At 45.9% G+C, this 288,358-nt stretch overlaps 3 protein-coding genes across 6 annotated transcripts; 2 read left to right on the top strand and 1 right to left on the bottom strand.

The window, feature by feature from the left end:
- Positions 1–19,904: 19,904 nt before the first annotated feature.
- Positions 19,905–33,346, top strand: LOC116976301. Of its 2 annotated transcripts, XM_033026067.1 has the most exons (4): positions 19,905–20,063; positions 25,892–26,385; positions 27,374–27,475; positions 29,679–33,346. In XM_033026067.1, the coding sequence occupies exons 2-4, from the start codon at positions 25,899–25,901 to the stop codon at positions 30,161–30,163; spliced, it is 1,074 nt and encodes a 357-aa protein (XP_032881958.1). In that variant the 5' UTR covers positions 19,905–20,063; positions 25,892–25,898; the 3' UTR covers positions 30,164–33,346. The 2 variants fall into 2 exon arrangements, with proteins under 2 accessions (XP_032881958.1, XP_032881959.1); XM_033026068.1 differs by lacking the exon at positions 27,374–27,475 and having other exon boundaries at positions 19,907–20,063.
- A 12,413-nt stretch (positions 33,347–45,759) lies between these two features.
- On the bottom strand, positions 45,760–63,618 carry fuca2 (alpha-L-fucosidase 2). 2 transcript variants are annotated; one of them, XM_033026065.1, is made up of 7 exons: positions 60,352–60,615; positions 54,898–55,085; positions 52,867–53,206; positions 51,511–51,721; positions 48,962–49,152; positions 47,562–47,670; positions 45,760–47,447 (listed from the first exon to the last, which is right to left on the bottom strand). In XM_033026065.1, exons 1-7 carry the CDS (start codon positions 60,564–60,566, stop codon positions 47,307–47,309), a joined length of 1,395 nt encoding a protein of 464 aa, XP_032881956.1. In that variant the 5' UTR covers positions 60,567–60,615; the 3' UTR covers positions 45,760–47,306. The 2 variants fall into 2 exon arrangements, with proteins under 2 accessions (XP_032881956.1, XP_032881957.1); XM_033026066.1 differs by lacking the exon at positions 60,352–60,615 and adding an exon at positions 63,593–63,618 and having other exon boundaries at positions 46,566–47,447.
- Positions 63,619–106,838: 43,220 nt separating this feature from the next.
- On the top strand, positions 106,839–248,937 carry phactr2 (phosphatase and actin regulator 2). 2 transcript variants are annotated; one of them, XM_033026064.1, is made up of 14 exons: positions 106,839–106,856; positions 134,731–134,888; positions 184,152–184,319; positions 193,267–193,347; positions 205,323–205,448; positions 211,489–211,668; positions 215,524–215,932; positions 218,873–219,081; positions 220,343–220,499; positions 239,278–239,333; positions 241,366–241,427; positions 242,622–242,759; positions 244,435–244,511; positions 245,803–248,937. In XM_033026064.1, the coding sequence occupies exons 2-14, from the start codon at positions 134,846–134,848 to the stop codon at positions 245,816–245,818; spliced, it is 1,722 nt and encodes a 573-aa protein (XP_032881955.1). In that variant the 5' UTR covers positions 106,839–106,856; positions 134,731–134,845; the 3' UTR covers positions 245,819–248,937. The 2 variants fall into 2 exon arrangements, with proteins under 2 accessions (XP_032881955.1, XP_032881954.1); XM_033026063.1 differs by lacking the exon at positions 106,839–106,856 and having other exon boundaries at positions 134,510–134,888.
- The last annotated feature ends 39,421 nt before the right edge of the window (positions 248,938–288,358 follow it).

Here is a 288,358-nt window from a genome sequence, read left to right as displayed (position 1 = left end):
GACATTTAGACGGGTACACAGACAGAAAAGGTTTAGAGGGATATGGGCCAAACACAGGCGGTTGGACTAGCTAGGAAGACACCTTGGTTGGCATGGACAAGTTGAGCAGAAGAGCCTCTTTCTTTACTTTATAACTATGACCCTGTGATTTATCATGAGATCTCCCTGGTGCTCAGGGTCAATAGTTTTCCCTTCAGTCAATGTCATTTACACAGCCTATTAGGCCATTGCCACATTACATAGAAACATAGAAACATAGAAAATAGGTGCAGGAGAAGGCCATTCGGCCCTTCGAGCCAGCATCGCCATTCACTGTGATCATGGCTGATCGTCCCAAATCAATAACCCGTGCCTGCCTTCTCCCCATATCCCATGACTCCACTAGCCCCTAGAGCTCTATCTAACTCTCTTAAATCTATCCAGTGATTTGGCCTCCACTGCCCTCTGTGGCAGGGAATTCCACAAATTCACAACTCTCTGGGTGATAAAGTTTCTTCTCACCTCAGTCTTAATTGGCCTCCCATTTATTCTAAAACTGTGGCCCCTGGTTCTGGACTCGCCCAACATTGGGAACATTTTTCCTGCATCTAGCTTGTCCAGTCCTTTTATAATTTTATATGTTTCTATAAGTATCCCCTCATCCTTCTAAACTCCAGTGAATACAAGCATAGACTTTTCAATCTTTCCTCATATGACAGTCCCGCCATCCCAGGGATCAATCTCGTGAACCTACGCAGCACCGCCTCAATCACAAGGATGTCCTTCCTCAAATTAGGAGACTAAAACTGTACACAATACTCCAGATGTGTTCTTACCAGAGCCCTATACAGCTGCAGAAGAACCTCTTTACTCCTATACTGAAATCCTCTTGTTATGAAGGCCAACATTCCATTAGGTTTCTTCACTGCCTGCTGTACCTGCACGCCAACTTTTAGTGACTGGTATACAAGGACACCCAGGTCTCGCTGCACCTCCCCCTTACTAATCTAACCCCATTGAGATAATAATCTGCCCCCTTGTTTTTGCCGCCAAAGTGGATAACCTCACATTTATCTATATTATACTGCATCTGCCACGCATCTGCCACGCATCTGCCCACACTCAACCTGTGCAGGTCACCCTGCAACCTCCTAACATCCTCTTCAAGTTCACACTGCCACCCAGCTTTGTGTCATCCGCAAACTTGCTTGTGTTGCTCCTAATTCCCTCTTCCAAATCATTAATATATATGGTAAACAGTTGCGGCCCCAACACCGAGCCTTGCGGCACTCCACTCGCCACTGCCTGCCATTCTGAAAAGGACCCGTTCACTCCTACTATTTGCTTCCTGTCTGCCAACCAATTTTCTATCTATGTCAACACCCTACTCCCAATACCATGTGTTCTAATTTTAGTCACCAATCTCCCGTGCGGGACTTTATCAAAGGCTTTCTGAAAGTCTAGATACACTACATCCACTGGCTCCCCTTCATCCATTTTACTTGTCACATCCTCAAAAATTCCAGAAGACTAGTCAAGCATGATTTCCCTTTCATAAATCCATGTTGACTTGGACTAATCCCTTTACTGCTATCCAAATGCCCCATTATTACCTCTTTAATAATTGACTCAAGCATCTTTCCCACCGCCGAAGTCAGGCTAACTGGTCTGTAATTCCCTGTTTTCTCTCTCGCTCCTTTCTTGAAAAGTGGGATAACATTAGCTATCCTCCAATCCACAGGAACTGATCCTGAATCTATTGAACATTGGAAAATGATCACCAATGCGTCCATTATTTCTAGAGCCACCTCCCTGAGGACCCTGGGATGCAGACCATCAGGCCCCGGGGATTTATCATCCTTCAGTCCCATTAGCCAACCGAATACTATTTCTCGTATAATGAAAATTTATTTCAGTTCCTCTACCCCCTTAGATCCTCTGTCCTCCAATACTTCTGGGAGATTGTTTGTGTCTTCCTTAGTGAAGACAGATCCGAAGTACCTGTTCATCTCTTCTGCCATTTCCTTGTTACCCATAATGATTTCACCCGTGTCTGCCTTCAAGGAATCCACATTTGACTTTGCTACTCTATTTCCCTTAACATATCTAAAGAGGCTTTTACTGTCCTTGCCAGCTTCCCCTCATATATTCCTTGCCAGCTTCTCCTCGTACTTAATCTTTTCAGCCCATATTGCCCATTTTGTTTCCTTCTGTTGTCCTATGAAAGCTTCCCAATCCTCTGGCTTCCGGCTACTCTTTGCTGTGTTATACAATTTTGCTGGGTTATACATCTTTTTATTGCTGATTGTGTCATCTTGCTGGGCCCACATTGGCTGCTACATTTCTAAACTTACAAATTGTGACAACATTTCAGAACTTCCTCATTAGGCATTGAGCACTTTGGGGCGATCATAGAAGGTGAAAGGCCAAGTAGATGCTTTCCACTTGACATAGGTTTGATATTGACAAGGTAAATGTCAAACCTAGCCTGACCTGAATCTATACAATGGTGTTACATTTCCATTTCCTCCAGAGTGGGTGTTGGTGCAATCACTGTCAAAGTTTCCTCAGACATACAGAATCTACAGAATATACAGCCTCGTTGCATGGAGAGAGGGGGAGGTGGCTGAGATAGAGAGAGAGAGCGAGGGGAGGAGAGATGAGAGAGAGAGATGGAGAAGAGAGAGAGGGAAGGTGGGATAGCTGTCGGTTTGCTCCTGAGCCTGGCCAAGATGATCATTCGCGGGTCCAGGTAGCAGGCGGTCTATAGTCACACCAGAGTCGGCTGCCTGCCCCTCTTCTGGGCCTATGTCCGTGCTCACGTGTCCCTGGAGAGGGAACACATGATGTCCATGGGGACTCTGGAGGTCTTCCCTGAGCACTGGTCGCCTTGGGGGGGGGGGGGGGTCAAGAGCATTGTAGATAAAGATTGCACCATTGTACTATAATGACTGCTTGATGTATTGTGACCATTGAACGTTTATGTACGTTTGGTACACTGTAATATGCAATTGTTGAATAAAGTGCTTGGTATGGGGGGAAAAAGCATAAGGGAGGGAGATAGCGAGAGACAGTGACAGACAGGCAGACAAAATGAATGGGACAGAGATAAAGAGAGAGGGATGTAGAGAAACAAAGAGAGAGAGGTACGTAGAGGGGGAGAGAGAGAGGGAAAAGGAGAGGGAGAGAGACAGACAGACAGAGAGATAAAAAAAGAGAGGGACAAAGATAGAGTGAGAGAAAGAGAGAGACAAACAGAGTGAGAGGTACACAGAGGGTGGGGAGAGAGAGAGAGAGAGAGAGAGAGAGAGAGAGAGAGAGAGAGAGAGAGAGAGAGAGAGAGAGAGAGAGAGAGAGAGAGAGAGAGAGAGAGAGAGAGGGGGAGCACTTTAATGAGTTGAGCAAAGTGTCTTGACCCGAAACGTCACCCATTCCTTCTCTCCAGAGATGCTGCCTGTCCTGCTGAGTTATTCCAGCATTTTGTGTCTACCTTCGGTTTAAAGGTTTCTAAAGGTTACATAATTAGATTCTCTTTACAAATACACAGTCAGCATTGAAGGTTCAGTTTAGCTCTCGATTTACTTCCCCTTATCATACTTTGGATCAGGACCAAAGCAGAACAACTCTGCCCATAGTTCACTGTTTCTGAACCCTAGCCCACTGCTCTGAGCTGTGGCTGCAGGCAAACACAGCATTAGATGTTGCATTTGTGGCAACCACCGTGTAGAGGACAAGTTGCCGCAGAAGTGCTTGACCTGTTGCACATTGGAGCATGGAATCTCCCTTTGGTAACAAGTCCTACCATTGAAATAAAATCAAGCGAGAATAAAATGATACAAACTTCTACAGATGCTGCCTAGAAAGCCTATAGTTAGTTTGCATCACAACATGTTTTGAATAAGCTCTGCCCAAGAATGTGAGAAATTGCTGAGTTGTGGATATAGCCCAGTACATCACACAGACCAGGCTCCTCACTACTGACTCCATTTGCACGTCATGCTGCCTCTGAAAAACAGCCAACATAATGAAACGCCAGTCCCACCTCAGTCATTCTTTCTTCTCAGTTCAATTTAGTTCCGTTTATTGTCATGTGTACTGAGGTACATTGCAAAGCTTTTGTTGCATGCTAACTAATCAGCTGAAAGACAATACATGATCACAATCAAGCCATTTATAGTGTTTAGATACAGGATAAGGGTATAACATTTAGTGCAAGGTGAAGGAAACAAAGTTCGATCAAGGATAGCTCAAGGGTCACCAATGAGGTAGATAGTATTTCTCTCGCTCCCCTTGGACAGAAGATTCAGAAGCCTGAAAGCAGCACCAACTGACTAAGGAACGTCTTCTCTGTTATCAGGGTTCTGAATGGTCCTTCCATAAGCTAGGGTACTGTCCGATTTACCTCTCCCTTATTGCAGACATTGGACTCAGTCTCTGGAACTGGCAAGCTACAATATTGAGAACTGTATTCTGTACTCTGTATCTTTCTCTTTACTCTACCTATTGACTTGAATTTGGCTTGATTGTATTTATGTAGAGTTTTAACTGATTTAATTGGAAAGCATGCAAAACAAAGCTTTTTGTTGTACCTCAGTGCACATGGCAATAATAAACCAAAACTCGAACTTCCTGTTGCTTTCCTGGCATTTGGTAAAATTGTAAATTGGCCCTAGTGTGTAGGATAGTGTTAGTGTGCGGGGTGATCGCCCCACTTTAATCAATAATTCACTCATTTGGATGATCTTGTTGTTAATACAAACAAAATGGAAAACTCCTTAAAACCACTGACTCCCGTTTCTTCAACCGATGCCCAATCGTGCACCAAAGTTTTATGAATTATAGATGAGAACAGCAAAACCTTGACATATGAAACATTCAATGCAGCAAAAAAACAAGGAAGTGCAAGAGCATTATCAGATTAAAGTTAACACCAAGCACATAAAGGCTGGTTAAAGCAGGTGATCAATAGTGACCTTGGTGAAGGAGGCTGGTTTAGTTTTTTAGTTTAGTGATACAGCAGGGAAACAGTCCCACCTTCTCCTAATTTGCCGACTTATTTTAATGCATGCATAAAAAGACCTTGGGTCCAGCAAGATGACACAATCAGTAATTTTCTTTAATCTGACTTGCCAAAGCCATTTCCTGTGCCTTTTTGGTCGTTCTGATCACCTGCTTGAGGTTTTATTGCAACTTGCTTTATATTCCCCTACAGGTGTACAGTAGAGAGCATAATCACTGGTTGCATTGCCACATAGTTGGGCAATTCGAGCACCCAGGAACAAAGAAGATTGCAAAAAGTGGTGAACACTACCCAGTCCATCATGGGTACTGACCTCCCCACCATCGAAGGAATCGGCAGGAGTCGCTGTCCCAAAAAGGCAACCAGCATCATCAGAGTCCCACACCACCCTGGCCACAATCTCATTTCACTCCTACCATCTGGAAGAAGGAATAGGAGCCTGAAAACCATAATGTTCAAGAGCAGTTTCTTCCCGACAACCATCCAACACTGCAACCCTCAAATAGGCTCTGACATATGACATTAAAACACTCTTGAATCTTGACTTTTCCACAAAGGCCCTGCCTGATCACATCTTCTTTAAACGTTACATACCCCTCCTTATCTTTTTGACCATATTTACAATCTCTTTGGTTATCCAAGTATCCAAAGATCCAAGGATTATTTTGTGGAACTTCTGACCATTTCAGTTCTCACCAGATACTGGTACCCAAAAGGTAAGACTGCAGATGCTTGAAATCTGGTATTATGAATGGAAAATATAAAATTCAGAAATGAAATGTTTCCAGAGCACCGGAGATTAGGCAACCCGTGCAGAGAGAAATCGAAAAATTTCACGTTGATGACCTTTCATCAGACAAACATGTTTTAAGATGAAGAGAAGGAGGAGAGGAGGAAAGAATAGAGGTTTACAGCGAAGATAGACACAAAATGCTGGAGTAACTCAGCCGTTATTCTCAGATGCACAGGTTTGTAGACAATCGACAATAGACAATAGGTGCAGGAGTAGCCCATTCGGCCCTATGAGTCTGCACCACCATTCAATGTGATCATGGGTGATCATCCCCAATCAGTTCCCCATTCCTGCCTTCTCCCAATATCGCCTGACTCTGCTATCTTTAAGAGCCCTATCTTGCTCTCTCTTGAAAGAGCCAAACTTTTGAATTCTCTGGGGTGGAACCCTCTCCAAGACAGACGTGAAGCTCACCGTTTGACCTGTTTTTACAAAATGTTAAATGGTCAGCTAGACATAGATCACAAGACCTACACCAACCCCAAACCAATCAGGAGCAGACGAGGGCATTCGATCCAATTTGTGATCCCAGCTACAAAGACAGATGTGTACAGCAATTCGTTCTTCCCACGCACAATTAAAGCATGGAATAATCTCAACCAAACTATAGTTACCCAACCAGATGCAACTAAATTTAAAGTAGCACTTTCTTCCCAATAACCTTTTCTGGCTTAATCCCTCCCTTCACCACCTCCAGATTAAATTCCAGTTGGAATATTTTGGAGGACCAAGTAACCAAGAAGAACCAAGAAAGTATCCAGAGAACCGGCCTCCACCACCCTCTGAGGCAGAGAATTCCACAGACTCACAACTCTCTGTGAGAAAAATTGTTTCCTCATCTCCGTTCTAAATGGCTTACCTCTTATTCTTAAACTGTGGCCCCTGGTTCTGGACTCCCGCAACATCGGAAACATGTTTCCTGCCTCTAAAGTGTCCAAACCCTTAACAATCTTATATGTTTCAATAAGATTCCCTCTCATCCTTCTAAACTCCAGAGTGTACAAGCCCAGCCGCTCCATTCTCTCAGCATATGACAGTCCCGCCATCCTGGGAATTAACCTTGCACTCCCTCAATAGCAAGAATGTCCTTCCTCAAATTAGGGGACCAAAATGCACACAATACTCCAGGTGATGTCTCACTAGGGCCTGTAAAACTGCAGAACGACCTCTTTGCTCCTATACTCAACTCCTCTTGTTATAAAGGCCAACATGCCATTCGCTTTCTTCACTGCCTGCTGTACCTGCATGCTTACTTTCATAGACTGATTAACAAGGACCCCTAGATCCCGTTGTACTTCCCCTTTTCCCAACTTGACACCATTTAGATAGTAATCTGCCTTCCTGTTTTTGCTACCAAAGTGGATAGCCTCATATTTATCCACATTAAACTTCATCTGCCATGCATTGGCCCACTCCCCCAGCCTGTCCAAGTCACCCTGCATTCTCATAGCATCCTTCTCACAGTTTACACTACCACCCAGCTTTGTGTTATCTGCAAATTTGCTAATGTTACTTTGAAGGTTCATTGGCTGTGGTAAAGATTGCAAAGTGTCCCAAGAGTGTAGGATAGTGCTCGTGTACGGGGATAACTGGTTAGCACGGTCTCGGTGGGCCGAAGAACCTGTTTCTGCACTGTATCTCTAAACTATAAATAAACTAATGGGAATGTTGCAAATGACCCATTCCAGACTGCAGGGGTACACACTGAGGGACGCACTGATCTTGATGCAGCCAACACTAAAGTTCTGTGGGGGAGGACAACGGTCAGCAGTGGAGGACTACGGTCATTCCGCTGCTGAACATTGAGGGGCAGAGTCCAATGCTTCACCCCTCAAACAAGGGAAGACCTATCACTCCAGGGGACCACATGAGAGCCAAGGGTGTTTTGTTTAAAGATAGGTGTGAACACCACTGTGTATGACACTATTGAATGTTGCTAATCAAGAATCCGTAAATCTCCACCTTAAAAATATTAATTGACGGCCTCCACAACTGTCTGTGGCAATGAATTCCACAGATTTACCATCTTCTGACTAAATAAATTCCTCCTCATCTCCTTTCTAAAGGTATGTCCTTTTATTCTAAGGCTATGACCTCTGGTCCTAGACTCTCCCTAGTCCGAGAAACATCCTCTCCAAGTTGGCTTTTTCCAGGCCTTTCTCTATTTGGTAAATGCTCAGCCTTGTGTGCGGAAGGGACTGCTCCTGTGCTGTACTCTTCTATGTTCTATGAGTGAGGGAGAACTAAGGGTGTGTGAGGGGAATGACGGAGGAGTGAGGGGGAGTGAGTGATGAGTGAGTGAGCTGTGAGAGGAATAAGGGCAGAGTGATGGAAGAGTGAAGGGGAGTGAGGGAGTTCATGAGGAATGAGGGGGGGGGGGGAGGAATTAGTGTGGGGAATTGTGGAGGACTGAGGGAAGAGTGAGGGGTAGTGAGGGAGGAGTGAGGGGGAAGTGAGGAGGGATCAAGAGACAGCGAAGAGGGGGAGTGGTGACGGGAAGCGAGGGGGAATGAGTTAGGAGTGAGGGGTTGAGGGAGGAGCTAGGAAGGACTGAAGGGAGTGAGGGAGGAAAAAGGAAGGAGTGAGATCAGAGTAAGGGGGGGTGACGAGGGGGAGTAAAAGAGGTAGCGAAGGGGAGTGAGTTAGCTGTGAGGGAGGAGTGAGGGGGAAGTGAGAAAAAAGAAAGGGTGCAGCGGCAAGCATTAGGTCTCTTGTGACCTTGAACACGACTAAAGAACTTGCTATCAGTTTACTCACTGCCAAAATAAACATCTCTCCTGTGGGCCTGGAAAAATATTTGATTTCTACCATTCATTACAAAAGACCTGTGCAACACTGATTTGGTCCAATCTGCACTCGACAACATTGCCATCCCAACGGGCCTGAGGGTGTTTGGGAAAACAGGTGTCCTCAGCTTCCATCCCCTCTCCCTGGCTCAGAGGGGGAGACGGGCCCTCTGCAGTGAGCCGTCCAACCTCCCCCCTTCATGTGACAGATTGTGAGGTGCGGCGGGGAGCAAGGCACAGCCAGGGACAGACAGTAATGTAATTATATAGCTTCCCCCTGTAACCATATCGCCTTGCAAGGGAGTATCCAGGGAATCCCATGGGATCCTTCAGCTCATTAGGCTGAGAATCGCAGAGGTGAGGAGTTCTGCCGGCTGTGACACTCTTCCATGTTCAGTTAAACTCCCCTTTGTTTCCCAAAGGAAATCGGAAGGTGATGGGCGATGGAGAGGGAATGGGAAAGAACAGGAAAACATCGAGCTCTCGGTTCCATGGAACGTCGCTGCTGAGGTTTTAATAGTTAAGGAAGCAGATTGCGTGCATGTGATGCTTCGCAGAGAAAGCCTCTGGCATTCCATCAGCAAACCCTGGCTGGCAGTGGGTCTCTTTGTGACTTTTCTCACTATTAAAACTGACACAACAGTTCTAGGGAGGCTGTTGTCAGGACAACCTGTGAGCTTGTCGGGAAATGGCAGCTCAACCCCTCTCTTGGAAAATGGAACACCAAACTCCATGCTAAAGTACATGATATTGTGGAACTGTGCTGTTCTTGAATAGAGACTGGTACTGTAGATGCAACAGGTCATAATTCAGACACCAGGGTGGAGACCTTCCGTGAACAAAGTGCATCCATTTTTTTATAGTCATAAAGTCATAGAGACATTTAGTTTAAAGATACAGTGTGGAAACAGGCTCTTCGACCCACCGAGTCCGTGCCCCCCAGCGATTAGACTGTACACCAGCACTATCCTACACACTAGGAAGAATTTACAGTTTTTCAAAAGCCAATTAACCTACAAACCTGTATGTGTTGGAGTCTGAGGAAACTGGAGCAACCGGAGAAAACCCACGGAGTCACAAAGGGAACGTACAAACTGTGTATAGACAACACCCGAAGGTCAGGATCGAACCTGGGTCACTGGCGCTGTTAGGCAGCAGCTCTACCGCTGTGCCTCTGTGCCGCCTGAGTCATACAGCACGGAAACAGGCCATTCAGCCCAACTCATCCATTCTAACTAAAATGCCCTATCTAAGTTAGTGCCATTTGCCAGCATTTGGCTTTATTATCTTTCAGTACAAAGATATGTTTTACATTCAATTAAAATAGTTTCAATGGCATTGTTTTACTTCAGTATTTTTGGTGTGAACAAGTTTTTCCATAAAATTACATATTTCCAATGGGTGCTATGTTCACAAACAAACACGTCTCTGCAGATTAAAACACTTTGTACACATGGATCGCCAGAAGCTTTTGAAGACAAAATCTAGACAGCCAAAGCTTTGTTCTATTCCACAGCGTATTGATGATTGGCTCACAAGCACCCAGGTTATTGATTAACAGAGCAAATATGACCTTCACCATATGCTGAGTGGTAAAATTGCCAGTCTGCAATCTTCACTGATCTCTTTTTTCTGGCTTTCTGACTTTATTGTAGTTCAATAACATATCCTTACCATCTGTCTGTTTGGTCAATGCATACAAGAATGGCAGCTTCAAAAGCTCAGCCCTCGTGATCTCTTGCTATGAGCAGCTCACCTGCTCTATTCACAGATGTGGGGCTCCCTTACCCTCAAACACAACTCTCCTTGTAAATTGGGAACAGATTACTGCTTGCAGATTATATTTTAAAACAGTTTGAAAATAGTCCAACCATGGTGAAATACATTTTCTTGCAAACCATTGCTTGGAATATAAGTTTTGATGCAGACTCACTGGAGAAGACTGTGTCAGACAATGACCACTGAACTGGTTAATGTTTGTTTTTTGTTGATTTTGATCAAGTTATGAAGTATGTTATTGTAAGGTGGATCTCTAATACATCATTTCCAATCCCTTCCCATAGGATTGATAACTGAATGATGCAGATTTACACTGAGAAAAAAAACTGGATATTTTATTAAAAACTAAGGACTGAAGTGACAGTGTGTTGCCAAGGAGAGAAATGGGTTCAATATTAACGTTTAAAAGAGATTTAGGCATATATTTTCAGGGACATCAGAAAAGGAGCAGGTCATTTAGTCCCTCGGGCTTGTTCTGACATGAGATGTTCTGACATGAGATGTGCTCTTGGCAACTTTGTAACTAATCCAGTACACCAGCCTTTGAGTGTCCCATTGAGAAGACTTTCCCAATATCATACATGAACGGTCGAGGTCTATTTTCTAGACTATGTCTCCGTCAGACTCTCCAACTGATAACAAAAGTTTCCCTCCATCTATTCTATCAGCTCCCCCTCACGCCTTGAACTACTCCTCCGAGTCCAAATATCTTTCTGCCAAACTAATGTTGTGTTCCCTCTTGAGTCAATGTATTCATCTGCAGGAGAACTGAAAGGGGCAACGTTTACAGGGCTGTGGATTTGGGACTAATTGGATAGCTCTCAGAGAGCCAATAGATATAATGGTTTCCATTCGACTGTAGGACCCTCTGATTCAATGATTTCACCGATTGCGTTCTCTGCTGGAGGGATATTATTAAACTAACCGGATCCTTATGTTGAGATGGACAACTATCCGGTGATTAAGTGAGTGTTGCTTTAATATCCCGGTCATCGCAAAGAAATATACTGGACTCATCAAATTCATTGTCTCCAAGCACCATAGGCAATTTGCACTGCATCAACTGTATGCTACTAATTTAATATCCTGCGGGAGGTGAGTAACCACAAGAAAATCAATTTTAGATGAGAAAAGGAGACATTTTGCCCTGAGCTCCTAATAACTAAGTGCAAACTATAGGAAATCAATCCAATTTAGCAGTCAGATTAATGGTCTCTGATGGAATTCACTTAATGGAATGCAAGTTATCTGATCTGCAATAGTTCCCATGTTATAGGCTTCAATCTCTTCTTAAGATGTCTGCTTCCTATATTGTTGATTACATATGCAGAATGTTGCTACTCTTGCAGATTGTTAATTAAAGAGCACAGCCCCAGTTTTAAGGACCCATTCATAAAACTTACATTTGAGGCCATTGTGACTTGTTCCATCTGCTCTGCCACATCATGAAAGCTGCAGCCAAATTGCCCCTCAACCTTCCAAATACAACCATAACTTTCGAAATGAAATTGGTTGTACATTTGGGAAGGAGAAATCTGCAAGAGTTGTAAGACAAGAGAAAGGTAGTGAGAACTATAAATCGTAAATAAAAACAGCAAAATATTATTTTTAAAAACACCCTGGAGGACAGGCAGCAGCTGTGGAGAGAATGCAGTGGACCCCGCATTACAACTGCTTGGGAAACGGAAATCCACCCTTACGTATTTCACAAATCACTTCCAAAAATTTTGAGATATGGATTAACAAATTCTCTCTTGTGCAATGAACCAAACACAAAATGCAAAAGAAGGACCAAATGTCATCAAATTTTGTCACATCATCATGATATTGAAGGTTTTCTAGAAGCACAACCACCTCGTTAGAGAGGGATGGGGGGGGGGGGGGGGAGGTGGTTGGGATGTGTTGTATTAATATTCAAATTCATGAGCTTCCATCAGAATCTTTTATTAGAGTGTGGAACTAATTGAGTTTTCTTTAAAAAGCCGCACGGTTGCAATGCGTTGGATGGCCTTCTGTGCGATATCACTCCATCGTTTCAATTGCATGTTATCCATATTCATACTACATAGCAAATGCCAGATTTCTAAATAACCACTGCAGGCACGTATATCTGGGGATAAGGCAGCTTGGCTGGTCAATGTCATTCCACCTACACCTGGGCCTGTTGCTGCCTTCCAAACTCAATATTGAATTCAACAGCTTTAAAAATGTTAAAACGATATTGAAAATGGTTATGTCCAGGTTCAGGAACAGCTTCTTCCCAACAACCAACAGACTATTGAACACTAAGAACTCTGGACTATGAACTGCCTGGGTTGCATTAGGGACAAGGGGTTATGTTTTGTTTTTGCACTGTTTTGTCTTTTTTTATTTATTTAAATTCTTTTTTGTATTTATTATATTATATATTGGGTGCTGTGTATACAAACCTGTTGTGTTGCTGTTGCAAGTAAGAACTTCATTATTCTGTTTCAGTACATTTGTCAATAAAACTCTCTTGACTCTTGATTCTTGAACAGTTTTAGTGCTGGCTAGTTTTGTTTGATTTTATCCATTAGTAATATTAACTCAGCATTTCTCTCTGCGTCAACACTGCCTGAGCTGTAGGATGTTTCCCACAGATCTGCAGTTCGCAGTTTTTACAGGTTCCTTCTTTATGCTTTCTAACTTTGTCAACCTGTCAACGAGATGACCTCTTATCACCAAGCTGCACTCTTATCAGGCATTGTTTGTCTTATCCATCCCTCCCATTTCCTCTCAACTTATAACTAATTTGTTTTCTCTCCTTCCCAGTTCTGACAAAGGGTCCTTGGCCAGAAACATTATTGAAATGTTATTATCCCCACCAGGGGCGGAAATCCCGGGGGGTACAGGGGGGACACGCCCCCCCCCCCCATGCTTTGAGGGGTGGGGGACAATCGCCCCCATGTTTTGTCATCAGGACTTTATCAGCCGCTTTCTAAGGGCTGAATCAGCCCATTCGCGGGAACTTTCAGCGCCCGTCGCGGCTAAAAATCAAACCGCTGCATCGAGGCGATCATGGCTACCGATGTTGAAGCCTCCACCGGCTGATGAAAGACCCCATGAATGGGCCCATTCCAGCCCACGGCCGAAGCCTTGCATGCATCTCGCTCTCTCCTCCAGCCCAGCGCGCCGCTTGACTCGGGGGTGATTCGGTACAGCGTGGAGTCGGCGCCCGATGAGCAGAGGGAACGGGGACCGGGTCACCGCCAGGGATACGGTTCTCTAACTGGAAGGCGGAGGGGCTGCTGCGGCTGCTGGCAGGTACACAGAGAGAGAGAGGCCACTTGGCCCGGGTGTTGCTGCTGCCTCACATCGCTAGGGACACGGGTTTAGATCCTGACTCCGGGCGCTGGCTGTACGGAGTATTTTTCTCCCCACTAGCGCCTTGTCTGATGTTGATCTCACCCTTGCTGCTGAACAGACGGAGCACCAGCACCGAGTGCTCACTCCGCCACCTTTCTCGCTTAAGTTTATCTTGACAGTGGGTCTCCACAGGGCCCACGGCTGAAACCTCCGTAGCCTCGCGTGTGTGCGTGTGAGTGTGCGCATTCGTGTGCAGCCGCCAAGAAATTGTGCCCCTCCCCGGTCCCCCTCGGTCCCCCCCATGTTTTGATAGCGATTTCCGTGCCTGCTCCCTATAGATGCTGCCAGACCCATTTAGTGTTTTCAGCATGTTCTCAAATCTTGACATCCAAAGGCCTTTCTGCTTCTAACTAAGCATAAACTTGAAATGGAATGGAACGCTCTCCACTCTGCCTAGAAAGCTCCAGACAATCCCAAGAAGCTCAATACCATTCACTACAAATAGTCCACTTGATTGGAATCCCATTCACCACTCAATGCGATACTTCAGTGTGCACCATCACAAAATAAGCTGCACTTAATCATCTGGGCCACTGTTAAAGCAGCTCCCAAACCCAGGACTTTGATCACCAAAGGGTCTAGGTTCTTCTCCAAGTCACACACCATCTTGATTTGAAATTTATCACTTACCGTTTCTCATCACTGGATCTAATTCTTAGAATTCCCTCCAAAACAAGGGTCAAACTGGTGGCTCACCACTGAAAGGTTTATTGGTGATTGTGAGATAATTGTGAGCTGTGCAATAATACAGTAACAAGGAGGCCTGAGGTACTAGATGAATGCAAGGTGTTAAGTATAAACATATTCCTAGTACCGAGACAGGGATCCATCTATTCACAGATTGACCTTTGTCGTGGTTGCATTGTGAACTGTTTAGTTTAAGTTTATTGTCAGCGGAAAGACAATATATGATTACAATCGGGTAATCCATAGTGTACAGATACGCGATAAAGGGAATAACATGAATACCGTTTGGTGCAAGATAAAGTCCAGTAAAGTCCGATCAAAGAGGATCTCCAATGAGGTAGATAGTATCTCAGGACTGCTCTTTAGTTGTTGGTTGGATGGTTCAGTTCAGGACGGTAACAACTGGGAGAGGAACTGTCCTTGAATCTGGAGGTGTGCATTTACACACTTCTATATCGTTTGCACTTGTGACTGTGACAATACTTCAATTAATTAATTAATTAATTCGTTAATTGGAACTGGGGATGTGCTGAGAAAGTAACAGGAATAAAACAAAAGGAAACAATAATGTTTTGAAAACACGTTAGCTCACAAATGATAAGAAGGAAAATTGTTTCATGATATTTTGCAATTAGTGGTAATCCGCAGATTATTTTGCAACTGATGTTTTCTACACTGGTCTAATCACTTATTCATGTTTCAGCAGATCCTTTGCACTTTAACAATCATTTATTTATGTTTTGAGAACTGATTCATTTCCACGCTTCTTATTCTTTCTCTTTCCTTATCAGACCACAAGAAGAGTGAGCGAATTTGACTGGACAGGTTGCTAACAACATGATTTTAGCTTGGTGCAGTTGAGGCAATGTTTGAACGGGCAGTTTACTGTCGCATCGCCTGTGAATTGTATTGTGCTTGCATTATTTTGAGAATGGAGAGTATGCCACAGTAAACTGCCCATGTATACAAAATTGCAAACTGTAGCTCTGTGTTGTTAGCAACTGATCTAACGGGTAATGATAACCGGAAACTGTCAAAAAGAAACCAACCCATCGCAGGGTAAAAAGGGTCAGAAGAAAGGTCTTGACCCAAAACATCACACATCCTCTTTCTCCAGAGATGCTACCTGACCTGCTGAGTTACTCAATCACTTTGTGTCTATCTTCGGTATGTACCAGCATCTGTCGTTTTTTTCTACACAGGGTAAAATGTTGCCCAGGCTAAACTAAAATCTTCCTATCTAAATTCACACACCATTTGGAATGGTAGGTGAAATAATGTCAGAAATAGAAATAAATGGGTCTGATCTAAGAAGTAAGTTAAAGGCAATAAAGAGAATGGATGAGAGCTCAAAAAATCAAAAGCAATCCAATCAGTTGTGGAAATAAGTTGCAGTAAGGGGCAGAGAACACTGATAGGAGTTGCCTATAAGCTCCAGACAGTGGCTGCAATGTAGGGCAATCAGGATATAATATTGTAATAAAAGCAATACAATAATCACAAGCGAACCTAATTTCACTTTGAAGAACTCTTGATAGCTTTCTGATTTTTATCTTTTATCTACCAACTCTTGATATACTGTCAGTATCTTCAGATACTGTTGTCTTAATTGCCTTAGCAAAGCAATCACAAAACAAGGATACATCCCAGCGAACTCTTTCTTGATTTAATGTGTCCTCTTTAGACAGTTCCTTCGGCTAAATCACACTTCTACTGTGGAATCCACTTAACTTAATTGATGGTCTTACTTCCCTGTAAGTACTGAGACCAGGGTCTTTCTTTTCCCTTCATTTCCATCCCAGCATATCTTAGTTTCCTAGAAGAAAAAGTTGACCTGATCTGTTTTACATGCTCCACTAAATCCATCTGTTAAAACTTTTATGTTGAAGGATCGTGGCTCGACATCTTTCTGTTCTTTTCCTTTTACAAATTGTCTTTCAACTTGTAAAATGGTGCAGTATCCAAACTATGCTAATACCCCTGGTTTATTTAATCTCAACTCATAATGTAACCCCATGAGAATCTCTGCTGCATTTCCTTTGTTTCCATTTTCTCTTTCCTTCCCCACCCAAGAGTTGCCCCATTTTAGTCACAATGTCCAAGGTCGGGAACTAGCGAGGATAAGGCTCCACCTTAAACTGAACACAAACAGTTGTCAACAAATTGCTCTGATCGGACCAGGATTGTCATGACGTGAGAGCAGTCACTGACTCCAGAAGTATTATCACCTGCGGTTTAGGGGTTAGCACATCCACTTGGCTCTGCAGGTTTTGGGTGGATGACCTATTCTGGTGTAAACCAGGCTTGTCATCACGGTGCAGAGGGAGTGCTACACAGTTGGATTTGATGGAATGGAACAGAGGACCCCACCTGCAGCAAACCCCACATGACCTTCTAAAGGGGACATGGAAGATCCCACAGCATCATTTAAAGGAAAATGTGAGTCATCCCAGGGGTCTTGGCTATTGTTAACCATCAGCCAACACTTAGATAGCCCATCTCTGCCTTGGGGATCTCCGAACCAATTTGACAGCTGCTTTCTCTATATTATGGTGGTAACAATAATTCCGAGTTAATTAACTGCTTTGGGATGGCCAAGATGGAATAGAATGCTAAATAGTTCTAACTTCTTCTTGCCTCTTTCTCTCTTTCTCTTTCTTTTATTGGTATCTGATAATTGATTGTATTGTTGTTTATTGTATATTATTGTATATATGTAACCCACAAGCTACCAAGCTTGACACTTTCAGCAGTCTTGGATTGGGATTCTTGGTCCTCTCACCCAAGCCATTGTTGGAATTTGTGGATAGATTGTACACTGGCATCAATTATGTTTTTACGGCAGAGATTGACAGATTCTTGATTTGTACGGGTATCAGGGATTATGGGGAGAAGGCAAGAGAATGGGATTGAGAGAAAAAGCTAGATCAGCCATGATTGAATGGGGGAGTAGAATTGCTAGGCCAAATTGCCTAATTCTATAACTTATGATCTTATGAATTCCTGTATCACTGCTCATGACCAGAAAATAAATCATCCCATGAAAGTTCATAAGTTCATAATAAATCATAATGATATAAACCTTCGTAGATGGAATGTGAGGCACCTGTTTCACACTCTGTCTGGTTCACTGTCAACTTTATGCTTAGTATTCATAGAACAAAGAACAATACAGACCAGGAACAGACTTCTCAGCCCATCATGGTAGTGCAGACCAAGGTGCCAGTCTAAACTATGCATGCACATGGTCTGTATCACAGTCATGTCTCAATTCCATCCTCTCCCCAATGCTTTGCCAATTTTCTTGTGGCCCCCATGTCACTGGTTCAGGTAACTTGTTTGCAAATTAAAGACCTCTTGGTCCCAGTACCACAAATGAATCTGCATGGATCCATCTTCAAGATGGGACCTAGACCCAGTTATGCTCACTTTAGATGCTCCCCACTAGCCTGATACCCAGGCTGATTGGCCTCTGACTCTAGCACTGGCCGGGTACATGACATAATGGTGCCAACCTCCAACAACGAGGTGTAGGAACAGACCAATTGAAATAGTCAAAGTTAAAGACCACAGGTAATCTTAGAGCCCCCACCTCCCCACCCCCCCCCCCCATCCTCCCTCCCCCCTCCCCCCCTTCCCCCCTCCCCTCCCCTCCCCCCCACTCCCCCCTCCCCCCACCATTCCACAGATGGATTCTTTTGGGCAGAGATACAGCTGAGAAATCCCAAGGTTTTCCCTGAGAGTTACGCAGGAGAAGCAGGGTTAACCCTTAACATTGTAACTCCACTAAGATTTGCTTTTGGTTAGGAGGACCCTGCAGGTGGATGCCACTGGGAATTTGAAGGTTACATCGGAGATGTGACAGTGGCAGTGATAAAATTGCTTGGTTTGGTGAAGAACTTGGAAATCACGAGCTGAGCGTTCTAACGAATCGCAAAATAAGGAATGAGAGCGAGAGCTGCCCTCTGGATTGCGTGAAACTTGCACACCAGTGTAAAACTCTCCTGGCTCACCAGGTGTTTGCATTTTGTAATCTAACACATATCCTGAGGGCTCAGTGTTGGAACAGACTGCTGTTGGTGATGTAGCTGCCATTTATCCAATTTAAAGCACTTTTGACAGCAGTGTTAGCATGTAGATCATTACCTTCTTATTGCGAGGGTAAGAATGGCAAAAGTAATCGGAGTCCTTTGAAACATTGTCTGGGGGATATGGGGGGGAGTGTTGCTCTTTACATTGTACAAGAAAGTTGGGGATGTAGGCTTTAGATTATTACACCTTTACTTTGACCGAGTTACATCCATGCCAGCAATCTGTGCGTCATGATGGGCTGTTTGTAGAGCGATGGTGGAAAGACATTGCCATTGAGTTCCGGGCGGTCAACAGAAAAAAACTATTCACACTGCTCAGTGGAAAGCAGGACTAAGCCTAGAGATCAGAAGCAAGCTTTCAGAAGTGAAGACTGGAAGCATTCCAACCCACTGTGGGAGAGGGCAATGTGGAACACAGGCTTAAGGGAGGGCAATTGTTGATCTTAGGTCTGAGACTTCCATTCACCAGAAATATCACTAGATTATGTGATAAAGATGGGACTTGGAGTTCAGTCACAGACCTGGTGTGGGTCTGTTGACGGAAATGGCTTTAGAAGATCAATGGTCCAATCCTGTTGGCTGATGGAAAATTTCTGCAAATATCCTATTCACGGCGATTGGATGAACATTACCCCTTGATCAGTTCCGAAGCATTTTGATCTCACCAAGACCTTTAGTACTCTTGTTTCTTTGGAATCTTTGAATCGTTGCAATTGAATGCCAATTTCTTCAAGCTGGTAATAAACCGAGACTGCAAATTTATACATCAGCATCTTTGCTCTTCACATTAATGTGGATTCAGTCGATTGGTCTTTTTTTTAAACCAGCAGCAAGACGCGATGTCGTAATATTCACATTCACCAATCTCTGCTGCCTCTGCACCTCCACTGCACCATTCTCTGCTCCAATCACTTCAATTCTCCATCACCAATGGTGTGTTAAATTGCAGATTGGAACGGCGTCTTCCCGAAACTCATTATACATTTTCTTTCGTTGAAGAGATAAGCAGCTTCACATCATTAAACAGAATCCGAAGCTGTTGTCAGCTGATAAGGTCGGATAATCCTAACTGAATGGCACAATTCTCCATCGCTTGCAACTGCGGTGATATTGAGAATGCAAGTTGTAGGGGATGAATGGGAGAGTGCCTGTCTCTGTCACCGGAATGAGGGGGCTCTGAGGAAAGGCTCTGGATGGTCCCTATTGCACTGGCTCAATGGAACCTTCCATCAAGCCCTTTGTGCCCAGCATCCTTGGGTAGGAATCAATCTGAAGAACTTGTAGGTGGAGGGATGGACTTAAATACATTAATGTTTCTCCATCCACTTGCCTGTTAGAGATATGCCCCTCCCATCACTAAGGCTGGTATAAAAGCAGCTACAGCACAGATTTTGCTGTTAGTTACTGGCTGTGGGGTTGAAGTTACTGAGTCGTCCTCCATCCACCATTTGGATCTATGCTTTCTCTGGCAGCCTAGAGACCACCCTGCACTGGAGGAGAAAGTGAATTTTAATTAAAGGGCATCCTAGCAGGACTGAACAGTGAGTAGGATTTTTGGGGTTATTGTGAACTGTTTTGGCTGGGTGTGCTGGAGGCTTCATCCCTTTGTGTTTGGAGCTATGTTTCTTGCTGGCTTTACTTCCCAAAGAGGCTTTTTTGAAGTGGACAGCATGGGATTGACATTCTCCGCACGTGCTAAGAGCCAGATAATCGATCCTCGATAATATTGTTGTGTACAGTGGGTGTGGGGGCTTGTAAACATTAGCTGCTGAGGTGGAGACAGATTTGAGGGGTTTGAACCGGGATTCGTGTCGAGCTTGTTCGCGATCCAGGGGTTGGGAAGATATCGTCGGTTGATTTGGTCCATTTCTGTGCGTCGAGAAGTTAGGGTGGATTCAGCCTCGTGGCCCGCAATAGTGCCTGCTGATACTGACCGCGCCCGCACTCTTTCCAATCTCCTGACTCTGTCGCACTACAGTGCAGGAAGTTGGATTTCAATAGCAGAGAGATCTTATTAATACTAGGGCTTTGAATATTAGCATTTGTACATGACTTTGTATGTATAAGTGTACATTTATGTATGCCTCTGTGTGTCTGTGTGTGTATAGATGTCAATGTGTGTGTGTGTGTATGTGTGTGTGTGTTAGACTCTTAGAACTAGGAGTTACATTTTACTTAGCAAAGTTCCCTCTTGCTTTTGACATTAAATCTGTGTCAAGGCTTCTAAGAAAGAAATGTCTTTCCCATTTATTCCTCAGTGGGAGCTTTGTCCCTTCATTTCAGAGGGACTGACATGTCTCCTGTAGAGAGAGAGAAAAGTTTTACATTTGCAAAGGAGGACATTAATTCACTCAGTTGCCCTTCAGAGACGAAATAAAATCGTTGTTTCTCTTAAAATAAAAAACATCTAATATTGATAGGGATTTACCTGCAAATTTGTATTTTCTACACGAGAATTGTTAGGCTTTCGTTTAATGCAGTCAGAAAGGGAGAAAATATCTTGAAAGTAAATTTATTTGTGACAAAATGATCAAACAAGTTTGTTTCATAAAGAGTTTTATGTAGAATTTACATCCGAACGGTAATTTGAGAAGAACAAATGGGTATTCAGCACCAAAGAGAATCTTTTATATGAAAGGAAAATCCCAGGCAGGAAGTTTTATTCTCTTTAAGTTCAAAAACAAAAAGAGACAAAAGAGGCTCAGAGTCAAAAGAAAATGTCTGACTTGTAAAGAGAGAAAAAAAATCAATGGCATCTTTATTGAAAAGTAGAATCAGCCCACGTCTTTCTATTTTGGGGAGAACTTTCACAGACCCGTTGCTGAGACAGAGAGACCTTGTCAGTAAGCCCTTTATTAGTGAGAGCAAGTTCAACTGCTCGAAGTTCTGGAGACACACAAAATGGCACCTGGGTGGGGCAGTTTCCTGAGACAGAAAGAGACACAGGCAGACAGACAGAGAGAGAATCCTGGGTTTTAACAGAGTATTTGGGAATGGGGATTCCTTCCAGGCAAGGAAGAGTTATTTTGAATGTGACAAATGTGAAAAGTGGGATTCTTTCAAAATTTCAAGCATTAAAACAAATCTGGAATGTAAACAAAGTGTGTGCATGTGAGGGACAGTGTGGGGAGGGGGAGAAGTATGGAGAGAGGAGGGGGGGTAAAAGAAAGAGGAGAGAGAGACAGATGGGGGGTAGAGGGGAAGAGAGACAGGAGGATAGGAGAGAGAGTGGGGGAGGGTGGAAGAGAAAGGGGCAAGGAGGGAGAGGTGATGAGGAGAAAGGGGGAAGGGGAAAGAGATAGCAAGGGTAGACACAGGTAGTGAGAGAGGGGAGTTAGTGAGAGAGAGAAAATGATGGAGAGAGATGGAGAGAAGAGAGAGAGAGTTTTGAGAGGGGAGAAATAAAAAAAGGATGAAAAAGATAGAAGTGGGGAGAGAGAAGGGTGATAGAGATGGGAGAAAGAAAGATGGGAGAAGTGTGAGAGAGAGAGCAGGCAGAATGAGATAGAGGTAGGATGAGAGAAGGGAGAAAACAAGAGAGAGAAGTGTTAGAGGAGAGGGGGAAGTGGGAGAAAGGGAGTTAGGATGCAGAGAAAGGTGGCAAGGAGCAAGGAAAGAGAGGCAGGGGAAAGAGGAGGCAGGAAAATGGGAATAGAGGGAGAGAGGGTGAGGAGAAGGGGTTAGAGTTGGGAGAGAAGGGAAGAGAGGGAGAGGGTAGGGGGTGATAGAGATAGGGCAGAGAGGATTAGGAAGGAGCGAGAGAAATGGGGAGGGGAGTGGGATGAGAGATGGAAATGGAGAGAGGGGGGAGAGAGAGGAAGGGGAGAGAGAGGAAGGGGAGAAAGAAAGAGAAAGGGAGAGAGAATAAGGTGTTAAAAATGGGAGAGATGAAGGGAGAGAAAAAAGGCACAGGGGAAGGGAAGAGAAAGCGAGGGAGGCAAAGAGAGAAGAAAGGGAGAATGGGGTGAGAGGGTGAAAGAGGATGGGAGACATTGAGGAGAGAGTGTTAAAGAAAGAGGAGTGGAGGAACGATAGGGAGAGTGAGAGGGATGGAAGAGGGGGTATGGAGGGGAAGGGGCAAAAAGGAGAGGATGGAGAGAGGGAGGGGTGGTGGGATTGAGATGGTAGAGATAGGATGTGAGAAAGATAGGGAGAGTTGAGAGAAAGAGAGAGGGGCATGAAAAGATGGATGAAACAGGGAGAGAAGAGAGTGAGAAGGGAAAGAGAGGGAGGAATGGGTGTTAAAGGGAGGGATAGATAGAGGGAGGCGAGAAAAATGGGAGAGAGAAATGGAGAGAGAAAGAGTGGGGAGAAGAGAGGGAAGGGCGGGAAGGGCGGGAGAAAGAGGAAATGAGAGGGAAAGAGTGATCGAGACGCTGAGAAAGAGTTGGGAGAAGGATGAAAGAATGGGAAAGGGAAATGGAGAAACGAGGAGAAAGAACGCAAAGGGTTAGGGACGAGAGAAAGGGAGAGGAGTAAGAGAGAGGGAGAGGATGGAGAGAGAGGGAGATTGACAGATCAAAAGAGAAAGGCTGGAGAGTGTGAGGGAGAGTGGGAGAATGTGAGGTGAGAGGTGGGAGTGACAGAGGGGGCAGAGAGCGAGGGGAGTGGATGGAGAGAGCTGGAGAGAGAAGGAGGAGGGTTCAGGAGAGGATGGAGAAGAAAGGAAGAGAGGAGGAAGCAAGATAGGGAGCATAAAGGATGCCAAGGTAAGGAAAGGGGACCAAAAAATGTGTAGCAAAAGATGTGAAAGTGTGTGAGAGGAGGGGAAGGATAGAGAAAGAAGGGTTAAGAAAAATAAAAAGGAAATGGAAGCTTGAGGGAGTAGAGTGAGGTGAAGGAGAGATGGGAGAGGGAAGGAAAGGAAAAACAGGAGATTGGGGAGTACAAGTGGTAGGATGGCCAGGAAAGGAAGGAGTGAGAGAGATGCAAAGGGCCAAGAGAGATAAATGTCAAGGAGGGAGGGAATAGGAAAGAAGTGTGGTGGTGATTGTGGGTTGGAGAATGAAAGGGAGAGTGTGAAAGAGGTGGAATAAAATGATGGAGAGAAGGAGGAAAGAAAATAAAAAAGAGTGAAATAAGATAGATATACAAACAAGGAAGGGGAGAGATGGCCAAAAGAAAGGAAGGAGGGGGATAGTGCCAAGAAAGAGGGGAATGGAGGGGGAGTGAGAAAAGGAAAGTGTGGAAAAGTAGGATCAATAGGGAAGGAGACAGAGTAAAAATGGGAGTGGGTGGAAGGGAAATGAGAGGGAGTTGGGGTGGTGGGGGGGGGGGGGGTAGGGAGTTATGGGAGGCTTGTCTAATCAAACTCTGTTAAGTGGGCATTTTACCTCTCTGAGTTTGTTAAATTATTTCCTCTGCCAAAGCACAAGCGCGTGAAATGGCAGACGTGGGCTGTAAATAATCAGAGTTTGATGTTACATAAGTGCAGTACAGGCCATGGAATTGCTGCCGTCAGCTCTTGCGGGCGGTGCTGCTGCTGCTGATACGCTTTGCACATCAGTTTCACAGTGGCGCTGTGGCGGAGCTCTGCATTGCAAGAGCCAATATCTGGCTGTGAGACGCAGCGCCGGTGAAAGTCAGAACCAAGTGGACAGCTTTGGTACTGCACGCTCCACTCCATGCAACACTTTCTTTTGTCGATGCTAAAGTTATTTGATTTATGCTCCGCCTTTAAAAGAGTTCTTTGTGCTATTCTCCCTCCTGCTAGCAAGGAACCCTTGTTTGTTCCATGGATGGTTTGAACTTTTCCTGCTTCCCCCCACACACATCCCACCTGTCGTTCCTCCGAGTGGCTTCCACTTAAGGGTCTAAGACCACTCACCTCTCCAAAGTGTAAATAGAAATTCAGGAAAAACTACTTCAGAAGAGAACAGGGAGAACGTGAAACTCACTCCTGCTGCATTGAAGGTGCAGGCAAGGTGTTTCACTGAAGGACTGTGTGGTTGGGCTGGGGACCGGATCTGATGTAGAGATGTTTCATGCAGCACAAGGCAGGACTGATGGATGTAGTGATTGACCTTCTCAGCAGAGGTTGCACTCTTGCAGAGAAAGACACAGAGACTGCTAAACAAGATGAGACCCCATGGTATTAGAGGGAAGATACTAGCATGGATCAAAGATTGGCTAAATGGCAGAAGGCAAAGGGAAGGATTATAAGGGGATTTTCTGGTTGGATACTTTTCCCAGTATCTAATGGTGATCCGCAGGGGGTCGGCGTTGGGGCTGCTACTCTCCATGTTGTATATCAATGATTTGGAGGTTGGAACTGATGGCATTGTGGCCAAATTTGCAGATGATACTAAGATAGGCAGTGGGGCAGGTAGTTTGGTGGAAGCAGGGAGTCTGTAGAAGGACTTTGGATAGATTGAAGAGTGGGCAAAGAAGTGGCAGATGGAATACAGTGTAGCAAAGTATGTGGGAGAAGATTCAGAAATCAGAGGTACAAAGAGACTTGGATTGCTGGTGCAGGATTCTGAAAAGGTTAATTTGCCGATCCTGATGGCAAGTTAAAATGATCTAATCTGCCTAGCCGTACATGATCCATATCCCTCTAATCCCTGCATTTCCACATGCCAATCTAAAAGCTTTTAAATGCCATTCCATATAATTCCATGCCATTTCATGTTATTCCAAGTTAATCTATGCCATTCTCTGCCATTCTGTGTATTCTTTGCTACTCCATGCCATTCTGTGTTATTCCAATCCAGTCCATGTTATTTCATATCATTCTGTGATATTCCATGTCATTCAATGCCATTCTGGATGCTGATATAATACCAAATGGAACTGAGATCCTGGGCTGATTGGATACGGTTAGAGGCCCCATCTCCCAGGGTCTTTGGCCAACAGCAGGATGTCGGGATTAGAGGATTAGTCACATATCAGTGTCATCGGTTTGGTGGGTGGATGAAAAACATTCTAGATACAGGATAAGCAAGGTAGAGCTCGAGGGTTCGAGAGTGCCTATTAATCGTGGGCCAATTGGATGTCTGGCTGTTGCTGATGGAGGAGTGGGGCCGAAGGCAGGACTCTGGGCAATTTATCAGCCCATCAGCTGATGTAATGGGATTTAGAATAACTTACAAATATCTCCAAAGTCTCTATCTTTAAAAGCAAAATGTCATTACCAAAGATCATAGAGAGCGGAGAGGATCTTTGGTCATTATTCAACCATTCTGATCTGATTTCCCATGTTACAGGAAGGCTGAATATAAAAGGATTCAGGCCCATTAGAGGCATTTGATTGGATTTGTGAGATGCAAGTAGTAAATTCTTTAATGGTGAAATTGACAGAACTGGGAGAAAGTGATGTAATCTACCACTCTAACACTGACAAATCTTTTGCTTTATTCTGCTTCTCCAGAGCAGCCATGAGCAACGAGTGTGAACTGTACGAGAAGAAGTTTAAAGATGTGACCCTGCACCATTTTCGAGGGGGACTCTCCGCTCTCCTCAACTTTGCCAACTACGTCAATGCCTATGGGTACAGGGATCTGGAGGAGTCGGAATGCACCGAGATCAAGACGGTGCTGGAGACTGCCCACAAGGCGATGACCAAAGCTGAGGATGCGGCCGGAAGTTTTATTGAGTCGCTGATGAAGGACACCCTGCAGCTGGCCCTGGACTTCGACAAGGTCAAGTTGAAAAGGAAAAACCTGAAGGAGAGCCTGCAGGCCAAGAAGTACGAGATGATGTTATTGGAGAACCAGAGGTTCCAGGTCAGCGACCAGCTTCAGGCCGCCAGAATGTCCCTGCAGCACACAGAGAACGCCCTGAACGCCGCTGAAGTGAGGAAAGGAGAGAAGACAACTGGCAGGGACATGGGGATCGGCCTGATACTGCTCGCTCCTTGTGTTGGTAAGAGGTGCTCAGCCTGCTGATTGATACAGGCGCACAGATCCATTGGGTTGTAAGGTGAGGTAAATGTCCTGGCTGTCCAAAGCAACGTGCAAGTATGCAGGCTGTGTCCACATTATTCTCGCAAATATCTCATGGGACCTTCCAAGGAGGAGGTTGAAAGAAATGGATGGGCTTCAGAGGAGGCAGTTTCTTTCACAGACTGCGCTCCTCTCAGGCATATGTAGGAAGGTCCTACCATGCTTTTTCAGCCAGCAACAATGTGGCAGATGCGCGTCTTTACATCAACCGCTTTCTCTACAACACAAATTAATTGGTCCTTGCCATGTGGCTGTGTGTGGAATTTTGCTGTGAATCTATATTTAGTTTAGTTTAATTTCGTTTAGAGATACAGCACAGAAACAGGTCCTTCGGACCACCCTGTCTGCATGGACCAGCAATCCCAGCAATCTAGGGACAATTATACCAAGCCAATTAACCTTCAAACACGTACCCAGAGAAAACCCACACAGGTCATGGGTAGAACGTATAAACTCTGTACAGACAAGCATCCGTAGTCAGGATTGTACGCAGGTCTCTACCGCTGCAAGGCAGCAACACTACCGCTGCGCCACAGTGAGTGTCTGCTGGATTTTTTTACAGCAGTAAACACAAGCCACAAATACATCACATCACTGTGGGCGAAAAGGCCTGTGGGCCTGGCTGACTTTAGTTCCATTTCCCTCATTCATTGGTGAGATTGCTTTGCCGGTGTTTCGGCTATCAACCTATTCCACTGGGGTGGCCTTGGGGTTAAACTGCATGAAATCTCAGCCTTGAGCAAGGAGGAAGTCCAACAAGAGGCGAAGCTTGGCTACTGCTGGTGTGGGCAATGGTGCTTCATCTTCTGGGATCTTGCTTTTCACTCCAGCTAACCTCTGGGCTCTGGGTGCCTGTGCTCTTGATGTGGATCATTCTCAGTGTCTGATGGATAATGTTTGTCACTCAGATGGCCACAACACTGGGAAAGTAGTTGTGGAAGACTCACCCAGTGACCCCAGCTGGAGAATGCACAGGTTTCCTCAGGACCCGCTGAGAACGACAGCGACAGGTAGGACATAGCGGGTCTTCTACAGAAGACACCCGCCAACCGCAGAAGAGTTGGATGGGGCTGCGTGTCTATCTGTAGCAGACGACCTTGGGCACAGGGGGCCTGGTTTCCACCTGTACTAGTCCACGGTGTGCCAGCTTTCCATGGGTGTAACATTCACCTGCAGCAGGCCAACTTGAAAGGACCACACGTGACTAATCATATTGATTACTCTTGGGCACATTGGAGTTAACTATACACTGGGCAAATTACTAAGTATGTGCTTGCACCAGTCCAGCCTTAGACACAATTAGGTGCTTTGCCTGTGCCAGACCACCTTGACACATGAGATAGAACACTGGAGAAACTCGGTGGGTCAGGCAGCATTTGTGGAGAAAAGGAATAGGTGAAGTTTCGGGTCGAGACCCATCTTCAAACTGAGAGTCAGGGGAGATTTGTGCTGAACCTTTTCATCCTTTCGTTTCCCTCTCCTCTGATTCTCAGTCTGAAGAAGGGTCTTGACCTGAAACGGCACCTATTCCTTTTCCCCGGAGATGCTGCCTGATCTGCTGAGTTACTCCAGCATTTTGTGTCTCTCTTCAGTGTAAACCAGCATCTGCAGTTCCTTCCAACACATCTTGACATAGGGGTGTTTGTATCCTGAATGTCAAAAACACTATGGAGGATGGAATTGGGAATAAAAACAGCAAGTTTTGGAAACGCACAGCAGGTCAGGCAGAACTGTGCATCCGGGATCTTCCTGTCCCATCTACCATTTGCGACTCCTCAGGTAACGAAGCAGTCCACAACCAAATGAAGCAAGACATGGACAATATCCAGTCTAGGGCTAGTAGGTGGCAAGTAACATTAGTGCTATGCAAGTGCCAGACAATATCAAACAAAAGGAAATCCAGCTATCACCCCTTGACGTTGAACTGCAGCAACTCACTGGGACTCCTTAGGCATCACTTCTCAAACCCATAAACCTCTAGCAGCTAGAAGGACATGCTCCGCAAGAGCATTGAACACCTTTACATGAAAGTTGCCCTCTGAATACTACTCCATCATCACTTGGAAATATATGGTCGTTCGCTCACCATCACAGGGTCAAAATCCAGGATTTCTTCCCGAAAAAGTGATGCACAAAATCAAGTTCTGCAATGGTTTAAGATGGTAGCTCATCGCCACCTTCTCAAGGGCAAGGAGGGGTGGCAATCCTCCATTGTCAGAGTGACGCCTAGCACAAATTGGAGGAACAGCACCTCGTATTTCGCTTGGGCAGCTTGGTGTCCCAGAGGTATAATATTGATTTCTCTAACTTCAAGTAACCCTTGCTTTCCCTCTCTCTCCATCCCTTCCCCATCCTAGTTTTCCAACCAGTCTGACTGTCCCTCTGATGAAATTTTAATTCTGTATGCTTTGTTGTCACCTTTCCCTAGTTAACAATTATCTATTCTACATTTTCCTTGATTCTCATCACCTTTGATGTCTCATTTTCACACCTTACTTCCTTATATCTGTGTCTCCCCCTCCCCTGACTGTCAATCTGAAGAAGGGTCTCAACCCAAAACGTCACCCATTCCTTCTATCCAGAGATTCTGCCTTTCCCACTGAGTTACTCCAGCAATTTGTGTCTGTCTTCGGTGCAAACCAGCATCTGCAGTTCCTTCCTACACATCCCACCAGGATGTTGCCTGGAATGGAAGTTTAGTTATGGGGATAGATTGGAAATGCTGGGATCATTTTTCCTGGAGTAGTGATTCAAGGTGAGATGAAGGAGTTTAGCGGGGGTTTGAGGGGTAGGGGTTTTTACACGGAGAGTGCTTGATATCTGGGATCTGCTCATAAAGGAAGCAGTGGGATCAGATACAATCACGGGATTTAAGGAACATTTTCACCATTTACACGGGTAAATTATATTAGCCTTGATGTGCAAAAAGGTTGCCGTGGATGTAGTGGGCAGAATGATTAATCTCTGTGCTGTTCTCTAAAGTTCATTTATGGTTCCTGAGTTACACAGATTTTGCAAAGAAGAGATCGAGAGGCATTAGGCTCAGGATATTCTAGTCGGAATCATTCTCACTGTGAATTAAATTTCTAGGTTAAAGTATTTGGGTTATCCTGTGGATCACACCCCCCACAGCAAACGTCACAAACACACGGCTGAAATTTGTGTTTCTTTACCGATAACCAACCATGATCTGACTTGCCTCTCTCCTTCCAGGGATCCCCATGACAGTCGACTACAACAAAGAGCTGAAGAGCACGAGGAAACTGTTGAGGGATGTCGAGAAACAGTTGTACAAACTCAAGGACACCGTCAAGGAGAAGGAAGAGGAAATGACGAAAGGCAACAGTCAGATCCTGGAGAATAGCAAGGAAACCAAAATGTTGAAGGACAACTTAGCCCAGACAGAGATCGAGGTGGAAAGAATGCAGATGGTGGTTGGGGCCCTGAATGACACCAAGACCAAACTTAAGTTCTGTTACAACTATCTCTATGGTCTCCAAGGACTTGTGGAGGTGTTGTATCAGAGCAGTGAGGATATATACAGCCTGGATCCCATCAAGGAGGCAATAGAGGACACTTTGATAGCCATCCAGCAGCCAAACTCCCACAATGAGTTGTTAACCTGCAATGTAGATGTCCAGAAGGTAGCCACAGGTCTGAGAGCAATCCAATATCAAATAGACAGGAAGCGAATCTGACAGCTCAGCTTGGGCCAATCCCACCACCGCCCGCTGACTCTTCATCAACCGATGGGTGTGGAATAAGAAAGGTGGTGTGTCCCAGTGGGGAGAAACCAGGAGCAATTCTCACACTGTCAGGTTTGAGGGAACTAATTTACTAAATTTCAAACGATAAATATTTGGCGAAAAAGAGAAAATCTTTCAGGGCTGCGAAATACGAACTAAGGGTGTGGGATAGATCAGTATGGACACAAGAAAATAAGAGCAGCAGTAGGCCACTCAGCCCCTCAAGCCTGCCCCATCTTCAATATAATTACCGCTGACTTGTACTGGTCTCAATTATTCTGTGCCAGTTCCCCATACCCCTCAATTCCTCAATCTTAAAAATATTTATCTCGCTCCACTTTCAATATAATCAAATGATTTGGAGCTCCAAAAGGCTGGAACCTATCCAGTGGGCCAAATGGACTTGTTCAATGTTGGTAAACTCCATTGGATGTGTTAAAGCAATTGATTGGGACAATGTCATGTGCACACTCACCGCAGATAGCTGCAAGAACAGAGCAGATAGCCTTGAGGCAACCAGGTCCATCTACTGCAGGGTTTTTGCAGTCTTCCAGGCAAGTCCCTGGCTACAGCATGGGCTGCAGAGTTTAGGGTTGCCAACTGTCCCGTATTAGCCGGGACATCCCATATATTGAGCTAAATTGGTTTGTCCCATACGGGACCGCCCTTGTCCCGTATTTGACTGCTACTACTCGGGTTGAGGGGACTGTCAGGTCGGAGCGCCCGTCCGGCCCTGCCTCACCCGTCCCGATTTAGTGCAGCCCATGGAGTGCAGCAGCAGCGCCTCACCCATGGCCCCGTCGATCAGCAGCCGCCTACACTTACCGCCAACACCATCACTCCTCAGTTCATGAGTTGGATGGTGTGCCGGACTTTGCGCGGCCCCTGTGCCCAGGCCAAAACTCCTCAGCTGGCCCGCCGGGTGGGCTTTGTGTGCAGTCCAGCACCCAGGCCAACTCATCGTTCAACCAGCCATGGCTGTGTCGGTCAACGAATTGCCGTTGGGAATCGGTCCCTTATTTTGACCTTTTGTTCCTTATTTAGGAGTGAGAAAGTTGGCAACCCTACCAGAGTTCAGACTGAGTCAGTAGAGCCTCCAGAAGCTGAATGCAGCCAAGTACACCATTAAATCTGCAGTTAGCTTTGTTCACCCACCAACCTTCACCAACTTCTTCAGAATCATCTCAGGGTTAGTCAAGCTTCAGCCTGAGAGAAAAGCTTTGTCACGACAGGGAAGTTGAATTATCGGTGTCAGGTTATAGCAGGCGAAGGTGAGACCTGCATCTTTCACTACCCACAGCCATTGAGTGATGAAAAGCAGCTTCCCCGTCCTTCAATGTTCATCTCGCTGTCAATGATTCCTCCTCTCGGGGACCTGGGATTATTTTTGCGTGCCCGTAGAATTACACAGCACAGAAATAGGCCCTTCGGCCCACCATGCCTATGCTGACCATCACACACCCATCTATAGTAATCCCATTTACCAGCACTTGGTCTATTCTTTGGAGATTCCTCTCAATATTGCAAGGGTATTGCTGGCCTGTTATGCCAGAGATAGCTTCTAATCCCTGGTCTGGCTGCTAGTGCTTGGTGCACTATGGGCTCCCATCACCTTGACCCACTCATTCACCAACCTAGCCCTGCCATCTGCAGCGTCTAGGGAGTATGAAAGGAGGGGTGCTGGACTGACATAAATCCCCATGTGCCATCCGTCTAATGGAACAGCACGCAGTGACTGCCCTGATTTTACCTCCTTCCAGCCACACCTGATGTATTCATGACCACTAGAATGGTAATGAGAAATTAAACCAGTGTCTGCACCATATAACCACAGGCAGGTGAATCCACGGTCTGATGCCTTCCCCTTGGACCCCATATCCACTTTAACTCAGGAGCAGTGGGAGGGCAGAGGGCCTAATGTGAATCCAGTTTCCCAGCGAACCCTGAGGTGCAGGAGGGCACACCCAGTCCTCCCCACCATGAGAATCCCATGTCCCCTGCTGCATACCACATTGCGGGAACTTGCTGTGTACACAGGAGTTCTCCTGCTGCCTGCAGTCTAACAGACACCACAATTCAGAATGTTCCCAAGTGCAAAGAGTGTCATATATCCTGAGCCCATGGCAGGTTGCTATCAAAATTCAGGTACTTGTTTTAAGCAGAGATTACGGGCTGATAGGTCCATAGTTTGACCCCAAATGGGTGCAGATGGCAGGAACTCAGTGAAGCTCTCAATAAATGGGCCAACGTTCCAGCATTGATTCCTGCATCCCAGACTGCATCCTCCCACACCCTCGCCCCACTTCCTCCTTTGCGCTTTTTTAAATCTTCCTTAGGTGGCTCGGTGGCAAATATTACTGGATACTCGCTTCTGCAAATCTCATTTTTAATTGTTAAATATTGAATTGTAATTGTACTTGCTCAATTATGTTGTCTTTTGAGGCCGCACATTCCAAGTTAAACAGGATCTGCGGTTCTCGATCTGTTTTGTGGACCAATCTCGCTACGAGAGAGTTTCACTTTGACATCGCCAGGAGCGGTGATGACCAAAGATTGGTGGAGGGAAAGGTGTTTATGTTGTTGACTATACAAAACTCAAAATGATTGTAAAATAATTATATTTTTATTACAATACTTGGTTGCCAGTTGTTGGAGACATGAGCCAGTTGAAGAGATACTGAACATAAATGACAACTTTTATATCTTTATAGAATTATTCCCTGACCTTGATGTTGTTGACTTGTGTTAAGTAGCGATGTGTCACAGTCTAACCTGCCCCAATAACGGCCATTAGTGTTGGTCAAAGACCAACAATCCCAGGGCTAACAGGTTAGTCTGGTAAATGTGCTGAGTTAGTTCAAGTGACTCTGATACCACAAACAGCTTAATGTTTGATCGGGGCTTACTGGCCACCAGTGCCATTCTTATCCTCACAATTAACAACAAGGGACACATCCCAAACACTTTGTGGCTGAGATTTAAAGTCTGAGGATAGTAATGTTCCGATAACTGGTGTACATTTTACTCATTACTGATTTGTTTCATTGCACCTATTTGTAGAAAAAGAGCTTGATTTTCATTGCACAAAGTTTCTGCACCTTATGTTACACGTTCAATAAAGAATGCTGGAATAATTGTCATTGTGTGATGTGTTTGGGCGATGGATGAATGGTGTGTGAGTGATGGAATCCAGTTGCACTCCCAGAGACCCGGGCTGACTCACTGCTACCCAAAGCTGCCCTATGGTACAAACACAGCCACATGCTCATCAGCCCGAGAGAGGTCGCCTCTCCCGTATGAAGAAGGGAAGAGTTCCCCAGCTGTACCAGTGGAGATTCACCACTGAATTAACATCTCGATTCTGTCTGTGGAATCGAGCAGTACAAATTGGCTGCTGTAATGACAACACATCAACTGCAAATGAAGTAGCCCAGGCTTTGGACAACATTCGGGCATGGGCTGATGGATGGCAAGTAACATTTTCACCAAAAAAAGCATTGGCGATGACCACTTCTAGAGAGAGATTGTGACTACCTACCCTTGACATTCAATAGCATCACCATCACCATGTCCCGCATCATCAACCCTGGAGGGTCACCACTAAACAGACACTCAACTCAACCTGTATTAGAAACGCTATGGCTACAGAAGCTGGTACTGGCTGAGTATCCAGTGGTGAGTGACTAATCCCCCACACCCTGATACCTTTCCACCATCAACATAGCATGTAGGGAGTGTGATAGAACACTCTCCACTTGCCTGAGCGGGTGTAGTGCACACAACTCTCAGGAACGTTCTTTCCATCAGGACAGAGTAACCCCTTGCTCAGCACCCATCCACCGCCCTACACATTATTCTCCTCCACCTCTGGTGCACAGTGACTGCAGCATAGACTGTCTACGTTACTAACCCAGGGTATTTTAGTTTAGTTTAGAGACACAGCATGGAAACAGGCCCTTCAGCCCACTGAGTCCATGGTCAACCATCGATCGCCCATTCACACTAGTTCAATGCAATCCCACTTTCACATCCACTCCTTACACGCTAGGGGCAATCTGCAGAAGCCAACTAACCCACAAACCTGCATATCTTTGGGATGTGGGAGGAAACTGGAGCACCCGGAGGAAACCCATGCAGTCACAAGGAGAACATGCAAACTCCACACAGACACAGCACCTGCAGACAGGATGGAACCCGGGTCTCTGGCACTCCAGTGGCTGTCAGATGCACCACTGTGCCAGCTTGACCAACAACACCTCCCAAACCCATCAGCTCTGCCACCAAAGGGGAAGCGAGGCAGCCGGCACAGGGAAACACCACCTACAATGGTTTCCCTCCCAAATGGAATGGAAAAACGTCACAATTTCTTCATCGTCGCTGTCTAAAGCCCGGAATCCCTCCCCGGCATCACTACGGGAGTATCTTCACCAGATGTTCTACAGCAGTTCAGGGCAGTTCACCACCGCCTTCTCAAAGGCAATTATGGATGTGTAATAATTATGCATGTGGCCTAGCCAGTGATGCCCAGATCCTGAACGCTGAGGAGATATTTGCCACTTTAACCACTTATACTCCTCCACCCCCACTGTACAATGAAACCCAGCAGCATCATTGGCACATCGACGAAGACAAAACACAAAAATAGAAATTGTACACACATTCAACAAAACAGTGAAAAGTACAAATGTGTGTGAAAATATAAGACATTAGTGCAGAAATAGACAATTGGAAAACAAGTGTAGCAAAGGTACAGCAGTTATTATGGGTGACTTTAATCTACACATAGATTGGGCCAACCAAATTGGTAGCAGTGCTGAGGATGGGGATTTCCTGGAATATATACGGGATGGTTTTTTAAACCAATATGTAGAAGAACTGACTAGAGGGCAGGGCATCCTAGACTTGGTATTGTGTAATGAGGAAGGATTAGTTAGCGATCTTGTTGTACAAAGCCCCTTGGGCAACAGTGACCATAATATGGTGGAATTCTACATTAGGATGGAGAGTGACACGGTTAATTCAGATACTAGGGTCCTGAACTTAAAGAAAGGAGACTTTGAAGGTATGAGATGGGAATTGGCTAGGATAGACTGGCAAATTATACTTAAAGGGTTGATGTTGGAGATGCAATGGCAAAGATTTAAAGACCGAATGGATGAACTCCAAAAAGTGTTCATTCCTGTCTGGCGAAAAAATAAAACAGGGAAGGCTGCTCAACCGTGGCTGACGAGGGAAATCAAGGATAGTGTTAAATCCAAGGAAGAGGCATATAAATTGGCCAGAGGAAACAGTGAACCGGAGGATTGGGAGAAATTTCGAATTCAACAGAGGAGGACAAAGGGGTTAATTAAGAGGGGGGGGAAAGTACACAAAAGAAAGTATTAGGGAAATATAAAAACTGACTGTAAAAGCTTCTTTAGATATGTAAAAAGGAAAAGATTAGTGAAGATAAATGTAGGTCCCTTACAATTAGAGACAGGTGAATTTGGCCAAGATTGCTCAGACTCAGAACTGCTGTAGTTTTGGGAGCAACAACAGCAGCAGGAGCTTAGCAAGAGATACGACTGATTGGCTCTAGCCCAAGTGGGAGGAGAGAAGTGAGTCAGTGCTGGGAAAACAGTTGAAAACTGAGGAATTTGGTTTGTAAATTGGTAAATCAGGCAATTTATCAGTCAATTTAAGCAAGACTGCTCTTAGCGAGCGGCAGTGAGTGAGCGGCCTTGTGAGGGAAGTGCCCTGTGAGAAAAGTGTGAGTCTTTGGCGAGGAGGCTGAGGAGAGGAGACGAAAGAAGGAGATGTCAGGCAAGCTGATTCAGTGTGATGCTTGCAGTATGTGGGAGGTCAAGGACACCGCTAGTGCCTCTGGCTGCTACAAATGCGAGAAGTGCATCCAGGTAGAGCTCCTGAAGGGCCGTGTTGGGGAACTGGAGAAGCAAGTGGATGACCTCCGGTTCGTCCGAGAAACGGAGTCGTTCCTCGACAAGTCCTACAGTACGATTGTTACACCTAAGGTACTGGAAGAGAGAAGGTGGGAGACAGTGAGAACGGGAGGGAAGCATGGAATGCCAACGTCCCCGGGTGTTGTACCTCTTGTGAACAGGTTCACCCACTTAGAAGCTGTCGGGACAGAAGAGGTGTTTACACTGGGCGACGGACTGGCTTGTGATGCGAATAGGGCTGTTGAGCCAAAACCAAAAAGGCCTAAGGCAGGCAACGCCATTGTAGTGGGAGACTCCATTGTGAGAGGTACGGACAGGGGTTTCTGCGGCAACAGACGGGATGCGAGGATGGTGTGCTGCCTTCCTGGTACCAGGATCCAGGATGTCACAGACAGAGTGCAGAAAATCCTCAAGGGCGAAGGTGAACATCCGGAAGTGGTAGTACATGTCGGCACAAACGATGTCGGAAAGAAGGGGATGAATATTCTGCAGCGTGACTTTAGAGAGCTCGGAAAAATGCTGAAAAGCAGGACCTCCAGGGTTGTTATCTCCGGTTTGCTTCCAGTTCCTCGTGCTGGCGAGAGCAGGAACAGGGAGATACGGGACCTGAACGTGTGGCTGAGGAACTGGTGCACGGGGCAGGGATTTAGATTCTTAGATCACTGGGATCTGTTTTGGGGTAAGGGGGAACTGTACAAAAGGGACGGATTGCATCTTAACAGGTGTGGGACCAGCATTCTGGCAGGCAGGTTTGCCACTGCTACACGGGTGGTTTTAAACTGAATAAGGGGGATGGGGTGTCGAATGGGCTAGTGGAGGATGGAGTTAAAGGGAAAGGGTTTCTTAAATGTGTGAGCGTAGAGACAGAGGGGTGTAAAATGAGGGTAGAAGCAATAGGTAGCAAGGTGAAAAGTAAAAGTGGCAGACCGGAAAATCCAGGGCAAAAATCAAAAAGGGCCACTTTTCAACATAATAGTATAAGGGGTAAGAGTGTTGTAAAAACAAGCCTGAAGGCTTTGTGTCTCAATGCAAGGAGCATTCGTTATAAGGTGGATGAGTTGAATGTGCAGATAGCTATTAATGACTATGATATAGTTGGGATCACGGAGACATGGCTCCAGGGTGACCAAGGCTGGGAGCTGAACATCCAGGGATATTCAATATTCAGGAGGGATAGAGAGAAAGGAAAAGGAGGTGGGGTAGCGTTGCTGATTAGAGAGGAGATTAACGCAATGGAAAGGAAGGACATTAGTTTGCAGGATGTGGAATCGGTATGGGTAGAGCTGCGAAACACTAAGGGGCAGAAAACGCTGGTGGGTGTTGTGTACAGGCCACCTAACAGTAGCAGTGAAGTTGGAGATGGTATCAAACAGGAAATTAGAAATGCGTGCGACAAAGGCAAAACCGTTATAATGGGTGACTTCAATCTACATATAGATTGGGTGAATCAAATTGGCAGGGGTGCTGAGGAAGAGGATTTTTTGGAATGTATGCGGGATAGTTATCTAAATCAACATGTAGAGGAACCAACGAGAGAGCAGGCTATTTTAGACTGGGTATTGAGTAATGAGGAAGGGTTAGTTAGCAGTCTTGTTGTACGTGCCCCCTTGGGCAAGAGTGACCATAATATGGTTGAGTTCTTCATTAGGATGGAGAGTGACATTGTTAATTCAGAAACAATGGTTCTGAACTTAAAGAAAGGTAACTTTGAGGGTATGAGATGTGAATTGGCCAAGATTGACTGGCAATTAATTCTAAAAGGGTTGACGGTGGATATGCAATGGAAGACATTTAAAGACTGCATGGATGAACTACAAAAATTGTTCATCCCAGTTTGGCAAAAGAATAAATCAGGGAAGGTAGTGCATCCGTGGATAACAAGGGAAATCAGGGATAGTATCAAAGCGAAGGATGATGCGTACAAATTAGCCAGAAAAAGCAGCATACCGGAGGACTGGGAGAAATTCAGAGACCAGCAGAGGAGGACAAAGGGCTTAATTAGGAAAGGAAAAATAAATTATGAAAGAAAACTGGCAGGAAACATAAAAACTGACTGCAAAAGTTTTTATAGATATGTGAAAAGAAAGAGATTAGTTAAAACAAATGTAGGTCCCTTGCAGTCAGAAACAGGTGAGTTGATCATGGGGAACAAGGATATGGCGGACCAATTGAATAACTACTTTGGTTCCGTCTTCACTAAGGAAGACATAAATAATCTGCCGGAAATAGCAGGGGACCGTGGGTCAAAGGAGTTGGAGGAATTGAGTGAAATCCCGGTTAGCCGGGAAGTGGTGTTGGGTAAATTAAATGGATTAAAGGCCGATAAATCCCCAGGGCCAGATAGGCTGCATCCCAGAGTACTTAAGGAAGTAGCTCCAGAAATAGTGGATGCATTAGTAATAATCTTTCAAAACTCTTTAGATTCTGGAGTAGTTCCTGAGGATTGGCGGGTAGCAAACGTAACCCCACTTTTTAAGAAGGGAGGGAGAGAGAAAACGGGGAATTACAGACCAGTTAGTCTAACATCGGTAGTGGGGAAACTGCTAGAGTCAGTTATTAAAGATGGGATAGCAGCACATTTGGAAAGTGGTGAAATCATTGGACAAAGTCAGCATGGATTTACAAAAGGTAAATCATGTCTGACGAATCTTATAGAATTCTTCGAGGGTGTAACTAGTAGTGTGGATAGGGGAGAACCAGTGGATGTGGTGTATCTGGACTTCCAGAAGGCTTTCGACAAGGTCCCACATAAGAGATTAGTTTACAAACTTAAAGCACACGGCATTGGGGGTTCAGTATTGATGTGGATAGAAAACTGGCTGGCAAACAGGAAGCAAAGAGTAGGAGTAAACGGGTCCTTTTCACAATGGCAGGCAGTGACTAGTGGGGTACCGCAAGGCTCAGTGCTGGGACCCCAGCTATTTACAATATATATTAATGATCTGGATGAGGGAATTGAAGGCAATATCTCCAAGTTTGCGGATGACACTAAGCTGAGGGGCAGTGTTAGCTGTGAGGAGGATGCTAGGAGACTGCAAGGTGACTTGGATAGGCTGGGTAAGTGGGCAAATGTTTGGCAGATGCAGTATAATGTGGATAAATGTGAGGTTATCCATTTTGGTGGCAAAAACAGGAAAGCAGACTATTATCTAAATGGTGGCCGACTAGGAAAAGGGGAGATGCAGCGAGACCTGGGTGTCATGGTACACCAGTCATTGAAAGTGGGCATGCAGGTGCAGCAGGCAGTGAAGAAAGTGAATGGTATGTTAGCTTTCATAGCAAAAGGATTTGAGTATAGGAGCAGGGAGGTTCTATTGCAGTTGTACAGGGTCTTGGTGAGACCACACCTGGAGTATTGCGTACAGTTTTGGTCTCCAAATCTGAGGAAGGACATTATTGCCATAGAGGGAGTGCAGAGAAGGTTCACCAGACCTGGGATGTCAGGACTGTCTTATGAAGAAAGACTGGATAGACTTGGTTTATACTCTCTAGAATTTAGGAGATTGAGAGGGGATCTTATAGAAACTTACAAAATTCTTAAGGGGTTGGACAGGCTAGATGCAGGAAGATTGCTCCCGATGTTGGGGAAGTCCAGGACAAGGGGTCACAGCTTAAGGATAATGGGGAAATCCTTTAAAACCGAGATGAGAAGAACTTTTTTCACACAGAGAGTGGTGAATCTCTGGAACTCCCTGCCACAGAGGGTAGTCGAGGCCAGTTCATTGGCTATATTTAAGAGGGGGTTAGATGTGGCCCTTGTGGCTAAGGGGATCAGAGGGTATGGAGAGAAGGCAGGTACGGGATACTGAGTTGGATGATCAGCCATGATCATATTGAATGGCGGTGCAGGCTCCAAGGGCCGAATGGCCTACTCCTGCACCTAATTTCTATGTTTCTATGTTTCTATTGACTGGCAATTGATTCTTAAAGGGTTGACGGTGGATATGCAGTGGAAGGCATTTAAAGACTGCATGGATGAACTACAACAATTGTTCATCCCAGTTTGGCAAAAGAATAAATCAGGGAAGGTAGTGCATCCGTGGATAACAAGGGAAATCAGGGATAGTATCAAAACAGAAGATGAAGCGTACAAATTAGCCCGAAAAAGCAGCCTACCAGAGGACTGGGAGAAATTCAGAGTCCGGCAGAGGAAGACAAAGGGCTTAATTAGGAAAGGGAAAATAGATATGAAAGAAAACTGGCAGGGAACATAAAAACTGACTGCAAACGTTTTTATAGATATGTGAAGAGAAAGAGATTAGTTAAAACAAATGTAGGTCCCTTGCAGTCAGAAACAGGTGAATTGATCATGGGGAACAAGGACATGGCAGACCAATTGAATAACTACTTTGGTTCCATCTTAACTAAGGAAGACATAAATAAACTGCCGGAAATAGCAGGGGACCGGGGGTCAAATGAGATGGAGGAACTGAGTGAAATCCAGGTTAGCCGGGAAGTCGTGTTAGGTAAATTGAATGGATTAAAGGCCGGTAAATCCCCAGGGCCAGATAGGCTGCATCCCAGAGTACTTAAGGAAGTAACCCCAGAAATAGTGGATCCACCCTCAGGTTCCAATTATAATGTTCCCCTCACATTAAACCTAAGTTCTCTGATTCTTGAATTCCCTAATCTGGGCAACATTTATCCTATCATTTCCCCTCATGACTTTGTTCAACTCTGTATGTTCATCCTTCAGCCTCCTGCACTCCAAAGTATGAGGTCCGAGCCTGCCCAACCTCTCTAGAGAGCTCTGGCCCATCCAGTCATCATAACTCTTCTCTGCACTTTAATTAACTTTTAACTTTTTCACACTGAGATGAAGTCCAATATACCAAAAGCCTTCTTGACCACCGTATCTTCCCGTGATGCTACTTTCAGGGAGCTATGTTCCTGCATTTCAACCTCTCTCTGTTCTACAACTCTCTTCAGACCCAACCATTCACATTTGGACCATATCCCTCTTAAACCTTCCTTTCATGTACCTGTCCAAATATATTTTTAAATGTTGTCATAGTACCTGTCTCAATTAGCTCCTCTGGCAGCTTGTTGCATGTACCCTTCAATCTCTGCATGGAAAAGGTAATATTCAGTTTCCTATTAAAACTTCCCCCTCATGTTAAACCTGTCCACTGGTTCTTGATTCTCTTACTTTGGGCATTATAAACTCAGCATTCACTTGATCTATTCCCTTCATGATTTTGTACAACTCTGTAAGATCACCCTGAAGCCTCGTGCGCTCCTAAGAATGAAGTCCTAGCCTGCCCAACCTCTCCCTTGATCTCAGGCTGTCATGTCCTGACAACATCCTCGTAAATCTTGTGCCTTCCCCTGTAAATGTCCTATTTGTCTAAGTTTCTATGATACAGTGCAGAATATAGTTCTCAGCATTGTAGTGCACCAGTTCCTTAGTCAAAGGGTGGCACAGTGGTGCAGCAGTAGAGATGCTGCCTTCCAGTACCAGAGCCCCGGTTTTGGGCCTGATTACGGGTGCTGTCTATATGGAGTTTGTACGTTCTCCCTGTGACCGCGTGGGTTTTCTCCAGCTGCTCTAGTTTCCTCCCACATTCCAGATGCGCAGGTTTGTACGTTACTTGGCTTCTGTAAATTGTCCCTAGTGTATAGGATAGACTAGTGTAATGGGATCGTTGGTCAGCATGGACTCGGTAGGCTGAAGATTCAAGATTCAAGATTCAAGGGGTTTTTTTTCACGCCAGTTCCATACATGGTACAATCCTGTGCGAAAATCTTGTGCTGGAGGATTTAACATTTAACAGTAAATTTAACATTGAATTATGCAGTGCATGCATTAAATTATAAAGTGAACATTAAATTATAGAGTCCAGTTCAGGTGAATTTCAGGCTGGTAATTCTGGGGGGAGAAGCTGTTTGAGTGTCTGGTGATACGGGAGCTGATGCTCCGGTACCTTTTGCCTGAGGGCAGCAGGCAGAATAGACCATTGTCCGGGTGGTGGGGTCTTTGACGATCCTCAAGGCTTTTCCAACCCACCGCCTGGAGTAAATGTGCTGGAGGGAGGGCAGCTGGCACCCAGTGATGTGTTGGGCTGTCCGCACCACTCTCGGCAGGACCATTCTGGCGTGGCTGGTGCAGCTGCCATGCCAGGTGGAGATACAGTCTGTCAGGATGCTCTCCACGGTGCCTCTGTAGAAATCCCCCGGGGTTCAGGCCGAATTTCTTCAGTTGCCTGAGTTTGTAGAGGCGCTCTTGCGCCTTTTTTGTGATGGTGGAAATGTGGGTGGTCCAGGTCAGATCCTCTGTGATGAGGACACCGAGGAACTTGAAGCTCTCCACCCTCTCCACCGCTACACCATTGATGGGGGGGGTGCGTCTCCCCCCCCCCCCATAGTCGACAATCTCCTCCTTGACCTTGTCAATGTTGAGAGAGAGGATGTTGTCCCGGCACCACCGTGTCAGGGCTACCACCCCCTCTCTGTAGGCCGACTCGTCCCCGTTTGTGATCAGTCCCACGACTGTAGTGTCGTCCGCGAACTTGACGATGGTGTTGGTGTCATGTTGGGCCGCACTGTCGTGGGTGTACAAGGAGCATAGGAGGGGGCTGAGGACACACCCCTGAGGTGCGCCGATATTGAGGGTGAGGGCTGGGGACGTGTGCTCTCCGATCCTCACCAGCTGGGGTTGGCCCGTCAGGAAATCCAGGATCCAGGTGCACAGGCCTGGGTTCAGCCCCAGCTCGAGGAGTTTAGAGGGCACATTTGTGTTAAACGCTGAACTGTAGTCTATGAACAGCATCCTAACATAAGTGTCCCTCTTGTCCAGGTGGGTGAGGGCAGTGTGAAGGGTGTGGGTGATGGCGTGATCCGTTGATCTGTTGGGGAGGTAGGCAAATTGGTAAGGGTCCAGGTTGGGTAGTGAGGAGCAGATTATGTCATTGACCAGCTTCTCAAATCATTTGCTGGTGATGGGTGTCAATGCTATGGGTCTCCAGTCATTGAGGGTGGTGGGTTTGATGTACTTGGGTATGGGATGGGGATGATGGTGGAGGTTTTCAGACAGGTGGGGACGGATCTTAGGGAAAGAGAGAGATGCTGCATTGTTCACCAACGCTACACTTTCCCGTAGAATGCCCTGAGTAACGCTATGCTGGTGTGAGAAGAATCAAACCTTCTCAGGCATTGTAAGGTCCAATACATGGACAGGTGTAGAAAATATCTCCCAATGTCTAGAAAACAGGGGCTATGAAATGCAGGGCTGCTAATTTTGCTGATAACTCAATTTCCCATTTTAGCTGAAATTGTCTGTTTAACTACACTACACTTGATAACAGCTGGGAATAATCTGTTAATAAATATGGAGGTAGGCATTTTCAAACCTGTACCTCATGCCTGATGGGAGAGGGGAAAAAAGGATGACCAAGATGAGACTGGTCCTTGATTATGCTGGAGGCCTTGCTGGGGAAGAGTGAAGTGCAGATGGAGTCAATGGAAGGGAGGCTGCTTTGTGTGATGGTCTGAGCTATGTCCACAACTCTCTGCACTTGCTTGTGGTCTTGGATGGAACTGTTCCCAAACCAGGCTGTGATGTAATCCAATAAAATGCTTTCTATGGCACATTTAAAGAAGTTGGTGAGGGTCGGTGGGGACAAGCCAAACTTCCTAAGCTTTTGAAAGGAGTAGCAGCGTTGTGGTGCTTTCTTGGTCACAGCTTCGATGTGGCTAGTCCGTGACTTCAACTGCATGTAACTGCAACTACGTCAGCGATGAGGCTGTGTATCAATATGAAAAATGGTCCCGACCCGAAACATTTAGTGATGCTGCCTGACCCGCTGTTACTCCAACACTTAATTCTATCTTTAGAAGAGCAGCCATGCTGCGTCCTCTGGTGGCCAACTGGAGAACAGCCATGCTGCACCCTCTGGTGGAGGATAATGGGAGAGCAGGCACGTTGCCCCCTCTGATGGAGGGAAGAGGGAGAGCAGCCACGCTGCGACCCCTGGTGGCGGTCAACGGGAGAGCAGCCACGTTGCATCCTCCGGTGGCCAACGGGAGAGCAGCCATGCTGCGCCCTCTGGTGGAGGATAATGGGAGAGCAGCCATGCTGCGCCCTCTGGTGGAGGATAATGGGAGAGCAGGCACGTTGCGCCCTCTGATGGAGGGAAGAGGGAGAGCAGCCACGCTGCGACCCCTGGTGGAGGGCAACGGGAAAGCAGCCATGTTGCGCCCTCTGGTGGAAGATAATGGGGGAGCAGCTACTCTGCGCCCTCTGGTGGTGGATAAAGGGGGCTGTTCCCTTTGGTGGAGGACAAAGGGAGAGCAAATACGCTGCACCCTCTGGTGGAGAACAGGGCAGATGCATTCTTAGCCAATGTGAGCCAAAATGCAAAATTATCTGAGTGTGACTCCTAAAAAGGGGCTGTCCCACTGCGGCGACCTAATCTGTGAGTTTAGATGAGTTTGCCCTCGACTCAAACTCGCAGCCTGGTCGTCATGTGGTCCTATGAGGTCACTGGAACTCTCCTTCATGCTCGAGGGAAGTTCCCGGATACTCGTGGCCTCAGTTTGGTCGAGAAAATATTTTCAGCATTTTGAAATTTTTTCTGCGAGTAAATATTGGTTGGCATGGTTCTTTTGAACTCGTAGTGCAGTGGAGTGGGGTCGCTATGTAGTTATAGGCAAACGAGGGCAACTGTAGGCAAACTCCTTCGCTGACCGGGCATTTTAATTGACTCATTGGAATTTTCAGCACCAAGGAAAACCGACTGGTAATATTAAATGTGTTCAAGAAGGAACTGCAGATGCTGGAAGATCGAAGGTACACAAAATTGCTGGAGAAACTCAGCGGGTGCAGCAGCATCTATGGAGCTAAGGAAATAGGCGACGTTTCGGGCCGAAACCCTTCTTCAGACTGAGACCCTTCTTCAGTCTGAAGAAGGGTTTCGGCCCGAAACGTCGCCTATTTCCGTCGCTCCATAGATGCTGCTGCACCCGCTGAGTTTCTCCAGCAATTTTGTGTACCTTTGGTAATATTAAATGCCCGCTAAACTTTATGATAAGTTTTCTGGCTTCTTAAAAGTGTCTCCACTCCTTCTCCCCCCTTCTCTCACTCTCTCTCCCCCTCACCCCCCCACCCCCACACCTCTCCGTGCCCTCTAAATGACTTACCGTACTCTGTGCAGCCGTCTTTTACCTTCCTGTTCATCGTGGGTGTGAATTTCAGACAGAGTTCCCCTGCTTTCCCTGTCCCCCGCCTTTGCGATGTGAGTGTGTGTATGTGCGGTTGGTCGATCCAGCTCGCGCTTTTCATCGCTGACGGTCGATCCAGCTTGAGGCGAGTGCCCTCGAGCTTGACGGTCGAAGACAGTCGCTGTAAAGTCGCGTCAGTGGGACAGGCCCTTTAGGGTCCTTTTCGGATTGGGAGAAGGGTCCACAGAGATGTCCTGCAACCTCAGTTCTTCACAATTTACATCAATGATTTAAAGCGCACCGCACTAAAAAACCTTCTAGAATTCGACGTGTACACAAGAGATCGCATACCTTTCGTGATCACTGTCTTGAAGGATTGCCTCCAAATTCATGTGACTGTGGTACCAAATTATGAAATATAATAACCCCAAATCAGAGGATAGGAAAATGTGTTCAATGATTTATTAACCAAAATATGCAGGAAATTAGCCCAATTTGTTTTGTTCATTAATATATCATCACAATACAACTTTAAAATAAACTGATATACCACCACCGATTTTCCAATAACTGGTGGTCCAGCACCTTTAATCTGGACAAAATTACGAGAACTCTCTTAAAATCCCTTCCTGAAAACACGGCACCTAGACCGGGTGAGGCAGCCAACCTCAACCTCATCGGGACTTCCACACCAATCAGCGGGACAAATTTGCCTCCTGCAGCGAAGGGGCCCTGGAACAGTCGGAGCTGGCAGATCTGTTCCGATAACTGAATTCCACGGGGACTTTGCAGGCTGGTATCTCAGCCACCCCTGTGGTGGAAGAAACAGGGCGAACATTTCAGCTTTCTTACCACTCATCAGAATGGAACAGTTCTGACAAAAACTGGAAAGGCTGGTTACTGCGATTGTTAATTTCAGTGCTGAGCCCAGCAGTCTGTAACGTGCTTCATCATAAGATGAGGAGATGTTGGAGGTGAAAGGAGGAGGTCAGAGTGAGAGTGAGGTGGAGAATTAACCTTACCTTGCAGATATTCTCAAATGCAGTATGCAAAATCAGAAGAGGCAGAAATTAATGGTGGTTTCATCTGGAAGGAGTGTTACGGGTCCTAGACAGGGAAGGGAGGTTAGAGGAAAGAAAATAGATACAAAGTGCTGGAGTAATTTAGCAGGCCAGGCCAGGCAGCATCTCTGGAGTAAAAGGATGGGTGACATTTCAAGCCGGGACTCTTCTTCAGACTCTATCTTTGCACAGGGTTTGAAGAAGGGTCCCGACCCAAAATGTCACCCATCACTTTTCTCCAGAGTTGGTGCCTGGTCCGCTGAGTTACTCCAGCACTTTGTGACTATCTTCGGTATACACCAGCACCTGCAGTTTCTTTGCTCCCCCTGCATACCTGCTGTTGCATGGGGAGATGCCGTGACCAGGAGGAATGAAGGAGGGTGGAAGAGTGGGTTCGTGGAGCGATCGGTCTCTTTGGAGAAAAAAGGTAAGTGGTGCTGGTGGCGGATCTGATAATGGATCGGGTTTCAGGGTGGTCTGCACAGCAGGAGCACGGTGCTGTACCTCCCCACTAGTGCCCACACCCATGACCATTTACAGCTGAGAGGCAGCACCCCTGCCCGCCTCCATTTCATCCGTGGTTGAGGACGGGGTCAACCAATGGGCTTTTCATACGTGTTCTTGATGCAGGCCTTGCCAACTGGTCTCAGGTCACGAGCATCCCATCTGTGCTGAGTCTCCACAGATCCTGCCCAGTGGAGTGATGGGCGCAGAGGGCCGCTACACCTACCGAGGCAAGTGTAAAACTTTGCACAGGTTGAGAATGGTGCATTGTGCTCGCCACAGCAGCAACATCGGCCTCCACATCTGCTATAGCAATCATTGAAAGTTTGAAAGTCCAAAGAGAAAGATGAAACCTAACAAAGAGGAGATCGCGCTGAAGGGCCTTCCAATGGCCCGTTCAGGTTCTCGCTCCTCACGCCCCCACCATCGTCATCACGACACGTTGGTGAGCTTCACGCTCCAGGCCCACTGACAGGGTAGTTGGTCGGCGCTCACACTGGGAAGCATCACCACCAGCTCCTGGCCTCCAAACGTCTCCCACTCCAGAGGCGCCGAGTATCCAACCAGGTTTACCTGGGAAATGGGAGAGAGGAAAGAGCAGAGATGAACTCGTGGGCATACAGGGTGGGCGGAGCCAGCTTATCCCGCCATTGCTCATTGATGCTCTTCAGAAAACATGCTTCAAACCTTTGTCTTCCCTGCGGTGGGATGAGGAGCACCAAGGATTAGCAGCCCTTGCTTTGGCCAAGAGAGGAAGGTTGCGTAAACCACCGGCTTCCCCGGTACCGACGTGTACCTGTCAACACACACGAGAAGAATTAAAGTGGGTGCAGGAGATGACAATCCCATTGACACTCAGTGGGAAATGTAATGGCTGACAATCCCAAGTGACCTCACAGCTCACCAATGGAAATAGTTGTCGGGGTGATTAAAGGGTTAAAGTATGAAGAGCGTTTGAAGGCTCTGGGCCTGTATTCGCTGGAGTTTAGAACAGTGGTTCTTGACCTATTTGGCATACGTACACACATACGTGAACAAAATACTGTATGTGTTACGTACCTTTCTTAGGTTCCTAAAAATGAGCTCAACAAATGGATAAGTTATTTATGACCCCTTTATGTCCTCCGGTAAAGCCCCAAACGACCCCCCCATGGGGGTCCGACCCACAGGTTAAGAACCACTGCTTCAGAAGGATGAGAGGGTATCTCATTGCAACTTACCAAATAATGTAAGGCTTAGATAGAGTGGTTGTAGAGAGGATGTTTTCAGTAAAGCAAGAGTCTAGGACCAGCCTCAGAATGAAAGGATTACCTGTAGAATGGAAATGAGGAGGAATTCCTTCAGCCAGATGGTGGTGGATCTATGGAATTCGTTGTCACAGACGTCTGTGGAGGCCAAGTCATTGGGATTTTTAAAGTGGGGAATGATGGGTTCTTGATTAGTAAGGTTGTTAAAGATTACAGGGAGACTGCAGGAGAAGGGGCTTGAGAGGAAAAAATAGATCAGCCATGGAATGGCGGAGTAGACGGTGGGCCGAATGGATTAATTCTGTCTTATGATCTTATGGTTATGATCTTACGAAGACATGGCCATCCAGTCATCCCCATCGCTCACAATACAGCATTGCAAACAGCACCAAGACAGAGACAGTTGAAGCCGCAGCAGCCGCTGAGAGGGGATTGTTGGCGAGGATAGTGGAGAACCCTCGCCTGCTCTTCCTGCCGTGCCTTGAGAGGGGAGCAGGAAGGACCACAGCCCAACCCCCCACCCAGAGGTAGCACCCCTGACACAGCATCACTCCCTCACGCCCTACACAGGGGAGTTTGTGCTCGAGTTTCTGATGTGGAACTTGGACTGAAACCCCCTGATGCAAGGCACAGATCACCACCCGCCGAGGCACAGCTGAGATCAACAGTGGGCGCTGCTTGGCAAGGAGTTCCATGCCGAGAACCTGGGCCCCAGTTGGGAGGGAAGTCAATGTATTGAGGTTGAGGATGGGGGAAAATGTTCCCATGTTGTGACATGGGCTGCTGATGCAGGCATGGTGCTGGGAATGATTCCAGCTACTGCTCTCTGGCAGTTCCTACCATACGCCGGGCGTCACGGTGTCGTTCTGCCTCCTCCAGGGCTTGGTCTTGTAGATCGCCTCTCCGTTGACTCGCAGCCACTGCCCCATCTGCCTCAGCCTCTCCTCGAAGATGGGAATGATCCGACCATCGTGAGTGGGCCCAATGTTCATCAGGAGGTTCCCTCCACAGGACACTGTCTCAACCAGCGTCTGAAAGACACATTGTTTTACATCAACGTGGCTCAGTCGGCAAATGGACAGTCGATCACTTCCAATTAGTTTTCATTGAGTGAAAAGGTGTTCACTTCAAGGTTAAAACCGAAATTGAAAAATTGTGTCTCCCTGTCAGCCTGAAAATGTATGATCAAGCTCACACCAAAATATTAACCTTGGTATTCTAAGTAAGAATTGTGAATCACCAATTTGTGCAATTTCATTTCTGAAGGAAAGGATAATTTTCTATAATTAAATTTCTCTAATCTGGGGCAGCACGGTGGCACAGCGGTAGAGTGCTGCCTCACTGTGGCAGAGACCTGGGTTCGATCCTGACTATGGTGCTGTCTGTATGAAGTTTGTATGTACTCCCTGTGACCTGCATGAATTTTCTCCGGGTGCTCCGGTTTCCTCCCACACTCTAAAGACGTGCAGGTTTGTAGGTTAATTGGCTTCGGTATAATTGTACATTGTCCCTAGAGTGTGTGGAGGACAGTATAGTCTTTGTGTGCAGGGATCGTTGGTCAGCGCGGACTCGGTGGCCCTAGATTCGCCACTGACAACAGTGCTTTCAGCTACCTGGGTCGTAGGCTCTGGAATTCCCTCCCTAGATATCTCCCTCCCCTCCATAAAGCTGCTCCTACGTCCTGCACCAAGATTTAACCTCATTGACTTAAATCATTAACTCCTGTTTCTTCAGAAGCTATCTGAACCGCTGAAAACCTGTCTTTATGTTCTTGTGCTTTTGTTATATCTCATCTTGTGACAGGTTGGACCTGACGAGGTGCCCATGAGGCACAGTGCAAGGTCTCACAAATAGTAGAGTCACCGCTTAATACTGATTGCCTCTGCCTGCTGTCGCAACATGCTCATAACCATCTGCCTTTTTGTTGAAGAACTGTGCCCTTGTAGCTTATCTATAAAAACCTTTGATCAAAGCAATATAAGATTGGCCTAAATAATAAATATTTAGCCTCTCGTACCAGCTATACAAATTTAACTAAAGGATCGGCATTTTGCCAACTTACAAGAACACGGGAACACAGGAGCTGGATCAGCCCTATGGCTGATCTAAGTTGGCCTCAATTCATCCTCTGTGCCATTTCTCCACACCTCAATCTACCAAATATTGATCCACCTCCACTTTAAATACTTCTTAATGATCCAGCTTCTACCACCAGAGAATTCCGCTCTGGAAAATGGTGAAAAGCTTCCCTACTTTTATCCACTATTCCCATTGGAACGAAGACCTACATTGCATAAGCCTGTTGTATCTCATAAGGTCATGTGATAGTAGAATTAGGCCATTCGGCCCATCAAGTCTACGCCATTCAATCATGGCTGATCTAATCTCGACCTCCTAACCCCGTTCTCCTGCCTTCTCCCCATAACCTCTGACACCTGTACTAATCAAGAATCTATCTATCTCGGCCTTAAAAATATCCACTTACTTGGCTCCACAGCCTTCTCTGGCAAAGAATTCCACAGATTCACCACCCTCTGATTAAATACATTTCTACTCATCTCCTTCCTAAAATAACTTCCTTTAATTCTGAAGCTATGACCTCTAGTCCTAGACTCTCTGTAGAATGATGACCTGAACTTGAGAGCATTGGGTAAGGGAGGCAGATAACACATATGCCCGTGCAGTAAACATTTGAGAAGATCAGTAACAGGCCTTTGGATAAGAAAGTGTAGCTACACTGGCAGTTGAGGGACATGTAACAGGTTACATTCAGTATGAAGTAGAAAGGCTGAGGTGGGGCAGTGCAGATTAATTGTCACAGTTTGAAAGTTTGTGTCCTTGAGCAGAGGCACCAGGAAGGGCAGGTTGAGAAGGTTGTTAGGGCAGCGCGTGTGATCCTGGGCTGCACAAACAGAGGCACACAATCCAGCAGCGGAGTCCCATAACAATTATATTACATTGAAATATTCTGGACTAATTAGAATGATCAAGTTATGATCAAACCTCCAATAAATCGAAGAATCCCATAGTTAAACAACCCTGAAAATGGACGTAAAAACTGATGAAGGGCCTTTGATCTAAAAGGGCAACTGCCTCCCTGTAGATGCTGCCTGTCCTGCTGAGTATTTCCAGCTTTAGAGAGGGGCGGGCGGGCAGGCGGGCTGACAGACAGACAGACAGGCAGGCAGGCAGGCAGACAGGCAGGCAGGCAGACAGACAGACAGACAGACAGGCAGGCAGGCAGGCAGGCAGGCAGGCAGACAGGCAGGCAGACAGACAGACAGGCAGGCAGGCAGACAGGCAGACAGGCAGACAGACAGGCAGGCAGACAGACAGTCTGTCGGAGGGATGAAGAGAAACGATGAGTGATGGAAGGACGGACAGGTCACCTTCACGAGCTCTTCTATGGACAGGTAGTCTTGCAGCTGCGCCTCTCTCCTGTACCCCCACGACTTGGAGTCGATGGTCATGCAGTTCTCCCACTTGTGGTCGAGGAGGTGGCCGGGGCTATATCGGTCGGCACACGTGTAGAAGCCACCGTGCCTGCAGATGGTGCCAGAGCCCCACCGGTCGTTGGTTACCACCGTCTCTCGAACGGGACTGAAACGACAGGAGCGGGGTCAGCAGCGTTCAGTCAAATGCCCTTCCCTTCTACACAGCCCTCTCCCCCCCTGGAAATTCCATCCTTATTGCACCAGGGATCCTTTCTGACAACCTGACAGCTTCATGGGGGCCAGATCAAAGATCCTATCACTATAGGATCTTTGGGCCAGAATTCTAACTCCCAGCCTCTTTCTGAACTGAGCTTTGCATAGCCAGTGTTTGTGAAGCCCAGGTCAATATTAGTCATTATTTCTATCGAGGCATTATGTGAATGGTACCACACTGCCGTATAGGAGCCTGCTGTATGCAAATATCTGCACAGTTACGACAAAGAAAGGAAGTATTAATGGGCTGGAAACTGCTTTTGGAGATCTCAGAAGGTGTCAGCGAAATGCAATCTTCCTTGCTCCAGTGATATCCACCGTACACTGGTGGCTGCACGGAGGGATAGCCACAGACATGAGCTCTGGGCCCCCTGAGCAAGGCGGGGTGGGGACGCATGGAAGGGAAGCAACTCAGGATGTGAGTGGGCTGAGCCAGACTCCAGCTAAGCCTTTGAGTACAGCAGAATCAGTAGCCCAGCAAAAAATCTCTTGGTCAGAATCAATCAAGTCAGGGTATGCCCTCACAATAACCAGATGGCTACCCAAATTCACCAGACAATGGTTAAAATGGAATCAGCATTCACCACGTGGCATAGGCGGCACAGTGGCACAGCATTAAAGTTGCTGCCTTACAGCGCCGGACACCCGGGTTCGATCCTGACTACGGGCGCTGCCTATACGGAGTTTATACATTCTTGTGACTTGGGTTTCATCCGGGTGCTCTGGTCTCCTCCCACATTCAAAAGATGTGCAGGTCTGTGAATTGTCCCTGGTGAGTAGAATAGACAATAGACAATAGACAATAGGTGCACGAGTAGGCCATTTGGCCCTTCGAGCCAGCACCGCCATTCAATGTGATCATGGCTGATCATTCCCAATCAGTATCCTGTTCCTACCTTCTCCCCACATTCCCTGACTCCGCTATCTTTAAGAGCCCTAATAGAACTGGTGTACAGGGTGATCGCTGGTCGGTGCAGAGTTTCCACGCTGTATGTCTAAAACGAAGAAAAACAAAAACGTCCCATCGCTGCACAGTACCTCTGAGTATAGAGCCAGTACAGGAAGCCAGTGCTGTTCCAGTAGGTATAGGGTGCTCCAGCATCCCCATCAGACCACAGGATCTCTGGGCGGTATTTATTCACAATCTCATACAACTCAGGCAGGCTCTTTGTGGTGGGGAACTTGTTGGTCCGGAACACGTTGGCAGCATCTTCCAGGAAGGCAGGATTGTACCACTCAAAGAGGGAGTGATAGAGGCCAAACCTCAAGCTTGTCCTGCTGCGAACAGCTTGTGCCAGCTCCTCAACAAGATCACGGTGCGGACCCACATCAACTGCGTTCCAGTTCCACGAGTACTTGGATCCCCAGAGTGTGAAGCCTAAGGAGCAAGGAACCAAGGTTACAATAACTGTGGAAAAAAAGACACAAAGTGATCGAGTAACTCAGGACAAAGTGGATAGGTGACGATTTAGTTTAGTTTATTGTCATGTGTACCGAAGTACCATGAAACACTTTTGTTGCATTCTAACCAGACAGCAGAAAGTCATACATGACTATAATCAAGCCATTCACAGTCCACAAGTTGTATGAGTAGAATTAGGCCATTCAGCCCATCGAGTCTACTCCGCCATTCAATCATGGCTGATCTCTGCCACCTAATCCCATTTTCCTGCCTTCTCACCATAAACCTTCTAATCATGAACTTGTCTATCTCTGCCTTAAAGTATCCACTGACTTGTCCTCCACAGCCCACTGTGGCAATGAGTTCCACAGATTAACTACCCTCTGACTAAAGAAGTTCATCCTCACCTTTTTAAAAGAGCGCCCTTCAATTCTGAGGCTTTGACCTCTCCCGCCTAGACTCTCCCACCAGTGGAAATATCCTTTCTACATCCACTCTATCTATGCCTTTCATTATTCTGTGAGTTTCAATGAGGTCCCCCCTCAATCTTCTAAACCCCAGCGAGTAGAGGCCCAGTGCTGTCAAACGCTCATCATATGCTAACCTACCCATTCCTGGAATCATTCTTGTAAACCTTCTCTGGACCCTCTCCAGAGCCAGCACATCCTTCCTCAGATACCCAAATTTGTTCACAGTACTCCAAATGAGGCCTGACCAGCGCCTTATAGAGCCTCTGCATTACATCTCTTTTTTTGTATTCCAGTCCTCTTGATATATGCTAGCATTGAATTTGCCTTCCTTACTACTGATTCGACTAGCAAATTAACTTTTTGGATTGCAAATTAACGTCTTGCACCAACACTCCCAAGTTCCTTCGAACCTCCGATTTCTGGATTCTATCTCCATTTAGAACATAATCTATGCCTTTATTCTTATTACAAAAATGCATGACTCCACACTTTGCAATACTGAATTTAATCTGCCACTTCTCTGCCCATTCTCCTAATCTGTCCAAGTCCATCTGCAGAGTCCTTGTTTCCTCTACTCTGTGCCACTGTGCCCCTCCACCTATCTTAGCACCATCTGCAAACTTGACCACAAAGCCTTCAATCCCCTGATCCAAATCATGAATATACAACGTGAAGCATGAAATGTACAGTGTGGTCTATTTACAGCAGCCAGGTGACCTACCGACCCAAACGTCACTGGAATGTGCGAGCAGATGGGAGCACCTGGAGGAAACGCATGCAGTCACCAGGAGAACGGGCAAACTCCACACGGACAGCATTGGATGTGGGAATTGATCTTGTGTCCCTTGCACTGTGAGGCAGCAGCTCTACTACCATGGTGCTACCTTAAACAGATCAGTAACTTGTGCACATCTCTGTAACTCTCCCTTCAAATTTGCTGCTTCCCGTTTATTGGAAGGGCACTCAGAATGCTCCTATAAGGTACCTCCTCATCCCTCCTTCTGCTCTCCCCCAGTACCCCCCTGGATAGACATCGGCTTCTGCCTCCTCTGCCATCTCAAGTTTGCATTCTCCCCTTGCCTTTGGTTGCAGGTTTAACACTGACATCGACACACCCTCGCCACGTGGCAGACCACAGCCTTCACTCTGCCTTTCTAACTAATGGGAATCGAGGCTGTGCATCGTGACGCCCCGTACCTTCATGGTGCTTGGAGGTCAGAACGACGTACTTGGCCCCCGAGGCGTTCAGGAGGTCAGCCCACTGTGCTGCATCAAAGAAGGCAGCTGAGAACTTTGGAGCAAACTCCGGGTACGTAAATCCAGGAGGATAGTTTCTCTCCATAAACTCCACATAGGGCTTCAGTTTCCGCGTCTGCCAGTAGTACCTGTGGAAGAGCAGGATTTTGTATGTTACAGGTGTATAAAACATTGATTAGGCTGCATTTGAAGCATTGTGTGCAATTCTGGTCACCTCCTTGCAGGAAGGACGAAGAGGCTTTGCAGAGGGTGCAGAAGAGGTTTACCACGATGCTGCTGTAGGGAACAGAGTGTATCAGCTATAAGGAGAGATTGGACAAACTGATTATTTTCTTTGGAGTATCAAAGGTTGAAGGGAGACCTGATAGAAGTTTACAAAATTATGAGAGGCATTGATATAGACAGTCAGAATAATTTTCACCAAGATGGATATGTTAAATACTAAAGGGCATAGCTTTAAGGTGAGAGGGGCAGAGATTAAAGAAGATTTACAAGCTGAGTTCTTTTGTACAGAGAGTGGCGAGTGCCTGGAACGTGCTGCCAGGGGATGTGGTGGAAGCACATACAATAGCAATGTTTAAGAAGTATTTAGACACAGGCAAGGAATGGAGGGATATAGACCATGTGCAGCCAGATGAGGTTAGTTTAAATCAGCAACGTGATCAGCACAGACATTGTGGGCCAAAGGGCCCAGTCCTGTGTTGTAGTGTTTTACATGGTATGAATACGTGTAGAGACAAGGACAAAGGACAAAGGAGCTAATAATATTGGATTTGGGTGATATTGATGCTGAAATATGGTGCACAGATCTTTACTGAACTATCTTAAGAAGATATACTTACGATAAAGAAAGTGCAGCAAAGGTTCACCAGATTTATTGCTTCAATGGAAGGTTGCTGTATGAAGTGAGATAAGCAGGCAAAATCTATATTGTCCCGAGTTTAGAAGAATGAGGAATAGTATGAATTACACTTGAGCTCTTGCATTGCCTGGGCATAAAGGGCATGGGCCAAATCATGAACGATGGGATTAATACGGGTAGGTGCCCACTTGTTGGCATGGACACAATGGGCCGAATGGCTCGTTTCCATGCTGCACGACTCCATAATTCTCTGAAGCTTACACAATTAATATTAGTATTGACAGAGTCCATGCAGGCTTGATGTTTCCCCTGGCATGTTTGTCTAGAACTTGGGCTCATTGTCTCAAAATGAAAAGTCACCCATTCCCAAACACAGAGGTGAATGTTTGGAATTCTCCATCCAAGAGAGCTGAGAAGACTCAGTTGCCGAGTATATTCAAGAGGGCGGCAGATGTTCAATTATTAATACAAGATGTGTGTTGGCGCAGGAGAATAGTGCTGAGGTTTGAGATTGAATGAGGGGCTCCTGGCTTAGTTTCTGTGTCTTGTTATAGTCATACAGTGTGGAAACAGGCCCTTCGGCCCAACTTGTCCACACCGGCCAACATGTCCTGGCTACACTAGCCCACCTGCCTGCGTTTGGCCCATATCCCTCCAAACCTGTCCTATCCATGTACCTGTCCAACTGTTTCTTAAATATTTCTCCATCGGGTGACGCCGCGCGCGGCAGCCTCGCCACCAGTTTGTCTGTCATTTTGCCCATTTTGTTATTTTTAGTTGTGTCAAAAGTATGGTCTTGGAGGTTTCTTAGTCTTTTTTATGTGAAGGGTGGGGGGGGGAAGGGGGAAACCGTTTTCTCAGTCACTTCCTGGTCGAGAATGCGTCTTTTCTCCGAGTCACATGTTCGCCCCCCCCCCCACCCCCCCTCGCGGCCTACCATCAGAATTGGCGCGGCCTTCCCTGCCGGAGACTGGCCAGAGCTTCAGCAGCAGCGCAGCACTGGATTCCATCGCGGAGCGGGATGATGCCTTATCGGGGATTGCCGGAGCTTTGGAGTGTTGGGACTGCTGTTTAACACCGTGGAGCTGTGGTTCGCTGAGCTTCCATCGCGGAGTCCTGGGGTATTTTGCCGAGGGTCTCCGTCCAGCTCGGCCTGTGGACTTCGGGAGCCACGATCTCCGGAAACTCCAAGCCGCTGAGAGTGTTCTCCGTTCCGATGCCGGAGCACTGATCATCCTGGCGAGAGGGCCTGAAACATCGGACCGCCCGTAGCGATGACTGTGGAGGGCTCAAAGGCCCCGATCATGGGTGGACAAAGAGGAAGATGACTGAACTTTATTGCCTTCACTCACAGTGGGAAACGCTGATTCTGCTGTGTGGGGATGTTCATGTTAAATTCTATGGTGTATCGTGTTCTTTTTATTCATATGGCTGTATGGTAATTCAAATCTCACTGGACCAATTGGTTCATGTGATAATAAATGTAATTTGAACTTGAACTTGCAATAGTCCTTGCCGCAACTACCTCCTCTGACAGATTATTCCATACACCCACCACCCTTTGTGTGAAAAAAGGTACCTCTCAGATTCCTCTTCAATCTTTTTCCCTTCACCTTCAGCCCAATCAAACTGCCTTTAATCATACCCACGAGACTTTGCAGACAATCTCTTGGTATTTCTCTTTAAAAATTAATTTTCCAGTTCCAGAACCAGGAAATCAAAGTCAGTAAAGGAGCAAGTGCCAGACTAGACCAAACAGGCCATAAACTGCACCAAGAATAACAGGGAGTGTTAGTCGTTACCATGAAGGAAATATGATTGGGCTCCCGTACCAGAGTTAAAGATGGAAGTTTAGTTTTTAGTTTAGTTTAGTGTCATGTGTACTGATATACAGTAAAAGGCTTTTTTGTTGCAAGCTGTCCTGTCAGCGGAAAGACTGCATGATTACAATCGAGCCGTCCACAGTGTACGGATGGAGGATAACAGGTATAACGTTTAATGCAAGATAAAGTCCAATAACGTCTGATTAAAGATAAACCGAGGGTCTCCAATAAGTTAGATGGTAGCTCAGGATGGTTCAGTTTCCTGAGAACAGCTGGGAAGGAACGGTTCCTAAGTCTAGAGGTTGTGTTTTCACACTTTTGTGGGGAGAATAGCCAGTGGCTGGGGTGAGACCAGTAATTGATTATGCTGGTGACCTTGCCAAGGCAATGTGAAGTGTAGATGGCATCAATGGAAGGCAGGTTGGTTTGTGAGATGGTCTGGGCTACATACACAAACCGGCATCTGCAGTTCCTTTGTATTACATTCTCCGTCTGCGTACTAGTAAATGATCACGGCTTTAACTGGGCCAATCTACACGCAATCAGTGAACTCAATAAACTTCAAAATTAGTTTGACTACAAAAGCCCCTTGGAAATGTTAAGACTTGTTCTGAAGATTATTACTGATGTGCGGTGTTTGTGTGAACAGACTGTGCGAAACAGCAGTGATATCCGAACCCCTAGCTTAGTTGTAAAGTGCAGTGGGACAATCTGACACTGTAGTAAAACTGATCGCTTTTCTCCTGATAATACAGAAGTAGGTAATTTGGCCCATCAGATCAGTGCTGGCTCCCAGCACAGTAATATACCAGTCCCTTTCCTCATTTCTTTGCAGCCCTACAATTTAGGATCATTGAACCATAGAACCATACAGCACACAAACAGGCCCTCTCAGCCCACCTCCGCCATGCCAATCTACACTGATACCATTTGCTCACATTAGACACGTATTCTTCGGTCTTTCCTGTCCTAGGACCATGTACCTTCTACAATACAATACAATACAATACAATACAATACGGGTTTATTCGTCACATTGCACATAAAGTGCAAGTGAAATGAATATGTCAGCAGCGATACAGTGAGAAAGAACACACAATACACAATAAAAATTTAACACAAACATCCACCACAGCATTCATCACATGTTGATGGGCATTAGCGCATTCTCTCTCATGCCCATCAACTCCCCTTCAGTTCCTTTGCAACCCGTCCACACCAGGGGACAATTTGCACCAACTCTTCAACATATCTTTAGGATATGGGAAGAAACTGGAGCACCCGAGGCAAACCCACATGGTCAGGTCAAACTATGTGCTGGAAGTCAGGTTCAAACCCATGTCTCTGGTGCTGCAAGTCAGAAGTACTAACTGCTGCACATAGCACACTTCCAGGTTTGTCAAAAATGTTCAATATGATTGGTTGCCATAGTTACTGATGAACGCAATAGAATAAGAGCAGGAGTAGGCCCTTCAGCCTCTCAAGCATGCCCCATCATTCAATGTGATCCTGGCTGATCTACCACAGACCTCATCTGTATTGTCATCCTCTGTACCAGTTCCCCATCCTCCTCTTTCCCCTTTCTGGTTCCATTTACCACCTTCCAGCCACTGACTCCAGCTTTCCCCTCACCTCCTGGGCTCCAACTACCCATTGTTGGAGCCCAGGAGGTGCTCGGCACCTCACCGTCGCGGAGCTGGCCGAGTCCAGAGCGGGTGGAGCTGTGGTGGACGCTGCTGCGGCCCGACCCCCGGAGGTTCGGTGGCTGCAACTGCGGGTTTGGCGGACGGCGGCACCGGGAGCCCGCGGGTCCCTGGAGGGAGACCGCTTTTCGGGGCTTCCGCAACGGCGACTTCTCCCGCCCGAGTTGCGGGGTTGAAGAGCTCCTGGAGCGGGGCCTTACACCTTCACCCCGCGCGGCTTGGAATGGCCGCGGGACTGCGAGCGCCCACCGGGGGCTCTAACATCAAGAACCCGGAGCGCGACCTTGCATCACCCGGCGTGGCTTTAATGGCCGCGGGACAATCGCCATCGCCCGCCGGGGGCTTTGACTTTGACTCTGACATCGGGGGGAGAGTGCAGTGGAGAGATAAGTTTTTTTGGCCTTCCATCACAGCAATGTGATGGATGTTTATGTAAATTATGTTGTGTCTTGGGTCTATTTGTTTGTAATGTATGGCTGCAGAAACGACATTTCGTTTGGACCTCAAGGGGTCCAAATGACAATAAATTGAATTGTATTGTATTGTATATTGTATTGTCTTTTCCCCAATTCTGTTTCCACCTGTCATCTACCGGTCTGCCTGAATTCCACCCTTCCCCATCAGCCCATCATCCCCACCTCAGCTGGTCCCACCTCTCACCTACCAGCCCCTGTCTCACCCCTCCCTCTCCCCACTGCACTCTCAGTCCTAAACGTCGACCATTCATTTATCTCCACAGATACTGCTCGACCCGTTGCGTTCCTCGGGCAGTTCGTGGTTGTTGCTTTCAAAAAGCAGTCCACTTCCTCTTTAAATGCCTCAACAGCCCTCGGCACAGAGCAGGCCGGAGTTTCGCCACTTTTGCAAGAATCACGGTCGTGCATTGTGCAAAGGAGAGCGTTGCAATATCTGGCTGCAATCCGGAAATAAACAAGCGTGGCTGACTGACACCGAGGTCCAGGGACGGAGTAAGGAATTCACTACTTGCAATGATGCCCGGACTCACCAGAACCACTCGCTGCCGAAGCTGGGCACTGAGAAGACGCCCCAGTGGATGAAGATGCCGAACTTTGCTTGGTCGTACCAGGGTGGGAGCGGCCGGGAATCAATGAGGTCCCAGGACGGGGCTGGCGGAGATTGACACCGAGCGGTGATGGACAGCAGAGCCCAGACCAGGGCCAGGCTGGAGCAGCGGAACCGCAGCCGCATCGCAGGTAGCATTGCAAGGCGTACAAAGCAACCAAAACAACCCGCTAACTCACTCACACCAGTGAAAGGAGGACGTATGCAAGGGACTGCTACGCAATCAACGTCAAGCGTGGCTGCTGGGTCCTACAGTCCGTCCTATAAGTTCAAATTAAGTTTATTGTCGCATGAACGAGTACGGCGAGGCACGGATACAATTAAATTGATGCTTTCAGCAGCATTGTAAGCGCAAAGGCTCAAACAAACGCACAAAAAAAAGCAAAACATACAGAAATTAAGTGTAAGCACATATACGTTCATGACAGGAATAGTTAGGGTAAATGTAGCATTGTTACAACATTTTGAGATTTTAAAAATCAAGTCTGCAATTTATCCCATCAGATAAAGCATAAAAATAAGTTTAATTTGACACCTAATTCACTTTCATATCTTCAGTATTAAAAAAATTATGGCCATTTTCATACTCGGAAATTAGCATCTTGTTCCCTATTGATTTTCCATTGACTTTACACAAAAGCTGTGATCAAGAGCAGTCAAAAGCCCATAACTTTATTAAAAATTAAGAGAACTGAAAAGAAATTTCAGTTATTATAGATTGAAGCATTCTGAAACAAATATTAAACAATCTTACCTGGATGACCTGAAATTAAAGCATATAATTAGTTTGTTACCCAATTGTAGCTAATTCCAAAATGCAATTACTAGATCTAAACATCTATCCATTTCTTAAGAAAATATTAACATTTTTAAATAGCCTAAGTGTCCAAAGAACATTCACGCAAGAATTCACAATAAAATATGATTTTTAAATCTCATTGACATTAATTTATATGCCAACTGGAAGGAATTTAGTGTTTAATTGCTGTAAATTAATGGCCATTTAAATCAGCTTGCGAGTGAGATTTTGTGGAACGCGATGGTTTGGAACGTTGCCATTGCGGTGGATTTGAAGCCCATATGGCATGAAAAACAATGCGGGATTGAATGGGCCCCCAAGTCAGCTACTCGCAACATAAAATTTTGTATAAAGGGATCTTAAGAAGCACTTTTTAATGTAAAAATAAACAACCTACCTTGCCTTGTCCCCTACATAAGATCCGTCCCGTTGTCGGCGGTCGTGGCTTTAGAGGATGATTTTTAATCTACTATAGTAATTAAATAATCCAATTTAGTTTAAAAATAGCTGCAGCGAACAAACCTCGCAGCGATTTTTCATCAGCAACTAGGCAGGCTGAACAACCTCGATTTCAATACCCGAGAGAAAATCGCGTCTTAAACCCGCCCCCCTCTCAAAGGCGCCAAAGTCGCGCACACGGGCAGCGGCAGAACTGCAGCGCCGCTGAAGGTAAGTTTTGCAACATACCTAGTAAATGCAGAGTATTTTACCCAGAGTAGATTAATCAAGAAACAGGCAACATGCCACCTGCATGGATACTAGTCGGGATCTCTGGAATTCCCTACTCTGCAGAGTAGTGGAGGTTGGATCATTGGAGATGTTTAAAGAGGAAGCTAATACATTTCTGAAAGATCATGGAATTGAGGGGGATGGGGATCCGGTACAGAAGAAGAGATGAAGCCTGGGGCAGATCAAAACTGTGGGGCAGTATTGCGAGGCCGAGTGGCCTACTCCTGCTCCCATGTTCTTATGTTCAAATACCAACATTGGAATCATCTTTTATTGGAATTTTGCAATTGCAGCCTGTTAATTTTATATCATTTGGTATTTGATCAAAGGTCATGAGACTTTGGAACTCTCCCCCTCAAAGGGGTTTGGAAGCATAGTTCCCTTATTCTGAAGCTATGCCTTATAGTCCTAGACCCCCCACCCCCGGAAACACCCTCTCAGCATCCACTTGTTAAGGCCATTCAAAATCTTATATAGAAAGATAGAAAATAGGTGCAGGAGGCGGCCGTTCGGCCCTTCGAGCCAGCACCGCCATTCATTGTGATCATGGCTGATCCTCCCCAATAAATATCCCGTGCCTGCCTTCTCCCCATATCCCTTGATTCCACTAGCCCCTAGAGCTCTATCTAACTCTCTTCTAAATCCATCCAGTGATTTGGCCTCCACTGCCCTCTGTGGCAGAGAATTCCACAAATTCACAACTCTCTGGGTGAAAAAGTTTTTTCTCACCTCAGTCTTAAATGGCCTCCCCTTTAGTCTAAATGGCCTGTCCCACTTTCCCGAGTTACTCACAAATTCTTCCGAGTATTCCCCTTGATTCAAACCCGGAGATGCCAGCTGTAGGTACACGGGGCTATTTTTTTTACTCGTGAACATTTTTCAACATGCTGAAAAAACGTCCTAACTTACCTGATGCCCCAAGTATCTACGGCTGGCATTACGAGCCGCTACGAAATATCTACGGACTCCTATGGGCTCGCAACGGACTCCTACGGACTCGCTACGGACATTCTCCGAGTTTGAATCAAGGGGAAGACTCGGGAGAATTTGTGAGTAACTCGGGAAAGTGGGACAGGCCCTTAAAACTGTGGACCCTGGTTTTGGACTCGCCCAACATTGGGAACATTTTTCCTGCATCTAGCTTGTCCAGTCCTTTTATAATTTTATATGTTTCTATAAGAACTCCCTCATCCTTCTAAACCCCAGTGAATACAAGCCTAGTCTTTTCAATCTTTCCTCATATGACAGTCCCGCCATCCCAGGGATCAATCTTGTGAACCTACGCTACACTGCCTCAATCACAAGGACGTCCTTCCTCAAATTAGGAAGGAAATTAGAAAAATGTTTCAATAAAATCAGCCCTCCTCCTAGACTCAATTTAGGGCTAAGCTGCTCAACCTCTCTTTATGCATCAACATCTCCATAAATTCATGGAAACAAGCCCTTTGGCACAACATATCCATGTTGACCAAGTTGCCTACATATGCTATTCCCATTTGCTTGTATTTGGTCAATATCCCTCTGAACCTTTCCTATCCACGTGTCTGTCTTTTAAAGGTCGTATTTGTACCCACCTCTACCAGTTCCTCTGGCAGCTCGATCCATGTACACGCCACCTTCTATGTGGTAAACTTACCTTTCAAGTTCCCTTTAAAACGTTCTCCCCTTACATTCAATCTAAGCCCGTTAGTCTTGGATCCCCACCCTGGGAAAAAGACTGTGACCATGCATCTTATCCAGACCCTGATGATTTTATAAACCTTTAGGAGGTCACCCCTCAGCCTCAGTGATGTCACTTATGACTCGAGAATCAATCCAAAGAACCTTCTCTACACTGCTTCCAAGAGATACATCCTGTCTTCAATATGAAGGGCAGAAATCCACACAGTCCTGCAAGTGCAGTCGCATCAGCATCTTGTAAAGTTGCATTGAAATTCTCCCCTTTTATAAGCCATACCCTTCACACTAAAGACCATTAACCTTCCTAATTATTCACTGTACCAGCACCGTACTCTCATATGTTAAGGAATTAGAGTGGCACAGCGGGTAAAGTCGCTGCCTTACAGAATCAGAGATCCAGGTTCAATTCTGATCTATCTGTGTGGAGTTAGCACGTTCTCTCTGTGACTATGGGTTTCCTCAGAGGACTTGGTTTTCTTCCACATCCTAAAAACGTGCGGATTTGTAGGTTAATTGGCCCCTGTAAATTCCCCCTTCTGTGTAGGTAGATGCAAAAAATGTGATAATGTAGAACTAGTGTGAAAGGGTGATCGATGGTCAGCGTGGACTTTGTGGGCCGAAGGGCTTGTTTCCAGGCTGTATCTTTCAACAATCCATCAATTCCACATCTTCTAATCTACCTCTTTGCCGCCTTTGCACTTTTTTTTCTGTATTTCCTCTGTGGCTGTAACTCTATATTCTGCTCTTCATTTATTTCTCTTTCTTGAGTTACTTATGTATGGTATGATCTAACTGGATAAAATAGATGAGGCTCTCACCAGGGTCTCTTCTATACTCTGCTCTCACTCCTCACCCCCCCCCCCACTCGTAACAAGGGCAGAGTCCCCCTTGTCCTCACCTTCCACCCTACCAGCCGTAACAAACAACAAATAATCCTCCGACATTTTTGCCACCTCCAACGTGATCCCACCACTTGCCACTTCTTCCTCCCATCTCCTCCCCTGTCTGCCTTCCACAGAGACCGCTTCCTCCGTAACTCCCTGGTCAATTCGGCCCTTTCCACCCGAACCACCCCCTCTCTGGACACTTTTTCTTGCAACTGCAAGAAATGCTACACTTGTCGCTTTACCTCCCCCCTTGACTCCATTTAAGGACCCAAGCAGTCTTTCCAGATGCGGCAGAGGTTCACCTGCACCTGCTCCAACCTCATCTATTGCATCTGCTGCTCTAGATGTCAGCTGCTCTACATCGGTGAGACCAAGTGTAGGCTTGGCGATCGCTTCACCCAACACCTCCGCTCGGTTCGCAATAACCAACCTGATCTCCCAGTGGCTCAGCACTTCAACTCCCCCTCCCATTCCAAATCCGACCTATCTGTCCTGGGCCTCCTCCATGGCCAGCATGAGGACCACTGTAAATTGGAGGAGCAGCACCTCATATTTCACTTGGGCAGTTTGCACCCCAGCGGTATGAACATTGACTTCTCTAATTTCAGGTAGTCGCTACTTTCTCCTCTCCTTCTCAGCACTCGCTCAGCCCACTGGCTCCACCTCTTCCTTTCTTCTCACCCCCCCGCCGCACATCAGTCTGAAGAAGGGTTTCGACCCGAAACGTTGTCTATTTCCTTCGCTCCATAGATGCTGCCTCACCCGCTGAGTTTCTCCAGCATTTTTGTCTACTACAAATACAAACAAGGTATTTCACTGTATCTCAGTACACTGGACAATAGTACACAAATACCAATAACTAAGAACATCTATTGAAATGGGAAGGATTCTGAAGGGACAAGACAATGCTAGGTCAGAGGCATTAGTAAAGGTTGTTCTATCTCAATGGGCTCAATAGCCGAGATTCAAGGCAATTGGAGGATGGGACACTAAAGCAACAGATTTGTGGAGGGTGGGGGAAGAGAGAATCGTTCCATGACAACATTGCAATATGGAGTCCGTTCTGGATGTGTACCAACTTGAAACTTCTGACAACATCTTTGGGTGAGATGTCACAGAGGAAGTGTGGAACAATTGACTTCCTGTCACTTCAACAGTAACACAATCTGGATTTGTTATGGCCAGATACATCTGTATGAGGCTTGGACATGGTGACAGAGAGGAACAATTGGCCCATCAAACCTGCACACCATTCACTGGTCATGGCCGACAATCCTGTCAGCTCCACTCTCTTGACCACAAGCTCCACTCCAGTAGATTTTACCATGCTAGCAAAGCTAACCACTGTACCAGAACAGCTAATGAAGATGCCCATCCAGTGGTGTGGACCAGAGCTAAGCAGGAATCCAGGAATTGGCGTGAGAATTATAGGGAAAACTGGACACTACTGTTTGGCCCCATTCAACTGAATGAAATGGTCTGTGGCAACATGCCAGTCCCATCCCATGCATCACTTGGGAAAATGCAGCATCAGCAGACAATGACACTTGGTGTTTGCATACCCAGGGACCACACACAAACACATCCAGGAATTAGACAGAAGTTATTTATTTGTCCTCGAGGTATGAATATGGCTCGAAGGAGGCAGAAATAAACATAACCAATGAGGATGGCCCCTTTTTGCTTAGGTTAAATAGCCTTTTCTGTAACTGAATGTGGAAACTCAAAAATAAATTGTGCAAGTGTGTTATTGAGTCTGCCTCCAGGTAGTGGAGAGTAATAAATATATAGGCAAAGTAGAGAGAGTGAGTACTGTTGTAATCATATTGAGTTCAGTACTGTATTGGTATCAAGGTTACAGAGACATCCAGGACTGAATATTGGAGTGGCATTGGAGACACATAAGGTTGCCGATGTTGAAATCTGGAGCAAAAAACAAACTGCTGGAGACACTCAGTGGGACAGGCAGCATCTGTGGAGGAAAATAAACAGAAGGATGCCAACCCAAAACATCTTCTATCCATTTCCCGACACTGATATTGCCTGACCTGCTGATTCCTCCAGCAAGGAGGAATTTGTTTGTCGGAATGGATTGTCATTGATTGCAATACAGATGGATGTTACTGCAGTCACTTGGTGGTGCACTGGATGGAGAAGGAGGGGAACAGACCATTGACTTGGGCTCACTTCGTAATCAGAAGTGGGAACGGAATTGATTGGGTGAGCTAGACCCAATGGAGCCACAACCAATCTGGATCGACCAGCTGAGGAAGATTGGTATGTTTCAGATATAATTAGACAGACACTTAAATAGAAGTTATAGAAGGATATGGTCCTTATGCAGAAAAACGGAATTAGTGTAAATGGGCCCAAAAGTCAGTGTGGTTATGTTGGGCCAAAGGGCCATTTTTGCAGTGTTCACCTTTATAATTCTATGATGCCATGAAACTGATGGCATAGTTATCATCACCTTTGGGCATAGTTATTGCCATTGTATTCATGTATTGTACATATTTATTGTTATATTTGTTAAATTAGTGTATGTAATCTTTACTATTTTTATTAACATATTGGACAAATGTAATTGAAAATCAAAGATAACATGAAATACTCGAAATCTAAAATAAAACTAGAAAAGGTTGGATATGCTCAGCTGGTCAGGCTGCATAATTGGGAACAGAACGGAGTCAATGTTTCAGGTAGAAGGCCCTTCTTCAAAACTGCGAAGGAGCCAACAGAATCTCACTAAGCTGCTGGAATGGATGAGGAGGGGGGGGAACTGTCTCTGGTAGGGTAAAGCTGGGGTGATCATGAGGCTAAACTGTAAACAAGTTTATCTGGACATTAAGTGAATGAGATTATTCAAACTGTGGGAACATAAACAAAGGAATGTAGGAGCTGTGAAATACTGAGCATAAAAGGTGCTCGACAGGTAAGGTTGGGCATGTCTTCCACTCCAAGAACAACAGGGTAAAATACTAGCCAAGCCAATATCACAGATGGACAGAGCGAGATGTGCAGGCCAAGTGTTTTATGCAGATAGAGGCAGTTTCCTGGTGCCACTTCCAGGGGTGGTGGTGGACGCAGATAAGAGGCTTTTAAGAGGCTTTTGGTTAGGCATATGGATATGCATAGAATGGAGGGATATGGTTCACGTGAAGACGGGAGGAATTAGTTTAATTTGGCATCATGTGGGCTGAAGACGTGTTCTTGTGCTGTTCTTGTTCTATGAAAGTGACAAGATTCTTTCCACACTTCCTTTAATGGACTGGATGCAGAAAGTCTGGGGTGGTTATTGGGAGAGAGTTCACATAGGGTTCCAGCCAAGCGCTATAATGGACTGTAATTATCTAGCGGGAAGAACCTTATCAACATTATTTTTGTTTCTGTATTTCTTGAGAGCTATGCGTTTGCAACAATGCCAACTTAAGCATCATGCCTATAATTATAAAAATACACACACACATAGTGGTATTGTACAGGGGGAGGGACTTTTTTTCAAGTTCCTATCTTGCCGGAGATGTGATTATTTTTTGGATCACATTCTCCGGGCTCTGCGGCCTACCATCACTAGAGCTGGAAGCCTCCTCGGACTGTCATGAGCCCCACCGCGGGGCGCGGACTTAACATCGGAGCTGATCCCTTGCCTGGGATCGCTCTCACCACGGAACCAACACCAAGGGCTCGCAGTCTTCGGATGAGGCCGAGTCGGGAGCTCCAACGTTGCGGAAGGTTCGACCAGCCCCGACGCGAGGTTCAATCGTCCAGCACGGGGGAGCTGACATCTCCCCTGATGCGGGAGAGAATCGCCTCGTCGCGGAGGGCCCGAACTCCGTCGGCTATGGGAGTCAAGATTGTCCAGTCAACGGGGGCTCGAGGCCCACGACCGAGGAAGAACTAAGGGAAGGACTTGAACTTTATTTCGCCTTCCACCACAGTGAGGAATGTGTAGGAGTCACTGTGGTGGATGTTCATGTTAAATATGTTTTTGAGTATTCTGTTACTTTTAATTGTATGACTGACCTGGCCAATGATATTCCTCGTATGTCAGGTTGTTATTCATTGACTACAGTTCGGCATTTGATACAATCATCCCCTCCAAGCTGGTTACCAAGCTCTCAGATCTGGGCCTCTGCACATCCCTCTGCAATTGGATCCTCGACTTCCTCATCCACAGACCACAGTCTGTCCGTATTGGTGGAAATGTGTCATCCTCGATAACAATCAGCACGGGAGCACCTCAAGGCTGCGTGCTTAGCCCTCTGCTTTACTCACTCTATACTCATGACTGCGTAGCCGGACATAGTGCGAACTCCATCATCAAGTTCCCCGACGACACCACTGATGTGGGACAAATAACGGATGGTGATGAGTCAGAGTATAGAAGTGAGATCGACCCATTGACCAAATGGTGCCAGCACAACAACCTGGCTCTCAACACCAGCAAAACCAAGAAACTGATTGTGGACTATGGAAGGGGTAGGATAGGGATCCACAACTCTGTTTATATCAACGATGGTGGAAAGGGTCAAGAACTTCAAATTCCAGGGCATGCACATTTCCGAAGATCTTTCCTGGTCCCAGCACACTGATGCAATTATAAAGAAAGCCCATCAGTGCCTCGACTTCCTGATAAGATTACGCAGAGTTGGTATGTCAAAGAGGACTCTCTTGAACTTTTACAGATGCACAGTAGAGAGCATGCTGACTGGTTGCATCGTGGCATTGTTCGGCAACTCGAGTGTCTAGAAAAGAATGCAGAAAGTTGTGGCCGCTGCCCAGTCCATCATCGGCTCTGATCTCCCCACCATCGAAGGGATCTATCGCAGTCGCTGCCTCAAAAAGTCTGCCAACATCATCAAGGACCCACACGCACTCATCTCCCTGCTACCATCGGGTAGAAGGTACAGGAGCCTGAAAACTGGTACATCCAGGTTCAGGAATAGCTACTTCCCCATAGCCATCAGACTATTAAACTCGCTAACAAAGACTCCGAACTGTGACAGCCTATTGCACTTTATCTGTTTATCAATATTCTGTTGTGCTGCAGCAAGCAAGAATTTCATTGTCCTATCTGGGACACATGACAATAAACTCTATTGACTTGACTTGATTTGACATGCTACTGAGTTCCTCCAGCAGATTGTTATTGCTCCGAAGAAGAATCTTGATGTGCCAAATGGTGTCCTGATTCTAATTCCTATCATTCTCGTGTGTGTTGGTGTGATATTTTGCCAGAACGAGTCCCGGCACTAAGCTTGCTGACTGGGTTGTTGAGAGTCTGCACCGGCAGGGGAAGGGTTAATGCAATACGTGAGGGGGTGCTGCTGAGTCAGATCATGCAAGAGATTGATTAACATAATTACACACTGCGTCAGTAGCCCAGGACTTCACTAACTGAAGGTTAGATTACAACACTCAGCAGTTTTGTGTTAATTAAAGCAGAATGCGGGGCAATATACCATGTATTGCTCATCATTAGATATACACTGTAAACTAGCATGTGGTTTTAAACAAGCCATACCAGACGGTTGAGCATACTGCGCACTTTAACATGCTGAGACTCACATGCAAAGATAATTTAATTCTCGCGTCTGACAGCTTGTTTGCTCACGTTGTACTGGAGTGGGCCTGCCCAATCCCAAGTGAAATGTTTCTCCCAATTCTATTAGCAGACAAATCACAGAAAGGAAAAAATGCAGCTCTTATAGACTTTGGTTAGGCCGCACTTGGACTATTGCATGCAGTTCTGGTTACCCCATTACAAGAAAGATACCGAGGTCTTGGAGAGGGTGCAGAGGAGATTTACCTAGATTAGAGAGTTTCAGCTACAGGGAGAGGTTGGATAGACTTGGATTGTTTTCTCTGGAATGTCAGAGATTGAGGGGAGACTTGTTAGAAGTATATAAAACTATGAGAGGCATAGATAAGTCAGAACATTTTTCCCAGGGTGGAAATACCCAACAATACGTTGCTCCGGTTTCCTCCCATATTCGAAAGACTCCGTGGGCCGAAGGGCCTGTTTCCCCGCGGTATCTCTAAACTGGAGGGCATAGCTATAAGGTGAGAGGAGGAAAGTTTAATCGTGATGTGTATGGTAAGTTTTTTATACAGAGAGTGGTGCGGCCTGAATGCACTGCCAGGGGTAGTAGTGGAGGGATGTACGATGGTGGTATTTCAGGTGTATTTAGATAGGCACATGGAAGTGCAGGAATAGAGGAATATGGATATACAGGCAGATGAGATCAGTTTAACTTGGCAACATGTTTGGCACAAACATTGTGGGACAAACGGCCTGTTCCTGTGCTGTACTGTTCTATGAAATTTACAATTTTTTTTACAACATTTACATTAGTCTTAATTAAATCTTTACAAATGTACATGCATTTAAAACATTAAATTAAAACATTATCATCCCTGTCCACGATGCACTCCAGCCTTTGTGACACCAATTGGTCCCAGATGGCCTCCAGTGGACCACATACTCCATCTCCAGTGACACCCACGCCTGAATGAATCATTGGAAGAGAGACATACAGTCAGGCCAGGCAGAACGCACTTGGCTTGCTGCCTGGACCTGTGGATGGCCACTTGGGCAGGCTCAGGAGCAGACAGATGAGGATGTCTCCTGATGGATAATGGGAGCACCATCACTCCCAGGGTCAAAGGCTGGGATCTAGGTGCCCTTTAGTCCAAGATCAGAAGCCTGAGATAGGAGTGACCCATTAAACTTGGGTTTGAACCCTGGGTTAAGAGGTGCTTCTGTATAAGTCCTGAAGCTTAAGCTATAGATAAGTCACAGCGTATTAAATCATTTTGGGAATAGATAGGGTGAATAGATTGTCTCTTTCCCAGCAGAGGGAATCAAGAACCAAAGTGCAAAAGTTTAAGGTAAGAGGGGAAAGAATTAATAGGAACTTTTGCATACAGAGATTGGTACGTATATCAAACAAGCTGCCAAAGGAATTAGTTGAGGCAGGTACTATAACAAAATTTAAAAACATTTGGACAGGTACATGGATAAAAAAGGCTTAGTGGGATATGGGCTAAACACAGGCAAATGGAACTAGATTGGATGGGACATCTTGGTCGGCATGGACAAGTTGGGCTGAAGGGCCTGTTTTCTAGCTGTTTGATGATGAGAACCAGGCCACTGCCAAGCTTCCTGGAACTGGTCTTTTGTGGTGACCAGGACATAGTCCCTCAGTTTTTACCCTGCTAACTGGAGGCCAGGTAATGAGAATCACCTTGTCCAGATTTTGAGCATTAGCATGATAGCTGTCGGTAATGTTGCAGTAGGTTGGTACTGTTGCATACAGATGGGAGCTGAGATGCATTCAAAACTCCCGTATCTTGGTGAGACTCTTTGTCCAAGCATGGAACAGGCAGGAGTATAGACTTAGCTGTCGCGACTCACTGATGAACTGAGGTGGGATCCAGGAGCTGTAGGGTGAAGGCAGGAGTGGGTTATGGCCAAATTTCTTGAGGAACAATCAGAGGCCTCTGATGTTAACCCTCAGCCTATCTCTGTCTAAAACAAAATCCCCACCAGGTGATGATTTCTTGCTATCTAGGCCATCCAACTGTCTTAATGCCCCAATCAGCCATGGTCACATTGAATGGCGGTGCTGGCTCGAAGGGCCGAATGGCCTACTCCAGCACCTATTGTCTATTGTCTATTGTCCATCCCAGTCTGGAAACTCAACAGTAGGTGGATAGTCACATGGGACTAAACAAGTCTGAAGAAGGGTTTTGGCCCGAAACGTTGCCTATTTCCTTCGCTCCATAGATGCTGCCTCACCCGCTGAGTTTCTCCAGCATTTTTGTCTACCTGAGACCAAACAAAAGCAGGAGGATGTGGAGAGTGGGGAGCTGATGGGAAGGGAGGAGGATCTGCAGGGCAGAAATACTGTCCAGCAACAGAGGGGCTGAATAGTGTGCTCCAAGCTGCATGGTCAGTCTCTAACATTCAGCCGAAGATAGACACAAAAAGCTGGAGTAACTCAGTGGGTCAGGCAGCATCTCTGGAGAAAAGGAATGGGTGACATTTCGGGTCAAGACATTTCTTCAAACTGAGAGTCAGGGGAAAGGGAAACGAGATATAGACGGTGATATAGAGAGATATAGAACAAACGAATGAAAGATATGCAAAAGGTAACAATGATCAAGGAAAAGTGGAGCCCACAATGGTCCATTGTTGGCTGAGGGTTAGGTGATAATGACAGTGAAACTCATCAGTCCGACAGTGAAACTAGTATGATGATTATGGTGAGGGAGGGATGGGGAGAGTGGGGATGCAAGGATTACTTTTAGTAGTTAGAGATATCAATATTGAAGTTAGAGATATCAATATTCATCCCGCTGGGTTCCTTCCAACACCTTCTAACATTCAGCTGTTCACTGTCACCATTTTAATCCTGACTTTATTCAAAGGATAGATTTGCATTTCTGTAACCTCCTTCACAGTATCAGGGATACCTCATAATACTTCCCAGCCAACAGTGTATGCCACAGTGACAAGACTCTCAGTGGGTTTATTTGGAAATAAATAATTGCTCAGGTAGAACATCCATGTTGGTGGCGCTGTTACTGGCTGCCTCCGCCCACTGTCTGGTTGTCTTTTTGTTTTTTTGTTATGTTTAAAGCATGCTTTTTTAGTTTTTCTCAGTATTTTATGTGGGGGGGGGAAGAGGGTACGGTAAGGGGGAAACCGTCTTTCAGTCACTTCTTGACGAGGATGCAACTATTATCCGAGTCGCGCCCTCGCCCCCCTCCTCGCGGCCTACTAACTGGATTGGCGCGGCCTTTCCTGCCGGACCAGACCAGAGCTTCAGCAGCGGCGGCAAGGCACTGGAAACATCGCTGAGTGGGCGAGGCCTTACCTGGGATCGCCGCTTGGAGCTCCGGAGTGTTGGGCCGCTGCTCCAACATCACGGAGCTGTGGGTGTGGAGCTCCCAACGCGGGCGGCGCTGACCTCAATCGCGGAATCCTGGGACCCTTTGCCGGGGGTCGCCAGCCGAATCTCCGCCCAGCGAGGCCTGTGGACATCGGGAGCCGCGGACTCCGGTGGGAGGTGGCCGATTCAGAGGTCCAGGCCGCTGAGGATGTTCACCCGTTCGACGTCGGGGTTCCATTATTCCCGGCAAGAAGGCCTGAACCTCGGGCCGCCCGTAGTGGCGACTACAGGGGGGCTCGGGAGGCCCCGACCACGGGTGAACATTGGGGAACATCAGCGAGGAGGTTGACTGGACTTTGGTTCCTTCTCTCACAGTGGGGAACTTTGTGTTGTGGACTATTGTGTTTTCTGTGTTTTGTGGTTTTTTTTAAATTATTTGTATGACTAAGGGAAAAATAATTTTGGTGTCTCTTAATTGAAGACAATGACAATAAATTAAATCAAATTAAATCAAATCAAAGTTTTCTTTGGATATTCCATGTGTTTGGTTACATCACTCCAGGGTCTGACAGGTTTGGGGTTAAACATTGTATTCAAAACACTTGGCTCCTCGAAGCAGCTATGACAGTAGACTAACACCTCCACCGCCATACACTCATCCTGCCCTGTCCCCCACCCCCCCATATCACATTGTGAGTGTAGGTCTACAGTTTATCCTCTTCTCTGGAAATGAATTAGATGCATGACTGAGAGAGAGGGCCAAGAGGACTGCTTAGTTACTTGGTTTCCATAAACCCACACATTCTCCAAGGTGATGCATCTCCCTTTGTGAGCAAGCCTTTTCATCTCAGTGAATGATGGAAACAGAATGTGGAGCCTCTCTATTTTTTCCTTTTCTCTCTTCCTCTCTCCTTCTCTCTTTCTTTCTCTCTTTCCCTTTCTCTTTCTTCAACTTTCTCTCTTCTTTTGTCCCTCCATATCCGCTCTCCCTTCTTTTTCTTCTCTCTCTCTTTTTCTCTCCCCTCTATCCACCTCTCTTAGTCATAGAATTATACAGCACGGAAACAGGTCCTTTGGCCCCACACATCCATGTTGACCAAAGTACATATGAGCAAATCCATTTGACTGCATTTGGCCCGTATCCCACTCTATCCCTTTCCTGTCCATGCACTTGTCCAAATGTTTTTAAATGTAGTAATTGTACTCGCTCTGAATACTTCCTTGTGCAAGAAGGAACTGCAGATGCACCACTGAGTTACTCCAAAATGCTGGAGTAACTCAGTGGGACAGGCAGCATCTCTGGAGAGAAGGAATGGGTGATGTTTCGGGTTGAGACTCTTCAGTCTGAAGAAGGGTCTCAACCAGAAACATCACCCATTCCTTTTCTCCATAGATGCTGCCTGTCCTGCTGGGTTACTCCAGTATTTAGTGTCTATCTGAATACTTCATTGTTCCATATATGCACCACCCTCTTGTGAGAAACTTGGCCTGTGGCTAATAAATCTTTCCCCTCTTGTCTAAAACCTATGGCCTTTAGTTTTAGTCTCCCCTACCCAGGGAAAAAGACTGTGAGCATTCACCTTGTCCAAGCCCCTGATGATTTTATAAACCTCTATTACATAACACATTCAGCCTTCTTTGGTCCAGGGAATAGTCCCAGTCTATCTAATCTCTCCTTACATTTTTATTTCTCCCTCTCTCTCCTTTTCTCTCCCTCCCACTTTCTTTCTCTTTTTCCCTCTCTATTTCTCTCTATTCCCTTTGCTCCATGCATTTATTTTTGCACCTGCCCATGTGCCTCTCTCCTGCTCTCTCCCTTCCCCCATCCCCATTACACCCCCTGTCTCACTCCCTCTTCCTGGGGTTCTCTCTGAGTCTAGTACCGTCATCTTCCTCATGGCTCCCGTATGACAACATGTCCCCGTCACGCCTGAAGTTGGTTGCCATGTGAACTGCCTGCATGCTGACGAGCATTCCCTCTCCACGTAGTCTGCCAGCCCACTGCCAGATATGGGCAAAGCATCCTGTGGCAGTGCAGTAAGGCCACGTGTAGGTGTGGGTTCTGATGGTGAAGGTGTGATCACTGGCGAGTGTGCGTGGGTGTGAATGTGTGCACGTGTGTGAGTGCACACACAGGTGGGTTTGAGTAACTGTGGTATTATGTGGGTGCGTTTGGGAAGGAGTGCATCTGAGAGTGTGGATGTGTTTGTTGGTCTGTCTGTGTGTGTGTGAATGAAGTGGTATGTGTGCAGGTGGGTGTCCCATGATGATATGTGTGTGTGTGTGCGAATGAGTGAATGTCTATGTGTGGGTCTCTCTGAGTGAAAACGTGTTTGTGTGTCTACAAATGTGTCTGTATATTGGAGTGTCTGTGCGTGCGTATGTACTGTATCTCAATCTCTGCTTTTGGATGTGTTTGTAATTGCGTCTGTCTCTGTGTTTATAAATATATCTGTGCGCAGTGTTTGTGTGTGTTATTCTGGCTGTGTCTGTGTGTTTGTGAATACGTGTATGTGTAAAAATGTATGTTTGCCGCTGTGTTTGTGAATATATCTGTGTGTGTGTGTGTGTGTGTGTGCGTGGGCGCTGTGCGTATGTGTGTGTGCGCGCGCTGTGTGTGTGTATATGTATGTGTGTGTGCTGTGTATGTGTGTGTGTGTATAGTGGGATGGTTTGCAGGGCTGTGATTCTGTGTGTGTGTATAGTGGGATGTATGCAGGGCTGTGTTTCTGTGTGCATGTGTAGTGGGGTGGTTTGCAGGGCTGTGATTCTGTGTGTGAGCTGATGTTTTGTCCAGCTCTCGCTATAAAAAAAAGCTGGTTAATGCTGGTGTTCACGTGGCAAGCACTTACTGCCTGTCTCTGTCTCCACATCTCAGTCCTAAACAGCCTTCTCCTTACTTTGAGACAATGACCCTTTGTTCTAGATTCCTTAGCCAGGATGGGGGGGGGGGAACACCTCATTGAAACTTACCGAATAATGAACGGCGTGTATAGAGTGGAGAGTGGATGCAGAGAGGATGCTTCCACTAGTGGAAGAGTCTAGGACCAGAGGTCACAGCCTCAGAATTAAAGAATGTTCCTTTAGGAAGGAGAATGAAGGAATTTCTTTAGTCAGAAAGTGGTGAATCTGTGGAATTCATTGCCACAGAAGTTAGAGGAGGCCGTCAGTGGATATTTTTGGAAGGCAGAGATAGATAGATTCTTGATTAGTACAAGTGTCAGGAGTCATGGGAAGAAGGCAGGAGAATGGGGTTAGGAGGAAGCGATTGATCAGCCATGATTGAATGGTGGAGTAGACTTGATGGGCTGAATGGCCTAATTCTGCTCCTATCATTTATGAACATGTACTTAGGGGAAACACCCTATGTCTACCCTGTCAAATCCTCTCCAACATTTGTACATTGCAGTGAGGTTGCTTCTCATTCTTCTAAACTAAAGAAGAAAAGCTTCCATAAATGCAACCTGACCTCCAAATGTTTCCAGCAATTTCTCTTTTTATTTCAGATTTCCGGCAGCTGCAGTTTTGTTTTGCTTTTCAATCTCAAAAGGGCAAATCTTTTTTATAAAACAGGAGTTTATGGGATAAAAAGTGGGCATTTGGCCCATGTAGGATAGATCCCACATCCCATTCATGGCTTGGAGACCAGCAGAACACAATACATCCATGGCAGAGGCCATTATGAGAAAGTTAGGAAGAAACTATGGCTCCAAGTTACACCTCTGGCTTCTATCCTTGAGCCTCGAGATGCAACCTACTGCAGATCACTGGATTCTGAACAGTTTGGGAGTCTCCACAATGATCTGTTTTGATGTGAATAAGCCTGATAAAACCCTGCACGAATTAGCCCAACTGGAGATTGTATTTCTAACTTAATGTGACCAATAAAATGGAAGCTTTGATGAAGAGTCCCGGACCTGACACATTAACGGTTTATTTCTCGACTGAAGCTGTTTCCTGCTGAGTATTCCTGTAATGTCTATTTTCATAATAATAATAATAATAATAATAATAATATATTTTATTGTCATTGCACATAAGTACAACGAGATTTGGTATGCAGCTTCCATCCGATGCCATAACTTAAATAACTAATAAAATTTAGATTTTGATACCCCGAGAATCTCATCTCAGATACAATTTATTTTCATCTCCAAGACTAATGATCTGCTTGAAGAGTTAAGGATCAAGTGCTAAATTGTCATATATAACAGGACTTGGTGCAGCCTACAGGTATATTAACGCAACAGCACAAATAAAATATATAATAATCCAATAAATGATCAGTTACACGAAGTAACCAGACCATAACAGTGCAAACCAAAGTGTGAATAAACCTTGCATAAAATCCATAATAGTTCAGTGCTGAGGTAGGGTTGTGGTTAGGGTTGTGAGGGTTGGTTCAAGAGCCTGGTGGTTGATAGGGAGATACTTTTCTTGGATTTCGTGGTAACAGGTCCCAGGCTCCTGTAACTTCATCCTGATGGTAGCAGCAAGATGAGAATGTGGCCAAGCTGATGTATGTCTTTGATGATATTACCTGCCTGGAGGCAGCGTTTCTTTTAGATCTCTTTGATGGTGGGGCGATCAATACTCTTGACAGACTGGGCAATGTTCACCACTTTCGGCAGCCTTCTTCATTCGTTCCAGTCAGTTTGGATTTCCAGTGTGGTGTAAGATTTTTGTCCAGAATTTTCCACTTGAATTTTACAATTGCCATCAGGTATGGTTCAGGAAAATACGTTTCCCATTTTAGTTTTAGTGTTAGTTTTTGAGATACAGCTGAAAACAGGTTCTTTGACCTATCGAGTCAACCATCGATCACCCCTAGTTCTATGTTATCCCACTTTCACATCCTACATGGTAAGGCCAATTTACAGAATCTATAGACCTGCACGTCTTTGGAATGTGGAAGGAAACTGGAGAACCTGGAGAAAATCCATGCAGTCATAGGGCAACTTACAAACTCTGCACAGACAGCACCTGAGGTCAGGATCGAACCCAGGTATCTAGCACTGTGAGGCAGCGGCTTCAACTGTGCCACTGTGCTGCTCCCATTGAAATATTGTCACATTTCAAGTTCAAGTTCGCGTTTATTGTCCCTTAGCCAACTAAGGTGCAGCAAAATTTGAGTTACCATACAGCCACACTATGTAAAAAGAACACAATACACACATAAAATAAATTTAACATAAACATCCATCACAGTGGAATCAACATTCCTCACTGTGATGGAAGGCAATAAAGTTCAGTCATCTTCCTCTTTGTTCACCCGTGGTCGGGGCCTTGAACCCTCCGCACTTGCCATTGCCGATGGTCCGATGTCCAAGCCCTCTCGTCGGGATGATCAAAACTCCGGCGTCGGGATGATCAAAACTCCGGAGTCGGGATGGATTGGAACACTCCACGGCATAGAGCTCCCGAGTTGGCCACTTCTTACCGGAGACTGCGGGATTCCCGGTGTTAAAGTCCACAGGCCCTGCGGTTGGAGCTCTTCTTTTGGCGATCCTCGGCAAAGGAGCCCTGGCTCCGCGATGGTAAATCCGTGCCACGCCTGTGGCTTGATGCTCTGGGCCGTTCCCCAGGAAAGGCCGCATCACTCCACGTTGTTAGGCTGCCGGGGGGGGGGCGGAGATGTGACACAGTGAAAATCGCATCTCCGTCAAAGTAAGTGACTGAAAAGAGTTTCCCCCATCCCCCACCCCCACCCCACTCCCCACATAAACTAACCAAGAAACATTGAAACAAACTTTTAGAATAAACTTAAAATAATAAAAGCAGTGGGAAGGACACACAGATTGTTGGCGAGGCTGCCACAAAGATTTGGATGAATTAACCCATTCATCCTGAAAGTTGCCTGACAAAGTTCCCTTTTTGTGTGCAGGACAAATACATTTCTAATTTTCCTGCATAATGACTGGTGATTTTGTAGTCTGAGTCAAGAAACTAGTGTGTGAAAAGATGATGCATAATTTGAAGCGTTCTGGAGTAATTAGAATGAATGTGTGTTCTGCACAGCGGATGATGTCACTATGAATTACATTACAACTTATCACCCAGTTCACTGTTACATTATACGCCACCTGGGGTTGTCCAGAACTTCCTACTTTTTGAAGAGAAATTTGTTTTATTCATTTACAACATTTATTGTCTATCCGTAGCTGTCCTTGTTAGGAATGTTGAGCCACCTCTTGAGCTGTGGTAGTGGAATGTTGGAATAATTGATTAGTAAGGGTGGCAGGGTTATGGGGAGAGAATGGGGTTGAGATGGAAAGATAGATCAGCCATGATTGAATGGCAGAGTTGGCTTGACGAGATGAATGACCTAATTTTGTTCCTATAGCTTATGTACTTATTGGTAGGAATGTAAAAGGTTACAGGGAGAAGGCATGAGAATGGGGTTAAGAGGGGGGAAATAGATCAGCCATGATTGAATAGCAGAGCAGTCTCGATGGGCTGAATGGCCTAATTCTGCTCCTATGTCTTGTGAGCTTGTGAATAGTTCAACATCAGGATGTCATGAGACTGTGAGTGGACACTGTGGGTGGTGGTGCTCCCCAGTCTGCCAGTTAAGCCTCCAGTTGATGGCTGTAGATATTGGGAGACACTGATGGTGATGCCACTTGAATGCCTTGCGTGACATGAATGCAATGTCACTGATCAGCCCATGTTTGAATGTTGTCAAACATTTGCAAAGAGAGGTACAGCATGGAAACAGGCCCTTCATGTCCGTGCCAACTATGAAGCTGAAAATACACAAAGCAGCAGATGCTGGAATCTTGAATAAAAAGTAAAATGCTGGAAGAGCTCAGAAGGTCAGGCAGCATCCGTGGAGGGAAAATGACCGATGATGTTTTGAGTAGGGACCCTTCTTAAAATCCTCCAGTACTTTTTTTTTTTCACCCAACCACCAAGCACCCATTTTTTCTTACAGTAATTCAACATTAATCTCATTTTTGTATTCTCCACATATTTCCATCACTGCACTCATCGCAATAACTTGACCAAACTCATTCAGCTTACCCTTATTTCATAATTATTTGGGACCAAAAGAGACCATTCCTGCGCCTGCTCTTCGATTAAGCTGTCCAATTAACCCATCCTCACCCTCTTTCCCCACAGCCCACAAATCTCACATATTTATTCAATTTCCCTTTGAAAGTTTCCTTTAAAATGAGTACCATCACCCCTTTAGACCACACACATCATTTTCTGTGTAAGGATGTTTCTATCTCCCTCTCCTATGCTTCTATTGCCAATTATTGACCCGTCTGCTGCTGGTAACTATTTCACCATAATCACTATAAAATATCCTTCATATACTTCCCCTCAAGCTTCTCTGAGAGGAACTAACTGAACAACTCCAGTCTGAGTTAGAACGCCTCTGTTAAGCTTCCCCTTAGTCTTCTCTGCTCCAAGAATAAACCATCCGTGTAACTAGAGTCTCTCAACTCGAGAGGTTTTGTAGTAAATCTCCCCTTTCTAAGATGTTGGCATCTTTCCAAAAATCCTGGCAGCTAAAATTGGACCCAATACAATACTCCAGCTGGGACCCTACCTGTGACTTTTTGTGAGTTTGGAGCGTGAGCCAGATTCCGGCGGTTGGCAGTGAACTTCCTACTGGTGCCTGTAGATGGAGCCCAAGGGATGCTCATGTCAAATGAAGACAGACACAAAAGGCTGGAGTAACTCAGCAGGACAGGCAGCATCTGTGGAGAGAAGCAACGGGTGACCTTTCAACAAGTCTCAACACAAAGTCACGGGTCGGGTCCCAGCTGGAGTATTGGGTCCAATTTTCTTCAGACAGGAAGAAGGGTCTCAACCTGAAACATCACCCATTCCTTCTCTCCAGAGATGCTGCCCATCCCGCTGAGTTACTCCAGCTTTTTGTATCTATCTTCGGTTTAAATCAGCATCTGCAGTTCCTTCCTACACTTCATGTCAAATGATGGTGGCATTGGATTAATGTCAAACATTTGGAAATAAAGAGAATGGTTAAGAGTGTTTAGGAGGAAACTGTGGATGCTGGTTTACCCCAGAGATAGACACAAAATGCTGGAGTAACTCTGGAATAACTCAGCGGGACAGACAGCACTTTAAGAATGGTCTCAACCCGAAATGTCACCCATTCCTTTTCTCCAGAGATGCTGCCTGTCCCGCTGAGTTACTCCAGCATTTTGTGTCTAACTTCGGTCAAGAGTGTTTTAATGTCATAAATCCCAAACAGAATAATGAAATTCTCACTAGCAGCAGCACAACAGAATTTGCATCACATCACACTCTGTAAACAATAAAATATGAAATAAAGTTAGGCATACATATATATATATATATATATATATATATATTTGGTTTATGTGTGTATATACACATATACATACAGACATAAACCGAACAAACACAATAATAGTGCAAAAAAATAAAACCAATGACCCCAAGTCTATGTAGTTCAGAGCTCATTGGCAGTTGCAGTGTGATGGCTGTAGGGGAGAAACTGTTCCTGAACCTATATGTTAGTTTTCAGGCTCCTATATCTTCTTCCTGATGGCAGGGGTGAAATGTGTGTGTGCGATTTTATGGCGGCACAGTTAAATCCTGGTTTATTTGGGCTCTGGGAGCTGGGTGGTAGGTTGTACCAGAGAACAGGAAGTATTGGCTGTGTGTCAAGAGATAGTGGGGTTTGGGACCACTTGTTACGATCCAGAGGAGATGTTAAGGTGCAGAACATAAATGCGATGAGTTCAAGCTTGGAAAATGTGCTTCGACTGGGAGCCACTGTATTCAAGCTCAAGCAGCAAGATGTAATAAGTAAAGCAGTCTCGAATTCCTCACCACTGCATATTTTAAATGAAAGAACCAGATTGTCTCTGAGAGTCTGCAGTGTGCTACTTCAGCTGGAGAGCTGATGAAAATGCTCCCCAGTGCACTACTGAAGGCTTTGGCATTGGAATCATAGAATTGTACAACATTGAAATAAGCCCATCGGCCCAACTTATCCATGCCGACCATGCTGCCTATTTATAAATCTTTTACATCTATCCCAGGAGATGACAAATCTGTGGGTCAGTCTGTTCTCCGAGAGGTGGCACATCCCACAACTTGGTGCTCCTATGATAGGGGACTGGAATATTAAGAGATCCTAATCCTATTTTCCTGCAATAAGTTTGTATCCTTCAATGCCTTTCCTATCCATGTGCCTGTACAAGCGCCTTTTAAATTTTGCAATATTTAAATGGCTTTTCGATACTGCATCTTTCGATCAGTTGTACAGGGTCTTGGTGAGACCACACCTGGAGTATTGCGTACAGTTTTGGTCTCCTAATCTGAGGAAAGACATTCTTGCCGTAGAGGGAGTACAGAGAAGATTCACCAGACTGATTCCTGGGATGTCAGGACTTTCATATGAAGAAAGACTGGATAGACTCGGTTTGTACTCGCTAGAATTTAGAAGATTGAGGGGGGATCTTATAGAAACTTTAAAAATTCTTAAGGGGTTGGACAGGCTAGATGCAGGAAGATTGTTCCCGATGTTGGGGAAGTCCAGAACAAGGGGTCACAGTTTAAGGATAAGGGGGAGGTCTTTTAGGACCGAGATGAGAAAAACATTTTTCACACCAAGAGTGGTGAATCGGTGGAATTCTCTGCCACAGAAGGTAGTTGAGGCCAGTTCATTGGCTATATTTAAGAGGGAGTTAGATGTGGCCCTTGTGGCTAAAGGGATCAGGGGGTATGGAGAGAAGGCAGGTACAGGATACTGAGTTGGATGATCAGCCATGATCATATTGAATGGCGGTGCAGGCTCGAAGGGCCGAATGGCCTACTCCTGCACCTATTTTCTATGTTTCTATGTTTCTATGATACTGCATTCTTCAATCCCCGTGTCAGCTGTGGACTGACAGGCTAGTTCTCTCTTTACACATTAGACTTTAGAGATATACGGCTTGGAAACAGGACCTTCAGCCCACCAAGTCCGTGCTGACCAGCGATTACCCTCAACACTAGCACTATCCTACTCACTGAGGACAATATACAATTTTACCAGCCAATTAACCTACAAACTAGTTTGTCTTTGGGGTGTGGGAGGAAACCAGAGCACCCGGAGAAAACCCATGCAGTCACAGGGTGAACATACAAACTCATACTGACAGCACCTGGAGTTAGAATTGAACCTGGGTCTCTGGAGCTGCAGCAACACTACCACTGCCTCACTGTGCCACACACTGGTGCCGCCCTCTCATGCTAACATAAACAACATGAGATTTAAGCCTCACTCCAGAAATCTGAGCATAAAGCGCATTTGCTATGGGGAGAGGTGGGATATGGTGGAGACACAAGAGACAGCAGATGCAGGAATCTTAAGCAAAATGCAGAGTGCTGGAGGAACTCAACAGATCACCTCTGGAGGCAATGGACAGGTGGCTTTTGGGGTCAGGACCCTCCTTTAGACATACTGTCCATTTCCTCCACAGAAGCTGCCTGATCCACTGAGTTCCACTGTGCATGTTGTGTTTTGTATAGGCTGAGCTTGTTTCCCCTGGAACAATGGAGGTTGGACGGTGTGTGTAGGAATGAACAGCAGATGCTGGTTTAAATCGATGACAGACTGCTTCAATCTGATGAAGGATCTCGACCTGAAACGATACCCATTCCTTCTCTCCAGAGATGCTGCCTGTCCCGCTGAGTTACTCCAGCATTTTGTGTCTATCGAGGTTGGACAGTGACCTGATAAAGGTATATAAAATTCTGAGACGGGGCAGATGGTCAGAATGTTTCTCCCTTGGCAGGGGTATCAAATATAAGAGGGGATTTGTATAAGATGAGAGGAAGGAGTTTCTAAGGGAATTTGGGGACATGTTTTTTGCATAGAGAGTGGTTGATAGCTGAATGTGCTGACAGAGGAGGAGGTGGAATCAGATACAGTCACTCTGTTTAAGAGGCAATTACACAAGCACTTGATGAAATTGATTCAGCATGGATAGGATAGAGCATGGAAACAGGCTCTTCAACCCACCGATTCCACGCTGACCTTTTCATATTAATTCTATGTTATCCTACTTTTGCATCCTTACACACTAGGGGCAATTTACAGGCCCAATTAATAACATATTATGATATGAATGGTGTCAGATTAGGAAAAGGGGAGGTGCAACGAGACCTGGGTGTCATTGTACATCAGTCACTGAAAGTAAGCATGCAGGTACTGCAGGCAGTGAAGAAAGCAAATGGATGTTGGCCTTCACAGAGAGTGGATTTGAGTATAGGAGCAAGGAGGTCCTATGCAGTTGTACAAGGGACCACACCTCGAGTATTGTGTGAATTTGCGGTCTCCGAATTTGAGGAAGAACATCAGTGCTATTGAGGGAGTGCAGCGTAGGTTCACCAGGTTAATTCCCAGGATGGTGGGACTGGATCGACTGCTCTTATGTTCACTTGAATTTAGAAGGATGAGAGGATATTTTATAGAAACATATAAAATTCTTTAAGGATTGGACAGGCTAGATGCAGGAAAAATGTTCCCGATGTTGGGGGAGTCCAGAACCATGGGTCACAGTTTAAGAATAAGGGGTAGGCCATTTAGGACTGGGATGAGGAAAACCTTTTTCACCCAGAGAGTTATGAATCTGTGGAATTGTCTGCCACAGAAGGCAGTGGAGGTCAATCCATTGGATGTATTCAAGAGAGTTGGATATAGCTCTTAGGGCTATTGGAATCAAGGGATATGGGGAGAAAGCAGGAAAGCGGTACTGATTTTGGATGACCAGCCATGATCATATTGAATGGCGGTGCTGGTTTGAAGGGCCGAATGGCCTACTCCTCCACCTATTTTCTATGTTTCTATGTTTCCAATCCACAAACCCACACATCTTTGGGATGTGGGAGGAAACTTCAGCACCTGGGGGAAACCCACACAGTCACCGGGTGAACATGCAAACTCCACACAGACCGCAGCCGAGGTCATGATCAAACCCCTGGTCTCTGGTGGTGTGAGGCAGCAGCTCTACCAGCTGCACCACCTGTGCTGCCCACTTAAAATGTAAGGTATTGGTATTAGTTTATTATTGTCACATACACCAAGATACAGTGGAAAGCGTTGTATAGAAGCATTGGGTCATGCAGCGGGCCAATGGGATTAGTGCAGTTGGGCAAAAAGGTTGGCGTGGATGTGGTGGGCCCATTTCTGTGCTGTACCATTCAATGACTCCAGGCTAATACACTGGTCCTCTAGTGGGGGCACACAAAGTTGTTGGAGGTGTCACCTCTCAGAGTGACTGACCCATAGCCCTGACATTTCACCCAGAGCGATGTAAAAAACTTACAAACAAGCTGGCCCTCATTCCAGTTTAAGAGAACCAGATAATCTAACCATTATCACAATGGCATTGAAGGATCCCGACACGAAACGTCACCTATTCATGTTCTCCAGTGATGCTGTTTGACAGCTGAGTTACTCCAGCACACTGTCTTTTTTTTTGTTGTAAACTAGCACCTGCAGTTCATTGTGCTAGATCACACCGGTGTATATTGGAGCTTGATGTGCACAGAATTGGCTGCAATATTTCCAACATTGCAATAGTGATGCATTTAAAAATAATTCCTTGGCTGTAAAACAAACTCAGGTTCTGAAGGTGATGTGAATGTTGCTAAATATATTGTGAATATTTCTTCCACAGCAAATTATTTCTGGACCTGTTCCTATTTTCACTTTTCCAATTTCATTGCTAAAGAATTTTGTGTTCTGCAGGCAATCTCCCCAAAGAATAATCTTATGCTATTAATAAATAGATTAGAATTTGATATATGCCATTGCCGTATTGCCAAATTTAAAGCATGGGTGAACTTAATGGAAGCTTCCATAATATGGAAGGATAAGAAAAAGATACCAAATGGATGAGCTAAATGTTCATTTGGATAATGTAATATTATTCATATGCTTGAGGTTGTTGGAAGTCATTCATCTCAGCCCCAGGATATCACAGCAGGATATCCTCAAGGCAATGTGTTAGTCAGGAGTATGTGATTGTCATATGTACCGACAGCAGCAGAACAAAATTCTTACTTGCCCATCTTCTTAGGTCCATCTTCAGCTGCTTCAGCAGGCGATCAAAAGATCAAAAGAGACCTTCCTTCCATCATGAGATCAAAAGTGGGGATTTTCGCTGATGATAGCACAATGTTCACTTAGATGTGCAACTCCTCAGCAAATGAAGCAGTCCATGCCTGCATGCAGCAAGACCTGTACAATATTCAGGCGTGGGCTAATAAACAGCAAGTCCTGCCACACAAATGCCAGACAAGAATGAGCCTATGCATTCAATGGCATCGCCAACGTTGAGTTGCCATCCTCTATATTCTGGAGATGAATGAAAGAATGAATGAATGAATGAATGAATGAATGAATGAATGAATACGTTTATTGGCCAAATATTCACATACAAGGAATTTGCCTTGGTGCTCCGCCCACATGTGACAACATGGCATACAGTGACAGTTACGAATGACACATAAAACACTAAACATTAATAATAAAACACCATTGATCAAACATGTGAACCAAACCAAATACCTGAGCAAAAGGAGGCTACAGATTTTTGGCTATTGAGTAGAGCTACTACTCGTGGAAAAAAAGCTGTTTTTATGTCTGGCTGTGGCAGCTTTGACAGTCTGGAGTTGCCTTCCAGAGGGAAGTGATTGAAAGAGTTTGTGACCATGGTGAGATAAATACAAAATGCTGGAGTAACTCAGCAGGTCAGGCAGCATCTCTGGAGAAAAAGAATAGGTGACGTTTCGGGTCAAGACCCTTCTTCAGACTATATTCTGGGGTCACCTCTGGACCAGCCACATAAATAACATGGTTGCAAGAGCAGTCTGAGCCTGGGTATCCTGCAGTGAGTGACTAACCTCCTGACCCACCAGAGCCTTTCCACCATCTACAAGGCACAAGTCATGAAGGAGCTCTTTCTGGTTGTCTGGATGACTTTATCTCCATCAACACCCTAGAAACCTTTTCCGAGGATGGAAATATCCAATGTTAGAGAGCATAGCTATAAGGCGAGAGGGGGAAAGTGTAATGGAGATGCGCAGGGCAATTATTTTACACAGAGTGTACTGGAGTGGAACACATTGCCAGAGGTGTCGGTGGAGGCAGATATGATAGTGGCTTTTAAGAGGGTGTTAGACTGGCACATGGAAGTGTAAGGAATAGAGGGATATGGATCATGCAGAGGCAGATGAGATGAGTTTAACTTGGCATCATGTTCAGCTTAAACATTGTGGGCCGAAGGGCCCGTTCCAGTGCTATACTGTTCTATGTTCTATGCTCTCCAGGGCAATTAGGGATGAGCCTTGCCAGCGACTTCAGAATCTTATTACTTTGGTGGGTGCAGGTAAGGGATGGGGGGAGGGAAATGTGGACAGCTGAAGCCTGCCTAACCAACCAGCCTGCTTCTGCACCCGAGGCTTATTTTTAGGTCTTCTGATACTGTGCTGTTAAATTCTGTGCTCAATGCATGGCCAAGGTATGCACAGCAAGATCTTACCACAATATGACCTGCTGGGACTAAAATGCAGAGAAGGGATGTTGTTGGGCTAGGTAAGGTGAGCTCTGGGGGAGGGATCTAATATGGGACCATCAGTGACCAAGTGCCCATAACCCTGTGCGGCCCAACACACTCATTGCAAGGTTCTCTGCTGCCTGTGTTTTCCTGGAATTTGAGGGCAGCACGGTGACGCAGCTGGTAGACCCACTGCCTGGCAGTGCCAGGGTTCTTGACCTCCAGTGCTGTCAGCATAGCCTATGCACGTTCTCCATTTGGCTGTGTGGTTTTTCCCCAGATGCTCTTGTTTCTTCCCACATTCCAAAGATGTGAGGTTGGTGGGTTAACTGGCCGCTGTAAACTGTAGATGAGTATAGATGAACAGTGGAAACTCAGGGTGTGTGTGGGGAGGGGCGGAGTTGATGGGAATAGGCAAGAATAAAATTGGGCTATTGTAGGATTAATGTGAATGGTCAGCATGGACTCGTGTGTGCTGAAGAGCCTGTGGCCGTGCTATCCTTTTTAATGACTCTACAGGGATACAAATCTGGTCGACTAAACACTGCCATTGGCAACCATGATGTAAAAATCCCAGGTCCTTTCGACAAAAAAGGGCAAATTTCCCTTAAGCACTCTCATTGACCAGCATGCAAAAAATGTGTCCAGAGCTGCCTTGCTTCCGCAGTGCATAGAGCGTGTCAGATGGATTCCCTGAAATGGGACTAAATGGATTAAAAAGTGCTGGAGTAACTCAGCAGGTCAGGAAGCATCTCTGGAGATAAAGGATGTGAGATGTTTCGGGTTGGGAGGCTTCTTCAGACTGAAGTTAGAGGAGAGGGAACTGGAGGTAAGAAAAGACCAGAACAAACCAAGAACAGCAACAGATCAACCAAGGAAGGGTGGAGCCCATAATGACTCATTGTTGGCTGGGGGTGATAACGAAACGATACAAGGATGCGAACAGTGGAACTAGTAGGACAATTAGGATGGGGGAGGGGGCAGAAGAGAGGGAATGCAGAGGTTACTTAAAATTAGAGAAATCATTGTCCATACTGCTGGGTTGTAAGCTGCCCAAGCAAAACATGAGATGCTGTTCCTCCAATAAACCAGCATCTGCAGTTCCTTTCTACACATCCAGATTAAGAGGTGCCTGGTATGGAAGTCCCTCTTGACACAACTAATTATTTGAACCAGAGCTTTGAGCAGATGCATCGGTAAAGGTTGCACAACTTGAGTTGGGCAGTGCCTTTTGAACTGCCACTTCCCTCGGTGAGGATTTCTTTCTCGCTCTGCTGCCGTTACATCTAATTTGTGCCTTTGCTCAATACACCGTTTTTTTTTAAATTTTAAAAGATGTGAGGAACTGGAATCTCCCTCAGCAGCCTAGCGCGTGGGCTGTGAAACAAGGGGGATCACACTTCATGGGAGTGTGGGCGTGTGACTGTCAGCCAGAACTAGCGGACGCAAATGTGCAAATCCTGGGTTCTTAGCATTCCACTGACACCTGGGCTCATTGTCGCATAGAGAAGGCGTACAGGCAAGCCAGCTGTTTGCAGGTGGGGGAAGCAGAGAGAAAATCTGCAAAGAAATTCGGAACTAATTATAAAATCTGGTCCCACAGTTAAAATAAATCAAAGCAGCAGGGAGCAAATTTGCAGAACTCGTTATAAATCTGCTCTGCAGTGTGCCAAATCACAGTTTGCCTTAAATATATTTCAGCAGAATATTCTAAAAGAGTGCATTCACTCTTCCTGGGCAGCAGAGGGAGCGAAATAAAAATAAAAGCTTTGTAAAATGTAAATGCGGTAACAAAAATACAGGCATTCAGTAAATCCCACTGAAATCAAAATTGCCTCTTTGCAGAATCTGTGGAAATACTTGCTGGAAATGTTATTCTCTCAGTGGGAGAATGAGCAGTTCATGAAAGCAGGTTGTCAATGGTGCTGTGAAGCATAGGTGTACTCACTGGGTGGTTCCCAGCTATTCCAGTCGTCCTACCTCCCCTCCATCAACTTCCAGCAATCCATGCTTTAACTGCAGTGCGAAATGCCTACCCAGTCTTGTGTCTGAAAATAAACAGCTGCATTACAGTTTCATAAGTTGCATTTGCTGACAGGCTGGTTTTACCCAAATGATATACCAACTACCTGTTCTAAATATAGCTTTGATTCTTGGTTAGACCTCACTTGGAGACAGTTCTCAGTTCCAGACTCCACATTATACGGTGCACTGGAGGAACTGCATAACAATTCTTAAGGGAAGGTGCGGTGTTGCAGTGGTTAGTACTGCTGTCTCACACCTGCATGAATCCAGGTTTGATTCTGGCCTCCGATGCTGCCTGTATGAGTTTCTCTGGGTACTCCAGTTTCCTTCCACATCCCTAAGATGTATGGATTGTTCGGTTAATTGCCTGCTGTAAATTGTCCCCAGTGTGTAGTTAATGGCAAGAGATTTAGGCGAATGGATAATAATGCAAGGAGAATGGGTTGCAGACAGATAGATGGAGGATTGGGACCAATGCCGGCATCGACTCGATGGGTTGAATGGTCTTCTCCTGTGTCCTAAGGAAATATAAACATTGAGAATCAAACCATCAGGAAAGGATGAACAGAATGGGACACTAGGAAATAGAAACTGGGGACTGAACTGATCAAAGTACTAATTCTGTCTGTCAGATTGTGGACCAGTTTAATATGATAGAGTGGGCAAGGTGGGTGAATCTTAATCTAGAAGTCAGAATTAGAGGCAGTCATGAACAAATGAGGAAAAATGTTTTAATTGAAAGAATATGGGATTTGTTACAACAGTAAGGATACATAAAAGCATTTTTAATTCAGTTTAGTTTAGAGAAACAGCACGGAAACAGGCGCTTTGGCCCACCGAGTCCGCACCGACCAGTGATCCACACATTAACACTATCCTACAAATACTAGGGACAATTTACCTTTATACCAAGCCAATTAAGCTACAAACCTGTACGTCTTTGGAGTGTGGGAAGAAACCGAAGATCTCGGAGAAAACCCACACGGTCACGGGGAGAAAGTACAAACTCCGTACAGACAGCACCTGTAGTCAGGATCAAACCAGGATCTCTGGCGCTGCAAGCGCTGTGAGGCAGCAACTCCACTGCTGCAATATGTGGCCGCCCCTGTGGCAGTTCAGATTTAGTTTAGTTCATTGTCACGTGTACCGAGGTACAGTGAAAAGCTTTTGTTGCATGCTAACCAGTCAAGGAAGTTCCAGGGAAGGGGAGGGGTGGAGAGAACAGAGGTAGTACCTGTGACAGGGTGGAGACCAAGAGCGACTAATAGAGTCATAGAGTGATAGAGTGATACAGTGTGGACACAGGCCCTTCAGCCCAAATTGCCCACACCAGCCAACAATGTCCCAGCTACACTAATCCCACTTACCTGCGCTTGGTCCATTTCCCTCCATACCTGTCCTATCCATATACCTGTCTAACTGTCTCTTAAACGATGGGACAGTCCCAGCCTTAACTACCTCCTCTGGTAGCTTGTTCCATACACCCACCACCCTTTGTGTGAAAAAGTTACCCCTCGGATTCCTATTAAATCTTTTCCCCTTCACCTTGAACCTATGTCCTCTAGTCCTCGATTCCCCTACCCTGGACAAGAGATTCTGTGCATCTACCCGATCTATTCCTCTCATGATTTTGTACACCTCTATAAGATGCCCCCTCATCCTCCTGCACTCCATGGAATTGAGACACAGCCTACTCAACCTCTCCCTATAGTTCACACCCTCTAGTCCTGGCAACATCCTCATAAATCTTTTCAGAACGCTTTCACGATTGACAATATCTTTACTATAACATGGTGCCCAGAACTGAACACAATATTCTAAATGCGGTCTCTCCAACGTCTTATACAACTGCAACATGGCCTCCCAACTTCCATACTCAATACTCTGACTGATGAAGGCCAAAATGCCCAAAGCCTTTTTGACCAACTTATCTACCTGCAATTCGACCTTCAAGGAACCATGCACCTGTACTCCTAGATCGCTCTGCTCTACAATTCTACCCAGAAGCCTACCATTCACTGTGTAGGTCCTGCCATTGTTCGACATCCCAAAATGCAACATCGCACACTTCTCTGTATTAAATTCCATTTCTCTGCCCACCTGGCCAATCTTTCACAACCATCTTCACTAGACTGAATGACATAAGAGGTAGTAGTGTCTGGTGGGAGAGGGTGAAGATTCATTATCTTTCCACAGTTTTGAGGAAACGTGACTGACTTGAAACATATAATCTGCTTCTCTCTCTGCAGATCTCATGACAACAGTGAAGAAGGCCCTTCAGCCCATCAGGTTCTATGCTGGCTCCTTGCAGAGCAATCCCTTAACTCTCAATCCGAATCTTGTTATTTCCCTGTTTCCCTTCAATTTATTCGCAGTCACATGCCCACCAACAGCTCTTGGAGTCTCTTTGCCATAACTCACAGTTACAGCGGCCAATTAACCTGCCAGCATATCTTCGGCAGTTGGGAATAACCGATAACACCCAGGTGTAACCATGTAGTCATGTGGACAATGTGTACACTTCACAGAGACAGTGGCCAAGGAGGTCAGCATCGAAACTCAGATCCTGGAGCTCAGGGGATGCAGTGCCATTGTCAATGCTGCTCGACCTGCTTAGAGTTTCTAGTGTTGTGCTTCATCTCATCAATTTGGTTGAGATTATTGAAGAGATGACCAAGAGGATTGATGAAGGCAAGCCATATATGTTTTCCACATGGACTTTACCAAGGCCATTGATAAAGTTCCACATGGTAGGCTAGTCTGGAAATTGGCTTGGTGTGAGATGGTGGTAGTGGATGGTTGTTTTTCAGATTGGAGGTCTGTAACCAGTGGTGTACTACAAGAATCAGTGTTGGGTCCCCTGGTGTTTGTCATTTATATTAACAATTTGGATGAGAATGCAGGTGGCATTATTAGCAACTTTGCAGATAGTGAAGAAGATCTTCTAACATTACAATAGGATCTAAATCAACTGGGACAGTAAGCCAAAATGGGAGATGGATTTTTAATCAGACAAGTGCAAAGTGTTGCATTTTGGTAAGTTAACACACTGAAACTGTAAATGGCAGGGCTTTGGAGAGGTTTAGTTTAGTTTTGTTTTGTTTAGTTTAATTTAGTTTAGTTTAGAGACACAATGTGGAAACAAGCCCTTTGGCCCAACAAGTTCGCGCCGAGCAGTGATCCCCATACACTAGCACTATCCTACACACTAGGAACAATTTATACTCTTTACCAAAGCCAATTAACCTGCAAACCTGTAGGTCTTTGGAGTGTGGGAGGAAACCGGAGCACCCGGCGAAACCCCACATGGTCACAGGGAGAATGTACAAACTCTGTACAGACAGCAGCCGTAGTCCGGATCAAACCTGGTCCTCTGGCGATGTAAGGCAGCCACACTACTCTTGCAGTACCGTACCACCCTATGTAGAACAGAGAGGCATTGGGTGAAACGTACATAGTTCACTGAAATTGGCAGCACAAAGAGACTGTGACAAAGAAAGTTTTGGCATGCTTGCCTTAATGATGAGGATATTGAGTGCAGGAGTTGGGATGTCATGTTACATATACCTGTTGGAGTATTGTGTATAGTTTTGCTCAACTTGCTATAGGAAAAATGTCATTTAGCTGGAAATCCTACAGAACAGGTTTTTTTAAGGATGCCAGCGGGATGCTAGGGTTTGAGATTTAAGGAGAGACCAGATAGACTGGGATTATTATTTACCAGAGCATATGTTCCTGATGGGTGACCTAATGGAGATATAAAACATAGTGAGGGACATAGATAAAATTTTACCAGCATAGGGGGGTCTATAACCGGGATAGGGGAGTCTATACGGTGGTGAGTTTATGGAATTCTTTGCCACAGAAGGCAGTGGAGGCTGTCAGTGGATATTTTTAAGGCAGAGATAGATAGATTCTTGGTTGGTACAGGTGTCAGACGTTATGGGGAGAAGGCAGGAGAATGTGGTTAGGAGAGATAGAAACATAGAAAATAGGTGCAGGAGTAGGCCATTCGGCCCTTCGAGCCTGCACCGCCATTCAATATGATCATGGCTGATCATCCAACTCAGTACCCTGTACCTGCCTTCTCTCCATACCCCCTGATCCCTTTAGCCACAAGGGCCACATCTAACTCCCTCTTAAATATAGCCAAAGAAATGGCCTCAACTACCTTCTGTGGCAGAGAATTCCAGAGATTCACCACTCTCTGTGTGAAAAATGTTTTCCTCATCTCGGTCCTAAAAGATTTCCCCCTAATCTTAAACTGTGACCCCTTGTTCTGGACTTCCCCAACATCGGAAACAATCTTCCTGCATCTAGCCTGTCCAACCCCTTAAGAATTTTGTAAGTTTCTATAAGATCCCCCCTCAATCTTCTAAATTCTAGCGAGTACAAACCGAGTCTATCCAGTCTTTCTTCATATGAAAGTCCTGACATCCCAGCAATCAGTCTGGTGAACCTTCTCTGTACTCCCTCTATGGCAAGAATGTCTTTCCTCAGATTAGGAGACCAAAACTGTACGCAATACTTCAGGTGTGGTCTCACCAAGACCCTGTACAACTGCAGTAGAACCTCCCTGCTCCTATACTCAAATCCTTTTGCTATGAATGCTAACATACCATTCGCCTTCTTCACTGCCTGCTGCACCTGCATGCCTACTTTTAATGACTGGTGTACCATGACACCCAGGTCTCGTTGCATCTCCCCCTTTCCTAATCGGCCACCATTCAGATAATAGTCTACTTTCCTGTTTTTGCCACCAAAGTGGATAACCTCACATTTATCCACATTATACTTCATCTGCCATGCATTTGCCCACTCACCCAGCCTATCCAAGTCACCTTGCAGCCTCCTCGCATCCTCCTCACAGCTAACACTGCCCCCCAGCTTTGTGTCATCCGCAAACTTGGAGATGTTGCATTCAATTCCCTCATCCAAATCATTAATATATATCGTAAATAGCTGGGGTCCCAGCACTGAGCCTTGCAGTACCCCACTAGTCACTGCCTGCCATTGTGAAAAGGACCCGTTTACTCCTACTCTTTGCTTCCTGTCTGCCAGCCAGTTCTCTATCCACATCAATACTGAACCCCCAATACCGTGTGATCAGCCATGATTGAATGGCTGAGTAGACTTGATGGGCTGAATGGCTTAGAGATCCAGGAGTACAGGTACATGGTCCCCTGGTGGGTCTAACTCAGAATAACTATGTTAGTGGCATCAACAGCTGAAAGAATGACTCAAAGATAATAAATCCATTAAACTTTCTCTTTATCTACGGTTATAGAGATAACCGTAGATAAAGAGAAAGTTTAATGGATTTATTATCTTTGAGTCATTCTTTCATTGAGTATAACAGGATCTTAGTCAATTGGGCGAATGGATCAAGGAATGTCAGAGGTGTATTTTAATTCATATCAATGTGAGGCATGGCATTTTAGTAGGACAACCAGTGCAGGATTTACACGGTAAATGGTAGAGCCTGAGGAGTATTGTATTGAAACCTAGGGTTTCATTGTTTAGTTTAGTTTAGTTTATTGTCACATGTACTGAGGTAATACAATACATGATTACAATTTAGCCATCCACGGTGTACAGATACATGATAAAGGGAATCATGTGAATAAAGTTTAGTGCGAGATAAAGTCCCATAAAATCCGATCAAAGATCCCAAATGGAGCAGATACTTCCATGAAGGTGATGACACAAGTGGGCAAGGTGGTGAAGAAGACATTTAACATGCTTGCTTTCATTGCTCAGAGTATTGAGTACAGGAATCCAGGCTTTATGTTATAGCTGTACGATATGATGGTAGGCCTACCTTTGGAGTACTTTTTGGAGTTCTGGTCATTGTCCCACAGAAAGGATGCCATTGAAATGGAAAGTGTGCAAAACAGATTTACGAGGATATTACCGAATCTGAAGGGTTGGTGTTACTAGGAGAGGCCGGATAGGCTAGGTTTTTTTCCTGGAGTGTAGGAAGCTGAGGGACAATGTTTTTAAGGTTTATAAAATCATGAGGGGCATAGATAACAGTCCAGGGCAGGGGGGATCAAAGACTAGAAGGCATATTAGTGTGATGGGAAAGATTTAACAGGGACCTGAGGCAACACCTTTTCACATAGACGATGATGGATACATGGAATAATCTGCCAGAGGAAACTATAGAGATGGGTACAATTATGACATTTAAATGACACTTAAGCAGATACATAAGTAGGAGAGGTTTGGAACGATATGGGCTAAGTGCAGGCATGTAGAACTAACTCAGTTATGCAACTTTATCAGCAAAGACAAATTGAGCGGAAGGGCTTGGCTCCGTGCCAAATAGCTCCATGACTATATGACTCCATGACCTTTTTTTATTACATTTGTCCCATTCAGTAATTGACACTCATTCGCCTTAATAACATTGGCACCAGTCTCCACTCATGTGAAGACAGCCACAAAATTATTAATTTACACAAATCCTCTGCCTCCACACATGTTACCTTTTTGACCCTGACTTTTCTTAGTTAAAATCTTGATCTTCAAAATCATTTTTGGATTTTCTTTTATATATTTGCCAGTATTTTTCCATATCATCTTTTGTTTCTGCACTTCCATTTATAATTTCATCCCTCAGCCTTGTAAAGAAAGTAAAAACATAAGAAGTCATTCAGACCCTCATTCCTAACGTGCCGTCACTGAGGTTTCAGTCGGTTTATTCTTGTTGCAGGTACTAAGATACAGTGAAAAACTTTGTTTGCTACCATGGATGAGTACATATGGTAAAGCAAAAGAGAAAAGTGAAGAGTCTAGTGTTGCAGCTACAGAGAAGGTGCTGGCAAATAGGTGTAAAGGCTTCACTGAGGTAGATTGGGAAATCAGGACTTTATCCTTGGCATGTGAAAGATCCACTCAAGTGTCTGATAACAGCAGGAAGGAATTCTTGAATCTGGTGGTGCGTGTTTTCAAGCTTTAGTATATCTTCTGCCCAACAGGAGAAGAGAAAATTACCAAGGTTGGTGGTCCTCGACTGATGGCTGCTTTCCAGAGACAGTGTGAAGAGAAGGCAGTCGACAGTGGGGGAGGGGGGGGGGGGGGGGTCATGCCTGGTTTGCATGATGGACTTGGCTTGGGCTTTGTGTCAGCTCCAGTGGCCCAGGTACAGGTATATGGTCCCCTGGTGGTCCGCTCCAGTGTTGTCCGTGTGGAATTCACACATTCTCCCTGTGATCATGTGGGATCCATCCAGGTGTTCCACAGTTTAGTCCCTCCTGCCAAAAAAGTACTGGTTGAGAGTTCAACAGACCACTGTAAATTTTCTTTCATGTGTAAGTGAATGGTAGAATCTGGGGCTGAGAAGGTGGTGGAGGCAGGGATTCACAATGTTTACGTATCGAGATGAAGTACTGAATCACTGAATGCTGTGGATCAGATAGGATTAGTACAGACATGTTATAGATGGTTGGCATGGACACGAAGGGTCAAAAGGCCTGTGTCAGTATTGAATTACTTTATGATTAGATATTACTCCAGATTCCTTTCAGTTCCTGCTGTGGCATTGACTCCACTTCATCAACTTGATGTTTCAACTCGTGCAAGAGTCTAGGACCAGCGAGCACAGCCTCAGAAGAAAAGGACATACCTTTAGAAAGGAGATGAAGAGAAATTTCTTTAGTTCTTTAGTGGCGAATCTGTGGAATTAATTGCCAAAGATGGCTGTGGGAAGCCAAGTCATTGGGTATTTTTAAAGCAGAGATTGCTAGATTCTTGATTAGTACGGGTGTCAAAGATTATGGGGAGAATAGGGTTGAGAGCGAATGATAGATGATTGAATGCCAGAGTAGATTTGATGGCCGGACGGCTTAATTCTGTTATTATTTACAACATTCTTAAGAAGAATGAAAAAAGATCTGGACAGATGTTCAACTTAAGGTATTTTTTCAGTGTTACGGTCAGTTGGTTGACTATGATGGGAAGTGAACATTAGTGTAGGATTGTGAAAAGGGCCAGCTATCAACCTCATTATGATTAAGAACAGGAAAACTGCTAGCGTGTACCTCTGGATTTCCAAGCAAGAATGAAGTATTACACAGGGTCACAGTTTAAGAATAAGGGGTAGGCAATTTAGGGCTGAGATGAGGAAAAACGTTTTCACCCAGAGAGTTGTGAATCTGTGAAATTCTCTGGCACAGAAGGCATTGGAGGCCAGTTCACTGAATGTATTCAAGAGTGAGTTAGATATAGCTCTTAGGGCTAATAGAATCAAGGGATATGGGGAGAAAACAGGAACAGAGCACTGATTTTGGATGATCAGCCGTGATCATATTGAATGGCGGTGCTGGCTCAAAGGGGCGAATGGCCCACTCCTGCACCTATTTTCTATGTTTCTATTGAAAAAGATGCGCAAGTAAAGAAAAGTAATTGGCCCCCTTTGTGCAAGCCTTTGGCCTTAGTTTAGTGAATCATAGACAATAGTTGTGTCAGGCCAATGTCAACAAATCCAATCACGGCCTCAAAGGTGGGCAGTTGCACAGCATGATCATTCAATAGACTATCACTTATCGAAGCAAAATGTCATTGGTCATGCTTTAATGAGTTTCAATTACAGTTCTGATTTGAGGATGGAAGATTTGTACACTCTACACCCAGACAAGGATTTTCCTGCAAAAGCCAAAGACTCGGGTGACTCTGCAAGATGTAGATTGCATGGACAATCTATAAATATATACTAGACTAAGTGGGGCCCGTTGGGTCCCAGTCAAATGGGAGGCCTGGTCCCCCAAGGCAACCTATTCCCCAACGCAATATTCCATCACTCACCTGTTCCCCAATGGTGGGGGAGGGGGGTGTGTGGGGGAGGGGGGATGAATGGGGAAGAGAGGGGGGATGTGTGGGGGAGAGAGGGGGGATGTGTGGGGGAGAGAGGAGGAGTGTAAGCTGGAGAAAAATGGTAGCGCTATCACGTACCATTTTTGCGCAAATAGAATGACTGCCAAACTGGAAGATAACAAGATCAGTTTTAGAGATAGATAGATAGATACATGGATGGATGGATGGATGGATGGATGGATGGATGGATGGATGGATGGATGGATGGATGGACGGACGGACGGACGGACGGACGGACGGACGGACGGACGGACGGACGGATGGATGGATGGATTGATTGATTGATTCCAAGAGTCCAAGAGTCCAAGAGTCCAAGAGAACGGGTCAGCCTGGACAAATATTGGAGTATCAAGATACAGCTTTTCTACCCCAGGAAATTAGAACCGGCAGATTGAGATTGCTGGAAAAGTAGTAATTGAGTTGATGTGTTATTGAGATGTTGTGAAAAACAGATCCTGGATGGGATCCATGGAGAAGATCAGAGTAATAGTAACATAACAGCCAGTGCAAGGAGTTTTGTTCGTTGTCCAAATATTTAAGGGGCGCCGCACAATGGCAGCCTCGCCAACAGTCTGTCTGCCTTTTCATCTTTTTTTCTTATTTTTATTGTGTTTTAAAAGTTTGTGTTAATGTTCTCTGGTTTGTTTTATGTGGGGGGTGGGGTCGGGGGAAGCTTTTTTTCAATCTCTTACCCTGCCGGAGAAGTGATTGTTTTCCTGCTTGTATCTCCGGCCTCTTTGCAGCCTAACATCATGGAGCTGGCGGCCTTGCTTGGGACAGACTTTGAGCCCCACCGCGGGGACGTGGACTTACTATCAGAGCCGATCCCTTGTCTGGGATCGACGCTCCAACCGCAGCTTACGGATTTCACCATCGAGGAGCTCGTAGACTCGGGTAAAGACCGATGTTGGGAAGCTTCAAAAGACGCAGAGGTTTTGACCAACCCCGACCCGGGGTCAGATCACCCGGCGAGGGGGAGCTGAGATTCACCCCCGATGCAGGAGCTTGATCGCCCCAACGCGAGGGCCCAAACGCCGTCGGCTCCAAGAGCCAAGATCGCCCCGTCAACGGAAGGCTCGAGGCCCCCGACCGCGGGAGAACAAAGAAGGGAAGAGATTGAACTTTTTTTCGCCTTTCATCATGGTGGGAAATGTGAAGGAGTCACTGTGGTGGTGTTTATGTTAAAATGTATATTGTGTGTTCTGTTGCTTTTTATTGGTAAGACTGTATGGCAAATGAAATTCCTCGTATATTGCAAAACATACTTGGCTAATAAAATATGATTATGATTATATTATGATATTAACAAGGATTTGGAAGAAGTCTACTTTCTTTTTCTTCAGTATTGAGAGTGACACATCTATCCAGGTTACATGGTTTCTGGGGAGAACAGTAACAAATCTACATGAGCCCCCCACGGCTCCTGACGACCCTGTGATCTCAGTTTCTGAGATCAACGTCACAGCATCCTGCAAAAGCATCTAGATCAGATAGTACCTGGCCGAGTTCTAAAGATCTGTGCAAACCAACTGACCGGACTATTGAAGGGCAACATCAAACTCTTGCTTCTGTGGTCTGACGTTCCCACCTGTTTCAAATGGGCATCTATCACACCTGTGGCCAAGAAGGGCACGCTAACCTGCCTCAATAGCTACCACCCAGTTGCTCTTCCATCCACTGTCATGAAATACTTTGAGAGGTTGGCAATGGCTCAGAAATAACGGATCCATTTTGATTTAGCTATCACCACAACAGGCGGCACAGTGGCGCAGCGGTAGAGTTGCTGCCTTACAGCACTTGCAGCGCCAGAGACCCGGGTTCGATCCTGACTACGGGTGCTGTCTGTACGAAGTTTGTATGTTCTCCCCGTAACCTGCGTGGGTTTTCTCCGAGATCTTCGGTTTTCTCCCACACTCGAAAGATGTACAGGTTTGTAGGTTCATTGGCTTGATAAATGTAAAAATTGTCTCTGGTGTGTGTGGGATAGTGTTAATATGCGGGGATAGATGGTCGACGCGGACCCTGTGGACTGAAGGGCCTGTTTCCATGCTGTATCTCTTAACTAACCTAAACTAAACAGGTCAACAGCAGGTGGGATCTCACTGGCTCTCCACTCTGCTCTGAACTATGTGGATAACAGGAACACATGCGCCAGTCTACTGGTCAGAGACTACAGCTTGCCATTCAACACTATCATCCCCTCCAAACTCAGCACGTGCTGCTGCAGTCTGGAATGGGCCAGTCGGCAACATTCCCTGATGTATATCTCGCTGTGTTAGGAGGCCAACAAGTTTCAGGCAGGCCAAATGGTGACTTTCACTGAGTTAACGATCTTCCACCAGCACAATGTCTGTCTGCAAACGTATCCATGGGAACAGCCCCTACTTTCAAAGAGAGTCCCTCTGAATTACAGAGCTGTTCAGGAAAAGCTACTTTCCTACAACTATCAGGTTCTTAAGCCAACCCGCAAAATCATCATCCCATCTCGACACCACTTGCACTACCATGAAAGTCCGGCTGAGTTTTCTAATTGTCTTGTTTGTTATTGCAGTCCTTTTCTTTTTAACCTTGTGTAGAATTTTACATGTCATTTATTTATCATTTATATTTTGGCTATTTGCCTGTGATGCAACTGCAAGAAAGATTTTCAGTGTATGTGTACCTCATTGTGCTAATGGCAATAAACTCAACTCGACAACTTGACTCATGTCTTCAGTAGTGTTTGTAGCTATCCTTAAACCAAGAACACTTGCCACACTTGTGGCTTCCTGTGGTGATATCCTATGTCCCCAATAGACTCTGCCCCACATTGTCCCACAGCGGAAGGACCCTAGACTGTGATCCTCCGCATCACAGCCTTGGCATTGGCTGCACCAATCCAGGAATGATCTGCCTGGATAGACATTTTTTCACCGTATCTCTAGATTATAAGTCATCAGAGGCTATCAGAGTATCTTTCCAAGAGATGGTAATGTCAAATACTAGAGGGCATACCTTTGAGATGAGAGGGGGGTAAGTTTAAAGGAGATTTGTTAGGCAAGTTCTTAACAGAGAGTGGGTAAGTGCCAGGGAAAGTGGTGGAACAAATATAATGGTAAAGTATAAAAGGCATTTGGACTGATACATGAATAGACTGAGGATGGAAAAATCGAGAACATTTGTAGGGATTAGTTAAAATTGGCATCATGGTCAGCACAGACATTGTGGATGAAGAGCCCATTCAGAGCAATACTGTGTTCTAGTTCTATGTTCTATGATCCCCCATGCTGACTCTTCTAAACAGTTCCTGCCTCCTCATCAATCCCTGCTGACAATAAAGTAACATGAGATAACAAATCTATTCCAAAGGTAAATATGTATTATCATTTACAGGTGTGACGTTCAGGAAGCTGGTAAGATGCCAGAAACACGTGCTCTATTGCAGGTTGAATCTGCCATGATGTGTATAACTGCAAGAAGTGTTTATACAACCCACAGTGCTGACCGAATGATGCTCACGAGTTCTTGACACAGTGGGAGTTACACACATGCACACACGTAAGTAATGCACATGCACAGCGCAAACAAACAAGCTGCTCACGTGCATTTACCAGCCTCACGTGTACATTCACATGGCTGGTTGCATACATACACACAATCCCAATCTTAAAGCATGCGTGTCGAAAGGAACTGAAGATGCTGGTCTATATATACAGAAGATAGACACAAAGTGCTGGAGTAACTCAGCGATTCAGGCAGCATCTCTGGAGAAACAGGATGGAAGACGTTTCGGATGGGGACTCATGCTACATTGAAATTTACACACTACAAATAGGCTTTAGTCAACAAGAAGTACAATAAATGCTGAGTGAGGTTCTCATAGAATCAAAGAGAGATACAGCATTGAAAGAGACGCTTCAGCCCACGGTGTCCATACTGACCATCAAATACTAATTTTACATTAATCCCATTTTTTATTCTCCCCACAGTCCCTCCGATTATCCTACTATGTGGGGGGAATCCACCGGGAGAACGTGCAAACTCCACGCAGACAGCACAGGAAGTCAGGATTGAACCTGGGTCTCTGTGGCTGTGAAGCAGCGTCTCTACCAGCTGCGGCACTGTCATGAGTGAAAGGGGAGGAGATGCATTCAGTTTTGGGTCAGATCATACACCCAGGAAATGGGGAAATACGGGAAGAACTGGTGCTTATTAATTCTGATTTATGGGGTCACTCACAGACCAACAAAACACTAACCTTCTGACCTCCTGCCTGCTGGTGGATTGGTCCCTTGCTAGGAGCTGAATTTCCTGAATTTCCAGCGCTTACCACCATCACTGAGTGCCGACAGGCCTGTGACTGAGAGACGTCCTGAGTCAGACCAGGGGCCCAGCTCAATCTGTCATTGGTATATCATTATCACCTGTACCGAGGTACTGTGGAAAATGATGCTTGCATACAATACAATACAATACAATACCGTTTATTTGTCATTTGAACCTCACATGAAGTTCAAACAAAATTTGGTTTCTGCAGTCATACAAGAAAAGAACCAAGACACACACCAACACAATTTACACAAACATCCATCACAGTGAATCTCCTCCTCACTGTGATGGAAGGCAAAGTCTTGTCTCTCCCCTGCTCTCCATTCTTCTCCCGAAGTCAAAGTCAAAGCCCCCGGCAGGCGCTAGCAAGTCCCACGGCCACTTAAAGCCGCGCGGGGCGATGTAAGGCCCTGCTCTGGGTCCCGATGTCGGAGCCCCCGGTGAGCGCTAGCAAGTCCGCGGCCATTTAAAGCCGCGCCGGGCGATGTAAGGCCCCGCTCCAGGTCACTCTCAACCCCGCAATTCGAGCGGGAGAAGTCGCCGTTGCCAGTGCCCCGCAAAGCAGTCTCCCACCGGGGACCCGCGAGCTCCTGGTGTCACCATCCACCAGAGTCGGGTCGCAGCAGCGCGCCACCGCAGCTCTCCACGCTCCGAAGCCGGCCAGCTCCACGATGGTAGGTCCGCAGCTCCGCAGCTCCGCAGGCTCCGTGACTTGAGCTGTCGTTCCGGTTGGAGGCCGCTCCACGGTGCTAGGCCCCAACGGCAACGGAGACCCGACAGGGAAAAGGTCGGGTCCCCGTACAGAGAAGAGATCTAAAAGTTTCCCCCACCCACCCCCCCGCCCCCCACACATACACAGTCAAAAACCCACCACAAACTATACACTCAACAGGACAATAAAATAAAAAAAGACAGCCGGACTGCAGAGGCCGCTGCGACGTCGGTCGCGCTGCCAACCCACGCATGCTTTCAGGTTTAGTGCTCTACATGAATACAATCAAGCTGTACACAAACGCAACAGGTTGTGCAAAGAGAAAAATACCAGCATGCAGAATATAGTATAACAGTGTTATAGCATTACAGTTACAGAGAAAATGCAGATTTTAAAACAGTCCAAGGTCCACATTGCGGAAGGTTAAAAGATCAGGACTGCACCCTTAGTATATGAAAGGACCATTCAGTAGTCTAATAACAGTAGAGAATAATCTGTTCCTGAATCTAGTGGTACCTGATTTTAAACATTTGTATCTTCTGCCCAAGGGCCAAGGGAAGAAGAGGAAATGACAGGTGTAAAAAGGGTTCACGATTATGTTGGCTGCTTTCCTGAGGCAGTGTGCAGTTCAAAAGTTCATAAGTCGTAGGAGCAGAATGATGCCATTCGGCCCATCGAATCGACCGCCATTCAATCATGGCTGATCCTTCTTTCCCTTTCAACCCCATTTGCCTGCCTTCTCCCCGTAACTCTTGACACTCTTACCAATCAAGAATCTGTCAATCTCCGCCCTAAAAATACCCAATGACTTGGCCCATCTGTGGCAATGAATTCCACAGAATCACCACCATCTGACTAGAGAAAATCCTCCTCATCTCCTTTCTAAAGATACATCCTTTTATTCTGAGAATATGGATGGATGGAACCGATGGTGGGTGGCTGGGTTCCGTGATGGATTGAACTACATCCACACCTCTCTGCAATTTCTTGGGGTTGACCAGAGCTAATGCCAAACCAAGCTGTGATGCAGCTGACATGATACTTTCTACAGTAGAAGTTAGAAAGAATCGTTGGAGACCTGCCGAATATCCTTCGTCTTGGAACTCAGTCTGGGATTCAATAATAATAATAATAATAATAATAATATCTTTTATTGTCATTGCACATCAGTGCAACGAGATTTAGTATGCAGCTTCCAACCGATGTAAAAGAAAAGTAAAATAAATAAATAAGCTGTGTGACGTGACCATCCGAGGGAGACAGTCCAGAGGGGATGGGGGGCACTCAGCAGGGCCGGTTCAGAGCCGCTATAGCTCTGGGAATAAAGCTGTTTCTGAGTCTGGAGGTTCGGGCGTAGAAGGCCTTGTAACGTCTGCCGGAGGGAAGTAGTTCGAACAGTCCGTTACAAGGGTGTGAGGAGTCTTTATGGATGCTGACGGCCTTCCTGAGGCACCGTGTGTGGTAGATGCCCTCCAAGGCTGGTAGCTGTGTCCCAATAGTGGTGAGGCTGAAATGGTTGGGAGAGATGTACCTGGGATTGTCCACCTGGGATCTGGAATTTTAGGGGCTAGAAAACCTGGGATGGTCTGCTAGTTGACAGTGTAGAGCTTTGGACATAGTTGGGTGGAATATTGATGCTTTTCAAGAGCAGAAAGGATAGGTTTCTTGATTAATGTTCAACGCTAACATGTAGAACCTTGTATTTTTCATCTGCATTTTCATCTGCATCTTCATGTGGTCAGTGTGAAAGTGGATGCGGTTGTCTATGCGAATCGTCTCCATCCTGAGAGATGACAGGGCTGAGATATATCTCCAAGGGAATCTCCATCATCACCCATGTGGACAAGACATTGATGACGTTAGTCGAGCCGGGGCTGGACAACCGTGCACTATGCTGCACTAATGGTTGGCGAGCAGTGAAGAGATTTCCACATTCCAGCCCAATGAACTATAAGCTGCACACTGGCGAGGTGGGGGGTGGGGGGTGGGGGGTCCGCTGCCAGAGCCTCCTGGTGTGATCCTGACCTACAGTACAGGCAGTGTGGAGTTTGTACATTCTCCCTGCAACCGAGTGGGTTTCCTCCAGGTGCTCCTGTTTCCTCCCGCATAAGGGGTTGCTTTAAATTGCTCCTAGTGTGGAGGTGAGTGGTGGAATCTGGGGGGAATTGATGGGAATGTGGGAAGAATAAAATGGGCTGAATGCAGGATTAGACTGAACGGGTTGTTGTTGGTGGACAGACCCTCAGTGGGCTGAAGGGCCTGTTTCTGTGCTTTTTCTCTCTGTGACCTCCGTAACTTTGAGGGTTTGACACTCTGTCATCTCATTCGATGGCCGTCCTCAGCACACATCGGCTTTTCCCAGCGGCCTTGTGTTTGACCAGGGACGGAGGGACTGCACTGCAGCAGTCGTTTTATGGGGCCATGGGGAGATGAAAATCACGCCCCCGCCTTCGGCCTCAGAAACATCATTAATGTTTAATGGTGTTCTCTGAATTCCTCTTCCATTTACCAAAATAAGACTGAATAAAGAATAATTAGGTTTTAGAGAGCTTTATATATCCCAGAGTCTGATTTCTTAAACATCCCTATGAGATTTAATGGAAGATGATCGATTTGAAGCATTAACTGTTGCTCTCCCTCAGTTCAGGCTGCCTAATCTTTCTAATATTGTCCACTTTTATTTCAGATATCTGGCAAGTGCAGTATTTTACTTTCTTCCTCTAAACGTGGAGGCGAGGGGGGAGGGGGATGGTGTGTGTGGTGTGTTGATGATGAAATTCGTTTGTAGTTATCTTTCATTTCAAAACACCAGATGAGATACAACAGTTGCAACAGAGTAAAATGCACAGAGAGGGGGGGAGAGAGAGGGGGAGAGAGAGGGAGGGGAGAGAGGGGGGAGAGAGGGGAGGGAGAGGGAGAGAGAGGAGAGAGAGAGAGGGGAGAGAGAGAGGGAGAGAGGGGGGTAGAGAGAGGGGGAGAGAGAGGGGGAGAGAGAGGGGGAGAGAGAGGGGGAGAGGGAGAGGGAGAGGGAGAGAGAGAGAGAGAGAGAGAGAGAGAGAGAGAGAGAGAGAGAGAGAGAGAGAGAGAGAGAGAGAGAGAGAGAGAGAGAGAGAGAGAGAGAGAGAGAGAGAGAGAGAGAGAGAGAGAGAGAGAGAGAGAGAGAGAGAGAGAGAGAGAGAGAGAGAGAGAGAGAGAGAGAGATAGAGAGAGAAAAAAAAAAAAAAACATCCTTTGGTTCTTTGTCCAGTCCACCTTAGGCTATAATAGACGTAAATCCTTGGAGACCTCGTGTATCCTGACGAATCGTGTTGCACCGCAAACTGGCAGAGTGTGGATGGACAGCAGGGAGGACAGGAAGGCTTTTTAGAAACAGACGCTGAAATGTACTGTTCTACGAGGAACTCCTGCAATTTCCTGAGTTCAAGAGACGAGAGCGGCTCAGATGGTGAGTTTAATGTTGTCGGATTCCTTCCCCGAGTGCAACAAGAGAAAATGGAACTGCCTAAGTAAACGTCTCAAAGTGGTGCAGGCGGATTTAATAGCCTTTTAGCCCATGTGTGTGCGCTTTCCCGGATATCACTGAAGCCCATCACTGTGCAGGACAAATCTGACATTTCCTCCTTGTGTTCACTTGGTGGTCAACACAGGTGGATGGTGTCTCCTTTTGTGAGACTGAAATGCTACCTGCTGCGGCACTGGGATGGAATTAACCAAACTAGTGCAGTGCTTGTCTGTTGAAGCAGGGCTCTGAGCCAGAGAGACACTGGCAATGATCATATGAAGGGTCTCCCACCAGCAGATATCTGACTATCCTTCCCCTTCAGTCTTCCATCACAAGTTCCCACCCTGAAAGCTCACAGCTGCCTGATTCAGACATGAACTGTTCTCTGTCATAACAACAAGGGCTATCTTTTGGTAACCAGCACTGTGATAGTAGTTGTGTCAGCGGGAACCTGGGAGAGCATTTGCGGTATATCTGGAATGTGTCACCTAACAGACAAACTCCAAAAACCCCAAATTCAACAGTTAACTAAGTGGAATTAGCACACTACGTTTCAACAATGCACTGTTAAATTAGAGAATTGAACTTCCAATAACCATAACATTTAATGGTAGTATTTAAAGTTGGTTGAGGTGTAGATTTAAGAGCTGCTGTCTGTGTTTTTATATTCCTGTCATCTACAATATACGGATGTGAATTATAGACGGAGATCTGCAATGGATTGTGTAATCTCCTCACATAGACTTGAAATGAGGAACTAAAAATTAAACAAACCAATCACAAACCTGGGCTCATTCGATTTAAAGTAATGATAGTAGGTGCACAGTGCAGTCAGTTAAATTCTTTTTCAAGATACTTATCTGAGGACTAAAATTTCCACAAGAGAAGTGAGCCTACAGCAGAGGCCAATTAACCCAGATCTTTGGGATGAGTGGAGAAACCGGAGCACTCGGAGGAAATCCACAAGGACACAGGGAGAACGTCCACACAGGCATTATCGGAGGTGAGGATTGAACTTGGGTCGCTGGTGCTATTGAGGCATCAGCTCTACTTACAGGTTGGTTGGTTTATTATTGTCACGTATATCGAGATACGGTGAAAAACATTGTTTGCTATCCAATCGTGAATACAATCAAACCAAGAACAAGTACAACAGGTAATGAAAAATACCAGACTGCAGAATGTAATGTTACAGTGTTATAGCATTACAGTTACAGACAAGGTACAAATAAAAAAAGTGTAGGGGGCAAAATGGGGTAGGCTGGAAGATTGGGGCTACACCCTTAGTTTATGAGAGGACCATTCAAAAGTCTGATAATAGTGGGTAAAATGTAATTCCTATTCTGGTGGTAAGTGCTTTTGTATCCCTGCCTGACAGGAGAGGGAAGAAGAGGGAATGACGGGGCTATAAATGGTCCATGATCCTATTGGATGTTTTCCTGAAGCAATGTGAAATGGGATGGAGGCTAGTTACTGTGATAGACATTGCCTTGATAGTAGTAGACCTGCAGCTAGATGTGGCCTTCAGTGGTGAGAAAACAAATACTTCACTCTATTTGTGTCTCCCAAGCAGACCTCTGCCTCCCGCCAAACCAACCTCCCGGCTCCTCTGGCCTCAATCTCTCCCTCATATCCCCTTGATTTCTGGCCATTCTCATTTCAGGCCTCTCTCATCTATGTTCACCTAATTACACAGGATATTGCTGCTCTGCTTCAGCAAGGGTATTGATATTGAAATACAGTTAAGAACAAATCATAACGTAGATGAGTACATCTGGTAGTCAACAGAGAAAATTAAGTGTTGGCATTTAAGGTGCAAGACTCCCAGTAGAACCCACATTATATTTCTCTATAACTCTGTGACTTGAAGGATTCCTGTCCTAGAGTCATAGAGTGATACAGTGTGGAAACAGGCCCTTCTGCCCAACTCGCCCACACCGGCCAACAATGTCCCAGCTACCCTAGTCCCACATGCCTGCGCTTGGTCCATAACCCTCCAAACCTGTCTATCCATGTACCCGTTCAACTGTTTCTTAAACAATGGGGTAGTCCTAGCCTCAACTATCTCCTCTGGCAGCTTGTTCCATACACCCACCACCCTCTGTCCCTTTGAAAGCAGGCTATTGCGATGAAGCTCTGAATCACTTGGTTGATATTAATAAACTTAAGAGCTGGCTATTTTTAACCAATCTCTTGGCTGGTGTGCAAGATTCTCTTGCTAAACAGCTGAGATAGATTTTCCAATTCCGGAGAAGCAGAGATCTAAGTGAGACTGGTTCTCAGTGTAAGAGCTGATGAAGGGGCATTTCTGTTTCAGAGATTTAACACTGGGCTTCAGAGGGGATAATTAAAAAATGTCAAATCTCCGTCGGTCGAAGATGGAGGCAGGATGGAGGGTTGTAAGACCATAAGACATACGAGTAGATCCGGACTATTCAGCCTATCAAGTCTGCTCTGCCATTCGATCATGGCTGATCTATTTTTCCCTCTCAACCCCATTCTCGTTTCTTTATATATCCTTTGTCCACCTAACTAATCAAGTACATATCAATCTCCGCTTTAAAAATACCCAATGACTTGGCCGCCACAGCCACCTGTGGCAATGAGTATCACAATTCCCCACCCTATGTTTAAAGAAATTCCTCCTCGTCTTCATTCTAAAGTTACGTCCTTTTATCCTGAGGCGGTGCCCTCTGGTCCTAGACTCTCCCAATACTGGAAACACCTTTCCTCATCCACTTTATCTCGGCCTTTCATTATTCGGTAGGTAGGTTAGGGTGGTGCCAGGATGTCCCCTGTGACATTATAATGGTGATAAAAGAGTGCAAATACTGGAATCTGGAACAAAAATAGGCTTCTGGGGGAACTCAGCAGGACAGGCAGCATCTGAAGGTGCACAGGGATGGTTGACATTTCAGGTCTAAACTTTGCCTCAGGCTCAATCTAGCTGGGACGTTGATCCACAATCTTACACTTCAACCATGTCCAAGCTGTTGATCGAGGTGAAGGAGGCGTGGGCTTTAGTAAGATGAACCCACCTTTGACCCTGCCACCCCTTCGCTACAATAGCACACTGGAGCTCCTATACACACCATTGCCTCCTCCCTCTCCACCTTACCACCACCCACCATGAGAGCAGGGGAGGAATTTCACAAAATCACTGAATCACCGTTTCCACGATGGAAGGAAACCATTTTGCTCCTTGAGTTGATTCTGGTTCTGTATAATCCAATTAGTTCCTCTCCACTCACAAAAAACAAGCTTGTGGAAGAACTCAGTGAGTCAAGCAGCATCATTGGAGGCAGAGTGATGGTTAGTGCTTCTGATTGGGACCCTGCCTCAACACTGATTCTGGTTCTGTAGATGAGTACATCTAGTAGTCAACAGAGAAAATGAAGTGTTGGCATTTAAGGTGCAAGACTCCCAGTAGATCCCACATTATATTTCTCTATAACTCTGTGACTTGAAGGATTCTTGTCCTAGAGTCATAGAGTGATACAGTGTGGAAACAGGCCCTTCAGCCTCAAGACTGAGAACATAGAGGTGAGATAACCAGGAGAAGGAGGTGAGGCAAGGTAGTTCCTGGTGGGTGACAGGTGAAACCAGGCGAAGTGGGGGATGATGGGTCGGTGGGAGAGTGAGAGGGGGAAGTTGAGGCTGGCTAGGGGTGGAAAAAGATACGGAAAATAAACAGTGGGCCTGCCCCCCTCTCTGCAAATTCTATCCCTTCAGATCCTTCTGAACACTGCAATAGAAATTGCCTCCCTCAACAGAGGCCTACAGATTTTAAGCATTCACTATGTTTAAAAATGTCCTTGCCTGCGTCATTTTGGTGTTTCATACTCTGTACCACGCGCCCTACACCCTTCCTCGATGATTAGAAACTCCATTGTTGTTCATTGACCTGAAGATATGAATCCCCAGCTGATACCGGGTGCTCAAATATCAGGAGGGTGGGGCTAAAATGTAGCCAATACTTGAGGAGCAATCCCTTCAGATAGTCGAACAGGGGCTGCACCCTCTCACACTCCATGTACATATGGAACATGGTCTCTTCCTCGGCCAACATTAACATTACCGGTCGGTTATCCTTGGTTCTGAAAACGACTGCTTACATTTCTTTTCCCAATGAGCCAATGAAATTCACTGGTCAGCACGGGCTACAACCGATGAGAACCTACGAGAACCTTGGACCACCTGGCAACCCCCTAGGACCTCCTGGCGACCCACCTACGGCACGAGAATTCTCGCTACTCTCCATGGCGGCTTCATTCTAGTCGCTGCTAATTTTGGCGGCGACTAGAATGCTTCCACGGAGAGCGGTATTCACGCCCATGAAGGCGACTCCCCGGCAACCACCCACGAACAAGCGGCGACCATGTGGCGACTGCATATTCTCCTGCAGTCGCCTAAAAAGTCACCTAAGTGGGACAGGCCCATAAGTTCTATTAGCTGTGCTACTGTGCTGCCCTATTCAGTGTTTAACTCACATTGTCTCTGCCCTTTTTTCCTTAACAAGGAACTTTTATTTCATAATCACAATTACTAAGTACTGGAAAGATCAAGGCTGCCCAGTAGTTTGCAAACATCAATAAATCAATCCTTAAATTACGACATTATCATCCTTATCCATGATGCACTCGAGCCCTTTACAGAAGGCATGAGAGTCCCCATGGACACCGCATCTTCCCTATCCATGAAACGTAGGCATGAATGTCGGCCCAGAGGAGGGGCAGTAAATCAATCTGGGCAGAACCCTCGACTGCTCACTGCCTAGACCCATGAATGGCCATCTTGGCCAGGCCGAGGAGCAAACCAACAGGGAGAAGAACCCTCCACTGACCCATCCATGCTGAATGACCAAAGATTAGGCACGTGGGGCTGAAATGCAGCCAAAACCTGAGGAGTAGCCCCTTCAAGTACACAAACAGGGGCTGATTATCCCTGCCCTTTTTTTTAATACAAAATGCTTTTATTCAAAATAAACAAAAATACACAATAGAAACACGATCAGAGACTGCCTATCTATATTACTAAATCTCTGATCTTGACCACTTTTGGCCCACGGCGCTGCGATTTCCGACAGAACGCCGCCACCTACGGTCGTCATATTTGGCCACCTCGCTCAGAGCCCCCCTCTGCCTTACGGGTGCAGAGGATTTTTCCCATCGATGATAAAATCAGAGAGATATTAATGTTTTTTAAAACTTCACCATTCTCTCTGCTGCCCCTGCTGGAGGGAGGGGGAGGGACTATAAAACCAGGAAGTGGTGTGCCTCACTCAGTCTCTGCAAGATGGATGAAGCCAAGGGTCACGTCTCTCTGAGCTCTGAATAACACTGAACAAATGTCTACACAACTGTGAGTACCCTTAATGTGGTTTGAAAATAAAAATATGGTTTGTTTGAAGTAAGGAGGTACTGCCAGCAAATGGTTGTTTGGGTGCTTTGGCTTGAAGTTGAAAGGCACTACTTACTGCACATGGTGGCTTGGGTGCTTTGGCTTGAAGTTGAAAGGCACTAATTACTGCAAATGGTGGCGGGTGATTTGGCTTGAAGTTGAAAGGCACTACTTACTGCAATGAGCATGCTGAAACCTGGGAAAGCAGCAGGAATCGATGATGTACTGACGGAAATGATACAGCACCTTGGACCTAAAGCAAAGACCTGGCTCCTAGCAATGCTGAACTCATGCATGGCACAGAAAACAACCCCACCTGTATGGAGAAAGGCCAAGACTGTCGCAATTCCCAAACCTGGAAATGACCCATCATCCCCAAAGAGCTACAGACTCATTTCCCTCCTCTGCATCACCTACAAGCTCAACGAGAGGCTACTACTCCAACGCCTTATGCCACTTATAGACTCCAAGCTGACTAAAGATCAAGCTGGCTTCCGCCCTGGCCGCTCCTGTGCCGGGCAGCTACTGAACCTCACCCAACACATTGAGGACGGTTTTGAGTGCAAACTCATCACCGGAGCAGCTTTCATAGACCTCACCGCTGCCTACGACACTGTCCAGCACCGCACCATGATCAGGAAACTTTTTGACATGACTGGTGACCTCGACCTGTGCCAAGTCATCAAAAGCCTTCTCAACAACAGGCGCTTCTTCGTTCAACTAAACGACAAGAAGAGCAAATGGAAAGCCCAAAAGAATGGCCTACCACAAGGCAGCATACTGGCCCCCCTCCTCTTCAACATCTACACCAACGACCAACCACTTCCCCCACAATGCCGCCGCTTCATCTATGCTGATGACCTCTGCATCACCACCCAACAGGAGAACTTCCATAAGATCGAGTCTGTCCTGGAAAGCGCCCTCCAAGAGATGACAACCTACTACAATAACAACCACCTGAAACCCAACCCATCAAAAACCCAACTATGCAGCTTCCATCTTAAAAATCGAGATGCAGGAAAACAACTGAGCGTCTCATGGGATGGCCACAAACTCTCCAACCACTTCCACCCCGTGTACCTCGGAGTCACACTTGACAGGACACTCTCTTTCAAAACCCACCTTCGGAACACCAAAGCCAAGGTCAACACTCGCAACAACATCCTGCGCAAACTGGTAAACTGAAGGTGGGGCGCTGATCCACCAACCATCCGTGCAACTGCCCTAGCCCTGCGCTTCTCCACAGCTGAATACGCGTGCTCAAGCTGGAGCCGCTCCCACCACACCAAACTGGTTGACACAGCCCTCAACGACACCTGCCGCATTACCACGGGATGCATAAAGACAACGGCAGTCCCGTGCCTCTACGCCCTAGCTGGTATTGCCCCCCCCCCCATATCAGACGATCCATCATCGCCCAAGACGAGCGGAGAGCACAGGAGATCGATACCAGGCACCCCCTGCACGGACACACAGCACCTCCACCCCGACTGAAATCCAGAGCCAGTTTCTTGCAGACAGTCCCACCTCTCCAGACAACCAAAGAAACAGCAAGGACCAACATCTGGAAAGATGAATGGAACCAGCTCAACACACGAGCCCACGACTGGATGGAGAGAGGAATCACTCCGACTGAATGCCTCGACAGCGGGCACGACCTCCCATGGCCAACCTGGAAGACCCTCAACAGATTACGAGTGGAGCAGGGGAGGTGCAAAGCACTTATGAAAGCATGGAACTACCAGGCAGAAGACACATGCAGCTGTGGAGCAGTACAGACAATGTCCCACCTACTGGAGTGTGTCGACGCCCCCCAGTGCAGCCCCCAGGACCTGGCTGAACCGACCCGACCAGCTGTGACCTGCGCCAGATACTGGCAGAACGACATCTGAGATTGCAACGGACTCGAAGAAGAAGACTTACTGCAAATGGTGGCATGAAGTTGAAAGGCACTACTTACTGCAAATGGTGGCTTGGGTGCTTTGGCTTGAAGTTGAAAGGCACTACTTACTGCAAATGGTGGCTTGGGTGCTTTGGCTTTAAGTTGAAAGGCACTACTTACTGCAAATGATGGCTTGGGTGCTTTGCTTGAAGTTGAAAGGCACTACTTACTGCAAATGATGGCTTGGGTGCTTTGGCTTGAAGTTGAAAGGCACTACTTACTGCAAATGATGGCTTGGGTGATTTGGCTTGAAGTTGAAAGGCACTTCTTACTGCAAATGGTGGCTTGGGTGCTTTGGCTTGAAGTTGAATTGCACTATTTACTGCAAATGGTGGCTTGGGAGCTTTGGTTTGAAGTTGAAAGGCACTACTTACTGCAAATGGTGGCTTGGGAGCTTTGTCTTGAAGTTTAAAAAAATCACCATTCTCTCTGCTGCACCTGCTGGAGGGAGGGGGAGGGACTATAAAACCAGGAAGTGGCGTGCCTCACTCAGTCTCTGCAAGATGGATGGCGCCAAGGGTCGCGTCGCTATGAGCTCTGAATAACACTGAATAAATGTCTACACAACTGTGAGTACCCTTAATGTGGTTTGAACATGATAATATGGTTTGTTTGAAGTAAAAAGGCACTGCCTGCAAATGGTTGTTTGGGTGCTTTGGCTTGAAGTTGAAAGGCACTACTTACTGTAAATGGTGGCTTGGGAGCTTTGGTTTAAAGTTGAATGGCACTACTTACTGCAAATGGTGGCTTGGGAGCTTTGGTTTAAAGTTGAAAGGCACTACTTATGCAAATGGTGGCTTGGGAGCTTTGGCTTGAAGTTGAAAGGCACCACTTACTGCAAATGGTGGCGGGTGATTTGGCTTGAAGTTGAAAGGCACTACTTACTGCACATGGTGGCTTGGGTGCTTTGGCTTGAAGTTGAAAGGCACTAATTACTGCAAATGGTGGCGGGTGATTTGGCTTGAAGTTGAAAGGCACTTCTTACTGCACATGGTGGCTTGGGTGCTTTGGCTTGAAGTTGAAAGGCACTACTTACTGCAAATGGTGGCATGAAGTTGAAAGGCACTACTTACTGCAAATGGTGGCTTGGGTGCTTTGGCTTGAAGTTGAAATGCACTACTTACTGCAAATGGTGGCTTGGGTGCTTTGGCTTGAAGTTGAAAGGCACTACTTACTGCAAATGGTGGCGGGTGCTTTACTTGAATTTAAAAGGCACTACTTACTGCAAATGGTGGCTTGGGTGCGTTGGCTTGAGGTTGAAAGGCATTACTTACTGCAAATGGAGGCTTGGGTGCTTTGGCTTGAAGTTGAAAGGCACTACTTACTGCAAATGGTGGCTTGGGTGCATGGGCTTGAAGTTGAAAGGCACTTCTTACTGCACATGGTGGCTTGGGTGCTTTGGCTTGAAGTTGAAAGGCACTACTTACTGCAAATGGTGGCATGAAGTTGAAAGGCACTACTTACTGCAAATGGTGGCTTGGGTGCTTTGGCTTGAAGTTGAAATGCACTACTTACTGCAAATGGTGGCTTGGGTGCTTTGGCTTGAAGTTGAAAGGCACTACTTACTGCAAATGGTGGCTTGGGTGCTTTGGCTTGAAGTTGAAAGGCACTACTTACTGCAAATGGTGGCTTGGGTGCTTTTGCTTGAAGTTGAAAGTCACTACTTACTGCAAATGGTGGCTTGGGTGCTTTCCTTGAAGTTGAAAGGCACTGCTTACTGCAAATGGTGGCTTGGGTGCTTTGGCTTGAAGTTGAAAGGCATTACGTACTGCAAATGGTTGCTTGGGTGCTTTGGCTTGAAGTTGAAAGGCACTACTTACTGCAAATGGTGGCTTGGGTGCTTTGGCTTGAAGTTGAAAGGCACTACTTACTGCAAATGGTGGCTTGGGTGCATGGGCTTGAAGTTGAAAGGCACTTCTTACTGCAAATGGTGGCTTGGGTCCGTTGGCTTGAAGTTGAAAGGCACTACTTACTGCAAATGGTGGCTTGGGTGCTTTGGCTTAAAGTTGAAAGGCACTACTTACTGCAAATGGTGGCATGTCGTTGAAAGGCACTACCTACTGCAAATGGTGGCTTGGGTGCTTTGGCTTGAAGTTGAAAGGCATTACTTACTGCAAATGGTGGCTTGGGTGCTTTGGCTTGAAGTTGAAAGGCACTACTTACTGCAAATGGTAGCGTGGGTGCATTGGCTTGAAGTTGAAAGGCACTACTTACTGCAAATGGTGGCATGAAGTTGAAAGGCACTACTTACTGCGAATGGTGGCTTGGGTGCTTTGGCTTGAAGGTGAAAGGCACTACTTACTGCAAATGGTGGCATGAAGTCGAAAAGCACTACTTACTGCAAATGGTGGCGGGTGCTTGGCTTGAAGTTGAAAGGCACTACTTACTGCAAATGGCGGCCTGGGTGCTTTGACTTGAAGTTAAAAGTCACTACTGCAAATGCACTTACTTCCTGTTTGCACTGTCTATTGATTTTAGATAAAACGCTACCACTTACGGCTGTGATTTTTGGCCATGTTACTCAGTCCCCCTTCCTCTGAGCAGGAGCAGAGAATTCTTCCTATCAATGAAAAATAAAAGTGTTATTAGTTTTTTTAAATGTTGAGAATCTCTCTCCTGTCAATCACGCCCTGAAAGCCACACCTTTTCCGGTGGGAGGGGGAGGGATTATAAAACCTGGAAGTGTGGGTGTGGCTCAGTCTCTGCATGATGGAGGAGGGAGAGGTCATGACTGTCTGAGCTGTGAATCAACTGAACACACTGAATGTCTACTGAACTGTGAGTTTGGTGTTTTGTGTGGTTTTATGGTGGTTTCACCCTGCATGAAATGGTATGAAGCTGCATTTGAATTTGGTGGCCTTCGACCCTGCTTGAAGTGGAATGAAACTGCACTTGAATTTGGCGACCTTGCATCCTGCTTGAAGTGGTACGAAACTGCACTGAATTTGGTGGCCTTGCACCCTGCTGAAAGTGGTATGAAACTGCACTTGAATTTGGTGGCCTTGGATCCAGCTTGAAGTGGTATGAAACAGCACTTGAATTTGGTGGCCTTGCACCCTGCTTGAAGTGGTTGGAAACTGCACTTGAATTCGGTGGCACCCTGCTCATAGTGGTAAGAAATTGCACTTGAATTTGGTGGCCTTGCACCCTGCTTGAAATGGTAGGAACATGGATTTGAATTTGGTGGCCTAGCACCCTGCTTGAATTTCAAGGAATAGTCATGAGTCAACTGCCAGCCCACCAGCCGTGAGTGACCTGCCAGCAGATCAGGCTTGAGGGACTGAGCTGCCACCCCAAGAACCCATACCAGCACTCCAGAAAGCCCCCCCCCCCCCCACAATGGCCACCAATATTGGAATTGGTGGAGAGGTGGAATATTGCGGGGGGGGGGGGGGGGGACCAGCCCTCCCGTGTGAACATGGGACCCAACGGGTCCCACTTAGTCTAGTATTGCCTATAAACATAACCAGTGAATTTCACTGGCTCATTGGGAAAAAAAACGTAAGCAGTCGTTTTCAGAACCAAGGATAACCGACCGGTAATATTAGTGTTATCAAATTAAAATACCGGCAACTTTATCAACAATACAATCAACCTCCCGTGGCGACCAGCGTTCACGGAAGTCTTCCAGAGTCCCCGTCGACACCGTGTGTTTCCTCTCCAGGGACTGCGAGTGTGTGACAGGATGTTGTATAGGGAGCTTCTCTCTGTGTCTAACCCGCAGGATTATTGTCCTGGGAATATGTCACAGGGCAGTGTAGGGTTGGCATTACTCTGTGTGCAGGCTCTCCCCTGCCTGCCTTGGGAATGTTTGGCACTGTCTGTTCCACATAAGCCTTCATTTAATTTGTCCTTGAATCTTTTGATGCTGACACCGGATCTCCAAAAGTGGAAATGTGTTCCTTGTGTTTGATGAGCTGAATGCTGTAGCAGCCACAGAGATTGCAATGTGAAGGTGAATGCCGTGTGTCAGCGTTGCTGATCGCAGTGACGATGCCATCCATTGTTCGGTCCATAATGCTGCTCAATAGAGTCTGGAGTCAGAATGCAGGGCTGTGTTGTTGCAATGACTAAGCAGTGAGTCAGGGTTTGAGGGCCAGGGGTTTTAGTTTCCTTCTTAATGGGAAAGCCTAGCTCACTGGAGGGTAAGTTATTGACATCTTTGAAAGCCTGCCCAGTCTCCTGGGAATTTTGACGCTAATTGCCTAATTACTATTGACTTTTTTAAAAGTGTTACATGTTTCTACCAGCGCATCGTTCACAGTGCTCCGCACTCCAGTGAGTTCTGTTTACTCAACATGAATGCTCCTTGCCAACTTACCATCCATCCATCTCAACGACCCACATCCACTGCCAGATGCAGATGCAATCAATGCTCCTTTCATTGATTTTAGATCTCTGATGGTGGCTGGTGTGTCACAACCATTCGCATGTGTAAGAAGGAACTGCAAATGCTGGTTTACACCGAAGATAGATACGAAACGCTGGAGTAACTCAACAGGTCAGGCAGCATCTCTGGAGAAAAGGAATAGGTGATGTTTTGGGTTGTGACCCTTCATCAGACGTCACTATTATTTTTCTCCAGGAAAGTCATTTACAAGTTGGCCAAGAAGGTCTGAGAAATTACGCAGTGCTTCTTACCAAGATTCACCCCAGGCAGTTCTACAGCCAGCTCCCAGGGATGAACATGGAGACAAACATCATCATGGTGGGACAATGATCTCAGGAAAAGGGTTGAGCTGACAGGAGCCCTGTGAGAACAATAGACAATGGGTAAGGTAGAGTGGTCCTCAAGTTGATTGTTAATGTCTACTTGGCAGAATGCCTCATAGAAACATAGAAACATAGAAAATAGGTGCAGGAGTAGGCCATTTGGCCCTTCGAGCCTGCACCGCCATTCAATATGATCATGGCTGATCATCCAACTCAGTATCCTGTACCTGCCTTCTCTCCACACCCCCTGATCCCTTTAGCCACAAGGGCCACATCTAACTCCCTCTTAAATATAGCCAATGAACTGGCCTCAACTACCTTCCGTGGCAGAGAATTCCAGAGATTTACCACTCTCTGTGTAATTATCCAAGTTTTCAAACAAGGCCATCTCCTCAGGTCTTCCAGGGAGGGTCTTGTTAGGATTGCTTTGGAAATGAGACCATTACTATCTCAGAGAATATTCCCTTGCCATGGAGGTGTGAATGAAATGCAAGGGTATTTTTTGGTTTGTCCTGAGCAACTGCATAACACAAGAGACACAAGAGACTGCAGATGCTGAAGTCTTGAGAAAGAAATAAAGTTCTGTAGGACTCAGCTGGTCAGGCAGCATCTATGGAGGCAAATGGACAGACAACGTTTTGGAGGATGGTCTAAATCAATCTGACAAAGGGCCATGACCTGAAATGTTGTTTGTCCATTCCGTCCGCAGGTGCTACCTGACCATTTCTCTCTAGATGGTCATTACGTAGCTCTTCTGTACCTCAAACGTTAATTGTCATTCATCAGCCCATTAATGTTGTCAGTCCAAGTAAATAAACATTTACTTTTACTTTATCAGGGCTCCTTGATGCCACACTTGATCAAACATTGCCTTAATTTCAGGGGCAGTCACTCAGAGGTCCAAGGTACAGGAAGGGTCTCGACCCGAAACGTCACCCATTCCTTCTCTCCAGATATGCTGCCTGTCCCGCTGAGTTTCTCCAGCATTTTGTGTCTACACTCAGAGGTCTAGTTCTGCGCTGTTGGATCTGTTTGATATCTGTCCCATTCAGCGTACTTGTAGTCCCACACAACCCAATGGAGGGTGTCCACTGCGACTTCCTCCAGGACTGTGTAGTGGTCACTTCTACCACTGCTGAGCTGAAGAGATGCATCTGTCACAGGGAGACCAGTGAGGATGAGGCCAGTAGTTTACACTTGCTCTTGGTCAAAGACTGCCTGCCGCAGATGCAGTCAGACAGCTCTGTTCTTCAGGACACAGCCAGCCCATTGAATGGTGGTGTTATGAAACCACCCAATGATGGACAATGACTGGTCCCCACCCTGGCCGCGTTCTGTGTCTGTCCTCTCCCGGTGCTTCTTCCATGTGTTGTGCAACCTGGATGAGCAGTAATTCATCAGCATAGGGAGGAGGGGATGTGGATGTCAGGAGGTTTCCTTGCCCTGTTTGACCTTTTGCCATGTATTTCATGAGGTCCGGCACTGACATTCAGCACTCCATTTAGCCTTTGCACACTGAGCCACCTTCACTAGTGGGTCCTACATGTGGGACACGAACTACTCAAGGATTGTGATGGGGGAAGTCTTGCACTTTGTCTGTAGAGACTGAGTAGGTCTATATCAGGCTGTTGCTCTCCTGATCTGAACACATCCTCAGATATTTGCAAGGATGACTTTGCAAGTCCATTGGTCTGGGAGCAATTATGCCATGTTCGAATTCATCCAGTTTTGTTCTTCCTCTGTTGAAGTCTGGTGGTACTTGGCTTACATGGACACTTGAGGCATATATAAGAGTCACTACATGATGTGAGTGTGAAGTTACCCGTCCAGTTAAGGACATCAGATTTCTTCTTCAAGCGTCTGTAATTCTCCATAGTCAGTGTAAGGGGTGATCGCTGGTCGGCGCTGACTCGGTGGGCCGAAGGGCCTGTTTGCGCGCTGTATTTCTAAACTCTAAACTCAGAGGGGATTGGGTGCTAGCCTGTAACTGACTCTCAGTAAAACAGTTTGCATTTATATGGCTCCATTAATGTTAATCTCAAGATAGACGCAAAAAGCTGGAGTAACTCAGCGGGACAGGCAGCATCTCTGGAGAGAAGGAAAGGGTGACATTTCGGGTCGAGACCCTTCTTCAGATACTTTTTCCCCACTCCGTGTGTATCAATATGAGGTATGCGCAAAAGTGCAAAAGGGCCACCACAGGATGGGGCTCCTTTCCCCGTGGTGGTAGACAAGGAGCATCCTTGGTCCTGGGCCGTCCGCTAGTTGGTTCTCTTGCTTCCCTTTCGTTCGCTCGCTCTTACTCTTGCTTTCTCTCAACCTCCTTAGCTTGCCTACCTACCCACCTACCTCTCATCCTAGTTCTGGGGAGGAGGAGGGTGTTGAGAGTGGTCACAAGGGGAAGGAAGAGCAGCAGCAGCAGCAGCAGCAGCGCCATGGAGATCCTGAGGCAGGCGATACGGTACTCAAAAAGCCCAAAGAAACCTCTTAGACAACTCTTAGCAGTGGATCACTCGGCTCGTGCTTTATTGAAGAATGCAGCTAGCTGCGAGAATTAATGTGAACTGCAGGACACATTGATCATTGACATCGACTTGTACTCGCTAGAATTTAGAAGATTGAGGGGGTATCTTATAGAAACGCACAAAATTCTCAAGGATTTGGATAGACAAGATGCAGGAAGTTTGTTCCCGATGTTGGGGAAGTCCAGAACAAGGGGTCACAGTTTAAGGATAAAGGGGAAATCCTTTAGGACCGAGATGAGAAAAACCTTTTTCACACAGAGAGTGGTGAATCTCTGGAACTCTCTGCCACAGAAGGTAGTTGAGGCCAGTTCATTGGCTATATTTAAGAGGGAGTTAGATGTGGCCCTTGTGGCTAAAGGGATCAGGGGGTATGGAGAGAAGGCAGATACAGGATACTGAGTTGGATGATCAGCCATGATCATATTGAATGGCGGTGCAGGCTCGAAGGGACAAAAGGCCTACTCCTGCACCAATTTTCCATGTTTCTATGTTTCTATGACACTTTGAGCGCACTTTGCGACCCCGATTTCCTCCCGGGGTTACGCCTGTCTGAGGATCACTTCCTCAATCAATCGTGCTTCCTTGGCCTATGTGGTGCAAGAACGTGTGGTTGGGGTATCACAGAAGGGCAAGGCCTCCTCGTTGTTCCCCTAAGTGCAGACACGCGCAAAGTCTGGCAACCAGCGCAAAGTCCTGCACCCGGGCCAAAACTACTCAGCTGGCCCGGATGCTGGGCTTTGTGCTCAGACTGGCATCCGGGCCAGCTCATCATTCATCCAGCAGAAAAACAATGTTAATCTCAAGGTATTTTATAAGCATTTTTAAAGAAATTTGGACCCTCAATTCTGCCCCAAGGAGAAGAAGATAGTGGGGAAGATGTCCAAACACTTGGTCAAAGAAATTGACTTAGAACACGGTTTTAAATAGGAGTCATAAATTCGGGGAGGGAAGTACGGTCTGAGACTTCCCATTATACTGAAACATCATTAATCCTCACTTTGGGCTGCAGAGTCAGCATTTAGTTTCCTGTTTCACGTCAAAGTTCTTGTGAGTCTGTTTGTTCTCATAACTTGTGTTTTGAGTAACTTATTCATTGAAGAATTCCTTCATTCTGTGCTTGACCCAAGCAGCGGTGAGGAGCATGGTGAATGGTACATTTGTGGGCCCAGTGGGGATTAGGTGAACAAGGAACAAGAGCGAGCCAGATGCACAAAGAAATACCAGGAGCCAGCGTTCCTGCTGAGCAGCAGACTCTCCTGAAAATGTAGCATTGATCACGAAACTGAGAGCAGATGTAATGTTGATTTATTGTTACTGTACACTCGAACTGTGCCAATGTTGTTTAGGCAGCATTACGGGCGGTGTTTGCAAAACAAGCATTTCCTCACCTGCCAATAACACTACTGTGTGCTCTTCCAAAACATATTTTTATAATACTTTACACTTCCTACCCATGTCCCAATAAACATTTGTCAGTTTCTATTTGCCAATCAGCGGCAGTCTCACAAGTGAGAGCCAAAAGCAGAAGACTAGTATAATCTAATAACCACTTCTGGTCCCATCAGGCAAAATAGTGAACGCTTCCTAGCACTGATGCCCCATGATACTCATAGTATATTTTACCAATATAAATCTTTCATTCTCCTGGGCTTAGTCAGATATATCCAAGAACATGTTGAAACATAGTAACATAGAAAATAGGTGCAGGAATAGGGCATTCGGCCCTTCGAGCCAGCACCACCATTCAATATGATCATGGCTGATCATCCACAATCAATACCTCGTTCCTGCTTTCTGCCCACATCCCTTGATACCATTAGCCCTAAGAGCTACATCAACAGTAACTCTCTCTTGAATACATCCAGTGAAATGGCCTCCACTGCCTTCTGTGGCAGAGAATTCCACAGATTCACAACTCTCTGCATGAAAATGTTTTTCCTCATCTCAGTCCTAAATGGCCTACCCCTTATTCATAAACTGTAACCCCTGGTTCTGGACTCTCCCTACATCGGGAACATTTTTGCTCCATCTAGCCTGACCAATCCCTTAAGAATTTTAGATGTTTCTATATGATATCCTCTCATCCTTCTAAATTCCAGTGAATATAAGCCCAGTCGATCCATTCTTTCATCATATGTCAGTCCCACCATCCCGAGAATTAACCTGGTGAACCTACGCTGCACTCCCTCAATAGCAAAATTGTCCTTCTCAAATTAGGAGTTCAAAACTGCACACAATACTCTCACCAGGGCCCTGTACAACTGCAGTAGGACTTCCTTGTAGGACTCAAATTTCTTTCGCTATGAAGGCCATGCTGTCAGGACGCCCATGTAGGGAGGAATTGCAGATGCTGGATGAATGAATGGATGGAAATTATGCAAAAAGCAACGATAATCAAGGAAATGTGGAGCCCACAATGGTCCATTGTTGGCTGTGGGATAGGTGAACTGTGGGAGGCTAGAGAAAAAGAAATACTGGCCGAGATATAAGAATCATTAAACACGGATGAGATGATGGTAGACTGATAACTAATGTTGTGCCTCCATTTCAGAAGGTCTGCAAAGAAAAAAAAACTGGAAACTACAGATCAATAAGCCTGACATCTGTGGTGCGAAAGTTAATGGATAGGAGACTGAGGTATAAGATATACATACATTTGGAAAGAAAGGTGTTGATTAGGATGGTCAGCATGGTTTTGTACATGGGAGATCATCTCTCACCAATTTGAGTTTTTTGAAGAACTAACCAAGAAGCATAATGAAGGCAGAGTGGTAGACCTGGCACATCTGGACTTCAGCAAGGACTTTGATAAGGTTCTGCATAACAAGCTGCTCTAGAAGATTAGAGTGCATGGGATCAGGGAGAGGTAGAGAACTGGATACATAATTGGCTTTGTGGTGGGAAGCAGAGGGTGGTGATGGAATGTTGTTTTTCGGATTAGAGGCCTGTGACTAGTGGTGTGCCTCGGGTATCTGTTTTGGGTACATTAGAGATAATCTTTATTGTCATTGTACAAGACAACGAAATTCTGTTGGAGCAGTCCTCCAGCTGCACAGGAATATAAGTATAAAAATACAATTTAAAAAAAAGAACTATTAAAAAATTTAACTATAACCATAAACATACAGGAGTATTGGCGGGTGTGTGAGAGAGAGGGGGGGGGGGATCAGTGTGGGAGGGGGATAGAGTTCAGTAGTGTCACAGCTCTATGGTAGAAGCTGTTTTTCAGTCTTGTCGTGCAGGCGCTCAGTATCCTGTATCGTCTTCCTGAGGGCAGAAGGGTGAAGAGACAGTGTCCAGGGTGTGTGCTGTCTCTAAGGATGCCCTTGACCCTCCGGATGCAGCGGGTCCGGTAGATGTCCTCCAGACTGGGGAGCTGGGTGCCAGTGATCCTCTCAGCAGTCTTGATGACGCGTTGGAGAGCTTTCCTGTTCTCTGCGGTACAGCCAGAGTACCATACTGTGATGCAGTATGTAAGAACTGACTCAATGGCTGACCTGTAGAAGCTCACCAGCAGCTGTTGTGGGAGACGTGCCCTCTTCAAGCACCTCAGGAAGTGAAGCCTTTGTTGTCCTTTCTTGGCCGTCGCCGTGGTGTTGACGGTCCAGGTCAGGTCGTGGCTGATGTTGACCCCGAGGTACCTGATGTTCTGCACAGCCTCCACTGTCTCGCCGTTAATGGTGATGGGCTGATGGACGAAGGTCTTCGGTCTCCTCCTGAAGTCCAGGATCATCTCCTTTGTTTTTTTTTCGTTGAGGATCAGGTTGTTCTCACGGCTCCAGCTCACCAGGTTCTCTACCTCTGTCCTGTAGGCGGCCTCGTTGTTACTCGTGATCCTGCCTACCACGATGGTGTCATCTGCAAACTTAAATATGGTGTTGGCCTCGTGGGTGGGTTTGCAGTCGAGAGTGTAGAGGGAGAAGAGGAAGGGGCTCAACACACAGCCCTGTGGTGCACCGATGTTCAAGGTGATGCTGGAGGAGACCTGCCTCCCCATGCGCACATTGCTGTTTATCAACTATATTAACAATTTGGATGAAAATGTATAAGGCAAGTTAGTTAGCAAATGTTATTAAAATAGTTCCTATTGTTGACACTGAAGATGGTTATTAAGAATTACAATGGGATCTTGATCAGCTGGGCAAGTGGGCTGAGCAATGGCAAATAGTGTTTAATTCAGAGAAGTACAAGGTCCATTTTAGGGAAGTCAATTCAGGGCCGGTCCTTCACAGTAATTGGCAAGGCCTCGGGGAGTGTTGTAGAGCAGAGGTTTTCTCGCCCTGTTTGACCTTTTGCAATGTACTTGCCATCATCTTGAATTATCCGGCACCTCACCTATGGCCAGAGAAGCTTTGAAAATCTCTGTCGGGGCTCCAGCAATGTCCTCTCATGCATCCTATCACAGCCTGTGGATTTACCTACCTTTAAAGCCACTAAGACACCAAACACTGTTACTTATTTATGGTAATTTGTTTCAAATGTTGTTGTCCCCCTCCCTGAATACTCTAGCTACAATGTCCTTTCCCACAGTGAATACAGGTGAGATATCCATTTATATTCTCATCCACATCCTCCTCTTATTCACTCTAACTAGACCCAGTCTTTTTCATACCTGCTCCTTATCAATATTAATTCTGCCATTGTCATAACTATCGCACCCATTGTGCATATCAAAAAACGCTTAGGAGCTCATAGCTATGTGTAATGTTCCTTCTCTGTTCATCCCACCTCTCTAGCATGGTATGGTTTGGTTTATATTGCCTGTATCAAATACACTTTGGGAGCTCCATGCATGTCCACTGATCCCTTGCATTTCTAATGCTTGCCCAGGTGCACATTAACCATTACACGTCTCCTTTCTCTGTGCCTCTTTATTGCTCATTGCCACCACCTCTTCTGTTAATGCTTTCTCATTATTTATGTGCCTACAGAGGATGTTTTGATTCCCTTTTATGCTAACTGTCACTCTGTTCCAATACACTTCCCTTTTCAATGGTGTTTATTCAGCCCGGCTATCATTTGTATTCTCCACGTGACATGCATCATGCCACTCCCCATTTACTTTCATCATCATTTCCACCTTAAAGTGACTCTTCCGCTGTTATTGTTCCCCTTTTGTGGAAAAAAACATACCATGTTGAAAACATCTGGTCTTTAATGGTTTCCAATGGTCATCAGTCTGAAGAAGGGTCTCGGCCTCAATGTCACCCATTCCTTCTCTCCAGAGATGCTGTCTGTCCCACTGAGTTACTCCAGCATTTTGTGTCTACGTTCTGTTTAATTACAATTATACCTACACATACTTGGTTCAGCTTTATCTAAGCATACAGGTTAGTAAGATTTAAATAAGCATGCATGTACAGCAGACAGTGAAGAAAGCAAATGGCATGTTGGCCTTCATAGCGACATCATTAGAGTATAGGAGCAAGGAGGTCCTACTGCAGTTGTACACGGCCCTCGTGAGACCATGCAGAGAGTGTTGTGTGCAGTTTTGGTCTCCTAAATTGAGGAAGGTCATTCTTGCTATGGAGGTAGTGCAGCGTAGGTTTACCAGGTTAATTTCCGGGATGGCTGGAATTTAGAAGGATGAGAGGATATCTTATAGAAACATAAAATTATTAAGGGATTGGGCAGGCTAGATGCCGGAAAATGTTCTTGTTGTTGGGGAGAATCCAGAACCAGGAATCACAGTTTAAGGATAAGGGGTAGGCCATTTAGGACTGAGATGAGGAAAAACTTTTTCACGCTGAGAGTTGTGAATCTGTGGAATTCTCTGCCACAGAAGGCATTGGATGTCAATTCGCAGGATGTTTTCAAGAGAGAGTTAGATATAGTTCTTAGGGCAAACAGAATCAAGAGATATGGGGAGAAATCAGAAACGGGGTACTGATTTTCGATGATCAGCCATGTTCATATTGAGTGGTGGTGCTGGCTCGAAGGGCTCTATGTTTCTATCTTAGCTAGGTCCCTTTTCATCCCTTCTCTCCTCCAAATAAGATACATTTTATCTTTATCTTGGGGGGCAGGGTTAGCTGTGAGGAGGATGCTAGGAGGCTGCAAGGTGACTTGGATAGGCTGGGTGAGTGGGCAAATGCATGGCAGATGCAGTATAATGTGGATAAATGTGAGGTTATCCACTTTGGTGGCAAAAACAGGAAAGTAGACTATTATCTGAATGGTGGACGATTAGGAAAAGGGGAGATGCAACGAGACCTGGGTGTACACCAGTCATTAAAGGTAGGCATGCAGGTGCAGTAGGCAGTGAAGAAAGCGAATGGTATGTTAGCATTCATAGCAAAAGGATTTGAGTATAGGAGCAGGGAGGTTCTACTGCAGTTGTGCAGGGTCTTGGTGAGACCACACCTGGAGTATTGCGTACAGTATTGGTCTCCTAATCTGAGGAAAGACATTCTTGCCATAGAGGGAGTACAGAGAAGGTTCACCAGACTGATTCCTGGGATGTCAGGACTTTCATATGAAGAAAGACTGGATAGACTCGGTTTGTACTCGCTAGAATTTAGAAGATTGAGGGGGGATCTTATAGAAACTTACAAAATTCTTAAGGGGTTGGACAGGCTAGATGCAGGAAGATTGTTCCCAATGTTGGGGAAGTCCAGAACAAGGGGCCACAGTTTAAGGATAATGGGGAAATCTTTTAGGACCGAGATGAGGAAAACATTTTTCACACAGAGAGTGGTGAATCTGTAGAATTCTCTGCCACAGAATGTAGTTGAGGCCAGTTCATTGGCTATATTTAAGAGGGAGTTAGATGTGGCCCTTGTGGCTAAAGGGATCAGGGAGTATGGAGAGAAGACAGGTACAGGATACTGAGTTGGATGATCAGACATGATCATATTAAATAGCAGTGCAGGCTCGAAGGGCCGAATGGCCTACTCCTGCATCTATTTTCTATGTTTCTATTTTAGATTGCCCCATACCTTCTCCATTACCAATCTAAACCTTATAATATGGTGATCACTACTCTCCATGTGCTCTACCACTGATCCCTGACCAACTTCATTCTCCAAGTCAAACCCACAATGCTGCCTCCTGGATGGGAAATGGCATCCTCCATTGAGTGTGTCGAGGTGCATACTGGCTAAAACTGGACACCACTAGACATGTCCCAGCCTGAACATTAGTGTATCAAACACACAGAGGACCCAGATGGAAGGTTACTGACCTTATGTAACACAAATTGAGTGGTCTATTTTCCATTACAATTGATTGTTCATTGCTGTTGGGTTAAGTGGGCAACTGTGTGAAAAGGATTATTTTAAAATGATTTTCTAAAACATTTGTTTAGTTAATTTTAATTTAGAGAAAATGTGTGAAAACAGACTCTTCAGCCCACCGAGTCCACACTGACCATCGATCGCCCATACATTAGTTGTATGTTATCCCATTTTTACATCCTTCACACTATGGGCATTTTACAGAAGCCACTTAACCTACACAGCTGCATGTCGTTGAATTGTGGGGGAAACTGGAGCTTCAGGAGAAAACCTATGTAGTCACAGGAAGAATGTATAAATTCCGCACAGCCAGCACCCATCGTCAGGATCGAACCCGGGGTCTCTGTTGCTGTGCCACCAAATTTTCTTAGTGGAGAATTTATTTAATGGCGATGTATTTGAAGAGATTTTGTTTGAAGAGATGCCTGAAGGTCCTACACTCTGTCCCCTCATTGACTCACATAGTGGAGTGAATACTCAGTGCCTTTACTTCAGGGAACGTGACAGAAAAGCTGGAAACACTCAACTGCATGGATGAGTTGGGTCGAAAGACTTGTTGCCTTGCTATATGACTACGAATCCACTGAGACACCTGGACCTGAACCTTTAATTCTGTTTCCCCCTCCACAAATGCTGCCTGACCTGCCTAGTGTTTCCAGCATTATTTGTTTATTGTTTCAAATTTCCAGCATCTGCATGTATTTGATTATTTTCATCTTGGATCTCATCGCACTGTTTTTGGGCTCTTTCTCGTCTCTGGTTGGGATTAATTCCCATCATATCAAACTAAGCAGCTGCTTCATCGGATTACAGTAGACTGCTGGGGATGTTTGCTCCATTCTGCAAGATGTTTCCCATTACTATGTTGATCTGGATTAATTAAATATGCTAATAGCTTTCGTGTCACACTCAGCTCTGCGACTGTTTACCTTCCACACTGGCAGCTGTCGACCACTCCAAACTGGAAGCCCTTTGCAAGATTTCATTGCAAATTAGCTGACAATGATCTTGCCTGGAGCAGGTGAAATGTTGCAGAGGAGTGTGAAGCGCTGCGTTTTTTCCTGAAAGGGGAAGCAAAGAAAGGGAGTATTAACAAAACCATTGCATGCTGCTAGAAAGGTTGAAAGAACAGAGAACATTGAAGGACCCTCTCCAAGTCGACCCATGCATACTCTACCCCCAATTTCCTGTGAAAGGTGATCTTGTGCTGGGATCTCGAGCAAACAGCAAAGTGTTGGAGGAACTCAAATGGTCAGCAGCAACTGTACAGGATATTTTCATGACATTTTAGGTCGGGGTCCTTCTTTAGACTGAAGACACACAAAAAGCTGGAGTAATTCAGCAGATCAGGCGGCATTTCTGGAGAAAAGGAATAGGTGAAGTTTCGGGTTGAGACCCTTCTTCAGTGTCAACCCAAAACATCACCTTTTCTCCAGAGATGCTGCCTGACCCGCTGAGTTACTCCAGCTTTTTGTGCCTGTCTTCAGTTTAGGCCAGCATCTGCAGCTCCCCCCTCCACGTTCCTTATTTAGACTGATTGAAGCAGGGTGTGAAAGCTGGAAAGGGGTGGGACAAAGAGGTAGGGGTGGGACAAAGCATGGCAAGTGAGAGGTGGATACAGGTGAGGGGAAAGAGGGGAGGGGGGTGATTGGTAGATGAATGGAGTAAGCAACAAAAGCTACAAGTGAAAGGATGTCAGATAAGGAAAAATGTGGAGGAGTAAAATGTGAAGCCAGAGGGAGGGATATGTGTGAACGGAGTCATGGGGATGGGGAAAGAGAGAGGATAAAAGCTAAATGTGGTATGTGATGTGAGATGAGCATATGAAGGAGGGGAAAGGAGAACAGTGACTCGGGTTGTGGGAGACGGTAAGATAAATCTGTGCACACCGGGGGTGGGATGGGGGCAAAGGAAAGAGACAGGGCTAGGGGGGAATTAGTTGAAATTGTAGAATTCAAGAAGGGTTCCAACGAAACATCATCTATCCATCATCTATCCATTTTCTCCAGAGATGTTGCCTTACTCAATGAGTTATTCCAGCATTTTGTGTCTATCTTTCATACCATTGGGTTGTAAGCTTACCAAGCGGAATATGAGGTGCTGTTCTTCCAGTTTGCCAGTGGCCTCACTCTTGTAATCAGAGGCCAAGGACAGAAACATCAGTAGGGGAATGAGAAAGAGAGTTAGCAAGCAGCTCCAGGGGCATTGGCAGGCAGAGAGCAAGTGTTCAGTGAAATGGTTACTGTCACTTGGTGTTGCCCAAGTAAATGGGGCCACATCGGGAGCAACAAATACAGTAGGCGAGATTGGAAGAATGGGAGTTCCCATCTTCACGTTTTGTCCCTTTACACCATGCCCTACCAGGAGACCTCAGAAGCCTCCAATTCTTCCTTGAACAGAGAGGCAACCAGTTCCTCTCAACCAACATTATCCTCCACTTGGCGGATCTTGTCCTCACCCTCAACACTTAACTACTCTTGCTTTCTTCAAGTCTAAGGTGTAACCATGGGCACTCGCATGGATCCCAGCTGTGACTGTCTATTAGTTGGGTACGATGAACACTCCTTGTTCCAAATCCTTTCTGGATCATTCCTAACTCTTTCTCTGCCACATCAATGACTGCATTGGGATTGCTTCCTGCGCCCGTGCAGAACATTTTGTTTTCATCAACTTTGCTAGCTTCCCCCCTGTCCTCAAATTCACTTGGAATTGGACTATCTCTGCCCTTTCTCAATCTATATCTAACCCAGGGGACGGACTATTAACTGATGTCCACTACAACCCTTTGACTTTCAGAGCAAGCTTGACTACACCTCCTCCTACCCTACCTCTTGCAAGGTGACCTGACTCTCAATTTCTCTGTCTCTGCTTGCATGTGCTCTCAAGATGAGCACAGTTCTGCTCTCACTTCCCCTCCTCCCAGATGGAACTTCGATAGTTCTCTTGGTCCTCATATTTCACCCTACTAGCCTCTTCGTTAAACACAATATTCTCCAACATTGTCCTATACCCACCTTCTGTAGCAACGCAACTGTGGTTTGCTCATCCCTTCCCACCAAACCTGCCCACATGCCCGGTACTTCCTCCTGCAACCTATCCTGTCCTTACACCTCCTCTCTCATTCCCATCCAGGGGCCCCAACATCCCTCCAAACAGTCATTATGCTCGTTGCAGTTTAATAGTATATTGGCAACTTAACAAATCTCCTCAAACTTCCAAGGAAGTGCATTGATGAGCCGTCTTTATGACTGCATCGATGTGCTGGGCCCACGAAAGATCTTCAGAGATATGCATGGCCAGGAAATTGAAGCTGTTGACTCTTTCCACCATTGTCCCATTGATGAAGACAACTTTGTGCATCCCCGGCTTTCCGCTCCTGAAGTCAATAACACTGTGTTACTGCCATACTTTACAGAAACATAAAAAATAGGCGCAGGAGTAGACTATTTGGCCCTTCAAGCCAGCACCGTCATTCAATGTGATCATCGCTGATCATCCAAAATCAGTACCCCGTTCCTGCTTTCTGCCCATATCCCTTGATTCCGTTAGCCCTAAGAGCTATATCTAACTCTCTCTTGAAAACATCCAGTGAATTGGCCTCCACTGCCTTCTGTGGCTGAGAATTCTACAGATTCACTCTCTGGGCGAAAAAACTTTGGAAAACCAAAGCAACTGGAGTTCCTTGTTTCTACAACCAGCACCTTGGTCTTGCTTACATTGAAAAAAAGTTTATTGTTCTGGCACCATTCAATTGGATTTTTAATATTTCTCCTGTACTCTGACTCATCGTTACTTGTTATTTGTCCAACAACGGTGGTATTATTTGTAAATCTAAAGAAGGCATAGGAAGTGTGTCTGGCTACACAGTCAAGAGTCAAGAGTGTTTTATTGCCCAATGGCCCAAACAGAACAATTACATTTTTACTTGCAGCAGTACAACAGAAAATGTAAACATAGTTCCCTGTAAATAATATAATAAACAAAAGAAGTTCAGTATATATATAAACAGAGATAATATATATATAAAACAAACAGTAATAGTGTAAAAAGACAAAACCAATGCCCCACAATCTATAATAGACACAAAATGCTGGAGTAACTCAGCGGGACAGGCAGCATCTCTGGAGAGAAGGAATGAGTGACGATTCGGGTCGAGACCCTTCTTCAGACTGATGTCAGGGGAGTGGCCGGTACATAGATAAGGAAGTGCATAGATAAGGAAGTGCAAGGTGTGAAAACAGGACAAAGGGAATAGAGATCAAGGAAAATGTAGAATAGATCATTGTTAGTTGGGAGAAGGTAACAACAAAGCAAACAGAGATAATATGTAGTCGGAGACAGTAAGACTGGTCGGAAAACTGGGGATGGAGAGAGAGGGAAAGCAAAGGCTACTTGAAGTTAGAGAAGTCAATGTTCATATTTCTGTGATTCCCCCAAATCTATGTAGTTCAGAGCTTATTTGGAGGTTGTGGTATTTGATGGTTGCAGGGAAGAACAGTTTGATGGTTGCAGGGGAGAACACTGGACGTCACAGTTTTCAAGCTCCATTAACTTCTATATCAGTCATTGGTATAGAAAGAGTAGACCAGGTGACTGAGCACATACAATATCCACGACCTCTACCCACTAGAAGGGCATCAAACGCATGGGAACACCACCGCCTGGAAATTGCCGTCCAAGCCACACTTCATCTTGACTCGGAAATTTATCTCCATTCCTTCACTACTGCTGGATCAAAATCCCTAGCTCTCTCCCTGACATCCTTTCCAGCATTGTGGCTAAAACCCGTACCTCAAGAACCTCATGGGTCCAAGAAGGCAGTTCACCACGATCTTCTCAAGAGCAATTAAAAGCTGCCTCAGACTGCAAAACTCACGCCCCTTAAATGAATTAATAAATTCACATCTACATTTGCACTCTCAGTCTGGCTCTAGATTTGGGAGTTTGACTCCAGCCTGCGAGTGTGGCTCTGCTGGGAAGTGGGAATCAGGGCACTTGATTGTAACAGGCAGTTTTAATAATGAGACAACCCCGTTCCTGCCCCACTATTCCTGGCCGATCTGATACCTGCACTGAAGCTCACCTCCTCCCAGTTCGCCAAACCCATGGAGTCAAACTGATTCAATCTCCCCCAATGAAAATCTAACTTTCTATCATTTCTTAAAGAAAGTGTGAAACAAAGGTTCTACAGCTGGGTGCAGTAGACAAGCCTGGGACTCCCTCCCCGTGCCCTCTGACCCCTTGGAGTTAATCTGCATAAAAATGTTTTAGCGGAGCAGGAACTAGTGGTGCTGGGTGTGCGAGAGAGAGTGTGTGTGTGTGAGTGGGTGAGTGAGAGAGAGAGAGAGAGTGTGTGTGAGTGAGTTAGAGCGAGAGAGAGAGTAAGTGTAAAGAAAAGAAAGACAAGGAAAAGAAAATAAAGATACAGAAAGAGAAAGAGGGGAGAAAGGAAAGGAGAGAGAGAGAGAATGTGAGAGGGGGGGAGAAAGAGAAAGAGGGGGAGAAAGAGAGAGAGAGAGAGAGAGAGAGAAGCAGGCAAAGGCAGGAGCCGCCAGCGACGAGTCCAGAACACTTTCAGAGGAGTTGGCTTGATGCGAGTGCGGAGGAGAGAGTTTCTGTCGGTGCGGGGAGAGAATGGGCCAGACTGCTGTCTCCGGTGTCTCGCAGCCTGCGAGCGGTGAGTTAACTAACAATCAGTCACCTCTCCTCTCCGCTCTTCCCGCGCCTTCCCCAAGCACAGCTCGTTAAAAAGACAAAATAACTTGTGAGAGTTTCTGGAATTACTGGTAGATCTGGAACCATGCAGTAGAGTTAAGTTTTCTATCTGGTGAACTTTGATCAAGATTCCTAATGACTCCAAAGAGTTTGCTGCACGTAAGGGAGGGGGGGTGGGTGGGGGGAGAGACAAACAGGACCGCAAGGATGTTGGGTGGAAAAGGCTGTGGGTTCTTCAGACAAGCCCAGCGTGGGATTCAAGGGCCTGATCGAAGGAGTAAAGATTTGGGAGTGAGTCTCCGCAACCGGGGTGAAGGGAAGTGAAAAGAAAGAATCTCCACTATATGTTAAGAGAATGTCGTTTCCTCTGATTGTTCAACGGAACGATTCCCATTTTTAGTGTGCCTGCTGTGGTATAGTAGTGGTTAAGTCACTGGCCTAGCAGTCAGACTTCTGGACCTGTGTCTACGGGGACTTCAAATCCCACCACGGCAGCTGGGGAATTTAAATTCAATTAAATAAATCTGGAGTTAAAAATAAAAGCAGCTCTGTTGTGGTAACCATGAAACTATCGGATTTTTTTTTTGTTAAAAATCCATCTGGTTCAGGGAAGGAAATCTGCCTTTGGCATGCCTTTGGATTTCTAACCAGCCATTGGCATTGACCAGAAACTACCTCCTCACTTTGTGGATAGTTAGAGATGGACAATTAATGCTGGCATTGCCAACAATGTTCACATCCTGCAAATGTATCACAGATTGAGCTGTTATTGTAAAGGGATGGAGGGCAACAATATGGTTCAATAGTTAACTTGTCAAATGACAGCACCAGCAGTGATGTGTTTTGTTTAGTTTAGATTAGAGATACAACGTGGAACACCGAGCAATGCTGACCTGTACATTAGTTTTATCTTAAATACTAGGGACGATTGACAGAAGCGAATTAAACAAGAAACATGGTCGTCTGTGAAATATGAGTGGAAACCAGAGCACCCGGAGAGAACCCATGTGGTCACAGGGAGAACGTACAAACTCCATACAGACAGAAAGCACCCGAAGTCAGGATCAAACTCGGGTCTCTGGTGCTGTAATTGTGTGGCCGACAATACTATCAGGTTGTACTTATCTAGCTGTAACCTGCTCATCCATGCCCAGCTTGGATTTAACTAGCAACATTCAGCTCAGGTCCAATCCTGGACTAATGAGCTGAATTCCAGAAGCAAGTTGAGAGTGACTGCTCTAGACGCCAAGACAGCACTTGACTGTGTTTTGTCAACAAGGAGCCCGGGTCCAATCAAGGTCAGCAGTCAGAGCAGGCTTGGGGGGATGAGTGGTCTACATCTCCTCCTGACTATGCAGGGGGAAGGTGAAACCATGCCTGGAGTAATCTGTCCAATTTTGGTTTCTTCGTTTAGGATTTGCAATGGAGGGAGTTCAGAGAAAGTTTACCAAGTCTTGTGATCAGGATGGGCCTTGTATCCTATTTGAAAGGTGTAAACTTGTTAAGTGGCTTGTGAGGGTGTCATTTAATACTGAAGTGAGGAGGATTTTCTTCTTTGAGGTCTGTAAATCTGGAATTTTCTACGCAGAAGTTGAATTCATATATTTATGAGCAGATTTCTAGCCTGTCCAGCCATTGGAGGATTATGGAGAAAGGAAAGGGGAACTGGAGGACAAGGTTTAGTCAGCCCTGATCTGATTGAATGGAGGGGAAGATGGAAGACCTGTAGCCCTGTTCTCCTGTTATGTGTTCTTCAGTTGACCCTCCAGTGAATTCATGCAGTGAAGATTGAGTTGTCTTCGGTTCCCAGCCCAACATCACCCAAGAAACATTAGCTCTTGTATCCTACTGTTGTTTGTGGGATCACAAACTGGACGCTGCTTCTCCCTACTTTTCAACATGGAACAAGACTGCTGGCTATATAGGGCCTTGGAATTCGTGAGGTTGTGGGAGGCGCTACAAAAATGTAACCAGGCCCAGGACAATGTCCTGAGGACCTCCTGGAGCTGGGATTGACCAACAACCATCAGAACCATCTGCAGTGGCTCGTTGAAGTCCACTCATTTCAGTTTTACGCAGACTCCCTGATACCACACTCTTGTCAAGTGATGTATTTGATGTTGAGGGTGGTAACTCCCTCATCACCTCCAAAATTCAGTGTTTTAGTCCAGAATTAGACCAAGGCGTTGCTAACGTCTGGAATCGAGTGGTGCTGGTAAAATCCAAACAGGGCATGAATGAGCAGGTTATTGGTGAGTAAAAGGCCTGTCCCACTTGGGCGTCATTTGCGCGTCACGCTGGTGGCGCGTGAAGATTTTGTGCATCCCAAAATGCTGGGGCGCTGCGCGCATCACTGCCTAAGCCACCACCTCTCACCACGCGCCATGCGTGCGTCATGTGCGTGCGTGATGCATAAATGATGTTGTGTCTTGATGTGTAAATGGTGTCGCGTAAATGATGCGCTAATAACGACCAAGTGGGACAGGCCTTTAAGTGTTGACAACACCTACCATCACTTTGAGGTTTGAAGGAGGCTGGTTAGACCAGGATTAGCAAGATTGGATTTGTGATGGGGTTTTTTTGTGGGCAGCAAATAACTGGACAATCTTTTTTAGAATGTGGGTTGAATGTTGTAACTGCATTGGAATAGTTTGGCTGAGACATGGTTACTTGTGGAGCACAAGTCTTCAGTACTACCACTGTGCAGTTGTTTAATCTAAAGTATTTGCTGCATCTAACAAGGGTAGGACCTACACAGTAAATGGTAGGCCTCTGGGGAGTGTTGTTGAGCAGAGGGATCTAAGAATGCAGGTGCATGGTTCCTTGAAGGTCAAGTCACAGGTAGACAAGATGGTCAAAAAGGCTTTTGGCACATTGGCCTTCATCAGTCAGAGTATTGAGTATAGAAATTGGAAGGTCATGTTGCAGTTGTATAAGATGTTGGTGAGACTGCATTTAGAATATTGTGTTCAGTTCTGGGCACCACGTTATAGGAAAGATATTGTCAAGATTGAAAGGGTTCAGAAAAGATTTACGAGGATGCTGCCAGGACTAAAGGGTGTGAGCTACAGGTAGAGGTTGAGTAGGCTGGGTCTCTATTCCTTGGAGCGCAGGAGGATGAGGGGAGATCTTATAGAGGTATACAAAATCATGAGAGGAATAAATCGGGTAGACGCACAGAGTCTCTTGCCCAGAGTAGGGTGATCGAGGACTAGAGGACATAGGTTCAAGGTGAAGGGGAAAATACTAGTCCCACCTGCCTGCGTTGAGCCCATTTCCTTCTAAACCAATCATATCCATTTACCTGACCAAATATTTTTTAAACATTGTAATGTTTGGGACAAAGACCCATCATTTATTTATTTGCCTCTGTATCCACAATTTGAGATTTGTAATAGAAAAAAAATCACGTGGTTAAAGTGCACATTGTCAGATTTTAATAAAGACCAATTTTATACATTTTTGTTTCACCATGTAGAAATTACAGCAGTGTTTATACATAGTCCCCCCATTTCAGGGCACCATAATGTTTGGGACACAGCAATGCCATGTAAATTAAAGTAGTTATGTTTAGTATTTTGAAGCCTGTGATTCATGGACATCGACTGTTACTGGGTATCTTCTTTGGTGATGCTCTGCCAGGCCTGTATTGCAACCATCTTTAGCTTATGCTTGTTTTTGGTGCTAGTTCCCTTCAGTTTTCTCTTCAGCATATAAAAGGCATGCTCAATTGGGATCAGATCGGGTGATTGACTTGGCCATTCAAGAATTGACCATTTTTTAGCTTTGTAAAACTCCTTTGTCGCTTCAGCAGTATGTTTGTTATCATTGTCTTGCTGTAGAATGAACTGCCGGCCAATGAGTTTTGAGGCATTTGTTTTTACTTGAGCAGATAGGATGTGTCTATACACTTCAGAATTCATTATGCTACTACCATTTGCATTGTGTCATCAATGAAGATAAGTGAGCCAGTACTTTCAGCAGCCATGCATGCCCAGGCCATAACACCCCCACCACCGTGTTTCACAGATGAGGTGGTATGCTTTGGATCTTGGGCAGTTCCTTCTCTCCTCCATATTTTGCTCTTGTCATCAATCTAATATAAGTTAATCTTCATCTCATCTGTCCACGAGACCTTTTTCCAGAACTGTAGTTGCTCTTTTAAGTACTTCTTGGCAAACTGTAACTTGGCCATCCTATTTTTGCAGTTGACCAGTGGTTTGCATCTTGCAGTGTAGCCTCTGTATTTCTGTTCATGAAGTCTTCTGCGGACAGTGGTCATTGACAAATCCACGCCTGAAGATCTGTCGGACAGGTGTTTGGGGATATTTCTTTATTATAGAGAGAATTCTTCTGTCAAGGAGGTCTTCCTTGGCCTGCCAGTCCCTTTGCGATTAGTAAGCTCACCAGTGCTCTCTTTCTTCTTCATGATGTTCCAAATAGTTGATTTTGGTAAGCCTAAGTTTTGGCTGAAGGTACACAAAATTGCTGGGGAAACTCAGCGGGTGCAGCAGCATCTATGGAGCGAAGGAAATAGGCGACGTTTCGGGCCGCACTTTGAAGAAGTTTTGGCTGATGTCTCTAACAGTTTTATTCTTGTTTCTCAGTCTCATAATGGCTTCTTTGACTTTCATTGGCACAACTTTGGTCCTGATGTTGATAAACACCAATAAAAGTTTCCAAAGGTGATGGAAATCTGGAGAAAAGACTAGGTGCTGAGAACTCTCTTATACCTGCATTAAGGAGGCAATTAAACACACCTGAGCAAATACAAACACCTATGAAGCCATGTGTCCCAACATTATGGTGCCCTGAAATGGGGGGAAACTGTATAAACACAGCTGTAATTTCTACGTTGAAACAAAAATGTATAAAAATGGCCTTTATTAAAATCTGACAATGTGCACTTTAACCACATGTGATTTTTTCTATTACAAATCTCAAATTGTGGAGCACAGGCAAATAAATAAATGATGGGTCTTTGTCCCAAACATTATGGAGGGCATTGTATATGGACAGGGAAGGTTCAGAGTGATACAGGTCAAATGGAACAAATTGGACTAGTTTAGATGGGCATGTTGGGCTGATGGGCCGGATTCCATGCCATATGACTCTCTTGACTCTGGTGTGTCACCCCTTCGATATTGCATCAGTATCGGCATGAATTGGAAACTTGACACATGAAATGGTCTCGTGACTTTTTGCCTCTGTTCTGGATGCATTCTGCTGAGTCCCAGCTGTTTCAGAATCCCATCTGTTGCTCGCATGAGGTCAGGCTGTGACTGTCGTATGGCCACATTTATTGCTGAGGCAGCAACTTCCTTGAGTAGTCCAAATCAACTGGTCAAAAACAACTTAGAAATTAGGCAGCTACTGTTTCGAAAGCACGTTGCACGTACTTTTCAGGACATCCAGTGAAGCACCACCGATGCACAGAAGCAGCGGTTTGTACAATCTCCAGGATGCACTGCAGCTAGACGCCAGAGACAGCTCCTTTCAAACCCACAACTTCTGCCAGCTGGAAAGACAACGGCTGCAAAAGCATGGGAACAGCCCCACCTAGGAATTTCCCTCTAAATATTGCACCATCCTAACTTGAAAATATATCACTATTCCTTCAGTGTCATTGGGTCAAAATCCTGGAGTTCCATCTCTAAGAACATTGTGGGTATACCCGCATATCAAGGACTGCAGTGGTTCAAGAAAGATTTGTTCCGTTTATTGTCATGTGTTCCGAGGCACAGTGAAAACTTTTTGTTACGTGCTATCCAGCCAAAGCAAAGTATGTCCACAAATGTACACTGTCCACAGTGTAGAGAGTAAGGATGGAGCGTACAACATGCAGTGCAAGATAAAGTCCAATTAAAAATAGTTCAAAGATCGTCAATGAGGTGTTTGGGAGGTCAAGACCACACTTTAGCTGGTGAGAGAACGGTTCAGTTGCCTGATAACAGCTGGGAAGTAACTGTCCCTGAATCTGGTGCTACATGTTTTCGAACTTATGTACCTCTTACTCGATGGGAGAGAGGAGAAGAGTGAGTGACCAGGGTGAGACCAGTCCTTGATTATGCTGGTGGCCTTGCCGAGCTAGTGTGAAGTGTAGATGGGGTTAATGAAAGTGAGGTTGTTTTGCGTGATGATCTGAGCTACGTCCACAACTCTAGCTCACCACTACCTTCTCCAGGGCAATGAGGGATGGGCAATTATATGTCGGCTCAGGCTGCGAAGCCCTCGAGCCTTGAATAAATATAAAATACCTGTGTGATATCAGAATATTGGCAGCCAATCTTCATGCAACAATTCCACCAACTACAATTTGAAATGACAGAGAACTGATCGTGGAATTAGTGATGGCCTCTTCACCAGGTATCGTTCCCATGCACTTACTCAATGTTTGCTCCCATTTCAAATACTAGGGGTCCATTGAGGATATGACAAATACCATGAATGAATGGTGGGAACATAGGGAATACTGAGGTAACAAAAAGGATCTTCTTGTATATCCTAGGATCCTCAAAGATGGCGATACAAGTAGATAGGGAGGTGAAGAAGGCATATGGGATGCATAGAATATTAGAACATGGTCTCGATACAAATGTCAGAAATGTTGGTGATGCCACACCTGGAATGTTGTGCTTTTCTAGTTGTGGGAAGGATGTGATTGCACTGGAAAGGGTACTGAGGAGATTCACCTGTGATGTTGCTCTCTAGAGAGACTAAGGAGTCATAATCATAGTCATAGAGCTACACAGCACAGAAGTAGGCCTTTTGGCCCAAATGGTTCATGCTGACCACATTGTCTAACTGAGCTTGTCCCACTTTCCTGCCCACGGCTAATATCTCCCCAAACCTTCCTATCCGTGTACCTGTCCTACTTGTTCCAGCTTGTTACACACCACCTTCTTTGAAGAAAAAGTTATATTTTTCTTAGTTCTTTTCTCTCTCACCTTAAACCTATACCCTTCCATAAGGAGTCCCAGTACTGGACTTAAACCTTAGGATGGTCAGCTACAAAGGTTAAAAACAAAGAGGGAAACTAACAGCTCTTCACTAAAGTAGATAAGTTGAACTGTGGAGCAGGATGCCAAAGAGGATTGCTGATGGGAGATGGGTCAGAGAGCCTACAACAAGATTTTGAATGAGAGGGAGATGGGATTTGGAGCTTGCTCCCACCAAGAGAAGTGAAGGTGACCATTTTGGGCAGATTGACAAGTGAGGGAGAAAGGAAGTGAAAACCCCACATTGGACTGACGTACTCGGCAATGAGACTTTGACCATTTAGTCAGTTGTTTGTTGTAAAAATCTGTGCTTGTAGGAATGCAGTGAATAGTGTTTGTATCAGCTACAACTGAAGCAGTCAGACTCCACTTTGCTGGGCAACTTCCTCTCTTGTTGAATTACGGTTACCACAACTGGAACTAATCCCAGCTCAGTGGCTTGGAGTTGAGACGCAAACCACGAAGGAACTGGAGGGTCATTTCCACTATGTGTTTACAGACCAACTTGCCCACGAGGGACAGCCTCCTTGAATGTGAAATGAGGCTCCCTTTGCACAGCAGGCTACAGGGGTAGAGAACGATCGGCATCAGAGAGGAAGGCAAACACGAACACGAACAGAAGGCAGAGCTGTCAGCACCGGAAAAAGATAGGATTTAAATTTTCTGTTCGAATGAATCCCAGATAAAGAGGCTGGGCTCTGTTTATTTTTAAGAAATTAATTAAAAGTTAGTGATGTTTTGAAGTTATCACCAGCCAGTAGGTTAATATAATGTTCAACAGGAGGAAGGTCTGAGACTTAACTCCAGCGGAGTTCAGTCAATAGGAGCTTTGCTGCTGTTGCCACTGAGCTGTTCCTGTGGAATTACCCAGCTGCGGATAGCGGAGGAGGAGGGAATGCTGCTAAAGTTTAGCCTGATGCTGTTTAATTGTTTTAGTGGCACTGCATCGGCTGCTGGTCATAATGTGCCAGAGGTTTGCAAGGTTTGGAGCAAGAAGCAGCAGAGGAGTAGACTTAATGGGCCGAATGGCCTTCTGATGAGATGCCAGGAATACAACTAGAGAATGCTCTGCAGCTGGGGTGAGAGGGATCGAGGGAGGGGGAGAGGGAGAGTGAATGGTTCCTGTCCGTGACCTTCTGAATGGCGTCAAGTCACTCATGAAGCTGCCAGGGCAGAGCTGAGAGAGCACCACATAGCCTTGAGTCTCCTTCAACTATATTGTTGATGTTAGTTCTTCAAAGAGGGCATATTTGAGCCGCAGAGCAAGATAACGGGATGGACCACCAATTAGAAGAAGGGCTGAGAGCCAACTAAACACTATTTTAGTAAGAGATGGGATTTTGGGGCTTGTTCCCAGCAGGGGAAGTGGGAATAATAAACGGGATTTCGAGAAACTAAATAAACACGAGGGAGAGGGGAAGAGAAATGCCGGCCGATGGGATGGGTTGATATTGGCTTGGTAACAAGGTTGTGGTGGAAGACTTCCCTGGTTTACTGTTCGACAAACTGTTCCTCCCTCAACAATATCTTATCACAAACCTTGCCTCCACGGCCAAATCCAAGGTAGTGATTAAGCATGTAATTATGTGTGCTTCATGGGATTGCACTGTGCACCCAGTGCTTGTCGTACGATGCGAGGGCAGTTGCTTCCCACGACAGAGACTTTAAGATAGTGCTGGGGCGTGAGAAACTGAGAGTGGTACAGCTAGGTGTTTTGTTATCATTCCTTATGCACAGATACTGCAAAAGCTCATGCCTTGTTTACCTAAGGCTGCTGCACGGATGCTGGCTTTGTTAGCAAATATTCTGTGGTATCGTGCTACCGAATCGTTATCTTTTTGACCTTTTGAGTGTGATTGTTGTTTTGTTGACTTGATTGTTGTACTTACTGAAGGCCAGGCTCTTGAACCTGACTTTAGTTTAGTTTAGTTTAGTTTAATGTTACAGCGCGGAAACAAGCCCTTCGGCCGACCAAGTCTGCACCGAGCAGCGTTCCCCGCACATTAACACTATCCTAAACACACTAGGGACAACTTACACATAAACCTAGCCAATTAACCTACATACCTGTACGCCTTTGGAGTGTGGAAGGAAACCGAAGATCTCGGAGAAAACCCACCCGGTCACGGGGAGAACGTACAAACACCGTACAGACAGCACCCGTAGTCGGGATTGAACCCGGGTCTCTGGCACTGCAAGCACTGTAAGGCAGCAACTCTACCGCTGTGCTACCGTGGCCGCCATGGTGAACCTACCTCTTAGACCACCTGGTGGCCTTGGTCTATGAACTTTCGGACAAAGTGAGACCCAGTGATGGTCTCAGCCCTGAGCTTCTGGCAGAACAGGGGAGGTGGCTTCACTGGTACAGATGTCAGCTGAGATAGTGAACCAACCACACACACTATGAGCATAAGAAGTAGGAGCGAGGGGAAGCCTGATTGTTTTTCATTGATTGTGTCATGGAACATTAATGACCCTGATTCCGTTATCGGTTCTAGTTATTGCTGAATCACAGAGGATTATATATTCTGGGATAGAGAGTGTGAGCTTCTGTGTAACTCGGGATATAGGATGAGATCATCATTTTCCTCCAGCTACACTAATATTGTTGGTACCAATCCAATGCAAAAGTTAAAAGAGCAGCAATTCAAGGCAGGCTGTTCAGCCTTTGAGCATGCTCTGGCTATCTGATCCTACTGTGGGTATAGTTGGTGTTTAAAAGTTATTTGGTTAAGTACGTGGATAGGAAAGGTTCAGAGGGATTTGGGAGAAATGCTGGCAAATGCGACTAGTTCGTAAGATGTGTTGGGCTGAAAGGCCTGTTTCTGTACTGTTTGACTCTGACTATGATTCAATTTCCTTATGACATAGAGAGAAGCCATTTTGGTCCATCAGGACTATCCCATCTCTCAGAACAATTCCATTCCCCACTAATGTACCTGATGACTAGTTCTCCCCAGCTAGGAGGAACAGGCTCCTTACACTAAACCTGTTGAGCCTAGTCAGAATTTTGTATGTCTCAATGAGATTTCAAATATTGGTGTAATTTTTAACTCATTTTTTTGAATTGGGGCATCCCAATCCAGCTTTTCCTGGCCATCCATAATTGCCCTGAGAAGGTGGTGGTGAGCCATCTTCCTGAACCACTGCAGTGAGGTTTGGTGAAGGTGATCTCACCGTGCTATTGCAGAGAAAGAGTTCCTGGAGGTAATGAGGGAACAATGATGTATTTCCAAGTTAGAATACCGTAAGCCTGAAAGGGAACCTGCCAGTGGTGGTGTTCCCTTGCCCCTTAAAGGTGTAGGAAGTGATTTTTGGTAGCAGAAAATCATACGATATGAAAAACTATTTATCCCAGGAGGGAAATTGGTCAGCCGACAGTCATAAAATACAACAAGATACATGAAACGTGAAATTAAATTAAAGTGATTAGTGAAGAGTCAAGGATTTGGCATGTGCAAAGATTGTGGAGGGGGTGGGGGGGAAGGGGAGTCAGTCTACCACATGACAGAAGGGGTAGGAGTTGTACAGTTTGGTAGCCACAAGGAAAAAGGATCTCTTGTAGTGCTCTGTACTGCATCTTGGTGGAACCAGTCTGTTGCTAAAGGTGCTCCACAGGTTGACCAGTGTGTTATGGAGGGGGTGAGCTATATTGTCCAAGATGCTCTGAAGCTTGGGGCGCATCCTCCCCTCCAAGACCATCTCCAGTGAATCCAACTCCACCCCCAGGATGGAGCCAGCCTTCTGAATGGAAAACGCCTTGTATGGCCCATGAACATTTGAATTTTCCAATTTCAGATGTCCCGCACCACCTGTGTTCCTCTCTCAGTCCACCCAGGGTCTGTCGTTGTGCAGCAGTTACGGCCCACCTCCTGCCTCTGTTGCCGAGAATCATCACTATCCCCAACCTGGTTGCATATGCCCCTCACCTATGCCTATTGGCCTGTGTTACTTCTCCCTTCATTCCCCTTCTCCTATCCCCACTCTCACCTGCCTCCATCTGCCCATCAGTTTCAGTTTAGTTCATTGTCACGTGTACTGAGGTACAGTGAAAAAGCTTTTTGTTGAGTGCTAACCAGTCAGCGGAAAGACAATACATGATCACAATCAATCTATTTACAGTGTATAGATCCATGATAAGGGAATAATGTTTAGTGCAAGGTAAAGCCAGCAAAGTCAGGTCAAGGATAGTCCGAGGGACATTGGAGGTAGATGGTAGTTCAGCACTGCCCTCTGGTTGTGGTGGAATGATTCCGTTGCCTAACAGCAGCTGGGAAGAAACTGTCCCTGAATCTGTGGTGTGATACCCCACCTATCACCTACTGGTCCCCTATCTCACTCCTCCGCACCTCATTATACTGGCCATTTTCCCTCTCCATTCTCAGTCCTAATCCAGTTTCACTATGAAACATCGACCATTCCTTTCACCTCATCAGATACTGCTTAACCCACTGCATTCTTTAAGCAGATTATTTCCGTTGTTGCAGGATCCCCAGACTCTATATGTTTGTCTGGTCCAGGTTGAGTTTCTCACTAATGGTCTCTCCAATATATAGAGTGTGGGACGTAATGTCATCGAACGTCAAGGATTGGTGGTTAGTGGAAACTGCGGAAGCTGGTTTACAGAAAAGACACAAAGTGCTGGCGTAACACAGCCAGTCAAGCAGCATCTTTGGATAACATGGATAGGTGATGTTTCAGGTCAGGACCCTTCTTCAGACTGATTGCAGATGGCAGGTGGTAGAATGCGAGAAGTGGGGGGGGGGGGGCAGGCCAAAGCCTGACAAGCAACAGGTGGATACAGGTAAAGGGGGGTTTTGAGGCAGATGGTTGGATAGAGACTGGAGATGAAAAGGCAGAAGGTGTGAGACAATAGGATTGAAGAGTTGCGAATTGTTAAGCTAGATGAAGGAATGTAGATGGAAGGGGGAGGGGAGAAATGGGTGCAGGTGACGCAGCCCAGAGTGGGGAAGAAGGGGGAGGGGAGATTTGGTAGTTACCTAAAATTGGTGAATTTAATGTTCATACCGTTGGGTTGTAAGTGACCCAAGTGGAATATGGTGTATGTGGTTATATCATCTGCCGATGGAGATAGTCATTGCCTGGCACTCACAGATGTTACTTGTAGACATTTATCAGCCCATGCCCTAATATTGTCCAGGTCTAACTGGTTGCATACATGGAATGCATCATTTGTTGAGTTGTGAATGTAATTGAGTATCAGTGAACATCCCCTTTTCTGGCTTTATGAAGAAAAGAAGGTCACTGATGAAGCAGCTGAGACACTGCCATGAGGAACAATCGCTGTCATCTTCTGTTGTGTGGCATCTGTTTTATCTGTTTTATCTTGATGCCACGCTCAATCGGGTGTTGCCTTGATGTCAGGCAATCACTCTCGCCTCTTGATTTCACCCATATGATCCATGTATGGACCAAGGTTATGATGAGGTCTGGAGCCGTAGTTCTGATGAGCTGTTTATTGAGGAATTGGTGTCAATGACAGTCTTTGTGTAAGAAACACCTCCGCTCAGTCCATCAGGCTCGGCGATCGTTTCGCTGAACACCTCTGCTCAATCCGTCTTAATTTACCTGATCTCCCGGTTGCTCAACACTTCAACTCCCCCTCCCATTCCCAATCTGAGCTTTCTGTCCTGGGCCTCCTCAATTGTCAGAGTGAGGCCCCGCGCAAATTGGAGGGACAGCACCTCATATTTCGCTTGGGCAGTTTACACCCCAGCGGTATGAACATTGACTTCTCTAACTTCAAATAGCCCTTGCATTAGGGTTAGGGTTAGCTGTAATTTCCACATGGTGAAACCAAAATGTATAAAAATAGCCTTTAGTAAAATCTGACAATGTGCACTTTAACCACATGTGATTATTACAAATCTGAAATTGTGGAGTACAGAGGCAAATAAATAAATGATGGGTCTTTGTCCCAAACATGATGGAGGGCACTGTATAACTGTACTGGAACAATTTGACCAGAGGCACAGATAGTTCTGGAGTGCAGGTCTTCAGAATTAGAGCTGGCATGTTGCCTGAGTTCCAAGGTCTTTGCTATTTCCAGTACTCCCAGCCAATTCTTGAGAACACAGGGAATGAAACAAAGTAGCTGGCTTTTGTGATGGTGGGGATTGGCACTTTGAGCTGAATACTGGAGTGAGTCCTTCAGGCTTCTCTTTATCGTTCGCACACACAGGGCCCCACTAGCAGTAGGAATGGCGATGTTCTTGCAGCCCCCTCCTCCTTCAGTCTGATCCGCTAGTTGTGGGATCGCTCCTCGCTGCTTAAGCTGTTGAGCCCACGTGTCGTGCTGTGTTGCAGTGTCACTGGCCTGGCACCTCATCACCTGCATCCTGGTGCTGCTCCCAGCTTGCCCTCAGCACCCGATCCTGACCTGGGGTCGATCCCTTGCACAGACTGTAATAGTGAGTGTGGGAGACACCAGGCCACCAGGGGGGATCATTTCTGCTGCTGCTGATGATTCACAGTGTCAATTAAAGACCCAGTTTTGTGCTGTGGGATCTAGTTTAGGTCTATCCCATTTACCATGATTATGCTACCACTGCTGTCATGAACAGGGGCATTTGCCAAGGGCGGATTGGTGAAGCCAAGGTCGTAGGTTTATCCAATCTTTCATCATGCAAAAGTTCTCGTGAGATACCATCAAGATTTAAAATAATTATGGATCATGGTTGCTATCATAGATCTATTTTGTAGGGGCTTGCTGTTTACAATTTAATCAACAAATTTATTCTAGTGCATAGGTGAATGGAAGTGCACCGGATTTGCAGTGCCTTTGGTCTTGCCGAGTTGTATGTGAGGTGTAGGAAAAACATATCACTTTCCATTCTTCCAGTGCTTGAATATTTATCCAAATCTCTTGGAAATTATCTCAATAGGTTTTTCCTCGGGAACCCCTGTGTAATGTGGAAATTGTAAATACTGGCGTGGAGAACGTGTTTATGAATTCATAAGCTGATGAGATCTTGACCTTAACTTGTTCGAAAGATTGAGAATCTGCTGCTGGAGTATTTGAATTCATTTCTAAGGTAGATAACAGATCAACATTTCCCACACTCCCTCAGTTCCTGGAATCGAAGGAGCGTTGCCTTGGAAACAGCGAATGTGCATAATTTCCAACAGCCTCTCTTTCTTTTGGGAATTGGTGACCAGAAGCTTTCTCTCATGGTAGGGCAGCTTAACTTTCTTTCTGTTATTTACAAAAATAATTTAATCCCATCGTTGCTTCCGCGGGGTTAGTGCACAAGATTGTTTACGCCAAAGACTGGCAATGTTGGAAATGCTCCGCAGGTCAGGCAGCAGAAGTGGGGGAGTAGACAGCGAGGGTCTATGTTACCTTCCATTGGAATGGCGCAGCTGAAACTTGTATCAGTTTAGGGAAGAGAGACAAGGAAGTGAGGTCACAGTGGCACATCTAATTGTCCTGTGTGGGAAGGAACTGCAGATGCTGGTTTAAATCAAAAATAGACACAAAAGCTGGAGTAACTCAGTGGGACAGGCAGCATCTCTGGAGAGGAGGAGTGGGTGACGTTTCGGGTCGAGAACCATCTTCAGACTGGGACCAGCATTTTGTGTCTACCTACTAGTCCTACTGTAATGTGATTCCAGTGACCAAGGTTCAACTGTGACTTCTGGCACTCTGTGTGGAGTTTTGCATGTTCTGCCAGTCACTTACAGTTGCCAAACTAGAATGTGATGCTTTCCGATAATCTTCAGTGTGTTTAGAACGCAACCTATCATGATGCGTTATTGCTCTGCCAAAGATAGCAAGACACTGCAGAGTTGTGGATGCAGCCAGGTCCATCACGTCAACTAGCCTCTCCCTCCTCCTTCCTTTGATTCTATCCACACTTCATGCTGCCTCGGAAAACATTTACAATAAACCCTTTTTTTAACGATGGTCGACCCCCCTTTACAACAGACTTTGGATATTGCGGATGGACCTGCTGATACCACCCTCGTTTCGCATCGCCTACCCAGCCGCTTAGAGCCCCGGATTCCGACACCGCCCCTGACGTGCAAGGCGCACCGTCACTTCTTCACCCACCGCACGGTTCTGTTGACGTGGCTATTGTAACATGCAGCCCCTGGAGACAGCACTCCCTTCAGGCTGATGTCACCAACAGCACGCACTTGGTCACTGTGGGGCTCCCTCACCTCCCACCTGATGTTACTTCTTCCAGTCGGTCGTCGCTTTGTTATCTTCCCACTTGACCGCCGCTGCCTCATCCACATGGCCTCTCAGTCCCCCCCCCCCCTCCCCACCCCCCTTTCACCACCTCCTCCTCCTCCTTCTCCCCGGAGTTGCCGACAGTGGCTTGAAGAAAGTGCTGCTGGTCAGGGGCTGTGACATAAGCTGCAACAACAGCCACGTCACCGGACCTTGCAGTGGGTGAACTGCTCACTGGTGCAGACCAGCAGCATCGGCGCTGAAGGTGAAAAGACACAAAGTGCTGGAGTAACTCAGCAAACTGAATCAGCTTGATGAATGGTCCCGACGTCACCCATCCATGTTCTCCAGCAATGTTGCCTGACCCTCCGAGTTACTCCAGCGCTTTGTGTCCTTTTGTGTATCATCTGCAGTTTTTTTTTCAACTACATACAATGATAATACCTTACTCGGTTGTAACGGACAATCAACAATAATCGACACCATTCCCCACTTCTCCGCCTGTGGCCTGTTATAACGAGGGTTTACTGTAATATAATCAAGAACCATTTACACCCCAGTAATTCCCTCTTTCCCCTCATGCGTCGAGCAGAAGATACAAAAACCTGAAAGCACGTAACATCAGATTCAGAAATAGCTTCTTCCCTGCTGTTATCAGACTATTTAACAGACCCTGCATAAGCTAAGGATGTAGTCCCGATCTCCAAACCTACCTCTTTGCGGCTCTAGCCCAATCTTTATATCAGCATTTTCTCTGTAGCTATATTCTGATGCTATATTCTGCATCTTGATTTTGTTTTCCCTCTTTGCACTACCTATGAACCCTCTGCATAGCTTATTGTGTTCATGTATGGTATGATTTGATTAGTTAGCATTGGGGAATATGTAAATTGGGGAATGGAACTGATGGAGTGAAGGAGGCTGAGGGGTGACCTTATAGCAGTTTACTAAATTGTAAGAAGCATGGATAAGATGAATGGTCACGGTTTTATCCGCAGGACAGCAGAGTCTAAAAATAGAAGGCATAGGTGAGAGAGGATGGATTTACAGGGAATCTAAGGGATTTAAGGATTTTTCGTGCAGAGGGTGAAGGGTATATAGAATGAACTGCCAGAGGAAGTGATAGAAGTGTGTACAATTACAACATTTGAAAGACGTTTGGTTCATGAAGAAATTGTACGAGGCATTGGTGAGGCCAATTCTGGAGTATGGTATACAAATTTAGTCGCCAAATTATAGGAAAGATGTCAACAAAATAGAGAGAGTACAGAGGAGATTTACTAGAATGTTGCCTGGGTTTCAGCACCTTAGTTATAGAGAAAGGCTGAACAAGATAGGTCTTTATTGTTTGGAGCGCAGAAGGTTAAGGGGGGACTTGATTTAGGTCTTTAAAATTATGAGAGGGATAGACAGAGTTGATGTGGATAAACTTTTTCCATTGAGAGTAGGGAAGATTCAAACAAGAGGACATGATTTGAGAATTAAGGGACAAAAGTTTAGGGGTAACATGAGGGGGAACTTCTTTACTGAGAGAGTGCTAGCTGTGTAGAATGAGCTTCCAGTGGAAGTGGTGGAGGCAGGTTCGATTTTATCATTTAAAAATAAATTGGATAGGTATATGGACGGGAAAGGAATGGAGGGTTATGGTCTGAGTGCAGGTAGATGGGACTAGGGGAGGGTAAGTGTTCGGCACGGACTCGAAGGGCCGAGATGGCCTGTTTCCGTGCCGCAATTGTTATATGGTTATATGAAAGGTTTAGAGTGATATGGCCAAAAGCAGGTAAACAGGACTGACTCAGGTAGGCACCTTGGTCAGTATGGACACGTTGGGCCGAAGCGTCTATTTCTGCGCTGTGCAACTGTGTGACGGGAGACCTCTTGGAGCTGGAATAGAAGCCTGGTCTATGTTGTAAGAAAATTTGAAATAAAAGCAAGTGGTTGCTTGTTACTCAGTGATGAAAGAAAGGATAAAATGGAACAGCAACAAGAACTGTCTTGGGATGAAGTGACCTGGTGCTGGTGAGGTGAGGGACGTCAGGAATCTGCATTTGGGGGACAGTGATCAATAGAAGTGGACGGTCTAACCTGTCACATATAAATGAGTAGACTTTCCCTCGACCCATCTCCAGCCATCCTCCTCCTCGACTTCACTGCCATCCTCGTGATACTCTCGTTGCTCTGGTTTGCATCACTAGGCTTGTGGACTGGGATCTGCAACCTGATTTGGGCTGGACCAGCGGCACCTATTCTGGATAGTAGCACGTGTTTGGTGGGGAATTGGCTTGAACCAGGAGGAGAGAGTGCGAGGGGAAGTGTCCCTCATTGAGCTTTATATTCAGCGTGGGTTTCTATTGACCCAGAATGTCAAGTGGTGTGCACCTAGGTCGTGTGTGTGTGCACATTGAGCATGACTGTACTCCAGTCTCCATGTGAATGTTTGTTCATAAGTGATAGAAACAAAATTAGGCCATTTGGCCCATTTAGTCTACTCTGCCATTCAATCATGGCAGATCCATCTCTCCCTCTGCTCCCCATAACCCCCGACACCATACTAATCAAGAATCTATCGATCTCTGCCTTAAAAATATCCATTGACTTGGCCTCCACTGCCATCTGTGGCAATTAATTCCACAGATTCACCACCCTCTGACTAAATAAATTCCTCCTCATCTCCTTCCTAAAGGTATGTCCTTTTATTCTGAGTCAATGGGCTCTGGCCCTAGACATTCCCACTAGTGGAAACATCCTCTCCACATCCACTCTATCCAGGGCTTTCACTATTCGGTAAGTTTCAATGAAGTCCCCCCCTAATCCTGAAGGCTGTGGAGGGATAGTCAGTGGATATATTTAAGGCAAAGATAGATAGATTTTACTTCGGAGTCACGTGAGTGACTACGTGAAGAACCCCGCCAGGACGCATGCGTGTCATATCGCTACACGCATTGCAACGAGTCACAGCAGGGGGAACGATGTTGCCCTTAGCGGCAGAATTTGAAAGCCGGGAACAGCAGGTAAGGAGACTCTGCGTTCCTTCCACTTACCTTACAGGTGGAGACATGGACCAGATCCACGAAGGCTGCGAAAAAGCTGGCGGGGGAGAACCGCGGAGTTGCGGGCAGCCAGTAGCAGCAGCCAACGGCACGCCAATCTCCCGTAATGGGAACAGCTGTGCCCGACTTCGCTCCCGCACCGGCCACGGCCGGGCGGTAGAGCGAAGCATAAAACTGACAGAGTCGCTGACTCCGATGAGTCCGATTCTCAATAGCCGCGAGCGGCCAGTGCCCGTGAGCATTGGGGCCGGTTGGAGCGGCTTCAGGAGCAGCTGCAAGCGGCCAGTGCCCGTGCGCATTGGAGCCGGTTGGAGCAGCTGGGAGCGGGGAACAAGAGCAGCTACGACGGCCAGTGCCCGTGAGCATTGGAGCCGGTTGGAGCGGCTGCAGGAACTGGAGCAGGAGCGGCTTCAGGAGCAGCCGCGACGGCCAGTTCCCGTGAGCATTGGAGCCGGTTGGAGCGGCTGCAGGAACTGGAGCAGCCGCGAGTGGCCAGTGCCCGAGAGCATTGGGGCCAGTTGGAGCGGCTGTTGGAGCAAATACTCCAAAGTGACAGGCTCTGGGAGATGGAGACTAGTCACAGTGGGCAGCTAGTAAGTCCTACAGCAGTACCTCTTGTAGGGCTGCACAGTGTTTCTCCCTCATCAGAGGGGAGTACAGGGGGTCAATTCTGGGTACGTTCTGCACCCTTGAAGAGGGGTGCAGAACATACCCCTAGTGCACATGGGGCGCAAGAAAACCTATTGGATATGGTGTCCCAGTTTATTCAACCCGACCAAACTGGCCAAAACCTGGAACCTAAAATAGCTGCAAGTATCAACTACTTGTCTTTCAACCAGCTATAAGGACAGGCATTATTGGACACCACAGCAAGACACTTACCACCAGGGAACTGCAAAACACTGAATGTTCCCAGTGTCAACCAGTGTATTTGAAAACATGTCGGAGCCTCAATCAGAGCCAGGGACTTGAAACTACAGAACGTTCTGAAAGTCCTAACAGCGGGAATTACGGTTTTCGCCCGCACAATAAACAAAAAAGACATGACACAAGATCACCAGGATGCACTGGCTTTATTTTGCAACTACCAATACGAGTAAACAGCATTAGGAAGAAGTGCCATCCAACCGGCTTTAGACCCTAATTTGCAGGCCTATGCAAACCTGGAACCTCCAAACCACCAATATTACTATTTGGAGGCAACTTATCAAAACAGATAAAGAACTTGACGAAGAGGGTAAAACCCTGGGGCTCATTAAAGCAACGTCTAAAAACTACTTCGGCCAGGAAAAGCACCTCTACGCACCACCAGTCGGCCAAGACAAACTGGTGAAAGCTCAAAGGCCAGGAACATTCAACATCGGTCTTTTTAGGCCATGGCCCAGACCGGCCTTCCTGGGGAATGCGCTAACCCTCAACACCGACCCAACTACAGATCCAGACACCGGCGCCTCAACGTCCACGGAGGATGCCGAAAAAGTAACAAACCTACCAATAGTAACATGGAGGTAGGTGGGTCTGGTTCCTTACGAGGTTGGTGGGAGATTACAATTCTATCTGGATGCATGGAATAAATTAACTACCGACACTTATATTTTCAGAAGTATAGGGTTAAGTGGCTTTTTCACGGGGCGACTTGACGCAAGATGTAACCAGAGTGAAGTGGTCGTGGTCTAGCACGATATCACACGATATAACGGGGGGTAGATAAAGAGTTCCCACGGTACTCGGCATTTCTGTTATTTGTGCGAGTGACTTGTCCGTCTCCCGAGCTTTCCCGTTAAATCTTGAATGAACATTGTGAAGTGTTGTTAAATCATCACGTGGCACAAATGATGTCACTTTTTTTTCACACACTATAAATATCCTCCCTTGGTTGAATTGGCTCATTTGGAGACATGTTTTACTGTGTATGTGGGAGACACAAATGGACTGAGCACAGTACCTCGGTCTTACTGTGTGTGGGAGAGGGGGAGAAAGAGACGTACACTCACAGAGGCAGAGTCTCTCAGCCTGTGTAAGAGGGAGGGAGAGAGAGAGAGAGGCACACACAAGGTGGATGTGAAATCGCACTTGCCTGTTTCAGTGACAGACACCCGCCGCCAGTAAATGAAGACACCCCCATCTGTCTCCCCCTCCTCTCCCTCGACTCCCCCACCTTTCCCTCCCAACTCCAGTCCCGTCCCGACCCCCTGGGAAACTGAATAGAGCAACAATCAACTGCTGCCTGTGCGCTGATATGACAATAAAGGCTACTTTACTTTACTGAGTTAAAGAGTTCCCACGGTAGACTGTAAAACTGGGACCCTGGATCTGGACTCCCCCAACATCGGGAACATTCTTCCTGCATCTAGCCTGTCCAATCCCGTAGATACTGATTAGACCGGTATCTATTTACTTTATTAATGATTTCAATTAAATATTGGGAACATCAGGCCGCAAACGTTATTTCTTGAGTGTTAGTGCTGGACTTTGACTCGACCTTCCTAGTTAGCCGGCGCCTGAGACTGAGCCAAGCAATGTCCAGACCTGACTTCAACACAAAGTGATGGAGGAACTCAAAGGGTCAGGCTCGTCCAACGCTCTGTGTTATGCTCATGATTCCTGCGTCTGCAGTTCCTTGTGTCTACAGACCAGAGTTGCCACTTGACTCCGAGATGACCATCACAGAGCATACGGAAGATAGACACGAAATGCTGGAGTAACACAGCGGGACGGGCAGCATCTCTGGAGAGAAGGAATGTGTGACGTTTCGGTTCAAGACCCTTCTTCAGAGTCTCGTCCTGAAACGTCACCCATTCCTTTTATCCAGATGCTGCCCGTCCAGTATTTTATGTCTGTCTCCAGTATTACTGTGTCTATCATCGGCGCAAACCAACATCTACAGTTCTTTCCGACACATTAGAGGATACCGTCTCGCCATCACTCGGATTACCCGCTTCATTTCCATAATGTTCCCACCTCTCTTTGCTTTGCTTACTGAAGCCTGATCCTTGCTCTATAGCCCAGCCTCTCATCTTTCAATCGGGTTCGGCCAGGAAGGAACTGCAGATGCTGGATTAAAACGAAGATAGACACAACCTGTAGCTCAGCGGGACAGGCAGCATATCAGAAGGGTCTCGACCCGAAATGTCACCCATTCCTTCTCCCCAGAGATGCTGCCTGTTGCACTGAGTTCCTCCATTTTGTGGCTACCTTGGGTTTATCCAGGATCTCCCCGTTGATGTCCTAACTCACTTTGGTTTGTTATTATTGTCTCATATCGAGAACCAGCAGATACAGGTTTAGGTTCGGGGGGAATGATTTAATGAGAGCCTAAGGGGTAAATATTTTACGCAAAGGGTGGTGGGTGTATGGAATGAGCTATCCGTTAAGGTAGTTGAGGCAGGTACTGTCGCAATGTTTAAGACGCATTAGACTGAAGCATGGATAGGATAGGTTTAGATGGTTATGGGCCAAACGCGGGCAAGTGGGACTAGTGTAGATGGGGCATATTGGTCGGTGTGGGCAAGTTGGGTCGAAGGGCCTGTTTCTACGCTGTATGATTCTATGCAGGGAATAAACTTTTGTTTGCGTGCTATACAATCATATCAGATAATGCTATACATGAATATAACCAAGCCACGTACAGTCTGAAGAAGGGCCTCGACCCGAAACGTCACCCGTTCTTTCTCTTTAGAGATGCTGCATGTCCCGTTGAGTTACTCCAGCATTTTGAACCGTCGAGTTACTCCAGCATTCTCTTTAAACCGGCATCTGCTGTTCCTTCCAACACATGCTCAAGAACACCAGGTAGAGCGAAGTGGAAAATACCAGAGTTCAGAATATATGTTTCCAGGGGGAGAAAGTCCAATGTCCGCATTGAGGTAGGTTGGTAGGTCGGGTCAGTGCCCAAACGAATGGAAGGAAGAACCGTTCTGAAGCCGGATAAGAATAGGTGGTCGGCGCGGACTCGGTGGGCCGAAGGGCCTGTTTCCGCGCTATATCTCTAAAATCTGAAGTTAGGTAATGTCTAAAGGAACTGCAGATGCTGGTTAATACGCACAAAAGGACACAAAATGTTGGTGTAACTCAGCAGGTAAGTCAGATCTGGGAAGAAAAACATAAAAAGCTGGAGTAAGTCAGCGGGTCAGGCAGCATCTCTGGAGAAAAAGAATAGGTGGCGATTCGAATCGGAACCCTTCTTCAGACATCCTAATCGGAATTGAGTCTAAAGATGTGTCTCGTCCCGAAACATCAGCTATTTTTCTCCAGAGATGCTGCTTGACTCGCTGAGTTACTCCAGCTTTTTGTGTCTGTCTTCGGTTTAAACCAGCATGTGCAGTTCACTCCTTACACGGGTCTCTGGAGAACATTGATTGGTAGCGTTACGGACCCTGCTTCGGAAAGGCATCGATCGCTAGTCGGCGAGGACTCCGAGCTGTATCTCTCAAAGAAGTACATGTGAAAAATTTCTCACGGACCATAAAAATGCGGGACCTTTCAGTAAAGTCCCTTTTAAAGTCCCTTTTAAAGATTATAGTTATTTTCTTGAATCTCATTAACATAACTCATGAATAAGTTGATGTCCATATGCGGATGCAAATCTTTATTTTTTAAATTCAATCCCACAGAAGACAATTTTTACTCACCTTCTGTCCCCTCTGTCCAGCTTCCGGGTTCACCGTTCGCAGGAGTTCCCACTGTAACCGCAAGAGTTATTACGGATATCGCACGGATATCGCACTGGCCACTACGTTCATATAATGTTGCAATGCTCAACCACAAGTGTACAAGTCACTCTTGGAGAAATTCAAACTTGCTTGAATTTTCTCCCGAGTCACGAAGTTACACGATTACCTGCCGTTAGCGCCACGGTGGTCCACGGTGGTCCATGAATGCCGTACTGTTATCGCACGAGGTTCCCACGATGTTAAACTCTGGTTAACTCTTGCGTCAAGTCGCCCCGTGAAAAAGCCCCATTATACCATAGAATTATACAAAAACATAATCCTCCAGTTCAGCATGTACCGAACCGAATGTTCGTGCTTACAGGCAAAGAAAAATCAAAAGCGCATGCTGAACTACAGTGGCCATATAAAAAAGGAGTAATGGAGGAAACCCAACACGAATCACAGGAATTTGTGTCCAAAATCTTTATCGTAAACAAGATGGTGGTTGCCGCATCATCATAGATTTGACTAATTTGAATACTTTCGTACTATATATTCATTACTAGATGGAAACCTTTGTTACTGCTAAGCAATTGATTTCCTAGGTTACTACATGGCAAGCATCGTTTTAAAAGATGCTTACTATACAGTACCCATTAGTGGTGACCACAGATGTTATTTAACACAATGGATCATCTGGGGTTCACCCTTAACTCAGTTCATATGTCAGTGACTTTGCCGAAAGAAATGGTTACAGCCTTAATGGAGGCTTGCAGCAAAATCATTGACATCACAAAACCATCCATCAGACTGGTAGCAAGAATAATTGGCATAATAGTGGCTGCGTTTCCAGCCACACAAATCGGACCTTTACATTATCAAAAATTACAGAGGGCTAAAATACGAGCACTCAAAAATTATGGTGGTCATTTTGACAGACCAATGAAGCTACCAACAGAGGCCATAATGGAACTAAAATGGTGGAAAGATAACATTAGGCATTGTTCCTATCCAAACATTATCAGCTACCCGTCTATGGAACTACAAACTGATGCCAGTGCACTTGGATGGGGTGCTACCAATTCCATCTCCAGCTGTGGGGGAGATGGAATGCACAGGAGGCATCATTATTACAAACACTGGGCATAAACTACCTGGGAATGTTAAGTGCATTCCATGGCCTTAAGTCATATTGTTCTGCGTTATATCACCAGCATGTTAGACTACAAATTGACAACACCACCGTGGTAGCATATATCAACCATATGGGTGGAAACAAATCGACATTATGTGACAATCTGGCCAACACAATTTGGCAGTAGTGTATCCAGAGAGAGATATTTGGATATCAGCTACCTACTTACCAGGTAAACTAAATTTAGTGGCAGACAACAGGTCACGCAAATTCAATGAAAACACTGAATGGATGTTGGATAAAAATGTATTTGCTGAAATTACAGCACGGTATGGAACACCAGATATCGACCTATTCGCATCCAGGCTCACACCAGCTATCGAATTATGTTCATGGGAACCAGAACCTGGGGCAGTGGCAACAGATGCATCTTCGCTGCATTGGGGGATTGTTTATTTATGCATTCCCTCCTTTCTGCCTCATCAGTCGGGTATTTAGGAATATACAGCAAGACTCCGCGTCTGGTATTTTGATAGTACCCGATTGGCCTACTCAACCATGGGTCCCGGTGATACTCGACATGGTATTAGAACCATGCATCACCATCCATCATAGACCTAATTTACTGGTTCATCGCGCAACAAGGGGAAGTTACCCATGTCATAATTATATAAACCTATTAATTTGTAGAGTTTGAAAGCACTTCTACTACACCTGGGACTGACGGACCGAACAGTGGATATTATTTCAGCGGCCCACAGACAGTCCACCAAAAAACAGTACTTGGTGTCATCAAGAAATGGGAAGTACTGTCACAACAATAAACATCACACACAGATCTATGAACTTCCCGTCTGTTTTGGAATTCCTGGCAAGCCTCCATTACGATGAGAGGCTCAGTCATAGTGCCATCAACTGCGCCAGAAATGCTCTGTCAACATACCTGTTGCAAGGAACAGAGCGGCATTCTGTTGGGACACACCCTGGTAACCAAACTCATGAGGGGCATTTTAATGTTAATCCCCCAAGAACCAGGTACTCCCAAATATGGGATGTGAGCATTGTACTGACCATGTTAAGAAACTGGTCTCCAGCTACAGCTCTGTCCCTACAGAAACTGACTATGAAAACAGTCATGCTGATGGCCTTGGTCACGGCACAAAGGATCCAGTCACTACAGAAACTAAGGCTGGACAACATGACTATTTCATCTGGAAATTTAACTTTTCACATCAATGAATTAGTCAAACAGAACAGACAGGGGTCAGCAGGCCTAAAAACAGAATTCAGGGCCTACCCGACAGATGATCGTCTCTGTATTGTAACACACTTACTATTATATATGGAGTATACTAAGATCATCAGAGGGAAAGAAATGTCACTTTTAATCAGCTACAAACAGCCACTCAAAACAGTGACAGTCCAGACCATCTCTAGATGGCTAAAACAGGTCCTAATAAAGGCTGGAGTAGACACTAGCATTTTAAATCTCACTCCACCAGGGCTGCAGCTACATCGGCAGCTATGAAGTTGGATGTTCCTATGGACCAAATCCTCAAGACAGCAGGATGGTCAACTGAGAAAACTTTCCAACGATTTTATAACAAACCAGTCATTGAACCTGGAACATTTGCAGAAACAATTTTAAGTTCTGTAATATAATTTACCCCATAAATAGGGGCTATAATTTGGTGTTAATATATTTATCATTGGGTTTTCAATATCGTATTGATGTCTAATGATGTTAACACTATTCTCCCCATAATCAAGGCAGATGTGATGCATGGACTCGTTTCCACGGCATGAAATCACAGAGCTTTAAAATCTTCACGTAGTCACTCACGTGACTCCGAAGTAAAATAGCAAGATTAAACGAGAACTTACCAGTTTGAAGTTTGATCGTTATTTTATGAGGAGTAACGTTGAGGGATTACGTGCCCTCCGCTCCCACCCTTGATCATATACTCAACTGGTATCTCTTCTCTAATCTTACTATGTTTAGTCATTACAATTATCTGTGATTTCACACCGCTGCTTTGAAGAATGACACGCATGCGTCATGGCAGGGTTCTTCACGTAATCCCTCAACGTTACTCCTCATAAAATAACGATCAAACTTCAAACCGGTAAGTTCTCGTTTAATCTTACTATTCTTGATTAGTACATGTGTCAGAGGTTATGGGAAGAAGGCAGGAGAATGGGGTTAGGAGGGAGAGATATATCAGCCATGATTGAATGGCGGAGTAGACTTGATGGGCCGAATGGCCTAATTCTACTCCTATCTCTTATGATCCTAAACTCAAGCGAGTACAGGCCCAGTGCCATCAAATGCTCATCATATGGGATCATTCTTATAAACCTCTTCTGGACCCTCTCTAGCGGAAGCACATCTTTCCTCAGATATGGGGCCCAAAACTGCTCACAATATTCACGCCTTCTAAAGCCTCAGCAATACATCCCTGTTTTTATATTCTAGTCATCTCGAAATAAATGCTGCTAGCATTGCATTTGCCTTCCCTATTACCGATTCGACTTGCAAATTAACTTATTGGTAATCCTGCACCAGCATTCCCAAGTCCTTTTGCACTTCCGATTTCTGAATTCTGTCCCCATTTAGAAAATTGTCGATGTTCTCCTGTAAGAGCTGGCTAGCCTGGGATGTGCAGTCATCAGCCACTGGTGGATTCAGCTTCAGAAAGACTAGAATATAAAGGGAACCTTATAGATATGTGAAGTCATTCCATCTATGTCTTCTGCTTCTTCTTCTCCCCCTCAGGATCGAGGGTGATTTACTTCCTCTATGGGTTCTGAGAGGCCAACGTGGGAATGGCAGACTGTGGCTGATGGGGAGTGGGTGAGAGGTTTGTGAGGTTGGCGCGCTCCTTCTGCTGATGCTGTGTGCTCCCAATTTATGTCCTTGAGGGTCTCCATACCATCTTGAATGCTGTTTCTCCACTCGGAGATTCCATGGGTCCCAGTAACAGTGACAACACTTCGGAAAGTATTTAATCAGGAATGATTCTTTCCGGCACCTCCTGGGCTCCCGGGAGGTGTTGAATAAATGCGAGATGCCGTTCCATTCCGAAAGCACTTTTACAATCAGTAAATTATTTAGAAAAACGTGTGGATTCTGTTGCCTATTTCTTTCGCTGCCTCACCCTCTGAGTTTCTCCAGCTTTTTTGTCTACCATAGTCAGATAACCAGTTTTTGGGGGGGGGGGATATGAAAAGTATGTCCTGAGAAGGATATTTTGACAGGAACCACCCGTCAAGTGATGCCCTGGGGGTATTTTACGCTTACTTGCTGTGCTGGGTTTGGACAGTGTTGACTGCATGACTATAGTGTTTTGACATTTAATTTCAAAGGCAGCACTTCTGACTCCTCATTTTTGCACTCTAGTGTCACCAAGTTATGAGCGCAGCATTACCTTTCTAATTCGTAGGTGAGAGTGAGTCAGGAGATGTTTAACAAGGAGCTGTCATGCTTGGCTCAGTGGGTGCAGCACTCTCACCTCTGAGTCAGAAGGCAGTGAGTTCGAGCCCTGCTCCAGGAATGTGCGAACAACATTCAGATTGACATCTCCTCCCAAGGGCAGACTGACCGGTTGGAGACAGGGGATTGAAGGCGTGCCGTGTGGTTGCAGATGCTGCAGCTTGCTGAGATGTTTCGGGAGGATTCCTCTACCCTGGAATAACCATGGGGATCTGGGGGAAGGAAGGCACCATTTGAAACCAATATATCTCCCATAAGCAGTGAAATACCTGGTAAATCGGCTTATTAGAACAACTAAGTTATTCACTGCAAGTTTGCCGGAAGGTGCTATATAAGTGCTGAAAGGCACAATATAAATGCAGAACCTGTACTGTTGTGCCCCAGAGTTGTCCCAGGGATGATTGGACAATGCGACAAGAGCGGACTGGATGCCTTGCCTACTTTGGGTTTGGGACCTGGACGCTGCTGCTCCCCTGATTCTTCTGCAATCATCACATGCCCCATTTGTGGAGATTTGGCAGCCATCTAGGGGATGGTGGATTGGAGATGTGGGGATATTTAACCCAGGAACCTGCAGCCCACCCTTGTCCTGAGTGAGCAGTTGGAGCACAGATGCAGTGAAGGTTCGCCCTGGGGGCAGTTACAGGCACTCAACCTTCACAGCAGGGACCCAGGAGATAACAAGCAGAACTCTTGTAGCTGAAGAGTTCAAATGAAGAGGAAAAGCCCCTGAGGTGGTGTGAGAGCGTGAACATGGAGCATAGAACACAGAAACAGGCCATTCATCCCACAACAACCATGGATTCAAGAACAAGAAGACTTTCCTGGAAGGTCCTCTCACAAGCTAGAGTGCTGACCTCCCAGCTACCTTGTTGGAGACCTTTGAACTATCTTTAATTAGACCTCAATTTTATATCTTGCACGAAATGTTGTACCCTTTACTGCTTATCTGTGCACTGTGGACAGCTTGATTGTATCCATGTATAGTCTTTCCCTTGACTGCCAAATCCTCGATGTTAGGCCGCAGTGTAGACGGAGATACGATACGGAAAAAAATTGCATCTCCGTCGAGGTAAGAGATTAGAAAACGTTTCCCTCCAACCTCCTCCATCCCCACCCCCCACATAAAACATGCTAAAAAACACTAAAAACATACATTTAACACACACAAGGCAGGAAAGGACAAAGAGACTATTGGCAAGGCAACCATTGCTGGCGCCACCCGGTGCTAGATCAGGCACATCTACAGTTGTATCACATTGCAAACAATCAAATGCATTCTGCACTTTGTCTGAAGAGGACTGTTGGCCTGGTCCTAAGGACAATGACCCCACCCTCCTTAAAAAAAACCAGTGCCAAGACATCTATACATCCAAGAAAGTCTGCTCTGGTTCCTTGTCTTTTTCATGAGACGGTCACTGTGGAGAGCAGCATAGACTGTGTCAGCAGAGAAAAGAGAGCAGCTGAAGGAACTCAATGGGCCAGGCAGTGGAAGGACATGGACAAGTCATGTTTTGAGTTGAGACCCTATGTCTGAGAGTAGAGGGGAAGTAGCCTGTATAAGGAGGTGGTGGCAAGAGCTGGCAGCCTAGATGAAGGATTTTGACACAAAATGTTGACGGTCCATTTTTCTCCACAAATGCTGCCTGACCAGCTGAGTTCCTCCAGCTTCTCTTCCATTTAATTTCTTGCTACAGAATCTGGTAACGACAATCTCTTGCCTATCCACTATTGGTGTCAGGTGCTGAGCAGCATCAGCTGGGAAATTTTGCCTGGCATGTAAAGGCCTGTGGAGCATTGGAATGGGCAGCAAGTGTTCCCCGCAAAGACCTGGCTACATTCTTTATGAATTAGTCTGTTTTTTCACCATTCGTTCTGTGATTAGGTGATCGGCAGTGAATTTCTGTTCCTGGAACTGGGGTTGGTTTGCTGCACATTTCCTGTACCGGTCCTATTGGTAAACCGACAGCAGTAAAACACAGCAGAACACCCAAATACAGCAAATGTTTCTTTCACCTGACAGATGTGATTCTTAGTATTCATTCATGCCCCAACGCAAAGACTTACTCCTGAATTGTTTGCCTATCTTTAAGCATAGATTTAAATAATTTAAAGTTTGTGCAATTGATAATTTTGTTTTGTTTTGATGTGTGAGAATCAGGTTCTATTTTAGTTTTAGCTTAGCTTCGTTATAGCATGGAAACATGCCCTTCGGCCCACCGAGTCCACGCCGACCAGCGATCCTCATGCACAAAGCTGTCCTACACTCACTAGGGCCAATTTACAATTTTACCAAGCCAATTAGCTTACAACCCTGTACGTCTTTAGAGTGTAAATTAAATTAAATTTCTTTATTTATATAGCACATTTTTAGTCAACTTGCATTGACCCCAAAGTGCTTCACACAATTACATTCACACACACAGGCAAAGATGGGTGAAGTGTCTTGCCCAAGGACACAACGACAGTATGCACTCCAAGCGGGATTCGAACCAGCTACCTTCCGGTTGCCAGCCGAACACTTAGCCCATTGCACCATCTGTCTAGGAGGAACCCGGAGCACCAGGAGAACATACAGACTCCATACAGACAGCACGCGTAGTCAGGATCGAACCCGGGTCTCTGGCATTGTAAGGCTGCAACTCTACCGCTGTGCCACTGTGCTGCCCTCTGCCAGTCTGGACCAGTCACAGACACTCCTTACATCCCTTTGGGAGCCTCGGGAGCGGTGGGGCCTCGCGATCGTCCCACAATCAGCGTGAGGGGGGGAGGGAACGACAATGGGGACCGAGTGTGGGGGGGGGGGGCGCCGTGAAGAACAATGGGGACCCGGCATGAGGGACTGGGAGAACAAAGGGGGACCCAGTATGGGGGAGGGGGGCACACTAGTTTTAGATTCCTCTGCCCAGGGGATAAGCCTGCCTTCGTTTGTTTGTTGGTTTGTTCGTTCCGGTTAAGGCGTTGTGCACACGGCAGCCAGCCACAGTCGCTTGTCTTTATCTTTTTTTCACTTTTAATTTACTTTTAATCTAATTTTAATTTCAAGTTTTCCTGTACCTTGTGTGTTGTGACTGTTGGCAGACCAATTTCCTACGGGGATGAATAAAGTTCTATCGTATCGTATCGTATTTTGCAATACCTGGTGGAAATGTGGCAGCACAGGGAGGAGATCCCTCAGGAATTGATTATCTTTTACAAGAGTGGGCACCCTAACCAAAAACAGAACCGAGCACAGCTGACTAAATGAGCAAATGTAGAAACAAACAACTGCAGAAGCCGGTTTATACCAAAGATAGACACAAAGTGCTGGAGTAACTCAGCGGGTCAGGCAGCATTTCCTGAGAAAAGGGACAGATGACGTTGGTTCCGACCCAAAATGTCACCTATCCTTTTTCTCCACAGATGCGGCCTGATTTACTGCTTGGATTAATCCAGCGCTTTGTGTCTTTAAACAAGCAACAGCTTTTGTTTCTTAATGTAAACCACCAGTAAACATCACCTGGACCACAAGCTGACTCAATGGTTTGCAGCAACAAATGTTTTCTATTAATTACGTGACAAAAGTGTCTAAATGAAACATATTTGAGTGACCATCAACACCGTGGTGCCAGCAAATACGATGGGGGCAGAGGTGGGCGAGATTAGGCTGGACATTCAATGAATGGAATTAATGGACTTCAGCAAATGGGAATCATGATACAAGGTACAGCAAAATATTCTGATTAAAGTGGGATTCTTTCTGCAACAAGGTGCAAATAGCAGATATTTGCATAGTGCTAATGGTTGGCATTGAGTCAACACAGTCACTTCCCAGGCATAGACACATAATGCTGGAGTATCTTTGGTGTAAACCAGCATCTGCAGTTCCTACTTGCACACTTCCCAGGCATGATTGACAAACAGTTTACCCAGTCATCTCTAGCCTGGTCATGATTATACATGCCACTGTAGAATTCCTTGAATATAACTTCATGTAGAATTAAAGGGGGGGGGGGGGGGCTTCAGGAGCCTTACAGTAGAGGTCTGACTGGTGAAAGTGAAGGCCATTCTACATTGTTGTACATCCCCAAAGAATAACCTAGTCATCAGAACCCATAGAATTAAGCCAAGGGTGTGTTATACATTTATGGTTCTTTTATTAGTATAGAGAGGAATTTTAATATAACCCGCAAGTGATAAGCCCTTGGGACTGGCTTTATGGTCTTTCAATCAAATAGGATGGTGTGAGCCTGTTATTTTGTTTTTGGAATGTGGGGATCATGTGCAAGGACAGCATTTATTATCCCTAAATGCCTTTCAGAAGGTAATGATAAGTCTCTTCTTGAACCCTCTGCTGAAGGTGCTCCCGCAGTGCTGTTGGGGAGGGAGTTCCAGGATTTAGTCCCGATGACGATGAAGGAAAGGCGATACATTTCCAAGTATTGGCCCTAATCCCACCAGACTCCTGGTAGGGAGTTTGGGATACGATTGCTCCTGTGGGGCTTGGCAGTAGCCAGGAGTCTGGTTAACCCACAGCCAGATTTCATCAGTTTTCTGTCCTACTCTTTGGATATTTAAGCCCGACTAATTGAGGGTCATGAACTGGAAAACTGATGATGAAAATTGGGTGAAGGCCATTTCTCTGTCCATTTGAGGTCACCTTCAATGTCATATTTGGCATCCACTTCCTCCCCCCCCCCCCCCCCCTCCTATGAGGTAGCGGCTTCAGTCGGTGGGCCACTATCCTGCCCCAATGTTTACAAACTTAATTATAACGCCTAATGTTTTTCATTTCCAATTCCACCAGTAAATTAATTGTGATGGCAACATATTGGAACTTTTCATGATCCTGCACACTGTTGGCGTTTGCCATGGATAGCCTCTCTGATTAGCTGCTACATCTATCCAACTGAAGATAGACACAAAAAGCTGGAGTAACAGCGGGACAGGCAGCATCTCTGGAGAGAAGGAATGGGTGATGTTTCGGGTCGAGACCCTTCTTCAGACTTCCTCATCATCCAGCTGTTTGTCTGCCCATCGCAGAACAACATTGTGCTCTATGTTCGATGTGGTTTAATTGAATTGAATTGAATACTTTATTGTCACATGTGACAAGTCACAATTAAATTCTTTGCTTGCATACCCAAGGTATGCAAATAGTTGCCACCTAAAGGACGCTGACAATGTAACAAGGTTCACAGGTGCTGCACGTGAGGGGTATCAAACAAATGCTGGGTTATGGGTGAAGATGTGTGGTAACCAGGTGCATGTGTCAAAGAGGAAGCCTGTAAGGAGGAAGGGGAGAGAGAGATGAGGTGCGATTTTTTTTACACGGGGTGGTGGATATGAGCTAGTTGAGACAGATAGTGTAACAGCAGTTAAAAGACATTTGGACAGGTACATAAATAGGAAAGGTTTAGAGGGATATGAAGCCAGACAAATGGGACTAACTCAAATAGGCAGTCTTGGTCTGCATGGACGAGTTGGGCCAAAGAGCCTGTTTCTGCACTCTATGACTTTATGAAGGATATAGGTATGGTATTCCAGAGTTCGGTGCCAAGGCAGCTGAAGGCACGGCCAATACAAGTGGAATGATTCAGCTAAACCGGAGTTGCAGGAATGCAGTAATCTCAGAAGGTTAATGGGTTTAAGAAAGCTGCCAAGATCATGGAGCATTTTTTAAACAAGAATAAGGACATAGAAATTGGGCCATTGTTGAACCAGGAGTAAGTACGGTGTTAATCAAATTTAACCTGATTATTGTCACTTCCAGTCGATTATCTGCTGATTAAAATGAATCTCCTAAAATACAAAGGGAATGAATCATTGATGAGATTGCCACACCTTTTCCCCAGTTCAGGTGCTCTTGAGAAGTCCTCTGGCCCGATCCTTCTGCCGGAACCCTTTATTGTCTGTCTGCTGGTCCTAGACGTTGGAGAGGACAGCCATTTCCTCTCACTGGGCCAGGACTTTGGGAGCTGGAGATGTTTGTTCTCTGTTATCTAGCAAAGCAGGGTGACTGCAAGGGTCACGTATGATTGTTGCTAAGTAAACCCAGTTGGTTGCATTGAAACGGCGCTGATTAGCAGACCAAATATTCCAGGGAGCTGATCTCCAAACAAACCACCCTGTGTAGTAAATGATTACAGAGGCAGTCTTGCTTGGTAGAAAAAAGAGGGAATATTCTTGTTAGTCCACTGGATTTTTCGCATTCTTATCTGAATACTTTGGACATCTCTGATTTCAAAAGCACATGTTGCTTCTGTTTATCTTTAATGTTCAGCTCGTTATCTTTGCTCTGTGGCCTGTCCTCCTTGGAGCACTGCTCTCTACCGCAGACAGTGGAGTTTAGTCCATGGTACCTCTCTCTGGCGTGCTGACATTAGTATTTGGCCCCTCCTCATGGCCCTGGTTTCAGGGGAAGAGGGTGTGGTGGAACAACATTGGGGCATGTTGATGCGACTCACTGCCTCCTTGCCCATGAACCAAAACCACCTTCGTACACCCACATTTACACGGGCTTCTTGCCGGTATTTGCTGGTAACTTATTCCAAATATCTGTTAGCCTCGCTCGTTAAGTTAATGTTTCTTTGCTTGTATTTACTTTACAGCAAGAGCTTTACTTAAAAATGTATAGTGACTAACTAAGGCAAGTTAAATATTTATTGAGCCTGAAGAGGGGTCCAGACCCAAATCGCCACCTATCCATGTTCTCCAGAGATGCTGCCTGACCCGCTGAATTATTTCAGCACTTTGTGTCATTATAAAAATATGTTTTATAGGTTTTGTTCACTGGTTCTGCAGCGTTCTGGTTCTGGAGCATTACTTAAAAATGTATGGTGACTAACTAAGGCAAGTTAAATATTTATTGAGTTTAAGAAGGAACTGCAGATGCTGGAAAATCGAAGGTACACAGACAGAAGAAGGGTTTCGGCCCGAAACGTTGCCTATTTCCTTCGCTCCATAGATGCTGCTGCACTCGCTGAGTTTCTCCAGCATTTTTGTGTACCTTAAATATTTATTGAGCCTGAAGAGGGGTCCCGTCCTGAATCGCTACCTATCCATGTTCTCCAGTGATGCTGCCTGGCCTGCTGTTACTCCAGCTTTTTGTGTCTATCGTCAGCTGGATAGATGAAGCAGATAATCAGAGTGGCTATCCATGGCAAAGGCCAACAGCGTGCAGGATCATGAAAAGTTCCAATATGTTGCCATCACTATGAATTTACTGGTGGAATTGGAAATGAAAGACATTAGGCGTTATAATTAAGTTTGTAAACATTGAGGCAGTACAATGGCCCACCGACTGAAGCTGCTACCTCATAGCACCAGGGACCCGAGTTTGATCACGATCTCCGTTGCTGTCCGTGTGGAGTTCGCACGTTCCTCCTGTGACCATGTGGGTTTCCTCCAGGCGCTCTAGTATCCTCCCACATCCCCAAGATGTTGGGTTAGTAGCTTTATTGTCCATTGTAAATTGCTCCGAGTGTGTATGCAAGGGGTAAAATCTGTCTGGAATGTGAGGAGATTAAAATGAGAAGAGAAGAGTGTGAATGGTGTGTGCCTGTTTCTGTGCTGTGTGAATCCATTATGGTGAGAGGTCGGAGAGGTCTTGACAGGATAGAAAATCAAGAGTGGGTTAATTGAAAGATATAAGATGCTGGGGAGGGGGGGGGGGTGGTTAATAGAGGAGAAATGGAGAAGACAGATGAGATTCGTGAAGATGAGGTTATCAAATCAAGGCAGATGAGATGATTTTATTTTTCTCTCTCAGAGGATCGGGGCGTTGGAACTCTTCTTCGAAGAGCAGTGGAAGCAGTTCAATATTTTGAAGGTAGAAATAAATTGTTTGTTGATACATCGGGGGTGAGGGTTAAAGGGGATAGGTGGGAATGTTCCTATTTAATGGAGCAGGCTCAATGGGACTAATGGTCTACTCTTGCTCCTAATTACAGTGTTCCAAGTTTCCATTGTATTTTTCAATCATTCTTCAGGTTAGATACAGAAGAATTATATTTTATTTAATCTCCCTCTGCAGTCATATTGAGGCCAGCCATAATGTGCATTAAATCCATGTCCCTGGATGGACCACAAGGAGCTGGACCTTAGAGATACAGTGTGGAAACAGGGCCTTCGGCCAACCGAGTCCGCGGCGACCAGCAATCACCCCGTACACTAGTACTATCCGACACACTAGGGATAATTTGCAATTTACAGAAGCCAATTAACCAACAAACCTGTATGTCTATTTGGAGTGTGGGAGGAATCCGGAGCACCCGGATAAAACCCATGTGTTTACAGGGAAAGCATACAAACACCATACAGACAGCACCCATAGTCAGGATCGAACTTGAGTCTCTGGCGCTGTAAGGCAGCAACTCTACAGCTGCGCGACTGTGCCACCTTAGGAGAAGGCTATTCGGTCCCTCCAGTTTATTCCACCATTCAGTAGGGTCGCAGTGGGTCAGGTCTTGTCCTCTACTCCACTCCTCTGACTGTTCCTGATGCCTTCCGCATCTTCTGTCTCATTCTTGGATCCACTCATCCTTGGATGTATTCTCTGACTCCACAGCTCCCTGGGCTAGAGAATTCCAAAGATTCATAACTTTATGAGAAAATAAATCCTTCAACTCTGTCTAATGCAGTTGGTAACATCTTGGTGGGGGGAAATATTCTCACAGCATCTCTTTAACTGAGCCTTCAGCATTTCCTTTTATGCTCCAGTGTACATAAACTTAATCTTCCTTCATTAAAATAATCCCATTATACCCAGTGAAGCTTCCGTATGAAATTAGACCCCTATTAAAATAATGAAATTGAGACTGTATTCAGTACTAGTTATATTCAGTATTTTAGGTGTAGTCTCACCAACACCCTGTAGCAGGATTTCTCTATCTTTCTGAATCCAAGGCATTTACATTAAAGGCAAACATTTCATTTGCTCGGTAACAATCGACCTTTAATTTATAGATTTATTTTTTGAGATACAGCACAGAAACAAGTCCTTTGTCCCACCGACTCCGCAACGACCAGCGTTCTCCGCACATTAACGCTATCCTACACATACTAGGGTCAATTTACATTTATACTAAGCCTACTAATCTGTACATCTTTGGAGTGTGGGAGGAAACTGAAGATCCCAGAGAAAATCTACGCGATCATGGGGAGAACATACAAACTCCGTACAGACAGCACCCGTAGACAGGATCGAAGCTAGAAGGGCAAAGTTTAAAAGAGATGTGTGGGGCATTCTTTTACACAGATGGTGGTGGGTGCCTGAAATGTGCTGTCAGGAGTGGTGGTGGAAGCAGATATGAAGTGGTGTTTAGGAGGCTTTTAGATAGGTATATTGATATGGTGGAATATGGATGACATGCATGCAAAGAAGTTCAGTTTATCTTGGCATCATGTTCGGCACAGACATTGTTGGACCGAAGTGCCTGTTCCTGAGCTGAGCTGTCCACTGTTCAATGTTCCATCTTCTATGTCATGTTCACCAGTGTGTTTGAGCATTCCTCTGAGGTTAGTTCGGGCGTAGTTGTAGTGACACTGAATACTGAACCCATCCCAGCCATCCATCTGATGCAACTGTGGCGAAACACCTGAACAATTCCAGGCCTTCATTTTCCCTCCACTGCTCACATATCTATCCCTGTTTTTAATCCCACATTTCTATGCTCGATCATTTCTGATTAACGGCAATAACATTGCCTCTCTAATTTGATCTATGGAACATCATGAGACAGAGGCAAAGTAAATAGTCACAGGCTTTTCCCCAAGGCAGGGAGGTTTAAAACCAGGGGGCATAGGTTTAAGATGAAAGGGAAAAACATTAAAAAGGGACCAGGGGGCCAATGGTAGGTATTGGAATGCCTGAGGAAACGCCAGAAGCAGGTTTAGTTACAACATTGAAAATATATTTGGACAGGTGCGCGGAGAAGAAAGGTTAAGAAGGATGCAGATCAAATACAGGCAAATAGGATTAGCTTAGATTGATATTGCTTTATTATTATTTACACGTGTACCAATATATCAAGAGTCATAGTGGTGCAGCTGGTAGAGCTGCTTTCTCACAGCACTAGACACCAGGGGGCTGACTTTGGGAGCTGTCAGTGGTGAGTTTGCATGTTCTCCCTGTGACCGCATGGGTTTTCTATGGGTGTTCTGGTTACCTAACATATACCAAAGGCGTGCAACTTTGTAGATTAATTGGTCTTTGTAAATTGCCCCAAAAGAGCAGGGAGTGGATGAGAATGTAGGATAACATAGAACTAGTGTGAACGGTGGCTGGCATGGACCCAATGGATTGAAGGGACTGTTTTCAAGCTACATCCTTCAACCAATCAATCAATACAGTAAAAAACCTTGTTTTTGCATGTCATTCCGGAAAATCATATTGTGCATCGTGACCAGTACGGACAAGCTGGGCCGAAGGGAATGTTTTACTGCTTTTTAGCTCTGTTACACATGTTTCATAACTGGGGGATGGAAGTGAGAGAACCTTAAATTGGAGGAGCAGCACCTCATATTTCGCTTGGGCAGTTTGCACCCCAGCGGTATAGAAACATAGAAAATTGGTGCAGGAGTAGGCCATTCGGCCCTTCGAGCCTGCACCGCCATTCAATATGATCATGGCTGATCATCCAACTCAGTATCCTGTACCTGCCTTCTCTCCATACCCCCTGATCCCTTTAGCCACAAGGGCCACATCTAACTCCCTCTTAAATATACCCAATGAACTGGCCTCAACTACCTTTTGGGGCAGAGAGTTCCAGAGATTTACCACTCTCTGTGTGAAAAATGTTTTTCTCATCTCGGTCCTAAAGGATTTCCCCTTCATCCTTAAACTGTGACCCCTTGTCCTGGACTTCCCCAACACCGGGAACAATCTTCCTGCATCTAGCCTGTCCAACCCCTTAAGAATTTTGTGCGTTTCTATAAGATCCCCCCTCAATCTTCTAAATTCTAGCGAGTTCTATTCTGAACATTGACTTCTCTAATTTCAGGTAGTCCTTACTTTCTCCTCCCCTTCTCAGACCGGGCCTCCTCCATGGCCAGAGTGAGGACCACCGTAAATTGGAGGAGCAGCACCTCATATTTCGCTTGGGCAATTTGCACCCCAGCGGTATGAACATTGAATTCTCTACTTTCAGGTAGTCCGTACTTTCTCCTCCCCTTCTCATCTCTCCCTCTAGCCCTCTGGCTCCACCTCCTCCTTTCTTCCTCCCGCCCTACCCCCCCCTCCCCCCCACACTCACATCAGTCTGAAGTAGGGTTTCGACCCGAAAAATTGCCTATTTCCTTCGCTCCATAGATGCTGCCTCACCCGCTGAGTTTCTCCAGCATTTTTGCCTACCTTCGATTTTCCAGCATCTGCAGTTCCTTTCTAAACAACTCAACATCCTATAACCATATAACAATTACAGCACGGAAACAGGCCATCTCGGCCCTACAAGTCTGTGCCGAACAACTTTTTTCCCTTAGTCCCACCTGCCTGCACTCATACCATAACCCTCCATTCCCTTCTCATCCATGTGCCTATCCAATTTATTTTTAAATGATACCAACGAACCTGCCTCCACCACTTCCACTGGAAGCTCATTCCACACCGCTACCACTCTCTGAGTAAAGAAGTTCCCCCTCATGTTACCCCTAAACTTCTGTCCCTTAATTCTGAAGTCATGTCCTCTTGTTTGAATCTTCCCTATTCTCAAAGGGAAAAGCTTGTCCACATCAACTCTGTCTATCCCTCTCATCATTTTAAAGACCTCTATCAAGTCCCCCCTTAACCTTCTGCGCTCCAGAGAATAAAGACCTAACTTATTCAACCTTTCTCTGTAACTTAGTTGTTGAAACCCAGGCAACATTCTAGTAAATCTCCTCTGTACTCTCTCTATTTTGTTGACATCCTTCCTATAATTGGTCGACCAGAATTATACACCATACTCCAGATTTGGTCTCACCAATGCCTTGTACAATTTTAACATTACATCCCAACTTCTATACTCAGATCCCAGCTTCTATACTCATCCAGTATCTTTTGTAGCCTCTGGGACATTTTGCAGGCCACAAATCATTTGCACGTGGCTTCTGTGTTCTCCTGATGCATGGACTCTGTTTCTCAGTGCCGTTCCTTACAATCGGCCATGGGCTAGGAGACAGTGAGACATTGCCTTTCTTCAAGGAGGCGACGAGCTAGTTATCAAGTCTTTTTCTCCGTCTGCCTGGGAATCTCCTCCCAGAACAAATTAGTAAAAGAGTGGGGTTTTTTCAGGAGTCTGGTGTTGAACATGTTAACAACATGCCGACTGACTGTGATTATTCACAATATCGACGAAGGAATGTTGGTCTGGGAGAGGGCACTGACATCTGTTCACTTATCCTTCTTATGGATTGGGAGAATCTGAGTGCCTTGAGTTTCCTGCTCGTCAAGTCATGTCTAGTCAAGTCAACTTTAGTTGTCACATACACATACAAGATGTGCAGTGAAATGAAACTGGCAATGCCTGCAGATTGTGCAAAAACAACAGAACACAATCGAACAGAATCAGTATTTACATGTTAGAAAAATATATATTTTTAAAGACACAACACAACAGTAAATTAGTACAGTAAATTAGTCCCTGGTGAGATAAGAGTTTACAGTCCTGACGGCCAGTGGGAAGAAACTCTGTCTCATCCTCTCTGTTTTCACAGCATGACAGCGGAGGCGTTTGCCTGACCGTAGCAGCTGGAACAGTCTGTTGCTGGGGTGGTAGGGGTCCTCCATAATGTTGCTGGCTCTGGATCTGCACCTCCTGGTGTATAGGTCTTGCAGGGGGGCGAGTGTAGTTCCCATAGTGCGTTCGGCCAAATGCGCTACTTTCTGCAGAACCTTCCTGTCCAGGGCAAGAGCTGTTACCAAACCAGATTGTGATGTTGCCGGACAAGATGCTTTCTACAGCCCCAGAGTAGAAGCACTGAAGGATCCTCAGAGAGACTCTGAATTTCCTCAGCTGCCTGAGGTGGTAAATGCGCTGCCTTGCCTTACTCACCAGTGCGGCAGTGTGTGTAGTCTATGTTAGATCCTCCGTGATGTGGACTGCCAGGTATTTAAAGCAGCTCACCCTATCCACAATAGTCCTATTTATCTCCAGTGGCGTGTACGTCCTCGGATGTTGAGCCCTTCTAAAGTCCACAATCAGCTCCTTAGTTTTAGTGATATTCAAGAGGAGGCTGTTGTCCTGACACCAGAGTGCCAGATCAGCCACCTCCCCCCGGTAGGCCTTCTCATCATTGTCTGAGATCAGGCCCACCACCACAGTGTCATCAGCAAACTTGATGATGGAGTTGGAGCTGAACCTGGCCACACAGTCATGTGTGTACAGGGAGTACAGTAGGGGGCTAAGGACGCAACCCTGGGGGGATCCTGTGTCCAGGGTGAGGGGGTTGGATGTATGTCTCCCCATCTTGGCCACCTGGGGCCTGGCGGTGAGAAAGTCCAGGACCCAGGCACATAGGGGAGTGTTCAGCCCCAGTTCCAGCAGCTTCTCAGCAAGTCTGGTGGGGACTATGGTATTGAAAGCTGAACTGAAGTCAATGAACAGCATCCTCACATAGCCCCTCTTCTGCAGATACTCAGATGTACACAGCAGTGCAGTGCTCATTGCTTCCATAGACTTTGTGTCAGGTTTGAAGTCTTGATGTCCAGGCAGTGCCAGAGGCTGTTGTGAATTTCAATGTTGATACCTTCCTTCACGGTGCAATGAAGGAAACACAGCAAGATACCACAAACAAGAGAAACTACACAACAGACAATCCATTGCTGTTCAAGTAGCTATCAGACCTTTTACATCCATGCACTTTTAGTGTTTGATTTAAAGTTGGAATAACTGAAAATACATGAGAGGGAGATGAGCCACCATTGCTATCTTGATCTTGCTATGCACAAATTGGGCACAAAGATTCCTGCTTTACCTGGGCTCCTCAGAGAGCTTCACTGGGGGAGAGATATGTTGAGGTATTTTTCTTCTTCTGCGCTGAGCTGAAGGTTTAACTATCTAGCTAGAACCCTATTCTCTCTGGGAGGGAATTGGGCTCCTGAAATATCATGGAGACGAGGGAATTTCAGAATGTTCATGTGGAAGTTTTGGAATAGTCTGCATTACACTAGAGGAGGTACTAGATCTCTTAAAGCATATGAAGGCAGATAAATGTCCAGGGCCCAATCAGGTGTATCCAAGAATAATGGAAGCCAGAGAAGAAATTGCAGAATCTTTAGCTCCGGGTGAGGTGTCGAGAATGAGTTTTTTGAAGAAGTAACCAAGAAGGCCAATGAAGGCAGGGCAGTAGACATGGTCTATATGGACCAGCAAGCCCTTTTGCATGATTCCTCATGGTAGGCTAGATCATAAGGCATCTAGAGAGAACAAGCTAATTAGATACATAATTTGCTTGATGGAAGGAAGCAGAAGGTTGTTTGTCAAAATGGAGGCCCGGGAGGGAGCCGTTGGAGACGTAGGACGCACGGAGCAAGGACCAGTAGGAAGGTGAACTGGGGTAATGCCTCCATCACCATCGAGGTCGGCTGCAGGAGGCACCCCCGGGATTCAAAGATGGCCGGGCGAGGAGAGGGACATTGGTCCAAAGACGACAAAGGAAGGCCCTGCAGGAGCCTGGAGCTTACTTGCATCGGGAACTGCTCCAGTACACTGAGAACACGGGCAGGCCGGACTTTGGGCTTTGGAAAACGCGCCAAAACATGGAGGCGCTCGCCTGTATAAATATGCAAAAATAATTTTACCGTGCAGGTGCACAAGTTCAAGTTCAAATTTATTTGTCACAAGGTGCAATGAAATGTAATTTACCATGCAGCGTTACAATTAAAAAAGGACACAATACACAACATAATTCAACACAGACATCACCACTGCATTCTTCACTGTGGTGGAAGGCAATTCAGTTCAGACAGTCCTCCTCCTACCTTGTTCACCCGTGGTCGGGGCCCTGTGACAACTAAACCACCATTTAACTATTGTGACTCTAACCCCTCTCCTCCATCCTTTCCCAGTCTCCAGGTATTGGTGGCACCAGAATCATGCTGGTCTTGATATTCAGAAGCCACCTGCTCCCTCCTGCCTGCCTCCCCATTGTGTTTGCTGTGAGGGTGAGTCACAGGTAGCATCGCAGTGACTGCATCTCAAACTAACTTGGGAAGGAAGAGCTTTGTGGCATTGTCAGAGCTCTGAAATGAATGAATGAATGAATGAATGAAAACTTTAATGAATGAATGAAAACTTTATTGTCATTCAGATATACACCTAGACACAGTGCACCTTGAACGAAATTTCGTTGCATTTGACTCTCCAATCAGGTAAAATAGTAAAAGTAAAAGTGCTAGGTGCGTCCATAAAAATGCCTCATGTGCATGGTTCTGTAAAATAAATATATATAAAAAGTTTTTAAAAAGTGTCGATATTTTAAAAGTTCTAGCCTCGGTTTTGTTGATTGTTCAGTAATCTTATGGCCTGGGGGATGAAGCTGTTGCAGAAGCTGGTTGTCCCGCTCTTCATGCTGCGGTACCTCCTCCCAGAGTTAAGCAGTATAAACAGTCCGAATTGTGGGTGTGTGGGGGCTCTGGTAATGCCCTTAGCTCTAATCAGACAGCGCTTGTACCCCATGTCCATGATTGAAGGAAGATTGAAAGCATGGGTACCACTGGCGAATCTTCTCAAATTTAACAGGAAGGTCCTAACTCGGTGCCTCCTCCACTTTCCTGTTGAAACCTCACACTCCTCGATTCCATCATGTGGGAAAATCTATTGATCCCACCCTGGAATGTTCTGAACCTGAGAGAGCTCAAGGTGGAACCTTCCACAGCAGCTGATGGAGATCACCTGGATACCCAGTTTATTTTGTTTACAGGCTCTTCGGCCCACCTAGTTCACGCCGACCAGCGATCCCCGCACACTTACATTATCTGACACACACTAGGGACAATTTTCAATTTTCCCAAGCAAATTAACCTACAAATCTATACGGCTTTGTGGAGTGGGTGGAGGAAACTGGAGAAAATCAACGCAGGCCACGGGGAGAACATACAAACTCCGTACAGGCAGCACCCACAGTCAGGATTGAACCCTAGTCTTGGCGCTTTAAGGCAGCAACTCTACCACTGCGCCACTGTGCCACCCCAATGAGCTGAGGAGTGTCTCCTTGCCTCAATCCCAGGTGGCCTACCCTCACCTTGAGGCTTTGCCATAATTTCCCGCCTCTCTGGTCTGAGGGTGCTGCTCCTCAACACCCGTCTTGCTCGCCACCTTCAGAACCATCTGTATTCTAACCTCTGTGAGTGCAAGCTCATTGTCCTCTCAGGACCACCCCTCACCCCAGGAATCTTTTCCTCAGGCCGCCTAATTCTCCGCTACTGCGAGAGAGTGAGGAAAGGATGACCAAAGGGTGTTCTCATGCAAACTCCATCAGTGTCTGCCTTCACTGAGAGGTGGCTGCAGAGATGTTGGATTTCCAGGGACCTTGTTGTCAGAGAGGTACTTAATGGAGGAAGAGCGAGTGAGCACCATGTTAAAAATGAAGATCCTCTCCTGCATGGTCCAGTCAACAGGTCGATAGTGAGACTCTTGAGTGTCCACATCTCTGTGTGTAACTGCAGCGTAGGTACGAAGTAGGTTCTGAAGTGGAGGTTGCACCATCTCCCATGTTCCCTGTCGATGAGCTCAATTCCTGCAGAAGATTTGTTGAAATCTAGCTGCACTTTTACAATAAGACTGGTTGGGAAGAGTGTTGGTGAGATGACATGGCCTTGCTTGACCCCAGTCAGCCTTGGGATTTTCTGTTCAGTGGATGTAATGGTTGGAATCACGACTTTCATGCTATCATATTGCAGACGTAAAATGGAGACTCAATTTCTGAGGGCAACCTCTGGAATGTCTCGGTCACATTGAGTATCGGATAAATGGATTATCTGTCCATCCTCTTCATTGTGGGTTCATTTTTCACCACGTTTGATTTCAATACTGAGCCGTTTCTGCAACATCATTAACATTAGAAGTGAAAGTTGCCAGAGTTATAAACTTGGGGGCAGTTTTGAAAATTTGGCAACAGCTGGGAATGCTGGTAACCTCACAGGGCTTGACATGAGCTGCCTGCTGTTTTTAGCACAATGTGTGTTCCCCTGCTCCACAACGCACAGGCTGGCTGGACTATAAGATAAAAGATTTCCTCACCAACCGGCCCCAGACTGTGAGACTCGGCCCCCACCTCTCCTCCACTCGCAGGTTGAGTACCGGCTCCCCACAGGGCTGTGTGCTAAGCCCCCTCCTATACTGTCTCTACACCTACGACTGTAGTCCAGCCCACAACAACAACCGCATCGTCAAATTTGCTGACGACACTACTGTAGTCGGACTTATTTCAAAGGGAGACGAGGCAGCCTACAGAAAGGAAGTCCTGAAGTTGACAACCTGGTGCTCAGAAAACAATCTGGCTCTGAACACCAGGAAAACAAAAGAGCTCATTGTCGACTTCAGGAGGCACAGCACCGACTTAGTCCCCCTACATATCAACGGCGAGTGTGTGGAGAGGGTCAACACCTTCCGGTTTCTCGACGTCCTCATCTCTGCTGACATCTCCTGGACAGACAACACGACAGCGGTCATCAAGATGGCTCAGCAGCGGCTGCACTTCCTGAGGGTTCTCAGGAAGCACAACCTGGACTCTAACCTGCTGCTGACCTTCTACCGCTCGTCCATCGAGAGCCTGCTGACATACTGCATTACAGCATGGTACGGCAGCTGCACCATGGCAGACAGGGAGAGGCTTCAGAGGGTAACTAGGACAGCACAGAAGATCATTGGTTGCCCTCTCCCCTCCCTGATGGATATTTATACATCCCGTTGCCTTAGCAGGGCAAAGAATATCATCAAGGACAGCTCCCATCCTGCGTTTGGACTGTTCGACCTGCTGCCCTCTGGAAGGCGCTATAGGTGCATCAAAACTAGGACAAATAGACTCAGGAACAGTTGTTTTCCGAAAGTCATAACTACTCTTAACTCACACATGCACTGACTTCACAGCCCAACACCCGGACTTCCATCTACTCCATCCACGTACTGAAATTTGGAACTGTAATGTGTATTGTAATTGTAATTTTTAATATTTTTTTAAAATAATTTTTAATATTTTAATATAACTTTAAAAATCTGCCTAAGAATACCACCTATTCATCCTTCACCATTTTGCCTTTATAGATATGTATATAGCGCCGCAGAATTGTGCACCTATCCCCCCCCCCCCTTGTTTTGTTTTCTGTTTCTTGTTTTTTGTACTAAATTATATGTATGCACTGAGTACGAGATGCTTTTAATCTCATTGTACATGTATAGTGACAATAAATGGCATATCTATATATCTATCTATGGTGCCTTCCTCACCTTGGTGCCAACTGTGTTATGTTGTGTCGTGGACATTCTGTGTTTGTGCTTTTCTTTTTTTAATTCAATTTTATTTTTAATATGTTTTATTATTTATTATTTATTTATTTTTATGATACTGCCTGTAAGGAAAATTTCGTTGTCTCTAATTGAGACAATGACAATAAATTTGAATACAATACAATAATACAATACAATACAGAATGAGCAAATTAGCCTTTGAGTGAAAATAGCAAGCCCAGGAATTTGCGATCAGCAAATCGACAGGTGTAATGGAATAGCAGGCAGTTATATCACATGCTTTAATGGTCATCTCTGAGCTTCATTTTGAGAAAGTGTGAAGTGTGTGAAGATGTGAATATTGGTGTCAGGCTTGGGTAGTTACTCTGCTGGGTGGACTACCTCTCACCTAGATGCACAATGTTTGAGGTAGGTTTCACCCAGAGCTCAGTAGATTTATTCATCTCCAAATTGAGTGGGACAGCTCCTTGTCAGGGTTCACTCTGTGCTGCTGTCTAACAAGATTGATTTGAATTGGTTGATTATTGCCGTGTGTACCGAAAACGTGTAGTGAAAAACTTATCCAGGTAAAATATCCATATGTGAATACAATCAAACCATGCAGATTATAGTGTTACAGTTATAAAGAAAGTGCTGATAAAAGAAAGAGTGTGAGGACCGCAATTAGGTAGATGGTTAATTGGGAATTTGTCCTTAGCTTATTCAAGAGTCTATTCAAGAGTCTGCTAACAGCGTGGAAGAAGATGTCGTTGAATCCGGTGATACAAGTTGTCAGGTTTTGTTTCTTCAGCCTGACGGGAGAGGGGAGAAGAAGGAATGCCTGAGATGTCTCTGACCTACGAGCTGTTCTTAGGGATATATATGGAGGCAAACACCAAGTGCTGTTGAAGATTATCAACAATAAAATACTTCCTTTGGTCTACCTGAAACTCATTGGCCTTCCAGTAAGAAGATGTCTGTAAAGTAATGCTGCCAACTGGACAAGTGTGCAGGGGAATGAGCTGTGGATCAAACGGAACTGAATTGAATACTTTATTGTCACATGTGACAAGTCACAGTGAAATTCTTTGCTTGCATACCCAAGGTATGCAATTTTTGCCACATAAAGGTTGCTGACAAAGTTAATGAAGTGCAGCCCCTTCAGCCCATCGAACATATGCACAAATGCTCGATCATATGTGCACAAATGCTCGATCAATGTAAGACATATTCTAATCCAATTTAAAACTTTACATAGACTATATTACTCAAAAACTAAAATAAGTAAACTTTTTCCAAATGTCTCTCCCATCTGTGATAAATGTCTATCTCAAGGAGCAACTATAGCACACTCCTTTGTTTTTTGTATAAAAATCCAAAAATTTTGGAATGAAATCTTTGAAATCTTTACGAAATTATTTAAGATAAAACTGAAACCGAATGCAGAACTAATTATTTTTGGATCAATGGAAGCCAGATTGGAGCTGACTACGTTCCAAAAGAGCTTTCTTAATTACGGCTTAATAACGTATACTTAAATTTTGGAAAAACACTCCCACACCTACGATAAAAATGTGGACTTCAAATAGGTCCGAAATGTTACACCTGGAAGACATGAGATTCCGCCTAGCAGGCAAAGCAGACCATTTCCAAAAGATTTGGTCTCCATTTATCGACATTACAAGTATAGGGTGCAACACAACTTTGAAAATAAATGGTTTCAGGGCCTGGAGAGAGGTGTGTAAAGATAAGAAGTAGGTATATCCCTTTTATCTTATTTTACTTTCTTATATCTTTTCTTTCTTTTTTGTTTTTTTGGGGGGGTTTTTTCTCTCTCCTTGATCCTTTTTTTAAATCTCATTTTCAGGTTTTACGTTTCTACGGGTCTCTCTTGATCACTCTTTCACGCACTTACTATCCTATCTAACTCTCTCTACATTCCTTCTTTTTAAGGTTTAAAATAAGAAGTGGTACAGGAATTGTATTATGTTATCCTTGGCTTGTATCGCTATAATGTACATTACTTCTAATAAATAAAATATAAAAAATAAAAAAAAGAACATGTGCTATCACACATCCATTTACATTAATACCAGTTTTTATTCTCCACTAATTCTCATTAACTCCAAGCTGCCAAATCCCCTCTCAGGTTCTACCACCCACCTGCACACCAAAGGCAATTTACAACAGGAGGAAATGGGAAGTAACTCTTGTAGCCAAAGAGAGAACGCACAACCCCCCTACAGATTAAACCCAGGTCATTGTTGCTGTGAGGCAGCAGCTCTACCAGCTGTGCTATTGTACTGTCCAAATATAAGAGGTCACCCACTTAAGACAAAGATGAGGTAACATTTTTTTGTCTCGGAAGGGTGGTGAGTCATTGGAGATCTCTCCTGCGTGGGCCAGATAAAGCAGCACCGTTGAGCATTTTTAAGCCAGAGGTCGGTAGAGCGTTAATAAGCAAAGTGTGAAAGGTTACTGCAGGAAGGGACAATGTTGCGGCTCCCTCATTGCCTCCGTGATACTGGTGGTGAGCGACCATCAGAAGGAGCGTGAATGGTGCAACTAATGCATCTGAAAGAGGATATGACCCAAACCATCGCCTTTGCCACATTTGGTGTTTTAGTGCATTTCTGGGCACCCCATTACAGGAAGAATGTGTAAGCCTATGTGAGGAATCAAATATAGAATAGAAGTATACAAAATTATGAGGGGTTGATAGACCTATTAAAACCTTTCGCCCCGTGGTGGAAATGTTAAGTACTAGGGTGCATAGGTTTAAGATTAGAGGGGGAAATTTTAAAGGGGATGCTGTGTGGCAGGTTTTTTTATACAGAGTGGTGCATGCCTGGAATGCGCTGTTGGTAGAAGCCACCAATACCACCAATAGTGGTATTTAGGATGCTTTTACATTGGATACGCAGAGAATCGAGGGATACAGATTACATGCAAGCAGAGGAAGTTAGTTTACATTGGCATTGATGTCTTCATGAACATCACGGGCCGAAAGGCCAGTTCCTGTGCTGTACTATTCAATATTCCATATATCCAGGGTTTGAGAGTTTCAGCGGGCACGTGAGGCAGAGTGTGGGCTGTCAGGTGCATGGTAGTCAGCACAAGCTACGTGCAGGTAAATCCTTGTTCCTCTTCCTTGCTATCCCCCTCTTCTCTCTTTCCTTTCTACCCCCTCTTCACAACCCTCCTCTTTTTCTCTCCACCCTCCATTCCCCACCCCACACCCTCCCCAGCCCCAAACTGCAGGCCTGACTCACACCCGCTTTTCTCTCTCGCCACAGGTGACAGTCTGGAAAGTCCCACCGCCCCCAACCCGGATGGCACTGCCCCGGTGCCAGGGTCCGTGCCGCTGAAACGGAGAAGCAAGTTGGCTTCCATCACCAATATCTTCAAACCATGGAAATGGAGAAGAAAGAAAGCCAGCGAGAAGTTCCAGGAAACCTCAGCACGTAAGTTGCACAACGCATTGCTTCAGTCAGGTGCTCTCCACCCGCTCGCCTCTCGCTTATGCTCACATCACCTCCACCAGCACTACTTGGTTCCTGAGAAACAGTGGGAATGGATGGGTGGCCGGGGACAGGACACTGATATTGGTTGGATTGTACTTCCAGTGAACTTGGGAGACTTTGTGGATGCAGCAGAGGTGGCATTTTGCCAATGCATTTATCTGCCCGATGTAGGTTTTTCCAGGTCTCTGAATCAACAGGAGAATAGGGATTACTGCTGCCCAGTAGGCCATCAGTTTTGTTTCAGGTCTGAGAACATCTTTTTCCTCAATTGACCAAAGGCTGTGTAGGAGTCAATGGTGAATATCATCTTCAATGTCAGCCTTCCCAAGATGTGGCCCCATAGATAGGGAAGATGGTCTGAGTTTCCAGGGTGACACCATGAACCTTTACTGTCAGAGGACAGAGTGATGCAGAGGGCAGGGGTTAAAGGGTCTCAAGGTGTTTCCTTGAACGAGTCGACCATGTCTTTTGATGAGCCTTGGATCTCTGTGTCCTAGCGTACAGAAATACAAGGGCTGCCAGCATATTGCAGGCTAACTATTGAGGTTGGTGATCTTGGAGTGCAGTTGCCATGGTTTAAACAGTTTCCCACTGATTCTGAACTCCAATCCTATGGGAAGTCTGTTGGAGGCGAGCTGCACAATTTCACTGTGAAAGATTGAAAAGCATTTGGGGCAATGACACAACCTTTTTTTTAACACGAGCCTTCACTGATAATAGTTATGTTCTTAGCCCACTGACAGAGTGAGTCAGGACCCTTCTTCAAACTGATTGGGGTTGGAGGGGGGGTGGGAAGGGGGGGGGGGGGGGGGGGAAAGCTGGAAGAGAGGAGGAGCAGGACAAAGCCTGGCAAGTGATAGGTGGACACACAGTGCTGGAGTAACTCATCCGATCAGGCAGCCCCTCTGGAGAACAAGGGTTGGTGATGTTTCGGGCAGGACCCTTCTTCAGTATGATGATAGATGGAACGCTGTTTTTGAAAGACAGATGATTGGACAAAGGCAAGAGATGAAAAAAACGATAGGTGTGGCAGAAGGTTAGAAGAGGTGAACATTGTGAAGCCAGGGAAAGGAATATTGGTGGGCGGGTAGGGAGAAGGGGAGAGATGGGTGCTTCCAGGTGGAGCACAGGGAATGGGGAGGGGGGGGGGGGGCAGGTTGCAGGTTAGTTACATAAAATTGAAATTCAACATTCATACCATTAGGTTGTAAGTCAAGCAAGTGGAATATGAGGTGCTGTTCCTACAGGTTCCATGTGGCCTCACTCGGGCAATAGAGGAGGCCCAGGACAGAATGGTCAGTATCCTAGTTCTACCTGGTAGGAGGGTTAGCAAGAGCAAAACTACGGGACACAGAGGATACACAGGTGAGGATCCATCTTAGTTTAGTTTAGTTTCCACAACACCAAAACAGGCCCTCCGGCCCACCGGGTCCATGCTGACCAGCGATACCCGCACAATAACACTATCCTAACATGGGACGAATTACACATACATTAATCCAATTTAACCTACAAACCTGTATGTCTTCGTAGTGTGGAAGAAAACTGAAGATCTCGGAGAAAACCCACGCAGGTCATGGGGAGCAGATATAAACTCCGTGCTGAGAAGCATCCATAGTGAGGATCTAAACCATGTCTCCGGCGCTGCATTCACTGCAAGGCAGCAACCGTTGTGCCGCAGAATCTGGCAGCAGGGGGGAAACCCAGTTTACTAAAGAAAGAGGACATCTTGGATGTCCTGGGATGGAAAGCCTAATCTTGGGACCGGATGCGGCAGAGACGGAGAAGTTGAGAATTAAGGGCTAGTGTCTTTGCAAGAGGCAGGGTGGGAGGAACTGAGGGAGTCAGGAGGTTTGTCGTAGACGTCAGTCGATAGTCTGTCGCCTGTGATGGGAACGGAGAGATCAAGAAAGGGAAGAGAGGTGTCAAAGATGGTCCAGGTGAATTTGAGAGTCAGGTGGATTATATAGACAATAGGTGTAGGAGTAGGCCATTCGGCCCTTCCAGCCAGTACCACCATTCAATGTGATCATGGCTGATCATCCCCAATCAATACCCTGTTCCTGCCTTCTCCCCATATCCTGTGACTCCGCTATCTTTAAGAGCCCTATCTAGCTCTCTCTTGAAAGCATCCAGAGAACCGGCCTCCACCGTCCTCTGAGGCAGAGAATTCCACAGACTCATAACTCTCTGTGTGAAAAAGTATTCCCTCATCTCCGTTCAAAATGGCCTACCCCTTATTCTTAGACAGTGGCCCCAGGTTCTGAACTCCCCCAACATCGGGAACATGTTTCGTGCCTCTAGTGTGTCCAAACCCTTAATAATCTTACATATTTCAATAAGATCTCCTCTGATCCTTTTAAATTCCAGAGTATACAAGCCCAGCCGCTCCATTCTCTCAGCATATGACAGTCCCGCCATCCCGGGAATTAACCTTGTAAACCTACGCTGCACTTCCTCAATTGCAAGAATGTCTTTCCTCAAATTAGGGGACCAAAACTGCACACAATACTCCAGGTGTGGTCTCACTAGGGCCCTGTTCAACCGCTGAAGGACCTCTTTGTTCCTATACTCAATTCCTCTTGTTATGAAGGCCAACATGCCATTCGCTTTCTTCACTGCCTGCTGTAAGTGGTAACGTTGATAAAATCAACGAGTTTGCATGAGTGCAGGAGGCAGCCCCTATGCTGTGGAGAAAGATTTGGGGGATGGTGCCAGCGTACATTTGGAACAAGGATAGTTCGACATAACCAACAAAAAGGCAGGCATAGATGGGGCCCATACGAGTGCTCCCATGGAGATACCATTAACCAGAAGAAAGTACGAGGAGTCAAAAGACAAGTTGTTGAGAGTGTGAACTAGTTCCATGGAGGAGAGTGTTAGTAGAGGGAAACTGATTTGGTTTCTGTTCAAGGAAGAACCTGAGGGCCTTGAAGCCTTCCTGGTGGGGGATAGTGGTCGCCAATGAGAAAGAGCAAAGTGGGATGGAATTGACAACCTCGAGTCCATTCAGACAGAGCACACCATCTCTCAACACCCGCCCATCAGTCAGCTAGCTCTAGCCCCATCTGCGAAGTGTCTGCATTTCCCACATTGGCCTTATCAGACACCACAGAATGCCAGTGAAATCTCTATGGACTTAAGCAAGGCATTTTACAAGATAGGTTTGTTTGGAATGTTAGATTGCATGGGATCCAGGGAGAGCCAACTAATTGGATACAAAGACAAGGGAACTGCAGATGCTGATTCACAAAAAAAGACACAAAGTGCTGGAGTAACACAGCAAGCTAAGCAGCATCTCTGGATGACATACATAGGCAACGTTTTGGGTCGGGAACCTTCTTCAGACTGATTGTAGTAGAGGGGAAAAGCTGGAAGAGAGATTGGGCAGGACAGGTCTGGCAAGTGATAGGTGGATAGAGGTGACGGGGGTTTGATTGGTAGATGGTTGGACAAAAGCCAGAGATGAAAAGACAAAAGGCTGTGAGATAAGGAGAAAAGAGGCATGAAATGTGATATCAGAGGAAAGGATATAGGGTGAAAGTGATGGGTGGGGGAGGGGGCAATCTGCCAATCCAAAGCCCCCCTCACCTGTATCCACCTATCACTTGATTTAGTCCTGCCACATCTCTCTTCCAGCTTTCCTCTCTACAATTACGCTGAAGAAGAGTCCTGACCAGAAACATCACCGATTCATGGCCTCCCAAGATGCTGCCTGACCCATTGAGTTACTCCAGCACTTTGTGCCTTTTTAAAAGTTGGATACATAATTGGCTTGATGATTGGAAGCAGATGGTGATGGTAGAAGGTTGTTTTTCAGGCTGGAATGCCTGACTAGTGGTGTGCCACATGAATCCATGTTGTGCCAATTGATCGTCATTTATACAAATAATTTGGATCAGAAGGTACAAGGCATGGTGAGTAGGTTTACAAATGGCAATCAAATAATGGTATCATAGACAGTGAAGAAGTTTATCAAGCATTGCAGAGGTATCTTGATTAGCTAGGTAAGTGGACCAAAGAACGGCAAATAGCATTCAATGCAAACAAGTACGAGGTGTTGCATTTTGCAAAGTCAAAGCAGGATAGACTTTCACAGAGATTGGTAGGACCCTGGGAAGTGAAGTAGAGCAGACAAACCTAGGAGTGCATGTAGATACTTCCCAGAAAGTGATGGCTTTGGTAGATAGGATGGTGGAGAAGGCTTTTGACACATTGGCCTTTATCAGTCAGGGCAACAAGATGTTTGGGAGGCTGTGAGTTTTATGTTTAGTTTCGGTCGTCCTGCTATAGGAAAGACAATAGACAATAGGTGCAGGAGTAGGCCATTCGGCCCTTCGAGCCAGCACCGCCATTCAATGTGATCATGGCTGATCATCCCCAATCAGTATCCCGTTCCTACCTTCTTCCCATATCCACTGACTCCGCTATCTTTAAGAGCCCTATCTAGCTCTCTCTTGAAAGTATCCAGAGAACCGGCCTGAGGCAGAGAATTCCACAGACTCACAACTCTCTCTGAGAAAAAGTGTTTCCTCATCTCCGTTCCAAATGGCTTACCCCGTATTCTTAAACTGTGGCCCCTTGTTCTGGACTCCCCCAACAAGCTGGAATGAATGCAGGAAAGATTTATGAAGTCATTGCCAGGACTTGGAGTGAGTTATTTATGACTCTGAAAGGTTGGGCAGATTGGGACTTTATTCCTTGGATAAGGCAATGGAGGCCAATTCACTGGATAAATTTAAAAGAGAGTTAGATAGAGCTTTTGGGGCTAGCGGAATCAAAGGGTATAGGGAGAAGGCAGGCATGGGTTACTGATTGTGGATAATCAGCCATGATCACAATGAATGGTCTTGCTGGTTCGAAAGGCCAAGTGGCCTACTCCTGCACCTATTTTCTATGTTTCTATGTATGAGACTGCTTATCTTATCGAGTGTATAAAATTAAGAACGGCAAAGATAGGGTGAATGCACACAGCCTTTTTCTCATGGTTAGAGAATCAAGAACTAGAGGGCATAGGTTTAAGATGAGAGGGGAAAGATTTGATAGGAACCTGGGGGGAGGGGGTAGCTTTTTGACTGAGGGTGGTGGGTATCTGGAATGGGATGCCAGATGAAGTGGTTGAGGCAGGTACAATGGGAATGTTTAAAAGACATTCGGACAGGTACATGGAAAGAACAGGTTTAGAAAGATGTGGCCCAAAGTTGGGCAAATAGGACTAGCGTTGAAGGGCATCTTGGACAGCATGGACGAGTTGGGCAGAAAGGCTTGTTTTTGTGCTGTAATACTCCATGAATCTTAAGTGAGTTCCCTCAGTATGAGGGACAACTTCAGGAGATAGGGATAGATTCTTTAAGGACGGAATACCCGACAGTAATGTGGGCAACTCTTAACAATGCTGGAAAGATTGTTAACAAGTAAGCAGGCCCAAGCAAACAAATCCATTCAGGGACAACTTGGGTATAGGCAATACAATCTTTGCTCGCCAACGATACAAGATGAGAGTCGTAGGTCGTAGAAATGGGCCCTTTTTGCCACCACGTCTATGCCGACATTTTTGCAAGCATTAGAATCATATCCTGATTATGGATCTGCAGTAACCTGGGTTGGGGGTGCTCCAGTGGTGATGACTGTATGTGGACTGGACTTTGGACATTTTCTTAGTAAACAGCGCCAAAATACAGCGACTGTGCATTTTATTTTTGTTAAGTTTAGTTTAGGGATCCAGCGCGGAAGCAGGCCTTTCGGCCAACCGAACTCTGCACCAACCAACGATCCCCGCACATTAACACTATCCAACACATACTTGGGGCAATTTACACATACACCAAGCTTACAAAACTGTACGTCTTTGGATGTACATGTCCAAGGGAGGAAGCTGAAGATCTCGGAGAAAACCCACGCGATCACGGGGAGAACTTGCAAACTCTGTACAGTCATCACCCATAGTCGGGATTAAACTTTCGTCTTCGGCGCTGCAAGTGCTGCAAGGCAGCAACTATACCGCTGCGCCACTGTGGGTTTGTTGGCTATGTAAAAGAATTTCATTGTGCTGTGCGTGCATGACATTAAAGATCGGCACAGTGGCACAGCGGTAGAATTGTTGCCTTACAGCACCAGAGACCCGGGTTTGATCCTGACTAGGGGTGCTGCCTACATGTCCTCCCCATGAACTGCATGGGTTTTCTCCAGGAGCTCCGGTTTCATCCCGCACTAAAAAGATGAACAGGTTTCTATGCCAGGTACACAAAAATGCTGGAGAAACTCAGCGGGTGCAGCAGCATCTATGGAGCGAAGGAAATAGGCAACATTTCGGGCCGAAACGATTTTCGATTTTCGTACCTTCGATTTTCCAGCATCTGCTGTTCCTTCTTAAACAGGTTTCTATGCCAATTGGCTTGGTAAAATTGTAAATTGTCTCTAGTGTGTAGGATAGCGTTAGTGTGCAGGGATCGCTGGTGGACTCGGTGAGCCGAAGGGGCTGGTTCTAAACTAAACCATTGAACCATCTTTATGTACCTTCCCAATTTAGTGCCTGTCGAAATGTCTAATTTACACAGTGATTCTATCTGATTCCACCATCTCCTCTGGTAGCGAGTTCTTAACAGCAACCCAACTCTGTGCAAAAATAAAATTTACATCTCCAATCCCAGATTCTGAGGATAAAATTTAAATGTTTAGTGCAGCTTCTCTGCTTTTCAATTCCAATTTTCTGGCAGAATTTTCCTTTTGTAGATTCACTCTAGATGTCTGGACCTGCTTCTGTTTTGGTCACCCTGTTGATTAATTGCTTAAATGGGGCTTCATCCGTTGGAATGTTGAAATGTGCAGATAACATGGTTAAAAGCACATAATTTAATTTGACTCTGAACCTGGAAAATTTCAACACAAAATTAGCAGACGTTAAGCAGATTAGAAGAGGCTTTTCCACACAGAGCCACAGAATACACTTATTGAAAGTGCAGCAGTCAATTAATGTGGCATTAATTAACTCCTTCACAAAGAAGGGGCATTGAGTTTTTGGCTTCAAACAGGATTACAGGCTGCAGGGTTATGTCTGGGTAAAAATAAGCCACGCTTTTCTACTTCTGTTTAATGGAAACTTGGGTTGTGCTTTACTCCAATCAATTTCACTAAAGCAAAGCACAGTTATTTATTTAGAGAGAACAGCAAAGGCGCAGTACAGAACAGTACAGAAACAGGCCTTTCAGCCCAACACATCTTACGAACTAGTTGCATTTGCCTGCATTTCGCCCAAATCCCTCTGATCCTTTCCTATCCACGTACTTAACCAAATAGCTTTTAAACACTAACTATACCCACAGTAGGATCAGATAGCCAGAGCGTGCCCAAAGGCTGAACAGCCTGCCTTGAATTGCTGCTCTTTTAACTTTTGCATTGGATTGGTACCAACAATATTAGTGTAGCTGGAGGAAAATGATGATCTCATCCTATATCCCGAGTTACACAGAAGCTCACACTCTCTATCCCAGAATATATAATCCTCTGGGATTCAGCAATAACTAGAACCGATAACGGAATCAGGGTCATTAATGTTCCATGACACAATCAATGAAAAACAATCAGGTTTCCTCCCACTCCTACTTCTTATGCTCATAGTGTGTGTGGTTGGTTCACTATCTCAGCTGACATCTGTACCAGTGAAGCCACCTCCCCTGTCCTGCCAGAAACCCAGGGCTGAGACCATCACTGGGTCTCACTTTGTCCGAAAGTTCATAGACCAAGGCCACCAGGTGGTCTAAGAGGTAGGTTCACCATGGCGGCCACGGTAGCACAGCGGTAGAGTTGCTGCCTTACAGTGCTTACAGCGCGAGAGAGCCGGGTTCAATCCCAACTACGGGTGCTGTCTGTACGGTGTTTGTACGTTCTCCCCGTGACTGCATAGGCTTTCTTCAAGATCTTCAGTTTCCTCCCACACTACAAAGACGTACAGGTTTGTAGGTTAATTGGCTAGGTGTATGTGTAAGTTGTCCCTAGTGTGTGTAGGATTGTGTTAGTGTGCTGGGATCGCTGAGCGATGCGGACTCGGTGGGCCGAAGGGCCTGTTTCTGCGCTGTATCTCTGTGAGGAAAGATTGAAAAGACTAGGCTTGTATTCACTGGAGTTTAGAAGGATGAGGGGGAATCTTATAGAAACATATAAAATTATAAAAGGACTGGACAAGCTAGATGCAGGAAAAATGTTCCCAATGTTGGGTGAGTCCAGAACCAGGGGCCACAGTCTTAGAATAAAGGGGAGGCCATTTAAGACTGAGGTGAGAAAAATCTTTTTCACCCAGAGAGTTGTGAATTTACGGTATTCCCTGCCACAGAGGGCAGTGGAGGCCAAGTCACTGGATGGATTTAAGAGAGAGTTAGATAGAGCTCTAGGGGCTAGTGGAGTCAAGGGATATGGGGAGAAGGCAGGCACGGGTTATTGATAGGGGACGATCAGCCATGATCACAATGAATGGCGGTGCTGGCTCGAAGGGCCGAATGGCCTCCTCCTGCACCTATTTTCTATGTTTCTATGTAACTAAACTATCAAGGTGGACATAGCAGGATCACATGCATGAGCAGTGTTCAATTGAGTGGGTTTCAGTGTGACTAATTTTACGCAGGGATTAGTTGACCAGGCTGCAGTCCCTCACTGCCTCCTTTCATTAGTACTTGCTTCCTTCACTCTTGGCACTAAGGTGAAAACTGCTCTGAGCCCATGACCATTTTGCTGGACTTAGTTTGTGTCCTGCAATCTTCCGAGATCAGCCTGCCGTGATCATAGAGTCACTGAGCTTGCTTCGACTTCATAGAGACTGCTGGGTGAGATCTTTTGGTGTAATCTGTGCGGCCTCTAAATAACCATCTAATTTTCATCCATTTTTCTCTTTAAGTGCTGGAGAGGAAAATGTCAACCAGACAGAGTCGTGAAGAGCTGATCAGGAAAGGTGTTCTGAAGGAGGTTCTGGATCAAGGTGAGTTACTGCATGAACACCCCTGCAGGGAATGAGTCCAAGAATGCAGCTGATATTAACAGAATAACAGAATAAAAGCAGTGTATGTGGCCGCTCCTGACAAATGTCAAGGCCCCTCAGGAGTCTGTTGAATCTTTCTCCTGTCATCTTTAAACGTATGCCCTCTTGTTTTAGACTGGCAAACCTTGGGGAAATGACGTGACCATTCACCCTCATTTTATAAACCTCTGTAAGGTCACCCCTCAGCCATCATTGCTCCAGGGGAATCAAAATGACCTATACAGTCTCTCCTTGCACAAACCCTGCAGACATGGTAACGCCCTCATAAATCATTTGATGCACACTTTCCAGTTTAACGGGATCCTGTCAAAGCATACAAGAGACCAGGACAATGGAGCATGCGCTTAAAGTGAACTTCCCCTCCACTCTGCGGAGAATTCCAGTTTCAGAGAGAATAGGACGTCAGAGAACGGATTCTTGGTCCAGGGACACAAGGAACTGCAGATGCTGGAATCTTGAGCAAAGTACAGAGTGCTGGAGCAGCTCAGCGGTTCGGCCAGCACCTGTAGAGGGAATGGACAGGCGCTGCTTCAGGCTGGGATCCAGCTTCACAGTCTGAGGAATTTTTTCTTGGTCGGGAGTTTGGCTTCTGTGGAGTTTAGGTTGGCTTTAGACAATAGACAATAGGTGCAGGAGTAGGCCATTCGTCCCTTCGAGCCAGCACCGCCATTCACCGTGATCATGGCTGATCATCCACAACCAGTACCCCGTTCCTGCCTTCTCTCCAAATCCCTTGACTCCGCTATATTTAAGAGCTCTAACTAACTCTCTCTTGAAAACATCCAGAGAATTGGCATCCACTGCTTTCTGAGGCAGAGAATTCCACAGATTCACAACTCTTTAGGTGAAAAAGTTTTTCCTCATCTCAAGTTCAAGTTCAAGTTCAAGTGAGTTTATTGTCATGTGTCCCTGTATAGGACAATGACATTCTTGCTTTGCTTAAGCACACAGAAAATAGTAGGCATTTACATTGAGTTGCCTATATATATCTCTGTTCCAAAAGGCCGATCCCTTATTCGTAAACTGTGGCCCCTGGTTCTGGACTCCCCCAACATTGGGAACATGTTTCCTACCTCTAACATGTCCAATCCCATAACAATCTTATATGTTTCAATAAGATTCCCTCTCATCCTTCTAAATTCCAGTGATAACAAGCCCAGTCACTCCATTCTATCAACATATGACTGTCCTGCCATCCCGTGAATTAATCTCGTGAACCTACGCAGCACTCCCTCAATAGCAAGAATGTCCTTCCTCAAATTTGGAGACCAAAACTGCACACAATACTCCAAGTGTGGTCTCACTAGGGGGGCCCTGTACAACTGCAGAAGGACCTCTTTGCTCCTGTACTCAACTCCTCTTGTTATGAAGGCCAACATGCCATTAACTTTCTTCACTGCCTGCTGTACCTGCATGCTTACTTTCAAGTAAGAGTTGCCGTTGTATTGGTTGGAGGTCTTTGATTGTCCCGAATGAGGAATGGGAACTTGGCTCAGCACTTCCTCATGTAGGTGGTTGAGGAAGTGATCTGTTTGTGAGCAAGTGCGTACTGATGCAACCACTTCCACTTATCTCACTTCCTCTTGGTCAGCAGAGTCTCCCGGGGCACTTATACAAAATGTTTGCCTTCGAAGTAGAGCATTTGAACCCTACCTCACTCCCTTCCTCCCTCATCGCCCTGATTACCTGTATTACTAGTGAGCTGCCCCTTTAATCTCATCCCAAGGTTCTCCCTGATTTAATGCCCCCCTCTGTCAGGAGGAAATTCCAAACTTATCTCATTCTAGGAAAAGTATATTCTCATTTTTGACATGGCTGCAATTAAAGCATCTGGCTTTGTTCCTTGTGGTTTCCCTGTACAGTACAAAACCTCTTCTTAATTTTAATCAGCTTGTTTAAGGGACTGCTCTTTTCTTGATTTCCTGCTTTGCACCAAGAAATTTGTTTTTTACTCATTGGATGTGAATGTCACTGGTGAAGTTGGCGATTATATACCATCTCTAGTTGCCCCCTTGAAATGGTTCCTTGCGGAATTCCGAGTCACCCAGAGTAGTTGGGCAATAGTCGCTCATAAGCCGGCCGCTCAAGAGGGGAGCGGGAATTAGAAATAGGAGACGGCAATACAATCACTGAGCCTGTTCCACATTCAATATAACCAGACCTGATAGACAATAGACAATAGGAGCAGGAGTAGGCCATTCGGCCCTTCAAGCCAGCACCGCCATTCAATGCGATCATGGCTGATCATCCACAATTAGTACCCCGTTCCTGCCTTCTCTCCATATCCCATAACTCCGCTATCCCTAAAAGCTCTATCTAACTCTCTTGAAAGCATCCCGAGAACCAGCCTCCACCGCCCTCTGAGGCAGAGAATTCCACACACTCACAACTCTCGTGTGAAAAAGTTTTTCCTCATCTCCGTTTTAAATGGCTTACCACTTATTCTTAAACCATGGCCCCTGGTTCTGGACTTCACCCAACATTGGGAACATTGGGATCTGAGCTTTGCTGCCTCATCCCCATCATCGTTGACTGCCCAACAGACCTCACATTTTTCTGATCTGGGTGCGACTGCCTTTGACTTCAAGGCAGCGTTTGACTGAGTGCGGTACAGAAGAGTACTGGCATAAATAACTCCATTCAATGGGCATCAGAGGGAAAACATTTCAGTGTTTGGAACCATACCTCGCACAACAGAAGATAGTCTGATGAAGGGTCCCAATCCGAAACGTCACCTATTCCTTTACCCCAGAGATCCAGCATTTTGTGTCTATCTTCAGTGTAAACAAGAATCTGCAGTTCCTTCTTACACATAGAAGATAATTGTGGTTGTTGGATGCCAATCATTCCAGCCCTCAGGGCATTGTCTTTGGCCTAGCCATCACTATTGATGCATCAATCACCTTCCATCTATCAAAAGGGCAGACATGAGAATGTTCACAGACGATTAGTATCGGTTTATTATTGTCACGTACAACGATACATTGAAAAACGTTGTTTTGCATGCTATCTGGGCAGTTCAAATCATTTCTAAGTACATTGTGCAGTGCAACAGAGAAAATAAACAGAGTGCAGAATATAGTATTATAGCTGCAGATAATGTGCAGCAAATAAAATAGTATAATGGCCACAGTGCGGTAGATTTGGAGATCAGGAATACATCATTAGCATGTGAAAAGTCAGTTCAATAGTCCGATTACAGCGGGAAACAAATTGTTCTTTCTTGTTTTCAAGCTATTATATCTCTGATGGAAGAGAGAAGAGAAAATGAACGAGGTGTGAGTGGTGCTTGAGTGGCTGGTTTCCCAAGGTAGCATAAAGTTAGATGGAGCCAAAGGGGAGAGGAAGTTTTGTGTGAAGAACAGGGCTACATTCACAACCCTCTGCAATTTCTGTGGTTTTGGGCAGAGTTGTTGCCAAACCAAGTTGTGATGCATCCCAATATGATGTGTTCCAGATGTATCTGTAGAAATGGATGTAAAAATGTTCTAAATTTGCTACATTTTCTTCACCTTCTGTGGAAGTAAATGCTTTGGTGTGCTTTCTCAGCCATAGCGTCATGGACTGGGTCACATTGTCGGTGATGTTTACAACTGGGATCTTGTATTTGAACATTGTTCAAATTCCATTCCCAGCTCCCCAGCAAATGAAGCAGCCCATGCTTCGGTAATGGACTGATGTAGCAAGTAACACTCACTGCACCCTCACTGTTCCATCACTATTACTGACCAAAGCCCCAATATCAACATCCTGGGAGTCACCATTGGCCAGAAACTCAACTGCACCAGCCATGGAAATACTGTGGCTACTAAAGTTGGTCAGAGGCTGGATATCATGTGGAAGTAACTCACCTCCCTGGCACCCCAAGGCCTCTTCACCATCTACAAGGCACAAGCCAGGAGAATGAGGGTAGACCTTGCATAAAACTTCCCTGAATAAGTGCAGGGCCAACTGTCAAGAAGCTCAACACCAACCAGAACACAAACAGAAAATGGTGGAAATACTCAGCTACATCTGTGGAAAGATACTCACCTTTCAGATTTCATCCCGCTGGGATCTTGCATTTCTAGCCCCTTCAAGGATACAGCTGCCCACTTTGATGGGCACCTTCTCGCATCCTAACCACTAATTCCCACAAACACCAGTGATTGCACCATTCTGCCTTGGAAATATATTTATCACCGTTCCTTCATTATCACTGGGTCTAAACCCCAGAACTCCCCAACAACACTTTTGCAACCGCACCAGAAGGGCTACAACAGTTGAAGAAGGTGGTTCAGCCCCACCTTCTAATGGGTATGCAATAAATTCTGGCCACGCCAGTGATGGCCAGATTTTGATTAGAAAAATTAAGACAGGGCAGCAAAACTTTACGTGAGTACAAAATTATAGAGCATGGGAAACCAAACCAGTTTGCTTTAGATTAGTCTGGGGTATGATGAGAGAGCAGGTACATGGTATTGGGATGCAAGATCATCCCTGATCTCATTGAATAGTGTCAGAGGGTGGTCAAATGGCCTTCTGTTTCTCTCTCTGTCTTTTGCGAGGAATGGAGCAGAAATGAGCGTTGAGCTGCCAGATGAACTAAGCCGAAGAAGACAGATGTTGGTGGAGGAAGCTGCTCTCTGATGAAGTGGGTACAGGGTCGGAACTGGTGGTTAAATTGATCAGTGTAATTGTGTACAGGCTAGTTCAAGTTGCGAGGTCAGGGAGAATGATGGAGTGTGTACACACACATGCAGATAAGCACATCACAACACAACCAGGCATCACAACATGTGCACATTCTATTGTATTCAAATTTATTGTCATTGTCTCAGTTAGAGACAACAAAATGAATTTCCCTTACAGGCAGTATCATAAAAAAAAAAATAATAATAATAAATAATAAAACATATTAAAAATAAAATAGAATTTAAAAAAAAAGCACAAACACTGAAGGTCCACGACACAACATAACACAGTGGCACCAAGGTGAGGAAGGCACCATAGTCCAGCCAGCCTCCCCTCCGTTCTTCCCAGTTGTTCACTCGTGGTCGAGGCCTTCCTAGCACCAGCAGTCGCCGCCCCGGGTGGCCCGATGTTCAGGCCCTCACGCCGGGCTGGTGCAACGCCGACGCCGATCCCCGACGGTGAACATCCTCCTCAGCGGCCCGGACCTCCAGATCAACCGCCTCCCGCAGCCGGAGTCCGCAGCTCCCGAGTCCGCAGGCCGAGCCGGGCGGAGTCGCAGGACCCCGCGCTGTTGATCAGCGCCGCCCGCGTTGGGAGCCCGCAAACCGCAGCTCCATGATGTCGGTGCAGCAGGTCCAGCACTCCGGGCTCCAGACGGCGACCCCCGGTAAGGCATCGCCAGCCCCGCGATGTTTCAGCGCTGTCCCGCCGCTGCCGGAGCTCTGGTCGATCCCGGCAGGAAAGGCCGCGCCAATCCAGGTAGGCCGCTGGGGGGGGGCGAGGACGTGACTCGAATAATAGTCATGTCCTCTCCAGGAAGCGACTGAAGGACGGTATCCCCCTTACCGTGCCCGCTTCCCCCACATAAAGACATTTTTTTTTAAAACATCAAAAACACACTTTAACAAAAAAACAAAAAAACAAAAAGATACTGAATATATCACATATATCACAACACACACAGACACCACAACACGTGCATCGCAACATGCGAATAACACACACATCACAACACAGGTAAGTGATAGTAGCAGAATTAGGCCATTCGGCCCATCAAGTCTACTCTGCCATTCAATCATGGCTGATCTATCTTTCCCACTCAAACCCATTCTCCTGCCTTTTCCCCATAAGCCCTGACACCCGTACTAATCAAAATCCATCTATCTCTGCCTTAAAAAATATCCATTGACTTGGCCTCCACAGCCCGCTGTGGCAAATAATTCCACACAACGTGACCAGACATCACAATGCACATTGCAACACAACACACATACATACATCACAAGACACACAATACACACATTACAACATGCACACACACTCTGTAGCACAGTTGACAACTCAGTCTACAACACACGCCACAACAGACAAGAGCAGACATTCTACAATATGCACTCGATAATGCTCACACATAACACAGAGTCTTTAAATATTTTTAAGGCATGATTTAGCAGTTACTTGCTAGGCGAGTGGGTGAGAGGTTACCACGTTAGATGGGAATGTGAAGTTGAGGTGATCTTATTGAATGGTGCAGCAGGGTTGAGGGGGACCGAGTGATCTTCCCGCTCCCTGTTTTTCTGTTCTCATGTCCAGGGGTTCTGTGGGAGTGGGGTCCATCTACAACTGCTCTGCTACTAATCCAGCTTCCCCTGTGTTTTACAAATCATCAGATGATGATTCATTTTCTGTGCCCAGTTCAAGGAGAGAGGCATTGTGACCTCATTGCCGTCACCTACCTCGACGCCTGAAACAATTCATTGTCATAGTCATAGTGATAGTCATACTTTATTCGCCAAGTATGTTTTGCAACAGACGAGGAATTGTCGACCCTGGCTTAGCAACATGGAATGACTGACCACTGAGCTGTGCGGAATGGGGACCGTTGTGTCATCGCCGGCTTTCGGACGTGAATGAGTGGAGCCCCTGGTGACTCAGCTACAGAGTGGGTTTGCCCGTGGCGTGCTTGCCTGACGCCTGCCTTCGAAGTAATGCCCCTGTTCAGCTGCCGGTTTGTACCTCTGCAAGCTGGCCGAGACAACTGGAGTTTGCTGAGGGGGGCGTGGAATTATGCCCAATCCCCACGGACGGGCAACACAAAAGACAATGGGAGCAGCAGCCAGGAAAAGTTATCCCCCCGCTGAGAGGGAAAGAAACCGAAGCTTTGTGTTCAATGGTAAACCTGCTGTGCCTTTAATAGTCTCTTTTAGTAGACAGAGCAATAGGAATGGTTATTAACTAAAGTTCTAAAATTATGTGAAATTAGATAGAACTTAAAATTGAAGCAATGCTTTCTGCTCCACTTTGTCTCTTCACCCCCTGCCTGCCAATCCTCCCCCATTACTTTCAATATGTCCAACCTCTCTGTTCCCACAATGTTCTGTGCAATAGTGTCATACAACACAGGAACAGGCCCTTCGGCCCAACTTGTCCATGCCGACCAGAACACCCATCTACGCTTGTTCCATTTGCTCAAGTTTGACCTACACTTTCCCCATCCATGCACCTGTACAAATCATTTTAAAATGTTGTTGCTGTACCTACCTGAACAACTTGCAATGGCAGCTCATTCCATCTACACACCACCTTCTGTGTGAAAATGTTACCCTTGCTGAGGAAGACCAGTGTGTCAAAAGCCTTCTTCACCATCCTGCCCACCTAGGAGTGCCCATGACATTTGCCCATTTTGATGAGCTTTTGAAGTGTGGCTGGGTTGGCTGGGGAGAAACTCAGCATTGTGAATTCTGCAGTCTCCCAGCTAAAGGAAATTCTGCTGACTTAAGCCCCTGTCCCACTTGCGTGTCTTTGGCATGCTAATTACGCGACCTTGTGGTCGCGTTGAGGCGCGACGGTCCCGCGAAGGTCGCGCACGACTTCATGCATCCGCATAGCCATCTGGAGCGTGTGACGTCATTTGAAGATCGACACAAAATGCAGGAGTAACTCAGCGGGACCGGCAGCATCTCTGGAGAGAAGCAATGGGTGATGTTTCGGGTCGAGACCCTTCTTCAGTCTGAAAGAAGGGTCTTGACCCGTAACGACACCCATTCCTTCTCTCCAGAGATGCTGCCAGTCCCGCTGAGTTACTCCAGCATTTTGTGTCTATCTTCAATTTTCGTGGCCCCGCTCTGGGATTAGGAGTGGGGGCAGATCTGGACCGCAATGGCCATGAGCCCCAGGCCGAGCTCGGCGATCGTTTGCCTGCTTCTGCTGCTGTTGGAGGTGAGACGTTGCATCGCGCCAGGGTCTTGGGCCTGTCCCACTTTGGCCGTCAGTTACGCGACAGGCCGGTGGCGCGCGAAGATTTCGTACGCTACAAAATTTCGGAGCGCCACACGATACAACTCCATACCCCTCTGCGCTTCTCATTGGGCCAGGCCCCGCGCGGCCACACGATGCCCTTGTTCCTCAACGCGCCGACGAGGTAGCGTAATTTGCGTGCCAAGGACACGTACGTGGGACAGGGCCTTTACTGATTCAGTTTGATGCCAACTGTCCTATGTGGGGAGCGGGTCTCTCGTTGGTAGCTTGCCATAAGATCTGCTCGATCGTCTCCCTATCAGGGACTTAAATCACGAGAGGTTTCAGTGCGGTGAAACATGAGGGATGTGTAGCCTTTCTTGGCAAATGCACTAATGAGACAAATCAAAGCAAGACAATTAATGAGACAAATTAAATAGGCCATTCAGCCGATCAACTGCTCTGGTATCCAGCAGCCCTCTTTCTCTATCATCGGAACATTTCTCTAATTAAAGGGGGCACCGTCCTGTACGGGTATGGCTGCCCAGCCTGCAGCTGTCCGTTTTTTTCATCTCTTTTTTTATTTTTTGTTAGTTGAGTTTTTGTTTTCGGAGTTCTAGCCTTTTTTATGTGGGGGGGGTGGGGGAAGGAGGAAACTGCTTTTCAGGGTCCCTACCTGGTCTGAGAGGCGGCTTTTCTTCCGGCTGCACCGTCCTCGCGGCCTACCAGCAGGCCTGGAGCGGCGTTTCCTGAGGGGACCGCCCAGAACCTCGGCTTCGGCGGCGGCGCAGTGCTGGAGTGCTATCGCGGAGCGGAGCGGGCGATGCCTTTCCCAGGTCGCCGTGCTGGAGCTCCGGAATGCTGAGACTGCAGGTGAACATCGTGGAGCTGCGGGACTGTGGAGCAGCCAGCCGCAGGCGGCGGAGCTGAACTTTAACATCGGGAGCCTGGGATCTCTCGCCGAGATCGCCATTGGGGGAGCTCCGTCCAGCGCGGCCTGTTGGCTTCGGAAGCTGCAGTCTCTGGTAAGGAAGCGACCGTTCCAGGCATCCCAAGCCGCTGAGAGGGTTCTCCCGATGCCGGAGCACCATCACCCGGCCTGTAACATCGGCCCCCGTAGCGGCGACTGCGGAGGCCTCAATAGGCCCGACTATGGGTGGAAAAGGGGATGGGGACTGGACTTTGTGCCTTCCCTCACAGTGGGAACCATTGTGGGGGGATGTTTTTATGTTTATTGTTAAATTCTTTAATGTTGTGTCTTATCTTTATCTGTGTGCTGCATGGCAAGTCAAATTTCACTACACCAATTGGTGTATGTGATAATAAATGTCCTTTGTATCCTTGTATCCTTTGTATCCACTACCTCCAATTCCAACCCTTGTGACCAGCAACCTTCCCGGTAAAGAAATTTGTCTGAATATACGTCCTTCACTTTCAGTCACAAACCTGTCGGAACCCTTTCCCTCTATTAACTGTTGTTGTTTCAGGTCTTTCTGATTTTCCTCTTATCCTTCCCAGTCACTCCTGAGAACTTGGGCTCTCCGCCCGACAAGGTCCCAACAGCTCCAGCGGCTTCCTTCTACAGTCAATGGTAGCTTGGCGGCTGGTGGCCTTGTCTCTGAGCCAACGGTACTACCAGCTGCACAACCAGGCTGTGGATTGCAGCCCCGGAGACCAGCACATAGCCTATGCTGCTCTTTATTGTCCACCAGTGGCCTGGAGGTGCAGTGGGTAGCACTGTTGGCTCATATCTCTAAGGCTCTGGGTTTGACCATGACCTTGGGTGTTGTCTATGTGGAGCCTGTGTGGGTTTCTTCCTACATGGTAAATGACCACTTATTGTGATGTGACAAAGGAATCAAAGGGGAATGTGAGAGACTTTGGAGTCATGGGGAAATATAGAGACAGGGAATGGGACTGATGGGAAGTTACATTGTGACGTAAATGATGCATTTACCTGAGCCCATTCCCAGCACGTCAGAGATCTGACAACCATGTTTGAAGGTGATGGCAGGATTTCTCACAGCTCATTTTCAAGTTTAGTTTAGAGACACAGCTTGGAACAGGCCCTTCGACCCACCGAGTTCACGCCGACCAGCGATCCCTGCACATTAACACTATCCTGCACAACACACGAGGGACAATTTACAATTATACCAAGCCAATTAACGTACAAACCTGTACGTCATTGGAGTGTGGATGGAAACCGGAGATACTGGGGACAACCCACGCAGGTGACAGGGAGAACGTACAAACTCGATACAGACAGCACCCGTAATCAGGATTGAACCCGGGTCTCGGGTGCTGCAAGGCAGAAACTCTACTGCCACGCCACTATGCCACCGCAAGTTTGAACTGACACCTCTGTGGCAGATGCATTTCGAATTTGCTGTCTGTGGGACTATGCCGTGCATATACTGGCTGCTGCCTTCTACATAAACGGCAGTGAAGTCTTCCTTTATCTTTCAGTAATGGGCTGTTGGTAGCCTGCACCAGTGTAACAAGTGGGCCACTGACAGTGAGCAGTATGGGTGGAGCAGAGGCGAAAGAAAGTTTGAGCAACCCAGTTTATCGCCAGAAATCCAACAGGAATTTCTTCATACTGTGGCTACAAAAGCAAGTCAAGGGCTGCATATATCCTGTAGTGAGTGACCTACCCCCTGACGCCAAGGTTTTCCACAAGTCGGAGACTGGTGAGGTGCTTGCGACTGCACTTGTCTGGATGCTTGTTAGAAGGCTCAACACCATCCAGGACAAAACAGATTGCTGGAATGGGACTCCATCCACACCCTAAACACAAAATGCTAGAGTAACTCAACGGGTCAGGCAACACCTCTGGAGAAAATGGTTAGGTGACGTTTCGGGTCGGGACCCTTCCGACTGACTGCAGAATTTCATTGTCATCATTAATTCCCCCTACCCACCCCTCTTTTGTGTAATAATAATAATAATAATAATAACTTTATTTATAAAGCACTTTAAACAACTGCAGTTGCCACAAAGTGCTGTACATGAGAACTCATGAACAAAAAGCTATTACAAACAATTAAAAACCATTAAAAACCGTAAAACGAAGGACTATAAAAACACACTAAAAATTAAAAGACATTAAAAGCACTAAAAACACTACTTTCCTGTTTTTGCCACCAAAGTGGATAACCTCACATTTATCCACATTATACTGCATCTGCCATGCATTTGCCCACTCACTCAGCCTATCCAAGTCACCTTGCAGCCTCCTAGCATCCTCCTCACAGCTAACCCTGCCCCCCAAGATAAAGATAAAATGTATCTTATTTGGAGGAGAGAAGGGATGAAAAGGGACCTAGCTAAGATAGAAACATAGAGCCCTTCGAGCCAGCACCACCACTCAATATGAACATGGCTGATCATCGAAAATCAGTACCCCGTTTTGTGCTTTTTTTTCAAGAACCATTACCTGCAGGTTCAAGAACAGCTTCTTTCCATCATTTGTTAGGTTCTTGAACCACCCTGACCACAAACCTATCTTAGCACCGAACTACTATGGACTTTACACTCTAACCTTGCACTATATACTTTGACTTACACTATCTTTATCAGATTTACCGAGAATAAACTTAATTTATTATATATTTATTTGTTGTATTATGTTTAATGTGCTTGAAAAGATGCAGCAAGTAAGAATTTCATTGTTATATGACAATTAAACACCCTCGACTCTTGCCTGAAGGTAATTCATAGCTGCCCTTTACCCTACCAGCCCTCACGTCTTTGCGATGTGGGAAGAAACACGAGCAGTCACAGGGAGAACATGCAAACTCCGCACAGGCAGTATCGGGAGCCGGGTTTGAAGCTGGTGTCTGCACTCGCTAAGCCACTCTGCTGTCTCTGTCAAAGGCATCATGTCAACTGGAATAGTTGATCTACATCTTGTTGGCTTGTGAAAGCCGAGTATGACTTGTCATGGCAACTCTGCCGTGGAATAAAAGCATCTCCATTAACCTCTCCCTTTCTCTTGTCAGCTGGTAGCTCAGAGGTGACGATCACAAATGGACACAGCAAACATGCCATACCCATCAGAATCCAAGCGTCGGAGGGGAGCACGTTGGAAGCTGGCTCGACAGACACCACTCTGCCGCAGGAAATGGGTAATGCTGAAACCATTAGATCGATACATGATTTTGAATCCTTCAGTGGGGTTGTTGTCCCTCTGTTAGAGGGTGGATCGGTTTCCGATTCACATCTCCCGTCTGAGCTGTGAAAAACTGATAACAAAGAGGACCCAGCAGGGGCCACCGAGAACAAAGGGGGGAGGGGGGTGGGGGTGACCCAGCGGGGCCGCCAAGAACGATGGGGTGGGGGATCCAGTGGGGGGCCACCTTCTGCACAAGAGGCAGCAGGTCTAGTTCGCCGCTGTGAGATAAGTCTGTTCAATGAAGATAAGTCTGTTCAATGAACTTTATATAACTTTGTCGGCTCCAAAAACGCGGCGACTTGTGTATTGCCTAGGTAAGGTCTGCTGTATGATTTCACCTGGTTTGTATGCAAAACAAAGCATTTCCTTGCACATAGGTACATGTGACAATAATTGAATCTAGGGCTTCTCTTTCATTCCAGCCAACACAGCTCAGCTGGAGTGATTTGAGTTCTGGGTTTTATATCTCGAGCAGAACCTGGTGTTACTGCAGAGCATCAGTGAGAACAAGGACAGTGTATTTTGAGACGTGGTCACTCCATAGAAGGCAGAAAGGGGAATGTGTGTTCGCTAGGCAGAGCAGAAGGGGTGAACAAGCCCTGATGCTCTTTCCTGTATTTCATGTTGTCTAACTGTACACTGGAGAGGATGATGCCCCTCAGCCAAAATTATATCCACTGTACAATGATTGCCCCGGCAGGGATATGATGGAGCATAGAAGATAAGGCAGCATGTTCCCAATGTCAACAATGTCACTGACTGGCTCCGGAACGTTCTGAGGTTGAGGTAGAAGAAAGCAGCCAGATTACAGGGAGCTGGCATGGGGATGGGGAGCTGGATGGAATTCTTAAGAGTAGGATCTCAAAGCCGTTTCCAGAATATTCCCAGTGCCATGAAGTTGGACAACAGAGGTAGGAGGAAAGGAGATTCTGAGTGAAAGAGTTTGAAACGGCAATGGAGAAGTTGAGAGAGAAGACAAAAAGGTGTAAATGATTATGTGCATGAGACGTTTTCAGACTCCTGTACCTTCTTCCTGATGGTAGGAGTGGAATGAGGGCCTGAAATGTGGTGCGGGTCCTTGATGATGCTGGCCGCCATTTTGAGGCAGCGCCTCCTCCAGATCCCTTCAATGGTGGGGAGGTCAGTGTCCACCATTTTTTGTAATCTCCTTCGCTCTTGGGCGTTCAAGTGGCCAAACCAGGCTGTAATGCAACCAGTCAATATGCTCTCTACTGTACATTTGTAGAAGTTCAAGAGAGTATTCGTCGACATACCAAATCTCCTCAATCTTCTTAGAAAGTAGAGACATTGAGGGGCTAAGAGTGTTTGATCTGTGGAAGCTTCATGGATTTCATCTAGATGGCATAACCAATATTCTCACAAGAAATGAATGAAAATGAAAGCATTACAAGTGCTGGAAATCGGAAATAAACACATTAAACCTTGTAAGTACTCAGCAGCTTCTATGAAGGGGGGAAACAGAGTTAATATTTCAGCTTGATCAAACTTCATAGGAAGCATTGACTCTCCAGTTCTGGTGAAGGGTCATCAACCTAAAACATTAACTCTGCTCCTCCCTCCACAGGTGCTGCCTGACCTGCTGAGAGTTTGCAGCATTTTAAAAAATCTTGAGAGGCAGGTTGACAAACACAAGAGGATACAAACAAATTAGGCAGTGGCCTCAAAATTTGAGGACAGCGGGGAGTGTCAGAGTTGGTTACACAAGATACCGGAATGGCTGGGAAGCACTCAAGATTAGATAAAAGAAGGGTCTCAACCCGAAATGCCACCCATTCCTTCTCTCCAGAGATGCTGCCTGTCCCACTCAGTTACTCCAGCATTTTGTGTCTATCTTAGATAAGACAAAAACAGGATAGCGAATGAGGGCTTAAGATACCAAACAAGTATAGAAGGATCATGGGGTAAAATGAAAAGAAAATGAGGAAGATGAAGAGGGTGCATGAAAAAAAACATGAATAAAATTATGGAAACACTACAGGGGAGATTGCAAATGCTAGAATCTTGAGTCAATAAGGTTCTTGAGGAACTGGAGGAACTCAGCGGGTCAAGCAGCATCTATGGAGGGAGATGGTAGGTGATGTTTCAGGTTGGGACCCTTCAGTGTTTTATGGCTAAAGATCAGGAAGGTAACCAAGGAAGGAGCAGGTCCTCTTAGAGATTAAATTGGAACTCAAAAAATAAACTGCACATGTGGAAAATGTAAAACAAAAGCAAAAAATGCTGGAAATATGCAGCAGGTCAGGCAGCAGTTATGGAAAGAAAAGCAGAAAACATATTTGTGCGGACCTTGTCTTGGGAAACGAACGTGGCCAGGTAACTGGTGTTTCTGTGGGAGACAATGGAAACTATGAAATTCTATGGAAACAATAATCTCGCCTCTAAGTTTTACGGTAGCTATGAATAAAGAAAAGTTTGGACCTTGGGAGAAGTCCTAAATTGGGATATGACAGATTACAATATTATTAGTCAGGAGCGAGGGAGAGAATAAATTGGGAACAGCTGTTATTGGTTAAGTGCATATCTGACGTGGGAGTCATTTAAAGACCAATTGACCAGGGTTCAGGAAGGGTACGTTCTGGTAAAGTGTAGGGAAGCAGCTGTCAGCGTGGGTTCATCCACGACAGGTCATGTCTTACAAACTTGACTGAATTTATTGAGGAGGAGACAAAGGTGTTTGATGAGGGTAGGGGAGTGGATGTTGCCTACTTGGACTTCTATAGACAAAATTCCTCAGGGTAGGCTGGTCCAGAAGGTGAGATGCTTGGGATCCACAGTGACTTGGTTCAGAACTGGCTTACGCATAGAAGACAGGGGGCAGTGGAAGTGGTGGAGCTCTGTGACCAGTGGTGTTCTGCATGGGTTCAGTGTTGAGACCTCCATTGTTTGAGATACATATAAATGACTTGGACATAAATGTAGATGGGTGGGTTCATAAATTTGCAGAAAGAATGGAAAATGTTGTTGGTGTGGATAATGAGGAAGGCTGTTAAAGGTTACAGTGGGATATAAATCAGTTACAGAAATGAGCGAAGAAATAGCAGATGAAATTTAATCAAGGAAAGTGTGAGGCGCTGCACTTTGAGAGGCTAAATGTAAGGGAATAGTATATATTTAATGGCAAGACCCTTAACCAATGTTGATATACAGAGGTATCTTCGAGTCCAAGCCCATAGCTCCCTGAAAGTGGCAACATACTAGACACAGTGGCAAAGAAGGCAGAAAGTATGCTTGCCTTCATGAGTTGAGTATGAGTATAGAAGTCATCCCGACCCCTCAGTTCCGGTCGTCGACCCCCAAGCACGGGGTGGTGCATTTCATATCAACTACCGGCCTACCCCTCCATGCAAGAGCACGGCGATTGCCGCTTGCAACATGATAAAACATTGGTTGGACCACATTTGGTGTTCTGGAAGACTGGAGGGTGATTAATGTTGTACAGTTATTTAAGAAATGCACCAAGGACAAACCAGAGCACCACAGGCTGGTGAGCTTGACATTGTTGGTGAGTAAAATACTGGAGAGGTTTCTGAGGGACAACATTTACCAGCATTTAAAAAACATGAACTGATTGGGGATAGTCAGCACAGCTTTATGAGTAGGAAATCGTCTCTTAAATCTGTTTGAAGAGGTAACCAAGAGGAGTGATGAAGGCAGGGTGTGGACATTGTTTACTTGGACTTTGGCAAGGCCTTTGACAAGGGCATGGGAAGTAGTCTGGAAGGCTAGATTGCATGGGATCCAGAGAGCGCAAGCTGATGAGATTAGCTTGACAGTAGGAAGCAGAGGGTGATGGTGAAAGGTTGATTTTCGGACTGAAGTTGTGTGCCATAGGGATTGCGGGGGTTGGTTGTCATTTGTATAAACGATTTGGATGAGAATGTAAAAGGCATGGTTTGTGTGTTTGCAGATGACATGAAAATAGATGGTATTGTAGACATTTAAAAAAAATTATAGTGGGATATTGATCAGCTGGGCACATGACGGAGGAATGGCAAATGGTGTTAAATTCAGATATGTGCAAGGTATTGCATTTTGGGAAGTCAAACCAGGATAGAAATGTGTAGTGAACAGTAGACCCCTAGGGACTAGGGAGGGACCGAGGAGTACAGGTACTCTGTTCTCTGTCGTGTACATGGATTGAGCTACAAAGTGGTTGATCAGGTACAATAACAACATTTAAACGACGTTTAGATAGGAAAAATGGAAAGAGTTATAGGGAAGGTGTAGGGAGGAACTGCAGATGCTGGTTATGCACTGATGATTGACACAAAATGCTGGAGTAGCTCAACGGGACAGACAGTATTTCTGGAGAGAAGGAATGGGTGACATTTCAGATCGAGACCCTTCTTCAGATGGTCTGAAGAAAGGTCTCGACCCAAAATGTCACCATTCCTTCTCTCCAGAGATGCTGCCTGCCCTGCTGAGTTACCCAAACATTTTGTGTCTGTCTTAAGAGTTAGAGGGATATGGGTCAAACCTGGGGAAACAGAAGCAACTTAGATAATCATCTTGGGTCAGCATGGATGTGTTGAGGTGAATGGCCTTTTTCCATGCTGTTTGATTCTATGTCTCTAAATGAAGGCTGTGTGCTAAATGTTAGAGAATGAGATTGGTATAGAAGGGTGCATGATGACCAAATGGCTTGTTGCCCTCACCACCACCTGTTGCAGTATTGTGTGTACAAAGGGGGCCGGAATCAGTGCCTCTCACCCTCCACACACTGATGGCGGAGTGGCGGCTGCTACGTGCAGCTCACTCACGTGCCGTGAGTAATTACTCAGGGTAGGCAGTCAGTCGTCTTTAAACCGCGCATGCTCAGATTGTTCTCTCCGTAAGCTGTCAATCGACTTTTATAAAGTCTTCAAAAGCCAAATCTCTTAATAAAGTACCGTATTTCCCGGCAACTGTAACTTGCCAGTAACTCACTCACTTACCGCTCTGGGTGCGGAGCCACCGCATTGTGACCGGGGAGGGAAGCAGCTCGGGTGGCTGCAAGCGGCCTCGGGACCAGACAGCGGAATTGGACGCCACCTTAGCGACTTCTGCCGGCCCGCTCACCTCTGGCACTGCTCTCCGTCTGAACATCTCTCACCTGCCGCTCGCCGGCTTCGCTCTTGTCAGCCGCTTCCCGCAATTCCTTAAATTCCGACAGCTGAGTAAATTGGTCCCTTGACCGCGTTGTCAGAATTTAAGAATTTCCCACACGCTGTGAAAGGAACTCTTCCCCCCCCCCAGCGGTGCTATCCTTTTACAGCTGCTTCCCATCAGCTGCCAGCAATGAGGGATAGACTTGGCTATCCCACAGTACAACAACATCGTTCTTGATGTTGCTGTACTGACAGCTAGCCAAGTCTATCTTTCTTGGCTAACAACATTCTTACTTCGGCTTCCAAGACACATGTAAATTTTCGTGCCTTATTTCTGGGTAGAAAATAGCGGCTTCATTGCCGGGAAATACGGTATTTAAAAACATATAGCACCAAGAAATTTACTTACAACATCATTTGTACACGAATTCCTTTCTTCTCTCTTTGTTTCTTAAGATACTCTTAAGATAATGGCAATCCATGTTTGAAAATCCCGCCAAGAAACTTGCGCTGCGCTGCGCATGTGCAGTACTGCAAAGGCAGAATTTCTGCAGCCTTCAGTACCCAGGAAATTGACGGCTTGAAGCAGCGTCGTTGGCACGTCAGCTGCACAGACCTTCGCGTGTTACATGTACTGCGGATGAAACACACGGAGAATTATACCTACGTAAGAGATCGATCTCTTAGGTAGGCATTTGTCTCCCATGCCTTTACTATTTATATTTAATAATTACCATTTTATTATTTTAGTCAGGATAGGCAGTGCCTACCTTGCCTACCCTGACGGCACGTGCCTGTTGCAGGTCCTCCTGGGCAGGGAGCTTACAGCCTTGGTCCACGTGACTTGTCACCGATCGACGTGTTAACCTCCTTCTCATCTCGCAGGAACGTCTGACCAGAGCCCTCCTCATAAAGATCCGTCCCCTCAGGGAGAATCGCAAGGCTCGTTGACGGACGGCCATCTTGACCCCACCACTGTCGGTGCTGCTCAGAGCAATGACTTTGGAAAGACAACTCAACCTGCCGTGCTCTCGAAACCAACGAACAGGAGCTCAAACGTTGAGCGTAAGTTGACCTGCTCTGCTAATGTCAATTTAATCTGACTCCTCGCTGGTGGTTCAAGACCAGTGGGATTGGCCATCTTATTCTTCACAAACAGAAGAGAATGTGGAAAGAGAAGCTTTTCATTTACTCATGGGCATCATGGCAAGACCACCATTTTATAAGGTCATTCCTTAGACTCCTACGCTCCTTATAAATCAAGCCCTCGAGTCCTAGTGAATGGCAGGGTGACCAGAACTACATGCAATGAATTGTAACAATCCTGGTTGGTAGTCAAATCCCAGCCTATTTGCTAATAACCTTCAGGGAATGAGATGTGTTAGCTATGTGACGTCACCATCACAACAATTCAGTAAGGTCAATAAAATGGCAGGTAAAATTGCCCAGTGTGATCTTTAATGGTGCCAAAAGATTTGAAGTAGGGAATGCCCATTTAAGATGGAGATCAGGAGAAACATCTTGTTAATGGTGACCCCAGGATGTTGATGTGGTGATTCAGTGATGACAATGCTATTGAATGTTCAGGTATTGTCACAGTTAGTAAATGCATGACATATTTGTGGCTTGAATGTTATGTATATCACTTGCCTGAATTGTTATGCAGAACCTGCTGCTTACAGGCATGGGCTGCTTCATTTGCTGAGGATATGTGATGTTGTGAATGTTGAATGTTGTGTAATCATCAGTGAACATCACTACTGATCTTATGATGGAAGGAAGGTCACTGATGGAGCAGCTGAAGATGGTTGGGTTTAAGACACTGTAGTGATGTCCAGGGGCTGTGATGAGTAAAACCATGAAAGCATGTGAGATAGTTGTTCTGCTGTGCTGGGCAGAATTTATTCAGGGAGATGTCGGCAGTTGAAGAATCCTGTTTTGTTCTTGTTTAGTCAGGGCATTGATCAGCATCCTTGAATACTGTCAGAATCTCTGGGGAACATTTGCCTGAGGTTTGTGCTCTTGTAACAATTGAAACTGCTGGAGAGAATTTCTGTTTGTAAAGGGAGTGCTCACAAGAAGTTCACCAGCATCTAAATAGCACAGAAACAGGCCGATTGTCCTTGCCAGCCATACTGGGCTAGTCCCATTTGTGTGAATTTGGACTATAGCCCTCTAGACCCTTCCTATCCATATATATATATCCAAATATCTTTAAAATATTGTAATTGTATCCGATTCTATAGCTTCCTCTGGCAGCCCATACAAGATACGGACAACCCTCTAAATAGAGGTTGCCCCTGATGTTCTTCTTAAATGTACTTCCTCATGCCCAGTGCAAGATGTGGAATTCACTATGCAATGGGATCCAGGAAAGGGCACTCTACACAGTGCGCAACAGGAACACTGCCACCCACCCACCCTGTGAACTCCACATTGAGAACGCAGAATTTCCTGATTTGTGCACAGGGAATGATACAGCATAGAATGAGGCTATTCGGACACAACAACTATGTTGGCTCTTTGAGAGAACTACCTAGAGTCACGTAACACAGTAATAGGCCTTTGGCCCACCATAAATTCATGTCATGGGAGCAGAATTAGGTTATTCGGCCCATCTACTCCACCTTGAATCAAGGCTGATCTATCTTTCCCTCTGAACCCCATTCTCCTACCGTCTCCCCATAACCGTTGATACCCTTATGCCCCTGTCCCACTTAGGAAACCTCTGGAGACTTTGCGCCCCACCCAAGGTTCCTGGAGGTTGCAGGTGGTTGCCGGAGGTTGCAGGTAGGGAGACTGACAAAAACCTCCGGGAACCGCCCGGAATCGTTGGGTGGGGTGCAAAGTCTCCAGAGGTTTCCGTTCAGGTTTCCTAAGTAGGACAGGGGCATTACTAATCAGGAATGTTCATGCCGACCCTCCTACTCATCTGTACTAATCCCATTTACCAGCACTTGGTCTCTAGAACTCTCTGCTTTATGATTCAAGTGCTCGTCTAGATAATTAAATAATGTCAGGGTCTCTGCCTCCAGCAACCCAACTCCTCAGGTAAAGTTCCAGATTCCAACACTCTCACAATGAAAAAAAACGTACCTCATATCTCTTCTGAACCGCTTATTGCTTACTCTAAAGTTTAGAGTCTAAACTATACCCACTGCATTGCACCACCTGTTTGGACATACCCCTCAAATGCTTTCGTACAGACCTCCAAATTTCTCTGTTTTAAATAGAAATCTACTTCTCCTTCAACAATCGGTTTAGGATGTCCCTCCAATGGTGATTTTATCACCCAATTCCTTTATTATTGCTGCCTCATTTTCTTGGAAATCAGTTCAAACATTGAAACGAGGTACCATCAAAGGAGGTACCATGCCATTGCGGCACGTTCTTTTGCCTAGAGTTAGACCGGAACCCATAACCTTCTGCTGAGCTGCAACTTCTCGGGTTCCATACTTATTGAAGGTATCCGCTTCTATAGATTATTTTTTTAATGACTTCCTTGTTAGATCCTCAAGTTGAGAGTCTGTGTGCTGGGCAATGTCCCACATTAACAACACAACCATTGTCGCTAACCTAATCCCACTTGCCATATGATTATAGAGTCATGGCGCGATACAGCACAGAAATAGGCATTTAGACCCATCTTGATGCCAACCAAGATGGTACACTGTGCTAATCCAATGTGTCTGCATTTGGCCCATCACCATCTAATGGGCCGTATATCTGTCCATATGGTCAGATATGTCTGTCCAAATGTCTTTTATGTCGTAATTTATCCGCTTCTATAGATTCTTTGGCTGGAGGGTGGCAAATGTTGTGCGTCTATTCAAGCAGGGCTGCAGGGAAAAGGCTGGGCACTTCAGACCAGTGAGCTTAACATCTGTGGTCGGAAAGTTACTAGAGAGTATTCTGAGGGATAGGATATATATGCATTTAGATGGACACGGGCTGATGAGGGATAGTCAACATGGTTTGTACATGGGAGATCGTAGCTCATGAATCTGATTGACATTTACGAGGATGTGACCAAAAGGTCGATGAGGGCAGAGCTGCAAACCTTGTATACATGGATTTCAGCAAGGCATTCGAGAAGGTTCGCACATGGTAGACTGCTCTGGAAGGTTAGATATCATGGAATTCAAGGAGAGATAGCTGAATGGATAAAAAATTGGCTTATTGGAAGGAAGCAGAGTGTGATGGGGAAGGTTGTTTCGTCACTGGGCCTGTGACTAGTGTTGTGCCTCAGGGTTCGATGCTGTGCCCATTGTTGTTTGTCATCTATATTAATGATTTGGATGGGAACAAACATGGCATGATTAGCATGTTTGCAGATGACACTAAAGTGGGTGGTATTGTAGGTAGTGAAGATGGTTTAAAAAAATTGCAGCTGGATCTTGATCGGTTGGGCAGGTGGGCTGAGGAATGGTTGATGGAATTTAAAACAGAGAAATATGAGGCTTTGCATTTTGGGAAGACTGACACGGGCAGGATTTACAATATGGGATGGTGTGTTCATAGGCCCTGAGCATAGTGTGTGTGCAGGTCCAGAGGATCACAAAGTCATTGCAAGTTGTTAGGCAAATTTAACTGCCCCTAGCATTGTCCTTAGCATGTAGATGGATGGTAGAATATGGTTGGAATTGATGGGGATGTGGTGTAAATATAATGGGATTCATGGAGGATTAGTGTAAATGTGTGGTTAATGGGCTGCATGGACTTGGTGGGGGCTGTAGGACACTTTTCTGTGCTATATCTGCTATGATTTTCTGACCACACAAGGGGAGGAAATCTCCTTGAACTTGCCCCTGATGCAGGAGGGGTCCTGGTTTGAGGAGGCCCCACGTCTACTCGCCGTCAGCGAGTGATTTTGTCGAATGTTTCATATGGATGTTTGGCCCTTGGCCAATCTGATTGCAGATACGTCCGTCCAGTCGGAAAAGCTCTCCAGCTCAGCATCAGCCCCTCCTCGACTTCAGCCCGCGACCAACACTACTCTTCCCCGGGATGCCTCCGCCTTCCCAGGCAGAGGGGACACGCTCAAGAAGTCTGCGAGACATCCCGATTTCACTTCCCATCCTTCTTCCGTGCACCCCAGTCAAAGCTGCTCCTTTGGAGTGCTGGAAGACAGCTCTCTTTCTTCCTTTCTCTTCAATACCGAGGCTGAGACTGAAGGGTCCCAGGTAGTCTTTGCCCAGGATGTGGCACAGTCTAACAGCAAGCAAAAGGCAGATGCCCCTGCAGCTGTCTCCATCCAACCCTGCTTGATTAACGGCAAAACAGAATCATTCCATGAACAGGCAGAAATCAACCGGGAGGAACTAAAGAGGTAAGTTCATGACGTTTTTTTATTCTTGGTATTGATATTGGTTTACTATTGGCATGTGTACTGAGATACAATGAAGAATTTTGTTTTGTGTGCTATCCTTGAAAAAATATCATACATAAGCACAATCAAAACTGTGCATCAATAAGCGAATCAAAACAAAATAAAACAAAAATAAGCGAATCAAAACAAAACAAAACAAATAGTGCAAAGTGAAAGGAAACAGAGGGCAGAATATAATGTTACAGCGGAATTGCACATATCAACAAGTGCAAGGGCTACAATGAGGTAGATTGGGGGTGAGATGGGCTGAGAGTGATTGAGATCAGAAATAGAGGGGGAGGAGGAGCGGATGCTTTGGCAGATTCAGCGGGGAACTGGATGAATACATGACCGGCCAAAATTTTAGTGTGATGCAGAAACAGTAAGAGGTTGTATTGACTGTGACTGACATCTTGCGCAATCCATTGGGAGAGCTGCATTTTGGGAGGTCTGTTTGCCTAACAAACCACTGCACATATTCAGCTGGAGAATGATGGATCCATGGGCACTTTGCCAAACGCTTCTGCTGTACACTTCTATGTTATATAATGGAGGGATATCGATCAAGTGCAGACAGAGGTGATTAGTTTAGCTTGGCATCTTGATCGGCATGGACATTGTGGGCCGAAGGTCCTGTTACTGTGTTGTGCCCGAAAAGTTGTCTGTCCATTTCCCTTCACAGATGTTCTAAGTTCTGACCCCAAACCCAACATAGCTTTAATGAAGATAGACACAAAATGCTGGAGTAACTCAGCGGTCAGGCGACATCTCAGGAGAGAAGGAATAGGTTACATTTCGGGCCAAAACTCTTCTTCAGATTAAGAGTCAGGGCAGAGGGAAACTAGAAGTTGAAAAGGTTCAGGACAATTCAGAGCTGGCTCCGATGGCCAAGGAGAGGTGGAGCCCACAATGGTCCATTGTTGGCTGTGGAAGAGGTGATAACAAAGGGATATTTGTGTGCAAACAGTGGAACTGGCAGGATGACTAGGGTGAGAGAGGGGCAGAGAAAGAGGGAATGTAGGCTTACTTGAAATTGGAGAAATCAACTTTAATTAGGTCATTGTTGCATTGGCGTTTGCGGGATTTTTTCACAGGATGACTGTCTTGTGTCTCATGGAAACAATGTGACAAGCTTTGGCAAGGACTGAAAAAGACAAGTAATCACAGTTCAACGAGCTAGGCAATGGCAACAAGGTTGAATGGCCTCCTCCTCCAGTGTTGGCCGATTACAAACAGGCACAGGAATCAATCTCTGAAACCATCTCTTCTCGTGGGAATCACGGAAACTGGCCCGCTCCTACCCTTTCTATTCAGTCCTAGGCATCTACTGGAGGCTCCAATCCACGCTGACTGGAGCAGGTCTCAGGGTGGCCTTCTTTCAGGGCAAGGACCAAAACATGTTCAAAGAAATCAGCTCCCTGTAATTTCTCCATAATATCTTTCATCCCACAACTATTTTCCTTCAATTACAGACAAGGGTCAATTACGAAAAAGGTTCTGACTGTCTACCCCATCTATGCCTCTCATAATTTGGGCTAATCCCCTGGAAAAAAAGTTAATTCCAGGTCACTCTTTACCCTGCCCAAGGTCCTAGCACCTGTATTTTTTAGTTGGCCAACCCAAAGGCCTAAAAGATGATGGGCTTCAATTGTGGATCAGACATGTGTTTAGGTTTCTTCTCCATCATATATTCCAGAAGGTTCTGTGATGTGACCTCTTCCAGCTTCCCAACCAACTCGCTCAGTGACACCAATAGATTAAAATATTTATAGAATGCCTCTCCAATATCTTTGATCTTATAATATCCTGGGCGTTACCTTTAATTACCAGGGTGAGCAGGGAATGAGAATTGCAGGTCCATTCTGTGATGCAAGAGGTTTATACCCAGGGACTGGTCAATTCCTGTGGCCACCAGGTACCTTCAAGAAATGAAGGTCTTGTTCTAGGGATCTGGGTCTAGTCCTGGGATGAGCAGGTAGATCCTGTGGGCACTAGTTCTATTCCAGCAGTGGCCACTGAGACCCTGTCACCCATCCTTACTGAATCTGCCCCTCGTGACTCTAACCTTCTACACCTACCTGCCTTCTGGATCGCTGTCAGCTTTGATGGCGACCCTAGGTATTATATGGCTTGAACTGGTGTGTGAGGTATTGGCAACAGTCCCATGTTGGCCTGGTGCCCTTGGCGGTGAGATTAACCTCGCCTGTGCTTGCATTGAATATACAGTTAATGGCAGGACTCTGAACCACATTGATGTGTAAAGGGATCTTGGAGTCCAAGTCCACAGCTCCCAAAAGTGGCAACACAAGTAGATAGAGTTGTTTTATTACGGTATGCTTGCCTTCAATTAGCGAGCCATTGAATGAGCCAGAAAGTCATGTTGCATCTTTATAAAACGTTGGATTAGGGCACAATTGGAGTATGCGTGTACTGTAGTTCTGGTCGCCTCATTACAGAAATGCTACGAAGGATTTGGAGAGAGTGCAGAGGAGGTCCATGGAATGTTGCCTTGTTTTCTTTGGAATTTTGGAGGTTGGGGAGTGATCTGATAGAGGTCCGTAAAATTATGAGAGAGATACCTGTAGATGGGGTAGACAGTCAGAACCATTTTCCATGGGCAATGTAAGTTTTTTCCACAGAGAGTGGAGAGTGCCTGGAACGCGCTGTGGGGTGGTGATGGAAGCAAATATGATAGTGTATTTTAAGAGGCTTTTATATAGGCACATGAATATGGAGGGATATGGATCATGTGCAGGCGCAACGGATTTGTTTAACTTGGCATCATGTTAGGCATGGACACTGTAGGCCGAAGGACCTGTTGCTATGTTGTACTGTTCTATGTTATATGAGCACCCCTTCCTTCCCTTGCCCTGCCTGACAGCTTCTGTTCCCTCCGTGCAGCAGTGTGATGGAAGCTGGGAGCAGCGAGAGGGTGGAGGTGGATGTTGGCAGGTTGAAGGAGAAAAGTCGGGTCCAGCTGGGAGCTGCCACGTCGGTGGTGGTGATTCCCAGCCAGGACACTCCCGAGTCGATGGGGAGCGACTCTGATTCCGACACGGTTCAGTACAAGAACGACTCCGATGAAGAAGACGATGAGGAATCGTTAAACAGTAAGGGCTCTGATCTCCCATTAACACCCCAAGTGCTTCTGACCATAAAGCAACTGGTCAGGGCCATTCAGCCCCCTCTTTCACCTGCTCCTTCATTTAGGTTTATCAGTGCCTTACCACCACCTAGACATTCTGGTCTCACTGCAGTTCTCTCCCATTACTCATCAAACTCAGGCGGAAGTTTTCTATTGATCGCTGATTTTAGCCCCAGCTCCCCAAGTAGAGGTCTGCCTCTGACCACATTAGTTCCAATTCCAAGGCTTTTATCTATTGTTCTGAAATCTCCCTCACTCAAATAATCAAAGGAAATACATCATCTCTCCTCACCAGTGGAGGCCAAGTCACTGGATGGATTTAAGAGAGAGTTAGATGGAGCCCTAGGGCCTAGTGGGATATGGGGAGAAGGCAGGCACGGGTTATTGATAGGGGACGATCAGCCATGATCACAATGAATGGCGGTGCTGGCCCGAAGTGCCGAATGGCCTCCTCCTGCACCGATTTTCTATGTTTCTATGTTAAACTCCACTGTTCAACGTGGAAAATAGGAGCAGTGCTTGGCCATTCAGCCCTTTAAGCCTGCTGCTTCATTCAGTACAATCAATGCTGATAGTCCATCTCAATACAAAAGCCTACTCACTCTCCATACACCTAGATACCTTCTACATCTCCTACCCCTTCTTAAATATATCCAGTGTCTTGGTCTCCACAGCCATCCTGTGGTAGAAATTCCACTGTTTCACCACCCTCTGGGTTAAGAAATTCCTCATCTCACTCCTAAATGTCGCACCCCATAAGCCTAGGCTGTGACTCTTCATTCCAGACTCTGAACACAGGGGAAATGTCCCTTCCACATCAGCCAGCTAAGCCCAGCCAGAATTTTGTAACTTCCAATAAGATCTCTGCTCATTTCTCTAAACTTGAGTGAAAACAGAGACAAGGCTCATTCTGGTCAGAGTGCAATACAGCAGGACAACAGGCTATCTGGCCCAAGATGACCATGCTGACCATCAAGCACTGTCTGAATGCCCCTGTTCTGGATTTTGCTGAGCACCTCAGATCCATCTCTCCCTCCATGCCCCCACCCTGCCTCCTCACATCACCCAGCCAATGTTTTCTCTGTTTTGAGACTGCGTCCCCACCCACCCTCTATCTCATTTTTTAACCCCAGGTTTCTGATTTTTTTTAACCCCCCTCTGTAAACTAAACTAAACTAAACTCTCTGTACCCCCCCCCCCCCCCCCCCCCCCCCGCACCCTGCTAGGTGCCCTGGCCAACAAGATCCGACGGAGAGACACGCTGGCAAACAAGCTCAGGAACCGGCCGACCAAACAGGAGCTGGAAGACAAGAACATCCTGCCTCGAAAGTCCAGTGAGGAGTGGACGGAGCTGAGGCAGCAAATCGGCAACAAGCTCATCAGGTAGGACACCCCGCTGACTGATGCACTCTGTCACAGTAAAATAAGGGAGCACTGTTCACCTCCAGGTTGACCTGCAGCAGCTAACTTCAACTGTTGAAGGCACGGTCATGGTTCAAAGACCTCGAATGGGTTGGGGAATTAATCTGGTACATCTGCGAAGGGCAGCATGGTAGCGCAGCAGTAGAGGTGCTGCCTTTCTGCACCAGCGGCCCGGGTTGGTTTGATCCTTGCTATGGGTGCTGTCTGTATGGAGTTTGTACATGCTGCTCATGATGTTGGTAGACAAAAAATGCTGGAGTAACTCAGTGGGTCAGGCAGCATCTCTGGAGAGAAGGAATGGGTGAAGTTTCGTGTCGAGACCCTTCTTCAGGCAGCATCCTCTCTGCCCGCCACCTGCGTGGGTTTCCTCAGGGAGCTCTGGTTTCCTCACACACTCCATAGACGTACAGATTTGAAGGCAAATTGGCTTCGATAAAATTGTAAATTGTTACTAGTGTGTGTAGGAAAGTGTCAGTGTGCGGGGATCACTGGTTGAGGCAGACTTGATGGGCTGAAGGGCCTGTTTCCCTGCTGTATCTCTAAAAAACCTAAGAGTGTCTGTAAAGCATTCCTTGGCCTGACACTTTATTTTGTTTGAAAATATTTTAACACAGCATTTTTAAGCAGTTTTTGATATTCAGCGCTTTAATGGACTTTAATTTGCGAAGCTGTCATTGAAAATTCTGTACGCAGCTGCTACGTTTGTGGCTTTGATTCTCTGCGTAATGCCTGCCGGTGAGTCTGTTATTGTATAATGGTCACGGGTTGTAATGTTGAATTAAAAAGAGCCTTGTTGTTGCAATAACCCAGAATTTGTGGCTGCAACTCCCATAGTTTAATTCATCAATAATGTACAAACCCAAACCTTTCCCTTTCTCTTGGAAAATGTGTTGAATCTCACTCAGTCTGGCTTCTTTTGCCTGTCTGTGTACTGTACTGGGAGATTATTTCCAACCCTCTCCTGAAGAGAGGGCCTTGGTTTCACGTCTTGACGCGGTACCTCAGTAAATTCATCCGTCGAGTTAATTTGCTCTGATCCTTGTAGTGGCAGCTTCAACCCACAGCCCTCTGATGACGGAGCACAGTGCTACCTGAAAAAGAAAGGCTGCCTTTGTGTGAAGATTTTAACAAGGTGCCAAGCCTTTAGAAACGTCAAGGATTGATTAACTGCGAGCCGACATCATTTAATATATTCGCTGACATCCTGAAAACGTAATGCTTGGTATTATGTAAATGTGCATGAGGGAGAGAGAGTTTGGGAGATGACAGCATAACTGGCTCCATGTTATCACAGAGGCCTCATCAATGCCACTTGACATCCTTTTACAGGCAGCTTCCTGTCACCTGCCCACACATTCTGTCTGATTGCACAGCCCGCACTCTGATTGAAGTGATTCAGACGGTAGTAGAACAGTAAGTGGAACAGGCAGTTGGGTCAAACAGTTCCATCCCACGAGCCATTTCAGCACTTTCCTTTATACGTCCTGTAATCAGAGATGTAGGGACCCAGTGAGTGTTCACATGTAACTAGGTATTCCCATGGGCACTCAGTGATTCTGTGTGTCTGCCCATGTATAAAATACAAAAGAACAATAGGTCAGAGCAACGAATGGACCTTATTTGTCACATATACATGTTGGCCGGTGTGGGCAAGTTGTGCCGAAGGGCCTGTTTCTACACTATCACTCTATGATTCACCAAAGTAAAGTGGACAATCCACCCCATTTTCCTCTCCCCCTGCTTGGGCGCATGGATCAAGTTTATCCAGTCTCCTCTACATCCCCCTCTCTACCATCTCACTGAAAAATGGGTTTCAACCCAAAAGAAAAAGAAAAACTGCTGGAAGTCTGAAATGAAGTAACAAAAAACAATGAAAGTACTCAACCGGTCAGGCAGCATCTGAGGAGAGAGAAATAGAGTAATGTTTCAAATCCAAGACCCTTCTTTAGACCTGGGAAAAGTTGAGTCAAAGCGAGATTTGTGAGATGCATTGGAAGGCGGAGGGACGGAGAGAACGGAAGGTGTTTGCCAGGCTGGGGAAGGAGGGGTGGGGAGTAGATGACAGGGAGGGAGGAAATGGCTGAGGGCGGGTTGGGCGGGAATGGCAGTGGGAGGAGATAAGAGAGCAGGGGAGAGGTCAGGATCTTTGCTCTTCTGAATCATCTGACACAGAGGTGTTGATCAAAGTCCAGCCTTGATGCTGAATCTCTCTCGCTTCACCCATCACTTCAGTGCTCCTCTCTTCTGCCTAACAGGAGAGGGGAGAAGAGGAATGACTGCGGTGTGAGTGGTCCTTGATTATGTTGGCTGCATTCCTGAGGCAACATGATGTGTAGATGGAGTCAATGGGGGGAGGCTGGTTTGTGTGATGGACTTTACATTGATAGTAACAGACCTTCAAGTAGATTTTGCCTTCAGTGGCGACGCTGCAAATACCACTTCAGATGCAACTCCCAAGCAAATCTCCTGCTGAATCACTCCTCTTTCTTCCTCCAAACCAGTTTGGAGGAAGAAAGGAACTCAGATGCTGGTTTAAACTGAAGATAGACACAAAAAGCTGGAGTAATTCAGCAGGAGAGGCAGCATCTCTGGAGAGAAGGAATGGGTGACGTTTCAGATCGAGGCCCTTGTTCAGACTGGTGAGGGATAAGGCAAACGAGATATAGATGATGATATAGAAAGATAAAGAACATGAATGAAAGATGCAAAAAAGTAACAATGATAAAGGAAACAGGCAATTATTAGCTGTTTGTGGGTGAAAATGACAAGCTAGTGCAACGGGTGGGGGAGGGATAGAGAGAGAGGGAATGCCGGGGCTACCTGAAGTTTGAGAAATCAAACTCATACCACTGGGCTGTAAGCTGCCCAATCGAAATATGAGATGCTGTTCCTCCAATTTGCATTTAGCCTCACTCTGACAATGGAAGAGACCTTGGACAAAAAGGTCTGTGTGGGAATGAGAAAGAGAATTAAAGTGTTTAGCAACCAGGAGATCAGGTAGGGTTCAGGTGGACTAAGCAAAGGTGTTCAGCGAAATGATCGCCCAGGCGACTTTTGGTCTCGCCAATGTATAAGAGTCCACATCTTGAAGAAAGGATACAGTAAATGTGGTTGGAGGAGGTGCAAGTGAACCTCTGCCTAACCTGAAAGAACTGTCGGCAGGCACAGAAATCGCTATCAAAATATGGAAGGGCGCGCGCGCGCATGCACACACTCACACACACACACGCGAAGCTTCGGAGGCTCAATCCAGCGCTAAATGCAGCTCAACTCTGCCTGTCTGGCCGGGTTAACCTACAGCCCTGCCTGGACTGACGGGACACCAGCGCTGCTTCCGTTGGCTGTAAACCTGGGCCATATTTCCCGCAAGCCCAGGCAGGGCTGTAGTTTAACCTGGCGCGACAGGCAGAGTTGAGTTGGGTTTAGCTCTGCTTCTCTGCGCTGGCTGTGGGCCTGGGGGCACAGCTCCTGTCAGACTCCCGACGTCTCTGGCCACCCCCGGTCGTGGGGGGGGGCCCTCGGGTGGGGACGGGACAGCGCCGGAGAGCCTGGATCGATCCTGGCTGCGGATGAGGCGCAGGTCTGTGCCGAGAGTGTTTTTGGCACGTCTCCCTCGTCCAATCACCGCGCTGAATTATCATGTCCCGCCCCCATTGCCTGCTGACCGACGTCTCTCTCGTCCAATCGATCTTTCTCTCGCCCTCGAGCAGCAGTCCCACCCTCATTGTATCACAGAAAACGGAGATTTCACCCGGTTTTAAAATCCGGATTACAAAAAATGGGGGGGGGGGGTCGTCCCCCACCTCTCAAAACGGGGCGGGGACTGCCCCCCCCCCCCCCCCCCCCCCGGGATTTACGCCCCCGACTGTCAGGGTCCCTGGACAGTGTCGAGGGGAGAGGTATAGGGACAGGTTTTGCATCCTCTTCAGTTGCAGGGGAAGGTACCTGGGGAGGGGCTGGTTTGGGTGGGAAGGGTTGAGTTAACCAGGGTGTTGCGGAGGGAATGGTCTCTGCGGAAAGCAGAAAGGGGTGGAGACGGGAAGATGTGACCAGTGGTGGGATCCCGTTGGAGGTGGCAAAAATGTCGGAAGATTATGTTTTGTATGCGACGGCTAATGGGGTGAAAGGTAAGGACTAGGAGGACTCTGTCTCTGTTGTGACTAGGGTGAGGGGAGAGCAAGGGCAGAGCTATGGGGTACCAAGGATAAATGAGTGAGGGTCTCATGTATGATGGGAGAGGGGAACCTCCATTCCCTAAAGAATGAGGACACCTCGGATTGTTAATCATCACGGTAACATGAAATTCCGTGTCAGCATGCAGTTCACAGAGTAAACAATAGACAATACAGTGTACATAATAGTGGTTGTGGTGTGATCCGAAGTAGTGCGAAAAAAAATCTGACGGACAATAACGGAATAACCAAATGTGGTAGAGATAAGAGCAAGTGTACAAGGGAGCACCTCTGGGAAGTGAGTGTGATGGAGGTGATTGGTTCAGAAGTCAGAGAGCAATCAGAAGTAGCTGTTCTTAAATCTGGACAACCGGGATTTCAAGCTCCTGTCTCTTCTCTCGGAAGGTAGAGAGGATAAGATAAAGATAAGAAGACTGGAGGGTGGCAAATCGTGTGCCTCTATCCAAGAAGGCTGCAGGGAAAATGCTGGAGACAATAGGAACAATGAGCTTGACATCTGTAGTTGTAAAGTTACAAGGGGGTAGTTTGAGGGATAGGATATACAGGCATTTGGATGGACAAGGGCTGATTAAGGACAGTCAACATGGTTCTGTATGTGGGCGGTCGTGTCTCGCAAATCTGATTTAGTTTTTTGAAGACGTGACCAAAAAGGTCGATAGGGCAGAGCTGTAGATGTTGTATACATGGTTTTCAGTAAGACATTTAACAAGGTTCCGCATGATAGGCTGCTCTGGAAGGTTAGATCGCATGGAATCCAAAGAGAGATAGCCGCATGGATAGAAAATTGGCTTCATGGAAGGAAGCAGAGGGTGATGGTGGAAGGTTGTTTCTTGGACTGGACAACTGTGACTAGTGGTGTGCCTCAGGGTTCTGTGCTGGGCCTGTTATTGTTTGCAATCTACATCAATGATTTGGATGAGAACATTCATGGCAAGATTAGCAAGTTTGCTGATGACACAGACATGGGTGGTTTTGCAGTTAGTGAAATGCTTGTGAAACATTGCAGCAGGATCTTGGTCGATTGGCCAAGGTGGGCTGAGGAATGGTTGATGGAATTTAATATAGAGAAATGTGAAATGTTGCATTTTGGGAAGTCTAACATGGGCAGGACCTACACAGTGAAAGGTAGACCTCTGTGGAGTATTGTGGAGCAGGGGGATCTAGGAGTGCAGGTGCATGGTTCCTTGAAGGTCGAGTCGCAGGTAGACAAGGTGGTCAAAAAAGCATTTGGCATTTTGGCCTTCATCAGTCAGAGTATTGAGTAGGGGAGTTGAGAGGTCATGTTGCAGTTGTATAAGATGTGGGTGAGACTACATTTAGAATATTGTGTTCAGTTCTGGGCACCATGTCATAGAAAAGATGTTGTAAATCTGGAAAGGGTACAGAGAAGAATTACAAGGATGCTGCCTGGGCTAGAGGGTCTGAGCTATAGGAAGAGGGTTGAGTAGGCTAGGACCACTCCTTGGAGTGCAGAAGGATGAGGGGTGATCTCGTGAGAGGTGTATAAAATCATGAGATTAATAGATCGGGTAGATGTACAGTCTATTGCCCCAAGTAGGTGAATCAAGGACCAGAGGATATAGGTTCAAGGTGAGGGGAAAAAGATTTAATAGGAATCTATAATAGGAATCTAGGCACTTCTTGCCTTCCTGATGCAACTCACCAAGAGGATATTGCACTAGGATAGACTGGATTGAACAAAGTGACGGGCCTATGATGGGCAGGGCTGTGTTCACCGCTCTCTACAGGTTCATGCGGTCAAGACCATAGCAGTTGACAAGTCAAGCTAAGATGCATCCTCAAGATTCAAGCAAGAGTCAAGAGTGTTTTATTGTCATATGTCCCAGATAGGACAATGAAATTCTTGCTTGCTGCAGCACAACAGAATATGGAAACATAGTACATAACGGGAGAAGAAAAAAAGTTCAGTGTGTATATGCACATGCACATATACTCAGTCTCAATAAATAACTAATATAGTGCAATAATAATGATAGTTTGTTGCAGTTCAGAGTTTATTTGTTGTCGTGTTTAATAGCCTGATGGCTGTAGATAACAAAGATACTAGAGGAGCAAGATAGACCACTCCTAAAAAATCCAATGGACTAACGTGAAGTACGCAACGGAACGTCATGTCCGCCATTTTGTGAATAAGACCCCGACCTCCGTTATGCCTTTCACAGTTTAATCCACGTCAGTCCATTGTATTTTGCAGGAGTTTATCTTGGTCTATCTTAGCCTTCTATGATAGACCATTATGATCTTTGTTTATAATAAATAAGGAGCTTTTTTTTTTTTAATTAAAAAGAGAAATTGCGTATAAAATGAGCGACAATGCTCAATGAAAGGTCTCTGGACCATATGTATTCTATGATCTTTGGTTTAATCAGTGTTGTGGGGGAACAATGGTATGTGTGTGTTTCTGCGTGTGAGAGGCAAGATAGAGGTAATCGATTTCAAAGTTCCCTCATGGATCAGAAGCAACTTTGATTTAAAGCAACTCATGATGTACATGAGCCATTCTCATGAAGTACATAAGCCATAAAGGCAATTATATTTGCCTATATTTATATATTATAAACATGTATATATATTATATATATATATATGATACACACACGTATATAAATGTGATATTGATGTATATAATTATATAACACACATACATATTTCTCTAGTTTCTTGACATATATTCATTATATATATATATATATATATATATATATATATATATAGGATGCGTATATATATATATGTGATATATATGTATATAAATATATAACACAAACACATATATATATATTTCTCTAGTTTCTTTCTTGTAATCTCTAATTATTTGTTGAACCTTTTTTTCTTTCTTTCATTTAACCTCTCTCTCAAATCCTGATATTGTGAATAAAATATCAATGAACATATGCCAAGATATTTTTTCATTCTATATTAGTGTAATAAAATGTAGTGTATACATACCTACATTGATGCAGAAGTGCGAGCTTTAGACATGAATACTGTGCATTGCTACCATAGTTTGGTTTTTAATTTAACAAATATTTGAGGAAAATCGAACATTTATTTGAGGGAAATGAGTTACCCTAGTTCCCGGCAATGAAGACGCACCACCATTTGATTTGCTAAATTTTGAAAAAAGGTTGACGGGACAGGATCGAGGGTTTGGTTTAGTCCATGGGTCGGCAGCCATTTTTGCATAGAGGCCAGGACCCTCTGGGACTAGCTGCAGTTCCCAGGTCGCCTGTGAGCCCCGGGTCTTGCTCCCGGCAGACACTCGCAGCCACCCGAGCTACTGAGTGAGTTTTAAATGTGAATATCTCATAACGTCACATTTGTGGGTTAGCAGTATATTGCATCAGTCCACTCAAATTTAAATAATTCTACATCAAAATTCATAAATAAGGATGACACTTTTTATTTATGTCATTCATGGTAAGATTGACATAATTTACATTGTTTTATGTGTGAGATATACAGGGTTGCAGTGTTTAGCATATCAGTTAACCAATGTAAAATTCAATGTATTTCAAACAATGATAGCCCCACCCCTGCTTACCCCAAAGGACAAAATGTCCAACGTATATACAATAATAAATAAATCATCATTTGCATTATTTTATGAGGCTAACAAATTACAATTTCACACTATGTATATAAAAAATTGTATTGCTTCAAATAAATAATTTAAGAAAATTATGTACTTTACTTATTTGCCACTTTTTGAACTTTCTTACACTTCCTTTTAACGGTCATGTCCTGCATTTTTCTGTTCTTAAATTTGAGTCCATAATGTATGTGGACACTCACAAAGATTGCTACAATCTAACCTTGACTCTATGGCAGCACAACTTCATGCCCTTGTATTCCTGTGTATTGTGTATTGCTGTGTTTATTAGATGGGAAATGTTGTTCCTGGTCATGTTAACATTGTCAAATTCTGTGCGAAACACTTTCTCACACACTTCACAGAAAGCTAGCAAGTATTCAGAAGGCACCATCAAGGAGCCGAAGACAGACGCTGATGTGTCTGTCATATGCTTTATGATGGATGAATATGAGTGCAGGATCAACTAAAGTGGCATCAGGTCATAGTAGAAATTCTCTGCATGTGTGGCATTTTGAGGACAGTTCATGTAAAGTGATGATTCTGCGACAGATGTGACCTGCGATGTAAGCCATTCCAATGTAGCCTGTTCTTGGTCTGCCTGTGGGAAAACTCGTCAGGTTCGAAGTGTTCAGAACAAAGACGGCAGTTCTTTGACAAGTACAGTGTAGGAGATCTTGTCAACGAGTATTCTGGACCCACTGTCGATATCTGAAATTACAGTAAAATATCATATAGAATTAACATAAGAACAAATTTGATTATAACTACATACCTGCAGAATGGATGATATGTCATTTAAATGCAATTGTTTTCAGGGGTGGGGAGAGACATGTATATTGAAGATGCATTTTTCCTCTAATAGGTCAATTTATCTTAAATGTAGAAGAGCTTACACGAGCATGCATGCCTTACAACAAGAACAAAACCAAAAATGTACAGCAGTGTAAAAATTGATACCTTTATTATTGTTTAAGAAGGAACTGTAGATGTTGGAATCGAAGGCCGACAGAAATGCTGGAGAAATTCTCCAGCGTTTGTGTCTACCTTTATTATTGTGGTAAGTCTAGATCTATAAAAGAAGACTTTCTAATAACTTGCTCATGTACCAAAAAATGATGTATTATATAATATACATTGTTGGAATCATAAGAATAGAATTGTATATGTTACAGTCATCATACATTGGGAAGGAAATTAAGGCTTTAATGTGTGCTCCTCATGGCATGTCCTTGTTCCCTATAACACCATTTAACACGTATTTTAAACACCATTGATCCGTGTACACTGTGTATATTTAACACCATTTATCCTGTATTTTAAACACCATTTCAAACCGGCTTAAACACAACCCGATTCGGGACCTCTGCGGCTTGGAGGTCCCGAATCGGCCACTTCCTACCGTAGACCGGGGCTTCACGATGTTATAGGCCGCGGGCCGGCGGTCGGAGCTCTTCTCCAGCGAGGAATCCCAGACTCCGGGAGGGAAAGTCCACGCGGCTAGAAGCTCAGCAGACTGCGGCTTCAGGATGTTATAGTCCACGGGCCAGCGATCGGAGCATTTCATCTGGCGACCCCCGGCTCCGCGATCTGTGCTATAGGAAGAGATCGGGCAGGCTACACGACAGAAAGTAATAATTTTTTACTTATCTTTCGTCAAACCTCACATATTTGATCCCCAAAATGGCGTGAAAAAATTACCCATGACCAACTACGGGTTTTTCGCCTAGTGGTCTATCTTGTTCCTCTAGTATCTCTGGTAGGGAAGAAGCTGTTCTGAACCTGTACGTTACAGTTTTCAGGCTCCTGTACCTTCTTCGCGATGGCAATGGTGAAATGAGTGTGTGGCCAGGATGGTGTGGGTCTTTGATGATGTTGGCTGCCTTTTTGAGACAGCAACTTCGATAGATCCCTTCGATCGTGGGGAGGTCTAAGCCCATGATGGACTGGGCAGTGGTCCAAACCTTTTGCAGTCGTTTCCGCTCCTGGACATTCAAGGTGCCGAACCAGACCATGATGTAACCAGTCAGTATGCTTTCTACTGTGCACCTGTAGAAGTTCAGGAGAATCCTCCTTGACATGCCAAATCTCCGTAATCTTCTCAGGAAGTAGAGTCGCTGATGTGCCTTCTTCATAATTGCATCAGTGTGCTGGGTCCAGGAAAGATCTTCAGACATATGCACGCCCAGGAATTTGAAGTTTTTGACCCTTTCCACCATCCTCCCATTGATGTAAACAAGATTGTGGGTCCTCAACCTAGCCCTACCAAAGTCCACAACCTGTTCCTTGGTTTTACTGATGTTGAGAGCCAGGTTGTTGTGCTGGCACCATTTGGTCAATCGGTCGATCTCACTTCTATACTCTGACTCATCACCAGCTGTGATTCGTCCAATAACAGTGGTGTCGTCGGCGAACTTGATGATGGAGTTCGCACTATGTCCGGCTACGCAATCATGGGTATAAGTGAGTAAATCAGGGGGCTGAGCACGCAGCCTTGAGGTGCTCCTGTACTGATTGTTACTGAGGATAAAGTGTTTCTGCCAATTCGAACTGACTGTGGTCTGTGGATGAGGAAGTCGAGGATTCAATCACAGAGGGATGCGCTGAGGCCTAGTTCCGTTAGTTTGGTAACCAGCTTGGAGGGGGTGATGGTATTGAATGCCGAGCTGTAGTCTATAAACAACAACCTGACGTAAGTGTTTTTATTGTCCGTGGTCCAATGCGGAGTGAAGAGCCAGTGAGATCACATCCTCTGTTGACCTGTTGTGGAGATAGGCAAACTGTAGTGGGTCAAGGTTCTTGTTGAGGTCGGAGTTGATATGCCCCATAATCCTGTCAGAATCTATATTACTAAAAGTCTGATTTTGACCGCTTTTGGCTCGCTGTGCTGCGATTTCTGAGAGAACGCCGCCACCTACGGCCGTCATTTTTGGCCACCTCGCTCAGAGCCCCCCTCCCCCTTCCGGGACTGGAGGATTTTTTCCATCGATGACAAATCAGAGAGATATTAATGTTTAAAAAAAATTCGCCATTCTCTTTGCTGCCCCTGCTGGAGGGAGGGGGAGGGACTATAAAACCAGGAAGTCGTGTGCCTCACTCAGTCTCTGCAAGATGGATGAAGCCAAAGGGTCACGTCTCCCTGAGCTCTGAATAACATTGAACAAATGTCTATTCAATGTTGAGTCCCCTTAATGTGGTTTGAAAATGAAAATATGGTTTGTTTGAAGTAAAAAGGCACTGCCTGCAAATGGTTGTTTGGGTGCTTTAGCTTGAAGTTAAAAGGCACTACTTACTGCAAATGGTGGCTTGGGTGCTATGGCTTGAAGTTAAAAGGCACTACTTACTGCAAATGGTGGCTTGAGTGCTTTGGCTTGAAGTTGAAAGGCACTACTTACTGCAAATGGTGGCTTGGGTGCTTTGGCTTGCAGTTGAAAGGCACTACTTACTGCAAATGGTGGCTTGGGTGCTTTGGCTTGAAGTTGAAAGGCACTGCAAATGGTGGCTTGGGCACTTGAATTTGGTGGCCTTGCACCCTGCTTGAAGTGGTAGGAAACTGCACTTGAATTTGGTGGCCTTGCACCCTGCTTGAAGTGGTAGGAAAATGCACTTGAATGTTGTGGCCTTGCACCCTGCTTGAAATGGTAGGTAAATGGATTTGAATTTAGTGGCCTTGCACCCTGCTTGAAATGGAATTTCAAGGAATAGCCATGAGTCAACTGCCAGCCCACCAGCTGTGAGTGAGGTGCCAGCAGATCAGGCTTGAGGGACTGAGCTGCCACCCCAAGAACCCATACCAGCATTGCAGAAAGCCCCCCCACTGGCCACCAATAATGGAAATGGTGGAGAGGTGGAATATTGCGTCGGGGGACCAGCCCTCCCGTGTGAACATGGGACCCAACGGGTCCCACTTGGTCTATACTTCCTATAATTCATCTGTAAAAGTTCGAGATAATCCGCCTGGACATGCCAAACTTCTCAGATGGCTCAAAAAGTTAATACACTGATGCACATCAATGTGAAGGAACCAAGTTAGGTTGCTGGTGATATGGATGCCTAAGAACATGATACAGCAGCTTCATTAATGAGGACAGAGGATGTGTTCACATCCCCAATTGCTTCGATCAACAGCCAACTCTTTTGTCATTTTAATATTAAGCGCCAGGTTGTCGTTCTAACAACATGATTATTCCCGATCTCTTTCCTGAAATCTGTCACATCAGTTTAAGTAGTCATTGATTAACTACTTATTGATCTCATAAAATCCTGTAAAGTTCTGATGGGTAAAGTCTTTCAGTGCAGAAACTGGCCCTTCAGCCCATCGTGTCCATGCTGACCACCAAGTACCCATCCTCACTTATCTAATTTATCAGCACTTGGTCATTAACCATCTCTGCTTTGGTGATTCAAGTGCTCATCCACATATTGCTTAAATATTGTGTGTTACTGAAGCTAGAGTGTTGGGAAACAAATGCCAGTCTCAGAATGAGGGATTGGGTTGTTCAGGAGGGGCTCTTTGGAATGCTCTTTCCCAGCCACTCGGGATGCTCACTTGTTGAATATTTCCATGGACAAAATTAAGAAAGCTTTGGAATGGAGGTATATGGGAACAGAGCAGGAGACCAGGTGAGTTGCAGGGAGAACCAAATATTATTAAGTGAGGGAGCAAGTCGAGGGGCCAAATGGTTGAGTTTTGCTCCATCCGTTAACAATGCGTTGACCATAGTAAACAACTCTGTGTTGGCCCAGTGATCGGCATCTATCTGAATGCATTTGTAATGAGTTCAACCTCTCCTCCATCATGCAGACCCCAGTGTGTAAGCTTCCTACCTCATCTGGAATTATGGTGTGGGGTGACTGGTGCTGAGCTCATTAAATAGCTTCATTCTCCCAATTTCACTGATGTTAGGGAGTCCTTGTGCTGACACATTTGGCTTGCCTCCAGCACTTACAAAGACTCAGTACCAAGTCTGTATCCATTTCTTCAAAGGTAGTCAATTTTATTCTAAGGCAGTTTGTAGACTGAAAATTGAACTGCAAGATTCCACCTTCTCAGTACGGAATGGAATGCTAATGGACTGTCGTAATTCCTATAATAAAGTTACCGTATGGAAGTTGGAAGGTCATGTTGCAGTTGTATAAGACATTGGTGAGGCCACATTTATAGTATTGTGTTCAGTCCTGGGCACCATGTTATAGGAATGATGTTGTCAAGCTGGAAAGGGCACAGAGAAAATTTACAAGGATGTTGCCAGGGCTAGAGGGTCTGAGAGGGAGAGGTTCAGTAGGGTGGGGCTCTATTCCTTGGAATGCAGGAGGGTGAGGGGTGATCTTATTGAGGTGTATAAAATCATAAGAGGAACATGTTATGTATTCGGGATGCTTAGCACACTTGAACAAAGGCTCGGACACGGGAGTAATCTTACAAGCTTCTATACTACAGGACGCCACCTTGAGTCTCCCTGCACATGCGTACTTGCACAACATATGACAAGACACTAATTACATATGCTAATTACATATGCTAATTATCACATACCTAACACTCCTCCCCCTTTAACTTGGAGGTAGATAACACCACTTCTATTACATACTCAACACTCCTCCCCCTTTAACTTGGAGGCAGGTAACACTATTTCTATTACCTACATAACACTCCTCCCCCTTTAACTTGGAGGCCCGTAACACCACTTATATTACATACATAATACTCCTCCCCCTTGGAGGCAGATAATACCATTTCTATTACATACACCGCACTCCTCCCCTTTTAAGTCCATTTCACCTGTACGGTATATGCTCTTTTCCTACCCATCATTGAATAATACACTGTTACACAATGGTATTATACTTAAACCAAATACATTACCCCTTGCTTTATGAGTTCTCATTTTCTGGTTCATGTATTTGTTTTGTTTTCCTCTTGGTAGGTGGGATCTGACCCATGGCTGCAAGTTTCCATTTTCTAGCAGCTTCCTCTGCTGTTCAGTTTCCCTTCTCTGCTTATTTATCTGCTCTTGGTGTTTCATGAGATTCTGCAATGCCTAACCCATTGTCCATTGCTCAGTGAAGGAGGCTCCATGCTCAGTGAAGGAGGCTCCATGCTGGATTATACTGAAGTGTCCTAATTGCAATCGGTACAGTTAAAGGGGGAGGAGGGCTGAGTATGTAATATAAGTGGTGTTACCTGCCTCCAAGTATAGGGGGAGGAGTGTTGAGTATGTAATAGAAGTGGTGTTATCTGCCTCCAAGTTAAAGGGGGAGGAGTGTTAGGTATGTGATAATTAGCATATGTAATTAGCATATGTAATTAGTGTCTTGTCATATGTTGTGCAAGTACGCATGTGCGGGGAGACTCAAGGTGGCGTCCTGTTTCCCATCCTCGTCGCCAATTGTTATGTATTCGGGATGCTTAGCACACTTGAATAAAGGCTCGGACACGGGAGTAATCTTACAAGCTTCTTTACTACAGTACGCCACCTTGAGTCTCCCCGCACATGCGTACTTGCACAACATATGACAAGACACTAATCACATATGCTAATTACATATGCTAATTATCACATACCTAACAGAACAGATTAGCTAGATGCATAAAGTCTCTTGCCCAGAGTAGGTGAATCGAGGACCAGAGGACATAGGTTTAAGGTGAAGGGGAAAAGATGTAAAGGGAATCTGAGAGGTAACTCTTCACAGAACCTAAGGTGGGTGTATGGAACAAGCTTGCCAGAGGAGATGGTTGAGGCATGGTTTTACTTCAGATTTCCAGCATCTGCAGTCTCTGCGGATCCCATTTTATTTTCCCAACTTTCCCATCAACTCCCCTCAGATTCTGGCACTCACTGATTTACAGTGGCCAATTAGCCCGGCACCCACACTTCTTTTAGACCGGAGCACCCGGTGAAATCCACATTTTCACAGGGAGAACGTGCAAACTCCACACAAACAGTGCCAGAGTTCAGGATTGAACCCGATCTCTGGTGCTGTGAGATGGCGGCTGAGTCAGCTGCGCCACTGTGTCACACAGACACTGATCTCCTGACCCTGACTCTATTTCCATACTCTTATACCCTACCAATTGCGGTTGTGCTTCATTTGATAACACTTAGGATTGGATGGAGAGTGACATAGTTAATTCAGAAACAATGGTTCTGAATTTAAAGAAAGGTAACTTTGAGGGTATGAGACGTGAATTGGCCAAGATAGACTGGCAATTGATTCTTAAAGGGTTGACGGTGGATATGCAATGGAAGGCATTTAAACTACAGCAATTGTTCATCCCAGTTTGGCAAAATAATAAATCAGGGAAGGTAGTGCATCCGTGGATAACAAGGGAAATCAGGGATAGTATCAAAACAAAAGATGAAGCATACAAATTAGCCAGAAAAAGCAACCTACCAGAGGACTGGGAGAAATTCAGAGTCCAGCAGAGGAGGACAAAGGGCTTAATTAGGAAAGGGAAAATAGATTATGAAAGAAAACTGGCAGGGAACATAAAAACTGACTGCAAAAGCTTTTATAGATATGTGAAGATAAAAAGATTAGTTAAAACAAATGTAGATCCCTTGCAGTCAGAAACAGGTGAATTGATCATGGGGAATAAGGACATGGCAGACCAATTGAATAACTACTTTGGTTCTGTCTTCACCAAGGAAGACACAAATAATCTGCCGGAAATAGTAGGGGACCGGGGGTCAAATGAGATGGAGGAATTGAGTGAAATCCAGGTTAGTCGGGAAGTGGTGTTAGGTACATTGAATGGATTAAAGGCCGATAAATCCCCAGGGCCAGATAGGCTACATACCCAGAGTGCTTAAGGAAGTAGCCCCAGAAATAGTGGATGCATTAGTGATAATTTTTCAAAACTCTTTAGATTCTGGAGTAGTTCCTGAGGATTGGAGGGTAGCTAATGTAACCCCACTTTTTTAAAAAAGGAGGGAGAGTGAAAACGGGGAATTACAGACCAGTTAGTCTAACATCGGTAGTGGGGAAACTGCTAGTCAGTTATTAAAGATGGGATAGCAGCACATTTGGAAAGTGGTGAATTCATTGGACAAAGGGAATTGAATGCAACATCTCCAAGTTTGCGGATGACACAAAGCTGGGGGGCAGTGTTATCTGTGAGGAGGATGCTAGGAGGCTACAAGGTGACTTGGATAGGTTGGGTGAATGGGCAAATGCATGGCAGATGCAGTATAATGTGGATAAATGTGAGGTTATCCACTTTGGTGGCAAGAACAGGAAAGTAGACTATTATCTAAATGGTGGCCGATTAGGAAAAGGGGAGATGCAACAAGACCTGGGTGTCATGGTACACCAGTCATTGAAAGTAGGCATGCAGGTGCAGCAGGCAGTGAAGAAAGCGAATGGTATGTTAGCATTCATAGCAAAAGGATTTGAGTATAGGTGCAGGGAGGTTCTACTGCAGTTGTACAAAGCCTTGGTGAGACCACACCTGGAATATTGCGTACAGTTTTGGTCTCCTAATCTGAGGAAAGACATTCTTGCCATAGAGGGAGTACAGAGAAGGTTCCACAGACTGATTCCTGGGATGGCAGGACTTTCATATGGAACTAAGTAAGTAAGTAAATTTTATTTATATAGCACGTTTAAATCAACTCGCAATGAAACCAAAGTGCTTTACATAAAATAAATAAAAGTTTCCGTGCATCCATAGAAAAAATTAAAAATAAGAAGAAATGACATTATAGAATTCAACATGTCGTCCCCCCACAACAGAATCAAAAATTTCCACTGTGGGGAAAGGCATCAAAAAGTTAAGTCCTCTTCCACTGTGAATCACCCGATGAATGATATGAATCATATGAAGAAAGACTGGATAGACCCGGCTTGTACTCGCTAGAATTTAGAAGATTGAGGGGGGATCTTATTGAAACTTACAACATTTTTAAGGGGTTGGACAGGCTAGATGGAGGAAGATTGTTCCCGATGTTGGGGAAGTCCAGAACAAGGGGCCACGGTTCAAGGATAAGGGGGAAGTCTTTTAAGACCAAGATGAGAATTTTTTTTTTCACACAGAGAGTGGCGAGTCTGCGGAATTCTCTGCCACAGAAAGTAGTTGAGGCCAGTTCATTGACTATATTTAAGAGGGAGTTAGATGTGGCCCTTGTGGCTAAAGGGATCGGGGGTATGGAGAGAAGGCAGGCACAGGATATTGAGTTGGATGATCAGTTATGATCATATTGAATGGCGGTGCAGGCTCGAAGGGCCGAATGGCCTACTCCTGCACCTATTTTCTATGTTTCTATGTTAAGCCCTGGTGTTCTCCCCTCACTTTCCTCTCTACCATTCTCTCCTTACTCTCTCCCTCTTCCTTGTACCTGGGAAATACTCTACTCTTCAGGGCTGTGGAGGTGAGGTGATTGAATGTATTGCTGGTCCGTGTGGGCTCGGTGGGCCGAAGGGCCTCTTTCTACGCTGTATCTCTGAACTTAAACTAAACTAAAGTGGATCGAAGGGCTTGATTCCATGCTGAGTAACACATGTATGATCGAATTAAAAGGCAGAACAGAATTGAGGGGCTGAATGGTTGAAACCGGTTCGTTTTTAATATTTCTGTGTTGATTGATGTGCCTTCCGACTTTGACTCGGCTTTATGTCACACGTACTATAAAAATCTCCGTGTAGTTTGATGCTCAAAGTGACCTTGGGCGCTGTGTAAATACATATTGTTATTGTGCTGTCTGGACGTACAAATGACCCCAGACTAACGCCGACCAATTGATTGTCTTGTGAATCAAACCAAGAATTATGTCTTGGGGTGGGACGGGACTCACACACAAAGTGCTGAATGAACACAGCGGATCGAGCAGCATCTCTGAAGAACATGGGTCGGGTTCGGGTCGCGACCCTTCTTTAGACTGGAAGTGGGCACTGTATGTCCTTTTGTGTAAACCAGCACCTGCAGTTCCTTGTTTCTACAAGATGGCTTAAGGAAGTTAGGCTGGGCACTAAACATCCCTGACCCTGGCAATTAATTATTTAAAAATGGAGCCGCGATGGGGTCCCTGAATTTTTCAGACAGACATTTCTGCAGCGATGTGTATTTGTATTCGGGTCGGATAACTAGGTTGAAACGCAATAAGCCCTTAAAATATGTCCAGTTTAAAACGCTGGAAATACCTGGAGGGTGAGCGGGGAAATGGAAAGAGTGGAGAAAGAGAGGCAGAGTGGGAGAGAAAGAATGAGAGCGAGGGACAGAACGGGAGATTTGAGCGCAGAGCGTTCGTCTGCACCCGGCCACCCACACGGTGACCCCGCTACCTGTGGTGGGGGTGGCAGGAACACACTACACACCGGGCGCTGTGCAGTTCCGACCCCGGGGAGAGTCCGTCCCACTGACTCCAGACCCCACTGATGAAAGGAGGTGGGAATGGAGGGGCAGTAGCCTGTTTGTAATTTGACCTCCACCCCTCCCCTGCCCGATATTCCAATTCCAGGGTGGATGGCTCCCCAGAAGGCAGAAATCCCCGTTGTAACAAATGCAACAAAGCATTTCTACAGTAACACCAACAACCAAAAAAATCTGTTGAAGGCTGAATGTGCAGCACAATTTCCCCCCACTGTCCACGGAGAGAGAGGAGTGCTTGAATAAAGCAGCACGTGGATGCAGAATGTGATGCAGCCTGTTACGAGGCTGCAGATTTCTCCACTTCCCCCTCTCCCCCCTCCCTCCTCGTCTTCCGGAAGCGGCTGGCACACTGTATATAAAGCGAGGGCAGACTGTACCAGTGAGTCACTGCAAGCTGACAGGAGCATCTGCTGCAGGAGATTTACCCCAGAGCCACCACCACCACCAGCAGCATCAGCATCGTCTGTATCCCGCGGGACAGGATAAGCGGAGATCTCTCTTATCTCTATCTCTCTATCCATCTGAAAACATGGTGCACTATTCCATTGTTATTGTGTTCGGCAGGAGACTGAGCCAAAGACCCTCGCTGGAAGAGTTGGAACAGAGGAACATCTTAAGATGTAAGTACGATGGGTCGCGGTCTGCGTCCTGATGCTGATGTGTGCTCGCACCGAATGACTGTTGCTGTTGTCAGTCTGAAGCTGCAGATTTGGGATTCTGCAGAAGCCCAGCTCCGGGTGATACCCACGGAAAATCAGCTGCCTGCCTCCAGCCCACTGTGTTAGCTTGAACAGAAAAATGTTTATGATTCTGGGGATTCAAATGCTGCCTGATCTGCCTTGCCCGGTGTATTTGGCCAAAGGGACACGTCCCGTGGAATGTTGCAAAGATGTACCTTGGGCTCAATGTGTGACCGCTGGCGTTTGATTTGATAACAATGACCCCCCCCCCCCCCCCCCCCCCCCTTCTGCCCAATCTGCCGCAGAATGGCAGGCAGGGCGGTGGGGCTTGGAGTCCACCCCCGCTCCCAATCTGCCCCCTCTCTGCGTGGGAATCCCACCTCCCGGCGACGTCATCGAGGCTTCCCCGTGACGTCATGAGACAGCTGATACTGACATGTAACGGTTTCGGCGCCGGGGGTTTTCACTTCCGCTGACCATCTTCCCGCCACCCCCAGCCTCCCGTGCTTTGGCGGGAGGAGACTTTGACACCCTTTGCACTGCACAAGGAGCTCTCCTTATAACCCGAAGATAGACACAAAGTGCTGGAGTAACTCAACGGGTCAGGCAGCATGTCTGGAGAGAAGGATTGGGTGACGTTTTGGGTCGAGACCCTTCTTCAGACTGTGAGCCAGGGGAGAGATTACACAAAATGCTGGAGTAACTCAGAGGAATAGTCAGCATCTCTGGGGAGAAGGACACTGTTACTGGGTGGGTTTCCTCAGGGCACTCCAGATTCCTTCCACCTCCCAAAGACTTAGGTTAAAATTGGCCTTTGTAAATTGCCTTTAATGTTTAGGGTGTGGATAACATAGAACCTGAACAGGAGACTCGGTGGTCAGTGTGGACTCAGTATCTAAAACTAAAATCAAAGACTATTTGTTAGAGCTTATCTGGTGGAGTCCCTTTTTAAAAGCTGAGTAAATACCATTGTTTCTTATCAGCTGTATGGTAATTATATACCTGTGGACCTCAGAGTTACAGCCAATGGCTCTAGATTTCCCAGAATGTTTCTCAGGAACGAGGGGCTTCAGTTCCATGGAGACTCTCAATGTTATTCTCCTTGGAACTGAAAATATTGAGGATTTCATGCAGAGCAAGGTTTTTTCTTTCTGCTCTGAGTTATTAATGTGCCTAAAATGGAAAGGGATGCTCATTCATTTCAAAGAGAACTGAATCAGTAATTGAAAAGGGAGGATTTGTCAAAATAAATAAATAGGAATTCAGGATTTCAAATCCCACTAGATCTTGGCTCCCTTGAGTGCTTGTTGTTTCTTGCATTGTGGCAAACACCCTGATTCCCAGAGGATGTTTGAGGGAGGGACTGAGTTTCATTTTCCTAACCAGCATCACCAGCTACCTGGGCTCCAAGCTCTAGGATTCTCTCCCTACCCTTTCTGCTTCTCTAAGACTCGAACGCGTGCAGCCCCTTTGGTTAAGATTGTGGTCAGCTCTCCTAATGTGGATCTATTTATCCAATGACACTCCTGTGGATTACCTTGGGATGTTTTGCCATGTTCAAGATGCTCTGCAAATGTCAAATGCTTATGTCCTGCAAGGAAATTGCTGTACGAGTCAGTGGGTGATAATTCGTTAGTTGTTACATTGTAGCAGTGAAATGCAGTGGTTTTGTGTTACTCTTGTGTATGTGTGTGTGTGAGTGCATTTGGGGGAAGTTGAGGGGTGGATGTTCCTGCCTGGTGTTGGGAGAGGAAACCCCATCTCCCGGCGGCTCTGACCCTGGCAATGGGGACGTCACTCACACTGGGTCTTGCGCGGTGATGTCAGTGCCCTGGCGTCCTCTCGCACGTCATTGCTGGGGATTCCCCCTCTGGGTAACCCGCGTTGGATGACTGCTGCAGTTTGTAGAGAGCTCTACCGCCCGGCAGCCCCCGCACCATCTCACCTCGCTTTCTGCCTTTTGTGTAAACAGACCGCAATGAAGAGGAGGAGCACGAGGAGAGGCTGGAGATCAGGAGGAGGCTCACTCGCAAGGTAAGCCTGCAGCGAGATCTCTCTTCCCACCGTTAGAAATGCTCTTGTTCGACACCCAGCAACCTGTGATTGAGCATCCGGCTCAACTTTACTTAGCACCCCCTCGGTCAGAGTGTGGGGCCCCCTCCCATCCTGGGCACAATATCCAGACCCTCAACCCGTCAGCATTGGGATGCTTGAATCGGGGCTGCTCGGGCTCAGGAGTTTAGGTCAACACACAGATCAACTCTGGTGTCCGATGATCTGCCTGCACCTCCTCCACTGTTCATGGGCTCCATAATGCTGGCAGACATCAGGAGTGCGCTGATGGCTTTCAGAGGAAGCTCTGTGTGTGTGAGAGAGAGAGAGAGAGAGAGAGAGAAGAGATCAGCCATGGTCGAATGGGAAAGAGGGAGAGAGAGAGAGAGAGAGAGCGAGCAGAACATCATTACTCATCAGCCCCGTTAACTGAGGAAATGTCAGGCAATTTATTTCATCCTGTGTGGAGAACAGCTCATAGTTTTCTAATCAAAAGCCGTCTCTACCGTAGAAACCAGGGTCCTTTATAAACTGGCTGGTCATATGACATAGCAGAATTAGGCCATTCAGCCCATCAATCTGCTACACCATTCGATCATGGCTGATATATTTTTCCCTCTCAATCCCAATCTCCTGTCTTCTCCCCTTAACCTTTGATGCTGTCACTAAACGCCGGCTGGTTCACTCTCACACCCTGCTGAGAATGCATTGCAAACTACCTAGAAACTACAGAGGACAAATCTCTCTGCTCTCTACCCTGCTCTGTCAAAGGAGAGACCTGGCACAAGGCTCATTTGCCCTGTTTTCAACCCGCAGTGTTATGCAGTACGGAAACAGGCCCTTCAGCCCAACTAGTCCATGCTGACCAACTTGCCTTCCAGAAATGGTCCTGTTTGCCAGATATCCCTCTTAAACCTTTTCTATCCATTTTAAATACCCACTCACTAGATATTCTGGTGAAAACTTGCAAAGATTTGCAGCATGTGTGGTTGCTTGCTCTACACTCCTTGACTGATGGCAATTCAGCCCATTGTGTTAGTTGGAGGACACAAGCCAGCATCATAGCTGCTGTTGGCTCTGTCAGCAGGTTTCCTGGGTGGCCAGTGAACCGCACAATACAATGATTTACCACAGGTCACTGGCTAACGGTGAGACTTTCTTCCTGTGCCCTCACAGCTCAGCCTTCGGCCGACTGTGGCAGAACTGCAAGCCCGCCGCATCCTGCGCTTTAATGAGTACGTGGAGGTGACGGAGGCCCAGGACTACGACCGGAGAGCTGACAAGCCCTGGACACGGCTCACACCTGCCGACAAGGTGAGGAGGAGTAACGGCTGGAACAATGCTGCCTCAATTGTGCACTTTCCCCAGGCCCGGTTCATACAATGGAATTGTTCAAGCATGAATGCCAGCACCCGGTCATAACCCTGCTCTTCAAATCAAGGTTGCCCTCTGCCTCTCTGGCCCGCAGTCTGTCCTATTCTGTACAAGTCTCTTTCTTCTGTTCAATCCACACTTGTAATCCCCACGCAACCCCATATCTCTCTCTATATATATATTCATCTCACTCCCTATCTCTCCTTATCTCTCTATCACACACTGTTTCAGTCTATCTCTTTCTATAGTTACATGAGTGTTCTTTTTATTAAGATCAATCACTCGTATGAGTCTTTCCACTTCACCCCATCTATCCTGTTGGTGTGCCTGTCTCTCTATTCTTTCTCTGCCTCTTTCTCTATCATTGCTGCCATCTCTTTTTCTCTTTCTCTCCCTGATTGTCTCTCTTCCTCCCTTTTTCTGGCTCTCTCTATGTCTGTCCTTTCCTAACTCTTGCTCTGCCTTGCTCTCTCTTACTATCACTCTGTCTCAATATTTCTCCTTCTCAAACACTCCCTCTGTTATTCCACCTGTGCACACTTGACACCACACTGTCTTTCCGTCTAACTCTTCTTTGACCTCTCATTGTCTCATTCTGAATGTCTCTCTGACCCCCTTGTCTCTCTCTCCCTGCCTATCTCTGCCCCTCTCCCTCACTCCCTTCCAGAGAGGTGAGCAGTTGATTTGAAGCAGCGTACCACGTAATCAATCCCTTGGTGTACCAGTCTCCATGGTGACGTGTTGCAAAGAACTTGCTGCTTGTAAATGGTCCAAGGTGCAGGGAAGAAGTTATTTTTACATTCTGTTTTTTTCTTATCTCAGCACCTGTACCTTCTTAATGTGAAATAAGCAGCTACAGAGTGTTGATGATGAGTAGGATGTGCTGCCAGGCATATTGTGAAATAATTAAATCCCCTTAATATAGGGCATGAAATGTAACAGGAACATCCTGAGGTGCTTCACAGGACATTATCCACCAAAAATATCACTAGTTTAGTGTCAGTGCGGACAATTCTACCCAGTCTCCTGGAGCCAAAGTGTGACTCTTAATCAGATCACTGAAGTAGGAGAACATAGTCAACATCAAATTGCAGTGTGATTGTGGGAGGTTGCTGTGCATATAAGCGGCTGTCAAATTTACCACTTTTGATGTGTGACTGCACCTCAAATTAGATAATTGGTTGTGAATCGCTTTGGGATGCTTTGTGCATCATAACACAATTAATCTTCCCCGGCGCTTCACAGTGATAAGGGTAGCGAAACCTTCTGTAACAGTGCTGAAGGGAGCAGTTAATCATCGATCCTTCAGCACCAGTGACACTGCACAGTAGTGATCTGCCTGTCTTTGATGGGCAGGGACTTTGGGGAACTCCCTGCACCAGGGTCAATGTGGTGTTGGGAGTTCACTGCGTGAAAATTATCATGACCTTGTTAATGTGACATGGGGTGGACTCTGGCAATGTGGGATGGGGTGGGGCAGGTCCACAGCCACGGAGAGTGCCAGGTCTGCCGTAACTGTTGGCGATGCCGGGGATCAGTGCCGTGTCTGGTGCAGACAATGTCCTGCTGTCTTCAGTCATGTGACGCCTCTCTCTTTTCCTCTCTCATTACAAAGGCTGCAATACGGAAAGAACTAAATGAGTTCAAAAGCAGAGAGATGGAAGTCCATGAAGAAAGCCGACATTTAACAAGGTGAGGATATGATCCACCTATGTCCGTGCACCCCCTACCTCATCCCTTTGAATGTGCGTGTCTGTAGGTGTGTCTGTCTCTTTCTTTGTTTGTCTCTCTTACCTCCCTTTCCCCTTTCGCTAACCTCTTTCTCCCTTTCCCTCTTTCTATGTCCAATCCTCCTCCCACCTCTCTCTCTTACCCTCTTTCATTTCTCCGCCCCCCGCCCACAGCCTATCTGCTTCTTGCCCTCTGCTGGCAGCTCTCCCCCTGACACCTCAAGTGTTTCTCAGAAGCCCTGAGCCGTTGTAGTTGATGCTGCATGATGAATCAGGCCTCCCACATCCCCCTCCCCTCCTGCACAGGAGCTGATTTCACACTGCCACGCCAGCATTCACCACCCCCACGGCTTTGAAGCCTGAGTCAGCCGCAGGCACTCGAAGCTTCCCACAGCTCACACTCAACACGTCACCTGTCAAACAATAGGCTTTGAACTCAGCTGAGAGCAGCACACTGAACACTGGCCGTGAATACGAGGGGGCATCAGCTTCCGCAGGCAAACAGGAAGCATCCCACACTCCTCCAGCAAACATTTACGGTGTGTGATCATATTGATTCCTGCTTCCCCATTCAACCCCGCCACCACTCTGCTCACTGAGCTTCCAGTAGCTTACCCTGGTCTTTCTACCATGCTGGCAAAGCTGGAACTGTAGATCCCAACAAACCAGCATCCTTGGGACATGGATGGTGCCAGGTCCAGGAGATTTTCCTGACTGTTGGATGTTGCTCCCATCAATATCCAAACACAGTTTTATTTCACTTTTCCTGCATGGTTCACAGTCGTAGAATAAGGAGATGGGGAAATGTACAGGCACTGGGGAACCCAGCGGTAAACCTACCCACATTCCTGACCCCAAATCCCAACACTGGCCGCACACCCTAATTGTATGCCGACCCCTGGTTGACATCCCAGACCTATGTGTGCGCTGGCTGCTAGACCATCAGTTTCCAAACAACCAGATTATCAGAGTGTTCCTTATTTATTCGCGAGAGGTTAGATCCACAAAAGAGTGGCAGTGATCACCACCGCTAGTTGCCTAAGCCGTAAGATTCAGGGTTCCCTCTGCAAAACACTGCCCATTGAGAAAGGCCTGTTTCTGTGCTGTCCTCTTCTATGTTGTGACACGGTTTTAAACCTTTCCCCTTATCTTTGTCTCTTTCTCGCCTTGTGCGGCTCTGTTTACTGTCGCCATTATTGGTGCGATGCATGTCCCTCGCCGCTAACGACTTTCAACACCTTCCTCCTCCCCAGGTTCCATCGGCCATAAAGCAACCCAGCCTTGAGGTCTGCAAGACGCTCGAATTGCCGAGTATTGAATTGCCGAGTTGGTTGAATCGTGACTGAGGCAACGCTGGACTTGACATGTGTTCTGTGCACCTTACTGCGTCAGTGGCTGAGGCTCGACAGAGAGCTGACCATGTGCTACAACAAAACAAACAAAAAAAAAAGAAAAGTTTTAATATCTTAAGTATTTTTTAAAAGATTCTTTCTCATTGGAAGCAGGCTGGCTTCTTTTGTTGTGGCTGAAGAGGAAAGTTGAAATGATATTGATCTAAAGGCAGTGCAGAGGGAGTGATCTCTGAGAATTAGGGGCACTGGTGGATCCAGAGAGGAAACTGCGCTAACCTCCTGCTGCCACCGTGACAGTGGTCGGGTGATCTATAATCAGATGTTGTGCGTTTGTGTCATGTTCTGCCATGTGGAAGATCATAGCCGGGGGTTGTTTCTCCCGCTATTTACTAACCGGTTTCCATCTTCTTCCCTTTCTAAGGAAACGATACCAAGGTGGGAAAGGGAACTAATGTTTCTCAGTGTGACTACATCAAGTGACTATTGCTATCTGCTCAGGGCAGAAAGTGGTGTAGGCTATGGCTCAAGTCAGTGAACAGCTCAAAATGTGCATAAAGTTCGTACTGATCAAAAAAAAACAAGTCTTTAGCCTGAGCTTGTATCTTATTACATATCTCTCTTTTCCCTCAGCCCCTACTTATTATTGTTAAATCGTTATGTTGGTGATATTTTATACGCAGGAGTTTAATCCTGCTCACTGCATCCTGAAGCTCGGATGGAATATATTGCTGTTTATAAAGAGCCTTGGAGAAAGATTGAGCAGGGTTTTCGATGCAGAGAGTGGGTGCAGAATTGGTGCAGGGGAGGCTTTGGCAGAGGGAGGGGAGCAGTAGTAAGATGGGTCTGTGCCTCTCAGTAAACAGGTGGATGCGAGAGTTGGTGAAACAAGTGGTGGGCAGCTTGGACTCGCTGCCACACGCTGAACAGTGCCGCCACTGACCCTGTCCTTGTGGGACAGCCTATAGTCAGAGAGTGGCCTTTCACACGCGCCATCAGCCCCACAAACCTTATCTCACGTCCCGCTGAGCCCTGGGGCTGATTTCAATGGGCGAGGGCTGCCTGGGTAAAACCAACCATACAAGGGAGTAACCCTTCACTGGTGCAGGGGTCGTGCCCATTCAAGGGTTCGCCCACCCTGTGATATCCTTGGTTCAAACGTCAGGGACCAAACTGGCATAAGTTACCCAGTCTGGGGAGGAAGCTCATGGAGCTGCAATTGGATCTCATGGTGGAGTAGAGGAACAGTTTCTATACCCCTCTACCCCAGCACCCAAGCAACTGATTCAACCTCCTCTCCTGTTCAGCAGAAAGTTCATTAGGAATGATCTTGTTTGAAGTGATGTGAGAATGGTTCTGCACTGCTGCATTCTCTTTCTCATCAGGAAGGAGAGAGAGTCAGGACTAGTTTTGTGAAAAGGACCAAATGGATCACAGACCCTCTAGTCCATTGAGGGCAAGATAAGGGGACAGAGGGAGCGACAGACGTGGGCTGTGGTTGTCCAATAATCAAAGTGTCTGTGTTGCATTAATAGGAATTGGTTATGGGGGTCAAAAGGCAGAGAGAATGCTTTCAGGTGCAAAGAGCCCAGAGAGAGTTTATTTAAACAGTTCTAACATTGCGTGAGATGTTGCAAAGGGCCTGGGTTTTCCGTGGTTACCTGCAGTTGGAACTAGAGCTTGTTCTTGTGAATAGAGAGTGGGGCAAAGAACTGAAGGCCTTTGTACAAGTACCAATTTATTGTGAATTTAACTTCTTTCTGTTAACTGTGACCGAGTTGAAAAGAAACAAATGTCGGTCGGTATACAGTGATGTGTAATCCAGCATACTGACAGATGCTGGTACTGGGGATGTGTAACCCAATGCAGTACCAGATATTGGTACACAATGATATGTAACCCAGTGTATTACCAGATATCAGTACATGATGATGTGTTGCCAGATGTTGGTACATGGTGATGTGTGACCCAGATGTTGGTCCACAGTGTGCCCAGTGTATTGTGAGGCCCTTACAGTTGCCTACATGGATTGGCACTGGCCTTCCGCTGCACTTGGCCATTGCCAGTAAAAACTCCTAACTGCATCGTTCCTCCCCACTCACAAAACAGAATGGAGGCAAGAGAGACTCTGTCCTTGTTTTATTGATTGTCCTCCTTGTCTGTGTGGGTGGGCATTTGGGGCCATGGGGGAGAGGGAGAGAGTCAGAGTTTGCCTGGCACATGCGATGGAACAAAGTTTTCATCCTAATAACAACATGGTCCAGAAGGTAAAGAGAATTAATGAGAGAGAGAAAACAAGGTTCATTCAACATGCTTTCCTGGCATGGTTAGAATTTTTTAAACCTGCAGGAATAATTTTCACAATTGACAACATACTTGTAGAGCCTGGAACCAGTTCTGATTAAGATACACAGATTCCTACCTCTGCCCCACTGCACCTGACCACAAGCTAAACACTCTCTCTCTTAACTGGACAGTCCCTTGGGCTTGGCAATGGGCAGTTGCTGAAGACAAATAATGGTCTCAGCTCTCCCTGTGAAGGCAGCAACCTATGCTAGCATCTGCTAAACATCTAACTGTTCTATTAGCCTCCTATCTTGTGAATGGGAGAGTCTTTACAGAAGTATAACAAATGAATGTAAATTTTCTTTATATATTGTATTGGTTGTAAATAACTCGAAAAATATATGCTGTCTGGAATCCAAATATAATTTTACATCTCGCTCATATTCTTTTTTTTTTTGTAAAGTGTTGCAATAATATTTATTTTCCAAAACAAAATCAATATATTTCTGTTTTAAATTCCAGTGCGTCCCCCTTCTGGTTGTACAGCCAGACCTGGTTATTTGTTCGTGTTTTTAAACAGTTCCTACAATGTTCTCAATCTTCTTTAAAGGTATTCAATGTGACAATATTATGTTATAAGCTAACTTGTTTTATACAATGAGCACATTACTGAAGTGCCTTAGAACATGGCTTGTCTGATTTAATCTTTCCTGTCAAGATTTTGTTAATAAAATATTATCATGTGCTCATTTGCATTTTGGCTCATTAATTCACAGTTTTTTTGCGACAACAGAGTGGGCAGGGTAAAAGGTGAAAGTTCAGTGGATGTCAGACCATGATTAGTAAGGCTGTCAGGGGTTATGGGGAGAAGGCAGGAGAACGGGGTTAGGAGGGCGAGATAAATCAGCCATGATTGAATGGCAGAGTAGACTATTACATGACCAAGGTTGAGATGTGCTGGGAAAAACATGAATTAATGGAAGAAGATATAGAGCAAAGGTTGTCATTTATCTAGAGACAGGAGAGACCTGCGGATAGAGGTGGGGGGGGGGGGGGGGGGATCTAGAGTGAAAAACAAAGTGCTGGTGGTACTCAGCAGGTCAGGCAGCATCCGGGGGGGGAAATGGACAGGCAACATTTCAGGTTGGGACCCTTCTTCAGACTAATCTTTCACATGGTCAAGTATGGAAGGACTATTGGAATGAATACCCAATGGCCATTCTGGTAACTGTAGTCTCCTGCAGAGCAACATGATAATGATTGGTAGAAACAAAGAACTGCAGATGCTGGTTTATACCAATGTTAGACACAAAGTGCTGGAGTAACGGGCCAGGCAGCATTTCAGGAGAAAAAGGATGGGTGACATTTTGGGTTGGGACCCTTCTCAGATTAGATTTGCTGAAAGGACCAATGCTGGCCAGAACTCCTTGAAGCCATGGGTCAGTTCACATAATAATGCCTTTTGAACCATGCAGCTTCTACAAGGGATGGCACTCCAGCATCAGATTCATTACATTCACAAAGATCAGATCCGGAGGCACATTGTTTTCATCATGGGACACCATTGGACAAGACCAGCTCAAACTTACCTACACTGGTCACCAAGACTGGTCATAAGTGCATCAGAACTGATGCAAATGGGTTCACCAAGAACATAAGAACTAGGAGCAGGAGGAGGCAGTTCGCCTCTTGATCTTCTGCCATTTATCACGATCAAGACTGATCTGCCTCAGTTTCACTTTTCGCCACCATCCCTCATTTCCCCAAATATCCTGAAATCTATCAATCTTAATTTAAGTGGCCAAAGAATTAAATCCTACAAACACGCCTGATTCCGAGTCTGAGTTTTGTTTTATTTACTGAAAATATTTTGTTTGTGTGGTATCCAGTCAGAGAAAAATTATACATGAATACAATCAAGCTGCCCACAGAGCACAGATAAAGGATAATGGGTACAACATTCAGTGCAAGATCTAACATTGGAGTCTGATTAAAGATAGATTAAATGACTCCAATTAGGTGGATGGGAGGTCAGGACTGCACTCTAGCTGATGAAGGGACTGTTCAGTTGCCTGATAACAACTGGGAAGAAATTGTTCCTGAATCTGGAGGTATGCATCTTAAAACACCTGTACCTCTTGGGAATGACCAGTGTGAGACTGGTCCATGATTATGCTGGCGGCCTTGCCGAGGCAGCATGAAATGTAGATGCAGTCAATGGACGGAAGGCTAGTTTGTGTGATGCTCAGCAATGTCTTGCGGTCTTGGATGGAGCTGTTCCCAAACCAGGCTGTGATGCATCTCAATAAAATGCTTTCTATGGTGCTTCTGTAGAAATTGGTGAGCCTTCTAAGGCAGTAGAAGTGTTGGTGTGCTTTCTTAGCCATAGCTTCGATGTGACTGGTCGAGGACAAATTGTTGAAAATATTTATTCCTAAGAACTTGAAGCTTTTGACCATCTCTATTTCTCTACTTTGGCGTCATCAATGTATACCAGGGTGTGTGTGTACTGCTTCGCTTCCTGAAGTCAATCATAATCTCCTTTGTTTTGCTGACATATGGGTGAGGTTGGTGTCTTGGCACCAAGTTACAAGGTTCTCAATCTACTTTCTCTACCCTGTCTCTTCATTATTCGATATCTGGCCCACTGCGGTGATGTCGTCTGCGAACTTGCAGATTGAGTTGGATTGGTAGTTGGCTGCACAGCCGTGAGTGTATAAGGAGTATATGGGGGCTGAGAACACATCCTTGTGGGGAATCAGAGTCAGTATTGAGAATTGTCATAGAGGATGACTTGTCACATATCCGCACTGATTGTGGTCTGTTGGTCAGGAAGTCGAGGAGCCAGTTGTAGGGTGTGATGACTCCACCAGTTTGGAGATGAGCTTTGTACGGATGATGGTATTGAAAGCAGATCTGTAGTCTATGAATAGGAGTCTGACATCAGTGCCCTTCTTATCCAGGTATTCCAGGGATGGGTGGAGGACCAGAGTGATGGCATCAGCCATGGACCTGTTGTAGCGATAGGCAAACTACAGTGGATCAAAGCTGCTTGGTAGGCTGGAGTTAATGTGTGCCATAACCAACCTCTCTAAGCACTTCAAGATGGTGGATGTCAAGATAACTGATCATTTTGATCCCTGCATCTACCCTGTTGATCCTACGAGTATTTTGTAGGTCTCATTGTGGTAGCCTTTCATCTAGCAGAGCAGTGGTAGAGTCGCTGCCTTACAGCACTTGCAGCGCCAGTGACCCGGGTTCGATCCCAATTACAGATGCTGTCTGTACGGATTTGTATGTTCTCCCCGTGACCGCATGGGCTTTCTCCAAAATCTTCGGTTTCCTCCCACACTCCAAAGATGTACAGGTTTGTAGGTTACTTGGTTTGTGTTTGTATACTTGGTATAAGTGTAAATTATTCCTGGTGTGTATAGACTTGTGTTAGTGTGCGGGGATCGCTGGTCAGCGTGGACTCGGTGGGCCGAAGGGCCTGTTTCCGTGCTGTACATCTGAAATAAGCCAAACTAGCAATTCAAGTTATAGCTCCTCATGGGATGTACTCACCATCCTAAGATACTGTTTAATGGACACATGATCCCGGCAAAGACTTCTCTTTGTTCACCTTTTCCGTTCCCCCTCCTACACATGGTCCATCTGCCCATCACCTAGACATTTATCCACCTGGGTTTCTTCTCCCCTCACCTACGCTTTCTATCCTCTTTCCCCATCTGTTTCCATCATTCCTCCCTTACCTGGTTCCACTTATCACTGCCCAGCCTCTGTCTCTAGCTTCCCCTCTGGCTCCAAATGTTTTTCTTATCTATTTCCATCTATCAACCAAAGTCTCTAAACTCCCACCTCCCTCTACCCCCTGCCCCCTCCCCCCGGCTCCAACATCCCCCACACTACTGGATCCACCTATCACATACAAACCGTTATCTACCCTCCCTCTCACATCTAGATACTGACTATCTCTCCTCCTCACTCTAAATCCTGATGTAGGGTCTCAACCCAATATATCAACTATCCCACTACCTTCACAGATGCTTACTGCCCTGCTGAGCCTCTCCAGCAGTTTATTTTTGATCAGATTCCAGCATCGGCAGTCTCTTGTGTATCCCAGTTATGCTGAATTCAGTATTAAGAAAGCGGTGAGATCATAGCAAGAATAGACAGACCCAGGGTGGTGATTAGAAAGAGAAATCAAGTTTAACATTTATGATGGAGAGCTTTGAGGATGCAATCAGCAGCAGTGACCAATATTCTATTATATAAAGAAAAGTTAAGATGAGTAATAGAAGGAAAAAAGCTCTTTGGTGAAATGTCAAATATAATGTATTGTAAGTAATAACTCAGCAATGGGACAACATGCTAGGATTAGTTAAAGGATGCGACACAGAGGGCAGAAATAAAGAAGTTATTTTCTTGTTGGCAGTTTGCCACTACTGGGGTACCTGCAGATACATATAATGTGCAGTAATGGGCAATTTACACAAGAATTTAAAATGCAAGAAAATAGTAAGATTAAACGAGAACTTACCAGTTCGAAGTTTGATCATTATTTTATGAGGAGTACGTTGAGGGTATACGTGAAGAACCCCGCTAGGACGCATGATTGTCATTCTTCAAAGCAGCGGTGTGAAATCACAGATAACTGTAATGACTAAACATAGTAAGATTAGAGAAGAAATACCAGTTGAGTATATGATCATGGGTGGGAGCGGAGGGCACGTATTCCCTCAACGTACTCCTCATAAAATAATGATCAAACTTCGAACTGGTAAGTTCTCGTTTAATCTTACTATTTTACTTCGGAGTCACGTTAGTGACTACGTGAAGATTTCAAAGCTCTGTGATTTCATGCCGTGGACACGAGTCCATGCATCGCAACTGCCTTAGTGACTGTAGGAGGAATTGTGTCAACATAATTTAAACATGAATCCGACATTGAAATCCATGAATTTGATTAACACAAAATTATAGCCCCTATTTATGGGGTAAATTAAATTACAGAACTTAAAATTGTTTCTGCAAACGTTCCAGGTTTAATGACTGGTTTATAAAAAACAAAAATAGTTGGAATGTTTTCCCTGACCATCCTGCTGTCTTGAGGATTTGGTCCATTGGTACATCTAACTGCATAGCTGCCGATGTAGCTGCAGCCCTGGTGGAATGAGATTTTAAAATATTAGTATCCACCCCAGCCTGTATTAGCACCTGTTTCAGCCATCTTGAGATGGTCTGGACCGTCACTCTTTTGTGTGGTTGCTTATGGCTGACTAAAAGTGCCTTCTCATAGCCTCTGATGATTTTTGTGTTCTCCATGTATAACAACAAATGTCTTACTATACAGACGTTCATCTGTTGGGTAAGGCCTAAATTCTATATTGAGGCCTGTTGATCCCTGTCTGTTCTGCTTGACTAATTCATAATTATGAAACGTAATATTTCCAGATGAAGAAGTCATGTTGTCCAGTCTTAATTTATGAAATGACTGTACCCTTTGTGCCATGACCAAAGCCATTAGCATGACTGTTATTAATGTCAGTCTATGTAGGGACAGAGCTGTTGCTGGAGACCAATTCCTGAGCATCTTCAGGACAATACTCACATCCCATATTTGGGAGTACCTGGTTCTTGGGGGATTGGTATTTAAATACCCCTCATAAGTTTTGTTACCAGTGGGTGAGTCCCAACAGAGTGACGCTCTGATCCTTGCCATTGATAAGTTGATAGGGCACTTCTGGCGCAGTTGATGGCACTATTACTGAGCTCCTCATCATAATGGAGGCCTGCCAGGTATTCCAGAACAGACGGGATGTTCATATCTCTGTAGGTGATGCTGTTTTTGTGACAATACATCTCCCACTTCCTGATAGACCAGATACTGTTTCTTGGTGGACTGTCTGTGGCCCGCCGAATCATGTTCACTGTTCGGTCTGTCAGTCCCAGCTGTAGTAGTGGTATTTTTAAACTCTACAAATTAATAAATTCAAATAGTTATGGCATGTGTGGCTATCCCTTGTTACGGGATGAACCAATAAGTCTGGTCTATTCGGGATGGTAATACATGGTTCTAATACCATGTTCAGTATCACTGGGAACCATGGTTGAGTAGGCCAATCAGGTACTACCAAAATACCAGACGCAGAGTATTGCTGTATTTTCCTTAATACCCGTCTGATGAGGCAGAAAGGAGGGAATGCATGAATAAACAATTCCCCCCCCCCCCCCCCCCCCCCCCCCCCCCCCCCCAATGCAGCGAAATGCATCTGTTGCCGCTGCCCCAGGGTCTGGTTCCCACGAAACATAGTTTGATAACTGCCGATTAATCCTGGATGCGAATAGATTGATATCTGGTGTTCCATACCGTGCTGTAATATCAGCAATACTATTTTATTCAACATCCATTCGGTGTTTTCATTAATTTTTACGTGACCTGGTGTCTGCCACTAAATTTAGTTTACCTGGTAGGTAAGTAGCTGATATCCAAATATCTTTCTGGATACACCACTGCCAAATTGTATTAGCTAGATTGTCACATGATGTCGATTTGTTTCCACCCATGTGGTTGATATATGCTACCACGGTGGTATTGTCAATCTGTAGTCTAACATGCTGGTGATATGACCCAGTACAATATGACTTAAGGCCATAGAATGCACCCAACATTTCCAGTTAGTTTATGCCCAGTGTTAGTAATAATGATGCCTCCTAAGCATTCCATCTACCTCCACAGCTGGAGATGGAATTGGTGGCACCCCAACCAAGTGCACTGGCATCAGTTTGTAGCACCATAGAAGGGTTGCTGATAATGATTGGATTGAAAAGCCAAATGTTATCTATCCACCATTTTAGTTCCATTATAGCTTTGATTGGTAGCTTCATTGGTCTGTCAAAATAACCAGCATTGATTTTGAGTGCTTGTATTTTTGCTCTCTGTAAATATTTTGGTAATGTAAAGGTCCAAATTGTGTGGCTGGAAAAGCAGCCACCATGCCAATTACTTTGCTACCAATCTGATGGACGGTTACTGATGTCAATGAGGTTATTGCAAGCCTCTATTAAGTCTATAGCCTTTCCCTTTGGCAAAGTCACCGACATGTGAACTGAGTCAATGATGAACTCCAAATAGTCCATAGTAGTGGAAGGCGTTAATTTAGACTTAACTGGATGGATAATAAACCCCAGATTTTTAAATAACTGTTTTGTGGCGGTTAGTTTGTTTGGCCAATTCCAAAGTTTACCCACAATAAGTATGTGTTTTCGTTTCCGTAGAAACGCTAGGGCTGGTTTCAAAATTTTGGTGAACAGCCTGGGGCTGATGTTAACCCATTTGGCAGCGCTCTATACTGCCAGAGCTGTCCCATCCAGTTGAATTTTAAGTAACATCTGTGGTCACCTCGTATAGGCACTGAATAGTAAGCATTTTTTAATCGATGCTAGCCATTAAGTAACCTTTGGAAATCAATTGTTTAGCAGTAACAAAGGTTTCCATTTTTAAATGAATATATTGTACAAATGTATTCAATTTGGTCAGATCTGTGATGATGTGACAACCACCATCTTTTTTGTTTTTGGTAAAGATATTGGACACGAATTCTAGCGGTTCGTGTTGGGTTTTTCCCATTACCCCTTTGGTGTAACGCCGCTCCAGTACAGCATGCGCTTCGGATTTCTTTACCGGAAGTACGAACATTCGGTTTGGTATATGTGAACTGGAGGGCTGTACTTGTGTATAAATTCTATAGTATATCCCTGGATACTGCTTAAAATATAAGTATCAGTAGTTAACATACTCCATGCATCCAGAAAGGAGTGTAATCTCCCCCCAACCTCCATGCTCCCTGCAATTTGTAGGGAACCAGACCCACCTACCTCCATAGTTACCAGTGGCAGGTTTACTCCTTTTTGTAAATCCTTCGTTGATATGAGGCGTCGGTGTCTGGGTTTGTGGTTTGGTTGATGTTGGAGGTTCGCGTATCTTCCAAGAAAGCCGGCCTGGGCCATGGCCTAAAAGACTCATGTTTGATGTACCGGACCTTCGAGCTTTCACCAGTCGGTCTTGTTCTACTGGTGGGTGCGTAAGGGTGCTATCTATGGCCGTGTGTTGCAAAGCAGTGCCAGTGCATCCTGTTGGTCCTGCGACATGTCCTTCTCATCCACTGTGCAGGTAAATGCTGTTATCCCCGCTGTTAGGAGTTTTGATACCTTTTGGAGTTTGATATCCATCCTCTAACTCCTACTCCAATATGTTTCCATATGCATTTATTTACTACAGGAACATTCAGGGATATACAGTTACCCTGTGTCAGGTGTCCTCCAGGCTTTGACCAGTCTGGTCTGGCTGTATGAAGTTGGACACCATGTCCAGTAGATTTTCACGTTCCTGCACCCCCCCCCCCCCCCCGCACACTTGATTTCTGTTCTGCAAACCCCTCTTCAGGATCAGCCCAGAACTGACCCCCAGTACTCCTGCTGACGACTGCTTTGGTGCCACCTCCTGCACCCACACACAACTGACTGACTTCATCCACTTCACCACCAACTTCCATCCGGCACTCCAATATACCTGGACGATTTCCGACACTTCCCTACCATTCCTTGACCTCACCATCTCCATCGCAGGGGACAGACTCCTGACCGACATACATTATAAACCCACTGACTCACATGGCTATCTGGACTACACGTCTTCCCACCCTGCCCCCTGTAAAGACTCCATCCCCTACTCCCAATTCCTCCGCCTACGCTGTTCCCAGGATGAGACATTTCATACCAGGGCATCGGAAATGTCCTCGTTCTTCAGGGAACGGGGATTCCCCTCCGCCACCATAGATGAGGCTCACACCAGGGTCTCATCCATACCCCGCAACACTGCTCTCTCTCCCCATCCCCGCACACGCAACAAGGGCAGAGTCCCTCTGGTCCTCACCTTTCACCCCACCAGCCGGCAAATACAACACATAATCCTCCGCCATTTCCGCCACCTCCAACGTGACCCCACCACTCGCCACATCTTCCCATCTCCCCCCATGTCTGCCTTCCGCAAAGACCGCTCCCTCCGCAACTCCCTCGTCAATTCTTCCCTTCCCTCCCGCACCACCCCCTCCCCGGGCACTTTCCGTTGCAACCGCAAGAAATGCAACACCTGTCCCTTCACCTCCCCCCGCGACTCCATTCAAGGTCCCAAGCAGTCGTTCCAGGTGCGACAAAGGTTCACCTGTATCTCCTCCAACCTCATCTACTGCATCCGCTGCTCTAGATGTCAGCTAATTTACATCGGTGAGACCAAGCGTAGGTTGGGCGACCGTTTCGCCGAACACCTCCACTCAGTCCGCCTTAACCTACCTGACCTCCCGGTGGCTCAGCACTTCAACTCCCCCTCCCATTCCCAATCCGACCTCTCTGTCCTGGGTCTCCTCCATTGCCAGAGTGAGCAACAGCGGAAATTGGAGGAACAGCACCTCATATTCCGTCTGGGGTCCTTGCGCCCTTATGGCATCAACATTGAATTCCCCCAATTTGGCTAGCCTGTGCTGTCCCCTCCCCTTCCTTCACCCTCTAGCTGTCTCCTCCCACCCTCCCATCCGCCCGCCCTCGGGCTCCTCCTCCTCCCTTTTTCCTTCTTTCTTTCCCCACCCCCCATCAGTCTGAAGAAGGGTTTCGGCCCGAAACGTCGCCTATTTCCTTCGCTCCATAGATGCTGCTGCACCCGCTGAGTTCCTCCAGCAATTTTGTGTACCCCCAGTACTCCTCTCGGATGAGGAAGAAGCACTGTGCAGCCCTACAAGAGGTGCTGCTGTGGGTTTTACATAGGGCCCACAGTGACTTGACCATCTCCCAGAGCCTGTCACGTTGGAGCAAATGCTCCGCACACCGCTCCATCCTGCTCCAGCGCTCACGGTCGCTGGCCGCCCGCAGCTGCTTAAAGTCGGACTCCTCTGAGTCCACGACTTTTATGGTTTTTTGTGTTGCCTTACCGCCCAGCCGCGGAGTGGATCTGGCTGGTGCGGAGGCGACATTGGGCGCAGCTGATCCCATTATAGGTGATTCAAGTGCCGCTGGCTGCTGCTGTCCCACCAGCTTTGTCGCAGCCCTCGTTTGATTCGACTTTTCCATGCTCCTGTAATTAGCATGGGAAAACACAAAAAGACCGCAGTACTCTTACCTGCAGGTCCTGGTTTAAATAGTCGCTACGGGGGAACGTCGTTCCAACCCGCCTCCTGCCGTTTTCGACTTGTCAAAAGTCGACGGCCCCATTCTGATAGTCTCCCGCCCGGCCGTGGTGTTCTGGCCGGCGCGGGACCAAAAGTCGGCACAGCTGATCCCACTTACGGGGCTTGTGCCTTCAGCTGCAGCTGGCTCCCGCAACTTCGTGGTCCTCCCCAGCCAGCTTCACTCGCAGCACTTGTGGACACTATTTTGTCCAGCTTCCCCCCCTGTGAAAAAAACAGCGCGGGGAACAAAACTACCGCAGAGTAAATTTCTTACCTGCAGGTCGCGGTTTCAAACTTACCGCTGCAGGGGAATGCTCCACCCCGCCTGTCGTTTCGCAAGCGTGAAAGCGATATATCACACGCATGCGTCCTAGTGGGGTTCTTCACGTAGTCACTCACGTGACTCCGAAGTAAAATAGGATTAGGCCACACGCCCCCTCAAGAATCTGTCCTGCGATTCAATATGATCATGGCTAATCTGCCCCCAAAGCTCTTCCTCTGCATTAGTTTCCCAGTACATTTGATGAAAAGAACATATGCAAGTTTGCTGCAGGGAAAAAGCCAGATGGGAGAGACAGTGGTGTGAAGAACACAAAATGTCTGCATAGCGAGCTGGCCAGGGTAAACAATTGGGCAGAAGAAGGTGCAGATGAATAATAATGTGAGAACATGTGAGGTGATTTGCATTTGTTGGGAAAATAGAGAAAAAAACCCAACATGCTTTTTGAATGGTGAGAATCTGGTGCGGAAAGCCAATTGAGTGTGTTGGAACAGGAAGGCAAACACTGGAAATTATGCAAGAGAAAGCAAGATGCTGAGTCTCTATAGCAATTTGGAGAGTTATCAGCAACATGGCAACAGGCCCTTCGGTCAAACTCATCCATGCTAAGAATGGTGCCTACCAAGGGTCTGAAGAAGGGTCCCAACCTGAAATGTCACCTGTCATTTGTCTCCAGAGAAGCTGACTACCCCGCTGAGTTACTCCAGCAATTTATGTCTATCGTTGTGTTTAGCTGAGCTAGTCCCATTTGATTGTGTTTGAGCCATATTCATGTAAAACCTTTCCTATCTATGTACCTGTCCCAATATCTTTTAAAAATTATTAATGAAATGTCTAGCAGCTTATTCCACAATGTCTAGAGCTCCCACATCAGGACCATTTCAAATCTTGCCCTCCTCACCTTGATCTCTATGAGAGCAAAGTAGAGGGCCGAGTCAGACTGGAGGATCGTGAACCAGGGATGCCATAGTAGGGAAAGACACAAGCTTTTTAGGACCTAGAAGAATTACATTTCTTCCTCAGGCAATTGGGAATCTTTGGAATTCAGCACATGCTGCGGCTATTTTGAACTCTGAGCGACAAGGGTTGCGGGGATCAAATATTACAGGGACAAGGCACAAGATGATCCTATCGAATGGTGACCAGGCTCCTGAGGCTGAGTGGCTTACTCCAGTTTCTCTTTCTTAGGAGGGGTTTCGAAAGTAATAAAGAAAACTAATTTCCGCTCACAGGAAGAGGGCATAAATACCAGCCAATTGGCAATGAAATCCAGGGCAGATAAGGAAAATGTTCGCATACAAGTTGCTGGGCGTGGTGTTCAAGGACACCACTCTCTATGTAAAAACCTTGCCCCACACATCTTCATTAAACTTTCCCCCTCTCACATTATGTCTATGCCCTCTATAGTTGGACCAAGTTTACAAACTTCTTTGTCATCCACAGTTCCGTTACCTTGTCGTCCATATCCGTCCTCCTTACTGGAACATGTTGATCCTGCACTTTGATCAGCTGGCCTTTAAATGACTCTGTGGACATACCAAATAACTACTGCTCCCAATCTACCCTCCTTAGCTCCTGCCTAAAGACATTGTAATCTGCCTTGCCCCAATTAAGTCCTTTCACTCACCATCCACACCAGTCCCTATTCAAAAGATTCTTAAAACTTATTGATCACACTGTCTCAAGCCAACTATCAGCCAATCAGGGAACTTCCCTGCCTGAGGTCGTCTTTTGCCGGACATAATTAGTCCTAATCTTTTCTTGCTTTCAGTTCCCCCTCCCCCATACAATCAGTCTGAAAAAGAGTCCCCCCCCCCCAAATGTCACCTGCCCATTTTCCCCATAGATGCTGCATGACTTACTGAGTTACTCTGGCATTCAGTGTCTATCTTTGGTATACACTAGCATCTGCAGTTCCTCTTTATTACATGAAAATATATGGAGTTGTGATCACTAGGGAGGTGTACATCCACTAAGATCAGGCCCAGGAGCCCAGGAGCCGTTGGTGAGGGAGGAGCGACCTCCGTGCGGTGAGTGTAAAACCCATCGCGGGACTTGTTTCAACAGAGGCCCAGGAGCCGTTACAGAGGGAGGAACCAAAATCTGCAACGTTCCATTCGCCGATCACACTTCAAATTAAGGGGGCTGGTGGAAGCCTCTGATTGGTCGAACGGACTAGAGGAAGCAGCTGATTGGCTTGTATCCCGGGTAAGGCTTTATTGTATTTGGATAAGGGGGAGAATGAGGCCCAGGGCAGTTTACTGTTCTGGATGTCAGATGTGGGAGGTCATGGAGTCTGAGTGCCCTCCAGACGTCCACATCTGCGCCAGGTACGTTGAGTTGGGGCTTCTAAGGGACCGTGTTAGGAACCTGGAACAGCAACTCGATGACCTCTGTCTGCTCAGGGAGAGCGAGGAGGTCATAGAAAGGAGTTACAGGGAGGTGGTCACTCCAAGACCACGGGAGACAGAAAACTGGGTCACAGTTAGGAAGGGCAACGGACAGAGGCAGGGACTGGTGAGTACCCCGATGGCTGTACACCTTGAAAATAAGTACTCATGTTTGAGTAAGGGTGGGGGAGACAGCATACCTGGGGGCAGCGACAGCGGCCGGGCCTCTGGCACAAAGACTGGTCCTGTTGCTCAGAAGAGTAAGGAAAAGAAGAGGAGGGCAATTGTAATAGGGGACTCTATAGTCAGGGGGTCGGATAGGCGATTCTGTGGACGCAGACAGGAGACCCGGATGGTAGTTTGCCTCCCTGGTGCCAGGGTCAGGGATGTGTCTGAACGGGTCCAAGAAATCCTGAAATGGGAGGGAGAGGAGCCTGAGGTTGTGGTACATATAGGTACCAACGATATAGGTAAAAAAAGAGAAGAGGTCCTGAAAGAAGAATTTAGGGAGTTAGGTAGAGAGTTAAGGAGAAGGACTGCAAAGGTAACAATCTCAGGATTACTGCCTGTGCCACGCGACAGTGAGAGTAGGAATGGAGCGAGGTGGAGGATAAATGAGTGGATGAGGGACTGGTGCAGTGGGTATGGATTCAAGTTTCTGGATCATTGGGACCTCTTTTGGGGAAGGTGCGACCTGTACAGAAAGGACGGGTTGCACTTGAACTCGAGGGGGACCAATATCCTGGCGGGGAGATTTGCAAAGGCTTCTGGGGAGACTTTAAACTAGTATGGTTGGGGGGAGGGACTCAAATTGGGAAAGCTAGCAGTCAGTGTGTGAGGCAGGGGGCAGAGAATGGTAGCACTCTGACCCAAAATGTAGGGGAGAATGTAAGAAAAAGACAATAAACGGAGAATAAGAGAGGGTGGGTTTATTAAATGTGTATATTTTAATGCTAGGAGCATTGTAATGGGGCTTTTTCACGGGGCGAGTTGACGCAAGATGTCACCAGAGTGAAGAGGTCATGGTCCAGCACGAGTCTCGCACGATATAACGGGGGTAGATAAAGAGTTCCCACGGTACTCGGCATTTCTGTTATTTGTGCGAGTGACTTGTCCGTTTCCCGAGCTTTCGCGTTAAATCTTGAATGAACATCGTGAACTACACGTGACACAAATGATGTAACTTTTTTTTTCACACACTATATATATCCTCCCTTGGTTGAATTGGCTCATTTGGAGACATATTTTACTGTGTATGTGGGAGACACAGATGGACTGAGCACAGTACCTCGGTCTTACTGTGTGTGGGAGAGGGGGAGAAAGAGACGTACACTCACAGAGGCAGAGTCTCTCAGCCTGTGTAAGAGGGAGGGAGAGAGAGAGAGAGAGGCACACACAAGGTGGATGTGAAATCTCACCTGCCTGTTTCAGTGACAGACACCCGCCGCCAGTAAATGAAGACACCCCCATCTGTCTCCCCCTCCTCTCCCTCGACTCCCCCACCTTTCCCTCCCAACTCCAGTCCCATCCCGACCCCCTGGGAAACTGAATAGAGCAACCATCTCTGCAAGTGTTCCTGTTAAAAAGATTATCCAACAATGACAATTAGGCGGGACGTCCTCGAAGGACACATGTTCCCTTGTCGATATTGTCACCTTCTGTCCCCTCTGTCCAGCTTCCGGGTTTACCGTTCGCAGGAGTTCCCACGCGCTATATCTCTAAAATCTGAAGTTAGGTAATGTCTAAAGGAACTGCAGACGCTGGTTAATGCTGGTTAATACGCACAGAAGGACACAAAATGTTGGTGTAACTCAGCAGGTAAGTCAGATCTGGGAAGAAAAACATAAAAAGCTGGAGTAAGTCAGCGGGTCAGGCAGCATCTCTGGAGAAAAAGAATAGGTGACGATTCGAATCGGAACCCTTCTTCAGACAGCCCAATCGGAATTGAGTCTGAAGATGTGTCTCGTCCCGAAACATCAGCTTTTTTTCTCTAGAGATGCTGCTTGACTCGCTGAGTTACTCCAGCTTTTTGTGTCTGTCTTCGGTTTAAACCAGCATGTGCAGTTCATTCCCTACACGGGTCTCTGTACAACATTGATTGGTAGCGTTCCGGACCCCTGGACCCGAGGACTCCGACCTGTATCTCTCAAAGAAGTACATGTGAAAAATTCCTCACGGACCATAAAAATGCGTAACCTTTCAGTAAAGTCCCTTTTAAAGTCCCTTTTAAAGATTATAGTTATTTTCTTGAATCTCATTAACATAACTCATGAATAAGTTGATGTCCATATGCGGATGCAAATCTTTATTTTTATTTATTTTTTAAATTCAATCCCACAGAAGATAATTTTTACTCACCTTCTGTCCCCTCTGTCCAGCTTCCGGGTTCACCGTTCGCAGGAGTTCCCACGGTACCCGCAAGAGGTATTACGGATATCGCACTGGCCACTACGTTCATATAATGTTGCAATACTCAACCACAAGTGTACAAGTCAATCTTGGAGAAATTCAAACTTTCTTGAATTTTCTCCCGAGTGACCAAGTTACACGATGACCTGCCGTTAGCGCTACGGTGGTCCACGGTGGTCCACGAATGCCATACTGTTATCGCACGAGGTTCCCACGATGTTAAACTCCGGTTAACTCTTGCGTCAAGTCGCCCCGTGAAAAGGCCGCTTAAGAAAGGTGGATGAACTTAGAGCCTGGATTGACACCTGGAAGTATGATGTTGTGGCGATCAGTGAAACATGGTTGCAGGAGGGCTGTGATTGGAAACTAAATATTCCAGGATTTCGTTGCTTCAGGTGTGATAGAATTGGAGGGGCAAGAGGTGGAGGTGTTGCATTGCTTATCAGGGAAGATATTACAGCAGTGCTTTGGCAGGATAGATTAGAGGGCTCGTCTAGGGAGGCTATTTGGGTGGAACTGAGAAATGGGAAAGGGGTAGCAACACTTATAGGGGGGTATTATAGACTGCCAAATGGGGAGCGAGAATTGGAAGAGCAAATATGAAAGGAGATTGCAGATATTAGTAGTAAGCACAAGGTAGTGATTGTGGGAGATTTCAATTTTCCACACATAGACTGGGAAACACATTCTGTAAATGGGCTGGATGGGTTGGAGTTTGTAAAATGTGTGCAGGATAGTTTTTTGCAGCAATACATAGAAGTACCTACTAGAGAAGGGGCGGTGCTGGACCTCCTGTTAGGAAATGAGATGGGTCAGGTGGCAGAGGTATGCGTTGGGGAACAGTTCGGGACCAGTCATCACAATACCATTAGTTTCAATATAATTATGGAGAGGGTCAGAACTGGACCTAGGGTTGAGATTTTTGATTGGAGAAAGGCTAACTTTGAGGAGATGCGAAAGGATTTAAAAGGAGTAAATTGGGACAGTTTGTTTTATGGGAAAGATGTGGAAGAGAAATGGAGTACATTTAAAGGTGAAATTTTAAGAGTACAGAATCTTTATGTCCCTGTTCGGTTGAAAGGAAATAGTAAAAATTGGAAAGAGCCATGGTTTTCAAGGGAAATTGGACACTTGGTTCGGAAAAAGAGGGAGATCTACAATAATTATAGGCAGCATGGAGTAAATGAGGTGCTTGAGGAGTATAAAGAATGTAAAAAGAATCTTAAAAAAGAAATTTGAAAAGCTAAAAGAAGATATGAGGTTGCTTTGGCAAGTAAGGTGAAAGTAAATCCAAAGCGTTTCTACAGCTATATTAATAGCAAAAGGATAACGAGGGATAAAATTGGTCCATTAGAGAGTCAGAGTGGACAGATATCTGCAGAGCCAAAAGAGATGGGGGAGATATTGAACAATTTCTTTTCTTCGGTATTCACCAAGGAGAAGGATATTGAATTATGTGAGGTAAGGGAAACAAGTAGAGTAGCTATGGAAACTATGAGATTCAAAGAAGAGGAAGTACTGACACTTTTGAGAAATATAAAAGTGGATAAGTCTCCAGGTCTGGACAGGATATTCCCTAGGACATTGAGGGAAGTTAGTGTAGAAATAGCAGGGGCTATGACAGAAATATTTCAAATGTCATTAGAAACGGGAATAGTGCCGGGGGATTGGCGTACTGCGCATGTTGTTCCATTGTTTAAAAAGGGGTCTAAGAGTAAACCTAGCAATTATAGACCTGTTAGTTTGACGTCAGTGGTGGGCAAATTAATGGAAAGGATACTTTGAGATAATATATATAAGCATCTGGATAAACAGGGTCTGATTAGGAACAGTCAACATGGATTTGTGCCTGGAAGGTCATGTTTGACTAATCTTCTTGAATTTTTTGAAGATGTTACTCGGGAAATTGATGAGGGTAAAGCAGTGGATGTTGTATATATGGACTTCAGTAAGGCCTTTGACAAGGTTCCTCATGGAAGGTTGGTTAAGAAGGTTCAATGGTTGTGTATTAATGGTGGAGTAGCAAGATGGATTCAACAGTGGCTGAATGGGAGATGCCAGAGAGTAATGGTGGATGGTTGTTTGTCAGGTTGGAGGCCAGTGACGAGTGGGGTGCCACAGGGATCTGTGTTGGGTCCACTGTTGTTTGTCATGTACATCAATGATCTGGATGATGGTGTGGTAAATTGGATTAGTAAGTATGCAGATGATACTAAGATAGGTGGGGTTGTGGATAATGAAGTAGAGTTTCAAAGTCTACAGAGAGATTTATGCCAGTTGGAAGAGTGGGCTGAAAGATGGCAGATGGAGTTTAATGCTGATAAGTGTGAGGTGCTACATCTTGGCAGGACAAATCAAAATAGGACGTACATGGTAAATGGTAGGGAATTGAAGAATGCAGGTGAACAGAGGGATCTGGGAATAACTGTGCACAGTTCCCTGAAAGTGGAATCTCATGTAGATAGGATGGTAAAGAAAGCTTTTGGTGTGCTGGCCTTTATAAATCAGAGCATTGAGTATAGAAGTTGGGATGTAATGTTAAAATTGTACAAGGCATTGGTGAGGCCAATTCTGGAGTATGGTGTACAATTTTGGTCGCCTAATTATAGGAAGGATGTCAACAAAATAGAGAGAGTACAGAGGAGATTTACTAGAATGTTGCCTGGGTTTCAGCAACTAAGTTACAGAGAAAGGTTGAACAAGTTAGGGCTTTATTCTTTGGAGCACAGAAGGTTAAGGGGGGACTTGATAGAGGTCTTTAAAATGATGAGAGAGATAGACAGAGTTGACGTGGATAAGCTTTTCCCACAGAGTAGGGAAGATTCAAACAAGGGGACATGACTTGAGAATTAAGGGATTGAAGTTTATGGGGAACATGAGGGGGAACTTCTTTACTCAGAGAGTGGTGGCTGTGTGGAATGAGCTTCCAGTGAAGGTGGTGGAGGCAGGTTCGTTTTTATAATTTAAAAATAAATTGTATAGTTATATGGACGGGAAGGGAATGGAGGGTTATGGTCTGAGCGCAGGTATATGGGACTAGGGGAGAATACGTGTTCGGCACGGACTAGAAGGGTCGAGATGGCCTGTTTCCGTGCTGTAATTGTTATATGGTTATTATATGGTTATATGGTTATCAGGAGGTTTCCCAGTTCTCTTTTAAGTAGACAAAAATGCTGGAGAAACTCAGCGGGTGCAGCAGCATCTGTGGAGCGAAGGAAATAGGCAACGTTTCGGGCTGAAACCCTTCTTCTCTTTTAAGTAATTCTGTTTCACTGAGTTCTGGGTAGTAGGTTCCCACTGGGGGAATTGGAGGTTGTGAGGGACAGGGTGAGAGGATGTGGAGTATTGTAGAGGTAGGGTGTGGGTATTATCTAGAGGATTGTGAGTAGGGTACTTTGCACTATCTCCCTGTAACTATGTGGTTTCCTCTTGGTGTTCTGGTGAGTTGGTAAGTTAATTGCCCGCTGTAAATTGTCCTTGGTGAATAGGTGAGTGGTAGAATCTGGGGGGGAGGGGGGTTAATGGGTATGTGGGGTTACAGGGAGAATTAGTAGGAAATTCGATTGCTGTAAAACCTGACATGACTCAATGGGACGAATGTTCTCATTTATGTCATAAAGAAGCTTGAAGAAGAAATATTGATATATTTTTAGAGAAAAGAGAATCAATGTATACAGGGTAATTGCAGAATAGTGATGCTGAGGGAAAATGTTAACCATAATCTTACAGAATAGATGCAAGACGCTTCTGTGTTTACGTCTTTTTATCTACCTAAAAATCAATCCTCAGCTCCTGAGCTCCCCGGATCTCTTTGATAGCGGTGCAGTACAACAGTCAGCATTCCGTCAGTTCCAGGAAAGGACATTGTTCAGGGCTAAATTTAAACCTTTAATAACTGCAAATCCCGAGAGAATGGAAGAAATGTCTGCAACGAGCATTGTCTCCAATCTAGGCTGATCCATTCACACTCCCCTTCTCGAAGTTGCCTATAAGCCACGTCATCATGCGGTTAGACACTTCAACAACAGCAACATAAAAAGAAAAACTTACCTATATAGATCTTATTTTTTGTTCACTATACCTTTTTTATTCTCAGCCCTTGTCTCTTGTCATTGATTTATCCACTGAAAGGGTGAGGACATTATTGGCTTTTCCAGCATTATTGCATATTTTCTCACTTCCCTTGATGGCGGCGCGCTGCTTCCTTGCACTACTCCACTCCATCTGGTGAAGATGTTCCCGTGGTGCTGTTGTGGAGGGAGTTCCAGGATTTAGACCCAGTGATGATGAAGGAATGGCAATATATTTCCAAGGCAGGATGGTTGTTGACTTGGAGGGGAATCTGCAGGCAGTGGTGTTTCCATGCACCTACTGCCCATGTCCTTTCAGAAGGTAGAGTTGGGGCTTTCGAGAGGGGCAGTCGGAATGGGCTGGTGAACTGCCCAATTGTTCTACACCTGATTTTGGTCTGTCTAACAGGGTTGCGTCAGAATCAAATTCCTGATCGTAAGTGCCCGAGCCAGAAAATCAGTTCACCAGCAACCCTGGGAGAACATCGAGTGGCATTATTGGAGGACAGAAGTCATGTTTCCAGAGCATCTATTGTTGGCTAAATATGGTTCACAGACTAAGAGGCAGCAGGAAGTGTGTGGCCCAGTGGCACAGCTAGTAACGTCTCTGCCTCACATCGCCAGAAACCCAGGTTTGATCCTGCCCTTGGGTGCTGTCTGTTTGGAGTTTGCACGTTCTCCCTGTGACCGCACAGGTTTCCCCCAGGTGTTCCGGTTTCCTTCCAACATCCCAAAGACTTGCAGGTCGATAAGTTAAATGGCCGCCTGTAAATTGCTCCTAGCGTGTAAATAGGAGAATCTGAGGAGAGTTTCTGAGGAAATGAGAGAACAATAGTTCATGGGAACAAATTAGTGCCAGTGTGTGGTTAATTAGTGAGCTGACATAGATGACCGGCCAAATGGTGTAGTATGTAGTAAGTGTGAACGATGATTGTATCAGAAAATACAAAGGGAGGTTTGGGGGAACCGCAATATCATTGCACCCTGGCTTTAAATGGGCTGCAGCTGGTCATAGAGTCATCGAATCATAGTCATACAGCATGGAAACAGGCCCTTCGGCCTAATTAGTCTATGCCAGCCAACATGCCCCATCTTCAATAGTCCGCACTTGACCCATAACCATCTAAACCTTTCCTATCCATGTACCAGTCCAAAAGTCTCTTGAATTAATGAGACCAGCCTCAATAACCTCCTCCAGCAACTCGTTCCATAAGCTGCATAAATTGTGTAAAAAGATTACCCCTCAGGTTCCTATTAAATCTTTCTCCCCTCACCTTAAACCTATGTCCTCCAGTTCTCGATTCCCATACTCTGGACCAATGTGCGTTCACCCAATCTATTCCTCTCATGATTTTGTACATTTCTATAAGATCACCCCTCATCCACCTGCACTCCAAGGAGTAAAGTCTTGCCAGTTCAACCTCTACCTATAGCGTAGGCCCTCGAGTCCTGGCAACATTCTCAAAAATCTTTTCGACACCCTTGCCAGCTCCTGCAACATGACCTCCCAACTTTTATACTCAATACTCTGAGTGATGAAGTCCAATGTGCCGAAAGCCTGTTGACCATCCTATCTACCTGCGGTGCCAGTTAAACTATCCTAGGAAACGGGTAAAAAGTGACTGTATTCTTGGATCATAAGCCACAGCAAGAGATAGGCCAAGCACACCTGCTCCTGGCTGTGGATTTGTTTTTATAAATTCCTATTTCCCCATTTATAGTGGAGGCGTTTTACAAAAAGGGTGCAGAAGCACTTTGAAATATAAAGTGTACTTCAATTATGGGGAGAGAATGAATAGACCTGCCCAGGAGGAGGCCGAGTGGGGACATGATAGAGGTATATGAGATTACTAGACTAAGTGGGACACGTTGGTTCCCAGCATCACACGGGAGGGCTGGTCACCCAACTAAATATTCCACCTCTGCACCAATTCCAATATTGCTCGCCAGTGGGGGGGGGGGGGGGGGGGCTTTCTGTTGTGCTAGTATGGGTGTTGTGGGCTTACAGTACTGGTTTCCAGAGGGCTAGTATAGACATTGTGGGCCGAATGGATTCTTGGGCTGGCAGCCAACACAAACCTTTTTTAAAAGGCGAGGCAAACAATTGGGCTGCAGCCACCTGACAACCAAAATTCATTTTGTGAACACACACTTTTTTTAAAAAGGCGAGGCAAACAATTGGGCTGCAGCCACCTGACAACCAAAATTCATTTTGTGAACCCAAACTTTAAAAAAATGCCGAGGCAAACAATTGGGCTGCAGCCACTTTACAGCCGCATCGAGGGGACTCACCATGGAGTAGACGTGCGTTCAGTGTTATTCGAGGCTCAGAGAGCCCTAACCCTCTCGGAGACTGAGGCACTGCACTTCCGGTTGATATAGTCCCTCCCCCCTGCCGCCAGCGGGGGCGGCAGAGAGAATGGCGAATTTGTTAAAAACATTAATATCTCTCTGACTTTTCATCAATGGGAAAAATCCTCTGGTCACAGAAGGCGGAGGGGGGCTCTGAGCAAGGTGGCCAAAAATGACGGCCGTAGGTGGCGGCGTTCTCTCGGAAATCGCAGCACAGCGGGCGAAAAGCGGTCAAGATCAGACTTTTAGTAATATAGATAAGAGGGATAGACAGGGTAAATAGTCAAGAATATTATTTTCCACTGGTTGGGATGTCAAAAAATAAGAGGGCATAGGTTTATGGTGAGAGGAAAATGTTTTAAAGGGGATCTGAGGGGTAAAGTTTTTTTACGCAGAATGGTTAAAGTCACGATGTTTAAGAGGCGTTAAGACAGACACTTAAATAGGCAATGCATTGCAGGATATGATCATAATGCAGGTAAGTGGGATTAGTGTAGACAAAAAGGTTGGCAAGGATGAGGTTGGGGCAAAGGATTCACCAGTGTGATGCCTGAACGGGGAGGTTCTATCTCTCAGGATAGTCTGATCAATTGGCAATCTTCCTAAGAATCAAGAGATATGGGTTGGATACATTAGATGGAGATGAGGAGAATTTTGGATACACAAACGACTGCAGATGCCGGAACCTTGAGCAGAAAACTGCTGGAAGAACTTAGTGGGCCGGGCAGCATTTGCAGGAGGAAATGGACAATGACGTTTCACACTGCAGACTGGGTCTGAAGACACAGTTTCCAACAGTTAGCTTTTTGTTGACAAGATATTTCCTCTTTTGCTGGGACTGTGAAGTGTGGTATTCATCACACAAGTGCAATGTCACAAGAGAATGACTCAAACACAGCTGCTAAGGAATTCATTTTCTCTTAGATTTCCTTCCACTGCGGTTCTGTGTGGCCTCAAGTGACTGATGAATCTGATGTGGGAACCACAGAAACTGCCACAGTTGCGACAGGAGGTGGCTGATGAGCCGGGCGTGTAGTCTGTGCGGTGGGTGGCTCCATCCGCCCATTACTCTGTGCCTCTGTGAGCTCCAAATACAAGGCCTCGAGGTTCTCAATACCGTACACATGCACCTTCTTAATGTTGCGTGGTCTCGGGCCAGAGCTCAGTGGGGAGGTCAGTTTTTCGTTTTAGAGATACAACATGGAAACAGCCCTCAGCCCAATGAGTCCACACTGACCTGTTCAAACTAGTTCTATATTATCTCACTTTCGCATCTGCTCACTACCTACAAGGTGCAATTTATAGAGGCCAATTAACTTTGGGATGTGGGAGGAAACTGGAGCAACAAGAAGAAACACAAGCACAGGGACAACTTCCAAACTCCACACAGGCAGCACCTGAGGTCAGGAATGAACTTGGGTTACTGGCGCTGTGAGGCTGCAGCTCTACCAACTGCGCAACTGTGCCCCCCTTACATTTCTCCAATGTGGCTTTGAGCACATCCTTGAATCTCCTCCTTTGTGTGGCTAGTGATCTCTTCCTGTGATGGAGCTCAGAATATTGTGAGCATTTTTGGGAGTCTGATGTTGGGTTGTGAACGATGCGACTTGCCCAGCATACCCAACTGAGTATAATAAGGCCTGGATTCTAGCCTGGGAGTGACACTGACTTTAGCAAGGAGACCACACCTGGAGTATTGTGTGCAGTTTTGGTCTCCAAATTTGAGGAAGGATTTTCTTGCTATTGAGGGAGTGCAGCGTAGGTTTACAAGGTTAATTCCCGGGATGGCGGGACTGTCATTTGTTGATAAAATGGAGCGGCTGGGCGTATACTCTGGAATTTAGAAGGATGAGAAGGGATCTTATTGAAACATATAATATTATTAAGGATTTGGACATGCTAGAGGCAGGAAACATGTTCCCGATGTTGGGGGAGTCCAGAACCAGGGGCCACAGTTTAAGAATAAGTGGTAAGCCATTTAGAACGGAGATGAGGAAAAACTTTTTCACACCGAGGGTTGTGAATCTGTGAAATTCTCTGCCTCAGAAGGCAGTGGAGGTCAATTCTCTGGAGGCTTTCAAGAAAGAGTTAGATAGAGCTCTTAAAAATAGCGGAGTCAGGGAATATGGGGAGCAGGCAGGAACAGGGTACTGATTGTGCATGATCAGCCATGATCACAGTGAATGGCAGTTCTGGCTATGGTCAGGTCGGGGGGGAGATCCCCCCGCCACGGGTACCATATAATCCCGTGTTACCTGCTCCATGGTCGGATAGTCGGCGACTAAACGTCTCCCGCACCTGGTTTGCCAGGTGAGGAAGGGGCTGTGGACCCCCAGCAGGACCAAAAACAAAACTTGTCAAAGGGCGGATGAGCCCCTAGCAAGCCAACGGCCATCCATACTTCAGAAGATGCGATCACTGTCATACATAGCACTGTAAGGCACCGTGCTCGTTGATGTTTTCAACGATGATGATGATGGCTCAAAGGGCCGAATGGCCTACTCCCACCTATTGTCTATTGCCCTTCTAGTAAATGTGGAGGATGTGGACCATTGACTTTAAGTGCCTACGATAGTTATACAATGTCTCTGGCGGATGGCTTTTTGCAGTTCCATTGCGATTCCATTGGGGTAGGGTTAAATGAATGTATTAGGGAATCTGAGTTGAAATCCCACATCAACGGCAATTTAAATAGCTCATTGCTCATAGCTCATTGAAAGTTAATGATAGCACTGGACTGGAGTAAAATTCATCAGGTTCACTAATGACCTCCAAGGAAGGAAATCCTTACTTAGTCTGACCTCCAGGCCCATTGGCCCCTGAAACCCTTGACTGACCCGCAGTTCAAAAGGCTACCTGCAGCCTTTCCTGCATTGCGCGCATCCTCTAAATAAATAAGGATAACAAATTATTAACCTAATCGTCTCCTCAGAACACTCTTGGAAACCCTTTCACTGATGCAGGAAATTCCCAATAACCATGCTGTTGTTGGGGTTTTAGGGAGGAATGTTGCATTTGGCATGCTGATACATCTCACATATTGAATTGATAAATGCACCAGGCCCTGGAGTAGGAGGTTAACAACTCGCCATGAAAAACAGAACCCCTGAAAATACACTGAACACTTGTGTTCAGTCCACCAAGGCCTACTGGACGTCTGGTTGCTGACCATTTTAATTCCTCTTGCCATTCTCATACTGACCTTGATGGCAGTTCTGGCTATGGTGGGCGGCACGACTCACGTCGCAGCAGCCTTTGCAGTCCGTCTGTCTTTTTATTATTTTTTGTCTTGTTTCAATGTAGTTTTATTTTTTTTTGACGGGGAATGTGTGTGTGGGGGGGGCGGGGATACTTTTAAAATATTTCCCCTGCACGGAGAACCCGACCTTTTCCTTGTCGGGTCTCCGTGGTCGTTGGGGCTGAGCAACGTAGAGCGGCCTCCAGCAGGAACGACCTAGGGCTCCAGTCGCGGAGCTGCGGACCTACTCACCATCGTAGAGCTGGCCGAGTCCGGAGCGGGTGGAGCGGTGGTGGCGCGCTGCTGCGACCCGACCCCCGGTGTTTCGGAGGCTCCAACCGCAGGTCTGGTGGACAGTGACACCGGGAGCCCGCGGGTCCCTGCTGGGAGACCGCTTTTCGGGGCTTCTGCAACGGCGACTTCTCCCGCCCGAGTAGCGGGGTTGAAGTTTACCTGGAGCGGGGCCTTACATCACCGCCCCGCGCGGCTTGGAACGGCTGCGGGACTTTGCTAGCGCCCGCCGGGGGCTCCAACACCAAGACCCGGAGCGCGGCCTTGCATCACCCGGCGCGGCGTTAATGGCCGCAGGACAGTTACCATCGCCCACCGGGGGCTTTGACTCTGACATCGGGAGGAGAATGGGGAGTGCAGGGGAGGGATAAGTTTTTGCCTTCCATCACAGCGAGGAGGAGATGCGCTGTGATGGATGTCTGTGTAAATTGTGTTGTGTCTTGGGTCTTTTTCTTGTGTTTATGACTGCAGAAACAACATTTCATTTGAACCTCAATGAGGTTCAAATGACAAATAAAAATTGTATTGTATTGTATTGTATTGATGACCTGGACCTTAATTGCCAGAGTGAGGGCCATACGCAAACTGGAGAACAGCATCTCATGTTCAGCTTGTGTAGCTTACAACCCTGTGGTATGAGTATTGATTTATCCGATTTTAGGTAACTAACCTAACCCCAACCCTCCCCCCCCCCTCCAATTCCCTTTGCCCCACCTAGACACCCATTCCCCTCCCCTACCCCCCCCCCCCCCCCCTCCCCCCCCTTCCAACTTCTACCGCGGGGCCGGCATGGACTTTCCATCACCCCTGGAGGGGAGCTTCGACCGCCGGCCCTGCAGTCTACGGTGCTTCTGGCTGCGGTGGGGACTTTAAATCTTGATCGCCGGCCTGCGGCCTACAACAACTTAAAGCCGCGGTCTCCGGTGAGGAAGAGCCGATCCTGGGCTGACTCTGGACTCTGGTCCTGTCCACGGGGGGGAAATGGAGGAGGACTGGCCAAATGTTTGTGCCTTCCACCACAGTGATGAATGCTGTGGTGGATGGTTGTGTTACATTTTGTGTGTTCTTTATTATTGTATCGCTGCTGACAACCCAATCCTTGCCGGGTCACTGCTCGTGCGGTCGACCGGTTGGTGCAGAGAGTAGCTTTGAATGTTTGTCTCTTCGTTGATTGTGTCCCTTTCTTTTTTAAAAAGCTACTGTAATGCGCCCTTTAAATTGCCCCTCGTGGATGAATAAAGTGCTTGATTGATTGATTGATTACTTCACTTCCACCAACATTCCTGCTTCTGGCTTCACAATTCACTCTTATCTCACACTTTTGCCTTTTCATCACTGGCCTTTGTCCAACCATCTGCCGCTCAACCCCCTCAACCCCCCCCCCCCCCCACCAGGCACGACAACTATCCATGTTCTCCAGAGATGCTGCCAGACCCGCTGAGTTACTGCAGCACTTTGTGCGTTTTTTTTTAGGGTAAACCAGCACTTGCAGTTCCTCGTGCCCTTTGGCCTTTGGTACTGCATTGCCACACTAAGCAATCAAATTCGGAAGTGGGTCTCTGTTAGCACTTTTACAAATAACAATCATAACTTGTTATTTGTGAGTCACCAGATGCATAATAAAGCTCCAAAACCTGTCGTTGTTCGCCCTTTGACAAATGCATTAAGGGCCTGTCCCACTGTACGAGGTAATTCAAGAGTTCTCCCGCGTTTTCCCTGATTTGAACTCGGAGAATTACGGTAATAGCCGTTCGTAGGTACTCGGGGCTCTCGTGGACATTTTTCACAGTGCTGAAAAAACTTCACGAGTTTCCGCATTTCCCGAGTATCTGCCGTTAACATTACGGGCCGATACGATACATCCACGAGCTCCGACGTAGCCGCTACGTACATTCTACGTACTTACCACGAGTTTGATTTTTTTTTTAAACTCGGGAGAACTCTTGAATGACCTCGTACAATGGGGCAGGCCCGTTAGTCTGCGTTGTGGAGATGAAGGTGTGTTTTCCGGGTGCTGTGCGGATACCACCATCTAGTGGCAGATTATAGACTTGCATGAAAAGTTCAAACACTAGCTGCACGCACATACCTCTCAAAGTTTTGCACTGCACTGGCTAACACACATTAACCATAAAAAGATGCGGCCTGGCCCGCTGAGTTACTCCAGCACCTTGTGTCTTTTCTTGTAAACCAGCATGTACAGTTCCTACACATTAACCGCAGCCACATCTAATCCATTTTGAGTTTCTGTAGAGGGAACCTTCCTCTACTTGTATTTAATCTATTCTAGATTAGCCTTTATCCCAAGCCCCACTTAGAGTCTGTGGAGGGAATGGACAGGCAATATTTTGGGTCGCGACATAAAAATAGATAAAGTGCTGGATTTACTCAGCAGATCAGGCAGCATCTCTGGAGAACATGCATAGGTGATGTTGTTTGGTTCCCTTCAGACTCTGAGAAAGAGTTGGGGAATAATGCGGAGGTACATTTGTAACGACGAGTGTTCAAATGTACGCAACAAAAAGATAGGTATAACTGCAGCTTGTTTGTGAGTGGCCATGGTTACACCTATGACTTTCGACTTTACTTTAGAGATAAAGCATGAAAATAGGACCTTCGGCCCACCGAGTCCATGCCGACCAGTAATCACCCCATACACTAGCACAATTTTGCACATTAGTCAATGGACAATAGGTGCAGGAGTAGGCCAGTTGGCCCTTCGAGCCAGCACCGCCATTCACTGTGATCATGGCTGATCATCCACATTCAGTACCCCGTTCCTGCCTTCTTCCCATACCCCTTGATTCCGCTAGCCCTAAGAGCTCTATCTAACTCTCTTTTGAAATCATCCAGTGAATCGGCCTCCACTGCCTTGAGGCAGAGAATTCCACAAATTTGCAACTCTCTGTGTGAAAAAGTTTTTCCTCGTCTTAGTTCTAAATGGCCTACCCATTATTCTCACCAGGTCTCACCAGGGCCCTGTACAACTGCAGAAGGACCTCTTTGATCTGATACTCAACTCCTCTCGTTATGAAGGCCAATATGCCATTAGCTTTTTTCACTTCCTAATGTACCTGTATGCTTACAGTGACTGATGTACTAGGCCACCCAGATCTCGTTATACTTCCCCTTTTCCTAACCTGACACCATTCAGCTAATAATCTGTCTTCCCGTTCTTGCCTCCAAAGTGGATAACCTCACATTTAGGGGGGGGGGGGGGGGGTGGGAGGAGAGTGTCCCCCTCCCATTGGTACGGAACATTTGCATTTTTCAGCTTGAAATTGTGCAATATGGTGCATACTGTAACAAGACTTTTAACTTACACTTGAATGCAATATATATGCTTTAAATTGGATTGGAGTGTTTTTGAAAGGGGGGAGACTGTGCGATCACTGATCAGTGGACTTGGGGGTACCTGGTGAGGGAGCGGAGCAACCGAGTGGGGAGAGGGCGAGGAAGAAGGGTGTCCCCCCTCCCAGGGTAGGAACTTGTTGAAATTTGATGTATTAAAATCATGTTTTAGTGCACTGTAGAAGTATGATTTCACTGTTTTTTGTATGAAGTATTTTTAAGAGATAACTTTTTAAGGGGTAACTTTATCCACACAAAGGGTGATGGGTGTATGGAACAAGCTGCCAGAGGAGGTAGTTGAGGCAGGGACCATCCCAACATTTAAGAAAAAGTTAGACTGATACATGGATAGGACAGGTTTGGAGGTATGGACCAAAAGCAGGTAGCGTAGCTGGGACATGTTGGCGGGTGTGGGCCTGTTTTCACACTGTATCACTCTATGACTACATTATACCTCCACCGTGCATAAATGCTTCAAAATCAAGTGGTCGAGTTTTATTGCCATATACTCAAGCATAGAAACATAGAAAATAGATGCAGGAATATGCCATCGGCCCTTCGAGCCAGCACTGCCATTCAATATGATCATGGCTATTCATCTAAAATCAGTACCTCTTTCCTGTTTTTCCCCCATATCCCTTGATGTCGTTAGCCCCAAGAACTAAATGTTGAAAACATCCAGTGAATTGGCCTGCACTGCCTTCTGTGGCAGAGAATTCCACAGATGCACAACTCTCTGCGTGAAGAAAGTTTGTTCTCATTTCAGTCCTAACTGCCCCCCCCCCCTTTATTCTTAAACTGTGACCCATGGTTCTGAGCGCCCCCAACATTGGGAACATTTTTCCTGCAGTTACAGTAAGTGAAAATCTAGCAGGCAAGCAGGATGCTTTCATCAACCAACCCCATTTGAAGTCCACTTTCTTCCACCGTATCTACCCAGTGCTTGGTACTTACTTCCAGCAGCCACTGGTTGTCCTCCAGGATACACCGAGCCGCAGCCTGATCCATGCCGGTCACCTGGGCGAATTCAGCACAGAGACTCTCACGGCAACGGCGCAACGCTTCGACGCCTCCGACGGCCCGGGACTCTTGCACTGAGGCTGCTCCATGGTCGGAGCTGCAGTGAGCGACTCGCCAGCCCGGCAAACACTCGCCAGCCCCGCTCCCCATCCGCATCTGTCCCCGTCACTGCTTCTGCTTCCAACACCCATGGCCCATGCAGTTGATATAAGTTTTTAAATTTTCGTTGATCACAGAATTTCTCACAACAGAGCGAGAGAAATTTGTGATCAGCGTGAGAATTTAGTGAAATGCGTGATTCTCACGCTCAATGCATGAGTTGGCAGCCCTGTCTCTCTATCCCCCTCTCCCTCTCCCCCCCTCTCTCTCTCCACCTCTCTTTCTCTCCCCTCTCTCTCTCCCTCCCACCTCACTCTCATCCCTCTCTCTCTCCCTCTTCCGCTCTCTCTCCTCTCAACCCCCCTCTCTTCCCCTCCCCCTCTCTCCTCTCCCCCCTTCCCTCTTTCTTCTCTCTCCCCCTCTCTCTCTCTCTCCCCTCTCTCTCTCTCTTCCCCCTCTCTCCCTCCCACCTCACTCCCCCTCTCCTCTCTCTCCCTTCTCTTCCCCCTAACTCGCTCTCCCCTCTTTCCCTTAACTCTCTCTCCCCTCTTTCCCCAAACTCTCTCGCCCTCTCTCTCTCTTCCCCCTCTCTCCCTCCCACCTCACTCTCCCCCTCTCTCTCGTCCCCTCTCTCCTCTACCCCCCCTCTCCCCTCTCTCTCTTCCTTCTTTCCCCTAACTCTCTCTCCCCTCTCTCCCCCCTCTCTTTCCCCTATCTCACTCCCCCCTCTCTTTCTTCTCTCTCCCCTTCTCTCTTCCCCTCTCTCTTTCTCCCTCCCTCTCTATCTCTCCCTCTGTCTACCTCTCTACACACTCTCCCCTCTCTCTCTGTCTCTCCTCTCCCCCCCCCCTCTCTCTCTCATCTCTCTCTCCCTCTCTCCCCCATTTCTCCCTCCCATCTCACTCTCCCCCTGGCTCTCTCTTTGTCTCTATCTCCTCTTTCTCTTTGCCCCCCCCATCTCTCTCTCTCTTTCCCCCTCTCTCTCCTACCCTCTCCACCCCCTCTCTCTTCCCTCTCACCCCTCTCTCTCTTCCCTCTGTCCCTCTCCTCTCACCCCCCTCTCTCTCCCCCCACTATCTCCCTGTCTCCTTACTCTCTGTCTCTCTCCACCTCCCTTTGAGAGTCTGTCCCTTCGGCACAGAGACCCTCGCGGCAGCGGCAGCGGCGCAACGCTACTGACGCCCCGGGATTTGCACTGTCCGGAGTGCTCCATGCCCGGAGCTGCAGCGTCAGCGCCGCAAACACTCGACAGCCCCGGCTCCCCGCATCTGTTCCCGTCGCTGGTTCTGCTCCCATCCCTCCCGCAGCCCCGGCTCTCCAACACCCGCGGACCATGCAGTTTATCCGAGTTTTGAGATTTTCGTTGATCGCAAAATTTCTCACCAGTGAGCGTGAGAAATTTCTGATCAGCGTGAGAGATTGCTTGAGGGCGTGAGTCTCACGCTCAAAGCGTGAGAGTTGGCAGCCCTGAGGTACACTACATCCACTGGCTCTCCCTTGTCAATTTTACTAACCCCTGACTGGTCTGAAGATGGGTCCCAACCCGAAACATCACACATTCCTTTTCTCCAGAGATGCTGCCTGTCCCGCTGACTTACTCCAGCTTTTTGTGTCTTTCTTCAGGGACAATTTGCAATTTTTACCGAATCCAATTAACCATCAAACCTGTACATCTTTGGAGTGTGGGAGGAAACCGGAGTTCTCGGAGAAAACCCACGCGGGGAGAAGGTACAAACTTTGTACAGACAGCACCCAAGGTCAGAATCAAACCTTGTCTATGGTGTTGTAAGGCAGCAACTCTATCGTTGCACCACTGTGTCCTTTGTTCTTTGTCCTGTGCTGCCCCGTTGACTTGAAGAGGAGGGGAGGGGAGTCAAAGGATAAGCTGTGAGGGCAGTGTCGGATTTAGATGAAGAGAGGCCCTAGGCTATTCCACTTGTGAGGCCCCTCCCAATCCCACACCCCAGCTTTGAAGTTAACTTTTGCCCTCGCTTTCTTGTTAAGTAGGTCAACATGGCATTCCTGTGCTTCTCTGCGTTGTCATGAGTTTGGATAAGATAGGGGTTTTGCCAATCATCAAACCCTTCAGAAGCTAGAGAGGTAGCAAAAGATGCAATGTTTGGAAAGAATTTACAAACAAAGCAATATATCCGGCCTTTTGAGGGAGAATACACAAGCCACTCTCGGTTATGTGTTTCTCTATTGACTTTTGTTGAATAAAAAAGAGCCTTTATGCAAAACCTAGCTTTTTATACACTCACTTGGAATTTGAAAATGGTCCACAACGATGCTGAACTTGAGAGGGGCCCCTTTCTACCCAATAGGATACGTCTTCATGTGATAATTCTGTCCACAAACCAACGTCTGTTACAGTAGATCTATGTTTGGCATCATCTATATCTGAGTCTGGAATACCTTTGACTTGGCCTACGTTACCAGGTGTGTGATGAAAATTCTGACTAGCCACATTATTTTCTTTTCAGCCTCTCCCTGTCCAATAAGTGACTCCTGAATTAGTTCTATATTTTCATTTTGAGCTGGCATCATGGCTGCTTTCTCATATTCAGCTTGCTGTTCCACGTCGTGCTTCGCTGTTTCTGTTTCAGGGAGGTTTTCTTCTGGTTGAATGCTAGTAGTTGGCTGGATAGCTCCACCACACTGATTTCCTTGTGTTAGTATCAATGTATCTGCTTCACCGCTGGCACGTTGCCTCTGTCAGTGGCTGATCCAAGAAAGCAGTGATCGGTCTTAACTTCTTTACCGTATCTTTCAAGTCTCTTTCTCTTGCGCTTGCTAGCACCACTTTCAAATCTTTTACTCATACTCAGATTAAAATCTGAAAATAAAAAGTAAAATTAATCTTCAACATTTATTAGAAAGGAAAACATGAAGGGGCATTCTCACAAAATGGGATCCACTTTGAGTGAAGAAAAAAAATCTGTATAATATTTGGGAAATATTTCTTACAGAATTGTTCCTTATTGACAATTATATTGCAAAATCTGAATCACATCTGAATCAAATCTGCTTCCAAAAACAGTTTACAAAACGACTATGCTTTTTCCTATCGTTAACAAAGAAGCTACAAATAAGCTTAGTTTTATTACTAACCTGTCATTGGCAGCCACAACACTACACAGTTGGTTTCTAGCAACGATTATCATCTCTACCCCAACCATTGCTCCTTGCCAACTTCCTAGTTCAAATATCTTTGCACTTCCTACTTACCCGAGTTTTGACTTTTAAAGCCTGCAAGAACCCAAAGATGTTCCCTGCACCCGCCATCGCTGTTTACTGGAGCACGTGTGAAAGTTTGCCGGACCCCGGTGCCACCAGATTGACACTGAGGTGCAGCTGAGCATGGCCAATGAGATAAGGGGCTGGAAAGCTGCACTTTAATTATTTATTGTAAGTGCTAGTGTCGAGAAATCGGCTTAAAACAGTATTATTCTGAAATGGAGGGCAAGGAAAATTACTGAAGGGTTGTTTAGAGACTACAGTACGTTGTGACAGCATATGTAAGAAAGGTCTATGACAGTGTCAAAAATATTATACACCTTGGCCGGAGGCCCTCCAGATTTTGAGGCCCTAGGCTTCAGTCTGCAAGCCTATGGGTAAATCCGGCAATGTGTGAGGACAATTTGTGCCAGGCAGAGGAGAGAGTTTGTGCAGGGGACAGTTTGCGCAAGGGTAGACACAAGGAACCAGGATCTTTGCAAGAAACTACAGATGCTGATATACAAAACAGACAAAATGTGTTGGTCAGAAAGCATCTATGGAGAACATGGATAGGTGAGTGTTTCGGTCAATCTGTAGGAGACGTTCCAACCCGAAACGTCGCATATCAATGTCCTCCAGAGATGCTGCCTGGCCCGCTGAGTTATTGCAGCGCATTGTTTATTCCCTCCTTCACGCTTCACTGATTCATTTCAGCAGACAATCAAACCAAAGATCCTATAGGGTGATTTCATTAAAGGTCACTGGAGCGTAGATCCGCATCCACGTGACCGAAAAATTTAACTGGAGTACATGCGTCACTTCCGGTACATGTTAGTGAATGGGAAAACACGCACTTTCACACCCGTTAAAAACATCGAAAACGGCCATTTTTTTAGCTGCAATTAACTGTACCAGTCGGGGTGACCGTGAGGCACAGCTACCTAAATTTACAGTCCAAAAAAAAGATAGAAACTAAGGTAAATTCAAGAGGGAGCTGAAGGTGTAAAAACAGCGGAAGTTGTTAGCGGACATTTGCCGTGGAGATTTAAAGATCGAAAATATCGGGAATTATCGCGTTTGCTCGCTGCATTTCATCAAAAGTAAGGCATTATTGACTTTTTATCTTTATTCATTTGTTATATGAAAAGTATTAAAAGTTAAAAATCCGTCAGTAAAATTGCAAAATCGCCCATGGTTCTCAGGTGGGTTTTAACATGCAAAATGAAAATGCTTCTGAAGCTCCATTTACCATTTAAATAATCGTAAACTATCAATGCGTTTTGAAATAAATTTTACTGAGATGCAAGCTAAGGAATGGGATAATTGTTTATTTATTTATCATCTAATAACAGACAAGCCTGCAGCATGGAATGATGTCAACAATCCTGATTGGGCACCCACTGTGAGCAGGATAGACAATGTGCACAAGAACGCCATGCACGTGCAACAAGAAGAGAGTATTAAAGCAGATTTGGTTGCAGCTCAAGCACCTATAGCTCTGCAAGTTGATGGCGTTCTTGTGCACATTGTCTATCCTGCTCACAGTGGGTGCCCAATCAGGATTGTTGACATCATTCCATGCTGCAGGCTTGTCTGTTATTAGATGATAAATAAATAAATAAGTAGTTTGGGTGATTGTGCAGGCTTTAAACAAGAAACATTGAGAAATATATTTTGGCAAATAATAAAATGTCCTGCTTTTGTCCAACAAACAGCTGACAATTATCCCATTCCTTAGCTTGCATCTCAGTAAAATTTATTTCAAAACGCATTGATAGTTTACGATTATTTAAATGGTAAATGGAGCTTCAGAAGCATTTTCATTTTACATGTTAAAACCCACCTGAGAACCATGGGCGATTTTGCAATTTTACTGACGGATTTTTAACTTTTAATATAACAAATGAATAAAGATAAAAAGTCAATAATGCCTTACTTTTGTAGAAAATTGACATTTGGAGGTGACCTGGTAGTATCTACTCCCCGGTCACCTCCAAATGTCAATTTTCTACTTTCTTCCACTAATATTGCTGTTGCTGCGACCGCTTGAATAAATACAGGCCACCCTCGTGATACCGGATCCAAGAGTTTAGAAAGGAATGCGACTGGCTGTCGCTTCCCTCCTCTCTTTTGTGTCAGTACCCCCAACGCAATTCCATTCTCCGCATTAACAAAGAGATGGAATGGTTGATCGATGGACGGGAGGGTCAGTACCGGTGCGGTGATCAGGCTATTCTTTATTTCTCCAAATCTCTGTTCGTCCTCAGAATCCCATTGTACTTTATCAGTCTCCTCACACAATTTATCATACAAGAACTTGACTTGTCGGGTGTAATTGTCTATCCATAATCTACAGTATCCAATTAACCCGAGAAACTTCCTGATTTCTTTTTTGTTCCTTGGCATCGGCAGCCCGGTGATCCCAGCTATTCTTTCGGGGTTTATTCTCCTTTTCCCGTCACTAATCAGGTGTCCTAGATATTTAACCTCCTGTTCTACAAATTGTAGTTTATTTTTGGACACTCTCAATCCCTTTTCCCCTAAAAAGTTTAAGAGGGTTATGGTTGCATCCCTTACTGGCTCTTCTTCTCCGCCTGAGAGTAACAAATCATCTACGTACTGCAATAACTGTGTCCCATAGGTCCTGGGAACATCCTCTAATACTTGTTCTAATATTTGCCCGAACAGGTTCGGGGATTCAGTAAATCCCTGAGGGAGCACAGTCCATCGATACTGTTGCTTCCTCAGTGTGTCTGGGTTTTCCCACTCGAATGCAAAGAGGTCTCTACTTTCCTCAGCCAGGGGGCAGCTCCAAAAGGCGTCTTTCAGATCTACCACACTGAACCACCTATGGTTAGGGGGTATACGTCCCATTATGGTATAAGGATTTGGGACTACCGGGTGTCGAGCCCCAACTACCCTATTCAATTCTCTTAGGTCCTGGACCAGTCGGAACGTTCTGTCAGTCTTTCTTACAGGGAGTATTGGCGTGTTGTAGGGGGACATACAACTCTCCAATACTCCATCCTTCAGTAAGTTTTCTATAATTGGCTGCAGCCCTTTCCTTCCTTCCATTGAAATCGGATACTGTCTTACTTGTACTACTTCACTTCCTTCTCGCAAGGCTATCCTCAGAGGTGGTATTCTTAGCCCTCCCCTATTTCCCTCTCTTGCCCACACCTGTGAGACTATTCTTTCTTCATCTTCAGTCGTCAATTTATATAGTTGTGCTATAATCTGTCCACCTACGGGAGCTGTGCCCATTCCTAATTGAACGTAAGTCCCTTCCCATCAGATTTATTCCTGCCTGGGGCACCAGGATTAAGTCTTCCATGGCCTCTCAATTTTCATATCTTACCATTACTCCTTCTATCTCGGGAGCTGTCATTACCTTTCCCCCTACTCCAGAGATTTTGACTTGCTTTTCCCCTAATCCCATTCCCTCCGATATCCTGGTTACACTTGATCTTTCCGCCCCTGAGTCCACCATAAATACCGTGTCTTCTCCTTGGGGACCTAATTTTAAGTTTACCAAGGGTTCCCGTGTACGTCCTACACACCCCAAGGAGGGGAACCCCTGACCCCCCTATTCCTCTATCAGTGTGTACGATTGTACTTCATGCCTTATCTTTGGACATTCTCTTTTAAAGTGTCCTTCTTTGTGACAATGATAACACCGGGTTGGCCCGGTGCGCCATCCCCCTGATCCTTGTTCTTTATTTCCCGGGGGACCCCAACCTTGGTCCCTCCATTCACCCCTTCCTCTTCCTCGTCCTCTACCTCTACCTCGTTCTTGGTCACCATAAGTGCCCAGCCTTCTGTCACCTTTGTTGTTCTTTTCTACTACCTGCTGCACTGCTTGTAACATCATTTTTGCTTTTCCTTTCTGTCGTTCCTCATCTCGTCGTACGTATACCTTCTGAGCCTCTGTTAACAACTGGTTCAATGGCTTTTCATTCCAGTCGTCCAATTTCTCCAATTTCTTTCTGATATCTGGCCATGACTTGGTTACAACATAAGCCCTTAACAACTGCTGCCCTGCTCCTGAATCAGGTTCTATCCCAGAATACTGCTGCATATTTTTCCGCAATCTCTGTAAGAACGCTGTCGGGGCCTCATCTTTCTGTTGGCTGCTCCCAAAGGCTCGTTCGAAGTTCTGTCCCTTCGGAACAGCCTCTCTAATGCCTTTAATTATGATTTCTCTAAGGTCCCTCATACTTTTCCTCCCTTCCTCTGTTAGGTTGTTCCAAGTGGGTGCTGTGATAGGATATTTCGCCTCTCCCCCAACCGCATCTGCACTATCCCCGCCCACCAGATTCCTTTCCCATATTTTCATCCCCGCCTGTCTTATCATCTGCCTTTCTTCTGATGTAAATAAATTTCCCATGATCGACATTATTTCTTCCCAGGTGTATATATTTGGTCCTAAAAACAAATCCAACTGTTCGGCTAATCCCAAGGGATCCTCCAATAGACTTTTCATTTCTTTTTTAAAGCTCCGCACCTCCGAACTTGTGAGGGGCACATTCACATATCCCAGTCCGCCCACATTCCCTCCTAAAGGAACTTCTCTAAGGGGTTTCATCTGGTATGTCCTCCTTGATACTTGTTTTGGCACCAAGTTTTTTGATCTGGTCACTCGATAATTGTCAGAAAGAGGAGGGTCCTCACTCGGGCCCTGGTAGGATGCAGGGTTCGATTCCCCCACCCCAGCCTTCTCCTCAATGTCCCCGTCCCCCTCCTCTTCTTTGAAAGTTTGGGGTCCCTGGTTCTCGCCCCCCCTCACGGGAGGAGCAGATGCCCTGACCACGGGGGTTCCTTGGGTTGGTACGGAGGACGGGATGATTTGCACAGGCAGCCCCTGCGCCAATGGTGGCAGGGGTTGCGGCTGTGGGTCCATATATGGGGGGGGTAGGCGCCATAGGTGACCGTCATCAGGATGACCATGGTGAGGTTCATCCTTCTTTTCTTCTGTTTTTAGTGGGTACATCCCATTGTAGGGTATCCAACACTGGGCGTAATCTATTTCTATCTGATTTAACGGTTCTTTCTTATTTACGAATATTTTCAAGGCCTGTTTTACCCAATCCTCATTGGATCCCAACCTTGGCCACCACACTGAACTCCCTTTTATGGGTTCCTTTGGCCATTCAAAGTAACAATACTTTATCATGACTTTCTTACTTTTACCCTGAGTCCCCCCCTCACCCCATCCGTGCAACATCCGCCCCAATGGACTATCAGGCGGAATGTGCGGCTCTTCACCAGTTTGAGCCTTTTTCCCCGGGCCCTTACTTTGCCCGTTCCGGTTACCCATCCCTGTCAGACCTTTTCCCGTCCAACAGAACCCAATCGCCCGAGTAATACTTAATAGTCAATATTCTTACCAGAGTCCTGTGCACAGGAATTGCCCGATTGATTGATCCCTTTCACCGGATTCCCTCTTGTTTCCAGAGTCTCTTGTCTGAATATCACTCGCTCAAACCGCTGACGGCAAGCAAGGAGGTCAGAGACTGCTGAAATCAGCAGGGTGCACCTTCCCTTCCTTTCGTGCCTCCGTCAAGCGGCCGGAGTGAGATCCCGGACGAGCCCCCAACTTGTGAGATATATGGTTTGTGCTCACAATCACTACTCAGAGACTAAATCGTGGAAACAAGAAATGCTTTATTTGCGAGTCTGCAGAATCGGGTGCCTCTCCAAGTTGAGACACCCCGAGCAAAGGAAAAACGTCTATTTTTATACAATTCAGTATACCGTCTTTATTGATCGGACGCCTCCCCTTCTGACCCCTTCCAATCAGGGTACCGAGGTTCACAATCTTCCAACCCTCCCCTCCGTGCGTCATCAATCATTCCCTCTCCTCCCACATCATACATCGCATGTACATTTAAATTAGGTTCTTTGTCATGAGGGGCGTAAAGTTAATATTCATTTATTTTATTAAGCATGCTCAGTAGCTGTTGCCCTAACCTACTTAATTGCCTTTGACCTAAAGAATAGCTTCTGTGTTGTCAGCTACATTCCTTACCTCATCTTGTTATTCTACAATGTTATCAACAGCTCTGAAGGTCTGACTGTTTGTTCGAATCACAAGGTTGGTGATTCCAACTTCTCGGCCCATCACAAGGTCGGTGACTACAATCACTCGGCCCCTCACAAGTTTGTGTTAATAAATTATAATTCTGAAAATGAGAAGATTTTTACCAAATAACTTTTATTTTTACGAGGATGTTCCGTCTCCGCACTATTATCTATGGGATCATTGGCAAAGATCTTATAGCAGAGCAAGATAGACCACTCCTCCGAAATCCAATGGACTGACGTGTAGTACGTGACGGAACGTCACGGCCGCCATTTCTTAATGCGACACGCGACTTCCGGTATGCCACCCGCTGTGATCCAAAGCAAAGATTATAGAGCTCCTCTATAATCTTTGATCCAAAGCAAAGATCCTCGAGTATCTTGTAGCGGGAACAGCCCCCTCCTTTGCGTAGTTTCCCTTGCATTGTATTGTGCAGTTTCCCTTGTATTGCTTTAACACACACTGCACAAAATTAAATTTAACGTATCTATATTTTATATATTTATATGAATGTGTGTCTGTGTGTGAGAGGCAAGTTAGAGATAATAAAGTTTATTCTCATGGATCAGAAGCAACTTTGATTTAAATAATCACTATTAATTCATTTGTCTTGTAAGATGATATACATAAACCATAAAGGCAATTATATATATAATTATATAGTAATAATAAATATATGCATATATATATATTTATACACATACATATATATGCACATACATATATACACATACATACACACGTATACACATACATATGCACACATACATATGGATACATTTATATGCATACACACACATATATAAACATATATATACATACATATATACACACATATACATATACATGCATATATATACACATACATGCATATATACACATACATATATATTTATACATATGATCATTTTCCAACGATCAATAGATTTACGATCAGTTCCTGTGGATTGGAGGGTAGCTAATGCTATCCCACTTTTCAAGAAAGGAGCGTGAGAGAAAACGGGGAATTACAGACCAATTAGCCCGACTTTGGTGGTGTGAAAGATGCTGGAGTCAATTATTAAAGATGTAATAATGGGGCATTTGGATAGCAGTAAAAGAATTAGTCCAAGTCAACATGGATTTATGAAAGGGAAATCATGTTTGACTAATC

Source organism: Amblyraja radiata, chromosome 8 (genome assembly GCF_010909765.2).
Source record: "Amblyraja radiata isolate CabotCenter1 chromosome 8, sAmbRad1.1.pri, whole genome shotgun sequence".
In the NCBI taxonomy this organism is placed as follows: Eukaryota; Metazoa; Chordata; class Chondrichthyes; order Rajiformes; family Rajidae; genus Amblyraja; species Amblyraja radiata.
Note: the sequence above shows the minus strand (reverse complement) of the source record. Positions and strands in the feature narration are given on the sequence as shown.

Bases quoted from the DNA above. Each gene is read 5' to 3' on its own strand.
- LOC116976301 (XM_033026067.1), top strand. From the start codon at position 25,899: ATGAGCAACGAGTGTGAACTGTACGAGAAGAAGTTTAAAGATGTGACC. The intron at 26,386-27,373 runs GTAAGAGGTGCT...TTTGTCACTCAG, and splicing joins ACTGCTCGCTCCTTGTGTTG to ATGGCCACAACACTGGGAAA. The intron at 27,476-29,678 runs GTAGGACATAGC...CTCTCCTTCCAG, and splicing joins GCTGAGAACGACAGCGACAG to GGATCCCCATGACAGTCGAC.
- fuca2 (XM_033026065.1), bottom strand. From the start codon at position 60,566: ATGCTACCTGCGATGCGGCTGCGGTTCCGCTGCTCCAGCCTGGCCCTG. The intron at 49,153-51,510 runs GTGACCTGTCCG...TGTGTCTTTCAG, and splicing joins CCATAGAAGAGCTCGTGAAG to ACGCTGGTTGAGACAGTGTC. The intron at 47,671-48,961 runs GTAGGAACTGCC...GTGTGTTGACAG, and splicing joins ACCGTGACGCCCGGCGTATG to GTACACGTCGGTACCGGGGA.
- phactr2 (XM_033026064.1), top strand. From the start codon at position 134,846: ATGGGCCAGACTGCTGTCTCCGGTGTCTCGCAGCCTGCGAGCG. The intron at 205,449-211,488 runs GTAATGCTGAAA...CTCATCTCGCAG, and splicing joins CACTCTGCCGCAGGAAATGG to GAACGTCTGACCAGAGCCCT. The intron at 211,669-215,523 runs GTAAGTTGACCT...ATCTGATTGCAG, and splicing joins CAGGAGCTCAAACGTTGAGC to ATACGTCCGTCCAGTCGGAA.